The sequence below is a fragment of the Muscardinus avellanarius genome (assembly GCF_963383645.1).
Source record: "Muscardinus avellanarius genome assembly, chromosome: 15".
Lineage (NCBI taxonomy): Eukaryota > Metazoa > Chordata > Mammalia > Rodentia > Gliridae > Muscardinus > Muscardinus avellanarius.
The window spans coordinates 26,650,407-26,899,117 of record NC_137801.1 but is presented as its reverse complement, the minus strand read 5'-3'; the positions used below and the strand labels follow the sequence as shown (position 1 = coordinate 26,899,117).

The 248,711-nt window shown below is 42.3% G+C and overlaps 1 protein-coding gene across 1 annotated transcript; it reads right to left on the bottom strand.

Moving 5' to 3' along the window:
- Positions 1–75,481: 75,481 nt before the first annotated feature.
- On the bottom strand, positions 75,482–245,362 carry TTC27 (tetratricopeptide repeat domain 27; the record flags this gene model as incomplete). Its single annotated transcript, XM_080712024.1, has 20 exons — positions 75,482–75,604; positions 80,077–80,177; positions 84,252–84,363; positions 85,966–86,163; positions 101,635–101,800; positions 106,270–106,322; positions 114,614–114,712; positions 135,860–136,087; positions 154,768–154,890; positions 156,027–156,122; positions 184,116–184,229; positions 205,443–205,509; positions 212,477–212,589; positions 217,425–217,558; positions 219,895–220,059; positions 234,816–234,918; positions 239,245–239,385; positions 242,336–242,465; positions 243,356–243,533; positions 245,275–245,362. The coding sequence occupies 20 exons, from the start codon at positions 245,360–245,362 to the stop codon at positions 75,482–75,484; spliced, it is 2,532 nt and encodes an 843-aa protein (XP_080568150.1).
- Between the last annotated feature and the right edge of the window lie 3,349 nt (positions 245,363–248,711).

Sequence of the window (248,711 nt, the reverse complement as noted above, 5' to 3'; positions counted from 1 at the left end):
AGCTAAGAACCCTAGACACTGTTGGTGGAGTGTAAATTAATATAACCACTATGGAGACCAGTATGAAGGTTTCTCAGAAGCCTAGGAGTGGAGCCACCATATGACCCAGCTATACCTCTCCTCGGTATCTTTCCAAAAGAATTAAAGTCAGAGTACTATTGTGATATCTGCATATCCATGTTTACAGCCGCACAATTCCCAAGAGTCGAGTTATAGAAGTAACTCAAGTGTTGATAACAGATGAATGGGTAAAGAAAAAATGATATATAAAACCCACACAATGAAATTTTACTTGGCCATAAAGACAAACAAAATTATGTCATTTGCAGGAAAATGGATAGAACTAGATAATATTATACTAGGTGAGATCAGCCGGTCTCAGGAAGTGGAATGTTGTTTCTTTTTCTTTCACATGTGGAAGCTAGAGAGAAAATAGGAACCAAACGGAACTTCAGATAAATTCGTGTTAGAGGCTACACCTCAAGCTGTGTGTGTGTGTGTGTGTGTGTGAGAGAGAGAGAGGGGGGGGGGAAGCGAGCGAGCGCGGGAGAGCGGGGCTGGGGATGGAACCCAGGGACCTTCTACCTCTGGACTACGCTTCCAGACCTATTTTATATTTTATTTGGAAACAGAATCTCACTAAATTGGCTGAAAGCCTAAGTAGCTGAGGCTGGCTTTGTTCGAACCGGTGCAATCCTCCTATCTCAGCCTGTGATCTCAGGATTACAATTGTGTACCACCACACCTGGCTCACCTCAATCTATTTTTATTTGCTTATTTATTTATTTATTTATTCTCATTTTTTTTGGTGGTACTGGGGTTCCTGGAAGCCCTTCTACCTCCGGGCTACACTCCCAGACCTATTTTATATTTCTATTTGGAAACAGGGTCTCTTAGGCCAGCGTGCGCGGCTGGCTTCGAACCTGCGCGATCCTCCTGTCTCTGCCTCCCAAGTGCGGGGATTACAAGCGTGTGCCACCACGGCCAGCTATTTATTCTCATTTTGAACAGAGTGTAAATTACTGAAATTTATACTCTGTGATCCTCCTGTCTCAGCCTCCCACGTGTTGGCTGATGGGCATTACACCCGGCCTGATGTGTATGTTTTGATGGTCACTCAACTACTGTGAGTGATCAATGGATCCATGAGGGCCAGAGAGAGAGAGTAGAGAGAGTACTCAGTACTCTTAGTACTCAGTACATTCTGATCTCTGGACAAGAGATGGCAGTAGTGTCAATCAAGGGCCTGCAGTTGACCTGGCGAGAGTCCATTTGAACTACTTCTGAGGTTAACAGAGACAGACTTACTGATGAATTGAAGACGAAGGCTTAAAACTTCAACGGCATCCCAAAATGGACTTGGGCGAAAGGCACTGAATGGCGCTCGAGACTGCAAAACAAAGCCTGGAACCGGGCTGACAGGGTGACTTGGAAAGGGCGGGGCTGCGTCTGACTCGGTGGTGACACCAACTCCTGGGACACCTGTCAAGCACCTGCTTCATGCTCAGGGTCAAACTCCAGAAAACAGGCTTTGGGTTTGGCATGATTCTTAAACTGTAAGCTCTTATAAACTTTGTCTTAAGAGCCAATAAATCATTTCTATAGAAATTTAGTATGCGCCCAGTGGAAACAACAGGAAAAGTAGGAAATTGAAATATGCATATATTGATGTAGATTAGATATACTTCTAGCTTCTACATTGTAGAGGTTTTCTCATAGCTTAAAATGTAGAATCCCGATACCTGGGAGGCTGAGACAGGAGAATTTCAGGTTCGAGGCTAGCCCCAGAAACTTAGCTAGACCCTGTTTCACAATACAAAGGGCTGGAGATAGAGCTCACAGGTAGAATGGCCCTGGGTTCTGTCCTCAGTACACACACACACACACACACACACACACACACACACACACACACACACATATATATAGGGAGAGAAAGACAGCAAGCCTACTTCCAAAACACATACCACATGTTAATACCCAAAAGGCACAAACACTTCCATTTCCGTTAGAGACACAATAACACTGTCATCTCGCGACATCCGCAGGAAAAACTATGCCTTGAAAAGAAAGGGTTTTGAAATTGAATAACCTTCAGACTTTTTCATGTCAGAATGAATTCCAAAAAGGAGCCCTCCCCCACCCTCTTCTAGCCCCAGTCCTCTCACACCTTCTACCTGAGCAAAAGTTCCTGCTTTAAAGTATCATAAATATCAGATACGAATAGTAGAACCCATGAGAACTTAACTGCGGCCAGCAGTCTGCTAGATTTTACTGATCTTCAAAAGAGCCCCAGACCTAAACCGCAGACAACTCTCAGGACTAAATCTGCCAAGGGGTCCTTGAACACTGCTTCAGCCTGGCGACAGTTAACAGGAGTTTCAACTGCAAATCACGGCAACTTAAACGCAGCCACGCCGGGCAAGCCATCTACTGCGAAGCCACCCCAAATATCAGTGTCAGAACTAAATTGAGGTTGGGAACCTCAGCTTGGGTCCCTTTCTCAACATTAAATTCGTTTAACATTTAATTTTCTTTGTGGGGAAGTTAAATTAAATAAAAAAAGAAAGCAGAGGAAGAAAACCCCAGTGGCAGGTGTGATTTTGCATATTTCTTATTCAGGACTTAGGCTGTGGTTTCAACTCCAATGGGTGTTTTGTCTAGCTGTCTGGGCTGTGGAGTGAGTGACCCCACAATTTGTCACACCATGAGAACTGCCCATCTGAGGGACAGATCACACATGCCATATGGTACAATGTGTTGTCAGTTACAATCCTTGGCCACAGGTAATTTCTTGGACTGAACATTGTGAACCCGTCAGAATTCGTTCCCCACTGAGTCGGCCTGAAGACGTGCTTGTTAAATAACACAGAACACAAGTAGCCAAAGTGCTTTCATACAGTAGCAAACTCTGGATGGTTCTTCAGAGAAAACAACCTTTGAAAAAGAAAGGTTTGGTTACCAAATGTCGGTGTTGGCAGAGATAACCAGAATGGTTAGGACAGGTCTTACAAGTATCGACTTGTGATGTTTTTCCCACTCAGTGTTTGTCTATCCAACTGTGCTGTGGACATCTTTATGGAAAAGGGCACAGTTTAAAAGCTAACAGAGTCAGCCAGCCGAATGAACTTTGCAACCTTGCAAACAATACATTGTCATTACAAATGCTTTGGGAAGATGGATCCAGATCCAACCCTATAAGAAACAGGCACCAAAGAGCTCTCTCTTTCCTCTTCTCTCTCTCTCTCTCTCTCTCTCTCTCTCTCTCTCTCTCTCTCTCTCTCTCTCTCTCTCTTCCCCCCCCCTCCCTCCCTCCCTCCCCTCCCCCCCCCTCTCTCTGCAATACTGGGGATGGAACCCAGGGACATTATTCCTCCGAGCTACACCCCCAGCCCTATTTTTTTATTCTTTATTTTGAAACAGGGTCTCACTGAGTTGCAGAGGGTCAGTGTAAGAGAGAACCCCGGGTAAAACTTGGGGATAACCAACATGGAGAAGCCATAGAGAAGAGACCCAGGAGGAGGGGAGGTGAACCGCGGAAGTGTCAGCAACTTGATGAGACCCTGTTTCAAGATAAAAATAAATTAATTAATTAACTAAATTAGGGCTGGGGGTGTAGCTGAGAGGTAGAATGCCCTTGGGTTTAATCCCCATGAGCTATAAAGCCTTTCTGGTTCCTCTTGTCTGGAATCACCACTCACAGTGCTAGAAACAGTATGTTCTCATTTTCAGTTAAAAAAAAAAACATGAAAATAACCTTAGGGCAGTTCTGGTATAAAGGGGAGAGACTTTTTCTTTGCAGCAAATTAATTAAGAAATTAGAGCAACAGACAGACTCCAAGGGGCGGGGAATCGCCCCATCCCTGGCTGCCCTGGTGCTGTCTTCAGTCAGGGCCACCTGGATGCCAGCTTTCGTCTTCCACAGGAGTGAGGGAGAATATGTTTGCTTTAGAGTTCATTCAATTGAACAAATATGTATTGAATATTCACTACAGCCTTCGCGCAGATTGAGGGAGCTTTGTGGCACAGGCAGATTTTCTAAGGCAGCGCCAGCCCTTTGATCTTCTGGGGCTCTGACATCTGTTCTTGTCGTCTGTGCATTTGTACGTTCCTAGCAGGGCTCCTAGCAGGATCCAAGGACGGCCCGTGAGGCCCCAGCAAGATGTGTGACGTGGCCAGGGTTATCAGTGCAGATTTATGCTTATTGATATAATAGCATCTCACTAATGAACGCCAAGAGGTACCAGCCCATTGGGATTATAAAATAGTCCATGTGCAGTGAACAGAGAAAATTGTAGCAATGAATCCTACATTCCCTCGGCCTTCTGGCTCTTGTATGCAGTATTATGCCCCAAATTAGAGTGGCTCTGGGCCCCTATGTGGGATGGTAGCCACCACCTCCTCAAAGGTTCTTTTCAACTAATAAAGGGGTGCCCGGTGCAAGGTCCGAGCCCTTCTCTGACACACCTGGCTTTCCTCTGAGGGTGCTGCTCTGTGCCCTGGGAATGCCAGAGCTCTTCCATTGGTTAGAGAAGCTGGCATGGCCCTCATGAGAAATCGTGCATCCTGGACCCAGAAGCCACCTGCTCGATGCCAGGCCTCCAGGATCTTTAATGCACGCACTTTCTGCAGCTTTTGTCCACAGCGCTTTCCAGCTTACCGACCTGCCCAGGTCACTCTCATTACCCCCCGGCCCCCATAGACCATCCATTTAGGGACCCTCTGCTAACCAAGGGACTGGCTGCTGGTGCAATCGCAAGCGACACAGCATGTGGTGGAGAAGTCGAATGGCTTGAGGGAAGTCGTGGAGGCCCCCTACCCCCTTACATCCCTCCTTGGGAAGTCATCTTCTCCACAGAGCACTCCCTCCCTGCCCCCTGAAGGGCTGGTGGCTCACTCTTACAAGACTCATGGGGTTTAAGGATTTGTGGTGAGCTGTGCATGGTGGCATACACCTGTAATCCCCAGTATTTGGGAGACTAAAACAGGAGGATCTCGGGTTCAAGGACAGCCTCAGCAATGCAGCAAGACTGTCAGCAATCTAGCAAGACCCTGTCTCACAATGAAAAAATAAAAAGATCTGGGTATATAGCTCAGAGGTAGAATGCCCCTGGGTTTAACCTCCAGTACCCAAAACAATAACAACTTGTGCTGGCTGTGCGGACAGGAAGGGCTCTGGGGGTGGAGAGATACTGTACCACAGCCCGCTGACTCGGAGTGGATCTCGCCCAGCAGGTATCGTAGGCTGCTGCGAGTTCTAAATGTTCTAAGGATGTGATAGAAAAGAGTGAGTTTTCTGCCTTGTGATGAGTAAGCTTTACATGTCAAGAAAGGAATTACTATCTTCTAAATCAGGAAACTTTCTGTAACCTTTAAAATACACACACACAAAAACCCAGAAAAATGAAAACATGTGACCACCCAAAATTTGCATATGAATGTGTATAGATATTTCTTCACTGGAGTAAAAAAAAAAAAAAAAGTGGAAATAACTCAGTGTCCATGAATTGACGAACTGGTGAACAGAATATATCTTTGCAATATAATTTTTTTGGTTATAAAAAGGAATAAAGTACCAACATATGCTTCCGACATGGACAGCCTTTGAAAAGAATATGCTGAGCAAAAGAAGCCACGCACCCACGCGCCAGACACAAAGGGCCCCATATTGTACGATCCCATTCATGTAAAATGCCCAGTATAGGCAACTCCTGGAGACAGAAACTAGACCATTGGCTGTGAGGGCTTGGGGGGTGACTGCCAATGTGTGATCCGTTTTCTTCTGTCTATGACAGACTTACCACATTGTGTTTATTTATCAGCTGATGGGCATTGGGGACTTTCCACTCTGGGGCTATTAAAATGCCACTAAAAACATTCATGTGTCTGGTTTTGTATGAACATATGTCTTTACTTTTTGAGTATATACCTAGCAGTGAAATTGCTAGGTCACGTGATAACTTCATGTTTATGTGTGTGTGTGTGTGTGTTCCTAGGGATTGAGCCCTGGGGCATTCTACTTCCAAGATACACCCTCAGCTCTTTTCATTTTCTTGTTTAGAAACAGGGTCTCGCTAAGTTGTCAAGGCTGGTCTTGAACCTGCAATCCTCCTGTCTCAGCCTCTCAAGTTCCTGGGATGATAGGTATACACCTCACATGGCTGTTTTTTGTTTGTTTTGGTGGTACTGGGGGTGGAACCCAGGGGCTTTTCTACCTCTGGGCCATACTCCAGACCTATTTTATACTTTATTTGGAAACGGGGTCTCTTTGAACCTGTGCCATCCTCCTGTCTCAGCCTCCCAAACTCTGGGATTATAAGCATGTGCCACCACGCCCGGCTCACCTGGCTGTTTTTAATGGATTTATTAGTTTGTTTAAGATGGGATCTCACTGTTTTTCAGCTTGGGCTGGAACTCCTGGTCCTCCTGCATCAGCCTCCCAAGCAGCTGGGACTGCAGGTGGTGACGTGCTTTTCATTTGTGGCTCCTTTGACAGTTTATGAAGCAGAAAAACTTCTCTTGTGCTTACTGGCTATTTACATCTTAAGAAGTACCTATTCACAAACTTTCCTCATGTTTTTTGGGGGGAGTACTGGGGATTGAACCCAGGGATATTCTACCTCCAAGCTACATTCCCAGCCTCATTCATTCAATCATTCATTCATTTTGCCTTTTATTTCAACATCCCTCAGCTAAGTTGCAGAGGCTGGCTTTGAACCTACAATCCTCTTATCTCAGCCTCCCAAGTACTAAAATTACAGGTGTGTGCCTCCACACCAAGCTAACTTTTGCCCATTTTTCAATTGAGTTATCTGTTTATTATTGAATTGCAACATCCGTTGCATATTTTAGACACTAGACCCTTATCAGATAGAGGATTCACAAACATTCCTTCTGTTCTGTAGAGAGAAACACACTCTGTTGTATTTTTGATGAACAAAATTCTTAGTTTTGATGAAATCCAATTTGCCCCTTTTTGTTTAGTTTTTGTGCTTTTGGTCTCGTGTCTAAGAAACCACCACCAAATCCAAAGTTCCAAAGATTTACACCTATATTTTCTTCTGAGAGTTTTATCCTTTATGCTTTTCTTCTCTTTTTTTGTACTGGGGACTGAACCCAATGGCTTTCTACCTCTGAGCTACACCGCCTGGCCCTATTTTCATTCTTTTGTGTGTGTGTGTGTGCTACTGGGGATGAAACCCAGGGGCATTCTACCTCGGAGCTACACCCCGGCCCTATTTTTTATTTGGAAACAGGGTCTCACTGAGTTGCAGAGGGCCTCACTAAGTAGCTGAGGCTGTCCGCGAACCACGACCCTCCTGTCTCAGCCTCCCAAATGCTGGGATTACAAACGTGCGCCACCACGCCCAGCCTCTTTATGCTTTTATACTTAAGTTTTGGGTCTTTTTAAATTTTTTAGTATGGTGTGGGGTAGGATACCAGATTCAGTTGTCTGCATGTGAATAAGAAGTTGCACCAGAACCATTTGTTTTTAAAAAAAATTCTTCTGTCAGGCATGGTGGTGCACACTTGTAATCCCCACGCTTGGGAGGCGGAGACAGGAGGATCAGGCAGGTTCGAAGCCACCCGTGCTGGCTTAAAGAGACCCTGTTTCCAAATTTAAAAAGTATAAAAATAGGTCTGGGAGCGTAGCCTGGAGGTAGAAGGGCTTCCAGGAACCCCAGTACCACCAAAAAATAAAAATAAAAAAATTCTTATCCCATTGAATGGTCCTAGCATAATTATCTACAGATGTACAGGTTTATTTCTGAACTCTCAGTTCTGTTTTACTGGTCTACATGTCTATCCTATGCCAATTCTCTACCATCTTGAGTACTGAAGCTTTATAGTAGGTTTTGAATTTGTGAAGTTTGAGTCTCTAACTTTATTTTCCAAACTCTTTTCGCTACTCTTAAAATGTTTAAAACACCTTCCCCCATCTTGAGAAACTATGTGCTCTCTCCCTGAGATACTCCATAAAGAAATGAAGAAAATAAGCCAGGCGTGGTGGCGCACGCTTGTAATCCCAGCATTGGGGGGGGGGGCTGAGACAGGAGGACTGCAGTTGGCGGACAGCCTCAGCTACTTACTGAGGCCCTCTGCAACTCAATGAGACCCTGTGCCAAAATAAAGAATAAAAAATAGGGCTGGGGGTGTAGCTTAGAGGTAGAATGCCCCTGGGTTCCATCCCCAGTACCGCAAAAAAAAAAAAAAAAAAAAGTGAAGATAAACAATAGTGTCATAACTTTTTTGTTTGCTGGGTTGGTTGGTTGGATTTTTCAAAAGAGGTGTGCTGTTTTGCTGCTGGGGATGGAACCCAGGCCTTGTGCATTCTAGACAAGTCTTATCCCATTGAACGGTCCCAGCATAATTGCCTACAGAGCTGCATCCCCAGCCTATCATAAGACCCTTACTTTAGACTCTGGCTTCTCTGACTTGGCTGCATTACTTGGTCTTAAAGTATAAAAGTTTTGCATGTACTCCCTTGCTCGCTCACTCCCCATTTGACTCTACTATCCCCGAGGACTTGTACAATACTTCTCTATCTGTAAAACTCAGAATCCATGTCCATATAACTCCCCTAAAAGGCACCTATGCTCCCTCTCTGCCCATGCCCTGCTTCCTGAGCAAAGCCTGCCATGACTCTAACAAGGCCGCCTTCCCCAAGAGGCTTGTATTTCTCAGAAAGAACAAGTTCAGCCCTTTGGCCAATCATTTCCATTTGGAGTTTATGTCTATAAGAAGTTTAACCCTTTCTAGAGACAAAAACAAATAGCACACGGCTGTTGCCAAGTAAAAGCCAGAAGAAAAGCAGGTGCAGAAAGATACTAAGAGTTGGAGGTGATTTTTGCTTCTGAAAATAAACTGGTTGTTTCTTTTAAAATTTGAAATCAAGCCGGGTGTGGTGGGGCACGCTTGTAATCCCCGCGCCGCGCTTGGGAGGCTGAGACAGGAGGATCGCGCAGGTTCGAAGCCAGCCTCAGCTACTGAGTGAGGCTCTCAGCAACTTAGTGAGACCCTGCTTCCAAGTAAAGTATAAAATAGGTCTGGGAATATAGCCCGGAGGTAGAAAAGCCCCTGGGTTCCACCCCCAGTACCACCAAAAAATTTTGAAATCAAACAGAAATCAAGTAAACTATCTGTCCTTCACAGATAAAACATATGGTCACAGACCCTGAGAACAATCATGTTTTATTTATGTGCTTTGCAGAATCTGAAAAAAATAGAAATGTGTGCACCTCTCTGTAAACTGATCCTGCAGTCAAGGCTTGCTCCCTTCTTTGTTTCCGATGTGCATTTTACTAAGTTGGATCTAACAAATCTCCAAAACGCTACAGGGCCACACGGGCAGCACGGACGATCTGGTCCCATGGGAGCCCAGGGCTGCTCCCAGAAAGTTAAGAGATTAACACATATATCGGGGGCCATAGATTCGGCTCCAAAGGCTTTTCTTTGGCTCTTAGAAATACGTCTGGAGGTCTCATAACAGCAGCCATATAAGATCAAAACCCGAGCCCAGGCAAAGCTGCCTTCCCTGCTCCCCAAATTTCCCACTACAGAGCTTCCCTCCATGAAAGGAAAAGAAACAGGTCCTAGAGGACTCCAGGCCCTGATTTCAGACAGCTGTAGATCTTCTATTTCTTTATCCTCCCAAACAGAAACACCCCTGGAGAGATTCTGAGATTAAAAAGGACCCCAGTGGAGAGCCTCAGTTTGGAGAGACTGAACGTGTTCAATCTGAGAGAGAAAATTTGATGCGCTCCCACATCAAATTTTATTTGATGGAAAATTTTAATTCCGTGGAATTAAAAGTAGCACTGCTCTAATTTATAAACATGTTCTTCAAATACCAAGCCAAGTTCAAATAGACAGTGACTAATACGAGATGGGGAATTTAATATTACCTAATCCCGGAAAGTGAGACAAAACAGGCAGCCATGTTACAGCTACGACCCCAGTTGTAAGGTTAGGATTCATTTAGAGAATAGAAAGGGTGTATTTTTAGACCCTGTTTCATGGGATATCCAATAATATGGCAGACATTGGGACCGGATTTTGTGACAAGTAGTGCTCACTGTGAGGAACAGCAGGTGTAGGATGCTAAACATGCTGTGGGCGTGTCTCGTGATTAAAATATTCTGGGACAGCAAAGAGAGGTCAGTAGAGGTACTGGCCATGTACTAGGTAGCTGTGGAAGTCCTGGGGTTGGCTCGCTGTGGCCACTGAAACTTTTCTGCCTACATTGTTTTCTTAAGGATTCCCCTTCCTTCCTCGCAGCTTTGATCATACCCCGTCGTCTCCTTGGGACGTGGGGGCGGACTTGCCTCAGAGAGGCGCCCCTCCAGTCTGTGCTCCTCTCCCCTGCTCCGCGCCAGCCCGAGCATCACCCATGAAAGCCTTCCTCAGGAGCCGGCCTTTTTTCATTCTTTTGAAAATCACACTCCTAGAGGGAAGGTCAGGGAGCATGACCCCTTCACAAACAGTCCGCGTGGGAATGACCTTCAACGGTGGCTGTCGATCACTACAGGGCCCCAAATAGCAGATTATTCTACATCTCCACAGGGGACCATTGGCCAGAAATGGACTAAACACCACCACAAGTTTGTAAGTTAAACCAAGAGCATCCCAACAACCACCGCAGATTTGTGCTACTGGTACCCATAGAAGGTTCTGGAACCTCTCTCCCAACTCTTGACACATGGTGATGGAGCCTGTGAGGTTTAGACACAGGTCTGTTAAAACAGAGGATATTCAGGTTAGCAAGTTGTGGTATTTCGATGTCCAAATTTTTTAAAAAACACAAAAATACACAGCTACATGGTCAGATTACCATAGTCTCTAGCCAAACATGGTTGCTGCCCACTTGAAATGCAGCCAATGTCGCCGGTGCAGTGGTGCACACCTATAATCCCAATACTTCGGAGGCTGAGACAACCCTGAGGATTGAAGGTTTGAAGACAGCCTCAGTAACTTACCAAGATGCTCAGCAACCCAGTGAGATCATGTTTCAAAATAAAAAATAAAATATGGCTTGGGGTGTAACATGGAGGTAGAATGCCCTAGGGTTCAATCCCCAGTACCAAAAAAAAAAAAAAAGTTCTTTATACTAGAAACCAAGGCACAAGTGTATCCTAAATAAACCCAATGACTCTCAAAAAGAACTGGGCACCCTACCCTCCCTACCATCCTGAGCCAGCATCCACCTCTTGGCCTGAAGGCTGCCAAGGCAGGCCCTGCGGTCTCCTCAGAGCTGGGTAGGCCCATCACTCCTACTCCCATCTCCACACCCCTGGGTACTGGACATAGGGGTCTGTGGTTCCACTGGTGAAAAGATTTTAGGAGGAGCCAAGTAAAGTTGGAAGGAAGTTAGAGTCAGGATTCTCTGATCTGGGATCTGTGAATTCATAGTAGAGAAGAAAATAGGGTATTTCTTTGAGATGTGTTAGAACTAATTTAAATTATTTACGTATGACACTGGGAATTGAACCCAGGGATATTCTAACTCTGAGTTACATCCCCAATATTTTTATTTTGAAACAGGGTCTTGCTAGGTTGGTCAAAATCTCACTGTTTGCTAAGGCTATCCTCAAACCCGTGATCCTTCTGTCTCAGCCTCCCAAGTACTGGCATTACAAGCATGGGCCACCACACATGCCTTAATTTAAATTTAGAATAGTTTCTTGCTGGGTGAGGTGGTACATGCCTGTAATCCCAGTATTTGGGAGGCTGAGACAGGAAGATCACAGGTTCATGACTAGCCTTATCACTTAGTGAGGCTCTCAGCAACTTAGTAAGTTCCTGTTTCCAAATTAAAAAATGAAATAAGGCTGTGAATGTGGCTCAGAGGTAGAATGCCCTGGGTTCAATCCCCAGCACCTCAAAAAAAAAAAAAAATAGAGTTTCTCAACCAAGCTGGATGATTCTTTGGGCTGGGGGCACTGTCCTGTACATTACAGGATAATTAGCTTCACTGGGTCAAAGTCAAGGTCCTGGGAGGGCTGCACTCCCTCTGGAGGCTTTGCAGGAGAATCCTCCTTTTTCTTGTCTTTTCCAGCTTCTAGAACTATATTTCTTATGTTCCTGTATTCATGACCATCTTCAAAGCCAGCTTTGGCTTCCACATCCTATTCCTTCCTCTTCTATGTTACAATGGTTCGGATTTAGAATGTCCCCGTAGCCCTCACAGAAACGAGGTAGCAAGTTGGAATTGGGGGGCCTTGGTCACTAAGAAGGGACCCTAGGGGTGTGGTCTTGGGGATTGTACGAGGTCTCTCTTTCCCCCTCTCTCTCTCTCTCTCTCTCTCTCTGCTTTTGGCCTCCATGATGTGAGAGCAGACACTTGTACTCCCCCCTTCTCTACTTTCTGCAGCCATGTCCTGAGCTCTGCAGACCTGGGCTGACATGAACTGAACCCTGAAATCTCCAAGAACTGTGAGCAAAAATCTTCCTTCTAAGTTGTGTGGTCAATTGATTTGGATTATAACAGTAAGAATGTTGACCAAAAAATATGTCAAATCTCCTTCTGCCTTCTGCTTACAAGGTTGCTTGTAATTGCATTTAGGACCCACCTGGATAATCCAGCTTAATATCCCTACTGAAAAATCCGTGGTCACATCTGCACAGTCTCTTGTGACACAGTAGGTAAAATTCATAGGTTTCAAAGTCAGAACCTCGAAGTCTTGGAGGCCATTACTTAGCCTCCCACGCTAATGCAAGGTAACTTACAGATCTGCCCCTACTGTGGATCTGAAATGCTGCTGGGGAAAGGTACTGCACCCTGGGCTCCTGCTGGCATATTACGGATCCAGGAAAACCTGCTGTCTTATACCATTTTGTGATTCTGTAACAGAATACCTGAGATAGGGCAATTTAAAATGAACAAAAACTTACTGGCCCACGGGTCTAGATTGTGAGAAGTCTAATATCAAAAGATGGATATCTGGGAGGGCCTTTTTGATTTTTTGTTTTGTTTTTTGCAGCACTGGGGATGGAACCCAGGGGCATTCTACCTCCAAACTATACCCCAGCCCTATTTTTTATTCTTTATTCTGAAAGAGGGTCTCACTGAGTTGCAAAGGGCCTCACTAAGTAGCTGAGGCTGTCCATGAACTGCCATCCTCCTGTCTTAGCCTCCCGAATGCTGGGATTACAAGTGTGCGCCACCACGCCTGGCTGGTGAGGGCCTTTTTGCTGCATCATCTTATGGTGGGAGATAGGAAGTAAAAGGACAAAAGAGGGAAAGAGAGAGAGAAAGGGGCCAGCCGAACTCGTCTTATTGTGATGAATCTACTCCCTTGATAACCGCACGAACCCATTCACTTCTCCTTCATGGGCTGATACCTCTCACCAGGCCTCACTCCCAGCCCTGTCCTGCTGGAGATGACATTTCCAACACGTGTCTGCTGGGGGACACTTTCAACCCATAGCACCGACTATCACACAATTGAGAAAGACAAGGTTAAAAATCTAAGCAGAATCAGAGCAGAACATCTTTCATGTTAAATATAGTGGGGTATCACCAAAAACAAATGAACAAATGAAACTTTCATTTTGAGCGGCTCAGGATTCCAGGTTTGCAGCCCCTGGAAGGGGAACCTGGCAGAGTCCCACAAGCAAAAGCCAGGCTCCAGGCTCACTCCTCACATCTACAAGGCCAGCGGGAGAACACAACTGGGGCCAAATGAGCATGTGTCTAGAGTGTTTAAAAGCCTAATCAAGCCAGGCGTGGTGGTGCAGGCTTTTAATCCCAGTACCTGGGAGGCTGAGATAGGAGGATTGCAGTTCACGGACAGCCTCAGCTACTTAAGTGAGGCTCTTTGCAACTCAGTGAGACCCTATTTCAAAATAAAGAAATAAAATATAGGGCTGGGGGTGTAGCTTGAAGGTTTCTACCTGCCCCTGGGTTCCATCCCCAGTCCAGAAGGAAAAAAAACCTAAGTCAAGCTAGCTAACATAGTGTTAGATAAAATATGTTCTCTCCCCCTACTTTGACCAACAGACCTTCACAATGACCTGAAAGCCATGTCTGGTTTTAGAATTGTGGCACTTCCCCATGCTTCAGCAGGGAACTCTGGAATAACATGTGGGCAGCTGTCCGGCCTCCAGCCCTGGCCATTCCCTCCTTCTCTTCCCATATCTCTACTCAGCACATTTTCTTTCTTTTACTTTCTTTCTTTCCTTTTTTTGACTGGGATTTGAACTCAGAGGCATTCTACTTCTTTCCCCTTTTTCTTTTTGGTGTGTGTGTGTGTGTGTGTGTGTGTGTGTGTGTGTGCGCGTGCTCGAGTACACGCGTACACCTGTGTGGTGCTGGAGGTTGAAGTCAGAGGCATTCTACCTTCCAGCTACACACCAAGCCCCATTTTATTTTTTCTTTGGAAATAGAGTCTCACTAAGTTGCCAAGAGCCTCACTAAGTTGCCGAGACTGGCTTCAAACTTGCAATCCTGCTGTCTCAGCCTCCCAAACACTAGGATTACAGGCCTGTACCACAACTGACTGACATTCTATCTCTAAGCTACACCCCCGACCCTACTTTATTTTTTATTTTGAAACAAGGTCTCATTAATTTGCAGAGGGCCTCACTATGTTGCTGAGGCTGGCCATGAACCTATGATCCTCCTGTCTCAGCCTCCCAAGTACTAGGATTACAGGCATGTGCCACCACACCCAGCACTCCACTCAGCACTTTAAGTTGGTACAAACACACCAACTCCCACATCTGCATCCCATCGTCACCCGCAGGAGGAGCTCAGCCTCAGCCTCTCTCAGGCCTAGGGGCTAAGTCACCAGCAGCATTGACTATCCTTAGAGAGGCCAACCAGAGAAGGAGAACTGGGCAGGCCCTGGGAGCTATTTAAGATTTGGGCAGGGAATTTAGGATTCTAGGAAGGCAGATTATGACCCAATATTGTGCTTCTCCAGTCAGCAATAATTTTTTTGTCATTTTAAGAAATTGTCTACTTCGCTATGGACCCATACTTATGTAAAAATAATTAAAATGGTTCTGCTGTGTCAAGTTGCCTTAGAAAGCACTGAATGTTTACTCTCATTCTCTATACTTAGCTCATCACAGATCTGTAGTAAACGGGCCACATTCCATTCATCCAGAAGATGAAGCATGGGAGAATTAGTGTTCCAGGCCACCTCTCAACTCACCACACCCAAATGGCTTCCAGCAGCACATACTCATTATCTCCTGCGTCGAGAGGCATGGCTTAGTTGAGTCTTAGCAGACTGCAATCAGAGTGTCAGCCAGGGGGTAGTCTCATCTGAAGCTCAGGGTCCCCCTCCAAGCTCACATGACTGTTGGCAGAATTCTAGTCCTTGTGGTCATGGAACCAATGGCAACTTGCTTCCTCAAGGGCAGCAGGAGTATCTCTCTTTTCAGGAAAAGTTCCATCTTCCTTTGAGGGATTTTACCTAAAATCTATCCAGGACAATCTTTTGTTTTTATCAACTTATAGTCAACTGATTACATGTGCAGAAACCCCTTCCCCTTTGCCGTCTAAGCTGACTGAGTCATGGGGGTGACACCCAGCATGTTGATAGGTCCCACCCACACTCAACAAGCAACAGCTAGGCATCTTGTGGGCTTAAGGTGGGCACATTCCTTGGGCTCTGTAGACTACTTGAGGAGGGAGAAATGCTACCGTATATCCATGTAAATTTTAGGGTGGCCAGGCATGGTGGCATATGCCTGTAATCCTCGTACTTGGAAAGCTGAGATAGGAGGATCATGGTCTCAGCAACTCAGGGGGACCCTGTTTCAAAACAAAACAATAAAAAGGCTTGGGGGTGTAGCTCAGAAGTAGAATGCCCCTGCATTCAATCCCCAGCACCACAAAACAAAACAAAACAAAACAAAACAAAACACAAAACACCTTAGGGTTAAGGGCAGGGCCCTTCATGACCCAATCTGGAAGAGGTACTGCAGCTACAGTTTAGGATTAGAACCACACTGACATCTCCTTCAGGTAGCCAAGACTCTAGTGCTGAAAGTGTCTCCCTCCAGAGACTCCATGGCTGCCTTCCTTCCCATCTTCCTTGACTTTCCCTAAGTACAGTAGTCACTTATGTACAGACAAGATTTTTACAGATATATCTAAATTTTCATAATTTTGGAGTCACCAACAGTCGGCTGCTTGAAGAGTAACGGATTACCAATAAGTACTAGAAAGCTCTGGTTTTTCTCTCTACCAGAGGCTGAGGGTTCATCTGGGTGACTTTGTTTGCATCACTGAAATTCCTAGAGATTGCCCCAGGATCAGCCCAAGGTCATCATTCTGATTCAAAGCAGGGTAACACTGCTGTACAAATTATGAAATTCTAATGCAAAATAACAGATTCCTAAAACAATATACAAGAAAGCTGCACTGTCAAGTGAGTTTGGTCTTTAATGTAGCCCCCTAGGGAGACCATGGTCTTACCCTAATGAGACTGCCATTCCACGAATACGTTTTAGAATTTCTCTTTGGGAAGAAGAATTCCAATTGGACCATTTTACATCTAGTTGCCATGTCTCCTTGGTCTCCTCTTGGCCATGACAGCTTCTGAGACTTTTGTTGTTTTGGATACCTTGGTGTTCTTGAGAAATATATGTTGGGAATTTTATAGAATGTTCTTCCTTTGAATTCGTCATATGTGTTTTTCGTGGTAAGAGGGGGTTATAGGATTTTGGAAGGAACTCCAAAGAGAGAAAGTACCATTCTCCTGATATCACATGAAAGGTACATATTATCAATGATCTATTTCTTTTGATGTTGACCCTGATATGTCAGCCTTCTGCACTGTAACATTACTCTTCTCATCCCTGACTCTGGACAGAAGTTATTCTACGCAGCCCACACTGAAAGGATGAGGAGTCTTGTTCCCCCTCCTTGAGAGAAGACTACCTCTTCATAAATTATCTGTATTTCTTCTGCAAGGGAAATTTGCCTCTTCTCCCTATTTATTTATTTATTTATTCATTCATTTATTTGGTCAATCATTTATTTGTGCTAATGTGGATTTGTTTGTTATTTTATATTAATAATTTAGTACTACATTGATTATTTATTGCTCAAATTGTTCTACCTTTTACCATTGGGAGCCTTCTCAGGTGGTTCCTGCATTACTTTGACATATCCATATATATATATGTATGTATATATATACATATATTATAAAGATGTAAAATATATAAAATATATGCTATAATTTTTTTCAGTATTTTCTTACTTTCTGACATTTGCATATTATCTTCCCAGCCCTATAATCAGCCTTTTCTCCAAAGAACTCTGGTTCCTTTACTTGGAGAATGGTTTCTGTTTGTTCATTTTTGTTGTTATTATTATTGTTTTTGTTGTACTGGAAATTGAACTCAGGGGCATTCTATCTTTAAGCTACACCCCAAGTCTTTTTTATTTTTTATTTAATTTAATTCAATTTATTTATTTATTTATATTTTGTGGTACTGGGAATGAAACCCAGGGGCATTCAACCTCTGAGCTACACTCCCAGCCCTATTTTTTATTCTTTATTTTGAAACAGGGTCTCACTGAGTTGCAGAGGGCCTCAATAAGTAGCTGTGGCTGTCCGTGAACTGTGATCCTCCTGTCTCAGCCTCCCAAATGCTGAGATTACAAGCGTGCACCACCATGCCCTGCTTTATTTTTTATTTTGAAACAGGGTCTTGCTAGAATGATGAGAGTCTTGCTAAGTTACCGAGCCCAGTCTTAAACCTGTGATCCTCCTGTCTCAGCCTCCCATGTACTGGGATTATTGGCAAGTGCCACCACACCCAGTTTGAGAATGGCATTAGAAGCCAAAATCTGGGTGATGGGTGTGCTCATTGCTACTGCCTCATCGTTGCCTCTAGACTTCTCAGCTGACAGAGCAAGGACATCTCTGTGGTGTACTGACTGGTGTATTTACGTATATCTGCAAATATTTCTGTAGGGACAATAAGCTAAGCATGAGTTTATACTGAGTCTCCAGTCTGATCCAGGACCACATGATCATGTAACCTTCCTCCTGTAAGAGCACTTACTTGTTTGAAAATGTTATCTCTCATCCTGGTCATTTTCTCCTCTTTCCCCTAAATCATGCAACTTAGAAATATTTTACCTCAGTCTTTCTAATAACTCCATTCCTGAGTCACTATTATACATTTGCTCAATAAATGAAAAATCTTTGCCTAAATGCTTAAAACATGGAAAAGCTACGCTGGAAATCACCAGAAACTCCTGAGATGACTTCTGGCTCTACCATTCGCCTATAGAGTGAGTCCCAGCAGGTGCATCAAGTTGCTTTGTGTCTCTGTTTCCCCACTCTAGTGGGTCATAATAGCTGGGCATGGTGGCACACACCTGTAACCCCACTATTTGGGAGACTAAGGCAGGAGGCTTGCAAGCGTGAGACTAGCTTCAGCAACTTAACAACACCTTCCACAACTTAGTGAGACCCTGTTTCAAAATAAAAAAATAGAATAGGGCTGGGTGTAGCTAAGAGGCAGAATGCCCCTGGGTTCAATCTCCACTACCACAAAAATAAATAAATTAATAAATTAATTAATTTAAAAATGGTTCTGGGGGGTATAGCTCAGAGGTAGAATGCCCCTGAGTTCAATCCTCAGTTCCATAACAAATTGGGAACATAATATTTAACCTATTCTCTCACTAGGTTATTGTAGGGATCAAATATAGGCATAAAAACAGAGAGCCAATAGAATGGGAGAAGATTTTTGCCACCTACTCCTCTGATAGAGGACTGATATCTAGAATATACAGAGAACTCAAGAAACTCAGCACTAAGAAAACAAATAACCCAATCAAAAAATGGGCAAGTGAATTAAATAGACACTTCATGAAAGAAGAAATTTAAATGGTCAATAAATGCATGGAAAAATGCTCAATATCATTGGCAGTCAGAGAGATGCAAATCAAAACTACTCTGAGATTTCACCTAACCCCAACTAGAATGGCAATCATTCAAAACACAAGCAACAACAAATACTGGTGAGGATGTGGAGAAGTGGGAACTCTATGACATTGTTGGTGGGATTGCAAATTAGTGCAACCACTTTGGAAAACAGTATGGAGTAGCCTCAGAAGAATGAGCATGAACTTACCACTTGATCCAGCAATACCACTTCTGGGTATCTACCCAAAAGAAAGGAAACCAAACTATGAAAGAAATGCATGCATTAGTATGTTCATAGCTGCACAATTCACCATTGTCAAACTATGGAACCAGCCAAGATGTCCATCAACAGACGAATGGATTACAAAACTGTGGGATATGTACCCAATGGAATTTTACTCAGCCATAAAGAAAAACACAATTACATCACTTACAGGGAAATGGATGGAACTGGAGGACATTATGTTAAGTGAGATTAGTCAGTCACAAAAAAGAAGAAATTGGATGTTCTCCCTAATATGTGAAAGCTAGGGAGAAATGGGTAACAGGAGGAACTCTAGATGAAAAAGGAAATCCTACAGAGGAGCAAATAAGGCAACCTAACTGAGGGGATGGGAGGGGGGAAGAAGAAACTCTCTAAAGCACACAGTGCACTTAAACAAACATATCAAAGTCAATCACTAAGCCAAGCATGGGAAGGAGAGAGGGGGAGGGAATTGGGTGGAGATTGGGTAAGGGCTCACTGGGTGATGTGTGCATGTATGTTTCCACAGGTCTTTTATCCCATTAAGGTATATGACTACAATGCACCAATAAAAAATTAAAATAAAAAGAAGGAAAGATCAATATAAAACTATAGTGGCCTTTGACCAAGCTCCTAACCCTGTGCCTGACATTATGAGGATGGAACAAACATTGCCTCATTTAATCCTCAAAATGCTACAACTTTTATTATCCCCATTTTACAAATGAGAAAACTGAGGTTTACATAAGAACCTAGTAAATGGTAGTAAAGATAATAAATATAGCACTTCCTGAGGACATACTGTTCTAAGTATTTTACATATATTAATTCACGTACTTCTCACCAACTTGGAGAGCTCTTGGAGAGTTGGTGCTCACTCGCTCCCTCTCTCTCTCTCTCTCTCTCTCTCTCTCTCTCTCTCTCTCTCTCTCTCTCTCTCCTATCTCTTAGCTATTAAACTGTCTCCACCATTATTCTTTTGACAGACACTGAGAACCTACTATGTGGTGTTCATTTGTGTAGACGCTGCAGGTCTGGTACTAAGTGACTAAGACAAAATTCCTGCCCTCATGATGCTCATATTAACAGATACAAGACAATGCAATCATGTCAGCACAGAAACATGTGTCTCTACTGAGGGTGGCCTCTTTCATTTAAGGTCACTTAATAGGTTTTTACTTAAACCTATTCTAGGTTAGGCTAGAAGAGCCCAAAGGTGCACAATATTGTTTTCACTTGATTTGCTAGTTTGTTTTTTTTAAATCTGGGAAGTCAGACAGTGACTGAAGGTGGGGGTACGCTCCTCAAGAACCGGGTAGATCCAGTCCCAACTGGGGAGGGTCAGTCCTTTCTTGTTTTTCAAACACCTCTCAGTCTTTTCAACCCAGACTCCATGGCAGGTGGTCCCAGCACCTCGTCATTGAGAAGACTTGTCCCAGCAAGGCTGGGGCTCAACAGACCATCATCATAAGATGTGGCTGTGAATGGATGTGAGACTCAGAGCTGCCACCAGACGAAGCCAACAAAGAAAAGAGGACAAACCCAGAAAGCCACAGAGAAATGAAGCCAGCACCCTGCGAGGTGCTTGGGTGGAGCCCGACTCTTCCTTAAGGATTTGTCGTGTGAGATAATAAATCACCTGGGGCTTAAGCTATCCTGAGTTGGGGCTGCGGTTACTTGCAGCTCAAAGCATCCTCCTTGATACAGCACCCCAAAGGCCTCTTTGTTATTAAAAACATCTCTGCCTGGGAATCTTTGCTATAAACCACCCCACTTCCCAGAGGTACCAGCCAAGAAATTCCTCCACAAACCAATGAAATGCTTAGTCTTTGTGGTCAGATGCCCTCTGTCTGCCCTTTTTTCCCCCTTAGACAACTCCTCAAAGACACTTGGTACATTGAAATCACTCTAGCATTACCAAAAGCATTTAGTAAAGCTATATATGCTGACTGGAGACACTTGAAGAAGAACAATGCTTTGAACTGAAGCCTGTTTCCTAGTGTTGCTGAATAGCACATCAATAGGACCCACTTAGCCGTACACCCCACTGCGTTATTCAGCTCTGGCTGCACCGGCCAGTGCCAAAGTGCTCCTGCAAGGCCTCTCGGGCACGGCTTTCCTTTCTACTCCTCTTCTTGCTTACATTCAAAGGAACTAAAAACAAACAAGGCATGTTAATTGCTAAGGGATAGTCATTATTTTGTTCAAAGCCTCAGAGCTCTAAAAGAATCAGAACAATTTCTTTTCTGAATTCCCGCACTGTAGTTCCTGAGCTAGACAACATGGAGACAATCTTCGGCGCTTGTCGAACGTGTTCTGTCCCTGTTAGCGTCAGTGCCGCTGGAGCAAGGTTATGAGACCGTTCCGGGAGGCTGGAGGCAACAATTAAATCTTTTTCAAAAGATGTGCAGCTACAACTGTTTGGGATTAGGAAGCCCTGACAATTAAAAAGAAAAGTACAGGGAACAAAACTCACACCACGTAGTAGACAAGTGAATTAACGAATGCTAACACTGCACCACGTTCACGTCACATATAATTACAGCACTAGCTCTATTTGACTCATAAGATAAACTGTGAGTTAAACCAATGGTCCCATCTTCATTTTTCTCAGAAGGGTCATTTACAACTAAATCTTTCAGTTTTGAGCCTTTTACAACTGTGGAAAAGTTGGGACCAAGAATAGACTACAGATACACATCATGGGACTTCTACAAGATTTCGCTGCTCACCGGAGTTGGTTATGGCTGGTAAGAGTGTGCGTGGAATGTTCATTTGGAATATTTAGGAGAGATCGTTGTTCCCTAAGCACCAAAGTGATCTTTGGTGGTCACTTTGATTTGATTTTCAAACCTTAGAACTGAACAGCATAAGTCTCAGGAAGGTAAAAAATTCCAAAGTTAATCAGGCCTGTGCTTTCTTGATTTCCTCCAATGCATACATACTCCAAGATTTTGTTTCGTTTGATAAGGATCTTCTTTTTATGTAATTCATTCCCATCCATCCTCCTGTTTAATTAACCCACACGGTCACATTGAATCACTATGGGGCCTGAACAGTTTTCTTCCAAATGTGAACACCATAAAATCCCTCACAGCTCCCACGTCAGCCATCTAGCCCTGCTGAAACTTTTCTTTAGACATTTATAGATTTTTGTAGCTTTTCCATGGTTTACAATCATCCCAGAATAAAAGCAAAGTTTAAAAAAGGGTAAATAAAGCACAATATGTGGACAGATACAATCTAACAAAAGCCATGCTCAGGAGGAGTCTGCAGTCCCCGGCAGGAGGAAAACAGACAGACAATAGCCTGATCTTGGCAAAATTGTCTATTTTTTCCCTGTTAATACACAAGTATTGTCTCTTGGAGAAGCTTATAATTTTAGAAATCAAGTTATAGAAACAGAGGAATAGTTACCCAACATTGTGAATACACTTAGTGAAACCTAGTTGCACACTTATAAGAGCTTCAAGTGGTAAAATGTATGTTATGTCCATATTCCCATGATAAAAATCTTTATTTTTTAAATTTAATTGGTGCATTGTAGTCATACATGCATTTTGTGGGGGGGGGGGCAGGTTTGGGGATGGAACACAGGGGCATTCAGTCTCCGAGGCCAGAGGTAGAATGCCCCTGAGTTCAATCCCCCATACCACACACACACACACAGAGTCATGTGGAGTTCTATTTCTCCAACGCTCTGTGGACCGAGGCCCACTGATGCTTTTTGCTTCTCAACCAAGAAAGAGAGGGAAATCTGATGATTAAAACTATAAATGATTCCAAGTTTAAAATATGGTTTTACTCTGCCTCTGGACAGGACCCTCTCTCTGTCTTCTCCTATCTGGACATCTCAGTCACAGACATCTGGTCACACACGTCCCCATGGCATGTTGGAGAGTCAGAAATGCAGTTTTAATCTGTGTGAGGTCATACTTGTTGTCGCTGAATTGCCTTCTCCTCTGGCACTCTGTGTAGATAGGCTTACTGTGGAAAAGCCCTAACAAAATGGTCTGTACGTTTTGTTAAACATTTTGCATCTGTTTCCCAAAACCCACTAGTAAAGGTCTCAAGAAAGTTAATAAGGAGACCCAGTTCATTTTAATACAGGAACCTGGCACCTAGGAATGTGTATCTTATGTACCCCAGAAATGTCCGACTACAACCAAACAGAAAAACAAGCCATTAGAATTCCTCCTTGACATGGCTTTAGTTTACAACCAGCCAGTATATGATGAAAGTTTATGCTCCTTTTCCACATAAGTTATTTTTCCAACTAAAAATTGTTCCCAGCTGTTCTGACCCAGATGTGTTGGCAGCCCATGCTGGGAGGACCATTTTACAGGTGATGAAGCCCTCAGACAATAAAGTTTACACAACTTGTGTACAGCTGGACCCCAAAGCAACTTTGGACTTCGGACACCCCCTTCCCCAACCAAAAAAAAAAAAAAAAAGCAGTGGTTTCCTGACACTTCACTTGGGCACAGTTAAAAGGAGACTTTGGTGCTGCAGACCCTGGATTCGTAAAGCACGAGTAAGAGAAATGACTCAGTTTCCCCCTCCGATGAGAACTCAGCCTCCTTTAACTGAAAATAGCTCCAGACCAGTCAGAACATGATCTGACCCATCCCTGGGCTTCCCGGAGAGATACGCTGTGAAATTTGAACAAGACCACCGTGCTGCCATTCATCTTTCAGAAGCCTTGCATTCTTCAGTTCTAGATGGTACCAAAGTCCTGGCATCCTTTAAATACAGAGTCTTTTGTTGTTGGTGGTAGTGGTGGTGGGTTTTGTTTTGTTTGTTTTTGTGAGTCTGAGGATGGAACCCAGGGGCGTTTGACCTCCAAGCTACACGCCCACCCCTATTTTTTTTATTCTTTATTTTGAAACAGGGTCTCACTGAGTTGAACTGCTACCCTCCTGTCTCAGCCTCCCAAATGCTGGGATTACAAGCGCGCTTGTAAAAATGGCTCAGAGTCATTTTTATTACATAAAATTGTTTTAAAAAATTGGAACACTCTTATGTTTCATCAGGAAGTCATAGGATAACCAAAGCCAGGGGTGGTAATTGGGGTGACTGCACAACCAGCTTTCCCCAGGACAATGCCAGGCTGTTAACATATAGCAGACCCTTCATTTAAAGAACAAAGCATTGTTAATAACAGCGGACTTTAACAAGCCAGGATGAAACCGGGGGGGGGGGGGGGGGGGGAAGGGGGGGGGGGGGGGGGTGGTGTCTACTTGGCATTCTCAGCCTCTCCCTGTCTTAAATAGTGATGAGACACATGTGCAGGGAATTGAGTTCTTACTTGAATTTCTGGTGAAGTCTGAAGGATGACCAGCAGTATGACTGAATGAAAATAGAGTTAGGGAGTTTAGGAGGGAGGTAAAAACACCAATGGGTTATCAAAGGCCGCTGCTTTATTTGAACAGACCTAGCACCCTCCAGGGAGTCAGCCGGCAGTGGGGGAAGTAACAAAGTAACCGAAGGGCTGGCTGAGTGGCAGATCAGAGGCACCGATGCTTTGTAGGTATGCTGATTCTCTTGCAACATCCATAGTCTCGCGATGTTCAGAGTCTCGAGGCACCTGGATTCTCACAATAGCTCCGCTTCCAGGATTCTGCCTCCTGTCCCCACTGCGAGATCACGTGGGGGAGGGGAGGGAACCGACTTATCACAGTACATTTCTGTTTTCTCCAATTGTTCCCTGATAAGTACAATGATGTAGTGTGTGTGTGTGTGTGTGTGTGTGTGTGTGTGTGTGTGTGTGTTTATACTGGATCTTGAACCCACGGGTATTCTACCTTCAAGCTACAGCCCCAGCCCTTTCTGTTTTTTTGTCTTGAAACAGGGTCTCACGTGGTTTCTGAGAATCTCCCTCCACTTCTGACGCTGTCCTCAAACCAGAAATCCTCCTATCTCAGCCTCCCCCAAGTACTGGGGTTCCAGGTATGCGCCACCATGCCCAGCTATGAACACTTCTTTAAAAGACAGCATGATAAAATGTAGTGTGCCTAACCATGAGTTTCTAGGGCTCGGCGATGGTGGGGGATGCAGTCCCCCTACTGCCTGCTGCCTCTCGCCAGCCCCTGGAGGTCCATGAAGCTGCCTGGTCACACGCCAGCAGGGTCAATGGGGAATCTGAGGAATTAGAGGTCAAGTGAAATGTGTCAGGAAGTGAAGGGTGAAGGCTCGTCGAAGGGTATGCAGGTGGAAGTTAGGATATTCTTGCTTACAGTGAGGCTCTCATTTACTTTATACAGGTAGTCTATCAACAACTATTATTTACTACATTATTTGGTAATACATTTTTCTTTTGCAATAAATGCTTTTGACAACCATCAGCTTGAAAAGGTCAAAAAACATATTCAGTGAAAAATTAAAATATCCATGTTATAAATGAGTGTGTAAATTGCATAAAATTTCTGTTGACATTGAGCTCTCACTATGGGAGATCATTAAATTTTCACTAGCTGGCCGGGCATGGTGGTGCAAGCTTGTAATCTAACATTTGGGAGGCTGAGACAGGAGGATCATGGTTCGCAGCTAGCCTCAGCTACTACTTAGGCCCTTTGCAACTCAGTGAGACCCTGTTTCAAAATAAAGAATAAAAAAGAAATAGGGCTGGGGATGTAGTTCAGAGGTAGAATGCCCCTGAGTTCCATCCCTAGTACCTAAGAGAGAAAGAAAGAAAGAAAGAAAGAAAGAAAGAAGAGAGAGAGAAAGAAAGAAAGAAAGAAAGAAAGAAAGAGAGAGAGAGAAAGAGGAAAGGAAAAGAAACAAAAAGAAAAGATATCACTGGCTGGCCAGGCCTGGTGGTGCACACTTGTAATCTCAGCCGCTAAGGAGGCTGAGGTAGGAGAATCACAAGCTCCCAGGCCAGCCTGGGCAATTTAGCAAGATCCTGCCCTTCCCCAAATTAAAGTAAATAAAAAGGGCTGGGAATGTAACCCAGTGATAGAAAACCCCTGGGTTTGATCCGCAATGTTGGGGAAAACAAGGGGGCAATGTAGGGGAGGGGAGGGCATGAAACACAAGATTTAATTTTGAAATTCTATTATTGTATCCTTGACTTTCTCAACCTGTGGGAGGAATATTTTGATAGAACTCCTATTTTTATTTGGATAAATTTACATTCTGTCCCAGAATAGAATGTAATTGAGAAGGCTTACAATTTTGAATTGTCTAAATTTGGTGACCCATTCAAAATAACTATAAATAGAGACAACATATTGGCAAGTCATATCACAGACATTTTGGTCGAAGAAAGGCATTCTGAATTGAGGCCAAAATTACCTGAATATCTAGGCTGAATTATTTGCACATTTCAACATAGAAAAAATAAGAACTGTGAGTAGTTTTTATTTTTTCAGAATTGTTCTCAACTTACAACCATAAAGAGTATTGTTTCAATTAAATATATCATGGTCTTGGGAGAAGAGTCGTTGAAATATCAATAATTTAAAATTTGTTAACCCCTAAAAACAGACAATTTTATGGAAAAATGTAAAAATGGAAAATATATTCTTCAGAAAAAGTACTACAATAGATAAGCTAAGAATCTAAAGTACAGCCGGGCATGGTGGCACATGCTTGTAATCCCAGTTCTTGGGACACTGAGACAGGAGGATCGAGGGTTCTCAGCCAGCCTCAGCTACTTAGTGAGGCCTTCCGCAATTTAATGAGGCCCTGTTTCAAAAAATGAAAAGGATAAAAAATAGGGCTGGGGTGTAGCTTGGAGGTCGAACACCCCTGGGTTCCATCCCCAGTACTGCAACAACAACAAAAGAAGAAATTAACGTACAAATTATTATTATTATTATTATTATTATTATTATTATTATTATTTTGCGGTACTGGGGATGGAACCCAGCACATTCTACCTCCAAGCTATACCCCCAGCCCTGTTTTTTATTCTTTATTTTTAAACAGTGTCTCACTGAATTGCAAAGAGCCTCACTAAGTAACTGCGGCTGTCCGAGAACTGCGATCCTCCCGTCTCAGCCTCCCAAATGCTGGGATTACAAGTGTGCACCACCACACCCGGCTCTGCCTAAATTTTTTTAATGTTCAGATAATAAACATAAAGAAAAAACTTTCAAATTTGCCTTAATCTACACAGATACATGTTATTTCATTTCTTCAAAAGAACTTTGCTGGGCGTGATGACACACACCTGGAATCCCAATACTTGAGAGGATGAGACAGGATGATCACAGGATGAATGCCAGGCTTAGAAATTTAAGATGGCAACTTAGTGAGACCCTGTTTAAAAATTAAAGATCTGGGGGTGTAGCCCAGAAGTAGAATACCCCAAAGTTTTTCTTTGTTTGTTTGTTTGTTTGTTTGTTTGTGGTACTGGGGTTCCTGGAAGCCCTTCTACCTCCGGGCTACACTCCCAGACCTATTTTTACATTTTTATTTGGAAACAGGGTCTCCTAAGCCAGCACGTGTGGCTGGCTTCGAACCTGCGCGATCCTCCTGTCTCCGCCTCCCAAGCACGGGGATTACAAGCATGCGCCACCACGCCCGGCTCCAAAGTTTTATTTTGAAAAATAAAAAGAATTTTGTCTGAATAGAACCTGGTTAACGGATGAAGACACCATGTCTTTGGGGATCTGGCCACACCTCTGAGAGTCTCTGGCTGTGAAGCCAGGCTGTAGCAGACGCCCAGACCAGTGCATTTAACCCATCCATTATATGAGTTCAGCAAAGATTCTGATTTTAAAAGCAAACTCGCCCAGCAGCTTTTCTCTGAGTGAACCCAGATCTCTGATGTAACTATCAAAACCCTGCTGTTGCCGGGCGTGGTGGCTCATGCTTGTAATCCCCCCGCGCTTGGGAGGCGGAGGCGCAGGTTCGAAGCCAGCCGCGCTGGCGTAAGAGACCCTGTTTCAAAAAAATATAAAATAGGTCTGGGAGTGTAGCCCGGAGGTAGAAGGGCAGTACCACCAAATAAATAAATAAATAAATAAATAGGAAAAGTCCATTCAATGTCCAGCTGTGACTGCGTCCCCAGCTACATCTGTGGCGGGCCCCGTGAGGTCCAAAGGTAACTGGATCTGGGGGAGCTCTGTGTGCACAGACTCAAAGGGACTCACACTCAGGTGCCCTTGGGGTGAGGGGCCTCCTCCTCCTCCCACAGGGGACCCTTCTGGAAGAGAAAGAGGGAGAGAGACGAGGGGAGGAGAGGATAGAGGCAGAGAACTGTGACCCACAGGGTTGAGTTGAAACCTCAGCTCTGGGAGTGTGAGGGTTTGTACCTTTGTCATAGGTGTGACCCTGTGTTAGTGAAGACACCTGCCCTCGAATAACCTGGCATGGGTGTTGCAGAAACACAAAGAGTTCATCAAGCTTCTGGGCAGAAAAATCCCCTCACTTTATGAGAATTCTTCATGTTGGTATTGAACTATTATGTGCTATGGGCTGTATCTTTTTTTAAAAAATAAAGAAAAACAAAGAGTTGCTTTGATAACTGGACCGAGAAGTTAGCTCCAAAGAGACTAAAAAACCAGCAAAACTCATGAAAATGCATCTCATACCCAAAATGCTGATGTTTCACTTAATAGATGTGCTTTACCTTAATATATTTCCCTTATTAAAAAAAAGGGGGGGGGACAGGATATCAATGATGTTTATAAACCAAACTATACTAGATCAGGTTTGCAAATAAATGACTGGTTATTGTTTTGTTTTGTTTTCTTGTTGTTTTTGCTGTGCTGGGGATTGAACCCAGAACCTCGTACATGCTAGGAAAATACTCTACCACTGAGCTACATCCCCAGCCCTTTTAAATATTTTATTATGAGACAGAATCTCACTAAGTTGCTCAGGCTGGCCTTGAACCTGTGGTCCTCCTGCCTCAGTCTCCTGAGGTCAGAGGCACATGCCCCTGCACCAGAAAACCGTCAAGACTTAGCACGCAGGTGTTTATGGGAGATCCAGCAGATACTCAGAACCATAGTTTGGTTCTTAGGTTGGTGCTTTCCAAATCCCATCATTTATCAGAGAACGGCCGGGCCGAGAGAGGAGGCACGAACAAAACTTTCTAATTGGAAAACTGGCATCTCTTCTCCGGTTTCGCCCAGGGGCCTTGGCTCAGGGACTCCCAGCTATTACTAAACAAAGCACTGTACATCACTGATACCAGCTCTTCCTTGGCAGCCTGAAGAGGAATTTCTTGAAAAGCTATTAAACGTCTTACTCTCCAGCTCACCTCCAGGCAATCCTTCCATAGGGCTGGATTGTACAAGATGGGGTTCTTTATGGAGCTGGCAAAGACAACTGGAGGACATTCTCTCAGCAACTATAAAGGAAAGTAGGCTCTGGTGCTTATTCCCTCTCCCCAAACGAGCTCTTCTTGGACACATAAACATAAACATTCAATGCCCTGAAAGAGGAAGAAGCTGTTTCTAGATAATCAAGCCATCCACATCTGCCTGGATTTAAAGTGGCTAACATGTGGGAGGATGAAAAACTCGCCATTAATTGTCTCCCCGCTTTCCTCAAGGCCATCGAAGTAGCAGTGAGCATGATAGCTGCTGTGATGAGCCGCCCGGATGCCCCCTCAGGACCGAGGCCCCCAGGGGCTGGACGTTAGCTGCTGACCCCCATGGCAGAGTCTGTCTTCAGGCCTCTCCCTGGGCTGCCGGGAGCCAGCCTGTACAAGGTCAACCTGCCCTGCGGTCCACAAGGTGCAGGGGTCTGAAGGCATAAACTCTGAGAGCCGGCCCAGTTCCCTGTGAATAACCGAGGCCCCGCATTGCAACTGCATCCGAGTCCCACTCCTCCCTCTGTCTGGAACTGGACCTTCCCAGCTCTCAATTGTGGACCCCTGAGCACTCCCCAGATAAACTACCATGAGTGCACACCTCCATCCCAGCGTTTCCATAGTAGGCAAGCTGACCTAAGACATTGACCATGGACAGAGCACACACGATGTGCCAGACACTTCATACACTTCTAACCCCTGCAGCATCTCTACGTAGTCCTTATCAATAAATGCATTTTTTGTATGTGTTTGTAATACTGGGGATGGAACCCAGGGTCATCCTACCCCTACACTTCACCCCCAACCATATATATATATGCCGAGGCTGATCTTGAACCTATGAGCTTCCTACCTCAGGCTCTCAAGTACTGGGGTTACAGACAGGTACCACCACACCGGGCTCCATTAATTGCATTTTATAGACGACAAAACCATAGCCCAGAGAATTTGTGATCCCTGGCTAAGCTCACACAGCAAGTGAGCCGCCTAGTCAACATTCACACAAAGGCCCCCCCATCCCTGTTAAGTTGGGTCCTGCACTCATGTGACTTTGTGTCACATGACCTCTGCAGGGCAAGGGAGGGGCTGAAACCCCCGCGAGAATTGGGCGTTCCCACGAGTAAAACCCCCATCTCGCGAGATGCATACCTTGAAAAGGAGAGCCCGCGTCCTCAAGCTTCGGACAGGCGCGTGGGCCCCATGGTGCCTCGCCCTGATCCCCGGGAGAGCCGTGCCATTAAAACTTTACATGCCATGTGTACCGGACCTCTCTCGTGTTTTTCACACTCCGCCGTATGCACATTATTTTTATTTTACTCGCATTTAATTTTTTATTTTACTTATCATTTGGTGCCGAACCGGGAGAACTCTTGGGTCCCTCCCCATTTTTTTCTTTTTTTTTTTTTCTTTTTTCTCTTTTTATTTTTACTCTCTTTTTGAGCCCCGGACTCTCCAACCCGCCAGCAGCTCGACTGTGAGGTCCCACACCAGCGCTCCGCTTGCAGGTGTTGCTCCCACCACTGCCGCCGCTGCCGCCTCGTGCCTGCCCGGACCGTAAGCCTTCTTCCCCAGCCCCGCGCTCTCCGGGAGAGCCGGCGGCCTTCTTCCCGCCCCGGGCTCTGCTGAGAGTCCGCGGCCATCTTTCCAGCCCCGGGCTCTGCTGAGCGTCCGCGGCCATCTTTCCAGCCCCGAGCTCCGCTGAGAGCCGGTGGCCATCTTTCCAGCTCTGAGCTCTGCTGAGAGCTCGCGGCCATCTTTTCGGCCCCGCACTCTGCTGAGAGTCTGCGGCCATCATTCCAGCCCTGCGCTCTGCTGAGAGCCAGTGGCCATCTTTTCCTGCCCACGTGCTCTCTTCTGGAGTGCCGATGGCAATCTTCCACTGCCACTGCGGCCGTAGCCACCACTGCCGGGGCATGCAGGCTCCGCCGGCTGCCAGGCTGCCAGTTCCACCCGCCCGGAGCCAGGCTCCTTGGATGATGCTGGCACCTGCTCTGCTCCTGCCTGCCGCTTGGACCTCCTAAAACCGCCGTTCCCGCCTGCCCACGCCGCCCGCCGCTGGAATGGGACCGCGCCGCCCGCGGACTGCGCCACACCACGCGCCTATGTCTTCTCCGCGCCTGGCGTTGCTTAGACCCGCCTGCCGGGGCCGCCTGCCTCCTCCATCTAGGTGGCCGCCACTCTGCTAAACAGCCCCCAGCCCACCAAGTCCAGCCCGCGCTCCAGCTGGTTCCTTAACTCGGACTCGCGCCCTGGCGCCCTTCACCCTGTGCCTGCCCACCCCTGCTGCCTGGGCCTGGCCATTCCGGTAAGCAGCCACATGGAATTACTGGGGGGGGGGTCGCCAGCTTTGGCCCGCCATCTTGGACACGTGGAATCACTGGGGGGCCGCCATCTTGGCCCCACCATCTTTAACCCCTCCCACCTCATGGCCTCACTGGAGGCCTCGCCATCCTTAACCCCTCCCACCTCATGGCCTCACTGGAGGCCTCGCCATCCTTAACCCCTCCCACCTCATGGCCTCACTGGAGGCCTTGCCATCCTTAACCCCTCCCACCTCATGGCCTCACTGGAGGCCTCACAATCTTTAATCCCTCCCACTTTCCACTCCTAACCAATCCTAGGAGTCGGCGGCCATCTTTCCGGCCCGAGCCAGGCAGCTTGGCACTTGCTCTGCCTGCCAACCGCCTGCGCGGGCCAGGACCTCTGCCTGCCGCTTGTACCTCCTAAAGCACCGTTCCAGCTTGGTTCTCCGGTCACCGCCGGGACCTCTGGCCGGTTTGCCCCACCCGCCCCGAGCCAGGCTCACTGGCGGTGCTCCTCGGGGCCCAGTCTCAGCGTCTGGCGCGTGCCTGGAAGCCATTTTGTCTCCACGCCGCCTGCCCGGCAAGCCATGCCGCCTGCGCACCCCCACTGATCCCACCTGCGCCAGCCGCCAGTGCCGTCCACACCAGCCACCGGCATCCACGCGCCCCAGCTCCACCACGCTCCCAGCAGCTTCTCAGCGCTTCTGTCGCAGCCAGCGCTGGCTGGCAACACTTCACTCCGGTAAACTGCCTCCTTCCCTTGGTTAGCGGGTTCCGGACTTGGGTCTTCCGGTCCACTGGGACCCAAAAATCCAAGCGCTTGGTGACCCATTGTCCCCCGGTCCACTGGGACCACCCTGTGGATGACCAGGTCATCCTCCGTTTTTGAGAAGGAATGAAGACGTTCTTCCCTCTTAACCTCTGTTTCCGAACGATTGAGCAGGGAAATCGGGGACGCCCATTTCCTGTTCTTCGTTTCCGCCCGCGAACCAATTATGGGGAGTCAAACCTTTATACTAGCAGATGCCCTGAGAGCCTGTCTGCCTTGATACGAGTTGGGAAATAGGTTGCGGTGGCCCAGGAATAGTTAGGAACTTTTATAAGCGGTCTGGTATCCCTCCAAATGCTCTCCCCCATCAGCTTCCATTTATTTTCCTGCCAGCTGCCATTTTGTGATGGCGCATAGTCACTGCCTGGTGATGTCACAGTCACCATCTTGGCCTGCGCCAGACTGCAATTTTGCTGGGTGGCCCGCTCGGGCGCGCCCTAGGTGCTGCGGGAAACGACAGGCCGGGGCTGGGGCGACACTCTCTGTCTGCCCGTGCGGAGTCCGCGTTGCCATTCTTGCTGGACACCCGTCTCGGGACGTGCTCTTTGTGAGTATAGGTCCGTCGCAGCTGACAGAACCTTAACATAGCATCTAAGTTTTAATTCCAGAGAGAAACAGGCGGAAATGGAGCATATACTCCGACTTTGCCAAAAAGCAGATCCCTGGTAGCTGCCCTTCGGCTGGCGGTGGCGGCTCAGCCCCCTGGAGCGCCACCTAGGTCTGGAGGACTGCAACAACAACTACCTCCAGGAGCCTGCCTCAAGTGGGGCAAAGCCACGCCTACCAATCAGACTGCTCGGCGTGTGGCCAGGAGGGCCACTGGAACAGTGCCCTTGGAAAAGGGTGAGCCCCAGGTGCCTCAACACAGGGGGAGCACCTTTCCAGACCAGGCCCCGCCGCTGGCCCTACTCAGCCTGGCTGAAGACTGATGGCTCCTGGATCCCTCAACCTCCATCCTCTTTGCCAGCTCAGGGTAGCTCTCCAAGTACTGAGTAAGCCAGTCTCCTTTTTGGTCGCCTGCTCAATCTCATGATTTGTTTTTTTCTTTAATAGCCCTTGCCTGTTCAAGCCTCCTCAAGCGCACATCACTAAGCTGTCCAGGGTAACCTCCAATTCGCACTGCAGCTATGCACCCACCTGCACCCCCTTCTGGGGGACTGAACTCCCGACTCCTCCCAGCCTGGGGCCCCTGACGACGCCCCTTGACAGCAGGAAGAAGCTAGAGGGTCCAATCGTCATCCATTATCCCTACCATCAAAAGGCCGGAATGTTAAGTTGGGTCCTGCACTCATGTGACTTTGTGTCACATGACCTCTGCAGGGCAAGGGAGGGGCTGAAACCCCCGCGAGAATTGGGCGTTCCCACGAGTAAAACCCCCATCTCGCGAGATGCATACCTTGAAAAGGAGAGCCCGCGTCCTCAAGCTTCGGACAGGAGCGCGGGCCCCACGGTGCCTTGCCCTGATCCCCGGGAGAGCCGTGCCATTAAAACTTTACATGACACGTGTACCGGACCTCTCTCGTGTTTTTCACACTCCGCCGTATGCACATTATTTTTATTTTACTCGCATTTAATTTTTTATTTTACTTATCAATCCCCTCCACGTTAAACCCCTCTTCTTCGGTTTCACCCCTGGACCTTGGTTCAGAGACCTCCAGCTATTCCTAAACAAGCACAAGAACTTTCTGTATGCATGGCACTGTTCTCCACTGGCTGGAATCATAGGTATTTTTTACAAAGTACAACTTTCATTAAAATGAAAACCATATTTTAAAGATAGAATTAGGGGTTAGAGATAGGGGTTAGAGTTAGCATGAGGAGCTTCTTTGTAACAATAAAATAAGGTCTGCAGTTTAGTTAATAATATTGTATTAATGTCGGTTTCCTGGTTTCAATCATGTGCTACAATTCTATCAGACATGATTGTTGGGTGAAGTCGGAGGACAGGTATAGAGGGATTTATTCACTGTATTAGTTTTGCACCTTCCTTTGAGTCTAAAATTATATTTCAAAATAATATGTGTAAATAAAAAAGAGAATGAGACATAAGAGGCCTGATGTCTTAAGGAAAGCAGTTTTCAAAAGAGAATTGAAAAGGTATTTTACAATAATTGCTAAAGAATAATATTAGTGTAAGAACTTAATGTAAGTGTTTTTCTGTGATTTTCTGGAGGCTGAGGGAGCCCCTTTCCCCTGCAAACTAAAGATGTGAGATTACAGTGGACTGTAAGTTGTAATACTTGTAACTTCAAATAAAATCAAGACGCTGGACAATAGCACTGACCCCTTTGACCTCCCCAAAGTAGAAGCAAATGCTCCTGTTACTCTCCTCCCTCACAACTGCCTCCAAGGGCATGAACACGGTGCCCTGAGCCATGGCCTACCCACCATTTTCTTCTGCCCACCTTCAGGACTCCACATCCTCCTCCTGGACTGGCTTCAGCCTCCAAAGATCAGATTCCAAATCCCTCCCGGACCCCTAAGAAAAGGACCAAGCAGCTAGCAGGTGTCATCTCCCAAGGCTGTGGTCCAGAGGCAGCTGTCCTGGAAGTGAGCCCCGCTCCCTCTCCCCAGGGGAATTCATCTGTCCATCAGTGATGGCCGGTGAGTCTGGGATGAAGTGTATGGTGTGGCTGGGAGGAGGGAGCCGGAGAGCGTGCAGGCACTGGGGTTCACCTGGGAAGGGGAGCTGTGTGTGAAGAGCAGTGATGTCTTGGCTAGAACCCCAAAGCAGAGACAACAAAAGGGGTGGGTGAGATTGTATCAGACTACAAAGCTTCACCACTGCAAATTAAACAGCGGTGAAGAGGCAGCCCACAGCCTGGGAGAGAATAATCACAACTCACTCATCTGATAAGGGGCTGATATCCTCCATCAGACACGCAAACAACCCAAAAGCAAGAAAACAAATAATCTGGTTTTTGTTGATTTTTTTTGTGGGGGGGGGGGAGTCTGGGGATGGAACCCTGGGGCATTCGACCTCTAAGCTACACCCCCTGCCCTATTTTTTATCCTTTATTTTGAAACAGGGTCTCACTGAGTTGCAAAGAGCCTCACTAAGTATCTGAGGCTGCCTGTGAACCTGTGATTCTCCTGTCTCAGCCTCCCAAGTACTGGAATTACAGGCGTGCGCCACCAAGCCCAACTCCTGCTGGCCATTTTGTATGTCTTCTTTTGAGGAATGTCTGAGTCCTTTGCCTCTTTTAAAAACCAGGTTAATGCTGGGCGTGGTGGCGCACAGTTGTAATTCCCGTGCTTGGGAGGCGGAGACAGAAGGATCACACAGGTTCAAGGCCAGCCTCTCTGGCTTAAGAGACCCTGTTTCCAAATAAAAAAATATATATATATAATAGGTCTGGGAGTATAGCCCGGAGGTAGAAGGGTTCCATCCCCAGTAGTGCCATGAGATGGAGGCCAAGACCTTTGTGGGGTTTTTGTTGTTGTTGTTGTTTGTTTGTTTGTTTGTACTGGGGATTGAACCTACAGGCATTCTACCTCTGAGAAATACCTCAGCCCTATTTTATTTTATTTTATTTATATATATTTTTTTGCAGGTCTGGGGATGGAACCCAGGGGCATTCAACCTCCAAACTACAGCCCTTGCCCTATTTTTTATTCTTTATTTTGAAACCGGATCTGAGTTGCAGAGGGCCTCACTAGGTAATGAGGCTGTCCACGAACCCCGATCCTTGGATCTCAGCCTCCCGAATGCTGGGATTACAAGCGTGCGCCACCACACCCAGCTCCTATTTTATTTTGAAGCAGGACCTCACTAAGTTGCTGAAGAACCTTGCTAAATTGCTGAAGCTGGCCTGGTGCCTGTGATCCTCTTGTCTCAGCCTCCCAAGTACTGAGATTACAAGGGTGCACCACCACATCTGGCTGAGGTCAAGCCTTTCCATCACATGGACCTTTGGGGGAACAATGCAGATCCAAGCTATAGCGTTCAGTACACAGAAGTGCTTCGTGCACACACCCCATTCCATCACATGTCACATTTCAAAGTGCATGCACACGCATCCAAGGGTTGACAGTCTACAGTTGGTCCTGCCTCATTAAAGGCATTCTTAAATGAAACGAGATCTTCTTCATTCTCTCTCCCTTCCTCCTCCCTCCCTCCTTCCTTTCTACAATAAGCACATCATGATGAGGAGTCCAATAATTAGTAGCACAGGTTGAACATCCCTAATCTAAAACTCTGAAATTCAAAAAAATCTCAGAAATCTTAAATACTTCTGGTTCCAAGCATTTTGGATAGAAGATATTAAACCTTGTAATTTGCTGTCACAAATTTGCTAAAGGGGCTATAACTTCATTCAGCAATAGATGGTGTTGTACTATCTATACAAATGTCAACACAATGAACAAGGCAAATAATCTCTCAGGAGGCCCCACTCCAGAGTCAGCAGGCCACACTTGAGAGCCACTGAGCCCAGAGATGTGCACTGGAGGGACCGGGATGGTACCCACGGGACATCAGTCCATCCCTCTGGGGTGAGATAAGGAAGAGGGGTATAAAGGGGGAGCTGGTAGGCTAGACAGAGGTGACAATTAGCACTAAGCCTCAGAGGTGTGACGGGCACCGTTGCACAGACAGCCTCAAGAAACTCAGCAATCTGCTCCAGGCAGCCAGAGGCCATCTGAGCCCAGCCTCAATCTCTGTAGTTCACAATCCAGGAATAAAAATACACTTAGCATTTGCCTGGCATGTGTTTGTTTGTTGTTCTGTTGTGTTTGGATTGAACCTAGAGCCGTTCTACCTCTGAGCTATACCTTCAGATCTTTTTTATTTTGAAACAGGGTCTTGCTAAATTGCTAACATTCTCACTAAGTTGCTGGGGCTGGGGCTGGGGCTGGGGCTAGCGTCAAACCTATGATCCTCCTGTCTCAGCCTCCCAAGTGCTTGGATTACAGGAGTGTGTGATGTGGCTGGCATAGTTCTCAGCACTCAATCTTTGAAATAACCCTATAGAGTAGATGCTATTATTACTATAATTATCTCCTTTTACAGAAGAGAAAATTAAGATGGAAACAAGTTAAAATAACTCATACTTGATCCCACATCCAGTAAGTGACAAACGAGGACTGAACACAGATGGCCAGGCTCCAGAGAGTGCTGGGATATACCGCTTCTCACGAGGGAGAGTGAAACCCATTGGCTTTCCCATTGGGAGGCCACCATTGGCCGGTCTAGGTCACATGCCCATCCCTAAGACCAATCCCATTAGGGACACATGCCCACCCACGCTGAGGATGCCTTCAATCATGTATTCACACAGTGGATACTCTACAGCAATGAGGATGAAGCATCCTTAAGGACACCCAACACCAGGGGTGAGTCCCCCTAACATAATACAGCCCTATAACATAGTACATCTTGTATGATTTCACTTAAAGTTCATAAACAAAACAATTCCTGACTGCTATAAACCAGGATCGTGCTCATCCTCCTGGAGGGATAAGCTACTAGGGGCGCGGATGGGGCTGGAAGGCTGGGTGGTAATGCTCGGGGTCATAGTGGGTCAATTCAGTTTGTTAATGATTCGCGAAGCCATCCCCTTGTGCACTTTTCTACAAGCATATTTTCACTTTTATTAACTTCTTAATTTTTATTAAGTCTGTAGCAAAAAAAAAAAATGTTAAGTAGGAAAAAAAATTCACCAAGGAGCTTTCTTTAGCCAGGGTGGCAAAGGGACTCCTCAGAGTGAATAAAGGATTTGTTCCTACCTCCCAAGGAATAACTGGAAGAAAAAACTAAAAGCCAGAGATGGAGGGGCTCCGCGTTCCACATGGTTTTAATGAATATTTGTTCAAGTTTCACTCATTAGCACTATAAAGCAAAGGAAGGGTCTGCAGCACAGAAGCCCCTGAACCCGTGCCAGCTTTCTCCAATTAGGCCAGCATGGTGGCTGCCCGGCTCCACCCACCCCTGCACCTTGGGGATTGCGGGCGGGTGCCGGGCAGGAGCAGAAGTGCGGGCCGCCTTGTGTGCCTGCCACGGTCCTGGGAGCTTTGCTGCGTTTGTTCTTGTTCTTTTGTTTTGGTTTTGGTGCTGGAGATTGAACCCAGGGGCTTCTAGCTCCAAGTATACCCCCATCCATTTTTTTAAATTTAGTGTGCGAGCCGGGCATTTGGGAGGCTGAGCCTGGAGGATCGCGGTTCGCGGACAGCCTCAGCTACTTAGTGAGGCCCTCCGCAACTCAGTGAGACCCTGTTTCAAAATAAAGAATAAAAAATAGGGCTGGGGGTGTGGCTTGGAAGTTGAATGCCCCTGGGTTCCATCCCCAGACTAACAAATAAATAAATTTAGCGTGTGTGTGTGTGTGTGTGTGTGTGTGTGTGTGTGTGTGTGTGTTACTGGGGATGGAAACTACCAAGGGCCCTTCTACCTCCAGGCTACACCCGCAGACCTATTTTCCTTCTTATTTGTAATCAGGGTCTCGCTAAGTTGCTGAGTCTGGCTACGAACCTGCAATCCTCCTGCCAAGAACCTGCAAACACATCCTGTCAAGAATTTGGGATGCGCCTCTATGCCCGGCTTATTTTTTTTAATTTTGAAACAAGGTCTTTCTAAGTTGTAGAAGGCCTCACTAAGTTGCCGAGGCTGGCCTCAAACCTGTGATCCGCCTGTCTCAGCCTCCCACGTACTGGGATCATAGGCGTGCGCCACCGTGCCCGGCTCTTTGCCGTGCTTTCTAGGCTATAGGAGCTTTCTCAACCTTCCTAGCCCACGGTCACTTCTTTACTCGATGTAAATAGTTCACACTTTTCTCTAATGTTATTTGAAATTTCAAAACTAATTAAATATTATGCCAAAAAGCCAAGCCAAGTTACAGGACAAAGTGCGGCTTTGTTTCGGAGCTGACTGCGGGGGGGCCCCCACGGAGGACCCCGAGTGTGTGCTCGCCCCGCCCTCCCTCCCTTGGCCCCCAGGAGGAGCCTCGGTTTGTAAATTACAAGCCTTTTCATTTCCTCCAGGTTTTTGACGAGAGGTTTGGGATGCGGCCACCAGGTGGACGCTCTGCTTGGCATTTATGAGCTCGTGGTCTGGCTTCCCAGGGGACGGGGGACTCAGGAGCAGACAGACTTATTTTGTTTCTAATAAAACCCACAACTCCTTACTTATTAAATAAGTGTCATTGCACGGTGATAGCTCATATTTATTGGCGCCTCCCGCGTGCCACACGCAGTGTGAGGTACGCGCTCTCTTACCGCAGCCCGGGGGCGAGGGGGCTCATCACCTCTTCCTCCTGGCCGGAGAGCCCAGGTTCAGCGGACTGCGTGACCTGCACAAGGAGAAGGCAAGGATTTGGAGCGTAGATCGCGGTGGGCCTGGCCCCTGTCAGCAGGGTGTGCAACTATCAAGCAGAGCCAGGATTTGAACCCTGGCTGTTCATGTCCAGAACCTCTGCACATTTCTCCAGCCTCCGGATTGCTAGAATAGCTAATGATAGCTTAGGCCCAGCTCCTGATCAATGGGTAAAAATAACCCCAAGGAATTCCCAACCAGAAGGGGCTCATTGTAAGAAAAAAGAGGCCAGACAGGTGCCCCTGGCCCCAGTTCTAAAGCCAGGACCCTCGCTGTCTGGGTGAACAGCGATGGAGACCCATGATGGGGCCTCTGTGCAGTGTGGCTGGGCTTGGACATTAACCAGCCCTGTGAGTGAGAAAAAATGGCAATAAATAGCCGAGGGGAGGCCTGGGCTTAGAAAGGGAATCACCCACTGCCCCTCTCCACCCTACCCCAACCACCAAGGGCCTCTCCGCCTCAGCACCCAGAGCCACAAGCTTTGCGAACCCCACATTACAGCGAGGCCGACCCTCCGGCTCCCAGACCTGCAGGAGCTGGAAACCTGGACGATGCTTCCCGGATTCCACGGCCTGGGCTGTGCACAGAGCCTCCCAGCCCACTGCCCAGGGCGGTGCCTGGCTGCAGCTCTGACTTCAGACGTGAGGCTAGGAAGGCTGGGGCCAAATCATTGCAAACAAGCAGGCTGCCGTGGCTGTCCCACGGAAGGACAGCTTCACATGTGTAGGAGGATGTGGAGGGCAGGTCAGATGCTACTAATTTGGTCATTAGTATGACCCTGTTTGCTATCTAGGAAGGACAGTTACCCTTTGTTTATGAATAGACAACTCGGAATGTAGAGCTGAGCATTTGCACGCCCTGGTCCAGCCCCGTGAGGTGGAGGAGCTCGGGGCCTGATCCACATACCCGCCAGGGCTCGTGGCTGGGGCGTGGGGAGGCCGGCATGCAGCTGGTCTCCCTAAGAAGGAACACCTGTGTAATAACTGGGCGTAAACAGGCAGCGCTCCTTGGAGCCATGAAGAACAGCTCCAAAGACAGGGAGGCCATGGCATGCGGCCACCCCAGACGAGGCACGGCCAGCTTTCCTGCTGCCATTTTGGCCATCGCCCTGGGCCCAGGACACCTTGAGGTAATTCCCAACCTCCCCACCCTGGCTGAAAACTGGCTCTGGACACCAGATAGGTTTGAGGATCTGCCATTTCTGACAACCATCCTTCCTTCTTTGATTTCTTCAGGGTCCCCAAAGCTGCTTTCTAAGACCCTGCACACAGCAGGGAGGCCTCTGGAACCACGAGGGGAAGCATCTTCTCCTCATCCCCAGCATCCTCCCACTGCCTCTCGCCCACACCTCGGGGAACAGGTCATGGCAAGGGGCTGCTTATAACAGCTACACTCAGAGAGGCTGTTGACATACCTTCCTGGGGCCACAACGTCCGGAGGTCAAATTGGAGCCAAAAAAAAAAAAAAAAAAACACCAGTTTAGCCATGTGCTAGCTTCCTGCTGCATTTAGATATAAAGAAATAAAAACACTTAGAAGGAACTGGGTCACTCACTGACTCTCAGATTCTTCAGCTGTTGTAAATCACTGCCTAGAACCAGTCGACGCGGATACTGCTAACTCCTTGCTACTCAAACTGTGGTTCCCGGACCAGCAGCATGGGCCTCACCTGAGAGCTTATCAGAAATGAAGAATCCCAAGCCGGGCGTGGTGGCGCACGCTTGTAATCCCCGCGCTTGGGAGGCGGAGACAGGAGGATCGCGCAGGTTCAAAGCCAGCTGTGCTGGCTTAAGAGACCCTGTTTTCAAATTTAAAAAAATAATAAAATAAGGCCAGGCGTGGTGGCGCACGCTTGTAATCCCCGCGCTTGGGAGGCGGAGACAGGAGGATCGCGCTGATTCGAAGCCAGCCTCGCTGGCTTAAGAGACTCTGTTTCCACATAAAAATGTTTAAAAATAAGTCTGGGAGTGTAGCCCATGGGAGTGTAGCCCGGAGGTAGAAGGGCTTCCAGGAACCCCAGTACCACCAAAAAATAAATAAATAAAATAAAATAGGTCTGGGAGTGTAGCCTGGAGGTAGAAGGGTTTCCAGGAACCCCAGTACCACCAAAAAGAAAAAAGAAGAAGAAAAAGAAATGAAGAATCCCAGCTGGGTGTGGGCCACGCTTGTAATCCCAGTATTCGGGAGGCTGACAGGAGGATTGTGGTTTGCAGACAGCCTCAGCTACTTAGTGAGGCCCCTTGCAACTTAGTGAGACCCTGTTTCAAAATGAAAAATAAAAAATAGGGCTGGGGATGTAGCTCGGAGGTAGAATGCCCTTGGGTTCCATCCCCAGTACTGCAAAAAAAGACACGCAGAATCCTTTTTTTTTTTTTTCTTCAAAATCTCAAGTGGTTTGCTGCACGTTGAAATTTGAGAAGCACCCAGAGTCCCTTTTCCCTGGCCAGGGTGTTTTGTAAACCAATGACATACACTTTGTCAGATGCCAGCAGCCTCCCTGCTCCGCCTCCTGGCTGCCACCACCTGGAGGCCACAGGTTTCCCTTGACAGTCCCCTGCCCCCTGCACATACCACAGAGGGTGCTGCCTCCCCTCCTAGTTCTCTACCTTTCTCCTGCCCTTCCCACATCTCCCATCTGCCCCACAAGTGCTCCTGACAGCCACCGCAGTCCTCCCCCTAATAACCTTCAGCGGTACCCTCCCTACTGCCTGCTCCACCGCGCCCAGGCTCCTGGTCCCCGTGGGTTGGTGAACCCGTCATCCCCTCTCATCTCGCTGCCCGCCCAGGGCCTGAACTCCGTTACCCATCATTGTGGATTTTCACTCCCACGTCTACCCGCCTTCAACACCAACCATGTGCCTCTGCCCTCCAGAGCCTCTGTGTCCTCTAGCACTGGCTAAAGTGCCTCCTCTGGGTGGCGTTTGCAGCAGAAGGTAATCTCCTTCTCTGAACTTCCCAGTGCATTCTTTTTTCCAACTTCTATTAGAGTTATTGGCAGACTGGAGGTGTAGCTCACTGGTAGGTCTCTTGCCTAGCATGCACAAGGCCCTGCTTCCATCCCTAGCATGCACACACACACACAGTTATTGGCATGTATGCTTTCTGTCTATAGTGAACACACTTATAGAAAAATCACACCTATTCATGACTGCTCCTGATAGAGGCAAATTCCAAACTTGGAACCCATAATTCAACCTCCCCTCATTTTCATAACATACATTATATATACATATACAAATATATATATACACACACATATACACACGTATATATGTCTGTATATATGTATATGTATGTATGTGTATATATATGTATATATATTATATATATACACATATATATATATATATAATTTTTGTGGTACTGGGGATGGAGATAGGAGGCTGAGACAGGAGGATCATGGTTTGTGAACAGCCTCAGCTATTTAGTGAGGCCCTTTGCAACTTAGTGAGACCCTGTTTCAAAATAAAGAATAAAAAAATAGGGCTGGGAAGTGTAGCTTGCAGGTAGAATGCCCCTGGGTTCCATCCCTAGTACTGCAAAAAAAAAAAAAAAAAAAGAAAAGAAAAGAAAGCCTGAGACCATACTTAATATATACTTATTAAATTGCCTTTATGGGATATATCAGAATTTCTTTAAGTGAAGTTATTTTGGAAAACCCAGGCTACCTGATCCCTAAATAGACATTCAATAAATAGTTGCTGAGTAATGGGTATATGAGAACAAATTATTTTTCCACAGTACAGCGGAGTGTTAGTTCTTAGGTCTCCATTCCACGTAAGTCAACATTGAATTTCAAAATGAGACAAGCATGTAGGTCAAGACTAACGGCCTCACAGAGGCAGGAATTACAAGAAGCTCCTGAGGAAACCAGGCACGTGATCGTGACGCCTGGAGGTGGCTCCCCAAGCAGCTGGTGGAATCCTGCCTGTGGCTGTGGAGTGGCACCATCCCCCCCACACCTCCACAGCGCCCCCAAGACTCACTTCCCAGGCTGCCAACATCCCAGCAAGGACAATGGCCGCACGGTGAGGAGCTCCCACCAGCGTCAGCTGGCGAGCGTGAAGATGGTGGAGATGTGAGGAGCGCAATTGCAGAGTTCCCTCCTTTCCACTAAATCCGCCCAATTTGATTTGCAACTTAAAATTTACTGTTTTTCCGCCAGGCATGGTGGTGTGCACCTGTCATCCCAGTGTTAACGGGAGGGTCGCAGATCAGAGGCCAGCCACAGCAACTTCACGAACCTCCATTTCAAAATAAAAATAAAGCTGAGCATAGTGAGATTACCACATGTAATCTCGGCATTTGAAACAGGAGGATCACAGGTTCGAGGACAGCCTTAGTAATGTAGCCAGATGGTTAGCAACCTAGCAAGACTCTGTTTCAAAACAAAACATAAAAAGAGCTGGAGGGTATAGCTTGGAAGTAAAATGCCCCTGGATCCAGGCCAGTACACACACACACACACACACACACACACACACACACACACACACACTTTAAACTTTTAAACAGAGCTAAGGAGCTGGGCATGGTGGTACACGCTTGTAATCCCAGCATTTGAGGAGCTGAGACAGGAGGATCATGGTTCACGGATAGCCTCGGCTACTTAGTGAGGCCCTCTGCAACTCAGTAAGACCCTGTTTCAAAATAAAGAATAAAAAAAAATAAGGCTGGGGATGTAGCTTGGAGGTAGAATGCCCCTGGTTTCCATCCCCAGTACCTTTCGGGGAGGACTGAAGGTGTGGCTCAGAGGTAGAATGGCCCTGGGTTCAACCCTCAGTACAAAATAAAGATTTTTATTTTATTACGCACACACAAACACATATTAATTCTATTTTACCATGATGCCATAGAGGAAGCTTTTGTTGGGGAGCTGTGTGTCAGTTACCTGTGCAAGTCGGGTAAGGGGGGAGGGGTCAAACCAGCATGGTGACACATGCCTGTGATCCCAGTACTTGGGAGGCCGAGACAAGAGGATGGCAGGTTCAAAGCCAGCCCCAGCAACTTCGTGAGACCCTGTTTTAAAATAAAAACTAATATAGGGCTGGGAGGTTGAATGCTCCCAGGTTCAATCCCCAAGACCACAAAAGGGGAGGGGGTCAAATCTATTTTCTCAGAACTGGGCAGAGTCCTGCTCTTGGCCTTGGAAGATGGCTGTGATGGATCACTGGCTGCAGGATCATCTTCACTAGGCCTGTGGAGAAACCAGTCATGTCTGTAAAAGTTAGCAGACAAAAGTGTCTGAGTTCCAAAATCACTAAAGTCTTAATAAAGTCATGAAGTGGAAAGTATCTAGTTTATCTTTTTCTTTAAAAAAAAAGTATCTTATGATGCTCACTTCTCTTTCTAAACAATGCTGTAAAGCTTTAGTCTTATCTTAGCAGCAAATCTCCTGGGAAGACCAATAAACAAAACGCCTTCAATATTTTGTCACTGGGAATGCAGCTAGAAAAACAAAGCTCTTGCAGTTTAGTGCTCAGTCACCGACTAGACTCTGGTTTTGATTATAAACACGAGCAGTTTCAAAGATCTGTTTCTAGATGCCAAAGGCAGCCCGAGCTGGGGCTGGGTGGCCTCGCAGGGCTCCCTGGAAGAAGCCCTATGGAGGAGGCTCCCTGCACGCACCTCCTACCTGAAACCAACTCTGAGCAAAGGGCCGTGCTGGCTAATTAGTGTGGAACTGTTTCTATTAAAACCCTAATGGAATTCAAATCAGCTAAATTAACAGCTACAGAAATGGCCCCAGCGAAATTACACTCCACTGTTTCCAATTAAGTTGGAAACCCTGGGTGAGGTAACCACCGACGTCACAAATTAGGAGCCTTTGCCAGAGATGAACTCCCTTGGTCTTTCTTAAACCGCCCAGCAGCCTTAGCTAACCGAGCTAAGTTAGCCAACTGAGCGTGTGCCGAAAATGGGCGTTAAGCAAGGCACCTGGTTAAGCAAGGCACTTGAAAGCCTTCATTGATTCAGTGAAACATTTCTCGCCAAAGGCAGCGTGAGACTTGGGCACAGGTGAGACTTGATGTCTGGGGCTGAAATGGGAGAGCCCCACTGGGGGGAGGGGTCACGTTTGTGTTTATGTTTATGGTTTCCCAACACACTGAAGAAGTCCTTTGCCTTCTGAAATCAAAGAGAAAGACAATCGGATTGGCCAACTGCTTCGAACCCTTTGCTCCCCTGCTGCCTCTGGTAGCTTCGGGTGACTGAGGTCAAAATAACTATGATGTGAATATTTATCGAGCAGTTGCCAAAGACTCTATGTCCTCCAGTCTCTAAGAGACGCATGATCTTCAGGGAAAAGGCTATAATCTTTGTTTCAGTAAGTGTAGCTTGAGTGTCCATTAGGAAGCTGTCATCAGGCCGCTCTGCAGGGTTTATCTGTGATTTGGGGGCTCCAGGAAGACTGGGTTACCCCCAAGTTCATTCCCTTCCTGCCAGTACCTATCCACAAATGGACTGTCATGGCATCATGGCTTTGGACGGGGACTAGATTCTTTTTTAAAGACCCCCTTGCCACGCGTGATGGCACACGCTTGTAATCCCAGTACTTGAGAGGCTGAGACAGGAGGATCGTGGGTTTGCGGCCAGCCTCAGCTACTTAGGCTCTCTGCCACTTAGTGAGACTCTGTTTCAAAATAAAGAATAAGAAAATAGGACTGGGAGTATGGCTCAAAAGTAGAGTGCCTCTGGGTTCAATCACCAGTACCACACACACACACACACACACACACACACACACACACACACACAAAGAGGCCCGCAAAGAGTACACTCGGTTATTATTATCTATGAAGGACTTAGCAAGTCTGGCTCACTGAAAATTTAAAAAGGGGGTAAGTTTCTGAATCTGATCTTGTCATTCAGCCTGTCCCACCCATCCTTGAGCCCCAGGGCTTTGAAATATCTCCTTTCTTTATCACAAAATTAAATATCACAGTTCTCAGGACCTAGGTTTCATTAAGCTATACATGGCCCATTCAGGTTTAATGTACTACTTCTCCAATAGGCTTCTGTATTGACCAACATGCAAAGCCTGAACATGGAAAACCTCCAGCCAAGGGTCTTTCAGGAAGTAGCTAGCCACATGCCAGAAATTATGTGCTTACTGTATACAAGCAGATCTTGCATAGGATGAACTTCGAAAGCTGATCTCCAAAGACAATCCCCAATAAACACTTGATACTGTTGTGCAATTTCACCGGGCTGGCCTGTGATTTGGAAGAATCTGTAAAAAAAAACTGGTATCAATTCAGGCCAAGGCACGGTGGCGCACGCTTGTAATCCCCGCGCTTGGGAGGCTGAGACAGGAGGATCGCGCAGGTTCGAAGCCAGCCTCAGCTACTTAGTGAGGCTCTCAGCAACTTAGTGAGACCCTGTTTCCAAATAAAATATAAAATGGTCTGGGAGTGTAGCCCGGAGGTAGAAAGCCTCTGGGTTCCACCCCCAGCACCACACACACACAAAAAGAACTGGTATCAATTCTTCTTCAAATATCCCGTAGATTCTCCAGTGAAGCCATCTAGGCTTGATAACATGATGAAGATTGTTTCTAATTTGATGTCTTGTTAGAGGGTTTATTCAGATTTCCTTTCTACCTGACTCAGTTTCAGTAATTTGGGTCTTTATTTTCATCTAGTCTGAGCTATATAATGTATTGATGCATAGTTGTTCATAGATTTCCCTGTAACCCTTTTTAGTTATGTCAAGTTGGTTGTAGTATCTCCTGTTCCATTTCTGATGTTACTTAGGTCTCTCTTTCCTGGTCAATGTGGGTAAATATTTGCCCATTTCATCGATCTTTATACAAAGGACCAACTTTGGGTTTTGTTGATTTCTCTCTATTGCTTCTTTAGTCCATACTGCACTGGATTCCGTTCGAATCCTTAACATTTTCTTTTCTCTTCTTGATTTAGGATTAGTTTGATCTTTTTTTTTACAGTGTCTTAACATAAAACATGAATGATTTGAGATATTTCTCTTGTAAATATAGGCGCTTATAGCTATATATTTCCTTCCAGGAACTGCTTTAGCTGCATCCCATACATTTTCTTATGTTGTATCTTCATACTTACTCATCTCAAAGAATTTTTCTAATTTCCTTCCAATTCATTGGTTATTTAGGAATGTGTTTAATTTTCATATATTTGTGGATTTCCAAATTTCTTTGTTGCTGGTTTCTAAATTTATTTTATTGTGATTGGAGAACACACTTTATATAATTTCAGTTCTTTTAAATTTATGAGTCTTGTTTTATGGCCTAGCATATGATTTATCCTAAAGAATGTTCCATGGGTACTTGGAGAAGAATGTACTCTGCTGCTGCTTAGTGGATTGTTCTACATATGTATGTTAAGTATAATAGGTTTGTAGCATTGTTCAAGTCTATTTCCAGGATGGTTTTCTGTCTTATACTTCTGGAATTGTTTGATTAATCAATAGAATATCTGCCTTTGGATTTGGCCTTGGATATATCTTCTTGGATCTTAAGCTTGCTGATGTTATTGTTGTTTCATTTTGGTTTGTGGTACTGGGGATTGAACCCAAGGGTGCTCTACCTCAGAGCCACACCCCAGTCTTTTCATGTTTTCATTTTGAAACAAGTTCTTGCTAAGTTACCTTGAACCTCTGATTCTCCTGTATCAACCTCCTAAGTACTGGATTACAGGCATGTCCCACTGTGCCCAGCTTGCCTGCTGACTTTTGGACTGGAACTTACACAACTGGCTCCCCTAGTTCTTGGGCTTAAAGACTTAGGTTGGTACTACAGCAGTCTTCCCTAGGTTTCCAGCTAACTAACTGCAGATCTGGAATTTCTCAGCTTTTATAACAATGTAAGTCAATTTCTTTTTTTTTTTTTCCTTCTTTTCTTTTCTTTTTTTTTTTTTTTTTTCCTGTACTGGGGATGGAACCCAGGGGCATTCTACCTCCGAGCTACACCTCCAGCCCTATTTTTTTATTCTTTGCTTTGAAACAGGGTCTCACTGAGTTGTATAGGGCCTCACTAAGTAGCTGAGGCTGTCCGCGAACTGCAATCCTCCTGTCTCAGCCTCCCAAAAACTGGGATCACACCAGCCTGCGCCACCATGCCTGGTTTAGTCAATTTCTTATGATAAATATCTGATTGGTCCTGTTTGTCTGAAGAACCTCACAGAAGGCATTAGAGCTGACATTCTGCAGTGGGGCTTTGTGCACATGACCGTAATCCCAGGACTTGGGAAGCTAAGACAGGAGGATTGGTTGCAAGTTTCAGGATGATGTCAGCAGCTTTACAAGGGCCTTAGCAGCTTAGTGAGACCCCGTTTCAGAATAAAAAATGAAATAGGGTTGGGGATGTAGTTCAGATGTAGAAAGCCCCTGAGTTTAATTCCCAGTAAAACACACATACAATACACACACACACACACACACACACACACACACACACACACACACTACAGAGAAGTGACATTCTGTACCAAGTGTGGTGTATATATGTGTCTCTATCACTCAACCTCATTATGATATGTGATTACAATGCACCAATAAACATTCTGTTTTAAAAAGTGACATTCTTGGATTTGTCAGCTAAATATCATGTCATGGCACAGCACAGGAAACTGCATGTCATTACATGGCAGCAGCTATCATACTTTTAAGAGTCCTGAGATAGCTGGGTGTAGTGATGTATGCCTGTAGTTCCAGTACTTGGGAGGCTGAGACAGGAGGATTGCAGGTTCACGGTCAGCTTCAGTAACTTAGTGAGACCCTGTTCCAGAATAAAGAAAAAATAGAGTTTTGGGTATATCGTGGTAGTAAAATGCCCTTGGGTTCAATCTCCAGTACTGAAAAAAATAAAAATAAAAAAGGTGCTACCACACAAGAAGTCTAGTTAGACTTGCTAGACCATGAGGAGAGAAAGAGTCCCTGATGCCACATGAAGAGGGAAAAAGACCCAGATGCTGTCCTCGTTGAGTGTCTAGATAATTCTGGCTATTCCTAATACCCCCGGGTAAATATACATAAAAGTCTACTCTTGGCCTCCATCAATTCACGAACCTTCCCCACCAACCAGGTGTGTGCATAAATATGTTTTTCTGTAACTTGCGTCTAAGAGTCTTGCTCCTAATAAAATAATGACTCACGTCATTGTGAAATTATTCTAGTTATAAGACTTCATGTCATTCAATTGTGGTTTAACTCTGAGATTGGATTGTGTGGGTCACGAATATGTTTGTTGGCTTTGATCTTAGTGGAATTAGCCCCACCAGGTAAGTGTCTATCTCAAACACTGAGACCACGATTTGCAGGTAGGAAGTTTCCTGGGAGTGTTCTCTGAAACACCCATCAGAGAGCAAGGAAAAAGGATGGGGCAGAGAGAGAAGTCAAACTCTGGTGCCACAGCAGATTTTGCAGGGACTCTGAGTGGACATGCCCTCAGAAAGAGGGAAGATGACTGGGCCTTTGAGCCCCAGAATCAGCCCGGGGCTCTCTGAGGGAAAGTGCAAGCTTGGGCGAGGTAGGTCCTTCAGCCATGGAAAAGCCCAGGAGAAGACTCAGCTGTGGGCCATCGGCAGTCAACACTAGCAGCTGGGGAATGAGTCATAGTGGAGAAGGGGGGGGTCTGGTGGCACATCCCAGTTTCCATTATATTCTTTACTCCTTTTACATCCTGGTTCAAATCCGAGTCTTCCTGGCTCCAAAGTTTTTATCATGTGAATACGGTGGAGATGAGGAGGGTAGAAATGATCATTCCCATGCCGCGGAGGTGACTGTTCCCACCACTGTCAACTTGTGATCCATTCCAAAAAGGCTGCCCCCACCCCCGTCACTGTGTCCACCTGGACTTGCAAATATGCTTCCATCACACTCCTGGCTACGGTTCTCAGCCTGAGATCTCTTCCACCAAGTAAAAATATATAGTTACTACTGACAGATACTGCCACCACTCACCTTGCTCAGAGAGCCTATTAAGAAAGGGCCCAGTACCACAAAAAAGAAAGAAAGAAAGAAAGAAAGAAAGAAAGAAAGAAAGAAAGAAAGAGAAAGGGCTCAGGGGAGAGGGCACCAAGCACAATCTAAATGTATACCATTTTCAATATGTTCCACATACAAATAAAATAAAATACAAAAAAAGAAAGGGCTCGTGTTGGGCCCTTTCTGAAACATATAGGCAGAATGAGAGCAAAGACCCTTCATAGGAATCCTTCCAGCAATGCCAAGCACAAATAAACAGAAAACATTATTGCCCTTTGCCAACTTGCTCAGACAGAATTTAAAGAGGAAAGATTACTAGCTAAGGTGGAAAAAAATTGGCAAGAAATATATATGGCCCGAGGCATCTTTGTTCGAGAGTAGAACTGAGACCTTTCAATTAGCTTCCTTAGGCTACTCAGTGGCCTCATTCCCACCCTGCCCCAGCCCAACCCCACCTCGACCCACACAACTTTTCTGTTTCTCTCTCTTTGGTCTCCCAGCTCCAAGACCCACCTCACACACCTAGTGTGGTGGCATGCTGTGTCTGCCTGCACCTTCTTCCTGGTATCTGCCTCTCCCTCTGCCCCTAGCACATGGTTCCAGAGAGGGCCCTGGCTGTCTCCCTCAGAGGAGTGCACTTGACCCAGCCCATCTCTGGAATGTTTTGGCTTAAAACTAAGGAAAAAGAGGCAGCTCCTCTTTAATAGTAGAGAGTGTAGCCCTGTGTGGTGGTACATGCTTGTAATCCCAGCATTTCGGAGGCTGAGACAAAAGGATCGCGGTTCGAGGCCAGCCTCAGCTACTTAGTGAGGCCCTTTGCAACTCAGAGAGACCCTGTTTCAAAATAAAGAATAAAGCCGGGCGTGGTGGCACACGCTTGTAATCCCCGCGCTTGGGAGGCAGAGACAGGAGGATCAGGACTGCGCAGGTTCGAAGCCAGCCGTGCGCGCTGGCTTAGGAGACCCTGTTTCCAAATAAAAATGTAAAAATAGGTCTGGGAGTGTAGCCCGGAGGTAGAAGGGCTTCCAGGAACCCCAGTACCACCAAAAAACAAAAAAGGAAAGAAAAAAAATAGGGCTGGGGGTGTCACTCAGAGGTAGAATGCCCCCGGGTTCCATCCCTAGTACCGCAAAAAGAAGAGAAAAAAAAAAAGTAGAGAGTGAGATGTAAAGTCAGGCTTCTCAGTGACTTTGTTTTCTGTTGTGAGAAAAATAAAAACAAAACTCTGGAAGCCAACACACAGAAAAACAGAGCGGTAGATTGAGTGGCTGGTGGCATGCCACTCCCTGGTTCCTTCCAGGTGTCCTCAACCAACACATCTGTGCCCCTGGAAGGTTGGCTGAATCTGGAACATCTGGCTTGTCGCCCGAGCTAGCCACAGCTGGACTTCTGAGAGTTCTAATACATATGAGAGTAGGTGGGCCTCTTAGAGGCTATATGATACGGCCTCCATGCAAGTTGATCCGTAAACAAGGATCATTCTTAAAACTCTCCGAGGAAATAAACCCCACTATTTTATTCACAGCCTTTATTCAGTAGCTAATTGAGCAGCAGCAGAAGTATTTTCTTGCTTTTCCTTCAACCAGCATGTCCTTCAAGCATCCTCTCTAAGATCGAACCCAAATTTTCCACCTGAGGTCACCAGGTAGGCTCAGGCAGTACCACTGAGACCCCAGCCTTGTTAGCCTGGCCACAGAGTTGAATCTGTCCCTCAAGTTCTCTTCCCAGAACTGAAGACTCAGGGGCTTCCCTTAGACGATGTTCTTACTGACTGCCCATAGAGCTCACGGTAGATTCTCCAGGAAGACAGGCAATAAGGCCACCAAATTAGCTAACAAGAGAAATCAGAGCGGCCATCTTTATATAAGCAGTCTTCTTCTACCTGGACACAGAGATGTCCTTGTCCTGTGCCTTCCTTCCCAAGCTTAGGAGCCACGGTGCATGAACACATTCTGCATAGGCCTAATTTCCCTTCTTTCTCTTCGTACCATTTTCCTTCTTTTTGAAATCTCTTTAGTATGATACTTTAAACTTTCTCAAAATGTAGAGCCTTTGGGACTCCAAAGGGACATGTGGGTGAGGCCTTCAGCCATGGCCTGAGGAATTGGGAGTTATTTCTCAACTCTTGGATGCCAAGCCATTAATACAGCCGAGTATCAAGTTTGGGTTTAAAATAACATGGTGACCTTTTCTTCTACTCTTCTAGGACTTTCTGAGTCAAAACACATGCCCAAGGCTCCTTGGTAGTCTCGGGAGATGAGTGATACTCACTTCATATAAAATGAGAGGGAATAGTCGGCAAAGACATGCCAGTGACTCCACAGCCACTACGGTCCTCATGGTCCTGGTGCTCAGGAGGGATCCGTACAGGCCACAGAGCCACACCATTGTTCTGGAGGCCGGTTTAAGGCCCAGACTTCCTCTGAGGCCTCTTTGAGGACTGCTGAGACAGTAGGAGGACTTCTGAGTCTCTGCGAGGTCCCTCGTTCTTCAGGAACTCATCAGCGTTGGATCCACCTGTTTGGCATTGACCTAGGGACATTAGCTCATGCCTACTATTTATTTAGGCATTCCTGGTGCATCTCTGAGTAACCTTTCTGGACCAAGGCCAGGCCCCTCCTTGCTTCAGGGAAGGAAGGTTTTGGAGGATTAAAAGAACTCAGGTTTCATAGCCTCCCCATATCCCGCATCCCATCTGATTTCCTCTTCCCCCAGGGACCAGGAGCTCACAGGTGTCAATAAGCAATAAGCTAAAGATGGCTCAGCAGGGAAGGCTGGGAGCGGCCTTGGGCTCAGGCAGCAACTGACAATTAGGGGCCTTCGCCTCGGAAACTACAGTCACAGAGATGGGAGCTGGTTTCTTTATTTGGTCCAATAGGATACCAGGAGGTTAAGGTGCCCAGGGCATGTCACTGACAACCTCTAACAAACCAGAGATAATAAACCCCTTCAGAGACACAGAGAAAAGAACAACAGGGACCTGACATTCTCAACCTCTGCAAAAGCCTAGTCCAGAAGAGCTGGAGAGAAATGCAATCAGTCATAGGGGCTTGGTCAGGGACTTTTAAAATAAGTAATACAGCCGGGCGTGGTGGCGCGCACTTGTAATCCCAGCGCTTGGGCAGCTGAGATAGGAGGATCCCTTAGGTTCGAAGCCAGCCTCAGCTACTTAGTGAAGCTCTCAGCAACTTAGTGAGACCCTGGTCTGGGAGTGTAGCCCAGAGGTAGAAAAGCCCCTGGGTCCCACCCCCAGTACCACACACACACAAAAAAGTAATGCATTCAATTTCCCACTTTAGTCCTTCCTCGTCCTGGATAGATGCAGATAACACAGTTGCTAGCACAGTAACCCCAAAGACATGGTGGGCTGAGGCCTAGGAGTTGAGAATTCCTCCTCCTTCCTCCTTCTATGGCTGCTGCCAAGGTCTGGGAGCCCTCATCATTCATTATGTGAATTTTCTATATTTGGAAGCACTTTGGGGGAAACTTTTCCACACTTAAAAAGTGATCAACCCCCAGTTTCTAATCCATACATTTTTTCCTGCCCTTTCTTTACACATGGATGGTTTTGTTATTGAGAATGTTTGTTTTGGATGCAGTTGAACTAGGAAGACAGAAAGTTCTCTGCACTTTGAGCTGTGGTCCCTGGTGTGAGCTCTGTCTTTCAGGTCACTTTGGTGCTTTGGGGGAGGGCTGCTTTTTCAGAGATGGAACAAGTGTCCCCTCTGTCTCCAATTAGCTCAGGCTCTGGGAGGCTTCTGCTCCCCCAACTCCACACACACACACACACACACACACACACACACACACACACACAGATACTAAGCATGCCCTATGAGCAAGCCAGACAGCAGGGAAAGAGGGACTTTTCTTAATCACAATTTTTTTTTTAATTTTGCTTCTCATGAGAAATGCAGTACGTATTCATTTAAACAAAATACAGGTAAGAAGCTGGATGAGGTTGTGTATGCCTGTGATCCTAGTACTTGGGAGACAGAGAGATGGATTACAGGTTAGAAACTATTCTCAGCAAGTTAGTGAGACTTTCAATAACCTAGTGAGACCCTGTTCCAAAATAAAAAATAAAAGTAAAATAAGGCTGGGGATATGGCTTGGAGCTAGAATCCCCCCCCCCAAAAAAGCAGGAAAAGGAAGAAGAGGAGAAGGAGGAAGAAGAGGAGAGAAAAAAACAGGTAAGAAAATGTAAGGGTACCTAGAATTTCAACACCTAACAGACTATGAACATATTAAGTACATCTTCCCTGACCACCATCTGTGCATGTATAATAATGGAAGTCCTAACTTACTGAAGGGCTGGATCAGGCCAGGTGCTGAGCTGACAGTTTGTATCTATCATTCCACAAAATCCATAGAAATGGAGGTCGAGGGCCTGGCATCTGGAGAGGGCCTTTTAATGCACCATCCCAAGACAGAAGGCAAAAGGGCAACAGAAGGAAGGGGGCCAAGCCCATCCTTTTATCAGGAACTCACTCTTACAATAACTAGCCTACTCCAGTGATAGCGGCTTTAGTCCATCATGAGGACAGAGTCCTTACCAGCAACCACCTCCTAAAAGGCCCCATATCCCAACAGTGTCATCCTGGGGACAATGTGTCCAACAAATAAACTTAGGGGACACATTGATTTTCTAGCAGCGTTTGTTCCCACACATGGAATGCTCCCAGCTGCCCAAACCCAGACATAAAGGAAAATTCCATCTCAGAAAGCTCTTCCGTGTTGAGTTTTCCATGATGTGATCAGCCTTTCATCCAGGTGTTTATCCCAGCAGGTACCAGGTAGGTCTTCACAAAACCGGGGACACAGAGAGAAGCACCCTGGGACCTGGAAGTTTCTTTCTCCTTTCTTTCTCTAGCCTCACTCTTTTCCACAGTAGACTCTATCTGTGTGTGCTAGCTTCTCTTTTCACCATCTTAGAACCAGCGGCCTCACTACTGGGGATTTTCCATGGTGACATAAATCCCTAAGCCTCATACTAGCAAAGCATACTCATCGCTACCTCAATTAGAACAAGTGAAATATTTGGAAATTCCCATGGCCTTGGCCAAGATCTTAATGGGGTTGGTTTTAAAAGGTTCGGATTCCCTTCTTTCCATGCCAGCCAAGGTTACATTTCCCTGGCGCACACATCACACCCCCCTCAAAAAAGAAACCCTCTGGATCCAGGGCCTCTGTGAGCTTGCCTATTTCGGCTCTGATTAGCCTGAGAATACTCAATGTACAAAAATAAGCGGAGCAGGAAGGTCATTTTTTTAAGCTAAGCCTGCCAGCATTGGGGGGAACTTCCTGTTATCAGGCATCTGAGAATATGGGCAGGTCTGATCTCTCTGGCCCTTGTGACCAGGACACTGGCTCGGTACCAGACATATGACCGCCAGGACAGTGTCTGCTGTAGTAGGAAGAGTTCAGAGAGGCGTCACGCTTGGGCTCAACCTCAGGTCTGCCCCCTTCCGGCAGTGTAACCTCTCGGAGCCAGTGTTCCTTTAAAATAGGGTCACTGAACTCTGTCCTGTCTATCCTCATGGGGAATTTCAGAGGAACGTAACACATTCTAAAGTCATTGGAAAACTGTCAAGTGTCATTCCAGGCATAAAATCTGAACTGATTAATGAAGATTAAACGAAAAATCTGGTACCAGAATGCCAGTGGTACTCTAGTGTTTAAAAACTGGCTTTCTAAGCAGGGGGAGGGGGAACTTCCTGCTTTTTAGCGCTTATCAATTTCCATGGTATAAATATTCCCACCCTGGCTGATTTCAAAGTTACCATTGTGCTACCACTGGCTGTCAGGTTGAGGAGGAACGCACAGGGCTCCCACACACCACTGTGTCTGCATCTCAGTCCTTCCCATGTGAGGGCTGAGCTCAATGCCTAAGCACAGGGCGCCGACCTCGCCTTCTGCGCATTGTGTTTTCACTGGCCAGAGGTTCTCTGATGGGGAAATGGCAGCTCTGCTGAGCTGCTGAATCAGAATTTCCGGAGGGTGCAGGTTTTCAAAGCTCCCTGGGGTGTGGTGCTGATACACAGCCCTGATTAGGAGCCTGGTGCCCGGCTGCAGACTCCATGTGAGCGGGCCCTCGGCCTGTGCAGGGTGGCAACCCCAGTCCCGGAACAGGGCCCAACACAATGCTTTTCTGAATAAAGCCGTAGAAGAAGCTCCTTTTCCTTGTATGGGACTGAAATGATCTGGAAAGGAGTCAAACCCGCAGAGATGACTGAGGACAGAGGCCTTGCTGGCTGCCACGGACACTGGCTTTCTCTCCCATTGTCCACGTCAGCCTGGCTGGCCCGGGCTGCGGCCTTAAACGCTGCCCCGGGTCCCCATCGCCTCCATCCACGCTGGTTTTGCCACTGCAGAGTCTAGTCCCATGGCACCTCTGTCCTGAGGGCCTGCCCTACCCACTCCCCTGGGGACCCTCAGCACCCAGGACCCTTTCCTTCTCCCTTGCCCATCTTACTGCCTCTGCGGGGTGCCTCGAGGAGCTGCCCAGGACAAGGAGCGAAGGGGAAGAGGGCACTGGAGTGTCTTCCTGTTTTCTTCCGCCCCTGCCATTTTCTTCTGGTAATTCTGCCCCTAGCGCAGCAAACAGCCCTTCACAACAGGCCTGGCCTCCCTCCAAAACAAAAGCACATAGAAAAAGGCAAGCAAGTTACTGGGAAAGGACACAGGAAGGGAGGAGAGGAAGGCGTTTCAGGTGAATTAATTATACCAGGAAAGACCTGAAGTAATGGGGGCTTCCTTGGCCCAAGCATAATAGCAAAGGAAAATTGATTTTTAAGCCAAAAGTGTTCACATCTCCATCCGTCACTGAATATGCGCCCCGCCCATTTTTATGTTCTCTCCCAGCTGTGTGTGCCAACGTAAACACTAACTCTTTCTCAAGGTAACCTGGAGAAAACGAGAGGACAGACTCTTCCAAGAATGGAACAGAAATTGCCAGATCATCTATCTGTGTTAGGTACAAATATAATAAGCAAGTCTCCTCAACGGCTGGATATCACCACTGCACACGGGAGAAGGGTATAATCTATGTGCAGCCAGAGCTATCAGAGAAATCTGGCTGTAAAAGCTACAGTAAATGGGCCCCGTGGCTGAATGCCTGCACTGGAAATTAAATGTACTTACACACTCAGAATGAGTGTGGCTTCTCCAATTTCAAGAAAAAGAGGGAGGGGACTGGCATTCACGAGGCCCCTAAAATAGCCTGTTGAGACAGTGCACTCAGCACAGGCGCTCTAATGTGTGCACAGCCCCGGGAATGATGCCTTCTAATGTATTTATTTATTTATTTATTATTTTGATGTACTAGGGGTGGAACCCAGGGGCATTCTACCTCTGAGCTACATCCCCAGCCCTATTTTTTTTTATTATTATTCTTTATTGTGAAACAGGGTCTCACTGAGTTGCAAAGGGCCTCACTAAGTAGTGAGGCTGTCCACGAACCATGATCCTCCTGTCTCAGCCTCCCAAATACTGGGATTACAAGCATGTACCACTGTCCCCAGCTGAATGATGTCTTTTTACTCCATTGTACAGATAAGGCAAACCTGATCACGGGCAAAGACGCCAAGGTACAAACAATAAATGAGGGGCAGGTACAAAACGGTGACCGGGCCCTGACTGTAGCACCAGAGTTCAATCAACCATTGACATAGAGACATATTGCTCTACAATAGGTCTCCCAAAGAACCCTAGTGAGAGTCTTCACTCCTTTCCTTTCTTGTAACGCCTCCCGCGTGGAGGCAAAGCACGAGAAGAGGGAGCAGGAGGAGCAGTGTTCACAGCAGGGGTCAGATGACCAGTGACCACAGAGTCCTTAAGTTCACAGCTCCTAGGTCTACAGGCTCAAGACACCCAGAAGAAGCTTTAGCCTGTAATCCTGGTACCTGGGAGGCTGAAACAGGAGGATCGCAGGCTCACGACCAGTCTCAGCAACTTAGTAAGGCCCTCAGCAGCTTAGTGAGACCCTGTTTCAAAATTAAAAAAAAAAAAAAAGAATAGGGCTGAGGTCTAAGAGGTAAAACCTCCCCACCCCAGGTTCAATCCCTAGTAAAACACACACACACACACACACACACACACACACACACACAACACTATCAAGAGCAATCTACAGATTCAATATAATCCCTGTTAAAATACTGATGCCATTCTTTACAGAGCTTGAAACAGTCCTAAAATTCATATAGAACAAAAGACTCAGAATAGCTGAAGCAATCGTGAGCTATAAGAACCATGCTGGAGGCATCACAATGCCTGCTTTTAAATTATATTACAGAACTACAGTCACAAAAACTGCATGGTACTGGCTCAAAAATAGAAACATAGACCAATGATGTAGAACAGATATAGAGACAAAATCCTCATTCTTAAAGTCAGTTGATTTATGACAAAAGTGCCAAATGCATACATTAGAGAAAGATAGCCTCTTTAACAAATGGTGTTGGGAAATTTGGATATCCATATGTAAAAGAAAAAAATAGCTGGGCGTGGTGGCGCACGCTTGTAATCCCAGCATTCAGGAGGCTGAGACAAGAGGATCACGGTTCATGGACAGCCTCAGCTACTTAATGAGGACCTTTGCAACTCAGTGAGACCCTGTTTAAAAATAAAGAATAAAAAAATAGGCCTAGGGGTGTAGCTCAGAGGTAGAATGTCCCTGGGTTCCATCCCTAGTAACACACACACACACACACACACACACACACACACACACACACACAGACCTCCATCTCTCACCCAGCACAAAAGTCAACTCAAGATAGATCACAGCCTATAAATTAAACCAGAAACTTTGCAATTACTAGAAGAGGGAATAGGTCCCACTCCCCAGCATATCAGCACTGGTAGAGACTTGCTCAACAAGATCCCTAAAGCTCAGGCAATAAAATTGAGAATCAATAACTGGATGCCATCAAATCAAGAAAAAGGGTCATAGAAGGAACTCTAGACAAAATAGGAGAAACCATAGAAAAGCAAATAAGGACGCCTAACTGAGGGTGATGGGAGGGGGAAGAGGAAATCCCCTGATGTACATGATGTACATTCACAAACATATCAATGTCAACCACTAAGCCAAACATGAGAAGGAGGAAGGAGGAGGAAATGGGGTGGGAATTGGGGGAGGGCTAAATGAGTGAGGTGTGCATGTATGTCTCCACCATCCTGTACTTCATTAAGATGTATGATTACAATGCACCAATAAAATTTTTTTTAAAAGCTTCTGTGAAGCAAATGTTACCATTAAGGTTCTGAAGAGAGAGCCTACAGATTGGGGGGGAATCTCTGCCAGCTATTTCTCCGATGGAGGACTAAAACACTTAACATCGAAACTAAAATAACTCAATTAAAAATGGGCTACTGGAATGAGTAGACACTTCTCAAAAGAAGAAATATAAATGGTCAAGAAATAAATGAAAAATGCTCAAAATCATGAGCAATCAGGGAAATGCTGATCAAAACTATATTATTCCATCTCAGTGTAGATGAATTTTTGATGATAGAATCATCAAGAATACAAACAATGATAAATGTTGGCAAGGATATGGGAAAATAGGAACTCGTATAGACTGTTGGTGGGAGTATAAATTAGGACAGAAACTGTGGAGACCAATATGGCGGTTCCTCACAAGACTGGAAATGGGATCACCGTAGTACCCAGGCAAACTGCTCCTCGGTATCTTTCCAAAGAATTTGAAGTTAGACTACTATAGTGATACTGCATACCCATGTTTATAGCAACACAATTCACAATGTCCAAATTATGGAACCGATCTAGTTTCTCAATGCAAGACAGGTGGCTTAGTTCCTAACAGTAGGATTTGTGTACTTTGGGAAATTCAGTATTCATTCAAAGCATCATGAGCTGCAATCATTCTGGAATCATTTGTGGCTAACCAAGGGAAATGAATATGATATATACAGCATGACAAGCTCACAGCCTTACTGAGAAAACCCAAAGCCACACAATGCTGCATCCACATGGGCAGGAACTTCCAATCCTTCCACCCCAAGCACAGCACTATGGAAAGCCAGAGCTGGATGCTGGGCTGTTTCTTTACCGCAGGGCTTCTAGAGACTTCAGCCACCTTCCTGAAGGCCAGAGCACACCAAGTTTCCTGCACTTCTTTGGCCAGAGCATCCCTTTTTAGTAGGACACCTGCTGACTGCATTGGGGCGATGCTTCAGCACACCAGGGTCTGCCCTGGGTTTAACTCCATGAGCATGGTGTGGTCACCTCCTCCCTGTGCCTAGGATGACGGTCTAGGTGTAGAAAGGACACAGGAAAGGAAGGACAGCCTCAGCCTCAGGACCTTTGGTCTCACTCAGGACAACAGTGGCAGAAGCAAACCAGGTCAGAATAGGAGTCAGCCTACACAAGGCCCAAAGCAGTAGGAGCTGACCAGGGGGAGAGGGGTCATCTGGCTGAGGGGTGGATGTGGCTCTGAGAGAAACCACCTTGAAGGGGTGGGCTCTCCATTGCAGACACAAGGTGGTAAAAGGCAGGGAGTACACTATCTATCTAAAGCTACAAAACAACAATCAAAGAAATTCTGAAGAGTACTGGTATTTATTTGGAAACAGCAGCACATTGCAAAACAAAATAACAGAACTCTGCAATGGGAATACTCTCAGACTGTGCAAAAGCAAACTATGGCCTCTTTATAGAGGTTGAGGCAATGGGAAGATTTTAAAGACAAAATCAAAGAGGATGACATCAGATAATTTGAAACAATAATCCTTGGCCACAGTGATTAGTAACAAGAGTGGTGCAGTCCGAGGTTGAACATCCTTCTCTGTAAGGTTTCAGTGGTCTCTGTGCACGCTGTGTTTCCAGCAGGGTCTTCCAGGATAGTTACTGTCAGGTGATCCTGCACAAGAACCCTCCCTTCATAAGCTCCCAGCTTTATTTACCTTTCTTTTTTGTTAGGGGTGTGTGTGTGTGTGTGTGTGTGTGTGTGTGATACTGGGGATGGAACCCAGGGGCATTCTACCTCCGAGTTACACCCCCAGCCCTGTCTTTTTATTCTTTATTTTTAAAAAGGGTCTCACTGAGTTGCAGAGGGCCTCACTAAGTAGCTGAGGCTGTCCACAAACTGCAGTCCTCCTGTCTCAGCCTCCCAAATGCTGGGATTACAAGCGTGCGCCACGATGCCTGACTTCTATTTTTGTTAAATTTGACATGTGACTTCATCTTGATTCTGACAATTTTGACATTTTTTCCCCCCTGGCAGCAGGAGAGTAAGTGGACACAGAAGGGGACAGGCCACAGAACGTGGAAGGCAGTGGCACCAGGCCTCTGGCTGAAGCGCTGTGTACCCGACAAAGGGGTGTGATAGAGAGAAAGCTTAGGAAGGTGGTTTGGGGTCACCCTACTACTTCATGAAGAGCTCTGGAAGATCTTTAAGTAGAAGACTGATATAATTAGAGCCATATTTTAGACCACAGAGGCTTCTTAGGGCCATCAGTTCACAAATAACTCTCAGGGGACAGGACCGATTTTGATACAACATGGTAGACAATGAAAGCGCATTGAGTTTAATCTGTATGTCAGTCCTCCGTCCTTGCAATTACAAAATACAGCCAGACCTATCCCAAGAAGATGGTTTTTTTTGTAACTGTTAGTGACTATCAATGATAAATATTATGGAGAGAAAGATGACAGATGAAATCTACTGTATTAGTAGATTAGCTTTTTTCAATTACTGTTAGCTTTATAACACATTGTGGAAATGAACTTAGCAACTTAACACATTTATTATCTCAGCATTGAGGGACAGGAGTCCAGATAGAGGTGAGCTTGTCCTTACTTTAGGGTCTCTCACAAAGCTGCAATCAAGGGGTCAGCCAGGATAGGGTCTCACTGGAAGGCTCAACTGTGGAAGGCTTTATTTCTAAAGTCATGTGCTTGCTGGCAGGATTCAAGTTCCTTCAGCATTGATGGACCATGGGTCTTCCTCAGTTCCTTTCTTCCTTCAGGACTTTGGAGGCTGTTGACCCCTCAGTTCCTGACTACATGAGTTTCTGCAACACGGTGGATTGCTTTATCAAAGGCAGATAGGGAGAGTCTGCTGCTAAGACAGGAGTCACTATCCAGCATTACCCCATCATGAAAATAAGATCCTCTCAGTGTTGCCAACATTTTATTACAGAAACAAGGTGCTCAAGGCTGTGAATACAGGAGGCAGGGCTTGTTGTGTGCTGTCCTAGAGGCTACCCGCCACATCTATACTGCACAGAGTTCCTAGAATGGAGAAAACTGATGAGAAATTCATATTTAAAAGTGATCGTGCAAGCCGGGCGTGGTGGCACACGCTTGTAATCCCCGCGCTTGGGAGGCAGAGACGGGAAGATCGCGCAGGTTCGAAGCCAGCCGCGTGCACTGGCTTAGGAGACCCTGTTTCCAAATAAAAATGTAAAAATAGGTCTGGGAGTGTAGCCCAGAGGTAGAAGGGCTTCCAGGAACCCCAGTGCCACCAAAAAAAAAAAAAAAAAAAAAAAAAGATCGTGCAACAAATGAACCCGTGCAGGGCAGTAGTTTATTTGGTGGAAATTAAGAATAAATAACCCTGTATCGATCCCTGTTCCTTTTGCCAGATGTGACTATTTTAAGAGCAATCAGAGGAAGGCAGTCTTCCTTGCCCTGCCAGCCACATATCTGTCCTCAGGACTAAGCTCAGCCAGTCTGCTTTCATTCAAGTCCTCAGACATATGCAGGCTCTGATAAAGGAAAGACACTCTTTTGTTCTGTGTGGATGAAATAAGATCCCCTTCATTCTGTCTGGTTCGTACCCCTTCCTGGGACTGCCTCTCTCACATAAAGAATGTACCAGCTACATTCCTGGAGATGAGAAACCAAATGCTGTCAGGGCTGATTTGTGGTTCTTAGAGGAAGAAAGTAAAGACAGGCAGGGGAGGGTCCAGCTGGATGCACGTAACAGTCAGAGAAGGCCAGCATGACTGCCAGGTCAGGAGACGGCTCATAAAATACAGTGTCTTTGATCTGGAGGTCACCAGTTTATTTAAGGTTGCCCTGAGACATTCCCTTGAAATATACATTTTTGGAATTCTTCCATAAAAGCTTCAAACCTTAGGGTTATCTTTCTCTTTTTTGTTGTGTACAGGGTTTTGATTTATCATTCCTTATGAAGTCACGGGTGAGATTTCACCTTTATTTGTTCAAAAACCATCCAGGCACACATAAGTGCTCTCCCTCTAACTGGTGGTGTGCAGATCCTGCCAACATATGACTATCAGCACTTTGATTACAACTTAGAAATCACCACCCCACCATAGCTATGAAGTGGAGGGTCTCAAGGCCTCGCTGTTCAAGTTGGCCTTTAGACATTAACAAGACTTTTACCCTCAGACTACAGAGCCCAGAGGAAATGCCACAGGATATTAAACATGTCAACACCATGCTTTTTGAGAAATGTGAGAAGGTGGCTTTGGTCACCAAGATGACCATACTCAATCAATGACTAAAGCCTGGCCCAGGCTCCTGTAGGTGAGTATCCCACTATTTATCCAGATGGCAATGTAGAAAAGCACAGATCTTAACTATTAAAGAAAGAATTTAGAGTATAATGACAAATTATCCACATTTTTGCCTTAGGTAAAATCATTTAAATGTTGTTATATGTTGTTAAAGGAGGTGTTTGATAGTGGAGATAGCTGGATAGTTAAACTTACCTGGGATAACATTTGCGCTTGTACTGGCAGTTTTCATTTAAAAAATCAATACACTTGTCTGGCGTGGTGGAGCACACTTATAATCCCAATACTTCGGAGGCTAAGACAGAAGGATCGCAGGTTCATGTCCAACCTTAGTGACTTAGTGAGGCCTTCTGCAACTTAGTGAGACCCTATTTCAAAATAAAAGAATAAACTGGGCGGGGTGGCACACGCTTGTAATCCTTGCATTTGGGAAGCTGAAACAGGAGGGTCATGGTTCACAGATGGCCTCAGCTACTACTTAGTGAGGCCCTTTGCAAGTCAGTGAGACCGTTTCAAAATAAAGAATAAAAAATAGGGCGGGAGGTGTAGCTTGGAGGTAGAATGTCCCTGGATTCCATCCCCAATACTATAAAAAATAAAATCAGAAATAAAAATAAAAGAATAAGCTGGGCATGGTGGTGCACACTAGTAATCCCAGCATTTGGGAGGCTGAGACAGAAGAATCTGGGTTTGCAGACAGCCTCAGCTACTTAGTGAGGCCCTTTGCAACTTAGTGCGACTCTGTCTCAAAATAAAGAATAAAAAATAGGGCTGGGGGTGCAGCTTGGGATAGAATGCCCCTGGGTTCCATCCCTAGTACCACAAAATAATAATAATTAATAATAATAATAATAATAATAAGTAAAAGAATAAAATAGGGCGAGGGAATAGATCGGAGGTAGAATGCCCTGGGCTCAATCACCAGTACTGCGTGTGCACACACACACACATACACGCACACAAACATACACACACACAAATACATCAATCTACTTTCTCAAAAGTCAACTTTATAATTTGCAAGATAAATTATTTGAGACTTGGACTAGACCTTCTTTAAAAAAAAAAGCAAAACTCCAAGAGATAGAAAAGTGCAGAAGTCTGGAGAAGGGAGAACAAACACTCAGGGTTCACATTAAGAGTGACTGTAGTGTACCTGATATTTTAAAGCTTTTTATTGTAAAATATAATACCCAATTGGGAAAATGCACAAAAGTGTTCAGCTCAAGAACCATGGCATGTTAACCACGACCTAAGTTAACTAAATGATTCTGCCACTCCCCAGACGCCCCACAAGCTCCTCCCAACCATCACCCACGGGTAACCACAAACATCCCCACGGTCCTGCCTTGGAGTAGTCACCTCCTGATTTTCTTAGAGTTTTAACACCGAGCACATGTCACTAGACAAGAGAATTTAGTTCCCTCTACTCTTTGAACCTCTCTGTTACACACATGGAAACACACAGCATGCTTTTCATACCTGGCTTCCTTTGACAATGTATCTGAGATCCACACATGTGTTGCTATGGTGTAATGGTAGGAAATTCATTTTCATTGATGCAGACTATCCACTGCACGGTTGGCCCGTGGATATATCCATTCTACTCTTGGGAGGCATTTGGATGGTTTCCACTTGGAGGCTATATGAAAAGTGCTGCTATAAATATTCTTGTATGAGAATTTGGGTGTAGTTGCATATGCATTTCTGCTTGTATATGTGTGAATGTTTAGGAGTAAAACTGTTGGAGTATAGAGTGTGCCTATGTTCGAAGTTAGCAGATCTCTCCCAACTGTTCTCCAGTGTTTATATTAAGTCACACTCCCATGAGCAATGTTTAAGAGCTGCGTGGCACATGCCTATAATCCCAGTACTTGAGAGGCTGAGACAAGGAGGATTAAAGGTTCACAGCCAACCTCGGCAACCAGCGAGACCCTCTGTAACTGAGATCTTGATTCAAAACAAACAAACAAACAAACAAACACAAAAATCCAACAGGGTTGGAGTGTAGCTCAGAGGTAGAAAGAGTTGCTGTTACTCCACACCCTCACTAACACTTGGTATTGGTTACTTTTTTTTTTTTTTTTGGTACTGGGGATAGAACCCAGGGGCATTCTACCTCTGAGCTACACTCCCAGCCCTATTCTTTTTATTCTTTATTTTGAAACAGGGTATCACTGAGCTGCAAAGGGCCTCACTAAATAGTAGCGGAGGCTGGCCTTGAACCGCGATTCTCCTGTCTCAGCCTCCCAAATGCTGGGATTACAAGTGTGCACCACCACACCCGGCCTTCAGTTTATTTAAAAAAGTATTTTAAATATATGTCCTTGTTAGGTTAAATGTATTGAAAATATATTCTTTCCTCTCCTTAGCTCACCCTTTCAATCTCCTTATTATGTGTTTGTTTGTTTGTTTGTTTGTTTGTGGCACTGGGGATTGAACCTAGGGGCCTTCCACCTCCCAGCTATACTCCCAGCCCTGCCCACACACGTCTTTTGAAATAGGGTCTCACTGAGTTCCTGAGACTGGCCTCGAACCTGCAATTCTCTTGCCTTAACCTCCCAAGAATGGAATGGCTTCTGGTCTATGCACTCCTAGGTCTGAGACAGAGTCACAGAGACCTATTTGTGGGTGGTATGGGCTGCCCTTACACCTGCAGCTGGATTGGCTTGGGTACATACATGCCTTCAGATTAGGAAGGAGCTGAGGTAAGGCCAACTTTTCCTGAACCCTCATTTCTGGTCTCCAATTCTGAGATGTTAGAAAACTCTAAATTAAAATTTGGGACAGGCGTGGTGGCGCACGCTTGTAATCCCCGCGCTTGGGAGGCGGAGACAGGAGGATCGCGCAGGTTTGAAACCAGCTACACGCGCGCTGGCTTAAGAGACTCTGTTTTCAAATAAAAAAGTATAAAAAATAGGTCTGGGAGTGTAGCCTGGAGGTAGAAGGGTTTTCAGGAACCCCAGTACCACCATAAAAAAAAAAAATGGGATTCTAAGTCATTATAAAGGAATATTTGTCATGAGCAAAGCATAAAACAATTTTTAAGTATCTGAGCTTGTGTTTTAGTCAGCATTCTCACTGCTGTGACCCCAAATACCCGACAACCACAACTTAGAGAAAGGAAGATTTATCTGCTCACAGTTCTGGAGACTTCAGAGGTTTCATCCAGATCATGTCTATGGTGCTCAGAGCACAGCAGCAGGAAGCAGAGAGAGAAAGCTCCTGTCAGCTCCTGCTGGCAGAGCAGAGAGGAGGAGGGACTATATATACACGTGGTGCCCAAGGCCACACCCCCAGAGACACCTCCTCCTGCCTTCAACATGGCTGCCCTGTGAGGTCTCAGGGACATTATAATCCAAACCATAACAGCTTGATTTATAACTTTGAAATATTTAGATACATGGTACATGGGCCTATTTGCATTCTGGTCCTCATTTCCACTAATGTTAAAGAAAGGTCTGAGCTGGGTGTTGTAACAAATGCCTACAATCCCATCTACTCAAGAGGCTGAGGCAGAAGGATCACAAGTTTAAGGCCAGCCTGCTTAACGTAGTGAGAGCCTATCTCAAAATAAAAAAGGATGGGGGTAGAGCTCAGTGATAGTGTTTGCCTGTGTTAGGATATAAATTTAATCCTTAGTACTGCACACAAAAAAAGAGAAAGAATGGAACAAAGAAAGGTCTTCTATGTGCTTTATTGAAAAGCTTAATTAAGTCTTTTTTACATTTATTGGTAAAATAAATAATAATTGGTGGTCTCACATCAAAACATTTTTTTTAAAATAAAGAAAATTTGGCCGGGCGTGGTGGCGCACGCTTGTAATCCCCGCGCTTGGGAGGCGGAGACAGGAGGATCGCGCAGGTTCGAAGCCAGCCGCGCTGGCGTAAGAGACCCTGTTTCAAAAATATAAAATAGGTCTGGGAGTGTAGCCCGGAGGTAGAAGGGCTTCCAGGAACCCCAGTACCACCAAAAAAAAAAAAAGAAGAAGAAGAAAAAAAAAAAGAAAAGAAAAGAAAGAAAATTTGAGCTGGGCGTGGTGGCGCACGCTTGGGAGGCTGAGACAGGAGGATCCCGCAGGTTCGAAGCCAGCCGTGCTGGCTTAAAAGACCCTGTTTCCAAAAATTAAAAAAATAGGTCTGGGAGTGTAGGTCGGATATAGAAGGGCTTCCAGGAACCCCAGTACCACACACACAAAAAAAAAAAGAAAAGAAAAAAAAAAAAAAAGAAAATTTTCCCAGCATGGTGGTGTATGCTTGTAATCCCCACGCTTGGGAGGCGGAGACAGGATTGTGCAGGTTCGAAGCCAGCCTCGCTGGTTTAAGAGACTGTTTCCAAATAAAAAATATAAAAATAGGTCTGGGAGTGTAGCCTGGAGGTAGAAGAATTCCATCCCCAGTGCCACACAAAAAAAGAAAAGAAAAGAAAGAAAAGAAAGAGAGAAAGAGTTTGATACGGTGATTCTCGATTTATGATGGGGTTACATTCCAACAAACCCCTTGTTCTGTAGTTTGGGATTATCAGTTCCCAAACTACAGAACATCAGAACATAGCCACAAGACTCGAGTTCACCCTTAATATGGGTTGTTCACCCCCATGGTCACATGGCTGCCTGGGAACTCCAGAGTATCATACCATATACGACTTTCCTGGGAAAAGATCAAAATTCAAGATTTCAGTTACTATTTCTGAATGATTATTGCTTTTACACCATTATAAATTTAAAAAATCTTAGGTTGGGGACCATCTATATATTTATATAAGAAAGAGTCTGGAAGGATACATACAAAATGTTAAAGAGTCTTTTACAGGGGCAGGATTTTTTTTATTTTGATTTCTTCTTGTTTATTCGTATTTTCTAATTTTAAGATGAATATGGACGAAACACTTGTATCATTTATTAAGAAGTGAAATTAAATGTTATTAATCAGGGCCACCTACTTGAAAAAAAAAAACAAAAACCCTTATGTCCTACTGATTATGGTCACCCTGACCCTAATCAACTTAGTATGTAAAGCACACTGTAGTTTTCTTGCTATTACCTTTGTGCATGTATAAAAAAGAACTGTCGAGGCATAAGCAAGTCTTTTGGCCAGACCACTGTAAAAACACCAAGACAGCTTTTATCACCCCTGGCACCAGACATCCTAGAGGCCAAACTGATTTCTGCAAGGAGTGATGAGGGGCGTGCAGAAGACTGAAGGATTCTCTGCAGCATTGTTTCTCAAACCACAGGGTTATGACCCCCATGGGGATTACAGAAACTGGAGCCAAGTTGCTGGATGCCTTCATCCAGGGGCCCCAGCAGCCGCTCCTGGGAACTGAGAGCCCATCCACAATGCCCCTTTCTCTTGATCGCAACAAGAAGTAATTGTGCACAGTTGCTCACAAAATCCTTCACATATATCATCTGATAAATTCTGTCCAGTCTGCAAGGGTGGGATCTGCATTTTTGTAGCCGAAGAAATGGAGGCTCAGAGAAGTTTGGGGGTTCAGGTGTGGTCACAGCTAGAAAGTGGTGAAGCTGGGACTTCAAATCAGGTCTTTTAATCTGAGTTCATCCTAGCCAGTGAATTCCCCACTAGACTTTCTTTTCTTTTTTTCTTGCCTATTATTTCCTATCACCTTTTCTCTCCTTTTCTGAAACCCCGATGATAGGAACTTGTTTCTTTTTCTCCTTCACTTCATCAAACCCCATCATGGTCTTTCCATATCCTTTCCCTTATCCCTACTTGCAGCCCAGAAATGGGAAAGAGGTCACTGGAGAATGACGATGCTGAGAACCACAGCCCTCCGGTGTCTCAGTGAAGCAGCACTGTCATGAGCTCCCACGTGGGCAACAGAAAAGATTGTGTCAGTGCTTACCATCAAGCCGTCTTCCTTGTATCTATTAAACTTGTTTACTACGAAAGCACTTTACATGCATTTTCTACATCTTGCAACACCTCGGTATGATATGGCTCACTAACAGGCCAGAGAAGGAAACTGAGGATCTGAGAGGTTAAGAGACTTTTTATTTTTTATTTGGTGGTACTGGGGGTGGAACCCAGAGGCTTTCTACCTCCGGGCTATACTCCCAGACCCATTTTATATTTTATTTGGAAACAGGGTCTCACTTAAGTTGCTGAGAGCCTCACTAAATAGCTGAGGCTGGCTTTGAACCTGCGCGATCCTCCTGTCTCAGCCTCCCAAGTGCGGGGATTACAAGCGTGCACCACCAGCCTGGCCCGTTAAGAGATTTTTTAGAGTCCTACAGTGATAGTCTTCAAGAAACCCATCTCAGCTGGGCGTGGTGGCGCACGCTTGTAATCCCCGCCCTTGGGAGGCGGAGATAGGAGGATTGCACAGGTTGGAAGCCAGCCACGTTGGCTTAAGAGACCCTGTTTCCAAATAAAAAAATATATAAAAATAGGTCTGGGAGTGTAGCCCAGAGGTAGAAGGGTTTCCAGAAACCCCAGTACCATAAAAAAAAAAAAGTAAAAAGAAAAAAAAAAAACACAAACTCTGTGTATGAGTAGGATTGTGTAACAAATCTGTATATTAACAGACACTGATGTTCATTTGAGACCTTGGTCTAGAAGAAGTTAGCTAGCCCCTTGACGACATTAATGTGATTTACCCCTCCCTGGCATTAATATCACAAAAGATTAAAAAATGGCTGATATTTACCATTCAGAAGACCACTTTAATAATATCAGTTTTCCGCCTTGTAGCCCTTGGCAGGACTCCCTTTTCATAGATCATAATGTTGGTGTGAGGCCAAGAGATGGTGAGGTTGACTCACAGGTCACTGAGGTTTATAAGAAGTCAGAATAATAAAGAGGAAGGCAGATCTGACATCACTGGCAAGGGAAAAGGTTTTGCTGTTGTGCTAAGAGAACTAATGACAACTAGCTCTGAATAATATGGGAGGACGGAAGAGCTTGTTGAATAAGGCCAAACCCAAGAAAGAACAAGACTTCATATAATGTCAAATTACTACACTAAGAGTTTGCAGATATCCCAAAACGAACCATTATCTGTTGTTATATATTTAAAAAAAAAAAGAATCTTCTCAAGAAAACACTTTCTATTAACTAGGGTGAAAGAGCAAGTGCTTTATCGTAAAGCAATGAAAACACACACACACACACACACACACACACACACAATTGATTTTTAAATTGGCTTTGTGGCAAGCTACATATCCTGGGTAAAAAGTACCTCTTTGTTTACTGAGCCAGTGCGATCTAAGAAAAAAAAAAATAAGATAAGTTCAGCTTTTAATAAAAGTTCACTTGGTGAAAACCAAATGCAGCTACAATTATTATAAGGCCTTGGACTGTGAAGGACGCTAAGAGTTAAAAGCAAACCAGCATTACCTTCAGCCCATAAGGGATTACTCTTTTATTAGTAGAGTTTTGAGATTAGTGGAAATGTCTGTCTAATGAATGCAGCTACTATATTTGAGCACATGCCTGAGTAAGCTACTTGTTGATTGAAACCTATCTATTTATAAGCACTTCTGTATGTTGTGAAAAATCCGTCTGTGTTTCCACAGCATGGCACCCACCGCTTGAATAAAGGCTCTTTGCCAGTTCACTCTAGGGCTGGTTGAAGGAACAGGCAGGGAGGAAGTGTGTTGTAGCCACTAAACAGATTTTATTCTTCTCTCTTGGGCAGTAAAGTAGAGTCGCCTTATCTAAACAGCAATTTAGATTCATGTGGATGTTAGAAAAACAGGATGAAAAAACAAAAAAAGAATAAATACTTTTCATCAGACTCACCCAGGGTTTTAACCTAGTAGATGTAACTTGCATAAATGGTGGTAAATCCAACCAGCCTGATGTAAAAGGATATAAAAGGGATGTTTACGCCATACCTTTGAGTAGATTCTGGAAAGCCCGTGGGGTCACTACTCATATCTGCAGTCATTCTCTGTATGAGCAGCACACCAGTAAATGCCCAGCAGAAATAACTATAGCATGCAAAGATATTGTTTTCAGTTTCTGGGGTCTGCGCAACTCTACTGAGGCGTTGCTGAGGTAAGGGCAAGCCTCCAGCCCCAAGCAGGAGGCCTTAGAGCCCATTTTGGGGCTCTGTAGTTCTGAGTCCCTCCCTTCTCCCCACCCTCAACACATACCTAAGCTCTGCTTCCTAGACTTGGCACCAGTCCACTAAGCCTCCCGTGGTGTGGTTCTGGGTGTTGAGAAGGATCTCTTATTCTGCTGGGGTTGATCTTCAACCCTTTGTACTTGGAGACCTTCATACCATGTCTCTTTGAAAAAAAGGCCAACAAGGAATTTATTTATTAAGAATAATTTTTTAAAAGAATAAATAATCTTAGCAAGCCACAAGCTATTATCAGCTGAGACCTCATAGAATCATTGGAGAACTTTCTGAATGAGGACAGGCAAAACTTTCCAGAGGTCCCATTGTCAGGAAGACTGAAGTCAGCTGGCGATCGGGAGCTTAGGCCCAGCAAGTGGGGAAGTGCAAGCCTAAACAGTCAGAATCCTTGCTACTAGTTTGATATAACAAGTTTCCTAGTTATGTCAAAAATCAGTCCAGCAGGGCTCTTTAGGGGGTGAAAGACGATGCTATGTACAATGCCTGGCACATCCCGAGGACGAAGTAACTCATAGCTATTATCATTTATACTCTAAGAACTCCATAAAGTTAGACAATCACATCTTTTCTACTTTTCTAATCGACACAGCAAAAGTACGCTTCTGAAGATGAGAGTAATAATATTAGAAAAACAAAAACTTATCAAAGATAAGGCATTTGGAAATACAAATATTTAGCCATCGTAGATTTGCACAAAGCAGCAAGACCCTAAGGTAAATGACACGCAGCTGTTTAAACAGCTGGGTGAAAGTGCTCTGGGAGATAAGAACTTGTGGGAAGGTCCTATTATCACCTCACCACACCCACTTGGCAGAAGCAGCCAAGGAGCTAAGTGTGAAGTGTTCACAGCCCATAGAGATGAGGTTTTGATTAGAAAACCCCTAGCTTTTCCTCTTTTACCTCCTTATGGGTTTTCTTCAATCTTAAACATTCATATATGTGAGATTATTAAACATCACAGGTCTTTGTCATTTAAAAGCAGATACCGATAACTCTCTTTTGTGAGACAATCTCATGATTAAGACGGTATAGGGCAGCCTCCTGTGTACTCTGAGGCAGCACAGGAGTGACAAACAGGACCAAAAGGAGACAACTCTGGACAACTTGGTCTGTGACATCTCCAGTTTCTATCAGAACCCAAAGGAAAGCAAACTGAGAATAAAAAATTTCCCACATTTTGGAGTTCTATTTCAGTCTTCCACTTAATTCCTGAAATTCTTGTCCTTTTTAGCTTTCTATCCATTTTCTGTTGGGGTTCATAGCCTGGTACTTGTCTGATAAAGAGTTCATCTTCCTTCTTCCCCCACCCCCCGCCCATGTGTGGTATTGGGAATTGAACCCAGGGGCTTTCTATCTCTGAGCCACCCCTCCCCCCAGCCCCATTTTATTTTGAAACAGGGTCTAAGTGGCTGAAGGCCTTGCTAAATTGCAGAGGATGGCCTCTACCCTGGGAAGCTCCTGTCTCAGCCTCCCAAGACCTGTGATTGCAGGTGTGTACCACCATGCCTTGCTCCATCCATCCCTTCAACTAGCCACCTACTTATCCAGCGCCCATTTGCTCACGATCCCCTCAATGGCTTCCATAAAGGATTTAAATGCATACCTCATTTTACTGGGCTTTCTTGCAAGTATTTTCTCTTATGTAAGAGAAACTGTTCTGAGGTATACAAAAACTGTGTGTGTGTGTGTGTGTGTGTGTGTGTGTGTGTGTGTTTTACTAGGGATTAAAGTCAGGATAATTCTATCTCAGAGCTACATCCTCCCATACCCTCTTTTATTTATTTATTTATTTATTTATTTATTTATTTATTTATTTTTGTTTTGAAACGAGGACTCATTAGGTGACTGGAAATCTTACTAAGTCTTACTTGAACCTGTGACCTTCCCGTCTCAGCCTCCCAAGTACTAAGATTACAGGTGTGTGCCACCATGCCTGGCTTATAAACATTTTTTTTAAAGACTAGTATTTTAAGAGAAAATGAGAAGCAGGTGGTTCAGAGATCATTTAACACTGGTGAGTACTCATAAGTAAAATTCATCCATGAAAGAATTTTTAAAAGATTTTTTAAATGTTGAGAGTACATCGTATTTATGGATTCTGAAATATTAAATTTCCAAAGGCAGTTAAAACTCACCAAAAAACCAGGAGTAGAAATTATTCCATCTTATAATAAGAACATGAAAAAAAAAAGAAGGGTAAAAAGGGTCAAGTGATTTATGCATGGGACCCAAAATTCAGCAGGCCATGCCAGGGACCTAAGAATTCCTCACTATGACTTCTGTACTAAGGTTATTAAGCTCAGCTGCTGCCTTCAGTATCTGTTTCCATAAGCATTACTAAGAATGCATTTTACTTTGGCATTTTTTGTAATATGGCACCATTTATAGCGATCTTCACCCATAATAACCTTATTAAGCAGCATCGTTGAGGGCGGCGGTGTTCGGGAGGAGGAGGAGGCAGCGGCCTGGTTGCTCGTGGTTAATGCCGAGTTGCAACTTGGGTTCTGTCACTTTTTTCTTTCATTTTCTTGATATAGAAGTTAAACCAAATTCTTACTGTATCTCTCTAGCACAAACACACAATCTCAAGAAGTGTAAAAGGTTCCATCACCAAATCACTCTTTTATCACTTTGGACAATAAAGCAGCCAATCTAATAATTCCACATTTTAGTACATAATTTTTTTCTCTGTTTAGACTAAAGTTTTCCAGAGACTGATTCAATTCATGTTAGGCTGGGGAAAAAAAATAAACCTTATGTTAAAAAGAAAACTAACTTATTTGTTTCTTGTGCTGAAATATCTCATTATAATATGAATACTGAAAATAGCTATAACTAATTAAAGAAATAAGGATCTTTTAATTTAATGTACTTTAGAAAGTGCAAACATTTGGGAATATCACAGAAACAAGAATGTGAGCCATAACATTTTAGCCATAACATTTTTTATTTTAAAAATCAATATTTGTGTTTCAGATGCACAGGTATATGAAAGGTTCCAGAGGATGAAAGCACATTTTCCAGGAAATGCTCCCAGGACAGTCAGTACTGATTTCGAAACTGGTTGCTCAGGTCCTGGAGCTTTGTTACTAACGCATCCATAGCTGCTATTTCATCTGTTAACTCCCTGGAAATTTCTCCTTTTGCCACATCTGTAAAAAGTTGCTACAACACAAAGAAACAAGTATTACCATGAAAACAATGTCAGTTTCTTTCAAATACAACAGATACAGAGTTCAACACCCTTTGCATACTAATACATTATAGTGACAATGGTGGTATTCCTTACAATCCTGAAAAAGTACAAGCTATAATAATTAAACCATGAATCAAAACAGAAGCTCTGCTCTTCAAAGCCATCCCCTTAAATATTGCTTATTCATTTCAGTGTTCTACAATTTTAATTTTTGTACTGGGGATTGAACCCAGGGGCAGTCTACCTTTGAGCTACATCCCTAACCCTTTTTTATTTCTTTCTTTATTTTTTAAACAGAGTCTCTCTCACTAAGTTGCAGAGCACCTCACTAAGTTGCTGAGGCTGGGCACATACCTGAGATCCTTCTGTTTCGGTCTCCCAAGTACTAGAATTACAAACATGCACTGCCACGCCCATCTATACAATGGCTTTTTAATTCATCCAAACAAAAACTATGTATTGTGTATGCAAAAAAGTATATTTTACATCCAAAGTCATATAAATCATAACCCTTAATGATACTTATCTGAAATTAACTTTCATGTTGGCCTCAGAGACCACAAAGATTATAAAAGTTTGGTTAAAAAAAAACCAACAAAGCTGGGCGTCGGGGTGCACACTTGTAATCCCAGCATTCAGGAGGCTGAGATAGGAGGATCAAGGTTCATGGACAGCCTCAACTACTTAGTGAGGCCCTTTGCAACTCAGTGAGACCCTGTTTCAAAATAAAGAATAAAAACATACAGCAGGGGGTATAACTAGGAGGTAGAATGCCCTGGGGTGCGTACCAATACCCAAAAAAAAAAAAACCACAAATAAAGAAATAGAAGAAATAAAAATAAAAATGTGCACTCCTCCTGAAAAGGGAATTACTTTGGGTTTATTTATTGCAACATACTTCTAAAATGCTACCATAGCTAAAAACCTTTTGGAATGCCTCTGTAGGAGTTTCCTGCTGAGCCAATATATGCACCCAAAAAGCTGCTTCAGGATTTTATACGGTGTGTGTGTGTGTGTGTGTGTGTGTGTGTGTGTGTGTGTGTGCACGTGCATGCACATACACACACACGTGTCTCTGTGTGTGTTTTAATCAGAAATTTATTTAGCTTGCCATATATATTTTTTAATCAGACTTAACTAGATAGTTTGTGCAGCTTTTCATAAGATGACATAGGAACTGCTACGGTGTGATCAATTGAGAAACCACCCTTTAGGAAAATAACTTGGACTCACAAGGTATATTTTTTAAGCAAGAATTACAGTACTTGAAGATCACAATGAGTCTGCATGGCTTCTCTCTGAGGTAAGGAGGAAGCGGAGAGAACTGAGACTTAGAAAGAAAGAAACAATTTGCTGAGCCTAAGAGGTGAGATCTGCTCTGCCTCTGGGTTTCCGTCTCCAGGCTCCCTGGCCTCCAACCAAGAGCCCTCGTGCCACTGTTGGCAGAAGCCTGCACAGTGACAGGGTGCCAAAGGCAGAGGTCATCGATCCTGGAGAGCACGGGCTGACCTACACGCTAGATGAGTCTATGTAAGTTTCTTAGAACTCTCAGGTGGTGTCTGTATTAGTAAAACATTTCTTTAACATGCAGAAAAAAAAAAAAAAGGCCACAGATTCATGCATATCAAGCCTACTGCAAACTATTTAACACAGTTAGCTTGACTCACTTTCACTTTTAAAGTATTCTTCAAAGCGGGGTTGGTTTTGTTTGTTTGTTTGTTTGTTTGTTTTGGTGGTACTGGGGATGGAACCCTTCTACCTCTGGGCTACACTCCCAGACCTATTTTATATTTTTATTTGGAAACAGGGTCTCTTAAGCCAGCAAAGCTGGCTTCAAACCTGTGCAATCCTCCTGTCTCTGCCTCCCAAATGCGGGGATTACAAGCGTGCGCCACCACGCCCAGCTCAAAGCGGGGGTTTTGAAATGCAATTCAATCACGCTGGTTCAAAGTCAGCCTCGCTGGCTTAAGAGACCCTGTTTCCAAATAAAAATATAAAAAATAGGTCTGGGAGTGTAGCCCTGAGGTAGAAGGGTTTCCAGGAACCCCAGTACCACAAAAAAAAAAAAAGAAAAAAAAAGAAATGCAATTCAGTTTAGCATTATGATCAGTTAAGCATATGATCTACTATAAAACTATGGACTCTCAAATACCATATGGGAAAAGATGCTTTGAAGAAGGCATTAGGGGGCAGTGTTTTCTCTTTGGGGGATGATCTAGTTGGGATATGAGAACAAATTCTAAATGCAGATGACGTTCTGAGACCGCACTTCGAATATTCAGGAATCTATATGAAAGCTATACAGTATCTATATAGACAATTTTTTTAAGTCAAGCGGGTACAAATTTGTGTAAAAGTAGTAACTGATGAGAAAAGGCTTTGCAGAGAGAGAGGAGAACTGAAGGAGTGCATCCTGCAGAGATAAACAATTAAGGATGGGCTGTCACTATCTATCCGAAAGCAGGAAACAGCTCCAAATCTGGGAAGCAAGTCACAGAGTAAGCTTGCTGCTTGGACTTGCTTTGAGGAGCCCTTTCTCTTCCCTTCCTTCCTTCCTTCTCTTCTTTCTCTTCCTTCTACCGGGGATTGAACCCAGGGGATTCTACCTCCGAGCTACACCTCCAGTGGCATGTTACTTTTATTTTGACATAGGCACTCACTGCTTGATGACCGTTTCACTACTTACTGAGGCTTCCTCAAACCTGTGACCCTCCTACTTCAGCCTCCCAAGTACTGGGGTTGCAAGTGTGAGCCACCACACCCGGCTAGCTTTGTGCGGATTTCTGAGATACACAATTCTGAAGTTGTGCTCCCAAGCTGGGAGGAAATACAGTTCAGTTGAATAGGACAGGAAAAGTCAGTTAATTATTTACAGAAGCAAAAATAATGCCTTAATCTGAAAGATCAAACATCTAACAAAGAGGCCAACTCTGGAAACTGTTTACAGAATAAGAAAGCCTCCAGAAGTGACTTCCATGTGTCACAGTCTTTCTCTCGTATGGAAATCAGAATTGCTTTGCAACCCAAGATTTAATGGTGAAAGAATATAAAGATTAGAAAAGACAGTACTAAAACCGTGCTACAAGTTATCTATTGTTAAATTTTGCTTCCAGACATATAATCTAAAACTAACTGCATATTAGAACCAGAAAATCTTACAGACTTCCAGGGCTCCACCCAGACCTCAATCCATTACTGTCACAAGAAGAGCCTAAAAATCCAGTCCTCTCCAGAGTTCCCTGAATGCTCCTGAGGTGTGCCCACCCCAGCGCGGGTCCACAGGGTGGCACTTGTGAGCTACTGGTATATTTTAGGTATCAAACCAGCCATCTAACTTAACATTTCTTTTTATCAGATCCATTTATCAGCCAGGCGTGATGGCGCACGCTTGTAATCCCCGCGCTTGGGAGGCTGAGACAGTAGGATCGCACAGATTCGAAGCCAGCCTCAGCTACTTAGTGAGGCTCTCAGCAACTTAGTGAGACCCTGTTTCCAAACAAAATACAAAAAATAGGTCTGGGAGTATTGGGTTCCACCCCCAGTACTACCCCCCCCACAAAAAAATAAATAAATAAATCCATTTGGCGCTTAATTGTTTTATATCCATCAATTTTTACTTAAAAAAATGAGCTGGGCGTGCTTGGGAGGCAGAGACAGGAGGATTGCCCGGGTTCAAAGCCAGCCGCGTGCGCTGGCTTAGGAAACCCTGTTTCCAAATAAAAAAATGTAAAAATAGGTCTGGGAGTGTAGCCCAGAGGTAGAAGGGCTTACAGGAACCCCAGTACCACCAAAAAAAAAAAAAAAAAGACTTATTTATTTGTTTATTTTGATGCTGGGGATGGAACCCAGGGGCATTCTACCTCTGAGCTACACCCTCAGCCCTATTTTTTATTCTTTATTTTGAAACAGGTTCTGAGTTGCAAAGGGCCTCATTAAGTAACTGAGGTTGTCCTCGAACTGCGATCCTCCTGTCTCAGCCTCCCAAATGCTGGGATTATAAGCAAGCACCACCACACCCAAATAAAAATGCCTTAGTTAAAGGAAACATTTTATCACTACTGTAAATGAAAAACAAGCAATAGTATTCAAGAAAATGTAGGACTGATGTGCCAGTAATGCTACTTCTAATTTGCACTGAAATAAACATATAATAAAATGAAGAGTTTGTCCTAGTGCCACTGGTGGCAAGTATGTGACACTTTGGGAAAAGTGACAATAAATAGGAGAACATTGCTTAAATTAGAGAAAGGCTAGATTATAAACACTAGATTCAAAGACACCTAAGTTACAGGCACAGTGCTCTGGCCATGGAATCAATAACATTCTCATCAACACAAACACCTAAACTTAGCCTGATGTAGAAGACCCAGGAGCGGTAAGCTGAGACTGACGACCCATTACTCTGTGGCAGCTCAATTAACCACGCGTTGCTCCCACTCACCTTCGCTTTAGATAACAAGCCCCGTAAGCTGAGTCGAACTGAAGAGAGCACTTGGACGGCTTCTTGGGGATTGGACTTGTTTTCACTGCACTTTATAGCCACTGCAAGAGAATTATGGGGAAAGTATCTATTAAGAACTGGTAAAATAGCTTACAAGTACAAAAACAAGTTACTTCATTTGAATTTTGCAGTGACAAACTTTAAAAATATTTCTACCTGAAAGGAAATTTTGAAAAAGAGTAATAATTACGTGCACTTCCCGAACTCTTCCCTTTATCCATTCTATTTTCTCCCCCCAGCACTGGGTCTTGAACCAAGGGCCTCGCACATGCTAGGCAAATGCTGTCCTCCCAGCCCTTTTGTAAAGGGGGTTTACTGCTCAGAAGAACTTTCTGTGAAGTTACAAATCGCCAGGAAGAGACCCCCAACTCATGAACACACACACATGTGCACACGGGTGTACAGACTAATGAAATTTAGGCAAGGAGACAAAAATCTTAATGAAGACAAGGTACTCACCGAGGACAAAAACAAACGTAACATATCTGAGTGTGGTTTTCCACAGAGCCAAGTCCCCAGGGGCAACTCAGAATTGCTAATAATTTAGCCCCAGAAAGTGACATGACGGATATGTAGAGCTCAGCGCTCGCTGTGTGTTCACAATCAGAGTTTACAGCACCCTTGTGGAAGGACTGACACCAACAATCTATGTGTCTTCATTTAAGGGACCTGACCACAACCAGGTCCTTGGGTTCCTGAGCCAAGCTTGACAAAGGCAAGAAGGGCAGGAAAATGAAGTGCCACAGCCTGGACAACTCTGTCCCCAGCACCCCGGAGAAGCCGTCTTCCTAAAACGTGAATTTAGGAAGGGAGCGCATTGCTCGCTGGTAGAAGTCCTGGCCATTAACACTGTCTAAGAACCAATAAAGAGCTCGGTACAAACATTATGCCTGGTATTTCTCTACTGATCTGTTCTTACTTTTGTTCTCTGAAATTATGTCACTAAATTCAAACAGACCAATAACAATACCCTATTTTATTTTTTTGCAATACCAGGGGCATTCTACTTCCAAGCTATACCCCCAGCCCTATTTTTTATATTTTATTTTGAAACAGGGTCTCACTAATTACAAGTAACTTAATTGCATTAAAATACTTGGATTGCAAGCATTTACCACCATACCTGGCTACCAGACCCTATTTTATTTTAAAACTACACCAAAGCCAGGCTTGGTGCTGTGCATTTATAATAATCCCAGTATTTGGGAGGCTGAGACAGGAAGATCACAGGTCTGTGTCCAGCTTCAAAAACTTAGTGAGACCTTAAGCAACACAATGAGACCCTGTTTCAAAATAAAAAAAAAAAATAAAATAAAATAGGGCCAGGGGTATAACCTATTGGTTAATCTCATTTTCAGAGGGCACAGCTGGCCCAGAGGTACTGAGGATTCTGATGTCTGTTTCTTTTAATAGAAGAAAGTTGTAATTACCATAGTGAAGCTCTTTGGGCTGTTTAATACCCAGTAGTTTATATCAGAAATAGCTGTCATTCTTTTTTAATCCTATATTTTCATTATGGGAAAGGAATAGAAAAAAGACAAACACATACTCTTATTAATTCCCTCCTCAGTCCCATTTCCAAAAGGCATTAGAGATAGAGATATAGATATAGAAAAATAACCCACTATTTTAAATCAGAAAACCCAAGAGCTGTGCCTCAGCCCTGCAAAGACTGTAGTTAAAAGGCATAATTTCTTTTTTTTTTTTTTTTTTGGTGGTGGTACTGGGGGTGGAACCCAGGGGCTTTCTCCCTCTGGGCTGTACTCCCAGACCTATTTCATATTTTATTTGGAAACAGGGTCTCACTAAGATGCTGAGAGCCTCACTAAGTAGCTGAGGCTGGCTTCAAACCTGTGTGATCCTCCTGTCTCAACCTCCCAAGCACAGGGATTACAAGTGTGCACCACCACGCCCGGCAAAAGGAATAAATTTATCCCTAGCACAAAAGAAGAAGAAAGGAAGGAAGGAAGGGAAAGGAGAAAGGAAGGAGAAGTTAAAAAAAGAAAAGCAAGTAAGTAGACATCACCATTAAACTATTACTTTATAAGTTCCATGATGGCAAAGAACAAAGGAGCCTTTGCCCAGCCTTTCCCTGGTGGGCAATGAACCACTGAATATCCTTCAGAGAATGCAAATGGGCACACAGTGATAGCAGAGTCACAGAGATTCTCAAGGAAAGCTTGCTGAAGCACATGGCAACTCTTACCAATAGCAACCCAACAGGGAGCAAAGACCTTGAAAATGTTGTATTTCCTTTACAAACTGGGTAAGGTAAAGGAATATTGTTGGGAGGAAGAAAAAATTAATAATAGAAACCCAACTCATTCTTTGAGCACTGGTATGCAAATGCAATAGAAAGAAGATTAAGATTTATCCTTATAAATCTAAAGTATCATTAGAAACTAAAGCTAAGCATCCATTCAAATATGCTTAAAATGTAGAAGCACCAACACATAGTCCACTAAAGACCAAGGAAAATTTAAAAGAATAGATACTTGTTTTTCTCCAAGTGTTTCCCTGATGGAAAAATGGTGCCAGTAATACTTTAAAGCCAACTTTAAACTAAAAATGAAGATATTTTTCCTGGAGTAGTTCTTTAACTTGCATATTTAGGTTGACAGATTTAATAGCAGCACTTGGTGATTACAGAAAATATCTTGGCTTTGACCTTTACAGAGCCAGCAGCTCAGAGAAATGTTTAGACTTGGCAATTTGAAGTAGATAAGATAAATTCCTCAAAGTAAATCCAACCCTGCTAATTATGTACATAATACACCTAGTGTGGGTTTCCCCAAACATAATACTATACCCACAAGGGCCAAAGGGAAAAGACTAAACCCGCTCTGAGCCCACCCACATAAGGCCAGCAGAGTCCCATGCATGAATTCTAGCCACTCCTGAAACATCCTTCCACAGATCTGCTAGCAGTGACCTCAAACTTTCCCATGGAATTGCAGCTGTAGAGAGTCCAGCACTTTACCTTATCTGTCCGTGGCTAGGTGGCCCAGGAAATTGGTATTTATATCTTTTTGGTCAAAGATATCAAAGGCCGTAAGTAGAATTGTTAACTACCAAGCCCATTTCTAAACTATGTGAATGTTCTGTGACTTCTTTATCCTTATCATATAGCCTAGATCCTCCACTTCACAAGAGCACAGGAGGGTGAGATTTAACATTCAAGCCATGAGTAAAATATTGCTAAGCGTTTAAATGCTTTAATTATTCTTCCTAACAACCATAGGTAGGCATAGTCTCTGTTTTACCTACAACTAAAATACAGTTCAGTAATAGCAGAGTGGTCTCCCAGATTTTGAAGCTCCACCTTTTCATTGTTCCTTGGTGGCTCCCTATTGGTTGTCACTATACTGACAGGAAGAAGTTAGGCAGAAAAGTAGGAGGAGGCTTTAGGATAGGTTCACATCCTTGTGGTGAAGTTCTTAACACTGGGGTTTATTTCACTGAATGCATTCCCAGGGTATCACACACCCATATTCAAATATAAATCTGAATATGCATTACTAAATTTAACGAGTGTTTTTCATTAATGAAAATAATTAAAAGTGACCCTTATCTGGGCTTTATTTACCAAGTGGGCAAGCAATTTTATATGTAAGGTTAATCCCCCTTCAAATTATACTCTCTACAGTCCCCAAAGATAAGGTTTAAATTATATTTTGTATTTCTTTTTTTTTGTATATTATTAGGTACATAAGGGATCTACATATTTTTATGAATATTTTTATTCATAAAGGAAAACTATGATTCAAGTAAAAGTTAATAGATTTCCTTAATACTACATGACCAATGGAGACTGTATGGAGTGAAGGTTATTTATAATTGTAAAGATATTTCACATCTCTAAAAATGTTTACAATTTCCATCACTAATTCAAGCAGTATTTAGTGTTTAAATCTCTATCCTGTTTCTTCTTATTACTCCAAAGTACCTACTACACAGTTATTGGTCTACGTTCTATTTCTAAATTAAAAACAACAATTTCAATATAATAAAGTAACCTAAGCTTATTTGTAATGGATCTTTACTTTTGACTAACACTGTTGTTTTTTTTTATATCAGAAAAAAATACGTTACAATATGCCATGGATATCAAATACCATGTGCAAGTCCTAAGGCTTTCTGAACGACTTCCTTGAATGATGTAATATCCTTCTCCCAACAACTGGACTGTGTGTCACACTTGTATGCCTTCGAGAGATACTGGAATGCCTGGGGAAAGAGAAAGAACAACATTCAGACCAATAATCAGAATTCACATTTCAAACTCCGTTTCTTGGAAGTCATATGGAACTAATTCCAGCTTAAAGAACCAGCATCTGTGTTATACAGCAGTCTCCATCTCTATCTTTCTCATCAAAGAAGGGGGAAGAATTTTCCCCCAGTATCTAATGTTAATCATAAGAAATCAATGGATATAACTAGATTCCTGCATTTCTGGTTCCCTGCAACCCAAAATTATAAAAGCCAGGCTTGAAAAATCTGTAGAAAATATGCATATTTCCTCAGCATTTGTAATCATTAGTTTAAGAGACTCATTTGGAGAATGAGGCATGAACTTGGTGAAAACTGTGGAATTTCTTTCTTTTTTTTTTTTTTTTTTTGTGGTACTGGGGTTCCTGGAAGCCCTTCTACCTCCGGGCTACACTCCCAGACCTTTTTTTTTACATTTTTATTTGGAAACAGGGTCTCCTAAGCCAGCGCGCACGGCTGACTTCGAACCTGCGCGATCCTCCTGTCTCTGCCTCCCTAGCGCGGGGATTACAAGCGTGCGCCACCATGCCCGGCTCCTATTTTATGTTTTTGAAACAGGGTCTCTTACGCCAGCCCGGCTGGCTTCGAACCTGCGCGATCCTCCCGTCTCTGCCTCCCAAGTGCAGGGATTACAAGCATGCACCACCACGCCCGGCAAACCTGTGGAATTTCTGGTAGATGTGTAATCTCATGTAAATTCAATGCACACTTATACTCTTCCTTGCAAACTCAAAGGAGAAGTCATAGGTGAAAAAACGCAGAGTACCCTTAGTTCCGTATTTGCAAGAGAGTTCATAATTCAAGAAGGAACAGAAGGACAGAAAGTAGGAGTGTGTGCATGCACTTGATATGTGCTCACTGACAAGCACTGGCAGGAGCCAGCTGTGTGGACCGAGGGTGGGAAGGACAGCTGTGAATCCCACAGATGAGCTGTACCGTGGCTAATTCCAAGCCCACGCAAGGAGTATACTTGATTTGTTGTGGATGTTTTAAAAAGAAACACAAAACACTTATTCCGACCTTGGAAACTCTGGGAGCTCCTTCAGGTCCAAAGATAAGAGGCTAGAGGCACAATGGAGTGTGACTGGTGTTCTACTGCCCCTGTGAGAAAGGCAAGGCAAGCTCTGCGGAACGGTGTATGTTTAGGCTTTAAAGGTTCTTTTCCAATCCCCTATCTCATCCCTTTTCCTCGTTCTGTTCCTAAGCCCGTCTACCTCGGTCTTTAGCAATAAGCCTGCTAAAGGGGGTGCGGAGGAAAGAACAAGAGCCAGCTGTTAGCTGCAGATCCAGTAGAGGTAGTGGGTTAGAGACCCTTTTGCAGGAAACAGAAAGTTACTGCACCAGAAAATTTTACAAAATGTAAAAGATGAATGTTATAAGTCAACCTTCCCACAATTCAAAGTGCTTATGCTAAAGGCTCTAAATCAAAACTGAATTTGAGCATATTAATGTTATTGTTAAGATCACTAAACTCTTCCTCCATCCATCAAAAAAGCAGATGTACTGCAGAACACATGTTGAACAGAGGCGCCGGCCAGGAGGAACAGGGGGAGGGCTTACCTTCTCGTTCTCCTCGGGCTTTTCGCTCTGTCCGTTCCCATACACTTGGGCGTACAGCCGCCAGACTTCCCCGTCGTTGGTGACTTTTGAAGTTATTCTGCCAAGTAACTCCTGCAGCTTTCCTTTGAGGCCAGTGGCAACATCTCCACTTCGATCAGTCATCCCATCAACTACTGCCCTGACCAGAATTTTAAGGACCTTAAAAAAATATACAGAAGAAACTGGTGAACTAGAAACTGCCAAACAGGAACAAAACAAAAGTGTTGGGAGAGGTGAGGCATGCCTATAATCTCAGCATTTGGGAGGCTGAGACAGTAGGGTCACAGGTTTGAGGCCAGTCCTGGAGAGTTAGCAAGATCTCAGCAACTTAGTGAGACCTTGTTTCAAAATAAAGAATAAAAAGGGGCTGAGAGTAAGAGTGTAGCTCAGAAGTAGGATGCCCCTGTGTTCAATCCCCAGCACCAAATAACAACAGAACAAAAACAGAAGCAAGGCTATCATCATCCACCACCGAGGACAACAATCATAAATAATCTCATGAGGCCTGTTAGGGTATCACCATCACACTTTTCAAGAATAAAATCAACCAGGTGTAAACTGGCATTTGAGAGGCTGAGACATGAGGACTGCGGTTCACGGATAGCTCAGCTACCTAGTAAGGTCCTTTGCCAATGCAGTGAGATCCTGTTTCAAAATAAAGAATAAAAAATATGGCTGGGGACGAATGCCCCTGAGTTCCACTCCAGTACCACACATGCAAAATAAAATAAGTCAAGCCAGTGTCTAGAATCACATGCTGACAACCTCCCTGGATGTCTCTTCTCAGGCTCTTTGGAGGGCCTTCTTCCACTGAGCCAGAGCTCACCTCTTCTCACCTGGAGCACACTCTGCAGATCTGGTGCGCACCCTCAGTTCCACATATATCACCAATTCCACTCTGATCCTGGCTGTGCAGTCGCAGCCAGGTTCTGCTTCTTCTTCTTCTTTTTCTTTTGGGGTGGTGGTGGTGGTACTGGGGTTCCTGGAAGCCCTTCTACCTCCGGGCTACACTCCCAGACCTATTTTTATAGTTTTATTTGAAAACAGGGTCTCTTAAACCAGCGCACATGGCTGGCTTCGAACATGCGATCCTCCTGTCTCTGCCTCCCAAGCGTGGGGATTACAAGCGTGCACCACCACGCCGGCTACAGCCAGGTTCTTCTCCAGAGCCCCAAGGCAGTTGCCTCAGCACCTCCCGGGCAGTCCAACCCACACCTCACATTCCCAGAGCCAATTAACCGCCTGGCCTCCTCTCTACCGTTTCTTCCACATCTAATTTGACTCATTTCTTCAGAGCCCAAATCCCACCTCTAACCTTAGTTTAGGCCTCATTAACTTCCACCCAGACTGCTGGGACGACATTCTTAGACAAAGACCCTAGTTCTTCATCACTGGGAGATAAATTCCCAACGCATGTGCAGTAGACACATAGGTACTCAGAATGAGGTAGGATAGAAAAAAATTAAATATTAGGTAGAAAGGAGATGACTTGGGAAAGAAAGAAAAAACCTAGACATTTTTAAATTTAAAAACTTCATAATCTTTAACTTCACCTTATAGACTTAATAGGCTATACTTTTTAATCATAATGACCCATCTTAGCTGGGCATGGTGCCTAACAATTGTAATCCCTGATACCTGCTGAAATTCTTTTCCAGCATGGAAGCCTCAGACACCAAGGTCCTGAGGTGAGTTCTCATTCCCAAACCCAGCAAGTCCTCAGGCCTCGCCATGGAATGATCATGTTTTCTGTGACAAGAACACATCTCTTCTCCTTCCCACTACCCAGGTCAGCTCACCACTTGCCAGCTTCTTGGCTAGTCTGTTCTCAGTCTTGACACATTCTATTCCGATGCTTTGCGGCTTATGGCTACGTTAAGTTGAATCCCACAGCAGGTTAGTGGTTATGACAAGACACACCTATCTACATTAGGCTGTGGATCTTAGGCCAGTTCTCTGGAGGCAGAGAAAGTGCATCCTTAAACTTTCACTCGTCGATAGGGATGGCGATGCCACCTGGATCCACCCAAGAGCCAACTTGAGCAAAGTGCTATAAGGCCTTGCTTCTCAGTGCGGACTGAACTGCCACACTGGTGTCACCTGGCGGCCTGTCAGACATGTAGCCTCCTCGACAGCCCCATCCTGGTGGAGATGCTACATTGCTAAGATCGCAGGTGATGCTGATGTAGACGGCCTGCAGACCACACTTTGAGGAGCAAAGTCCTAGCAGACAAGCACTCAACTCAATTCTCACACTGAACTTCAGGGAGAGGCCCACACTTCATCATCATATCTCCAGTGCCTAACAAGATGGCCCAGTAAACGCTTGCTTGTTTAGCGCTGAGTTTACACTTGTACCTGAAAGAAATACAGAATGGGACGCACCTATTTCAGAAAGCAACCAGAGCCATGCTTTGCTGCTTCCTCAGAGAGCACCAGGACACACATGTGGGATCAGAGAGCACCGGGACATACGTGTGGGATCAGACAGCACCAGGACACACATGTGCATGAGATCAGAGAGCACGAGGACACATGTGTGTGGCTGAGAGAGCACCAGGACAGACATGTACATGAGATGCGGCCAAGGAACTGAGCCTCTTCCCCAGCAAACATACAGCTTCTAGGAATGTAAGCTCTGACTCAGGGTCCTATATCCTCAGTAATAACAGTGGACAGGAGAATATTTAATTGTGCTTTTTTCTTTTCTTTTCTTTTTTGCAGGTCTGGAGATGGAACTCAGGGGCATTTGACCTCTGAGCTACACCCCCTACCCTATTTTTTTTTTTTTTTTTTTTTTTTTTGTGGTACTGGGGATGGAACCCTTCTACCTCCGGGCTGCACTCCCAGACTTAATCAATTTGTATTTTTTATTTGGAAACAGGGTCTCTTAAGCCTGCGAGGCTGGCTTTGAACCTGTGCAATCCTCCTGTCTCCGCCTCCCAAGCGTGAGGATTACAAGTGTGCGCCACCACGCCCGGCCCCTACCCTATTTTTTATTGTTTATTTTGAAACAGGGTCTCACTGAGTTGCAGAGGGCCTCACTAAGTAGCTGAGGCTGTCTATGAACTGCACTCCTCAGGTCTCAGCTTCCCGAATGCTGGGATTACAAGCATGTGCCACCACTTCCAGCTTCACTTTTTTTTTTTCTTATTTGAACGATAACTATCAGTGCCTGTAAATTCACGTCACAGTTCTATATGTGTAGGGTTCTTGTTTTGGTTTTGGTACTAAGAATTAACCCAGGGGCATTCTACCTTCAGGCTATACCCTCACACCCTCAGCCCCACCCCTTTTTGAAACATGGTCTTGCTAAGTTACTGACCATGGGGCTGGTCCTCCTGTCTCAGTCTCATAAGTACTAGATCATAGGCATGTGCCACCACACCTGGTTTACAGGTATAATTTTAAGTTTAAAATTAATGAAATTCATACTGCAAGCCCATTTATGGTTTTAAATCTGAAAGTACCAATGCAGAAGAACAGTATGAAAGTGCACTGCTAGTTTCAAGTGGTCATTCTGTAAGCATCTTAAAGATCAACATGTTCTGAACGGGATGATTGAAATAGCCACTACTGTGTACAAATGAAGCACACTAAACGACTTTGCTGTTTCTAATTCACTTCGGTGATACAGAACTTTTGTTTCATTCTCTACCCTAAGTCTATTTCTCACCTCTGCCACACACCATCCTTGGAGAGCGCAGAAGTGGAGAATGGCTTTGGGAACCTAACACCGACTCCTGACGAGAGTCAGAAGCATCTCACAGGGAAGGGTGGCCAGGCATGAGTACAGGAGACATTCAGCTACTCAGCAAGCCGAGGCAGAAGAGGATCGCAAGTTTGAGACCAGCAGGGGCAACTAACTAGTGAAAGCCTATCTCAAAAAGGGTAGAAATGTAGCTCAGTGGTAAAGCACTAGTATCATACACACCCAAAAAGAAAAAGAAAAGAAAAGAAAGGGAGGTGAGGCGACTCTCAACTCTAACATAAATGTTAGAAAATCTCCACAGGGCAAAAAGTTTAACTGTCCTCTTCCCTAAACACTCTTCTTAACGTCCTTAGCCAAGTCTCATCAAAATGTTGGCCGAATGCACAAAGTGTTAGCACTTTGAATCCTGGAGGTCCTCATAGCAGGAAGGAATAGGATTGCCACAGGTCCTGTTACAAAAACTTCCAGGAGGGCTCCGGGCCAGTAATGAAACAATTTCCCACCTCCCCTGCTTGGCTCTCAGCTCTGCTTGGAACTCTCTAAGCTGCTCTGTTTCCTGGTCTGATAACCCTAACCCTTCACTTCCCAACCACAGTTATCATACAGAGATAGGTAGTTTTGCATTTTCCTTTTTGCTTCTTCAGCAAAAAAAAAAAAAAAAAAAAAAAAAATCCACCTTGGAGTGGAAGGGCCTTTAGGTCAAACAAGCCAGACTTCAGACTTCAAGTCTTGGCTTTGGCTTTACTATTTGTTAGCTATAATATGGCAAAAGCCTTATTAGTTTACCTTGTGAATTCTCAGATCTCTCAGAAGTAAAATGGAGATAATGCCTATGTTCCAAGATATATATAATATATATCTGTTCCCTCCCCTCTTTTCTTTCTTTCCAATAATACTTAGCCATCATTTATATATTATATATTATATAGTTTAATACAGCTAGCCAGCTGGGCATAGTGGTGTATACTGATAATTTCAATACATGGGAAGCTAAACAGGAGAATCATAGGTTCAAGGCCAGCCTAAGCAACTTAGTGAAACCCTGTTTCAAAATAAAAAATAAAATATGACTGGAGGTGTAGCTCAGAGGTAGAATGACCCTGGGTTCAGTTCCCAGTATCAACCTCCAACCCCCCCCAGTAAAAACCCAAAACCAAATATGGTTGGCAACCTGCCTCATTGCACTTGTGTGTGTGTGTGGGAACTGAGGGTTGAACCCAGGGCCTTTCTATCTCTGAGCTAAACTCCCAGCCCTTTTTATTTTAAAACAGGGTCTCACTAAGTTGCAAAGGGCCTTGCTAAGTTGTTGAGACTGGCAGTGAACCTGGGACCCTCTTGTCTTACCCTCCCAAGTACTGAGATCACAAGCGTGTACCACCATGCCCAGCTCCCATTGCATATTAATAACACTGTCTCTGGGAGGCTGAAATGGGAACCACAGGTTCCAGCAACTTAGCAAGGTCCTCAGCAACTTAATGAGGCCCTGTTTTAAAATAAAAAATAAAATAGGACTAAGGTGTAAATCAGAAGTAGACTATCCCTAGGTTTAATTCCTAATGCGTGCGCGCGCGCGCACACACACACACACACACACACACACACACACACACACACACAGGAGGAGGAGGAGGAGGATAATCCAGTCTCCTATCACCAAAGAAAATACCAAAAAGAAATTACACTGTTTCTTGTCCCCAAACAAAGTACCAAATAGAAATCCACAAAAAGACTAGGTGTGGTACTACATGCCTATAATCCGAGTACTTGGGAGGCTAAGACTGGAGGATCACAGGTTTGAGGACAGCCTGAGCAACCTAGAAAGACCTTATTTCAAAATAAAAAATAGAAAAGGATTAGGGAGGTAGAATACTTCTGGGCTCAAACCCCAGTACTACAAATGAAAAAAAAAAAAACATCATTATCAATTAGGGAGGTGCAAATCAAAACTACACTGAGATTCCATCTAACCCCAATCGGAATGGCAATCATCAAGAAGTCAAAAAAGAATACATTTTGGCCAGGATGTGGGGAAATGGGAACTCTTCTACACTGTTGGTGGGATTGCAGATTAGTTCAGTCCCTAGGAGATCAATGTGAAGATTCTTCAGAAAACTGGGAATGAGTCCACCATATGATCTGGCTATACTACTCCTGGGTATATTTCCAAAGGAATTGAAATTAGAATATTTTAGTGATACATGCATATCTATGGGTTGTTTTTTTTTTGGTGTGTGTGTGTGTGTGTGTGTGTGTGTGTGTGTGTGTGTGTGTGTGTTTGGAGATGAAACCCAGAGGCATTTGACCTCCAAGCTACATCCCCTGCCCTATTTTTTATTCTTTATTTTGAAACAGGGTCTCAGCCAGGCGTGGTGGTGCACGCTTGTAATCCCTGCGCTTGGGAGGCAGAGACAGGAGGATGACGCAGGTTCAAAGCCAGCTGCTCTGGCTTAAGAGACTCTGTTTCCAAACAAAAATATAAAATAGGTCTGGGAGTGTAGCCCGGAGGTAGAAGGGCTTCCAGGAACCCCAGTACCACCAAAATAAATAAATAAATAAATGAAACAGGGTCTCACTAAATTGCAGAGGGCTTCACTAAGTAGCTGAGGCTGTCCATGATCCTCCGGGTCTCAGCCTCCTGAATGCTGGGATTACAAGTGTGCGCCACCATGCCCGGCTCATATCCATGCTCATAGAAGCACAAATTCACGAGCCAAATATGGAACAAACCTAAGTGTCCATCAACAGATTGATGGATTACAAAATTATGGGATATACACACAATGGAATTCTACTCAGCAATAATTAAAGAACAAAATTATGTCATTTGCAGGAAAATGGAAGGACCTGGAGAACATTAATGTTAAGTGAGATTAGCCAGCCACAGAATGTTAAGGGGCTTATCTAGAGAGTAACTGGGATACAAGAGGGACTCCAGATAATGGAGGATAAGTCTCAGTGGAGAATGAGGATCACTGAAGGAATTACTACCGTCGGTTTTGTGTACATATGTGAAAATACCAATGTCAATTTCAGTACTCTGTATGGGGAAAGGGGAAGGGATAGGGAATGGGAGGGGCAACTAAGTACTGTGTGCATGTATGTCACTGTCAACATGATTTAATTATGATGTGACCATAATGCACCAATAAAAGCATATTAAAAAAGAAATCCATAAAAAGTAACACCACTGATACATAAGAATACATATTGTGTACTTCTATTTACATGATATCCAAGAAAAATCCACACTAGACTGGTGGTATTAATTAGAAAGTAGCTGCCTAATAGGGGGAAGGGGTCATGGGTCAATGGACAAAAAAGGACTAGAGAAGTTTTGGTGGTAATGAAAATGAAGATGGTAGTTAAATAAGAACACAGCAAAGGAAACAGTCAAGAGCATGAAGAGAGAGAGCCTACAGAATGGGATAAAATCTTTGCCTGCTTCTCCCGACCGAACATTAATATTCACAATAATATTTAAAAACTCAACACCAAAAAACTCCTCAAAGAATTGACCGATAAATTACCAAATGAACTAAACAGACATTTCTCAAGAAAAGAAATACAAACCGGACATGGTGGCGCATGCTTGTAATCCCAGCATTCGGGAGGCTGAGACAGGAGGATTGCAGTTCATGGACAGCCTCAGCTACTTAGTGAAGTCCTCTGTAGCTTAGTGAGACCCTGTTTCAAAATAAAGAATAAAAAAATAGGGCAGGGGGTGTATCTCGGAGGTTGAATGCCCTTGGATTCCATCCCCAGACCTAGAAAGAAAGAAAGAAAGAAAGAAAGAAAGAAAGAAAGAAAGAAAGAAAGAAAGAAAGGAGAGAGGGAGGGAGGGAGGGAAGGAAGAAAAAGTAAGAAAGAAATAGAAATGGCCCCCAAAAAATTCTTCTTTTTTTTCTTTCAGTACTGGGGATGGAACCCAGGGGCATTCTACCTCCAAGCTACACCCCTGGTCCTATTTTTTATTCTTTTTATTTTTTGAAACAGGGTCTCACTGAGTTACGAAGGGCCTCACTAAGTAGCTAAGGCTGTCCGCAAACCACAATCCTCTGGTCTCCACCTCCTGAATGCTGGGATCACAATCGTGTGCCACCACACTCGGCCAAAATATATTTTTTAAAAATTGAATCTCTTTAGCAATCAGGAACATGTAAGTCAAAACTACACTGAAAATTCATCTCACTTCAGTTAGAAAAGCAATCATCAAGAATACAAATAATGACAAATGCTGTCAAGGATCTGGGGGTAAAAAAACACTTATACATTGTTTGGTGAGACTGTAAACTAGAACACCACTACGGCAATCAGCATGGAGGTTCCTCAAAAGACTAGAAATGGAACCACCATAGGACCTAGCTATGATCCTTGAATTCAGCCAAAGGGATTTAAGTCAGCATACTATAGTGATACATGTACATCTGTGTTTATAAGAGTGCAATTCACAAATCCAAGTTATGGAACCAACCTAGGTGTTCATCAGCAAATGGATAAAGATGATGTGATATATGTTTTACTCAGCCATAAAAAACAAAATTGTGTTATTTGCAGAAAAACAGATAGAACTGGAGAACGTCATGTCAAGTGAAATAAGCCAGTCTCAGAAAGTCGCAGATCATATCTTTTTTTCTCATATGTGGAAGCTAGAGAGAAAAAAAAGAAAACAAAATGATCTCATAAAAAACAGAAGGGAGGCTAGTAAAGTTGAGGGACAGAATAAGGGGGAGGAAAGAGGTAGAAAAAGAGGCAGTACTGGGAAATGAAATTAACCAAATTATGTGCAGGTACAGATACATCACAACAAATACTGCATATATATACTTAAAACTCACCAATAAAAATTTTAAAAAGAATATGCAATAGTCAAACCACATAAAGCTAATATTTTAAGTCTGTGTTTCATTATGTATAAGTCACACCTCAGTTTTTCAAAAAAATTTGTTAGAAATACTCCACATACACATTAATTTGATTGAAAATGTGCTCTTTAAAATTTTATATGCTTTTATTGGTGTATTACAGTTTCACAGAATGTAAATCACGTTGACAATGACATACATGCACACAGCACTTGGTGGGCCCTCTGCCTCCCCATCTCCTCCTTCCCAATACAGAGTACTGAGACTGACACTGGTGTTTTCACATATGTACATGTAGTTGATGGTACTAATTCCACTAATGAGCCTTACTTTTCCCCCTTCCCTTCCTTTAGACCACCTCCCTGGCTCCCCTGAAGGAGAAATGTGCTTTCTAACACAAATCTTCCCACAGACTTGAGGCATGACATAAAAAAAAATTAGAAATGCTTATATGATGTCTATCTTTAGTTCCTACTAGAAATATTACTGATCAAGTTATATAAGCTCTATGGGTTTCTCACTAATCATCTATAATCTGAGGAATATTCAGTATCCACCTCAAATACTGTATGACCTCTAAAAGATAATCCATGAGAAGTAGCAGGAACATGGTAAACTCCCAATCTGTTAATTTCCATATGTAAAAAGCAAACAAGGTGTCAATAATATAATTCTTATTTTTCCAAAATGATTACCAATTTATCAAGAAGAAAAGGAAAAAAAACTAACAAATCAGTATCAGAATTTACCCTGAGGTTAAGAAGCACAGATATACACAGGATTTGTTTACAAGGACATTCACAGCACTATTTTTAACAGGAGAGATCTGAAAGCTGAACAAGGAAGGACTAATTGTGCATGAACATTGGAAATCAGTTTTATGACAATTAAAAATATGCATAATCTTGCCGGCGTGGTGGTGCATGCTTGTAATCCCTTCACTTGGGAGGCTGAGACAGGAGGATCACACGGGTTTGAAGCCAGCCTCAGCTACTTAGTGAGGCTCTCGGCATCTTAGTGAGACTCTGCTTCCAAATAAAATATAAAATAGGTCTGGGAGTATAGCCTGGAGGTAGAAGGCCTCTAGGTTCCACCCCGGTACCACAAAAAAAAAAAAGCATAATCTAGACAAGAATATAAAACAGTACCACTATAGAAAAACATTCATGAGTTTTACCAGTCTATACTTTAGTCAAAATTAGAAGATAAAGCATTGTATTTACTCATTTCCTTATTACAAACACCAGAGAAAAGAAAAACAGATTAATTTATAGCTAATTTAATCCGTGTCTGCATTCAAATGAGTATGAATTTACATATTACTATAGATTCACAATAAAAAGCATTAATAAAGAAGAAGAAAGAGGAGCCCCGTTGTGGTGCATGCTTGTAATCCCAGCACTGGGGAGGCTGAGACAGGAGGATCGTGACTTGCGGACAGCCTCAGCTGCTACTTAGTGAGGCCCTTTGCAACTCAGTGAGACCCTATTTCAAAATAAAGAATAAAAAATAGGATTGGGGGCATCGCTCAGAGGTAGAATGCCCTGGTTCCACCCCTAGTACCACAAAAAAAAAAGAAAGAAAGAAAGAAAGAAAGAAAGAAAGAAAGAAAGAAAGAAAGAAAGAAAGAAAGGAAGAAAGAGAACAGATGAAAAAAATTAAAATAGAATGGGGTCGGGTCATGTCAAACATGAATATCAGAGATTTTTTTGAAAGACAACTGCTGCCAAACATGTAGAATCAAATTAGGTACATTTTTTCCCAAGACAAAAATATTCCAGGGAATCTACCAATTGTCATGAGCATGTTGACAGAGTATGCAATGGAGCTGGACATGTAGCCATCACTAGCTATGACTGTCACCCATCTATCACTATCTGACTTTCTAGCAATGACAACCTAACCACTATGGAGTGATTCCACTGTAGAGTGTTCTGCCCACACCTGCTGGAGACTGACAGTGCCGTCAAAATTCAATGGCATGGAGGCACAGGCCTGTAATCCTAGTACTTGGGAGGCTGAGACAGGAGGATCCCAGGTTGAAAGCCAGCCTCAGCAATTTGTAAGGCCTTCTGCAACTTAGAGCTTAGGGCTAGAGGTGTAGCTTGGAGAAGAAATGCCCTTGGGTTCAACCCCCAGCACCAAAAAACCAACACACACACACACACACACACACACACACACACACACACACACACACTCCATGGCACTGATAACTGGAATACTGACAGGGATGACACTGGATATACAGAAAAATGACTTTGCTACGGTGGCTGCTTCTCTGAACATACCTGAAGTTTCTCTTAAAAATGCTAAGAATGACATTTGACCTGAGCAAGTCACTGGTGGTGTTCTCAGTAACATTTCCCTCATAAATCCAAATGTGAATGTTACAATAACAGCTATGACATCTGACACATTTATGGCATGCCATGCTTCTCAAAGTGCTTAGTTTATGTGCAGTACTTCCCAGAGGAGGAACCGTTCTTGGTCTCCTGTGCATGAAGTGGAGCTGCAGGAGGGAAGTCTCAAGACCCCAAAGCCCGCCTTTGATTGTTTAAAAAATACTTAAGCTTTATAGAAACTAATTTGAAACTCATCAAAATATTCATGCTCACATCAAATAAATAAAAAATCATGATCAGATGAAATTATACTATTGTACAAAATTATTACAGATTATACTATTGTACAAAAGGAAGTTTGCTTTATATTCTAAAACAAAGAAACAAAAAAATAATTAGAGGAAAAAAATTGAAATATTAACTGGCCATGAATTTAAACTAAATCCTAATAATTATATCTCCAGAACACCTAAGTGTTCACTTAAGTTAACACACAAGATAAATGCTGTGTTATAAAAGGTATAGGATTAGAAAAATGTTCAATGGAAATCAGAACATATTTAGCTATGGTTGAAAATCCCCTGACTAGAAGTGTGAAGCTATGAACATGACACTAAAATGCATTTCAAAATCCATTTAAAATAAAAGATAAACAAAAACATCTCAATTCATGCTTGGAGAAGTGTTTTTTGTTGTGTTGTTGTTGTTAACTTTTCTGAAAAATACTCAAATATATCTCCATATATTTTGGGTTTTTTTTCTTAGAGAAGGCTCCTAAAAGATTTCTAAGCAAATATTATTATACAATGAATTTTATTTGGTATACAACATACCAAATCAATAAATGAAAGTTTTATCTTTAAGATCAACTAAAAACAGTCAGGCTAGTTTTTGTCAGAATTATCTTTACTGGTATCTACCACTGTGACTACTAACGAAATTATTCTAAATAATCTTCTTGCTGGGTATCGTGGCACAAACCTATAATCCCAGTACTTTGGAGACTGTGACAGAAGGATCACAGGTTCCAAGCCAGCTCGTGGTAATTTGAGAGAAACTCTATTACAAAATAAAACATGGTTAGGGGTGTGGCTCAGAGGTATTATGCTCCTAGGCAGAAATCCTCAGAACCCTCCCCCAAAAAGTTGCTTCTCCTCATACTCTTAAACATTTACAAATACTCAAATAGTAGTATCATTTTAGCATTAGCAAGAATTTTTTGTTCTAGGAGAGAATGAAATTCCTAGCTGGGGTTGGGGTAAGAAAAGGAAATTTAAGTAAAATTCTCTAATACCTTTTCAATTGTAAGAGATGGGAATGATCCAGGCTGAACCCATTTTATTCTAAATCACTGTCTTCAGTAAAGCCTTTGTTTTCTTGCCTTTGTTTGAGACACGTATGCCTCTCAGGTATGAGTTGGCAAGAAGATCTGGCATGCTTGATACACCTAAGGCAACTGAAATCGGAATTGTCTTATAACTTTATACATCTTTATGATATAGAAGAAACATCTTTTCAAAGTAATCCTTGAGTAGTTAACCAGATTGCTATCATTAATTTTCTTAAAGTAAACTAATGGGGATGACCCATACATACATTCCAAAGTCAGATATAGCTTATTACAGTGCAAATCTGTCCCACACAGCTGTGGTAAGAATTAAATGAGCTGATACAAGCAAAGAACTTGGAATAGTATTTGACACAGAGCAAGCCCTCAGTGAATGTTGTGTGTGTGTGTGTGTGTGTGTGTGTGTGTGTGTGTGTGTGTGGTACTGAGGACTGAACTCAGGCATTCTATCTCCGAGCTGCACGCTCAGCCCTTTTTATTTTATTATTTAGAAACAAGGTCTCACTAAGTTACTGACAGCCTCACTAAGTAGCTAAGGCTGGCTGTGAGCCTGCAATCCTGTCTCAGCCTCCCAAGTACTGAATTACAAGCGCGTGCCACCACGCCTGCTAAATGTTTGTAATTATTACTCTACCGTGTCCCACTTTGACCTGCTCTGTGTGTCTTGGAAAGCAGGGAGTATAACGGACAGAGAGCTCAGAAAAGGCCCCCTTCCTTTGATGCTTACATACCAGAACCCACACAAGTCCACCTCTTGTATGGGGAGAGGGGCCCAAACCTAGTCATTTGGGTTCTTTATATAAAAGTGGCTCCTAGTGGTGCCATGCATGCAAGGGTAACTGGGATTGTCTTGGGATCCCAAAGCCAATCTGGTAAGCCAATTGTTCCTAATCCTTTAAAGATAGGAAAGATTACTGTGGGTCACAGTACAGATTTAGAGGGGAAATCCCACTAACATCAGAAAGAAAAGCAGATGAGTTTAAAATTGGAGGCACATGACAGAAGATTAATGGCATCATAACGAACAACCAAACCAATTAAGAAGGATGTGATGAAGACAGGCAGTCAGCACCAATTCCAACTGCCAAGTCCCTGTCAGCTCTTAGCAGGAGGGGAGTGGCCGCACTCTTCCTTCTGGTCCGCTGTGAGCCTCTTTAGCCTTGTCCTAGATGACTTCACTAAGGTCCTTTTTGCTCTCACGGTTTGATTCCAAAGAATACTGGGACTGTGCTGGCAGTGATATCTACATGAGGAGTGTCGTACTGCATTTCATGTACATTTTTTAAATGTGAAAGAAAGCAACAGAATAAATTTCAAGTATAATGTGAAATATGTCAATGTAATTATTTACATTCTCCTTGATATTTTTGGAACAGGTGTCCAAAAGTTTTCCTAGTAAAGAAAGATCTTAAAAATCAGAGTATGAGAGCTAAGTAGTGTCCTCAGTAGAGTAATCTGTTCTAACTTCATCAGTGCCCTGGGCCAAGGGGCAAAGGGTGGGGGAGAAAGACCTGTCTTCGTGAACTTCAGCCACATGAATAAGACAAGTGCTAGACTGCTAGGGGCTGTGCAAATACATTTGTTAGAGCTCATATCCTGTCTAGGAAGCACAATTCTGCTGTTTCTCCATTCGCATAGTAAGCCAAGTTTACACTGTAAAATGAAAGTCCCTTTTTCTTCTTCAAAAAATGTTCAGTGTACCATATTTACCAAGTATAAAAAAAAAGAAAAAGAAATTGAAAAGGTCACCATAACTCCTGTAGGTAGGTATACAGTGTGACTTGAAGCTACAGATCTTTCAAGTAAACTGCAAAAAACCTGAGCCTAAGGACAAGGTGGTCAATTATACAGCTGTTCTTGCAAAACGACGTATATAAGTCAAGGACTTGGGCTCTAAAACAGAAAGCAGATAAAGCTATACCTTAGAACAAACAGGGTACAGATAATAGTGTCCTAAGACTAGGAAGGTATTATCATGTATAAGTTATTTGTTTCTTGGTTTTTTTTGTAATAATAATAATAATAATAATAATAATAATAATAATAATTTTTCCTCCTGTCTCACCCCCCTTTTTTTGTGGTGCTAGGAATTGAAACCAGAGGGTTCTACCTCTGAGCTATACCCTCAGATTGGCTTGCTTGTTTATTTATTTATTTACTTATTTATTGTGGTACTGGGGATTGAACCCGGGGGCATTTTACCTCCAAACCATATCCCCAGCCCTATTTTACTTTTTGTTTTAAAACAAAGTCTTACTAGGTTGCTGACCTGTGATCTTACTGTCTCAGCCTCCAAAGTACTGGGATTACAAGCATGTGCACCACATCCAGCTCTTTCCTTCTTTTTTAGTGGTACTCGGAATCAAACCAGGGCCTCACACATGCTAGGCAAGCACTCTACCACTGAGCTATATCCCAGCCCTGAAATTTATCATTTAAAATAGCATATGTTGATTGTATGTTAAGGTATAAAATGTTAAGCTTTTTAGATCTCTAACTCATAAATCATAAGCTCATATATCATAAGCTCTTTTTAAATACTTTGACCCTATGTAGTGGTGCACTCTTATAATCACAGTACTTGGGAGGTTGAGATAATAGGATCGCAGGTTCAAAGCCAGCCTCAGCAATTTAATGAGGCCCTCTCCAATTTAGTGAGACACTGCTTCCAAAGAAAATAGGTTGGATGTAAAATGCTTCTGTGTTCAATCCCCAGTACAAAAACAAAACAAAACAAAAACTTTCATTGATGCATTATAGACCCCCATCATAATCTCATAAACTATTAAGTACCTTTTCTTTGTATATTGTCTATAACCATAATTAATCCAGAAAGGTCTTTCTTATTTAATTCTTACTAGAAACACAGTGATTGTAAAGCTTCCATATTTCCTGAAAGGAAAACTTCATTTTGCCAAAAAGAAAAACAACTATCTCATTGAGCACTGTAAAGAAAATGTTATTCATCGCAGCTATATTATTCACACCCTCTGAAATATAGTAGATGCTTGTTAAATGAACGAATGAGTATAGATTTTACTCCAGCTAACACAAATAACGTAATACATTGATTTACCCAAAACAACAATGCAAAGGGCATGCTATTTAGTCTCTGCAAGCTGAGAGCATAAATGTAAACCATATGTCAGATTTTTATTTTCATTTTAGTTTAAGTTGAAATAATATTAAGTTTATGATTTCATGGACACATTCAACACTGAATTACCAGAACTGGTATTTGACTAAAGGGAAAAAATATTTTTCCTATGTTCAACAAAACACATACAATATTTGAGAGAACAATTTAGATAAACTAAACAAGGATTAATATAAGACAGAAATAACAAAATATGAATATCTTACCTGAACATCTTTGTATTTGTCCCTTAGGTCGAGGAGCCGGTGATAAGCTTTAATGGCTTCTGAAAATTCCCCAACATCAGTGCTGGTGAGGATGTAGTTTTCCCAGATTTGCCAGTGTTCATAGTTACACTTGAGAGCTTCTTGTAAAGTTCTAAAAGCTTTGACTCTATTGAAAATCAAATTTTAGAAAGAGCAATAATGAAATCTTTATTAGAATAAACCACATAGAGCTAAGTGTATAAAATGCTAATGTGACCTGTCAATCTTTCGTCATTCACAGAAATAATAACAGAGGCCAACAAAAGCCATGTCAAATTTCCCTAAAATATCCAATGACAAGCCCCTTTGGTAATTCCATACCTACAGTGTACTCTACTCTAATACTCTTTCCTACTATATTTATTGGTAACAAGGACATTATTTTATAACTGGATGTCAATCTCAGAATCGGCCTAGGAGAAGGCCCACTCCAGTTCTAGACCTGGACTCACAGTGGCCAAGCAAGTACAATTTCAAACCTGTGAGAAAGAAAATAAGAAGGATGGCAAGAGGAGACGGATCAGCGGTCAGAGGATTGAAACAAACAAACACCTCCTCATATGCTAAATGAACCTACAAACCAAAGTGCCACGACCCGTGAGGAGGACAATCAGCAAAATTAATCTCTAGACGCAAGCTCACTAAAGTGAACATTAACTTTAAGAACTATCAACGATTTAAACATATGTGTTTAGAATACTAAAAGAGATGAAATAAAGATATTCCTAAAGCCTATAAGGGAATGACAACTGGAGAATAGGAGATACTTCTTTAGTGACAAGACAAGAAAAGACAATAGAATACTTCTTTTTAAGGTATTGAGTGAAAACAAAAGGTCTGTCATTGAAAAGTCTGAGGTGGTTTGGGCCTCCTAAATTTTATTACCAGCTAAACTGGCCACTCACAAGTAAATGCAAAATCATTTTTAGATATACAAAGACCTAACCAGTTACCAACTCTAAGTAAAAGAACTACTGAAGAATCCTCTTTCAAAACTACAACACAACTTAAAGAAAACTGAGAAAACTTCTTTAGAATCAGGCGTAAGTTGCTTCTATAGGGTCTTTCTTTCCCTTCCCGGTCCCTCTCTATTCTAACCCCACCAACTTCCTTTAACTGCCTTAATAGCAATGACCTTCAATAATGGTGGCTGGGGACTCCCTGAGTGCTCTCATTTACAAAGGGTAGACAGGGTTACTCTACTGGAAAAGAACTCAACAAACAGCAATCCACACCATTAAGATTATTTTTTTTCTCCTTTATGTCCTTGTCATCCTCTAATCTCAAGCATCTGGCCTTGACTTTTTTTTTTTTTTTTTTTTTTTTTGCAGTACTGGAGATGGAACCCACCAGGGTTCTACTTCCGAGTGACACACCCAGCCCTGTTCTTTTCTATTTTGAAACAGGGTCTCACTGAGCTGCAAAGGGCCTCACTAAGTAACTGAGGCTGTCTGTGAACCACAATCCTCCTGTTTCAGCCTCCCAAATGCTGGGATTACAAGCTTACACCACCATGCCTGGCTTGACATATTTTTAATGATATTTTTTTCTTTCTTGGCAAGCATAGGTTCTTTATAAGGAGCTTCATTACAAGATTCACTTATTAAACCAACTACAGCATTGATAATACACTAAAAAACTTATACACAAAACAGGAAAACAGCTGGGTGTGGTGGTGCACACTTGTAATACCAGCTTTCGGGAGGCTGAGACAGGAGGAATGTGGTTCATGAACAGCGCCTCAGCTACTTAGTGAGGCCCTCTGCAACTTAGTGAGACCCTGTTTCAAAATGAAAAGAATACAAAATAGGGCAGGGGGTGTAGCTTGGAGGTCTAAGGCCCCTGGGTTTCATCCCCAGACGGACACACAAAGACACACAGACACACACACACACACACACACACACACACCACAAAAAAAACAGGAAAACAGTGGGAAGGAGCACATTAGTGAAGAATCCTGTAATGCCATTTTAGGACATAAATATGATTGTTTTGAGAGGAATGGTAATAATATACTTCTTTTTTTAAATTTATTTTTATTGGTGCATTGTAATCATATATCACATTGGAATACAAGACTTGAGAGGATATACAAGCACACATCATCCAATTAGCCCTCATCCACTCCCCATCCCATTCCCTCCCCCTCCCTTGATCCCATGCTTGCTTGGTGATTAACTTTGATACATTTGTTTATGTACCTCCTGCGTTTTAAGGAGGCTCCATCCTCCCCTATTCCATACCCTCTGATTGGTCACCTTAATTGCTTCGCTATAGGGCCCTTTCTATAACTCCACCTCTTCCTATTGCCCATTTCCTCCTAGCTATTGCTGATTAGGGGAAGCATCTGGTTTTTATTTTATGTGATATTTCTCTGTGCATGCCGCGTTGCAAGTATCGATCCCACTCTTGACAGGCCCAGTAGTGGCCTGGCTACCCAGTGGACTGATCCAGACCTCATTGGCTCAAGCAGCGGCCTTGCCTCATGGGAGGCCCCGATTCTGGCCTCGCTGGCCCCCACACTGGCCTAATCCCTCAGCTGGCTCCGATCCCGGCCTCGGTGGCCCCAGCACCAGCCTATCCTCAAGGCAGGCTCTGTCCCAGCCTCGCTGACCCTGGCACCAGCCTAACCCCTCAACAGACTCCTCTCCTGGCCTCGGAGGACCCAGCATCGGCCTTGCCTCATGGCAGGTTCCGATCCCAGCCTCACTGGCACCGGCACCAGCCTAACCCCTCAGCAGGCTCCGATCCTGGCCTCGGAGGCCCCAGCACCGGCCTTGCCTCATGGCAGGCTCCAATCTCGGCCTCGGAGGCCCCAGTAGCGGCCTTGCCTCACGGCAGGCTCCAATGCCAGCCGTTGACTCCGGCACCAGCCTAACCCCTTGGCAGGCTCTGATCCTGGTCTCGAAGGCCTAATAATATACTTCTGAAATAACTATTTCACAAGTGAAAACCTAGCTATGTCTGGCACAGTAGCCAAGAAAGGAAAGAATAAAAAGGCTAGAATAATAGAATAATTCACCTCTGATTTTGTACACCTATTTTTACATGAAAAGCCTGTTTTATGAAAGTTCCTAATATCACTAGCCTGGAAGACAAGGAAGAATATCAAGAGCCTCACTATATATGAAATTATCTGGGTCACTAGAAAAGCTCGCTGAGACCACTCTGTGACTATGACAGGGATCTCCCCCACCCGTGGCTTTAAATCAAAGAGGTCTCCAGTGAGTTTAACACAATCAGTTGCAATCAAGAACATAATATTATCTTCTGAAGAGAATGGTAGAACAAACAGTACTTTATTTATGTAGATTATCACTCAAGCGCAGAGGAAGCATTTTATGATCTCAATGTAATATGGATTTAATGATATCTTCAGAAATATCTTGTGACTCCACAAAGAAAACTGAATTGAAAAACAAGGCCAAGTAAAAATGGAAATATGTCCATCCTTTAACTTACTAAAACTTGGGCAATATCAATTCTGTCTCTTCTCTTTCTTTCACTTTTCACAGCCAGTCAGTAAGTCCATTTGGCTGTCGCCTTATAAACTGTGTGGCACCTGCCATTTCTTTTTCCACTCTAGTTAGCTCATGTTTGGATTATTACAATAGCTGTCTTCTAGTTTCCTCTCTAGTCTGTCTCATATACTGCTACCATATAAACCTTCCTAAAAAGTCCCTTCATGAAATTACCCCCCACCAAACTCTCTCGCTTCCTATACCAGTAGGATGGTCAATCAGATTATCAGAATATGCAGCCATGTGACCCGAACCTACCTTTCCAACCTTCTCTCTCACTATAAGTACCATATTACTGTATACCTAGCAAAAAAAAAAAAAAAGCTCTACAAATATCATCTACTATTACTTTACCCCTTTGTATTCTTGTTTAATATTTACCACACATACTTTATATTGCAATCATTTTTTAAAATAATATGCCATAATGTTTTATCTTTAAACCCACATTTCCTGAAAACACTGGCTCATATCTATTTATATTTTTCAGTAATGTCTTGTATAAAGCAAGCAAGCAATAACAAGATTCTCAATGGAGTTGACCAATTGAAGGCATGTCTTTTTTTTTTCTTCTATTTTTTGGCATGCCTGTTTTTTATCATGTAATAAAATTTAGGATGCATCACAAAAAGATCTTAATATTTCTATTGTCTTGTTAAATGTTTTCATATAATAAACTATACATTTAGAATTGAAAGGGCTCCATTAAGTCATTGTAACTCATAAGCAGGATGGGAAAGGGAGAAAGACAAAGAATAAGGTGCAGTGTTTCAATATTCAGTTGGAGAAAGTATCATCCACTTACTTTTTTTTTTTTTTTTTGGTGGTACTAGAGATTGAACCCAGGAACATTTTACCTCTGAGCTACACCCCCAGCCCTGTTTTTTATTCTTTATTTTGAACCAAGTTCTCACTAAGTTGTGGAGGGCCTAAGTTGCTGGGGCTGACCAAGAACCCGTGATCCTCTGGTCTCTGCCACCCAAATGCTGGTATTGCAAGTATGTGTCACCACACCTGACTTCATCCATTTACTTATGAAACAAGTTCTTCATATTTTGTCTGACATACTTACTTTTGTTTTAATCGGATATAGGAAGTTGATAAATTATTCCAAGCCTCAGCATTCTGAAATGGCAAAGAACCCAGTTACAGATTAGTTTCATTAAGTAAAGTAACTTCTAAAACCAAAACCTAACACATTTACCTAGTCTGGTACGCGTTTTTAAAAAAGCACAATTTTCAATAAAGTATAACTGAAGGTAAAGGGTATAAAATTAAATTAGACTTAACTTTTTATAATTTATAAAAAGGTCAAAAATTAGTCAGCCAATGATAAAAAACTCTAATAGCACTAACTTAATTTAGAATTTAGTTAAGATTTTATTTTCAAACAGATTTACAAGCTAGAAAAGTTACAACATAATTTATACAATACATAGATTTATTACAAACCCGAAACAAGGCAGAATATTGTGTTCACATCTTAAAAGGCTTTGCCATTTTACCATCATCCTTCTTCATCGCTTAGGAGAGTAAGCGTGAGGATGTGTGATGGAGGGTCTGGGGAGAGTTGGGGGAGAGAGGGAGAATTACACTGACATCATGTGTGTATATGAAATTATCAATGCCAATCTTAATATCATGTTCAGGGGAAAGGAAGGGAGCTGGGAGGAGGGAGGAGAAGGAGAGGAAGCTCAGCAAGTGCTGTGTGCTGTATGCCCCTATCACTCACTCTACACTGCATTAGGGTATGAGATCATAATGCACCAATAAAAGCTTTTTTAAAGAGTAAAAATGTGTTTTCCAGTGCTACTATAAACTACTCATTAAATATATTTCTCTACCTATTTGTCTACCCAATGACAAATAAAGTTCATGACAAATGTTGATTTAAAAAAGAATTATATGAATTGCATTTGCTCTTTTTTGTGCTGCTTTTTATAAAATATAGAGCAGTAGTTCTCAACTTCCATACATATGATTCGAAAATTAAGTGGCACTGAACCTCCCCTTCCAGACATGGCAAAGTTAGTACCAGACTATCTCTCTCTCTGTCCCTCTCTCTCTCTGCCTGCCTGCCTGTCTGTCTGTCTGTCTGTCTCTCTCTCTCTCTGAAAAGCTACAAGTTTGATAAAATATGGAAAACAACTGTTTCAAGAAGTTGGATAGCTGGGGATAGTGGAACATGTAATCTCAGTACTTGGGAGGCTGAGACAGGAGGATCACAGGTTTGAGGACAGCCTCAGCAAGTAGAGAGACTCTCATCAACGTAGTGAGACCTGTTTCATAATAAAAATAGAATAGGTCTGGGGGTATAGCTTAGAGGTGGAATGCCACTGGATTCAATCCCCAGTGACACACACACAAAGAAATTGGACAACAGACAGCACAGGAGTGTAATTCTGGAGTGAAGGGGGAAAAAAACACTAAGGTGTCTCAAACAATCAACTTTGCTTTCTGTTTAGAAGCACTTTCAGGGCTGCAGCAGAGAGGCAGAAACCAAACAAAGCAGAGCATGTCTCTTGCTGGGATGAAAAAAAGGGGGGAAATCGGAGTTCAGAGTCAAAAGGTAGCTGAAATTTGCAGGACAAAATAAGCACAGAAGAGAGATCTATGCTTCGAGGATCAACTGAGAATTTCCAATAAGACTCCCCTGGAGTCCTGGGCTGAACACTGAGCTACTAGAACTACTAGAGAAGTGCTGGCTAAATGGAAATTATGCAGGTCACATGTGCAGGAGCTATTCATGTTCCAACCGACCACAGCAGAAGGTTGATACTGACTACCTGTAACACAAAATCACTAGACTCAATCCCAGAAAGGTCATATATTAAGAGAAGGATTATGATAACCCTGGAAAATGGCAATTCCAGACCCATCCTAACAAAGCTTAAATCAAGCTGATCTGCAAACTAATACCAAAACTAAAATTCAATCCTCTGTTAAGGGAAGACAATAAAAACCAGCAACTCAACAACACGGTACCCAGAATGTGTAGGATATAGCAAAAAAAGAAATCAGTAAATATAAGGAAGCAGAAAAATTTCATCTATAACTAAAGAGAAAAATTCAGTTATTAGAAACAGAGACATGAAAGAGATGTTAAAATAAGCACACAAGAACTTCACAGTAATTATTATAAACACATTTAAAGATGTAAAAAAACATGAACACGCCGGGCGTGGTGGTGCACGCTTGTCCCGGAGCTTGGAAGGCAGAGACAGGAGGATCACGCAGGTTTGAATCCAGCCTTGCTGGCTTAAGAGACCCTGTTTCCAAATAAAAATATAAAATAGGTGTGGGAGTGTAGCCCGGAGGTAGAAGGGTTTCCAGGAACCCCAGTACCACACCCCCACACACAAAAAAACCATGAACACAATGAGAGAATGGTTGGAGAAACTTAGTAGAGATACTACAACTGCTAAAAGAACCAAATGAAAATCTTTGTCTAAAAATTCTATTGTCTGAAGCAAATTCATGGGATAGGTATAACAGCATATTGGATGTTGCTGTAGAAAGTAAGTCTGTGAACTTGAAGGCACAGCAATAGAAAGCATACAAACCAAAGCACAGGAAAAATTTAAGACCAAACAAATAAAGCTTCAAAGACTTATTAGACAATGTAAGTAGTATAAAATACTAAAATCCGAGTACCAGAAGGAAGAAAGAGAAGCTGGGCATGTAGCTCAGCTGACCACAAAAAAGAAAACTATGGACCAATACCCTGTATGTACAGAAAAATCCTCAACAAAATGCTAGCAAACTAAATCTAGCAAGATAGTAGAAAGATTATATACAATGGCCAAGAGGAATTTATCCTGGGAATGCAAGAGTCAATGCAATAAAATATATTACTAGAATAAGGAAGAGAAACCACATAATCATCTCAACAGACACAGCAAAAGCATCTAAAGAAATCTAAAACCTTTTCATGATAAAAATACTCAACAAGTAGGAATAGAAATTTTCTTCCTAGTAATGACTCCAAAAGAAATGTACAGAAAATTCCATGGCTTTAATGGTGAAAAACTGAAACCTCTCCAAAAAAAAAAAAAAAAGCAGAAACAAAACAAGGATGCCTACTTTCATCATTTATATGCAATATACTCTAAGGGCTAGCCAGGACAATTGGGCAAGAAAAATAAAAAGCACCTGAACTGGAAAGGAAAAAACAACCCTATTTTTATTTTCAGATAACATGATCTTTTATATGAAAAATCTTAAGGAATACACACACACACACACAGGGCAGGGGTTCAGAATAAACAAGTTCCACAAGGTTTCAGTCTATCAACATATAAAAATCAAATGTTTTTCTACAGCAATGAATAACCCAAACTAAAACTGCAAATATAATTTCACTTATACTATCAGCAAAAAGAATACTTAAGAATAACTTAACCAAAAAAGTATAAACCCTACACTTTGAAAACCATAAAACATTGGGAAAAAATTAAAAATATCTAAATAAATAGACATTCTGCACCCATGGATCATAAGATGTAATACAATCAAGATGACAAGCTCTCCATACTAGTTCTGTAGAATCGATGTGATCCCTGTCAACATTCTAGTTGGGTTTTTTTTTCTGCTTTTTTTTCCCTGCAGAAATTGACAGTTTAAATCCCACGTGAAAAGTCAGAGAACTCTGAGTAGCCTAAACCAACTTGAAAAAGAACAAAGTTAAGAGTATTCATGACTTCCGGGAATGTGGCGACCGAGAAAAGCGGGGCTTAAGAGCCCCGCTAACAACCAATCTCCATTACCACAAAATCAGCGCCTTTCATAGCCAGAAAACACCATCACCAGAGAAACAAAAAGATCACCAGGCTCCAGAGAGAAAGCAGACTGAGAACAGAGCTCAGAGCCACAGAGGAGATACACCGGCCTCACGCCCAAGGATGCGGCAGCAGCGCCATACTGCCGGCGGCAGCGGTGAGTTCACCGGATGGCTACAGCAAGCCGAGGTGAGCCACTGCAGTACAGCCAGGAGGGATTTCTTGGCGAAGGAACATCTAAAGCTCCCAGTGGCTGAGCTCAGCACACGCTGCAGGGATTCAGAGTGGAAATCAAAACCAAGAAGAAATACGCCAGCCTCACGGCCGAGGGCGTGGCAGCGGCGCCATATTGCCACCGGCGGCAGCAGCAGCGAATTCACCGAATCCAGTATGGCTACATCTGCGTACTCAAGAACAGTGAGTCAAATTGCGGGCCACAGAGGAGAAATCCCAGTACTGTACTCCCTGGGACTAGACCCAGTGGGGGAGTGGCGGTGGCAGAGATATCACACCATAGGAGAACGTGCAACCTGGCACCCCCCACAGTCTAAAGCAGCCTCTATCGACTCTCTGGGTCGGACACTCTGTGATACAACCCAGTAAAGGAGTAGTGGGGTCTGAGATACTACTGACTCGAGATCCAGAACACCTTAAGTGAAGTCATAGTGACCCAAGGGAAGAACCCAGAGAAGGCACAAACTTCCAAAATCATGGGAAAGAGGAATAACAATGGAGCGATGAATGCCCACAACCCCACAACATCAGAACCCGATAAAACAGAAAATCAGAGATTTCTAGAAGATCAAATCAGGAAAATAACTGTAGAAATAATAGAGGTGCTTCAAAAAGAACTCAGAGAGAGCCAAAAAGAGATAAAGGATGCAATTAATGAAGTAAAGGCCTCAATTCAAAGCACAAACAACCGATCAGACCACATGGAGAACAGAATCTCGCTCTTAGAAGATGATCATTCCAAAAATGAACGCATAGTTTCTAATCTAGGAAAAAATATCCGACAGCAGGAATCTGATATTGAAGAAATATGGGCCCATTTTAAGAGAGCTAACCTAAGAATAATTGGAATAGAGGAGGGAAAAGAAAGTGAAACCAAAGGGATCAACAATCTTTTCAAGGAAGTAATAGCAGAAAATTTTCCAAACATAGAGCAAGAGGTTGATACACAGGTCCAGGAAACTTATAGAACTCCCTTTAGACAGGATCGGAGAAGAGGATCCCCACGCCACATAATTGTCAAAATGACCAATGTGGAAGCCAAGCAGAGAATCTTAAAGGCAACAAAAACAAAGGGCCAAGTGACATTCAGAGGCAAACCAATTAGAATCATTCCAGACTTCCCAAACCAAGTCACGAGAGCCAGAAGGGCTTGGAGTAACATATTCCAAACTCTGAAAGAAAACAACTTCCAGCCAAAAATTTCCTACCCAGCAAAACTTTCTATCAAATTAGATGGAGAAATAAGAAGCTTCCATGACAAACAGAAACTGAAGGAATTTATGTCTTCAAAACCAGCACTAGAGAAAATACTCAAAGAGATTAACTACAAAGAAGAAATAGGTAACACACACCAGAACCAGAGAAATAAGATTTTCCATCCAACAGACAACTAAGATTGGTTATCTGTGGAGATTCATTACTTATGTTAGTCTTTTACCTATCTCTAAATTGTATTTTTTGCCTTTATTGTAAATTTTAGGATTTCTAGTTGGAATATTAATATACCTTCAGATATAGCATTTGGAAATATTTTATCCCATTCTATTAGTAACTTTTAACTCTGTTTTCATTGTCTTTGGATATACAATATTTTTTTTTTTTTTTTAGGGAGTTCTGTTGCCTGTGCCATTGAAATCATATCCAAAAAATCACTGCCAATTTCAATGTTGTGAGGTTTTATGACCTAGATTTTCTCCTAAAAGTTTATAGTCTTAAGATTTATATTTAGGTCTTTTATCTATTTTGAGTTAATATTTGTATATGGGATTAGGTAAGGGTCCAATTTTATTTTTTTCCGTGTAATTATTATTTTTCAACAATATTTAGTTAAAAGATTATTATTTCCACCACCAAATGTTCGTGGAAACCTTGTCAGAAATAACTTGACAATATAGGGAAGAGTTTAGCTCTAGGCTTGTATTTAATTCCAATGGTTTATATATCTGCCTTTAGAACAGTACTACACTGTTTCAATTATTGTAGCTTTATATGGTTTGAAATCAGAAAATATATATCTTCTAGCTTTGTTCTTTTTCAAGATCGTTGTGGGTACCTAGAATCCATATTCCATATTAGGATAGATTTTTTTTCTGAAAAATAAATATATAAATATATGATAGTTTCACCTAAAAAATAGAAAAAAATATTCTCTGGTAAGAAAGAAATTAAAAAGAAATATTGAAATGTTATCTTTAAGTCACCAAAAGCTTGGTATCAGACAAATGAAACTGTTATGTGAGATTATCATTTTTAAGTTTGGATAAATTGCTATAATACTAGATGTCAACCACTAAGCCAAGCATGGGAGGGAGGGATGGGGAGAAAATGGGGTAGGGATCGGGTGGGGGCTAACTGGCGATGTGTGCATGTATGTCTACAAAAGTTTGTATCCCACTATGATGTATGAATACAGTGCACCAATAAAAATTTTTTAAAAGAGTATTCACACTTAAACATTTCAAAACTTACTATAATGCTTCAGTAAACAAGAAAATGGTTTTGTCCCACACAAAGACCTATAGTTAATGAAACATAATTGATGACCCATAATTAAGTCCTTATATTAACAAGCCAGTTGATTTTTTTTTACCACAGTGACAAGAACATTCAATAGGAAAAGTATACTCTTCTAAACAAATGATTCTGGAGCAAATGGATATCCACATGCAAAAGTATGAAATTGGAACCTTTCCTTCTACCATTCACACACAAAAAAATCAACTTAATGGTCCATAGGCTAAAACTAAAAAACTCTTAGAAGAAAAGAAAGAAAGAAATTTTCATGATCTTGAATTTGGCAATAGATTCTTAGACATAACAACAAGTATTTAAAACAAAAAAAAACAGATTAGTTAAACATCATAATTTAATAAATGGTGGTGCATGCCTGTAATCCTAGTACTTAGGAGCCTAAGACAGGAGGATCAAAGGTCCAAAGCCAGTCTCAGCAACTTAGCAAGACATGATTTCCAAATAAGAAATAAAATGGGGTTGGGAGTACAGCTCAGAGATAGAATGACCCTAGGTTCAATCCCCACCACCAAAAAATTAGTGAGTAAATAAATAAACAAACTTTGGGGCTTCAAAGGACACTATCAAGAGAATAAAAATACAACTTAAAAGAATTGGAGAAAATATGTCCAATAAGGAACCTATAGCTAAGCTATATATATAAGCTATAAAGTACCTAAGCTATAGAAAAAAACTCTTACAACTCTACAATAAAAAGACAAATGATCCAATTTTTTAAATGGGCAAAATATGTGAGCAGATATTTCCCCAAAGATAATACACAAATCAGTAAGCCATGGAAAGGTGCTCAATGTAATTGGCCATTGATGAAATACAAATTGAAACCATAATATACCACCTACAAAGATAACTATAATTAAATAAAAGCCAGATAACAAGTGTTGGCAAGAACGTTGAGAAACTGGAACCTCGTTCACTACTGATGGGAACATGAAATGGTACTTGGAGAAACAGTCTGGCAAGTCTTCAAAATTCTGAACATAGAACCACCATATAACCCAACAATTCTACCTTAGGAATATACTCAAAAGAAGTGGAAACACGTCCATCAAAAAGTTGTAAATAAACATGAGTACTAGTTTTTGTAAAGGCCAAAAAGTAGAAATAATCGAAATGTCTATCAGCTGATCAATGGATAAGTGTGATAGGCCCAAAGAATGAAATATTATTTGTTAGTAAAAAGAATGAAGTACCGAAACATGCTAGAACATGGATGAACCTTAAAAACATTAGTCCAAGTGAAAGAAGCCAGTCATAGAAGCCTATATATTACATGATTCCATTTATGTGAAATGTCTGGAGTATGAAAATGTATAGAGAAAGAATATACATTAGTGGTTGTCTCGGGCTGAAGAGGAAAAGAAGGTATTTAAAGAGAAATAGGGAGTGACTGCTGATGAATACTAGGGTTTCATTTTAGAGCAATAAGAATGTTCTAAAGTCGTACTAAAATTCACAGCTCAGAACATACTGAAAAATCACCTGATTATACAGTTTAAATGGATAAAAATGAGAATTATCACCTCAATAAAGCAACTTAGGCAGAAAAAAACTGTTAAAATACCTGCTGATCATGTAAATTAGCAAAGGCAGCATAAATTAGCAATGACAAACACACACGACGCTGCTGTATTATTCGGCAATCTATTTTCAAACTAAATTTTGTTTGATAAAAATTATTTTCACAGTGAATTCCATTTTTATGAGAAAAACCTTGTCTAGACTTCTAAGTCCCTACGTTGGTGTATGTCCTTCCATCAAATGCATACGCCCTTCCACCATGAACAGAACTGCTATTGCAAACTATGAAGTTCAGATAACTTGGAGGAATACTAAAATGTAAAACAAGGAGAGACCGCCAAGTGAACTTACATCAGGTTCGAGGGTCACACAACGCTGAAACGCCTTTGCGGAGCCTCCGTAGTCTTCCAAGGCCAAGTAGGCACAGCCTAGAGAAAACCACACTCCGAGCTGCAAAGACCCAAAGTTAAAGTCACACAGACAGACATTTACAGATGATCTGAAAATTATTTATGATACTATCAATAAGCACATTGCCATAAAGAATTCAGAGTTATGCAATAAGCATTTGCCTTACATTTATGTCAAATGAAGGATAGCTGGGCGTGGTGGCGCACGCTTGTAATCCCAGGGCTTGGGAGGCTAGGACAAGAGGATTGTGCAGGTTCAAAGCCAGCCTTAGTGAGACTCTCAGAAACGAAGTGAGACCCTGTTTCTAAATAAAATATAAAATAGGTCTGGGGGTGCAGCCCAGAGGTAGAAAGCCCCTGGGTTCCATCCCCAGTACCACAAATAAATAAACAAAGGAAACTTAGCAATGCAAATGAAATCTTTTACATAGTTTCTTTATATATTTCTTTTTGGTTTTTTTCTTTTTTTTTATTGGTGCATTGTAGTCATACATCTTAGTGGGGTACAAGATGGTAGAGGCATACATGCACACATCACTCATTTAGACTTCCCCCATCCTACCCCATTCCCTCCCTCTTCCTCCTTCTCATGTTTGGCTTAGTGACTGATATATTTGTGAATGTACATCATGTACATTAGGAAATTTCCTTCTTCCTCCCTCCCTTCCCCCTCAGTTGGGTCACCTCATTTGCCTAACTATGGTTTCTCCTTCATAGGAGTTCCTCCTATGACCCATTTTCTCCCTGGCTTCTGTATATTAGGGGAAAGCATCCCATTTTTTATTTTGTATGAGTCATGAATCTCACTTAGCATAATGTTCCCCATTTCCATCCATTTCCCCACAAATGACATAATTCTGTTCTTCTTTATAGCTGAATAAAATTCCATTGTGTACATCTCACAGTTTTGTAATCCATTAATCTGTTGATGGATATCTTGGCTAGTTCCATAGTTTGGCAATTGTGAACTGTGTGGCTATTAACATAGATACGCATGCATTAGTTTGGTACTTTAGTTTCCATTCTTTTGGGTAGATACCCAGAAGTGGTACTGCTGGATCATATAGTAGGTTCATTCCCATTCTTCTGAAGATGCTCCATACTGTTTTCCAAAGTGGTTGTTACTAATTTGTAATCCCACCAACAATGTACTACTAATGTTCCCACTTCTCCACATCTTTGCCAGCATTTGTTGTTGTGTTTTTAGTAACTGCCATTCTAGTTGGAGTTAGTTGAAATCTCAGGGTAGTTTTGATTTGTATCTCTCAGATTGCTAATGATGTTGAACATTTTCTCGTACATTTATTAGCCACTTAAATTTCTTCTACATAGTTTTCAAAGCAAATATAACACTGAAAGCTGAGCAGTATCACTGGACATCTTACACTGAGAAAGACCATACTTGGTGTTAACCAAATTCCTTAAATGCAACAAAGAGCTTTGTTTACAAGCCTTAATATTAGAGTCTAATATTATAAACCTGGGCTTAATCAAACATTTTTACTGGGTAGCCTCTACATAAAAAAAGGATACAACTTTTTTTTTTTGGTGGTACTGGGGTTCCTGGAAGCCCTTCTACCTCTGGGCTACGCTCCCAGACCTATTTTATATTTTTGAAACAGGGTCTCTTACGCCAGCGCGGCTGGCTTCGAACCTGCGCGATCCTCCTGTCTCCGCCTCCCAAGCACGGGGATTACAAGCGTGCGCCACCACGCCCGGCTTACAACTTTTTTTAATAGTAGATTTGCAACTGATGAATGCATCACAAACTTGAAAGGACAATTTCTGCTTTCATCTTCGATTGGATCATAACTAACTTGTGCAGCCTAGTCAAGCGCCAAACCAGCATAGTGTCTATCTGCGTAAGCATGCCTGAAAATAGCTTGGAAAACAGAGGGTCAGAATCTGGATTATAACAGTCATGTGAAAAAAATGTGGTCTGACTTAAGTCAATAAGATTTGTAAACACTGAGATTTAGGAAATAGGTAAGATAGGAAGTAGCTATTCAAATTACAAAAGAATTCTTCACATCACAGAATTTTCTTAAAATCTAAAAGCCCTTGTCAAAAGTGAGATAAACTGCTATAAAAATTCAGTGATATTAGTCAGAATGCAGCCATTCTGAGCTAAGTTTGCTTCCCTTTCAGACAGAGTGCAGTGAGCAACAGATGAAGTCCACCTTCCTAACTGGTGCTTAGCGGTGTGTGTGTGTGTGTGTGTGTGTGTGTGTGTGTGTGTGTGTGTGTGTGTGTTTGCTCGTTACCAGTCCCAGCCTTCCCCACAGGCAGGAGAGATGCCTCCACTTCCTCCTCTGGCCATTCCCACAAAACTTGTTCCATATGGCCACTGGAGGCCAGAAAGTTCCTTAAGCAGATAAAGATTTTTAGCCAATAATTAGAGATAAGGCTTAGAAAGCAAACATCCTTGAGCAATTTAACACTTTGCTGTGAATTTACAAGAGGCTATAAATAACTTAAATAACTGCTATCAAGAGCCTTTATGGAGAACAGATTTTGTTGTAGGGACAGATATTGTCTGAAGTGAGGTGGATGTGTGTCTGGTGGGAGGTGGGAGAAGAAGAGGGACTAAGATGAAACTAAAATTAGGAGTTCACTTCTCTGAATTATAGTACAGCTAGAAACTTGAAATGAGCTCACTACTTTGCTTTTATCTGGTTATTTATAGAATCAAATAAAGAGCTTCAACACACCAAAGCTTGCTCACAATGCAGTCCAACAGGACCTAAGTCTGATGCTAACTTAAAAATATAGTAGGTAAAACAAGCCCTCTAACTTCAAATTGAAAGTTTCAAAAACTGTTATATTTCATTAATTCTAAAATACACGTTTTAAATTATTTAACATCTTTGAAACAGAGATACACTGAGTCAGAGTTTTATTGGCAGCAGTTTTTTCTATACAAAGTGGTACTTACAGGTTCTTCTTGCAACTGATGGCACCTTAGCTTTGGTGAATTATGACAATAAGTTTACTTAGAATGAAGAATATTCTATTCTAGGACTAAATAAGAACATTGAAAACTGCCATCAAAGTTCTCAAAATACATGTCTTCCTCATCTTCTCCATCAACAAAGGACAAATACTTCTTTCCATGTGTTATAAAAACTAGTCAAGTCTCCATGAGCTATAAATAAAAAGCAAGATCTAAATACTGAACTTTATTTTAACCCACCTGAAAAGATAAAGATTGCAAATGTCTAAAATAAGTAATTACCATATAGATCTAAAATTTACCCATGAGATTCATCATTTACCCTTTACTGGGTTCCTGGAAGCCCTTCTACCTCCAGGATACACTCCCAGACCTATTTTATATTTTTATTTGGAAACAGGGTCTCTTAAGCTAGCATGGCTGGCTTCAAACCTGCGACCCTTTACTTTTAAAAATCAGTTAATGTGAGCCGGGCGTGGTGGCACACACTTGTAATCCCAGTACCTGGGAGGCTGAGACAGGAGGATTGCACAGGTTCGAAGCCAGCCTCAGCTATTTAGTGAGGCTCTCAGCAACTTAGTGAGAGCCTGTTTCCAAATAAAGTATAAAAGAGGTCTGGGAGTGTAGCCTGGAGGTAGAAAAGCCCCTGGGTTCCACCCCTAGAGGTTGAACTCAGGGGCAGTCTACCTTAAAGCTACACCCCCATGCCTTTTTCTTTTCTCTCTCTTTTTTTTTTTTTCTACTTTTTTGTGTGTGGAACTGAGAATTGAACCTGGGGGTGTTCTACCTTAAGCTACATTCCCAGCCCTTTTATTGTTTTTGTTTTTGAACAGGGTCTTGTAAGGTTGCTGAAGAGTCTTGCTAAATTGCTAAGGCTGGTCTTCAACCTGTGATCCTCCTGTCTTAGCTTCCTATTACTGAAATTATAGGTATGCGCCAATATAGCCGGTTTATTATTTTTATTTTAAAACAGGGTCTCACTAAGTTGTTGAGGCCGGTCTCAAAATTTGCAATCCTCCTGTCTCAGCCTCCCTACTTCTGGGATTACAGCTGTATGCTACCACATTGTAACTGGTATTTTAAAACTGAAACAAATTTCATAAAAATCAGGTGTACTGTTTAATCAAGTGTCATGATGGTTCTCTTTCTAGTCTTGGTTATTTTTGTGGTTATCTTAATAATCTGTGTTGAGGGAAAATCCTAAAATCAATGACCTACTAGACCTCATCTGTTGATGGCACAATCAAGCTGGAAGCTGACCTCTACATACCTGAAAGCATACACCTACACATACAAACCTCTGAAAGCATGCAAAACCTGCTCCTCTTTTTAAAACTCTATGAACTTCTTATTGTTTATGGCTGGCCCACTATATCATTCTTGTTTCTCAATTGATGTCATCAGAGTTTGGGGTAAAGAGTATATTTGATGTCTCTTTTACATATATATTTTTTAATGATTACTTAATCTATTGTTAGGAATAATGTCTGGCATTTTGGGTCAAGGTCACACTCTTAAGAATAAAATATCTTTTTATTTCTAAATTAAAAAATATAGCAGAACCTCTAAAAACCCTCCTCACAGAGTCTTCAAAATCATTCAGCTGAAGTACCAAGACCTCTGTCATCTAACCCAGGGGTATCAGCTAGAGATAGAAAACTAGCCTCATTAAATTTTCTAGTAATTGTAACTTTTTTTTTTTTTTTTTTTTTGGTGGTACTGTGGATCGAAACTAGGAGCAGTCTACCTCCGAGCTACATCCTCAGCCCTATTTTTTATTCTTTATTTTGAAACACGATCTCACTGAGTTGCAAAGGGCCACACACTAAGTAGCTGAGGCTGTCCTCAAACTGTGATCCTCCTGTCTCAGCCTCCCAAATGCTGGGATTACAACTATGCGCCACCAAGCCCAGCTTAATTACAACATTTATTTATTTATTTAGCACTGGGGTTGGAGCCCAAGGAACACCTCCAGCCCTATTTTTTATTCTTTACTTTGAAACAGCACCTCACTGAGTTGCAAAGAACCTCACTAACCACGCTCCTCCTGCCTTAGCTTCCCAAATGCTGGAATTACAAGTGTGCACCACCACACCCAGCTCTAATTACAATTTTTTTTTTCCCCAGGTCTGGGAACAGAACCCAGGGGCATTCGACCTCCGAGCTACACCACCTACCTATTTTTTATTCGTTATTTTGAAACGGGTCTCACTGAGTTGCAGAGGGCCTCGCTAAGTAGCTGAGGCTGTCCATGAACCGCGATCCTCTGGTCTCAGCCACCACGCCCAGCTCTAATTACAATTTTTAAAACAGTAAAAAGAGCTGGGCGTGGAGGTCGAATGCCCCTGGGTTCTATCCCGAGCACCACACACACAAACAGTAAAAAGAAATTATTAACATCCAATTGCAGATGATTACATCAACATGTAATTATTAATAATGTTATCATTTACTCATCAATTGTTATTATTAATTCCATAATTATGGAGATTTTCATATTCTTTTTTTTCCCCACTATATCTGGTGTGTATCCCACAGAGCATGTCTTGGTTTTGAACCAGACACATTTCAGATGGGCAGCGGGATTCTACACAGTTCTGAAACAAGCATGTGGCCCCAGAATTACCTTGCATCCTTCCCTGCTTTATCCAATAAAAAGCTGACTCCCCTGCAGAGCCCTTCCCTTGAGCTCCCAGCTTTCACAGAACATAGTCAGGCCTGGACTCTCCAAACAGTAGCAACCAAAGTAAACAGCACCCAGTGAGTGTCCATCAGCCACCAGGAGCTTTCCCTGTACGCAACGCCTCAAGTGGTCCTCACAAAGACTCTGCAAGGGAGTCCATACTACCCTCATTAGAGAGATGTCCCGGGGGTAGAGGAGAGATCCAGAGCCCACATCTCGTCCACTTGGCCACAAGGCCTCCCACGATACCACACGAGGCATGAGTCATGGCATTGCCTCCTTGTCACTGATGAGGGGTGCATTTAACACATGCTGGGAACACAAAAGAGACCAACTTTTCCCTCTCTTGATTTGGCTACACAGGCCGACAGAGGAGCAACAGAAGAGGGGCCGTGTTTAGTTGGGGGAAAGAGCTAAAAGGAAGCCTCTTATCAAAGGGATTGGGCAAGAATGGAGGAAGAAGAGCATCTGGCAGAGGCTCTGCTCAAGATCTCTGTGGAGTTTGCTTCCAGAAAGCAGGCAGGCATGCTCGCTATAGGAGCTGATGGCTCATTTATCTCTGCAGGAGCCAATACCAAAGCACTAGAGCAGGCCAGCTGTTCATTCTGAATGTAATAATGTCTATACTTAAAGAATGGTTTATATTTGTGTGGGCACTGAGGATTGAACCCAGGCGCATTCTACCTCCAAGCTATACCCCCAGCCCTATTTTATTTGGAAACAAGGTCTTACTAGATTGATGAGACAGACTCTCACTACTTGCTGAGACTGTCCTTGAACCTGTGATCCCCCTGTCTCTGTCTCCCAAGTACTGGGATTACAAGTGTGTGCCACCACCTGGCTTTAATTTTTTTAATAATTAAAATTAATAATAGAGAACATGGTTTCTTTGAATTTCTCTCACTAAGCTGCCCAAAGAGGAAGGGATGATGTAATAATGATAGGTGATGGAAATTAAAGGGTTCTGAGAAACTACATGACCTTGGCCATGTCTCAGTTCTCCAGTGTTAGACTGGGGTGGGAGGGTCTAGACTAAAATTCTTTTGTTTTGTTTTGTTTTGGTGGTGGTACTGAGGTTCCTGGAAGCCCTTCTACGTTTAAAGCTCCTCAGATTCCCCATATTGAAAGTTTCGAGGTTCAAAGGCACACTACTGTCATCTAGTGGCAAAAAAAAAGTACATTGCCAATACAAAAATCCATTAGTATGGGGAAGCAGCACGTCTGAAGAGCTAGAAAGGAACCAATTAGAAGTCTTGGGAGTCAATTTGAAAGAAGCCAAGAGAAAATTGAGGCCTACGAAGAAATTATTTTCCAAAAGCCATGCAAGGGTTCCTTGTTCCTTGTTTATATATATATGGAAACAGATGTGGCACACCCTTGTCATCCCAGTACAGGAAGATCACAGGTTGAAAGCCAGCCTCAGCTACTTAGGAAGACCCTGTTTCAAAATATAAAAATAAAATGGATTGGGGTGTAGTTGGGAGGCAGAATGCCCCTGAGTTCAATCTCTAGTACCCAGAAAATAAAATAAATAAAACAAAAACCCCAATGCTTTAAAGAGAAATTAAATAGCTTGTTGCCGGGCATTATGGCGCACTTTTGTAATCCCAGCATTCCGGAGATAAAGATCAGAGGATCATGGTTCGTGGACAGCCTTAGCTACTTAGCAAGGCCCTTCACAACTCAGTGAGATACTGTTTCAAAAATAAGGAGATTAAAAAATAGGGCTGAGAAGCCGGGTGTGGTGGTGCACGCTGAGACAGGAGGATTGTGCAGGTTCGAAGCCAACCTAAGCTGGCTTAAGAGACCCTATTTCCAAATAAAGCATAAAAATAGGTCTGGGAGTGTAGCCCAGAGGTAGAAGGCCCCCGGGTTCCATCCCCAGTACCACCAAAAAAATAAAAATAAAAATAAAATAAAATTTTAAAATCGGGCTGGGGATGTAGCTCAGAGGTACAATGCTCCTAGGTTCCATCCCCAGTACAGCAAAAAAAAAAAGCTTGTTACTCTGAAGACTAACAAAGACTAAGCACCATTAGATAATAAGCACAGATGAACTGACACACACCTTTAGTAATCTCAGGACTAGGAGAGCTGAGACAGGAGAATCACAGGTTTAAGACTGGCCTCAGCAACTTGGTGAAGCCCCCAGTAACTTAGCCAGACCCTCTTCCAAGTAAAAATAAAATAAGGCTGAGGATGTATCTCAGAGGTAAAACACTCCTAAGTTCAATCTCCAGCATCACAAAAACATAACAAAAGTTAATGTTTACATGAATATTTAATGCCTATCTGCAATATATACTATTGGCTGATACCTATATTATGATCTTATTAAATTATAAGCCTACTACTCAAATTTTCTTTCTCGTCAGGGTTTAAATAAATAATCAGTAACTTCACGCTTTTTGCTACTGATTCACTTAGAGGGTCACCTGCTTTGCCTTTTAATGTCACATATACTGAAGGTTAACATATTATAACCTAATCCTAAAGCCATAACCCACATGGGGATGAGCTGCTGAATGTGGAATCATTAAACAGGAAATGATATAAGCCAAATCCAAGAATATATCAATGTTTTGGTAGCAGCTTTTCCTAGAGTAATGCTTGATGCTCTGATATTTTTTTAAATGGGCACTGGCAACTCCTTCATGACCAACTTTTTCATTCACTAAAGCCTAAATTAACTTCCCTAAAAAAGCACAGGTCTTAACCTACAAATTTCTCTCTCTCGCCAAAAAAATAATTTCCTCTATTTTAGTGTTTTTCTTTAAAGGATCAACTACATTTTTATATGCTTTTTCTTCAACTAAACTATTAGTTGTTTCATGCCCTCTCCAACTCTTGTCTAGATTTGGTACCACCAGTTCTTATATTTGTCCACTCTTCCAGAGAATTCAGTGTGTTTGTCATCTGCATTTGAGGTTTTTGTTAGAGATCTCCCTATTGGGCTTTACGGTGATTCTCTACCATAACTACAATAGGGCAACAGGCAGGAAAGAAAAGTATCACCATGTAACATCTATTTCTGAGAACTTACTATGGGCCAGAAACATGCTAAGCCCTCTACATACACTGGCTCTACTTTACAACAGTAAGTTAACTTGGGAGAGCAATCTCCACTTTACACCAGCTAAGAAAGATGAAGAGTCACCTACGGCATGCTCCTTGGGGTTCCTAGATTCGGAATCAGGTCCACGGCAGCAAAGCCTTTGCCCTCCCTACACGCTCCAGTTGCAGCTACAGCCCAGATGTTATCACAGCACACACATTTCTTGGCAGTTATGCAAGCTAGACCTTAGGAGTTTCGTTTTTTATTACTTACCAATATGAGAAAGGAGGAACCAAAAGGGAAAGAATCTCTTTTTTCTGTACATATTATTCACATGTGTTCATCCTGTCTTCTCCATTGGAATGTGTGCTCCAACCTCCTTGAGCCTTCCCACCACAAGCAACACAAGTGCATGACAAGAACTAACTCCATTTCCAATAGGAATATTTTCTCCTCTCAGAAACTACAATGAAAGAAAACATTTACCCCTACAAAACAAACAAGAAAGAGCAAGGTACAAGGCTCCAAGATGAGTAAAATCACAGAGGACTATACCACAGAAGTCTGGTGTTCTATGTATGATCAACAGGCTGGGAGGGGTGGCCTCATTTCCTCTGTAAGTCCCTGGTTGCAAAGAGACTAGCTCACTATCATTGCTAGATGGTCCCAAAACATCCCTCTTATAACTTCGCTTCGCTCCTGATGAAAGCCCCAATGGCTGTTCATTAAAGGAAGAAAACAAAGTCAAACCTGACAGTGTAGTATCCTGGGCTCTCTGTGAGTTGGCTTCAACCAAATGCGTCCATCACTGCTTGCTAACATAGTGTGTTCCAGAGGTAAAGAGTGAAGAGGTGAAGAGCATAGCTCTGAACTGGAACGCGCAGGCTGAGATCCCAGCTCCAGCCCCTCACCCACTGAACAATCTGGGACAAATCACCCCCACCTCCTCATCTACAAAATGAGGGTGCAAGTAGCAAGCACCTCAGTGATTGAGCTGAGGTTTAAAAATATATGCAAAAAGCTTACAGAACAGTACCTGGAACTGAGTAAATACTCAAAACTAGTTGCTGTTATTATAACTGGATAAAATGTGAAGAGTCAAAACTTAAGAGTTATTAAGAAACCTTGCTCTCTGCATGGAGGGCATTTATATCTGCTAGTCTTCTTTCCCGGAACACATCATCTCAAATTTTCCCCTCTTACCCAAATCCCAACCACTCCTCCCAGTCCAGATTGATACCCACTTTCTCCACCAGGCCTTTCTGACAATCACATCCCTTTTCACTGCCAGGCATGCAAAGCATGTTGCCTGTTTCCTCTACCCTAGGTTCACACAGTATTCACACCTCCTCTCTCCAGCTAACTCAGAGAAACCACAGGCCAGCAAGAGTCCCTGTCAACACATTCTTCTATGTGCACCTCAACATGGTTTACAAAAAGTTCACACATACATACTAGCTTAGAATAAAGATGCTTAATAAACAGAAATTCCTTCTAGCCTCACTTGAAACACTATTCCTCCGTTTGGGGTCATCCATTCATCTTTTCTCCTTACTGCACTCTCTCCTGAAATGATATTCCCAAGGCATCTTCCCCTCTTTATAGCAAGCCCTCCACTGGATTCATCCTCTCCTTTATCCACTGGAGTCCTTCCTTTGTCTTCAACCAAATAAAGGTGTCTGATAGTTTGGCGTGTGTGTGTGTGTGTGTGTGTGTGTGTGTGTGTGTGCGTGGTATTGGGAGTGGAATCCAGGGGCTTTTCTACCTCCAGGCTACACTCCCAGACCTATTTTATACTTTACTAGGAAACAGGGGCTCACTAAGTTGCTGAGAGCCTAAGTAGCTGAGGCTGGCTTTGAACCTGTGCGATCTTCCTGTCTCTGCCTCCCAAGCACTGGGATTACAAGCGTGCGCCACCAACGCCCGACAAGGTGTCTGATATTTGCAAAGGCTTTCTTTCCCTTCGGCCACACTGGGCTCAACACTCTACCCTGGCCGCTCGTCACCCTGGTGTGCTCCTGAATGGAGTCCATAGACGCCATCTCTGTTCCTCACTTCCCACTTACTCTCTCGTCTCCATACCTGTTTTTGAAGGTCACTGGTGAGCTACACCAATGACCTCTTCATGGCCCCCTTCGAACTTTGTCACTAACATGCGACATCACTCCCCGATGCTTGTTCTTCCTTTAGTGTCCGTGAACCTTTCCTTGGCCCTGTGCACTGGCCAAGACTCCAGTGTATTCTGTTTGATTCGTATTTTACTGGTGCCATCTTTCTGTTTCTTCCATGTGCTGGAGATGCTCAGAGATTAGGACACTGCATGGTGCTCTCTTCCGACGCAGTTCTCTTGTGAAGAACTCGTTCTATTTCACAGCTTTGACTCAGCCCACAGAGAGCCCCCTCTGCTGCTTGGTCTGCCCCTGCCATGGAGCAGCACTCGGCTTTTATCTCCAAGGCACTATCTGCCACCTCTCCTTGCAGAGAGCCACCAAACCCTCATGTGCAGCCACCAAACCCACAGCACCTTCCCTGCAGGAGTATTCTCCCTTCCTCAATTCTGTATGGCTATCGATAGAGACATTTTGGTGCCGGGGATGAAGCCCAGAGACAGAGCATGTGCTTAGTATGTGTGAGGCCCTGGGTTTGAACTCTAGCACCACACACACATACTTTAAAAAAAAAAAAAAAACATTTTTCAACCCAGCGTGGTGGCGCACACTTGTAATCCCACCATTCGGGAGGCTGAGACCAGAGGTTCGTGATTTGCGGACAGCCTCAGCTACTTAGTGAGGCCCTCCGCAACTCAGTGAAACCCTGTTTCAAAATAAAGAATAAAAAAAATTGGGCAGGAGGTGTAGCTTGGAGGTCGAATGCCTCTGGGTTCCATCCCCAGACCCGCAAAAATAAACAAACAAACAAACAAAAAAACAACCATTTTCAGTTTTAACTATACAACTGAGAAAATTGGCATTCTCTGTTTCCAAGACCTCCCTTAATCCTGCCAGTCCAATGAGTACACCCAGAAAATGTTCCTTTGTCACAAAGCCTCGACCTGTTCTTTTTCACGGTCTGCTAAAGTCACAGATCTTCACCCTTGACATTCATTCCTTATTAAACTTTCCATAATACACCTTAGTCATAGCACTCTTTAATTCAAAGCCACAATAAACTCCCACATCCAAAGAGTTAGATAACCCTGAAGCTGGACATTTAAGGCTCTTTACAAACTAGCTCTATCCATATCACTTCCTAGCATAAACTCTCTGCCTTTGCTGATAGGTTGACACAGACCAACTGACTCCCACATCCGTGTCTGGCACACAGCAGGCCCTGGATAGTGCTTGTTTACGCAACCACATGACATACTGTCCAAACTGCAGCACTGAAAGTATATAGGGCAATTTCTTTTATTTTTTGATGGCACTGAAGATTTCAACCCAAGGGCGTTCTACCTCAGAACCACCCCTAAGCCCTACTTTTTTTTAAACAGGGCTTCACTAAATTGCTGAATGCCTTACTAAGTTACTGACACTGGCCTTGAACCTGAGATTTTCCTGTCACAAGCTCCCAAGTACTGGGATTACAGGTATGCGCCACCATACCTGGCTCAAGCACAATTTAAATTATATTTTTTGTTGTTGTTTGTTTTTGTGGTACTAGAAGTGAACACAGAGCCATTCTACCTCTGGGCTACACCCCTAGTCCTATTATATTTTTAAATTTTGAAACAGGGTCTCTCTAAGTTGCAAGTGGCTATGAACTCGAGATCCCCCTGTCTCAGCCTCCCAAGTATTGAGATTACAAGTGTGCACCACCACGCCCAGCTTAAAAACTTATTATCAATCAACTGTTGACCAACAAATTGGCTCTGTCATATCAGAAGACGTATGAGTCTATTAGAAACCATTTTTAAAATATAACTACTTACTAGAAAATAAAACTTCATTAAAATTACTTATTTTGTGTCATTTATTTCTTCATTACCATCACTAAAGCAAATAATTTTATCTTTAATATTTTTTGTTTGTTTTTGCAGTACTACTGATGGAACATAGGGGCAGTCTACCTCTGAACTACACCCAAAGCCCTATTTTTTATTTTTTATTTTGAAACAGGGTCTCACTGAGTTGCAAAGGGCCTCACTAAGTAGCTGAGGCTGTCTGTGAATCGTGGTCCTTTTGTCTTAGCCTCCCAAATGCTGGGATTACAAGCCTGTGCCACCACGCCCGGCTTTATCTTCAATGTTTAACTTTGTTTTTTCTTTGCAGTATCTGAGATTGAACCCAGAAGCATTCTACCTCCTAAGTACACCCCCAGCTCTATATATAACTCTTTATTTTGAAACAGGGTCTCAGTAAGTTGCAGAGGGCCTACTAAGTAGCTGAGGCTGGCCTTGAACCTAGGATCCTCTTGTTTCAGCCTCCCAAGTATTGGGATTACAAGGGTGTGTCACCACGCCCATCTAATGTTAAATATTTAGGTCAATTTATAATAATTTCAGATATCCCCCCTATAATAGTCTGAATTTCTGAGATTTATTTAGAATCCATTAACTGAGCTTAAAAAAAAACAACCCATTATGAGAAATAAATCAATAAATTTTCTATTTGGAACATTTGATATCACTGATATAAAACTGGCAAATTCAGCTGTTTACAAAGAGTACTTCTGCTAAGAGATCTAGTACATTAGCAACTATGACCTCATCTTTCACACACTCAAGAAAAATTTGGTATTGACTAATCTTATAAACTAATTTTGCTCATTTTCATTTGTTCTAGATTAAAAAGCCAAGCATTAAAGAATGGCAGGAAGCAGAGCACCATGAAGCATGCCTTTAATACCAGCACTTGGGAGGCTGAGAAGGATGGAAGGTTTGAGGCCAGCCTCAGCCACTGAGCAAGACCCTCGGGAACTTAACAAGACCTTTCAAAGTACGAACTAAAAGAACTAGGGGTGTGGCTTGCAGGTAGAATGCCTGAGTTCAATCTCCAGTACCCCACCACCACTACAAAAAAAATATGACATGACAATTCACGTCTTTGGACAAGGCCTTCTACCATTAAAAAAGAAGAAGAAAGAAAAGAAAACTAAGTGTTTATGTAAATGGTAATATTTCTTTAGAAATGGTAGTTTTTAAGGTGGGTGTGGTGGCGCACGCTTGTAATCCCCGCGCTTGGAAAGCAGAGACAGGAGGATCGCGCAGGTTCAAAGCCAGCCTCGCTGGCTTAAGAGACCCTGTTTCCAAATTTAAAAAAGTATAAAATAGGTTAGGAGTGTAGCCTGGAGGTAGAAGGGTTTCCAGGAACCCCAGTACCACCAAAAAAGAAAGAAAGAAATTGTGGGTTTTGTATTTTGGGTGGTTTTTTTTGTTTTGTTTTTGTTTTTTGCTTTTCATGTGGCCAGTGATATTTCTATGGTCCTTGAGGTAGAAATGAAATCTCAACTACACTGTGTGCAATAGGGGTTTTTAGGGGTTTTTTTGTTTGTTTTGTACTAAGGATTGAGCCCATGGCCTCCTAAATGCTAACCAAGCACTATGCCACCAAAGCTATAACCTCAGTCCTTTTTATACTATTTTAAGAAATGATCCATGTCACCCATTTGGCCTGGAACTTATAACCCTCTTGAGCAGTAAGGGATGACAGGCAAGTGCCACCACCATGCCTGGCTGAGTTTTTAGTTATTCTCTAAAACTGTCCTTCATTTGTTTGTTGGATGTTTACAGATGATTGCTGCAAAAAGGCTTGACTATAAACTATGAAATGTTACCGAGCAGCCAGTGGTGGTGTATGCCTATAATCCCAGTACTTGGGTGGCTGAGAAAGGAGGATCACAGGTTCGCAGCCAGCCTCAGCCACTGAGCAAGACCCTCCGCAACGTAGAGACGTCCTGTTTCAAGATAAAAAATAAAATGAAATAAAATAGGACTGGGGGTATAGCTCTGAGGTAGAATGCTCCTGGGTTCAATCTCCAGTAACACACACACACACACACACACACACACACACACACACACACACACACACATTACCTAGTAACTAGTAACACAGCATAAACACAGGAGCAGATACAGACCATACATGAATGGCAAAACTCTTTCAGTAGAAGAACCCCATGTGCTTCATTCATGGCAGGACCACTCTTCCTTCTCCTCCTGGGCTAGTTAGACTTTTGTTGCTATGACCAAAATACCTGACAGAAATAAGACTTATTTTGGTTTCAGACCATGTGGGGCTGAATCCAAGGCAGAAATACCTGGTTGAAGGGCACTGGCGGGGGGGGGGGGGGGGGGGCTGAGCTCACAGAAGCAGGAAGGCGGGGGAGGGAGGCAGGGACAAGATACAGCTCAGAAGGGCAAGCCCCTGGTGGCCTACTTCCTCAACTATGCCCCAATTGCCTACAGTTTCCAGCTCCTTCCAGTTGTCAACTCAAATCATTAATCCAAGTCGGGGTGGGGGCACTCGCCTGTAATCCTAGTACTTGGAAGGCTGAGACAGGAGGATCACAGGTTCAAAGTCAGCCTTAGAAACTTAGTGAGAGCCGGGCGTGGTGGCGCACGCTTATAATCCCAGCTCTTGGGAGGCAGAGACAGGAGGATTGCTCTGGTTCGGAGCCAGCCTCGCTGGCTTAAGAGACCCTGTTTCCAAATAAAAAATATATAAAAATAGGTCTGGGAGTGTAGCCCGGAGGTAGAAGGGCTTCCAGAAACCCCAGTACCAACAAAAAAAAAAGAAAGAAACTTAGGCCTTCAGCAACTTAGCAAGACCCTGTTTCAAAATAAAAGAATTAAATAAGACTGGAGGTGTAGCTCAGAAATAGAATGCCCCTGGGTTTCACCCCTAGTACCAAAAAAAAAAAATTATTAATCCATCATAAGGACTGATCCACTGATGGGGTTATGACCCAGTCACTTCCAGAAGCCTCTGCTGGACACTGCTGCACAGGGGCAAGTCCTCAGCACAGGAGCTTCTCAGGGGCGTTGCAGACCCAAACCATAGCACTTCCTCATGTATCTATCTACAAGGCCCCACACTCACACTAATCCTAACTGGCTGTCACACAACTCCACGCATCTCACAGGCCTCTGCATGATGCAAATGGTCCTGTACGACATTCTAAGGGGCTCACAGAGACGCTGGCTCAAGTATTTCTCCCAACACTGCTGAAGACCTGAAGAAGCCAGCTGTCCTTAACTACTGGAAGCAAGCAGAGCTTCCTACATGCTGTCCTTGGAAGGTTGACTTGCATCTGAAAAAGGTTGGGGTGAGGTGAGGAAGACAGGCTAGGACTTGTTGTCCTTCAAATCTAAGTGGAAGCTCTCTGCCGTACATGGACTGAGCACAGTACTAGATGCAACTAAGGCAGAAGATGGAAGAACAAAGGAGCTGCCTTTGAAACCCATTCTGTCTTCTTTCTATGTAACTATGAAGAAGAGCAATTCATTCAAAAATAAAAAATCCAGGTCAACACTAACCTGGATCAGCTACCAGGATAACAGACATAGACTGGGGACAGCCACAGACCCTTGTGAGCGCTCAGATCCCAGCCTGTCCTCAAACTTCCCCACTCCCACAGGAAGCCAGCTCCCCTGCTGCACATGTACGCACTCTACTCACTCATTCAACCCAGGTCCTGCCTCCCCTCCAGCACAAAGCTTCCCCTGGCCCCATCAAGCCACAGCATCTGCTCATCTCCCCAACACTCCTACAGATGCCTACGCATGTCTTTATTATCTATTTGTTTATTTGTTTACTTATTTATTTATAGGTACTAGGGATTGAACCTAGGAGCATTCTACTTCAGAGCTATATCCCCAGCCTTGCTTTATTTTTATTTTGAAACAGGTTCTCACTAGGTTGACGAGTCTGCTAAGGCTGTTCTTGAACCTGTGATCCTCCGGTCTCAGACTCCCAAGTACTTGTATTACAGGTGTGCATCACCACACCCGGCTCCCATGCATGTCTTTAAATGTATGCACACTGCCAGCAATACCATATGACCCTACACAGGGGAGTGGCCAGTTGATCAAGGAACAGAGTTAGGAAAAATAAATTTTATTATTACTATTGGGGTTTTTTTTTTTGTTTTTTTGTTTTGTTTTTGTTTTTGTTTTGGTACTGGGGGATTAACTCAGGGGCATTTAATCTCTGAGGTACACCCCAGGCCAGTTTTTTTTTCTTCTTTTTTCTTTTTTGTTTAGTTTGAAACAAGGTCTGGCTAGATTGTTGAGAATCTCACTACTTGCTGAGGTTGTCTTCAGACCTGCAAAACTCCCGTCACTGTCTCCCAAGTGCTGGGATTATAGACACGTACCACCACACATGGCTAGGAAAATGAATTTTAAAAGAAGAGGAAGGACTAACAAAAGAAAAGGAAAAATTGTGTGTTGGATTGGAATAAAAAATTGACAGAAAGTAACATTTTCTTTTTCCAATACTCATCCACCCACTAGTTTGATATCTAAGCAATTGTTTTAGTTTTTTTGCATAAACATGAGGGGCACTAGGAATAATAACTACCCAAGAATAGCATTTATGTTTTAATTCTGGTCCTATGTCTATAAAATCCTTCCTCAGATATTTGGCTGGCTCTCCCTCCCACATTCTTTGGCTTCTAATACCTCTACAGCCCCAGATGTCTAAAGTTGAATTTTCATAGTTTCAGAGGTCGCTTGGGAAAATGAGACTGATGGGTGTAGGTCAATGACAGCAAATTTAAAGTACAAATGGAAACGGTACATGCCTTCTGGTTCTCAAACAAAGGCACCATAAGCAACACATTTAGTTTTGCAGCCCACTCTTGACATAAAATTGTTTTTATATCAAAGCCATTTGAATCTCTCTCTCAGATTGCCTAAACTTTGTTGTTAAACATAATTGTTTAGATATCTGGAAAAAAGATGGAATTTCTTAAACTCCGTTTTTCTATTTTCCCATGAGAGTGAGACTTAAAGAAGACAACATGGCAAAGAGAAATGCTCCTTTTTCAGAGACAAGTTACACGCAGATCACAGGTTAAGTCTACGTGTTAAGTCTATCTTGCAGAAGTCTGTTCAACTGTAGCATCAAATGACCGTGTACTTCAGCATGGCCTCCAGCCTGCCTGGATCCCATCCATAAGACAGACTGCAAAACATACTCACATAGCATCCATTTGCACTGTGACTCTGCTTGGAGCAGCTGTCATTTCTTGGTCTATCTAATCAGCGCTGAATTACATACTGAAGTAATCAGGCCCTTGAGTCCTCCCTTGAACTTCCTTCACGTCATCCTTCCTTCCGCGTCTCCCTCCCACACTGTTGCTATCATGGCTAAAACTAGACTATGACCACAGTCTCCCAACTCTTGACAACATTCCATTAATTCCTGAATTACCTCCCTACATGCGCCATTCCTGCATTCAAAATGGCTACCCTTCAGTGGCTCCCTACTACAAAGAAAAAGTCAGAGAGTTGAGCCTCACATTTAAGACATTTCACAAACTGGATCCAATTTAGCATCCCCACTCTAACTGCCCTATTTCCTCTCACTGTGAAACTGACCTATTCACTAATCCCTCTGTTGCCTTAACATGCATGGCTTTCGACCATGGGACTACTGATGAGGAAAGAGGGGGTTCTATGCATTATGGGACGTTTAGTAGCATTCCTGGTCCTGACTCATTAGTAACCAGTAGCATACACACCCACCTCCACATTGTAAAAACCAATAATGTCCCCAGAGTTGTCAAAATCCCTCTGGGGAAACAAAATTATCCCCAGTTGAGAACACTGAGTTAGAGCAAGCTGTCAACAAACACCATCTCCCAAGTATAATTTAAGCATGCTTGCTATCAAATGAGTTCCTGCTGATATCTGTACTTAAACCCACCCTACTCTCTTCTCTAGGCTTTTTTTTTTTTTCTTCAGTACTGGGGATTGAACCCAGAGGCATTGTATCTCTGAGCTACACCCCTAGTCCCATTTTGCATTCTTTATTTTGAACCAGAGTCTCACTAAGTTGTAGAGCTCCTCACTTAGTAGCTGAGGCTGCCTTTGAACCTGTGCAGTCCTCCTGTCTCAGCCTCCCAAGCGCTGGGATTACAAGTGTGCACCACCATGCCCGGCTTCCTCTTCTCCTGGCTTTTTACTGGCCACCTGTTTTTTTTGTTTGTTTGTTTGTTTGTTTGTTTGGTGGTACTGGGGGTGGAACCCAGGGGCTTTTTCTACCTCCAGGCTATACTCCCAGACCTATTTTATATTTTATTTGGAAACAGGGTCTCACTAAGTTGCTGAGAGCCTCACTAAGTAGCTGAGGCTGGCTTTGAACCTGTGTGATCCTCCTGTCTTAGCCTCCCAAGCGCGGGGATTATAAGTGTGCGCCACCACGCCCGGCCTAGCCACCTGGTTTAGAAGGTTCTAATTATATTCACTACTTAGAGGGAGAAAAGCAAGCAATGAGCTCAAGCTGTCACACCAAATGCACTCTGGGATGTAGCTGAGAGGTACAGGTACAGCTCTTGCCTCACATGTATGAGGCCCTGGGTTTGAGCCCCAGCACAGCAAAAAAAATAGAAGGCACTTCTGCCAGACGTGGTAGTGCTCACTTATAATCCCAGTGCTTGGGAGACTGAGAAAAGAGGATCACAGGTTCCAAGCCAGCCTCAGCAACTCAGCGAGGCTCTCAGCAACTTAGTGAGACCCTATTTCCAAATAAAATACAAAATAGGTCTGAGGGTATGGCCTGGAGGTAGAAGGCTCCTGGGTTCCATCCCCAGTACAATAAGAACAATAGCAACAACAAAGCACTTCTGAATGTTTTGATGCAAAGACATTTCCTGAGTCTACCCTGATTTAAATAAAAAAAAAAAGAAAGAAAAAGAAAATGAGCTCTTCTCCTTTTTCTCCTTCTTTTTCTCCTTTTTTTTTTTTTTTTGGCAGGTCTGGGGATGGAACCCAAAGGCATTCAACCTCCAAGCTAAACCCCTACCCTATTCTTTATTCTTTATTTTGAAAGAGGGTTTCACTGAGTTGCAGAGGGCCTCCCTAAGTAGCTGAGGCTGTCTGCGAACCGCGATCCTCCAGTCTCAGCCTCCCATATGCTGGGATTACAAGCGTGTGCCACCACGCCTGGCTAGGAAAGAGCACTTCGCACCCTGCGTTCATGGCAGCACTGTTCAGAATAGTCACACATCTACCAGGTGAGTGGATAAACAATGCTCAGCACATTCACATGGAACAGTAGGCAGTCTTAAAAAGGAAGGAGGTGCTACCATGCTGCAACACGGATGAGCCTGGAGGACACCATGGTGTGAAAAAGCCAGTCATCAAAAACAAACACTTCCAGATTTTGCTTTTATGAGGTATATAGAGAGTAAATTCCTAAAAATGAGACAATAAGTGGTGGTTGCCAGGGCTGGAAGGAGGGGGAACGAGGAATTGTTGTTTAGCGGGCACAGAGTTTCTGTTTTAAGCTGAAAAGGCTCTGGAGATTCATTGCCCGACAATATGAATGTACTTGTCACCACTGAACTGTAAATCTAGAAGGGCTTAAGATGGGAAACTGGCTGGTCATGGTGGCACATACCTGAAAACCCAGCACGTGGGAGGCTGAGGCAGGGGGATCACAGGCTCAAAGGCAGCTTCAGCAACTTAGGGAGACCCTGTTTCCAGAGAAAAAGTAAACTAGGAGAGGAGATAGAGCATGGAGATAGAATGCCTCTGGTTTCAATTCCTAGCACCACCAAAAAAGGTCAGTTATATGCCATCTGGATTGTTGTTTTGTTTTACCACAATTTAAAAAAAAAAGTGCTCTGAAGCCAGATTATCTGGATTTACTGGCAGAATGCTGGAAGAGGGACCTGGCTCATAGGAAGTACTCAGTAATCATGAGTAGTAGCTAATTATAAAGTAATATTTCAACTAGAATTATATTAAGTCAGTGTGCATGTTTGTCAGGAGTTATGCCTGACTCTTATGTGTGACTCTGCTGAAATGCAGTTATAAATAAAATTTGGCAAAAAATGCCTATTTCTGATAATGAAATAATTTTATCAACTGAATATCATAAAATATAAAATGAAGTGAATCTTCTTCTCCTTAAACTCAGGTCTTCTCCTGTGACTTTATCATGTCACGTAAAGATTCAGATCCTTTGTGTACTAGTTTTTCAAACCTTAAAAAAATTTTTTTTAGTATTTAGATTTATTTGTGTGCATGTAGATATACATATTTTTCCTTAAATTATCAACAATCTATCATATATGTTAGCCTCTTGATAAAAAGGTTTTCCTTCACTACTGACCTCAGTAATGACGTACAGAGTCTACACTATCTCCAGTTTTGATTCTCATTTCTTTCCTAGCACAGCTGCTCAAAATAGTATAATTTTAGCCGGGCATGGTGGCACACGCTTGTCATCAGTCATTAGGTGAGAAAGTGGGACTCATTTTGTGAGAACCCAACCCAAAGGAACACGCAAGCACCGATAGCAGGCGTGTTTCACGACTGTCTCACCTGCATGGGGTTGATCTTCACTGAGCGTTCAAAGCACTCCACACATTCCTGAAACTCCTTGTTTCGAAGGTGAAGGAGGGCTTTGGAGCGCTGGGCCCGCGCACTGCGGTGCCGGGACAACTCCCAGGCCTTGTCATAGCAGGAGTGGTCACGAAGGACATCTCCAAGCAAGCAGTATAAACTCGGTGTTTCTTTCTTCTCCAACTCTTGCCTAAGGATTTCTTCTGCCTAGAAACAACAACAGAAATAACAAAAGTACTTGATTGTGGCTACTATTTTTTTCTTAGCATATATACATATTTTATATCCCATATGACCCAAAATTTCATTTGTGACCCTTAAAATGACTTATTTCAAGCATCTATAATAAAGGCTACATAAGAGAGGCCCAATATAAAATAAACAAGATACACAAGTCAAAGAAAGGAACAAGGAGCTGGGTGGGGTGGCTCTGGCCTGCAGTCCTAGTACTTGGGAGGCAGAGACAGGAGGATCACAGGTTTGAGGTCAGTCTCAATAACTTAGTGAGACCCTCAGCAACTTAACCAGACCCTGTTTCATATAAAAATGGGCTGGGGTGTACCTCAGAGGAAGAAAGTCTGGGTGACTTAGACTGAAGCACCTACAGTGCAACCTGGTATACTGAGGGACAGGACGCTGTGGGAAATACAGCAATCAAGGTGGGTTCTCTGCTTCCAAGTTCACTGGACAACTCAACAGAGATGACACTTTGATGTTTTATTTATTTATTTATTTTGGTGGGTCTGGGGATGAAACCCAAGGGCATTTGACCCCCGAGCTACAGCCCCTGCCCTATTTTTTATTCTTTATTTTTGAAACCGGGTCTCACTGAGTTGCAGAGGCCTCACTAAGTAGCTGAGGCTGTCCTTGAACCGCGATCCTCCAGGTCCCAGCCTCCCGAATGCTGGGATGACAAGCGCGCGCCACCACGCCTGGCTCCCTTTGATGTTTTAAATCCGCAAGGTCAGAAACCAGAGAATTTCTATGATAACCTCAAAGATTTTATTTTATCTCATAGCTAATAAGATTCTAGAGCCAAAATCAAACATAGGCAGAGGCTGTTCCTGCAGAACTGCTGAAGTAAAATGTAGGATGGATGAATTCATCCTCTAGTTCTATGTGAACGGACATTTGATTGGGTAAATACATGCTTTCATGTTCCATTTCATTTACTCTTTTAGCTTTTAGCTATATATTATTTTATTTTATTATTTATTTATATATTTGTGGGGGAGGGTCCTGAATATTAAACTCAGGAGCATTCTACCTTTGAGGTACACCCGCACCCCTTTTTACTTGTTGTTTTAAACGGGGTCTTACTAGGTTGATGAGAGTCTCGTGTTGCTAAGCCTGTCCTCCCACCTACAATCCTCCTGTCTCGGCCTCCCAAGAACTAGCGTTACAGGCATGAGCCACCGTGCCTGGCTTATTATTCTTCAGTGACTGCTCTGGGTGAACCTGTGACCATGGTGAAAGGGACACTGTGTGACTTTCAAAGCTGGGTGTGGAATACTCAGCTGGAGCCCTGAGCTGCCATGTGAGTAGAAATACTGTCCTGAGGTCACCATACTGTGAAAAAACCCAAGCTAATACATGAGGAGAAAGCACAAGGAGAGAGAATCTGACATCAAGTGAGGAGACAGTGTTGTCCAGCCAGGCCCCACGTGTCCCAGACCCTGCTCTCCCTGCACAGCTAGCATCTGATCGCTACTGTTCAAAAGATCCCAGGCCACAGCCCTGCCAAGCTTTTCCCGAATTCCTCCTCACAGAGGCCATGAGAGAGAAATAGAAAACTGCTGTTGTTTTAAGCCATGAGGTTTTTGGTAGGCTTGTTACATAGCAACAGGAATGGCAACCATTGTTTAAAGCAAGAGTGTAAGTCAGTCTAGTACCAGTTAGTTCTTTGTAGCCAGGAGCAAAAGAGGGCACTAATTGTGAAAGAGCAACACCTAAGAATTTACATATGGGCCGGGCGTGGTGGCGCACGCTGTAATCCCTGCACTTGGTAGGCTGAGACAGGAGGATCGCATAGGTTCAAAGCCAGCCTCAGATACTTAGTGAGGCTCTCAGGAACTTAGTGAGACCCTGTTTCAAAATAAAGAATAAAAAAATAGGGCACGGGGTATAGCTCTGAGGTCGAAAGTCCCTGGGTTCCATCCCCAGACCTGTTAAAAAAAAAAAAAAAAAAAGGGTTGCAAGACTGAATTTATAGAAGAGAAACCTTGAACCCTTGGTGAAAGAGGTTCTAAGGTTGATAAGCCAGAAAGAAACAAGATCATCACTTAAATCAGACTGGATCTTTTTTCTCTTTTTCAGTACTGGGAATCAAATCCAGGGGCATTCTACCTCTGAGCTATACCCCAGCCCTATTTTTTATTCTTTGTTTTAAAACAGGGCCTCACTAAGTAGCTGAGGCTTGCTGCAAACCTACAATCCTCCTGTTTCCTCCCAAGTGCTGAGATTACAAGTATGTGCCACTGCCTGGTTAATCAGACTGGATTTAGATGGGAGAAATCTTTGAGTCACAGAGCTAACTCAAGCAGCTGGGGATGGTTCAAAATTATCTGCTCAAATGCTTGACTAAACCTTGGACTCAAATATGGCAAAAACTAAACAATGTTGAGATGCCAGAAATTCCCTGGTGTAAAATATAAGAAGGAATCCAACAATTTAGAAGGCAAAGGCTGTTTCGTTTGAGCTGGGAGTGGTGGCACAGGCTTTTAATCCCAGCATTTGGGAGGTGGAGACCGGAGGATCGCAGTTCACAGACAGCCTCAGCTACTTGGTGAGGCCCTTCACAACTCAGTGAAAACCTGTTTCAAAAATACAAAAAGACTAAAAACTAGGGCTAGGGGTATAGCTCAGAGGTACAAGGGCCCTGGGTTCCATCCCTGGTACCAAAAAAAAAAAAAAAAAAAAAAAGTATCGTCTGCAACCTGTTCACTACCCCATACTTGGTCCTAAAGGGCCCAGGAGATACTCTGTTCACCTTGGCTTTGAGAAATATATATTGGGGAGAAATAGTATATTCCAGACGTGCTACAATAGATCTCTTCTGTAAGTTGGGGGAAACTAGGACGTCCTTCTGTTGAAATGAGACTTCTGGTTTCAGTGGGGACAATTACAACCCAGGATGATAGGGGTTTGCTGATAGCACTGAACCCCTAGAGCAAGATAAGCAACTTACTTGAAATAGGCATAGCCTGAATAGTAATTAGAATGGTTAGACTAGCATGGATCTCAAGTGGTGAATTGTCAATCATGAAACAACAGGACCAAATTAAATGGGCAGCCAACTAAATTCAAATCTGACCTGTACATGTAACATTAAAAATAAAAAAAAATCAGGTTTGAGGCCAGATACCTGGGTCTGTTTGCTAAGGCACGGACTCTCATTCACTTCTATCACTGAGTCACTTCAGAGAATCAAAGCCTCTAAGGAGGAGCCAATGCCACTCAGGAAGGACCCTGCAATCACATAACAAGTATATAGATAACTCTTCTTCTCTGGTCTTCTCAAAAGAGTATATATAACCATTTACCACGTATTTATATCCTGAGGAAAAAGAAATACCTCATCTTATCCAGTTAGTTCCTATTTAATGCTAATCCTTAGGGACCCAGAATATGACTATGATGGTAAGCGGGCTTATGGAGTCAGTCTACCCACAGTAGGCCTGGTAGGAAGTGTCTGAACCCACCCAGTGGTTACTTCTTTACAGTCCCAGATATGACTTCTTTACTGGAGCCACTGACATTTGGGAAGCAGGTGCTGATACAGGGAATCTGCTTTCCTTTGCCTAATAGTCAGACAATAGCAGATGTAGTGAATTTTCACTAGTAGAGAAAAAAATGCTCTTGTCCCATCTTGCCTCAGAATTACATGAACTTAATACTATAATTTAGTTTGCAAGATTTTGATTATCTTACCACCCCATTAGAACGACATCAGCCAGAGACACCATGCTAATAAAATCCAAGAAGCTGAGATAAAAACTGTGCCACTGTCAAACAAAAGCCAACTGGAAATGACTGTACACTTGAAGTTGTTATTAGGGAAACATTCAATTTATAAAAATTCATTTGATATGTTACCTAGTTTTATCTATTAAATAAAACTAGGTTTGTAAAATAAATGTTAACTCCATATGCTCTAAGGTCTCTTCAATAAGTATACCCCTTCTGAGAAACACTGTAAAGTTTGCCCGGATCAAAACTCAACTATGCAACATAATCTACAAAATACTCTTACCTGCTAGTAGCTTGCCACTTTCCAAAGAGAAAACTTTCGAGTAAAGTGCTAAACCCTGCATAGTCATCTACACTGGTTTATGCTATGTCAATCTGCTTGACCTGGAAACTGTTCTCTAAAATCCTTTTTCCCTCTGATTTCATGTTAGAGCTGGCAGTTCCCCAGAGGAGAACTTGGAGATTGGAAGGGCAGAAGTAACGCCTTTACATGGCTGGCGAGGCTGCCAAGGTCAAGCATGAGGTCACACTGCTGCAAAGGCACCTGCAGACCCCAGCTTGTCTTTCCCATGCTGGCCTTGCTGATCAGTGGCAACTCCAGGCCCCCTCTGACTGTCGCTGTGGGCCCACAGGCTGCTGGCTGCAGACATGCTACAGCTCCACGGGCCTCTGCACAAGCTTCCCCTGCACGGTCCGATTTCAGTGGCCGCAAGTGCTTAGTTTATCAGACTCCCCTGTAGATTCTGACGTACTCACCTGGGCCGGTGCTTAAAGTGGCCTGGTAAGCCATTGCTTCCCTGACCCTCTGGCTCTCTCTCCCATACCTGCCTCCTCCCAGCTCTTTTCATATTTCTGTGTGATCTAATGCCTTTAGTAAACCCCGTATTCCCAAAAATATTCAGTGTGGCTCTACTTCCATAAATAAAATAAGCCTGAATTATGCAATCTTTTTCCAGTTTTACCTTTTACACTCCTATCCTTCATTTGATAGTGGTTACAGGTTTAATCCCATCCACTGTTAAATGCATCATCTCAATCTCTACAGTAATTCTGAGAATTAGATATTAATATACGTGTGTGTGTGTGCGCGCGCGCGTGCGTGTACGTATGTGTGTATTACTGGGGGTGGAATCCAGGGTACACCCCAGCCTTATTTTATTTTTTATTTGGAAACAAGGTCTCACTAAGCTGGTAAGAGCTTCACTAAATTGCTGAAGCTGTCCTTGAACCTGTGATCCTCCTGTCTCAACCTCCCAAGTACTGGGATTACAAGCACGTGCCACCACATTCAGCTTAATATGCCCATTTTTGAGATAAGGAAATAACTGCTTAGGTTTCTTGGTCAAGTGGTCATCCCCAAACCAAAAGGTACTAAGAAGAAAAGCAAGAATTTGCTTTCAGACATAACATCCTTCCACAGGTAGATATAAGCAGAAATGGTATAAGAGACCCCCCCACCATAAAACAACCAGAAAATTGGCACACACAAAAAAAAGTATCTGAATCAACTTATTCAGAACTCTGAAATTTTACCAAAGACATCCAATAGTAGCAGGAGCACTTATTAAAGAGAAACAGTTAAAGCTTAATAAAAATAGCCAGCCTTGCTGCATTCGGACACTGTTCCTATACTCTCTTCTACAGCTCTGAAAACACAGCCTTTTGTCATGGTGAAAAGTAGGGCCTGGAGCACCAAAGGGAGCAGGAAGGGCTGGAGCTCCTTACAGCCTCCTTCTCCCCACAGTCATGGATGCCCCATCTGGTGTTTCCCTGGAAAGCCACTTGCAATGCTATCTCTATTTACCTAATTCTGAGCTTTCTCAGTGAAAATCATTGGAAGAAAGGATTTAGAGTCAATTGATTAATTTTACAACTGCCTGAAATGGTAAATAACACAACGACAGGGGAACTGAAATGGTACACTTGGAAGTGTCCATTCAAGTCCCATAAAGGGACTAAATACTCCAGAGGCAGAAATTGGCAGGAAGGACTAACAAACAAAAACATGATTGAACTAAATGCTATTTACAAGAGACACACTTTAGATTCAAAAGCACAAATAGGTTGAAAGTAAAAAAGTGGAGGAGCAAGGAGAGGACACATCATATAAACAGTAACCAGAAGAAGGCCAGAGTGGCTACACTACACTGTATCAGGGAAAAATGCCTCAAAACAAAAACTGTTCATAAAACAGAAAAGGTATATTTTTGATAAATGTTCATTCCATCACAGAAATTGAACAATTATATATGTACCTAACAACACAGCTCTAAATTATATGAACCAAAACCTGATTAAAATGGAGAAGAGACAATTCAACAATAACATCTGGAGCCTTCTCACCTATCAGTAATGAATAGAAGACGAAACTGAAGATCTGAATAACGCCATAAACCAACGAGACCTAACAAACCTGTAAAGAATGCTCCTCCCAACGAAGGCAGAGTACACATTCTTAAGTACACATAAACATTCTCCAGGAATATTGGGACCATTCATTAGGCCACAATACGTCTCAATAAATTTAAAAAGATTAAAGTCATGCAATCTAAATTCTTCAACTACAATGGGATTAAATTAGAAATCAATGACAAAAAGAAATTTGAAGAATCACAAAAATGTGAAAATTAAATAGCATACTCCTAAATAATGGATGATTCAATGAAGAAATTACAACAAAACGAAAAACACACTGAGATGAATGAAAACAGAAACATAATATGCCAAAACTTATGGAACATAGCAAAAGGTATACTTAGTGAAAAATATATAGCTATAAATGCTATGAAAGTTGAAAAAGAAGAAATCAATCATCTAATCTTCCACCATAAGTAACTGAATAAAAAAGAACAAACAAAAATCAAAGTAAGTTAAAAAAAAAAAGAAATTATAAAGACAAGAATGTAAATTAAAGAAACAGAGGACAGAAAAATAATAAAGAAAATGAAAAAACCAAAAGAGGGTTCTGGAGATTCAAATTACTAAAACCAGAAATGAGAGAGGAGATATTGTTACAACCTTAGAGAGGGATATTATACTTCACAGGTACCCCACACTAAAAATAGGATCGAAATAATAAGATGCCTGGTGTGGTGGCGCATGCTTATAATCCCAGCATTAGGGAGGGAGGTGGAGACTGGAGGATTATGGTTCGCTGACAGTCTCAGCTACCAAGCTTCTTTGCAATTCAGTGAGACCTTGTTTCAAAAATAAAAAGGACTAAAAAATAGGGCTGGGTGTGTAGCTCAGAGGTAGAATGCCCCTTGGTTCCATCCCCAGTACTGCAAAATAAATAAATAAATAAATAAATAAATAAATAAATAAATAAATAAATAAATAAATAAATAGGTAAAAATTAGGGCTGGGGGTATGGTTCAGAGGTAGAATGCCCCTGGGTTCCATCTCCAGTACTGCAAAAATAAGTAAGTAAGTAAATAAATAAATAAAAATAAAGGATAAAAAACAGGGCTGGGAGTGTAGCTTGGAGGTAGAATATCCCCCTGGGTTCCATCAGTAACCCCCCCCCACACACACACACAAAGAATAAAGGAAAGAAAGAAACAAAGAAAGACCATTCTACAAATGTTTATTCGATTCTAACTCCACTGTTCTATAGCTTAAAGATTCACCACAGTCCAAGACCTAGTGATTTCTGCCTTTGCAAAGAAGACAAAATAAATACACAAATGAGCCAGGCATGGTGGCACAGGCTTGTAATCCCAGCATTTGGGAGGCTGAGACAGGAGGATGGAGGTTCAAGGACAGCCTCAGCTACTTAGTGAGGCCCTTTGCAACTCGCTGACATCTGGCTTCAAAATAAAGAATAAAAAATAGGGCTGGGGTGTCGCTCAGAGATAGAATGCCCCTGGGTTCCATCCCCAATGACACACACACAAAAATATCCACAAATGAAAGATTATACAATATTCAGAAAAATCTTCACATGTGGAAAGGCCAAGGTGTCAAGGATCTCACCTTGTGAGTTGCTCCCTCCAGGCCCACCTACCAGGAGTCTTGTAAGCATGAGGAGCACAGTGGGCAGGTGTAACCTGTCACCAGCTCAGGGTGTTTGTGCACTTGGAAGAAGGGTCTAGAGGGTCAGAGTGGAGCAGCGTCCTCGAGGGTGGGGCACAGTAGAGCAGTGGCCCTGCTTGCTCTAAACTAACCTCTTCCCTCAAATTTCTCTCCCACATTGTTGTGTTAAATAAGCTTTCTCCTTGAGGTCTTACACCTCTGCTGCCTACCAAGAAAATTACCTTTCCCAAGGGCAGTGCTTACAGACAAGAGATTTCCTTTTTTCTACTAGGCACATTGCAGTCCTCATCTTCATTCTCTGCAAAATGTTCTCGTTTTTCTTTTTCCTCCTCCATGTACCCACTAAATTTACATAACTTATGACCAAATAAAAAACTACAAAAGATGTGTCCAGTGAATTTAAATAAAGCCCAGAGCACTGTACACAGCCCACGTAACATCACTTTTGCAAAATCCAAGTGTGAGTGGCAAGAAAACTTCATAGTACAAAAGCTTCGGTATTTATAGCTATGGGTTGCTAATTCCCTGCAGGAAAATAAAGATGTACACTTTTATTGGACACAAGAAATTTTCCATTTAAATTCCATCAAATAGGTTCAAAATACATTCCAACACACTCAAAGGATATTTAAGTGGGGCGGCAGGTTGCAATGAACCTGTAGTGTTTGCAAGAATCTTGTCATATGCAAACCCAAAGGCCAACCCCCACCCTCATGTATGTAAAAATCTAGGGTGCTTCAATGATCTACTTGAGCTAAGTAGTCTCTTAATGTAATTTTGTGGCAGTAAATACACATGTAAGCTGCCAGTTTGCAACTTCAGACTTAGAGCCCTAAATTCCCACACTGTTGCAGACATCAGTTGCTCTTCCTCCTGTCAGCATTCCTTCCCTGATCTCCCATAGTAGGACTCCTCTTCCCTGAGGGCTCCCATTCCACACGCCGTACTTTTAGGACCTATGGAGCAAGGAGCATGTGACTTAAGCCCCTCAGTTTCAACAAACCATTTCTGTCAAAGATAGGAAAGTGCCTATTTTTTTCCAGTGGGATTACTAGGTTTAGGCTTCCTGTGGCCATCAGGTCTGCTTCACAGAGAGAGTGCCAAAGTCATGATGGATCCAGGGTTCATGCCAGGAGTACCAGAATTGGCAGTTGCATGAACCAATGAGTTACCCTTTTTGCCTATGTGAATGTGTGCTGATTCTTTTATAACCCAAAGAGTTCTAACACATCCCTAGAAAACTGTGTTGCATGATCCATTCTACAGACATCCAAGTATAAGAGGAAAATTTGTGAGAATGGATGTAGGTCCTTTAGTCAGGGGGGGAAAAGAACAGTTCAAACGTCAGTTCTACTTACTAAATACACAACCATCACCAAGTCAAAGCTAATATTTTGAGTCTGATCTTTATTTATACGGACTCCAAACTCTACCTCAGGTTGGAAGTGTAGGCAGTGCCTTGTCAGGCGTACAGCAGGCCCTAAGGTATGTCTGTGCTCTTCCTCAATTCCCTCTGCTGGAAAAGACTGGGAAGTGAGATGCCTGGCGTTCCACTATCAGGAAGAAGGAAGAGACCTGACACAGTTTCTAGGAACACTGAAATTTTCTAAAAATAATCACATCAGTTAGCCGTGTGTAGTTTCTTCAAAGGCAGAAGAATTGCTGTTGTCAACTGTTAAGTAGGTGATTATGTAACCCACCAACAGGAACCCATATGGAGAGGTCAGAGAGAAAACTTAACTTCCAATAGTAGATAACTAAAGCTAATTTTTTCTATGTAAGGCTGATTGTGACCAAACATCAATTTTGCTTTAGAGTATGGAGAATCTCAAGAAGAATTCTAAGAAATTTAGCAAAGGAGCCTGTAAAGTATAAACTGAGTGGACTGTTGCTTTAGAGAAGGTCAGCAGAGGAAAACATTTAAGGTAAAGTCCAGCATGTGGACTCCGGACATTCTCCTAGCTTAGCGTCTGTCATGTCAATCAAAGGTTCTGCACATGTGTATCTAGACTCCTGGCTACAGTCATCTTATACTGCCCCAGAACACAAAAATGCTACACAAATGTTGGGTGAATTCAACTGACACTAGTATTAAAATCTCAAAGCACTAATGGTGTTTTCTAAGGTCCTTTGGAGTCTAAAAAAAACTCGAGATTCTTCCCATTTGAGATCAAGAACAAAATTCTTTTACAGCCTAGTGAAATCAATACTGAATATCCCATCCCTATAAAACTAAATTAGCACAGATCTAAAACAATTCATCCTAGTGAATAGTCATATAGCAGGATCTGGATGTCACAGGACCTTCTAACCAAGTGATTATACCTAGGAGGCAACTTTTCTTAGGACCAAAAGCACTGAGGAGCAAGTCAGAGGGCCTAAATGGAGATTCTGGTATTTAAGGGGTCCCCCACTCTGGTGATGTGCCTTTTGAACAAATGCTCCAGCGTTGAGAGACAACTGAGAGCTTCAAATATAAATAAATAACTGTATTAATATATCGAAAACAGCTATCTTGGGACTCACATTTATGACTGTTTTTCTGCAAGTCATCTTATGGAAAATTTGAGATTTGAAGAATGAGCCCCTACTCTAAATACTACTAAGATTCCAGAAAGGGGACTAGGCCTTGGGTTTGGGGTAAAGAACATAGATGAAAGTTCAATCCAGTCTTTAGTAAAAAGGGAGATAAATGCTTCAGCAAAATTATTCATACCTGAGTCACAAGAAATTATCAAAACAAACTCCCCTTCCTGGCTGTGATTTGTACCTCGATTTTCCGAATCAACATAAAAATTAAAATTCTAATGTGTGATAAAAATGGCCCTTATCTGGCCTGTGTCTGATCGCTGATTAGGGCAGGGAGCTGCCAGGCTAACAGCTATATGAAACTCTTCTGACAAGAAACAAAATGAAGGGAAAAATAAGCTCTCCATGCAGAGATAGTACCAAGAATAAAGAGTGTCTTTGAGGACTAGATAATGACACAATTTGACTTACGAAGTAAAGGTTTGCTCCAAGTGGGTGGGGAAAAGGCAGGCTGAGAATTTAAGATCATACTATTAGTCAGATTTGGCTTCCTGGCAATAGCTTTTGGAGTAAAAAAGAATTAATTGAGTGGGAGGTTCACACATGGAAGTCACACACCTCTGGACACAGTCCAGTCCAGTCTTCTCCCCTGAAGCAGCAAGCAAATGCAGACTCTACTTTTCACCATGGAGAAGCTAGTTCTCAAGGACAGAAGGACAGCCCCTGGGAAGGCGCCCACAGTCCTCCACCCAGGCAGAAGGGATGGTGGGCAGAGCTAAGACAACAGCAGAGCTCCTCCTCCCCTTACGAGGGACGCACCTCCTAGCAGGAGGGCAGTTTCCTCCTGGTCTAGATTCTGATTCTGTGAGAGGTGAAAAGTCCAAAGCGCTTCACCCCGCTCCCCCTAGCACTCCCCTGACTTTGTCTTTGCTGGTGTCTCATCCTGTCCGCTCTCACGGAGCCAACTGCTCGCTAATTGCCCCTTATGTTTCTGTGTGTGACAACACCATGCTCTCTGGCTCTATTTTTCAAAGGGAACTTGCCAACACAAATACTCCAGGTCCAAGATAAAAGAGTAATTTAAAACAGGCCTACTTATCCAATTAGCTGGTCATCTCCTATTGCATTACCAAGATGTAAAGCATGTTCAATTATTTTGCCTATTTCTCTCACTCAAGTTAATGCAACAAGTTTGTACCTGCAAACCTAATATCCACATTTCAAGGGATTAATAGTAACCATGATGGCAGGCAGGTGTGGGGAAAGGACTGCAGGTTTTAGAGGAAAGGAAATCTGAAATTGGATTCCAAAATCTGCCACTTGCTAATTTTAATCAGTAAAGTGATGAAAACGGTGCATAGTATATAGTTGTTGTGAGTAGTATCCATATTAGGATAACTGCAGAATAGTTACATAAAGAATGTAGAATGTAAGAGGCAGACGAGAGCTGCACTGCATAACAACATGTTCACAATGTCGTAGGCATTTACTGAGTAAGAGTGAAAATCCTTCAAGTTTCCTATTTCTATTCCTGTTAGAAGGTTCAAATGGAAGGAGGAAATCTCATCCTCTGGAGTGAAAAGAGTCTGGCAGCAGTTGGAGAGTCACCTTCTGCCACCTGTGAAGTCATCTATAAGGCGTGTCTTACTTGGAGAATTCCTTCAGTGCAGTAATCATCAAGTGGACACGTACTAGTCATGCATCCAGCAAATATTTTCAAGTATCTGTTATGTACCAGGCCTATGTAGTTCTTGTGAGATGGCTGTAAATAATACAGACACAGATCTGGGGCTGTTTTTCTGTTTGTTTGAGGGGTGTTTTTTTGTTTTGTTTTGGGTACAGGGCATTCTATCTGAGCTACACTCCTAGCTGTATTATTATTATTATTTTTTTTTTTTTTTTTTTTTTGGTGGTACTGGGGATGGAACCCTTCTACCTCCGGGCTACACTCCCAGATATATTTTATATTTTATTTGGAAACAGGGTCTCTTAAGCCAGCGAGGTTGGCTTCAAACCTGCGCAATCCTCCTGTCTCCACTTCCCAAGTGTGGGGATTACTAGCATGCACCACACGCCTGGCTATTTTTTTCATTTTGAAACAGGGTCTCACTAAGTTGTTGAGCCTGTGATCCTCCTGTCTCAGCCTCCCAAGTAGAGGGATTGATTACAAGAGTACACCCCCACACCCTACTCAGGTCTGGTTTTTATAGTGTGTGTGTGTGTGTGTGTGTGTGTGTGTGTGTGTGTGTGTGTGTGTTACTGGGGATGGAACTCAGGGCATTCTACCTCCAAGCTACACCACCGAGGCCTATTTTATTTGATTCTTTATTTTGAAACAGGGTCTCACAAGGTTGCAGAGGGCTCACTAAGAATCTGTGGCTGGCTGCAAACCTGTGATCCTCTTGTCTCAGCCTCCCAAGTACTGGGATTACAAGTGTGCGCCACCACACTTTTAAAGAGCTTACATTTAATAGGTCAGATAAACCAAGCATGGTGCTGAATCTATAGGAGTTCACAGGCGGAAAGCAACCCCGAAGCTTAGACAATTCTGGAGACACAGGGAAGTCACATGGTCGGAATTATCTTTAGCAGATCACTGGGGCTAGGAGTGGAAAAATAACTTGTGGGAAATCTTTTAAATCATACCAAGAATTCTACCTTGGGAGATAAATCCCAAAACAAAAAATGCAAACCAACTGCTAAAAGAAATCTCAAATAAAGCATTTTCTTGCAACTTAAAGGAAGATTCAAGAATTTATAGTTACAGTGATCTGCAAATGCCGCGTAACAGAAGCTATGGATATGTAATCTCAGGTAGGCCTGGCTTGTCAGAAACAGAGCGGGCTCAACCCTATTCTGACCTTCCCCTCACCCTTCTCCCAGGCAGTTTATGCTAACTTAGTCTTTACTGCTCATTCAGAGAGTAAATTTGCTCAACAAAATAAGAATTTGCCATCAGCTACAGAAAACTCATATAAATGGGCCAGAGAAGTAAAAAATTAAATGCTAACAGATGAGAACCAGCTCTGACCCCAAGGTCAAGCAAAACTGATCTTGGATGTTTTGCCAATAGTCATTAAATACCAAGAATGGCTGCAGGTAGTTTCTAAAATAGAAATGGCTGCTGGGGTAGGAGCCCCTACCCCAGCAGAATATAAACATGAGTACCAGTACAAAATAACTTGAACCAGACAGTTCTCTGAATTTGCCTTTTAAAAATAAATTATGCCATTAAGCACTGAATGCAGGGATTAAAATTTCACAATTTCTAGTTAATTCGAAGTGTGGTGAAAACTACTGGCTTATGACCAAATACTAAAAGAATCTCAGCTGTTATAGAAATAAAACATTTGCTTCCAACATGAAGCAAGACTTTTTAAGTTCTATGGCCAAAAACAGAGCTGCAAATACAGCATAAGAAAAACAGGTAAGGAAGCCGAGCATGGTGGCACACGCTTGTGATCCCAGTATTTGGGAGACTGAGACAGGAGGATCGAAGGTTGGAGAACAGCCTCAGCAAGTAGTGAGAACCTCATCAACCTAGTGAGACCCTATTTCAAAGTAAAAATTAAAAACGGGGCTGGTGTGTGTGTGTGTGTGTGTGTGTGTGTGTGTGTGTGTGTGTGTGTGTGTGAGAAACTAGGCACTCTACCTCTGAACTACACCCCCAGCACTCTTTATTTTTTTATTGGTTGCTCAGGGTCTCCCTAAGTTTCCGAGGCTAGTCTCAAACCTATAATCCTCCTGTGTCAAGCTCCTAAGTATTGAGATTACAAATGTGCATTACTGAGACACATGAATTGCTAAAATCAATTTTTAAAAATCAAGTTTTTTGGGGGGTTGACTATAACTCACAAAACCTTAAGACAACAGATATATCTCTTAAAATTAAAATATACACATTTCTAAAAACATTTAGAACACAGTTACACATTATAAGACAATTCTTAAACGCTCACATGTAAAGCTTAGAAAATGCAGCATCACAACTCTAGGGGACACAGTCAGATCTCTTCTCAGAATGGGATGTATGTGTTATGTTCTTTCTCCCACAAGTAGGAATCTCAGTTTTCCATACTTTCTAAATTAATTAAATTAACTTAATTCAAAACATGCTACAGGTAATTGCAATTCACCAACTTAATTACTTAAAAATTTGCTGTTTCAGCTGGGCGTGGTGGCCCACGCTTGTAATCCTCGGACTTGGGAGGCAGAGACAGGAGGATCGCACAGGTTCGAAGACAGCCATGCTTGCTTAAGAGACCCTGTTTCAAAATATAAAATAGGTCTGGGAGTGTAGCCCAGAGGTAGAAAGGCTTCCAGGAACCCCAGTAACACCCAAAAAAAGAAATAATAATAATAATAATAATAATAATAATAATAAATAAAAAATTAGGGCTGGGGATGTCACTCAGAGGTAGAATACCCCTGGGTTCCATCCCTAGTACCTCAAAAAAAAAATTGCCATTTCAAGCTGGGTGTGGTGGTGAACACCTATAATTCCAATACTTGAGAGACTGAGACAGGAGAATTGAAGGTTTGAGGATAGCCTCAGCAAGTAATGAGACTCATCAGTCTAGCTAGATCCTGTTTCAAAATAAATAATATAATAGAGCTGGTGGTGTAGCTCGAAGGTAGAATGCCTCTGGGTTCAATCCCTAGGACCACACACACACAAAAAAAAATGCCATTTCAAAAACTAATACTTTTTAACTAAGCCAGGTGTGGTGGCGCATGCTTGTAATCCCAGCATTCAGGAGGCTGAGACTGGAGAATTGCAGTTTGTGGACAGCCTCAGCTACTTAGTGAGGCCCTTTGCCACTCAGTGAGACCCTGTTTCAAAATAAAGAATAAAAAATAGGGTGGGGGTGTAGCACAGAGGTAGAATGCCCCTGAGTTCCATCCCCAGACTCACGCAAAAAAAAAAAAAATCATCTATCATCTTTTTATATGCAGTCATCATGTATGCATTGACCAATGCAAAAGACTAACAGCAAAAAATGATATGATGGGAACTATGTCAGGTTGGAAGTCAAGATACCCATTCAGCCACTCATTCCTTCACTGAACAAATATCTCAGTACTGCTTTGTTGGGGTCTGCTCAACCGCCTGACAAAACTTCCGATGAATCAGCTACATGTAGCGCCGAGCGCGTTGGGGTCTGTACAACCGCCTGACAGAACTTCCGATGAATCGGCAACATGTAGCGCTGAGCGGATATGGAGGACGTAACTACTCCCCTTGCCCCCACTAGCCCAATTTGGTTATGTTGAGCCTTATTGGCTCAAATAATGCTTCCGTGCTCGTGAACTCCTCATGCATTGTATAATGATTGGCTACAAGTTATGTGCTTTGCGCATGCAAAAGTGACCTTTAGCATGATAGGTTAGAATAGTTTCCTGTTGGAAATCCCCCTTGCGGTTTTTTGCTTTAAATTGGGTTGCCTGAAGAAAAATAAACAAAATCCTGCTTGACTCGACTCCCGGCTCGTCGTGTGCTTCTGTTCGGGCCGTCGGCACTCTCCTTCCTGCTAGGCCCCACCACTGATGGACTAGACCCGTCACTACACTAGTGCCAAACAATGGACATGCAAAACAGTTAAGTCCTTGAAGAAACATAATACTATATTTTCATCAAATTTGAGGTCCCATCAATCATGAACACTCTTAACAAAGAAAGAAAAGGATGCTTTTAATTAAACCCTTCTACCTCCAGGCTACAATCCCGGACCTTTTTTATATTTTTATTTGGAAACAGGGTCTCTTAAGCCAGCACGGCTGGCTTCGAACCTGCGCGATCCTCCTGTCTCCGTCTCCCAAGTGCAGGGATTACAAGTGTGTGCCACCATGCCCGGCGCAACTTTTTTAACATGTCTTAGTACAAAACAAAGCCTCAGCTTCTCTTGGTATCTTCCCTTTTTTTTTTTTTTTTATGGTACTGGGGTTCCTGGAAGCCCTTCTACCTCCAGGTTACAGTCCCAGACACCTATTTTTTACATTTTTATTTGGAAACAGCGAGGCTGGCTTCGAACCTGCGCGATCCTACTGTCTCCGCCTCCCAAGCATGGGAGGAATTACAAGCGTGTCCCACCACGCCTGGCTGGTATCTTCCTTTCTTGGCTACCACAAAGCACTTGGTTGTTGGCTTTCAAGAAAAATCAATGAAATTATAATTTTTCCCAATGGCAAGTGTTTATGTCGCTAATAACAAATTTTACCTTTCTGCTTTGGTTCTGTCCTTCCCTCTATATTCAGTAACTGTTTGTTTCAATGCCTTATCATACTGAAATGCCTTTGGAGACAACATATGTAGTGCTGCCACTGTGTCCATAACTCAACTGACATGAAGACACTGAATACAACTATACCCATGCCTGCACATGCACAGGCATCAATAATGTAATGAGATGGCCTTTTGACTGACAGCAGCTAGAAGACACTATTGATCCTATTTTAGACATACTAAAATTATGAAAAACACGTACCTTAAGTCACATCAGTATTAGCAGCAAATACTCATGTGGCACTAGGAGGTAAGCACCATGTTACAAAGACCTAGAAGGTTTTATAAAGATTGCATGCCTAGACAATGGGAGTGATATACATCCGTAATACCAGGACTTGGGAGGTTGAGACAGGAGAATCGCTGCCTCAGCAACCTAGCAAGGTCTTTGGCAACTTAGCTAACCCCTGTTTCAAAATTAAAAATAAAATAGGGCTGGAGGACCAGGCATGGTGGCACATGCTTGTAATCTCAGCATTCGGGAGGCAGAGACTGGAGGATCATGGTTTGCGGACAGCCTCAGCTACTTAATGAGGCCCTTTGCAACTCAGTGAGACCCTGTTTCAAAAATAAAAAAAAAAAGACTAAAAAATAGGGCTGGAGGTGTAGCTCAGAAGTAGAATGCCCCTAGGTTCCATCCCCAGTACCACAAAAAAAGCAAAAAGAAAAAAAAGAAAAAAAATTACAAACAAAGGGGGGGAAAAATTAAGTGCTTCTAGAAGAAAAAATTAGGGCAAGATGTATGACAAAGCAAATTGCCCAACATCACAAAAATAGCAATGTGGCCAGGTTCACATCTGAATTCAGACAGTCCATGTCCACAGGCTACAATTTTAACCAGGATATTATACTCCGTTTCAAGTAAATAATTAGTAACTTTGTGGTGTGAAGTATACCACTAGGAAAGGGACTCCTTGCTCCTGGAAAAGTAGGAGCTGCTGTGGATGTTGATGGAGTTCTTTCCCAGGATCAAAATATTATAATTCTACACTCTACAGGAGAACTTCAGCCCTGTGCTTATTTCTTCTTCAGCCAACACAATGTGAAGACCTTCACGAAAACTAAATAATTGGTGTAAGAAATGTAACTTTCGTTATTACCCTAAAATTGACATGTTTGGGGAGGTATTTAAGAAAAACATGCATTCAAACCACTTTCATCCTTAGGGTGAGGACAGAAAGTTGTCCACAGGTAAAAATCATCCAATTTGTGGGCTTTACTCTGCTGTGCACTCCATCACTTAAATTCTTAATTCAGAATTAATGCGGGGCACTCATAATGCAGAACCCCATTCTTCTTAAAATTCTGTTCATGCATGAGGGGAAAAACAACAGATTAATAACAGATGCAAATATTGCAACACTTTCCCTCTTAACCCAATTTAAGGGTGGAAAGAAATGTGCATTGCACACCTGACAACTCTTCTGCCCCAGGGGCCGTCATACCCTTTGGATCTTCGTACACAAGTGGAGCCAGCGGCTCTCTCTCCTGGGTGACCTCCCCCAGCCCACAGCATGGTCATCAGGAAACCAACCCAGTGATGGTTATAGTAATTCCTAGTGTTTCACTTTGAAGTTGTCCTACAGAAGTTGATGGGAAAGGAGACAAAGATGCAGTGTCTTTGAAGCTTTCAGTATTTCTGCTTATATGTCAAATATCATACTAATATCAGTCCACTCTTTTCTCTTTTGTGTATGTGATAATGAGGATTGAACTCGGGGGCATTCAACCTCTGAGCTACACCCCCAGCCCTTTTTATTGTGTCTTCGACACAGGGCCTTGCTAGGTTGCTGAGAGTCTCACTACTTGCTGAGGCTGTCCTCAAACCCACAATCTTCCTGTCGCAGTCTCCCAAATACTGGGATCACAGGCGCGCACCACCCACCCAGCCACTTTTCTCTTTTGCAGACAAAAGAAATCAGAGAAAACATTAAGATGCTTTCTGTAAAAAAGTGAAACAAGGAATATAAGTGAATTTAAAAAAAAGAAAAGAAAAGAAAAATGGAACAAGGAAGAAGATGCTCAGGGGGCGACGGCTCTGACCTGCACACAGGAGTTTACTGTTACGTACCTTCCCATGCTGCCCAGCCCTCTCATAGCAAATGACCACGTCTTCCCACATTTCCAGCTTCTCAAATATCTGAAGAGCTGAACTGGTACATCCCAACTCAAAGAGCAAACTTGCAAGCTGGCGCTAGAAAAACCAAGTTAGAATAATTAATACTTCTTCATAATTACTCTGGATGTAAAGAGAGAGTCCTATTTCACTTGCAGTATACCCCATCTGCCATTTTAAGGGCTGCTTGTTATAAGACATGAATAATTTTTATAATATAACTTCTAATTAGGAATTTGTGGCCAACCATGCAATACTTATCTTTACTTCAACAAGCTTCATTAGAGGGAATGAAAAATTAAAATATGATACAGAAAAATGTTCAAAATACTCATATCAAATGTTTTCTGAAAACTCAGAACTTGAAAAGCAAAATCAATGTTCCTTCTTATATAAAGATTCTATACATGACCATCTCAGTTTGTAAAGGCAAGATCCAATAAATCTATTTTTGACACTCTTGAGCAGGCAATACAGATTACATGAAAACTAGACATCAGTCTTGGTGAACTTGATATATGAGGGCCGCTCTGGCTCCTTCTCACTCAGCTCTAAGTAGATTTATTTTAGCCACATTCTAATAATCTCAGCCACCAAATTTCCCAGTTCCTGGCAAATAAAATGAGCAAATTAAGGTAAGGTCAATAAGGTTAAACACATTCAACAATAAATAGATTAGCATTTATGAATTATTCAACTTGCAGGAATAAAAAAACTTAGAAAGATGAAGAAGTAGCAGAGGTTCCTGAATGAGGTGAGACTTTCACATCAGTGAGAACTGTGCTGGAGTCTCTTTCAAATGCACTTCTACTACTATGGAAAGTCAACATGTGCTTAAGAGTTAAGAAGCTAATGGATAAAAAAGGTAGAATTTTTTTGGCAAAGGGAACTGGGGTTTAAACTCAGAAGCATTCTACCTCTGAGCTATATATATATATACATATACATATATATATATATATATATATATATATATATATATATGGATAAAGATCAGAGGTAGAATGCTTCTGAGTTTCAAATTATAAATATATATATGTTTGAAACAAGGTCTCACTGAATTGCAGAGCCTCACTAAGTTGCTGAAGCTGACTTCAAATCTGCGATCCTCCCAAGTACTGGGATTACAAGCAAGTGCCACCACACCCAGCTTTAAAAAATTTTAAATGAAATACATAAAGGTATTTTCTATACCCAAGGACAAACAGAAGTACCTGAATAGCCCAGTAAGGTGGTACTTGACAGCAATAAAAAATCTTCAGACGTTCCATTACAGACGTAGTTTTATCTTCAAACTGATCAGCAAGAGCCTAAAAAAACACATATAATCATCAGACTCTATATGTGTATTAACTTTTTTAAATAAACAAGATTCCTATTGTAAAAGCTATCCTTTCCTACAATAGTTATTTTCAAAGAACTAGCTTTATTGATAAGCCTTTTAAATACTTTTTCTAAGAAAAACTCTTTAACATAACTACTTTACAACATAACACCATCCTGACAATGCCAAGCTCTGATATCGAGCAGAGATAATTATATGAAGAGCTTCATTTAGGATTATTTTCTAGGAATGAAGTGAAAAAGACAAATAGGTCTACTTAATCAGAGAGAGTGAGTTCTCTCACTCCTCAGCAACAAAGCTGTAAAACTGGGCATTCATTCTTGCAAGACAATCTGATGGGGCAGTGAGCGGCTGCAAGTTGTGTGCACTGGAGAATCCCTATGATGTAAGGTATACTTTCATATTAGTGAAAACTCTAAATACACGCTAACTTCCTTGGTGCTGAATGACTGAACTCCAGGGGCTACCTTGAGAAGCAGACCACCACCGCCAAGGCGGCCGAATTAGAAAAGGAATCAGGGCCAAGTGCAAAGTCAAAAGCTGGTGCTGTCTGGTGGCCAAGCGATCAGTCATCAAAAGAGCTCACATCCTCGATATCGAAGTAGATACAGACACTCTGGAAATTCCAGACACACACATGGACAGCAGCCCCATTACCATGATCATCTCTCCTTCCTCTTTATTTTTCATTCAGTTTAGGTTAAGAATACGTAATTTTCTGGTATTATATTTGGACCTTCTCTCAACTGTGAATTATAATACCCTTCTGTCCATAATGTGATGCACAAATTATCTTTTTTTCTGCCAGTTTTCACAGACTTGTCTTATGAGGATTTAATGTTAATAATATGTTGGTGTCAACGTTCTGATTTTAATGCAGATAGCATGCCATGTAGGAGAATATCCATGCTATATTTGAGGGTTATAAAGTACCCTGTGCCAACCTACTTTTCAATACTTCAGGTTACAGAAGACAATTATACTATTCCTAAACCTTCTTTGAAATTGTTTCCAATTTTTACAAAATTAAATTTACAAATTAACATAAGACACAGCAAGTGCAAACTTCCTCAGAAGAAAAGAACAAGAATATAACATATCTTGGTAATAGCCTAAGAGATGGAGAGCAGTTAATAAGCAGGAAAATAGCTCTTGAACTGAAGGTCCTCTAGGTTCTACTAGGTGGGAGATGGATTTGTTAGTCCAAGAGCATCTGCAGGAAGAGCTGACGTGGAAAAAGACTCATTACACGCCACTTCTTTGACAATCCAAGATCCCATTCAAGCAAGTCAGTCAGAAGAAACTGAGAAAGAGTCAGACTCTAAACTATCTTGGTCCAAGCTTTCAACCTTAACTTCATGAAAATTAAGGGCAAAAACGTTACCTGATTCTGTTCAATGCTATTTAGTTATGGGAGAAGAGGTAGAAAAGATTATCTTCTGGCTGAATATATGTAGTTATAATACATAAATAAAGAGAACACAGAATTAATTCATGAAAGGGAAGGACAAGTTCTTTTACCACCATATTTTGAAAGAAAAAAATAACTAATGTTCATTTAATAGCAACCACCAAAAGAACCAAAAGTAGTATAATGAAATTTACTTTTACTATTCCCTAATTGCATGTATAAAATTATTTTCAAATAAAATCCATGGTGTTTGCTATAGTAACTAATTAGGTTAAAAAATGCTCAGTAAGGAGAAAAGTGGCGTTATGAGTCCTACTAAAACTCAATCTCTATTGCCACAATATCAGTGCTTTACATAGCCAGAAAACACTATCAGCAGAGAAATAAAAATGTAAACACAAGGGACAGAGAAAAAAAAAAGACTAGGAGAACAACCAGAGACCAGAAAAGAAATCAAACATGCAATGTGGCAGTGGAGCCGCGCCTGCACCATCCTCCCTCACAGCACCAGGATCCAGAGAAGAAAGGTAAACATGGAGGTGAAGTGAGCAGCTGCTGATCATTCGGATCATTCGGGTGTAATTCAGCAGTTCTCTCAGCGCAAAGAACGTCTAAAACCAAAACTGATCTATAGATTCAATGCAATTCCCATTAAAATACCAGCGACATTCTTCAGAGACCTAGAAAAATCAATCATGAACTTTATATGGAGAAAGAAAAGACCCAGAATATCCAAAGCAATTCTCAGCAATAAGAAACACGCAGGAGGCATCACAATCCCAGACTTCAAACTCTACTATAGAGCAATAGTAGTAAAAACAGCATGGTACTGGCACAATAACAGATACACTGACCAGTGGATAAGAATAGAAGATACAGAAACAAACCCACACATCTTTAGTCAATTAATCTTTGACAAAGGGGCCAAACTCATACGCTGGAGAAAAGACAGCCTTTTCAACAAATGGTGCTGGGAGAACTGGCTAACCATTTGTAAAGAGATGAATCTAAACCCCTATATCTCACCATGCACAGAAATCAACTCAAGATGGATCAAAGACTTAGAAATTAGACCTGAGACTGTGAAGTTAGTAGAGGAGAGCATAGGTTCAACACTACAACATATTGACAGAGGCAGTAACTTTCTCAACAAAACCTCCAAAGCTCAGGAAATTAAAGCAAGAATTAACAAGTGGGATAGCATCAAACTAAAAAGTTTCTTCTCATCAAAGGAAACTATCAACAACTTAAAGAGGAAGCCTACAGAATGGGAAAAGATCTTTATCAGCCACCATTCTGATAGGGGGCTAATATCTAGAATATACAAAGAGCTCAAAAGACTCAACACTAGCAAAACAAACAACCCAATCAAGAAATGGGCAAATGAACTAAATAGACACTTCACAAAAGAAGAGATACAAAGGGCCAATAGATACATGAAAAGATGTTCTACATCATTGGCCATCAGAAAGATGCAAATAAAAACTACACTGAGATTCCATCTAACCCCAGTCAGAGTGGCAAGCATAAAGAAATCAAATAACAACAAATGCTGGCAAGGATGTGGGGAAAGAGGAACTCTTTTACACTAGTGGAAACTAGTTCAGCCACTATGAAGATCTGTATGGAGATTCCTAAGAAAGTTAGGAATAGATCCACCATACGATCCAGCTCTACCACTCCTGGGTATTTTTCCAAAAGGGTTGAATCCAGAGAACTATAGCAACATATGCATACCTATGTTCATAGCAGCACAATTCGTAATAGCCAAAATATGGAACCATCCCAGGTCTCCTTCAACAGATGAATGGATTGCAAAACTCTGGGAAATACACACAATGAAATTCTACTCAGCCATAAAGAAGAACAAAATAATATCATTTGCAAGAAGATGGAAAATCCTGGAGAACATTATGTTAAGTGAGATCAGCTAAGCACAGAAGGAGAAGGTACCTATGTTCCCTCTAATATGCCCAAACTAGGGAACGTAGAGGATACCAGTGGTACTCCAGGTAATGGAGGGGAAATACCAGCAAATCTTGAATGGAAAGATAGGGGAGGAGGAAGACTGAACTTGATTAATGAGGGTCTACATTGAATATGTGTAAAATTATGAATATGGCATGGTTACCCTAGACAATCATTGGTGGGAGGGAGGAAGGGAAAACAGGGGCAGGGGGGGGCACCAAGTATAGTTTAAATGTATACCATTTGTGTTCAATAAAAAAAAAAGAACGTCTAAAACTCCCAGTGTCCAAGCTCATTACACCTTCCAGGGGCTCAGAACAGAGCTCAAAACCAGAAAATAAATACGCCAGCCTCACGGCCGAGGGCGTGACAAAGACACCATATTGCCAGCAGCGACCCACGACAGTTCCAGATCTGCACACCCAATAATCATGAGTAAAACTGCGGCCCCTAAAGGAGAAATCCCAGTACTGCACTCCCAGAGACTTGCGCAGCTTTTGATAATCTCCTTGGGTTTGAGATTTTGCAGTCCAACCCAGTGAAGGAGTAGCAGTGGCAGAGATACCACACCCTAGTCGCAGCTCCCCATGAAAAAACACCCGCACCGGCACCCCCACGGTCTCGCGCAGCCTCAATTAACTTCCTGGGTCTGAGACTTTGCAATACAACCTAGTAAAGGAGTAGTGGCGGCTGAGATTGCTAAAGATTCGAGATACAGAGCACCCTAAGTGAAGTCGTAGTGACCCAGGGAAGGCACAAAATTCTGAAATCATGGGAAAGAGGAACAACAATAGAGCAATTAATGTCCACAACCCCATATTATCAGAACCTGATAACACAGAAATTCAGAGATCCCTAGAAGATCAAATCAGGAAAATAACTGTAGAAATAATATGGGACTTTAAAAAAGAATTTAGAGAGAGTCTAAAAGAAATAAAGGAAGCAATCATTGAGGTAAAGGCCTCAATTCAAAGTATAAACAATCAATTAGACCACATGGAGAATAGAATCTCGCTCCTAGAAGATGAATACTCCAAAAACGAATGCGTAATTTATAACTTAGGAAAAAAATCAGACAGCAGGAACCTGACATTGAAGAAATATGGGCCTATTTTAAGAGAGCTAACCTAAGAATAATCGAAATAGAGGAGGGAAAAGAAGGTGAAACCAAAGGGATCAATAATCTCTTCAAAGAAGTAATAGCAGAAAATTTTCCAAACATAGGGCAAGAGGTCAATACACAGGTCCAGGAAACTTATAGAACTCCCTTTAGACAGGATCGGAGAAGAGGTTCCCCATGCCACATAATTATCAAAATGACCAATGTGGAAGCCAAGGAGAGAATCTTAAAGGCAACATAAACAAAGGGCCAAGTGACATTCAGAGGCAAACCAATTAGAATCACTCCAGACTTCCCAAACCAAGTCATGAGAGCCAGAAGGGCTTGGAGTAACATATTCCAAACTCTGAAAGTAAACAACTTCCAGCCAAAAATTTCCTACCCAGCAAAACTACCTATCAAATTAAATGGGGAAATAAGAAGCTTCCACGACAAACAGAAACTCAAGGAATTTATGTCTTCAAAACCAGCACTAGAGAAAATACTCAAAGAGATAAACTACAAAAAGAAGAAATAGGTAATACACACCAGAACCAGAGAAACAAGATTTTCCATCCAGCAGACAACTAAGCAAAGAAGAATAAACAGTATTTCAAACAGAAATAAAATCTTAACTTGTTAGGAATTAAAAGTTATCTCTCAGCGGGGCGTGGTGACGCACACTTGTAATCCCCACGCTTGGGAGGCTGAGACAGGAGGATCACACAGGTTCGAAGCCAGCCTCAGCTACTTAGTGAGGCTCTCAGCAACTTAGTGAGACCCTGTTTCCAAATAAAATATAAAATAGGTCTGGGAGTATAGCCCAGAGGTAGAAAAGCCCCTAGTTTTCACCCCCAGTATGCAAAAAAAAAGAAAGAAAATACAAGGAAATTGTTATGCACCTCTTTATATTTTTCAGAACTGGTTAATTGCTAGGAACCTGTTCTGAAACAAGTTCTTCATATCTAAATAAACTGGAGCCATTTAAGGACATAATAAGTGGGAAAAGCAGTGCTGGCAAGTGAAGGGACCTGGATTTTGTTCTAGATCTATCCCCAACAAGTGACTCATTCTGCCACAATGACACATGCCTAAGAAATTATTGTATTATTATTATTATTATTATTATTATTATTATTATTAGTGTGTGTGTGTGTGTGTGTGTGTGTGTGTGTGTGTGTGTGTATTTTTTACTGGGGATTGAACTCAGTGTCATTCTCCCTTCAAGCTACACCCCCAGCCCAATTTTATTTCTTATTTGGAAACGGGGTCTAGCTAGGTTAATTTGAGTCTCGCTGCTTGCGGAAGCTGTCCCTGGACCTACAATCCTTCTGTCTCAGTCTCCCAAGTACCGGGATTACAAGTATGCACCACCACACCCTGCCTTGAAATTAATTTTTAAATGATCCTTGCACCTTCAACAGTGCAATACATATGGTTACAACAGATATATATAAACCAAAGGTGGAGTGCCAAGGAACAGAAAAGTCAGCCATAGCTGTTGGATAACTAGCGTCGACTTCATGCTGCATGGACAGCTGCCAATTATTTTCAGGTTTTAAGCGTTCTTTTTAATGTCAGTCTCTCCCAAAGTGTTCTTTACCTAAGAACACTTACACTTTAAGTGTATCCTGTGAGAAAAAGTATTTGTACGTATCCTAACCCCATGCAAATATCAACTCCCAAATCTCAAGGAGCACAGTAGGAGTACCACAGGCCAGGAAGTGTCTCTATGGAATGGACCAAAAAGAATAAAAACCCCAACAGCAATGGCATGCCCCTCCTAGTTGATGCTGTGTTCAGTAGAGACAGAATTTCCCAGAAAAATGAGAGAAGAACAAGACTGCATTTTAAAATTAGCACATGGAGAATGATTTAGTATACAAGGACAATTCCGAACAAGGTCTGAGATGATTTAGAATTTACTTATGTGCTCATATCTAAGAGTATGGCACATATATCTTCAAAAGAGTAGTTCTGGTCCCAAAGGACCTGCCCTCTCGCTGAAAGCAATTCATTCTCACTAGCATGATATCAAAGTATTTATTGCCTTTCTGAAGAGCCAAGTAGAAATTATCTGATAATCTAAAAGGTATGACTAACCACACGCCAGAACACCTTCTGCTTGCTTTGCTGTGCAATCTTCGTACATGTGTATGTGTAGGAGATGGGATTTATTATACAAATATGCACTTAATCAAGTATATCTAACAGCCGGGCTGAACATTTTTCTTTGAGGAGCCATTCATTGAGCTGTGACTCACAGATAGAGCAGTCAAGCTAACTGCCACCTCAAACTCCAAAGCCTAAGAAAATTTCCAACCTGAACAAGAAGAATGAGAATTAAAATCTGACATGCCTGCTAAATATAAATGACATCATTGAGCCTATTAGTTCAGTTTAACATCATAAGTAGGAAGTAGCAGTACTCGGAGATAAAAATTACTTCAATATCATAAGGTTATGGAATAAGTGAGACTGACCCCAAAAACAAGAACTAGGAGATTCTTTTTTTTTTTTTTTTTTTTTTTGGTGGTGGTGCTGGGGGTGGAACCCAGGGGCTTTCTACCTCCAGGCTATACTCCCAGACCTATTTTATATTTTATTTGGAAATAGGGTCTCACTAAGTTGCTAAGAACCTCACTAAGTAGCTGAGGCTGGCTTTTTTTGTTTTGTTTTGTTTTTTGGTGGTACTGGGGTTCCTGGAAACCCTTCTACCTCAGGGCTACACTCCTAGACCTATTTTATATTTTTATATTTGGAAACAGGGTCTCTTAAGCCAGTAAGTCTGGCTCCGAACCAGCACGATCCTCCTGTCTCCGCCTCCCAAGCATGGGGATTACAAGCGTGTGCCACCACGCCCAGTGAACTAGGAGCCTCTTAAGATCATAGCTCAAGCCAGGCGAGGTGGTACACACTTGTAATCTCAGCATTTGGGAGGCTGAGAAAGGAGGATCGCAGTTCATGGACAGCCTCAGCTACTTAGCAAGGCCCTTTGCAACTCAGTGAGACCCTGTTTCAAAATAAAGAATATAAAATAGGGCTGGGGGTGTATCTTGGAGGTAGAATGCCTTTGGGTTCCATCCCCAGTATCTCACACACACACACACACACACACGCACACACACACAAGAACCCTTATAGTTATGTGGACAATGATTGATTAGATCTGCAAAAATGAAAAACAGCTTCTCACTGGAAAAGCACTGAGAACCCTAGTATCTCCACTTCAAGCAAGCCCTGTAATCTGGGAGTCAGGATGCGGCCTGGTCCACAGCGTGTTCAGTTATTGCTTCTATCTCGGTAGGAAGTGGTGTGTTGACGGGAGCTGGGAGAACTGGATCCCCTGAGCATGATTCCAGAGTGGAGAGAGAAACAGAAAGAGGCAGGCCTCAAGGAGGCTCAGATAGCTCAGAGCATCCCTTCCTCCACCACACCTTGATCTGACAGTTCTTACACGTTTTTTAAGTTTCAGGACTTCTTTAAATTCTTATAAATTACTGAGGGTATCTAATGAGCTTTATTTCTACATGTCATAATCTATCAATGTTGATCATATTAGATATTAGAAAAATTAAATATTAACTCATATAAAATAACCTATCAATTACATTAACATAAACAATTTTTTTAAATGAAAATGATCGATATTTCCCAAAACAAAACAATCGTGAAAAGAATGTCACTGTCTTATAACTTTTCAGATCTTTTTACTGCCTGGCTTAATGGATGGCAGCTGTAGTTACAGGCGTGCTTCTGCAGCCAAGCTCTTGCAATACAGTATTTTGGTTGAAGTTTGCAAAGAAAATATGGCTTTACCCAGATATGTGGTTGGAAAAGGAAAGAGTATGTTAGTAGCTTTTATAGTTAATTATGGATATAATTGTTTAGTACTGCACCAAAATTCAACATGTGGTGGTTTCTTAAAGGTTACTTGCAATGTGGATGCATGAAGCACAGAAGTTATGAGGCTTAACCTTGGCCACAGCAAGTACATGCTCTCACTTCCTTTTGGAGTGTAAAGCATGCAGATAATAAAATATAGTGCTATTCTTTTTGGGGCGGGGGGGAGGGGGAATGGGGATTAAACCCAGGGTATTTATGCCTCTGATCTATATCCCAGCCCTATTTTATTTTTTGAAACAGGGTGTCACTAAGTTGTGGAGGGCCTTATTAAGTTGTTGAGGTTGGCCACTAACCTACGATCCTCCTGTCTCAGCCTCCCAAGTACTGGGATTACAGGCATGTAACACCATGCCCAGCAATCTAGTGATATTCTGACAACAAGCTTTCTGATACTGAAGCAGGCAGAGCAAAACAGGTATGAGAACAAGGATGAGAAAAAGAAAGATCTGATGATCTGTTTGAGCCCGTGAATCCAGCTATCTAGGATACTGGAATCCCCCTGGGCTTTCTAAATTATAATAGTAAGCCGGGCGTGGTGGCGCACGCTTGTAATCCCCGCGCTTGGAAGGCAGAGACAGGAGGATCGCGCAGGTTCGAAGCCAGCTGCGCGCGCTGGCTTAGGAGACCATGTTTCCAAATATAAAATGTAAAAATAGGTCTGGGAGTGTAGCCCGGAGGTAGAAGGGCTTCCAGGAACCCCAGTACCACCAAAAAAATAAATAAATAAATAAATAAAAAATAAATTATAATAGTAAGCAAATGTCTTGGGAGGGGGGGTAAAGTCTCATTAGGTTGCTGAGAGCTTCGCTAAGTTGCAGAGGCTGGCTTCAAACCTGTGATCCTTCTGTCTCAGCTTTCCAAGTACTGAGATCATAGATGTGCACCACCACGCCTGGCCAGTTTGAATTGGGTTTCTGCCCTTTACAATTAAAAGATTCTGACTCCTAAGCCGGGCATGGTGGCACACACTTGTAATCCCAGCATTTGGGAGGCTGAGACCAGAGGATCGCAGTTCGCGGACAGCCTCAGCTACTTAGTGAGGCCCTCTGCAACTCAGTGAGACCCAGTATCAAACTAAGGAATAAAAAATAGGGCAAGGGCTGTAGCTCGGAGGTCGAATGCCCCTGGGTTCCATCCCCAGACCCACCAAAAATTTTTAAAAAAAGATTCTGACCCCTAAACTGCACAAATGTCACAGGTCTTGTAAAGCCCTGAATTTCAATATGCCCCTTACAAGTACCTTATATTTAGGAGAAGGATATTTAAAGTAGGCATGAAAATAAAATGCAATTTCTCAAATACCCACTCATTAAGAGAGGCAAATATAGCCAAGGCCAGCTTGAATTACTAGACCATGTGCTCCACACCACCTCCCAGTCCTCCTTCAGTGGCTCCAGGAGGGCAAGATTCTATTCTCCACTCAGCAATAGTTACACATCAAGGTCAGTACCAAGTGTTCCAAGTCTAATACATGCAGATGTACCTGTGTGAGGGTATGTGAAAATATAATAGAGGTCGTGAATATTCTGAGACAGTAACACACGAGGGAGACATCTTTGATGCAGAACAAATTATTAGTTCGTACTGCAGAAGAGAAGCTTTGCTTTATGTTGAGAAACACAGGCAGGGTAAACACAAATGCAGTTAACTAAAGAGTTAACTCACAAGCTTCCATCTCTTATTCTTTCTTATGAGCTCAAAGAGCCGTGATTTAGGCATTAGCTCAACATTTTCCAAAAATGAACTCAGTAAGGAAAACTCACATGGCTTTATCTCTTTTCCTTTCACTTAAAAAAAATACATATAGCCAATTAAACTGAATTACTGCCTGCTGGGAACTGCAGGACCCTCAGTGTGATCACAGGGGCTTCTCTGTTCCTGTTAGTTTTGGCACTGGGGCTTGTGACTATATGGAAAATTTGAACTAAAATAATCTCAAAAGGCTGGTACCTACAGTTCTCAGATTACTGAAGTGCCAGATAAAAAGTCCTTGTTTGAACTACCTCTTGGTATTGCTAATAAGTAGGAAATTCAAACTTCACTTTTTTCAAATCCAACATTTAGTGAACACCCAATGGGTATCTACTTTGGAAATACAGAACCGCCTCAAGCAGCTCATACTCTAACTTTTAAGAAGGAAAGCGTTCTGAGTCAAGTGCAATATGGTTAGTAAATGCCAAAAGATAGCTATGAAAACACAGAATTAAAAAATGGGCCAGGCAAAGTCGTGCACGTCTGTAATCCCAGTACTTGGGAGGTTGAGACAGGAGGACTGAGGGGTCAAGAGCAGCCTCGGCAATTTAGCAAGACTCTCAGCACCTAGGGAGACCCTGTTTCAAAATCATAAATGAAGCCGGGCGTGGTGGCGCACGCTTGTAATCCCCGCGCTTGGGAGGCAGAGACAGGAGGATCGCGCAGGTTCAAAGCCAGCACCTCTGGCTTAAGAGACCCTGTTTCCAAATAAAAATATAAAAATAGGTCTTGGAGAGTACCTGGAGGTAGAAGGGTTTCGAGGAACCCCAGTACCACAATAAATAAATAAATAAATAAATAAATAAATAAATAAATAAATAAATAAAGCTGGTGGTGTAGCTTGGAGGTAGAATGGAATGCCTGGGCTTGATTCCCCCATCTCCCCCCCACACACACACACACACATACACACACACACACACACACAAAAAATAAATAAATAAATAAATAAATAAATAAATAAACTGCACACATACGGGCAGCTGATTTTTCAACAACAGTGCCAACCTGAATAGGGAGAGACCAGTCAGTAGTAAGAAGAGAAAGTAAACTGGGCGTGGAGGCACACACCTGTAATCTCAGTACTTGGGAGGCTGAGACAGGACAATTGCAGGTTCAAGGACAGCCTCAGCAAGAAGTGAGACTCATCAACCTAGTGAGACCCTGTTCCAAAATAAAAAATAAAAAGGGCTAAGGGTATAACTCAGAGGTAAAATGCCTCTGGGTCCAATACCTAGCAACACACACACACACACACACACACACACACACACGAGAGAGAGAGAGAGAGAGAGAGAGAGAGAGAGAGAGAGAGAGGAGGGGGGGAGGGGGAGAGGGAGGAAGAGGAGAGGAGAGAAAAGGAGGGGAGGGGAGAGGAGGGGAGGGGGGAGGAGGGGAGGGGAGGTGAAGAAAGAAGAGGGAAATGGAATTGCAACAGTCTCTACCTGAGAAATTATAACAAACCTAACGTAACATAATTGACACAATAGCTAATGGAGAAAAATGAACTTCAGAAAGCCTTTTCTCATAAAACACAGAATGGAGCCAAGACAGATAAGCAGCCTAGGTCTGCTGAGGGAGACTTAACCCTAGGACCAATATTTGGCCGAGGAACGGGAGATAGCAGGTAGGCATAAACTACCCTTGACCCTGTGAGAACCCCTGGCGTTGGCACTCCATGGAGAGAAATGCTCTGCGGCTGGACATCTTCATAGCGACCTCGGGGTGCCTGAGACGACGCTGTGGAAGTGAATGTCACGTGCTATCACTGCTTCACTTGCCCTCTTTCTTGCAGCTTCATCTCCACCTTATCTTTTTTTGTTTTTTAGTACTAGAAATATAACCCAGGGGCATTTTATCTCTAAAGTATACCTAAGCCCTTTTAATTCTTTTATTTTGAAACAGGGGTTTGCTATGTTGCTGAGGCTGGCCTTTAACCTGCAATCCTCCTGTCTCAGTCTCCCAAGTACTAGAGTTAGAGGTGGCACCACCACGCCCGGCTGTCTCCACCTTTGAGAAAAGCACAGGTACACACTGATTCTCCAGCTGAGATGCTCCTCGTAAGCTAGTCTCCGCCTCGCACTAGTGCTCTCCTGCCTACGGGTCTTTATGGCCTCGTGCAGACGGCAATTCTGATGGGCCACATCTGAGGTCTGGCCTTGGTCCAGGCATAAAAGGAGATCCCATGCTAATACATTTGATGTGGAGCTAATGTGACTTTCTCACATAATCAACCTCAGTACACACGCCCTGGGCTGTGGCGTTTCCTCTGTCCCTGTTATCCTTTCAACACCTCAACCTTCCCCATGATGCGCTAGTATTACTCTTAATCACTCCGTGCCTTCGTATCCTTTGCAGTCTCCCTGAGTCTCATGATGGGAGAATTACCTCTCACACACGAGTCCACTGCACTGGAATAGCTCATCGTTGGGCTGTCACTCTGGTGAGGGTGACCTAGCGTTCCAGACTGTGACTCCATAACTCCGTAGCATTGGCGAAGGCTTCAGACACCCTCCGAGAGGAGATCCTCCTCATCGGGGTCTCTATCCCTTGTCCCAGTGCCCGGCTCCTCTGAAGCCTATTCTCCCTCCTAGGCTCCCATACGCTGCCTGCTGTCTCAGACCCCACATGTCAGAAGGATCAGAATAAAGAAATGAAGCATCAGGAGATGAGGGGCTTATTTAAAAAGAGAAGCAGCTCTGCTATAATCACCAGTGGCCCAGTTGCCTCAGAGTCCCAGCTCAGCTCCCTAGCAAATGATATAGAGAGAAGATCCCTGTGGACCTTAAAGACGCATGGTAGCTAAGGCACACCATGGCCAGGGGTGCCGAGTCTGCAGTCTGCCTTCCTGTTTCAAGGGGGGTAAATTCTCAGAAGTTGAGACTCACAAACTGCAGAGGGAACTCACATTAACTGTCAATAGAGTCGACACTAGTGATCATTAGGCATTTATGAAAATTGAGATCCATGAAAAAAAAGAACCAAGATGAACATATAAAACAACAAGATGAACATATAAAACAACAGAACAAGATGAACATATAAAACAACTCATTCCTGAGGAGAGAGAATCCATAGGAAAAAAAGAATGTTTAAAAGTCTAAATAACATGTGCAGAGACATACATGAGATACTACATTTATAATACAAAAGAAAACTACTATATAAAAGAACCATGAGAAAAATATAGACTTCCTAGAAACTAAAAATAATTGCCAGAAACCTGGATGTGATGGCACATGCCTGTAATCCCAGCCAAGGCTGAGAAGCAGCTGAGGCAGAAGGACTTCAGACTAGCCTGAGCAACACAGCAAGTCTCCCACTTCAAAAAACAAACAAACAAGCAAGCAAACAGCTTCAAAACAGAAAATTAAGCCGGGCGTGGTGGCGCACGCTTGTAATCCCCGCGCTTGGGAGGCAGAGACAGGAGGATCGCGCAGGTTCGAAGCTAGCCCCGCGCGCTGGCTTAGGAGACCCTGTTTCCAAATAAAAATGCAAAAATAGGTCTGGGAGTGTAGCCCGGAGGTAGAAGGGCTTCCAGGAACCCCAGTACCACCAAAAAAATAATAATAATAATAAAAAAAACAGAAAATTATAAAATGGATTGAATACTAGGAATTGGGTTAATGATCAACACTAGTGATACAGAAGAAAGGGCAGAGCTGGGTCCATGGTGGCGCACACTTGTTCACAGCCAGGCTCAACAACTTGTGAGGCCTCTACACTTAGTGAGACCTTGTTTAAAATAAAGAATAAAATCGGGCTGGGGGATAGCTCAAAGGTAGAATGCCTCTGGGTAAAACCCCTAGTATCACAAAAACATTAGTTAATTAATTAAATAAAATAGGATTGGAAATGTAGCTCAGAGGTAACATGCCCCTCAATTCAACCCCTAACACCTCAAAAAAAAAAAAAAACTAACAAATCAATGTTCTAAAAACGGAAAAAAGGCGGGAGAAATCTCCCATGACATCAAGCAAAAAGACAAAGGAATATAAAGTTTGAAGAAAAACGAGTCATAGAAGATAGATCCTAGAGGTTTCACACAGGTCTATTATAATTCCAATTGCAAAAGTGAGTTGGAGAACGCTTTATTTTGTTTTGTTTGTGGTACCAGGGATTGAACCGGAGGCATTCTACCTCTGAGCTCCACCCCTAGCCCTATTTTATTTGGAAACAGGGTCTCACTGAGTTGCAGAGGGCCTCACTCAGTAGCTGAGGCTGGCTGCGAACCTGAGATCCTTCTGCCTCGGCCTCCCAAATGCTGGGATTACAAGCGTGCGCCACTGTGCTGGGTTTTAGAGGAAAAAAAATTTAAAAACAAAATGAAGGCAGATGTAGAATTAAGGAAATGACCGAAGAAAACACCTCTGAACTATGGGAACACTACTGCTGCATTGAAAGAACCAAACAAGCACTTGAGCAAGAGCGATCACAGCGACTGTGACGGCGAACACTCCTTAGCACTTGCCCCCGGAAGGCACTGCTGTGAATATTACAAGTGTTTGTGTAGCAAATATTACACAATTGCTACAAATATCACAGGTTCTTCATGAAAACTCTATTTCCCCACCATGTACATGAGGACACTGGGAACAGAGAGGTTACATCGCTTGTTTAAAGCAGAGGCAGCAATTACATGATAAAGTTGGGATTTGAAACCACAAAGACTGACTCCAGAGCCTATGCTCAAATGTTGATACATCAGAATTACAAAGAGGAAGAAAACACACTAAAAAGTTTCACAAAAGGAAAGGAGTAGGACTTACAAAGGAACAAGAATAAGACTCTCAGAGGCAAACGGGGATGCTGCAAGATAATTAAGTAGTCACCTCATTCAACATCCTGAAGAAAGAAGCTTTTGAAATTCAAATTCTGTACCCAAATAATCTATTAAATTATGACAGAAAATCTTTTTTTTTTTTTTTTTTTTTTTTTGGTGGTACTGGAGATGGAACCCAGGGGCTTTCTATCCCCGGGCTACACTCCCAGACCTATTTTATACTTTATTTGGAAACAGAGTCTCACTAGGTTGCTGAGAGCCTCACTAAGTAGCTGAGGCTGGCTTCGAACCTGTGCAATCTTCCTGCCTCAGCCTACCAAGCGCAGGGATTACAAGCGTGTGCCACCACGCCCAGCTAAAATATCCTTTTTTTAAAGACCCAATTTTATTTTATTTTCTGGTACTGGGGATTGAACCCAGAGTCAATCTACCTCCAAGCTACACCCCCAGTCCTTTTTTTTTTTTTTTTTTTTGGTGGTACTGGGGTTCCTGGAAGCCCTTCTATCTCCAGGCTACACTCCCAGACCTATTTTTACATTTTTTTTATTTGGAAACAGGGTCTCTCCTAAGCCAGCACACGCGGCTGGCTTCGAGCCTGCGAGATCCTCCTGTCTCTGCCTCCCAAGCACGGGGATTACAAGCGTGCGCCACCACGCCCGGCCCCAGTCCTGTTTTTTATTCTTTATTCGGAAACAGGGTCTCACTGAGTTGTAAAGGGCCTCACTAAGTAGCTAAGGATCGCCTTGAACTGAGATCCTCCTGTCTCAGCCTCCTAAGTGCTGGGATTACAAGCATGGGCCACCATGCCCAGCTTAAAGACCCAGTTTTTACTACTTTTGTCCTTCATATCAAAACGTGACACCAAGCTGGGTGTGGTGGCACACACTTGTAATCCCAGCATTTGGGAAGATGAGACTGGAGGATTGAGGTTTGTGGACAGCCTCAGCTATTTAGTGAGGCCCTCTGCAACTCAATGAGACCCTGTTTCAAAAATAAAGAATAAAAAATAGGGCTGGGAGTGCCTCTCACAGGTAGAATGCCACTGGGTTCCATCGCCAGTAACACACACACACACACACACACACACTGGGACACCAAGCCAGGTATGGTGGTAAATGCCTATAATCCCAGTACTTGGAAGGTTGAGGCAGGAGGATCACATGTTTAAAACCAGCCTTAGCAATCACAGAAAGTGAAGGGCCATATGCTTTCTCTAATATGTGCAAGCTAGGGAGTAACTGGAATACAAAAAGGATTCCAGATAAAGAAGGAGAAACCTCACTGGAGCCAGGGAAGAGAAGGGGAAGTACTGAGGTTCATTAATGGAAATTTCATTAATGGAAATACTACCATTGTCTATGTGTACATATGTGAATAGACCAACATCAGTCTCAGTACTCTGTATTGGGAAGTAGGGAGATGGGGAGGCGGGGGGGGAGGGGGGATACCAAGTGCTGTGTACAGTTATGCCACTGTCAACATGATTAACATTATTATATGAGACTACAATGTACCAATAAAACATAAAAAAAAACAAGACCAGCCTCAGCAACTTAGTGAGACCCTGTTTCAAAATAAAAAACAAAAAGAGCTAGGTATGTGGTTTAAAAGTAGAACACTTCTGTTCAATCCCCAGTACCCCCTCAGACACACAAAAGCCCCAGAAGTACAAGTATTTAAAGTTATAATGGAAACCACTAAAATGACAGAAAAAAATAACAACTGCTAAAAATGAACTGGAAATTGGGAAATAATGTATATCTTTCATAAAATCCTTCTGAGTGGGCTAAATTTTTTATTATATGCAGTATCAAACTTCTTAACATGCAGTTTGAAAATAAAAATGTATCAATTAAAAGACACCTTAAGCCGGGTGTGGTGGCACGCGCTTGTAATCCCTGCGCTTGGGAGGCGGAGACAGGAGGATCGCGCAGGTTCAAAGCCAGCCTCCCTGGCTTAAGAGACCCTGTTGCCAAATAAAAAGTATAAAAATAGGTCTGGGAGTGTAGCCTGGAGAAAGAAGGGTTTCCAGAAACCCTAGTACCACCAAAAAAATTTAAAAGACACCTCACCTTAAAATAGGGTGCTGGCAGTCAGAATTGAGAAAAGGTATAAAGCAATATAAATTGATCCTGTTTATGTTAAGCATAGTTTACTTATGCATAAAAAGAGGCCCAGAAAGAACAAATTGTTGAGACTGAAAGACAAACAAGGGAAAAAGACAGCTGATGTGTTTTACTTTCCAATTCTGTTATTACTTAAATTTTTAAATTAAATGTTTCTATAATTAAAACAATTAAGAACAGTTATATGGTTTTAAAAATAAAGCACACTTTGCCTCTACTAGCCATGGACTAATCATGTTACACATAATGCTTTCAGTGTGGTAATTTCATCAAGATTTTAAAAAATCAGAAAGAATCTCCTCAAATTATTCAGACACAAGTACCGGACTCAGTGTACAAACCCTGACAGTACATTACCAAGACCCACCTCAATCGAGGGTTTGTAATGGCATGCCCTTCACCATTACTAGAAATTAAACAACCACTTAAAAAAAAGACTACCAACTTTGTGTGTGTGTGTGTGTGTGTGTGTGTGTGTGTGTGTGTGTGTGTGTAGTACTAGGGATTGAACCCAGGGGCATTCTACCTCTGAACTACACTCCCAATCCTATTTTATTTTTTATTTTGAAACAGGATCCCACTAAATTGCCGAGACTGATCTCAATCCTGTGATTCTCCTGTCTCAGTTTTCCAAATACTGGGATTACAGGCATGTGCCACCATGCTTGGTGACTACCAATTTAAGAGAAATGTTTCGACCCACACAGGAGCCACACTCTTCACAATGGTGACAATCATGGTGTCCTGGGTCTCCCTCCAAAATTAATCATGACAATCCCTATTCTTTTGAAGCATGTTATGTACTACAGCATCAAGAACAGATATTCTTTAAAAAAATAAAAAAAAACTCATTCAAGACAGTCAAATTGCAGTATGAACAGTTCCCAGCAACAGAAAACTGCTATAATCTCAAACTCCCAATTCAATGCAATATCCTTCCAGAAATCCAAGGGTGAAGAAAAACACTCCCAATGGGCAATCATCACAACTACTTGGACAGGGACAAACCTTCACAATTTAAGTTAACAGATTTAAGAGGCAAAAGTAACTAAAACGTATTAGAAATTTGCTGAGCATGGTGGCACACATTTATAATCCCAATCCTTGAAAGCCTGAAGAGGATCGCAGGTTCAAGATCAGCCTCAGCAACTAGTGAGAGTCTTTTTCAAAATAAAAATAAAATAGGGCTGGGGTTGTGGCTCAGAGGTAGAATGACCCTGGGTTCAATCCCCAGTGCCACCAAAAAAAAAAAAAAAAAAAGTATTAGCAAGATTACTTAATAATGAACATAAATGAACATAAAATAATCTAACATTAACCCCCCGAACTGCCTCTACCTAACACTAGGTTAAAGCAGTTATTATGAAGTGTTAGAAGACAATGACAAATTTGGTTTACACTTCTGTTGTACATTTTTTTTATCTGAACATAAATGAATTAATGTAAGCCGGGCGTGGTGGCGCACGCTTGTAATCCCCGCGTTTGGGAGGCTGAGACAGGAGGATCGCACAGGTTCAAAGCCAGCCTCAGCTACTTAGTGAGGCTCTCAACAACTTAATGAGACCCTGTTTCTAATAAAATATAAAAATAGGTCTGGGAATGTAGCCCAGAGGTAGAAAGTCCCTGGTTTCCATCCCCAGTACCAAAAAGTAAAAAATAAAAAATAAATGTTGTTTCAATTAATTTGCTTCATATTTGAATTATACATATTATACATATTATTTAATACTTTTATCATAGTAAAGGAAATAAGAAAAAGATATGATACCATTAGAAAATGTTGATTATATAGATTTGGATCAGATGAGGATGGGAAAAGCTGGCAATAGAGAAAACTGCTCTATACTTCACTGGTTTAAAAAAAAAAAAGGAGGAATAACTGATTACTGAAGAATGTATTCTCACCAGGCATGGTGACACACACCTATAATCCCAGCTACTTGGGAGGCTGAGGCAGGAGGATAGCAAGATGGGGGTCAGCCTGGGCAATCAGAGAGACCCTGTCTCAAAACAAAACTTAAAACAGGGCTGGGGATGTGGCCCAGTGGTGGAGTGCTTGTCTAGCATGTGCAAAGCCCTGGGTTCAAATCATGCAGCTTCTGAATCATAAGCAGAACAATAAATAGGGCTTCCATAAATACTATTTTCTACTTTCTTTACCATCCTAATCTTCAACGTGCAATAGCTAAAGAACTCCAAACTAGAATAATTTCACAAGACAGATTTTTCATGGATGGTCCTCAACTTGGAGTTCCTTATTCCTCTGTGGGTTTGTTGTTATTTTGTTTTTGGTTTTTTTGCCACAGGGAGAGGAGGAGTGGGGATTAAACCAGGGACTAGTGTATGCTAGGCAAGCACTCTCCCTCTGAACTACACCCCAGAGTCTCACTAAATTGGCCATGCTGGCCTTGAGCTTGAAGTCCTCCCACTTCAGCTTCCTATGTAGCTAGGATTACAAGTGTGCACCACTGCATATTTTATTTATAAATTTGGCATATCTTACTTAGAAATCCCTTCTAAAGCTGCTATATTTTTAGGATCTGAATTTAGAGCCTTCAGTGTAACTAACTGCCTACCTGTAATTGTTCATTATAATTCAGACTGTCACTAAATAGCCAGACAACTCTGAGCAAGTCATCCAACTTCACCACACCTGCATTTCTTCAACATGAAGAGGACAAGATGAAGCTTTTCCCTAAGGCCCGTGATAGTGTTATTCCTCCTGTGATTTAACAGTTTATAATTTTGTCAGCTGGCACAGCTTTGAAGGGAACAGATTTTCATAGAAACTTAAACCGATTTTACAAACAATTGTCTTAATGTATATAATTTAAATCATTTTCCTTATGCTTCAGGGATGTAGTAACTTCAATACACAAGCAGTATCCCACTCTGAATCAGGGGAACTGACAAGAGTTCAGACCATGAGCCAAGTGGCTCAACACGACGGAGAGGGAGACACACTGCGCGCTCGTCCTGTCACTGATCTTATATCCAAAACTTCTGGGTTGAGAAGTGAAGGCTTTATTGTGAGTATCACCCTGCAGAGGCAAAAATAACTCCCTAATTCTGTAGGAGAGGTAGAGAGCTGTGCAGCTCATGATGGCGCAGCCTGTAGCTGGCAAGATGGGGAGGCCCCAGTGGAGTGAGGAAGAGAGGGGCAAAGTGCAGAACATGGGGAATTCAACTCTTAAACCCTCCTACCGCACCAAAACACATTCCTGGGATTTGATATAAAAAACATAATTTTCACAATTCATAGGATTCCAAATTGAGAAACTATATGATACACTTATAAGCACATAAAAGGTTTACTTTTGCTAGGAGTAGTGGCACATGTTCTTATACAATAGAAACTTTTCTCCTACGTTTGTTTGCCTTTCATTTTCTAAGACAAACTTTTAATTTCAGACTAACTTTTGATTTACAAAAATTTTGAAAATATACTATAACAAGTTCTTTATAGGGCAGGTGTGGTGGTACATGCCTGTAATCCCAGCATTAGAGAGGCAGAGACAGGAGGATCATGGTTTGCAGACAGCCTCAGCTACTTAGTGGGGCCCTTCACGACTCAGTGAGACCATTTCAAAATAAAGAATAAAAAATAGGGCTGGGGGTGTAGCTTGGAGGTACAATGCCCCTGGGTTCCATCCCCAGTACCACAAAAAAAAAAAAAAAAGTTCCTTATATCCTCTTCTCCATCTTTCTCCTAAGAGTAATACGGTACCTGCTGGGTGCAGTAGTGCATGCCTGTAATCCTTTGAGACCAGCTGCAGCAACTTTGGAAGGCCTTTTACAACTCTCTCTCCTCTCCTTTCTTCTCCTCTCCTCCCTCCTCCCTCCTCCCTCTTCTCTCCTCCCTCCTTCCTCTCCTCCCCCTTCCCTTCTCTCTCTCTCTCTCTCTCTCTCTCTCTCTCTCTCTCTCTCTCTCTCTCTCTCTCTCTCCCCCCCCTCCCTCTCCTCCCTCTGGCTTTTCCTTATCCCTCCTCTTAGCACTACCTTACTTTCTAGCATCATTCATAGCACTCTGGTTCTAATTATCAAAGAATGATATTTAGAAGCCAAGACCTGGCAGAAAATGTGCTTGTTGCTACTGAGGTACAAATGCTTCTAAGCTGGTTCGATGGACCAAGCTAGACAATACATAAAGCCTAAGGAATCTCTGTATTTCCAACAGCCTGAGTAGAGCACTCTAACCCTGGAATAGAGAACATTAATTAGGATATAAGATAAATTGCCATACAAACAGATTTTAAAATACTTAAGCAAACAGATTTTTATTTCTCTCTCATTTATAAATCTAATAGTAAATGAGTCAGAAATGGTAAAGGGATTCTATCACCTACAAAACATCTCTGGCCTAGGTGGCAGCCTCAGTTCTCTAGATTTCCAAGCCAACAGGAAGAGCAAAAGTGCCAGAGAAGCACACGCATTCTTTTTTTTTTTTTTTTTTTTTTTTTTTGGTGGTACTGGGGTTCCTGGAAGCCCTTCTACCTCCGGGCTACACTCCCAGACCTATTTTTACATTTTTATTTGGAAACAGGGTCTCCTAAGCCAGCGCGCGCGGCTGGCTTCGAACCTGCATGATCCTCCTGTCTCTGCCTCCCAAGCGTGGGGATTACAAGCATGCGCCACCACGCCCGGCTACACGCATTCATTTTTAAGGGTATGACCCAGAAGTGGTACATAGCATTTCTACCCATATCCGTTATTCAGAAATTAGTTACATGACTCCTCCTACCTGCAAAGGAAGATAGGAGGCCATGTGCCTGGACAAGACTCAGGAGATTCTATTACTAAAAGAAAGAAGGGAAATGCCTGCAATTCCAGCATATGAGAGGCAGAAACAGAAGAATCACCAGTTCAAGGCCAGCCTCAGAAACTTACTGAGACCCTCCACAACTTGGCAAGACCCTATTTCAAAATGAGGGGGAAAACCCCTGATGACAGCTCAGAAGCAGAATGCCCCTGGGTTCAATCCCCAGTACAAAGAACAGAAAGAAGAGAAAGAAAGAAAAGATAATGGGCACCAAGATTAGCACTCTCTTGTGGTGAGCCGCCATTGAAAGATGGCGCCGGCTTCCTGCCTCTGAGCTTGATTAGGCACATGGCTGTGCAGGAAGCAACTCCATATTTGGAGGCTAGGGTTGCGTAACACATGACGTGGTGGTGACCTGACGAGCGTGAGCCAGTGAGTGAGTGAGATGTGGCAAGAAGTGATTGGGTGAGTTAATGTTTATAATGCCCTGCGCGAGGCAGATCTTCGCCATTCCGCCATTACGAGTATCCTGAATAAACGGCTTGCAAGAAGAGCTTCGTGTCGTGTCTTAATCGCTGGTCGAGGGACGCGACAACTGGTGGCCCGTACGGGGAAAAATCAGCTCCCGTGCGTGAAGCTCAGAACTTGCTGTCGTCAGGGAAGGTGCACCGGTAAGTCCCCTGGTAAGTTGGGGGGTCCGCGAAAAATGCGGGTAACCGCCCTCACCTGTGGATAAGGGGAGAGCAAATCCAGTAGAGCTGCGATCAAAGCAGACGGGAAAGTGACAGTAGAGCTGCGATCAAAGCAGACGGGAAAGTGACAGTAGAGCTGCGATCAAAGCAGACGCAGGAAAGTGACAGTAGAGCTGCGATCAAAGCAGACGCGGGAAAGTGGAAGTAGAGCCGCGGTCAAGCAGACGCGGGAAAGTGAAAAGTGGAGTTGCGGTTAAAGCAGACGCGGGAAAGTGAAAGTGGAGTTGCGGTCAAGCAGACGCGAAAAAGTGAAAGTGGAATTGCGGTTAAAGCAGTCGCGGGAACGCGAAGGTAGAGCCGCGATCAAAGCGGACCATTTTTGAATTTCATTTTGAGCTTAGTTTTGGGATGGGGGCTTCGCAGTCTCATCCAATTTTTTTGGCTCTCCAGGAGCTACTTTATTCTAGAAGTTTAGAATTTAGAGAGTCTACTTTAGAGAAATTTTTAAATGATTGTGACAGAGCTGCTCCATGGTTTGCTGTCTCAGGTAACCTGACAGTTCCTAATTGGGAAAAGCTTGGTCGAGATCTTGAATATGCCAAGCAACAGGGAAGCCTTAATCCCTGTGTTCTACCTATTTGGAAATTGGTCAAAGGTTGTTTAGAAGATCAAAAATATGATGATGCTATTAAGGAAGGGCAAACCGCCCTCGAGTTACTCAAAGAACAGAAATCTGAAAAGCATAAGTCAGAACGGGCAGTTAGTGAAGCAAAGGAACCTGTCTGTTCCTCACTCTATCCGAATTTGTCTGAATTTAAAGGGCCAGACTCCTCTTCTGATTCTTCTGATGAAGAAAAGGGTGTCAATTCATTCAGCCTCGAAAAAATCTCGTTTGCCTAAATTAGATCCGGACTTTCCTATGCCCTCAGGTTTACAAGATCCTCCTCCTGGGCCACCGCCATCCTTACCATCCTCCACTCAGGGATCTCATAATTCCTTTTGCCCTCAAGTTTGGTCACGTGTTAGAACTGAGCTCCCATTGGCCTTTCCTATTTTTCAAGATACACAGGGTGCTTGTTTTTATGAACCCCTTGATTTTAAGGTCATTAAGGCATTGGCAGAATCAGTTCGCATGTATGGGGTCACAGCTTCCTTTACATTAGCCCAAGTGGAAGCTCTGGCTAGAAACTGCATGACGCCAGGGGACTGGAATGGATTAACACGAGCGTGCCTCACCCCTGGACAATTTTTGGAATGGAAGGCCTTTAACATAGAATATGCCTCTGATCAGGCTGCTGCTAATGCTCTTGCTGGAAATCCTCAATGGGATCGAGATATGATTTTAGGACAAGGGCTACATGCCCAAAACCAAACCCAACTTCCTTTGGAAGTTTATAATCAAATAAATTTTTGTGCTATTAGAGCATGGAAATCCCTTAGGAGCTCAGGGGAATCTGCTGGTAATCTAACCAAAATTAAGAACAAGTTGAGGTATTATGGCAGCTTGCTCATCTTGGATGTGAATGGAGATATCCTGGTCTCTGTGTTACCAGCGTTCAATACAAAAACTTTACAAAAGCCGCTAACCTGTCTCGGGAGTTGTCAATTTATCTTTTAGGCAACTGGACGGGAGAATTTGAAACCCAACTAGAGAGATTACGCACTGCCGTGGTCACCGTCAACTCGACTCGTGTGGACATCAGTTTGGCTGAAGGACTGTCATCTTGGATAACTCGTGCCATGAATCATCTAAAGGAATGGGCTGGATTGGGGGCCTTGATGGGATTATTGGTTGTGGCTGTGTTGTTTTGTGTCTGGTGCATTGCTCGTCTTCGCCAAAGTTTCAATCATAATACAGCCATGTTTATACAGGCCTGTGTGGCTATCGAGGCAGGACAGTCACCCCAAGCCTGGCTCGCGGCAGCTAAGGCATAATGGCTCAGGTTGCAAGGCAAAGCACTGCAGCTGAGGGCACAAGTTTGGTCCTCAGGAAGAGTACGCTTGACTGCACACGGGTTAGGCACCCAAGTACCCGTCCCTAGAAAAAGGTGCCAGTGATTAATAGGGGTCAAACCTCTGCTCTTACCTGTTGCCTATAAAAACAAAAAGGGGGAATTGTGGTGAGCCGCCATTGAAAGATGGCGCTGGCTTCCTGCCTCTGAGCTTGATTAGGCACATGGCTGTGCAGGAAGCAACTCCATATTTGGAGGCTAGGGTTGCGTAACACATGACGTGGTGGTGACCTGACGAGCGTGAGCCAGTGAGTGAGTGAGATGTGGCAAGAAGTGATTGGGTGAGTTAATGTTTATAATGCCCTGCGCGAGGCAGATCTTCGCCATTCCGCCATTACGAGTATCCTGAATAAACGGCTTGCAAGAAGAGCTTCGTGTCGTGTCTTAATCGCTGGTCGAGGGACGCGACACTCTCTGACCTAGGAAATTCACTTCTGCTTTTACTGCAGCATTCTATCTGTAGATTTACTTTTCTGTATGTGGTAGTAGGTATTGAACCAAAGGGCATTCTCCTCTAAGCTACACCCTCAATCCTCCTGTCTCAGCCTCCCAAGCACTGGGATTAAAAGCATGTCCCCCACGCCCAGCTTGTAGATTTACTTTTAATATAGCAACAAATAATATGTTCTATACTTAAGTTCATTTTGTCCAAATGAACTGAAATTTTGTCATGATAAAAAATTAAGAATAAGGTAAATAAATAACAAGTTTACGGTTACATTCCATAAAGTAGAAATAGATTAAGTCTGCACTCAAATAAACATATGCAAGAATAAATAAAAGGAGAACACTCTTTCTTGTAAAAGAATACCAAATCAGAAATTACTAAATAATTACAGAACTAGAACGTTACCATTTGGCAATCATCATGATGATGACTTCTATAGGCATGAAACATCAATACAGCTAAAACTAGTGGTGAAAGCTGTATGACAAATAGAATAGTCTCAAAGCAACTCTCAACATATTTTTAATTACAATGGGCAGATTATCTTAATGTCAGGAGAAGCTGCACAAACATCAGCTAACTCAAGTGATCCAATAACATCCGCGTTGAGAGGCTGAAGGAGCATCATGTGCCTCCTAAGGGAAGAAGAGTAGCCGCTCCTGTGACGTTACTGACAGAGCTGTAAAAGCTGCATCAGATCTGGAGGAAACATCAAGTTCAAACTGAAGGAGAGTTTCCAAAACAACTAGCCAGTAACCTTCAAAAACACCAAACCCTGCCGGGCGTGGTGGCACACACCTATAAAACCAGTACTTGGAAAGCTGAGACAAAGAAGGATCGCAAATTCAAGGCCACCCTCAGCAACTTAGCCAGGCTGGTTTAAAAAAGGGATAAGGGTGTGGGCTCAGTGGTAAAGCACCCTCTGGGTTCAACCCAAGTACCACTAAAAAAAAATAATAGCAGGTCAAAAATGAAGAAATGTTCTGTATTGAAGGAAACTGAAAGGACATGATAGCTAAATTATATTCTTGGATCCTTCAAAGGATATTACTATTGATAAAACTTGAGCAGAGTCTTTGTACTGCTATAACTTTTACACTGATTTGAAATTGTTTTAAAATAAAAATAAAGCCGGGTGTGGAGGCGCACTGTAATCCCAGCGTTTGGGAGGCTGAGACAGGAAGATTGTGGTTCGCAGACAGCCTCAGCTACTTAGTGAGACCCTGTTTCGAAGTAAAGAATAAAAAATGGGGCAGAGGGTATAGCTCAGAGGTCAAATGCCTCTGGGTTCCATTCCCAGACCCGCAAAATAAATAAATAAATAAATAAATAAATAAATAAATAAATAAATAAATAAATAAATGTGAAACAGTATCATTTTCATTTGATACTGTGGTCTGAATTTGTGTCCCAAAAAGTTTATGCTGAAACTCACTGGCCAGTGGGAAAGTATTAAGAAGGAGGTGATTAAATCTTGAAGGTGGAGCCTCATGAATGGGGTTAGGGTCCTTATACTAGGGCTTGGGAGGGAACTGGATCACTCTTGAGAAGCTTAGGAAAACTGTGTGGGTCTAGGCAAACCATGCAAAGATGTGGTTCACAATTCTTCCCAAGCTGGGCATTATGGGAGCGTGCTTGCTTATTCCCACAGTGGCCACTGCATACATCCACAGGTTCACTAGCAGGGGACAAGAAAAAAAGGGTTGCCTATTTTGCCTATCAGTGGAGTTTGCTGGAAAGAGATAGGTGAATCTCTGGAATTAATTGTTACTAGGTGTCAAAGGGTTTGGAGAAAACTGACTACAGAAGGATTTTCGGATGGATGCAAAGTAATTCAGTTATGGTCATCTACCCCTGCAAAAAGGCTATGTAGAATATTATGTACCATGCACTGTGTTATATAATGCATACATAATGTGTTTATAATCAAAATAATATGAAAAAGAAAATTACAAAGAAAGCACTTGAGAGAACAGGTTTGCTCTCTTGCCTCCTTCCGTCACGTGAGGACGACGACACAGCACCTCCTATAAAGGCAGACAGTGTGCCTGCCAGCGCCTAAACACCGAACATCAAGAACTGTCGGCCTCCGGACCTGGCAGAGAACAAATGTCCTCCATAAATTACCTATCTTAAAGAACATTAAGCAGATAACCAAATAAATAAATTATCTAGTCTTATTTACTCTGTAATCATAGCACAAATGTACTAAGACATCTACTTTATGAAATTCTACATCTTATAAGACTTTGGATTTTTCATTATAATAAATTTGCATCATGGGTAGTTTATCCTGCATGTGAAAGAGACTTAATGCTACTTAATTATTAGACAGGAATAAACATTAGTCTTTTTTTTTTTTTTTTTTTTTTTGCAGTACTGGGGATGGAACCTAGAGACATTCTACCTCCAAGCTACACTGCCCGTCCTATTTTTTATTCTTTTTATTTTTTGAAACAGGGTCTCACTGAGTTGTGAAGGGCCTTGCTAAGGAGCCGAGGTTGTCCGCGAACCAGGATTCCCTTGTCTCTGCCTCCCGAGTGCTCGGATTACAAGCGTGTGCCACCACGCCCGGCTAAACATTGGTCTTAAATGGAGAATGATGTCTGAATGTGTTAATTTTGCACATGGCTAGTTCATCAGTGAATACTGTGAGAGGATGAATTTTATTTCCTTACACAGCCTATATTTTGGGGACTGCATATATTTTATAAGTTAACTCTTATATTGTCTATCATAAACCTCCAAGTGTTATTATTTATTGCCCTCTTACAGATGATGAACATGAGGCTTACAGAGGTTGAGACTGAGGTTACAGAGCTACAAAGTGACAGAGCTGAGCTTTGGAGCCAGCAGTCACTTGAGAATCTAAACTTGTAAGGAATAGCAGTGTTGCAGTAAAACACAGCCCATCTCATTCTTACACTCACCACATACAATTCTGCTTGCTTACGGCAACAGGGAGCTGGACGGAAACCCAAAGCCGCCACACTGGCGCCTACCTGTGTCTGCCTCATGGCCCGCTCCACTCGCCGGGTGCTTCCCCTCTCAAGCTTTGTCCGGAGGATCAAGGCTGATGTCTGAATGGCCCAGAACTTTGGTTGTGAAAGCAGATACTGATGGAAGAGGATGGGGGAGAAAATAGGAAGAAAGGATAAGATGGAGAGCACACTCTGAATAGGGCAAAATTAATTCTTACAAAAGTATCAGGATACAGCTAAATGTAGATTTGACAACACAAGCAAAGGCAGAAGACTCACCTTTCTTCAATTTACATCACAAGAAATCATGCTAAAACATATGGGAATGCTTTCTGGCCTTGGTGAGAGTCAGGAATCTCTAATTTTAGCTAAAATACTTCCCTAGAAGGGGCATCTTAAGAAAGACTGGCCTACAAGAGCCAGGCATGGTGGCACATGCCTATAATCCCAGTACTTGGGAGGTTCAGACAAGAAGATTACAGGTTCAAGGCTAGCCTCAGCAACTTAGACCCTGTTTCAAATTAAAAAACAAAAAGGACTGGGTGGGAGTATAGCTCTGAGGTAAAACACCCTAGTTTTAATCCCCAGTACAAAAAAAGAAAAAAAAGAAAGAAAGACTAGCCTACAAGAAACTTCGGATATGGACATACTGAAACCTAACCCCAAAGAAAAGCTGTGATAATCATCAATTCAGAAGACATGGTTGGAACCATTAAATATGACAAGCAGTGGGAAATCATGTTGAAAGTTTTTGGTGAAACAAAATGTACTCTGATAAACAGGGACAATTTACACTCTCTTTAATGGTGACTTGGAATCCAGTACTGCCCCTGGGTGGTCATGTCCAATAATGACTTCCATTAAATCTTACTGCAAAGAAAGAAAAAGACTTGCCTGTCTCAAAATTGACACCATACTTCAACATCACTTTATTGCCTATTTCTAAACAAGTGTTGGCTTGTTTCTAAAAGTCAAGTGTAGAAAACACCCACCAGTCCAATTAATCATTCCAACCCTATCTGCTCCTCAGAAGCACCTAGAAAGCTCTTATTTATGTATTTTTTTTTTCTTAAAGTAAATGGGATCTCTGAAAGAAGATTAAAAATATTCCCCAGGTAATTCTTCTTTTTTTTTTTTTTTTTTTTTTTTTTTTTTTTTGGTGGTACTGGGGTCCTGGAAACCCTTCTACCTCCGGGCTACACTCCCAGACCTCTTTTATATTTTTATTTGGAAACAGGATCTCTTAAACCAGCAAAGCTGGCTTCGAACCTGCGCAATCCTCCTGTCTCTGCCTGCCAAGCGCGGGGATTACAAGCGTGCGCCACCACGCCCGGCCTATTTCATATTTCTCTGAATGAAACTGCTCTTGTTCTGATATGATTACCTCTCATAAAAGAATAATAACAAGAAAAAAATAGAAAGTAGTATAAGAACATTCAGGAAAGAATCTTGAGACAGTGCAAGAACAGTCGGCAGAGAATCTGCAAATAAAAGAGGAAAATCAAAAGAACGAGGCCTTATATAAGTTTGTTGATGAGTTTACTAAGTTCAAGGCAGCATGCACTAGACACCAGGAACAGAGTACGCACAAGGAGATAAGGCCCGCACAGAACGTCCACTCTAATGCAATGAAGTCTAATACAACTTTGAAATTTTTAATATTTTATCCTCTTGGAATATAGTTGTTAAGATTAAATACCCAACTTTATTTTGTTAGTGTCTCTTAACTTAATCCTACAAAAATAATGCATTTGCCAATATAAATAGGAGTATATGGCACTTCAGAAATATGAATGATGAGACAGAAGACATTAAAACTAATTGTCTAAAATGTGCAATATGGATTTGGGAGGCTGAAATAAGAGGATTGTGGTTTGCGGACATCCTCAGCTACTTAGTGAGACCCTTTGCAACGCAGTGAGACCCTGTTTCAAAAAAAAGAATAAAAAATAAGGCTGAGGGTGTCACTCAGAGGTAGAATGCCCCTGGGTTCCATCCCCAGTACCACAATGGCCAGGCATGATGGTGCATGCTTATAATCCCAGTACTTGGGAAACTGAGGCAGTAGGACCGCAGGTTCAAAGCCAGCCTTGACAAGCTAAGCATGGTGGCGCAGGCTTGTAATCCCAACATTCAGGTGGCAGAGATTGGAGGATCGCGCCTTGCAAATAGCCTCAGGTATTTAGCAAGTGAGACCCTATTTTAAAAATAAAAAGACTGCCAGGTGTGGTGGCACATGCTTGTAATCCCAGAATTCGGGAGGCTGAGACAGGAGGATCACGGTTCACAGACAGCCTCAGCTACTAAATGAGGCTCTCTGTAACTTAGTGAGACCCTGTTTCAAAATAAAGAATAAAAAATAGGGCAGGGGGTGTAGTTCAGAGGTCAAATGCCTCTGGGTTCCATCCCCAGACCCACAAAAATAAATAAATAAAATTTAAAAATAAATAAAAAATAAAAAGACTAATGCTGGGCGTGGTGGTGCATGCTTGTAATCCCCGCACTTGGGAGGCGGAGACAGGAGGATCGCACAGGTTCGCAGCCAGCCTTGCTGGCTTAAGAGACCCTGTTCCCAAATAAAATATAAAATAGGTCTGGGGGCGACAGAGAAAAGTGGGGCTTAAGAGCCCCACTAACAACCAATCTCCATTACCACAAAATCAGAGCCTTTCATAGCCAGAAAACACCATCACCAGAGAAACAAAAAAATCACCAGGCTCCAGAGAGAAAGCTGACTGAGAACATAGCTCAGAGCCACAGAGGAGATACACCGGCCTCATGCCCGAGGACGCGGCAGCAGCGCCATACTGCCGGCGGCAGCGGCGAATTCACCGGACGGTTACAGCAAGCCAGGTGAGCCGCTGCAGAACAGCCAGGCGGGATTTTTCAGCGCAGGGAACATCTAAAGCTCCCAGTGGCTGAGCTCAGCACGTGCTGCAGGGACTCAGAGTGGATGGAACTCAAAACCAAGAAGAAATAAGCCAGCCTCACGGCCGAGGGCGTAACAGCGGCGCCATATTGCCACTGGCGGCAGCAGCAGCAGCAGCAGCAGCAGCGAATTCAGCGAGTCCAGTACAGCTACATCTGCGAACTCAAGAACAGTGAGTCAAATTGCGGGCCACAGAGGAGAAATCCCAGTACTGTACTCCCTGGGACTTGACCCAGTGGGGGAGTGGGAGTGGCAGAGATATCACACCATAGGAGAATGTGCAACCTGGCACCCCCCCATAGTTTAAAGCAGCCTCTATCGACTCCCTGGGTCAGAGACTCTGTGATACAACCCAGTAAAGGAGTAGTGGGGTCAGAGATACTACAGACTCGAGATCCAGAGCACCTTAAGCGAAGTCATAGTGACCCAAGGGAAGAACCCAGAGAAGGCACAAACTTCCGAAATCATGGGAAAGAGGAATAACACGGGAGCAATGAATGCCCACAACCCCACAACATCAGAACCCGATAAAACAGAAAACCAGAGATTTCTAGAAGATCAAATCAGGAAAATAACTGTAGAAATAATAGAGGTGCTTCAAAAAGAACTCAGAGAGAGCCAAAAAGAGATAAAGGATGCAATTAATGAAGTAAAGGCCTCAATTCAAAGCACAAACAACCGATTAGACCACATGGAGAACAGAATCTCACTCTTAGAAGATGATCATTCCAAAAATGAATGCATAGTTTCTAATCTAGAAAGTGATACCAAAAGGATTAACAATCTCTTCAAGGAAGTAATAGAAAATTTTCCAAACAGAGCAAGAGGTTGATACACAGGTCCAGGAAACTTATAGAACTCCCTTTAGACAGGATCAGAGAAGAGGATCCCCACGCCACATAATTGTCAAAATGACCAATGTGGAAGCCAAGCAGAGAATCTTAAAGGCAACAAAAACAAAGGGCCAAGTGACATTCAGAGGCAAACCAATTAGAATCACTCCAGACTTCCCAAACCAAGTCATGAGAGCCAGAAGGGCTTGGAGTAACATATTCCAAACTCTGAAAGAAAACAACTTCCAGCCAAAAATTTTCTATCCAGCAAAACTTTCTATCAAATTTGATGGGGAAATAAGAAGCTTCCATGACAAACAGAAACTGAAGGAATTTATGTCTTCAAAACCAGCACTAGAGAAAATACTCAAAGAGATTAACTACAAAGAAGAAATAGGTAACACACACCAGAACCAGAGAAATAAGATTTTCCATCCAACAGACAACTAAGATTGGTTATCTGTGGAGATTCATTATTTATGTTAGTCTTTTACCTATCTCTAAATTGTATTTTTTGCCTTTATTGTTGTTAATTTTTAGGATTTCTAGTTGGAATATTAATATACCTTCAGATATAGCATTTGGAAATATTTTATCCCATTCTATCAGTAACTTTTAACTCTGTTTACATTGTCTTTGGATAGACAATATTTTTTTATTTTTTAGGGAGTTTGTATACTCTTCTGTTGCCTGTACCATTGAAATCATATCCAAGAAATCACTGCCAATTTCAATGTTGTGAGGTTTTATGACCCAGATTTTCTTCTAAAAGTTTATAGTCTTAAGATTTATATTTAGGTTTTTTATCTATTTTGAGTTAATACTTGTATATGGGATTAGGTAAGGGTCCAATTTTATTCTTTTCCATGTAATTATTATTTTTCAACAATATTTAGTTAAAAGATTATTATTTCCACCACCAAATGTTTGTGGAAACCTTGTCAAAAATAACTTGATAATAAAGGGAAGAATTTAGCTCTAGGCTTGTATTTAACTCCAATGGTGTATATATCTGCCTTTAGAACAGTACTACACTGTTTCAATTATTGTAGCTCTATATGGTTTGAAATCAGAAAACATATATCTTCTAGCTTTGTTCTTTTTCAAGATCGTTTTGGGTATCTAGAATCCATATTCCATATTAGGATAGATTTTTTTCTGAAAAATAAATATATAAATATATGATAGTTTCACCTAAAAAATAGAAAAAAAATATTCTCTGGTAAGAAAGAAAGCAAAAAGAAATATTGAAATGTTATCTTTAAGTCATCAAAAGCTTGGTATCAGACAAATGAAACTGTTATGTGAGATTATCATTTTTAATTTTGGATAAATTGCTATAATACTAGATGTCAACCACTAAGCCAAGCATGGGAAGGAGGGATGGGGAGAGAATGGGTGGGGATCGGGTGGGGGCTGACTGGGTGATGTGTGCATGTATGTCTACAAAAGTTTGTATCCCACTATGATGTATGAATACAGTGCACCAATAAAAAATTAATTAAAATAAATAAATAAATAAATAAAATAAAATAAAATAAAATAGGTCTGGGAGTGTAGCCCGGAGAAGGGTTCCATCCCCACTATCACCAAAATAATAATAATAAGAAGAAATAATAATAATAATTTTTAAAATAATAAAAAGACGCCGGGCGTGGTGGCGCATGCTTGTAATCCCTGCGCTTGGGAGGCAGAGACAGGAGGATCGCGCAGGTTCGAAGCCAGCCGCGCGCGCTGGCTTAGGAGACCCTGTTTCCAAAAATGAAAATGTAAAAAATAGGTCTGGGAGTGTAGCCCGGAGGTAGAAGGGCTTCCAGGAACCCCAGTACCACCATAATAATAATAATAATAATAATAATAATAATAATAATAATAATAATAATACTAAAAATAGAGCTGGGGGTATAGCTCAGAGGTAAAATGCCCCTGGGTTCCATCCCTGGTACTGAAAAAAAAAAAAAAAAAAAAAGCCAGCCTTGGCAATTTAGCAAGGCTCTCAGCAACCTAGTGAGACTCTATTTCCAAATAAGAAATAAAATCAGACTGGGGATGTAGCTTGGAGGTAGAATGCTTCTGAGTTCAATACCCAGTACCAAAATATTAATTAATTAATTAATTTAAATTTAATGTGCAAGCCAGACATGGTGGCACTCGTTTGTAATCCCAGCATTTGGGAGGCCGAGATAGGAGGATCGTGGTTCACGGACAGTCCCAGCTACTTAGTGAGACTGGTTCAAAATAAAGAATAAAAACAGGGATGAGGGTGTAGCTCAGAGGTAGAATGCCCCTGGGTTCCATCCCCAGTACTGCAAAAAATAAAAATAAAAAAATAAAGAAGTTGTGCTAAAGGCCTACACACCAAAGGGACGAGATGTTTCCTCCGAAAAGCAACAAAGTCCAACTGTTTTCTGTACTGGCATGAGAACAAGAGGTTTGCATAGACTTTTATGTGAAGGTTAAGCAAAACATTCTGGCTAAGCACTGAAAGGAAAAAGTCGGCCAGACATTTGAAGAGCTGCAGAGAAAGGCTGACTGGATAATGGGATCGCTAAAGGCTGTGAATGCCTTTTATCTGCTTGGCTAGGAGATAAAAAGACTGGAGAAAGTTTCTAAAAAGAGGTAACTGCAGATAGGCTATACTGTATAAATGCTTAAATCAATCATAATATAGAACATTAGGTTCTATATTATAAGAAAGAAACTAAATTATACTATAAGAAAGAAAACTAAACAGGCCAGGTGTGGTGGATCCAGGTTCGCAGGCAGCCTCCGCTACTTAGTGAGGTCCTTTGCAAATACACGAGACCCTGTTTCAAAATAAGGAATAAAAAATAGGGCTGGTGGCGTAGCTCGGAGGGAGAATGCCCCTGAGTTCCATCCTCAGTACCGAAAAAATAAAGAAAACTAAACAGGAGTTTTACATCTGTTCTACTAACTTCTGAAAAACTTTCAGACTAATAGTTCAGCAACCAAATTCAAAGGAGAGACACTAATCTCAGCTCCTGGGCCACCCGCTGGCCCTGCCAATGCGAGTGCCAGCCGCACACCACCTTCACACAGAGAGCCGACTCAGTGTTCACTGTGTCCCCAAAGGAGTCCGCTGCTCTCACTTCCACTCGGTCTAGAAGGTGAGACGTGGCCCACACCCACAGCTGGCTGGCCCGCTTCAGGTCGCAGATTGATGTCCCCTTGTCAGACAGCCTTCTCCACCACGCTACCACCCAACTCCATCTCTACCCGGTTTACCTAGTTTGCACAAATTTAACCTTAGCGTACTCATTTGTACAACGTTATGTTTGAACGACTTACCATATATCACAGACATCGATAGAAATTTTACTTAATTGCTATTTAATACTCCATTGCATAAATACACAATTTGTTGAACTATTCTACTGCTACTGAACACTTAGGAAATTCCAATCGGGAGCTGTTACAAATAGGACATGAATATTCCAGATGTGCTCTAAGGTGCAGCTATGAACATTCTAGGAAATGTCCACTAGTCAATGTGGACAAGTATTTCTATTGGGTATTTCCCTTGGAATGAAATCACTGGCTTATAGAGTATGAGTATATTCAGCTTTCACAGACACTACCTATTTTCTAAATGATTATTCTACTCTGTGCCTTTTTTTTTTTTTTTTTTTTTGTACTGGGTATTGAACCCAGGGGCCTTCTACCTCGGAGCTACAACCTCGGTACTATTTTATTTTACTTTGAAACAGGGCCTCACTAAGTTATGGAAGGCCTCGCTAAATTGCTGAGGCTGGTTCTCTTAGCAGAAATACTGTTCTTGTTGCTTCACAAATTGCAACTAGTGATATTGTCTATTTTTGCACTTAAAACTATTCTGAGGGGTATGTAGCAATATGATGGCTTAATTTCTCTCAGGACTAATAAATGTGACTGCCTTTTTTTTTTTTTTTTTTTTTGGTGGTACTGGGGTTCCTGGAAGCCCTTCTTCCTCCGGGCTACACTCCCAGACCTATTTTATATTTTTGAAACAGGGTCTCTTACGCCAGCGCGGCTGGCTTCGAACCTGCGCGATCCTCCTGTCTCCGCCTCCCAAGCGCGGGGATTACAAGCGTGCGCCACCACGCCCGGCTGTGACTGCCTTTTGGCACGTTAATAACCACTCGTACCGCTACAGTAAGCCCCTATTGAAGTCCTTTACTTGTTTTTGTTTTGCTTTAATAGGGCAATCCGAATTTTCCTTGTTAATTTATAGTTAATCCTTTCCTAGATATAAGTCCTGTCTTTTTGTTGGAGGAGGGCGCTATGGTTTGACTGTCCCCCAAGGCCTCAAATGTTGACATTCAGTTCCCATGTCAGGGTAGTAAGAGGGTGGAAACTTCATCTGACTGTGCTGCTTAGGGGTGGGGCCTTTGGGAAATTATTAGCACTGGATGAGGCCATTAGGTAAAGGCCCCAAATCAAATCGTGGTGGCTTAATAAGATGATGGAGAGCAGACACACATACACGCAAGCACGCTCTGTCTGCTGCGTGTGGTCTTCTGTGCCACCTTGTGACTCTGTGAGCAAAAGGCTATCACCAGATGCAGCCTCTGGTTCTTAGACTGAAACTGTAAACCAAAATAAATGCCTTTGCTTCATAAACTTACCATGCCATGGGTATTCATTACAGTAACAAAAAGGGACTGGTACAGAAGACACTATGCCATATTCGTATTTAACAAACACTTATATAACCTATTGTGTGCTAGCCAGGCACTGGTCTACGTGCTTTAGTTAATAGTAATAAGTATTCCATAAAAATAATGGTATACATTTATTTAATAAATATCAATACTATTTTTATAAAAATACTAAGCATTAGTAGTTCAATTATCACTTTTTATGTTTAGATCTTCATTATCCTGTTTCACTAAGTTCTCAAAGATGGTCTAAATTTTCCTTCTAAAAGCTATGGAGTATTGTTTTTTATTTTTACACATTATATCTGTCTGGAACCATTTTAACATAGTGTGATATATGTGATAAGCTACCTGTTTTCCATATGCATATATAAATGATCTAGTAGCATTTGCTGAGAAGCTTTTCTTTACTACAGAGCTCTTACTGGGGGAGGTGCAAAGAGTTCCTAGGAGGAGACCTCAACGCAGGACAAGTGGGTTTTGTTGTGGGAGGGATGGGGGAAGACTGGGGTTTGAACCCAGGGGCACTCTACCTCTAACCTATACCTCTAGTCTTTAAAAAAATAATAATTTAAAACAAATCCCCACTAATTTGCTGAGATGGGCCTCAAACCTGTGATCCTCCTGTCTCAGCCTCCCAAGTACATACTATAGGCGTGTGCCACCACACCTGGATGAGACTCTTCTTTGAAAGGAAACTTGAGAGGTAGGCATGGGAAGGGATGTGAGATGGCATCAGTCTGGTAACCGCAAGACACTCCGTGGTCATCCGGCCATTCTTGGAATGCTCGGGTGGACATGGCCTCCATTATATGCTCAGTAAATAAAGTTGGAAAGTACCCTAGATATTAGTTTTAAATACTGTATCTTTGTTTAATCTTTTATTACAAAGGATAATTAAGAATGCACAAGGCAATTTTCATAGTGTGTAAACTTATGAGAACCCTAAGATTTATAGATTTCCCAGAAAGTTTGGCGAGAGAGAGAGCTAGCTTAAGGGGGAAAGGTGCACACATTACCATAAGGCTTTCAGATTAAAGTTGCAGTTTCCTTGTTTCTTTCGTCTTCTTTCTTACCTGCCTTTTACGTTTATTCTATCCTACCTCAGTGTAAAGCCATCGTGTGTGTGTGTGTGTGTGTGTGTGTGTGTGTGTGTGTGTGTGTGTGTATTACTGGGAATGAAACTTAGGGGCATATGACCTCCGAGCTACAATCTCAGGTTTCTTTTTTTATTTAAATCTTTATTTTGAAACAGGGTCTCATTATGTCACAGAGGGCCTCATTAAATAGCTTAAAAAAAAATAGGGCCTGTATGCTGGCCGCGAACTTGGAATCCTCCTGTCTCAGCTTCCCAAGTATCGGGATTACAAGTGTGCAACACCACGCCTGGCTGGAAAGCCGTCTTCTGCCATAAATCTGGTGAGCTACGCACACCTGCATCTGTTTCTGGTCTGTTCCACTAGTTGGTTTGTATTTCTTTGTGGTAAAACATTTTAATTCGGTGTTTCTAAAAGTTTTAAACTGTATAAAAATAACCTAGAAAGCATGCTGAAACACAGAGCCCTTGGCCTCAACCCCAGAAATTCTGATTTAATAGGGTTTGGGGAGGAGCCAAAGGAACTCCCAGGTGATGCAAACACTGCTGCCCAGGCCCATAATGTGATAAGCACTGTCTCAATTAGTATAGTTTTATAACGAGTCTTGCTAACTGGAAATATAAGTCCTCCGGCTCTGCTTTTCTTCAAGACTGCCTGAACTATTCTTAGCCCTTTGCATTTCTATATGAATTTTATTTATTTATTTTATTTTTTGTGGTACTGAGGATGGAACCCAGGGGCTTTCTATCCCCAGGCTACACTCCCAGACCTATTTTATATTTTATTTGAAAACAGGGTCTCACTAAGTTGCTGAGAGCCTCACTAAGTGGCTGAGGCTGCCTTCGAACCTGTGTGATCCTCCTGTCTCAGCCTCCCAAGTACTGGGATTACAAGCGTGCGCCACCATGCCTGGCTTCTATATGAATTTTAAAGTCAGTGGTTTACACACACATACACTAGAAAAAAATAACAACAAAATCAAAGTGCTAGGATTTTCTCGGAGTGCAATAATAATGTAGTCTAATTTGGAGAAATCTAAAATTTTAAAATATTGAGTCTTTCATGAACAAAGCATACCTCTCCATTTATTTGGGTCTTCAATGATGTGTGTGTGTGTGTGTGTGTGTGTGTGTGTGTGTATGTGTGTGTGTGTGTGTTACCAGAATTGAACCTAGGCACATTCTACCTTCAAGCTATACCCCCAGCCCTATTTTATTTTTATGTGGAAACAGGATCTCAGCAGGTTAATGAGAGTCTCACTACTTGCTGAGGCTGTCCTCAAACCTGTGAGCCTCCTGTCTCAGCCTCCCAAGTACTGGGATTACAAGCCTGCGCCACCAACCTGGCTCAGTAATTTTCTTAATAATGCTTTGTAGATTTGTTCCTAGGAATTTCATGGTTTTTGACACTATTACAAATGCTATTTTTTCCTTTTAGTTTTTTACATATAAACAAAACATAAAAGTTACCATCTTTTTTTATATTTTTGGTGGTACTGGGGAGAAACCCAAGGGGATTCTACCTCCGAGCTACATTCTCCTACCTCCAAGCTACATCCTCAGCCCTATTTTTTTTTTTAATTCTTTATTTTGAAACAAGGTCTCACTGAGTTGCAAAGAGCCTCACTAAGTAGCTGAGGCTGGCCACAAACCATGATCCTCCTGTCTCAGCCTCCCAAATGCTGGGATTACATGCCCGGAAAAAGTTACCATCTTAACATTACTAAACTATGGGTTTAAAATTTTTTAAGTACATTCCTAGCTGGGCGTGGGGCGCACACTTTAATCCCAGCATTCGGGAGGCTCAGACCGGAGGATCACCATTCGCGGACAGCCTCAGCTACTTAGTGAGGCCCTCTGAAACTCATGAGACCCTGTTTCAAAATAAAGAATAAAAAATAGGGCTGGGGGTGTAGTTCGGAGGTCGAGTGCCCCTGGGTTCCATCCCCAGTACCGAAAAAAAAAAAAAGTTTAAGTACATTGCTTTGCTGTACAATTCTTCTAGAATCCTTTTCTTTTGCAACTCAAACTGTACCCATTAAACAACAGTTCTCCATCTTTCTCCTTCCTCAGGCCCTAGAAACCAATATTCTACTTACCTCTCTAGGAAATCTGACTACTCTCATGTAAGTGGAATTGCTAAGTAGTTAAACTCATACAAGCAAGTGGTGGGGGAATATATACATCTAATATATATCACATTATACATATATAATTTAAATGTATAATAAAATATATAATTATATAAATATTCAGGTAATAATTTTATTTTATTCAGATAACAATTTCCCACTGTCTGCAAAACTCCCCTCACTTTTCAGAAAAGTAGCATGAACATTTTACAACACCATCCAAGAGAATCTGGAGTGTTGTTTCTATTAAAAACAAGTTTCCTTTTTATTCTCATCACTGCGTTTCACGTAACCTTCCAAAGGTGACAAGGGTCCCTTTATATGACACGCAGTCCACTCCGTTAAACATGAAGGCGCTTTCAGATAACTGCTTTTCCACATTTAAAACTCCAAGCCCGCTCAGAGCTCTCTGTGAGTACTTAACTGTCTTAACTAAACCCAAACTGGATAATGCTCACCCAGGTCAGGTTGACCTTATAGAGAAAGGAACAAAGAAATACTATGACAGGTAGAATTATTCCTCTTTTTAAGAGGGGCACTTAAGAGAGCACTTGTTTTTAAATCAGTACCAAGTGACAATACATTAAAATTCCAAGATTAAGCTATAAATTATTCTCAGTAGAAGTAGAACATGGGTCCAAATCCCCATCCTTGCTCTACAGACCATTTCAAATCTGGGCCAAACCTGTCTTCCCTAAGTGTCGCTGCTACTATGCGAGCACCTCTCCCACCGTGGCTGAGGGACCCAGAGGAGCTTGCCTCGCCATCCCCTTGCCTGGGCTCCTGCGAATGGCTCCATCCAAACCCCATCCCGCTTTCCCGGCCTGACTCATATCCTCTCCTGGGAACAAAGCCTTCTTTGACTGCTTGGCCCTAAATATTTTCTTCCTTTCTTAGCAACTAGGGGATTTATGATCAATTAGTTCAAACTACATAGTCCTGGTAATTACACTATAAATTTATCTGATCTGGGCTCAACTAAAAATTCCATGAAGGCAAGTTCATGTCTTATACAATTTCTTCCACATCACCCAGTGGCATACTGGCCTGGCAAATCCTGAGATGCTGGATCTTCTGTTATCACAATGCTTTTGTGATCTTTTCTCTGCTATGTGTACTTTCACACAGAAAGCAAGGTCAACAGTCAATCTGTTGATCACTTGGCTGCCTCAAAAGCAAAGGCCTATCCAGGCATGGTGGCCCACACTTGTAATCCCAGTACTTGGGAGGCTGAGACAGGAGGCTTTCAGGTTCGTGACCAGTCTTCGCCACTTAGTGAGGCCTTCCACAACTTAGTGAGACCCTGTTTCAAAATAAGGAGTCAAAAATCAGGCTAAGGTGAAACTTGGAGAAAGAATACCCCTGGGTTCAATCCCTAGCACAATAAATAAATAAATAAATAAATAAATAAATAAATAAATAAATAAATAAATAAATAGAAAGGGCTAGGGGTATAACTCAGTGGTAGAACACCCTTGCATTAAATCCCCAGCATAACAACAACAACAAAAGTTTATAATGAAGTCCAATTTATCACTTAATTTCTTTACTGGCTCATGTATGTCTTTTCTACCACACCAATGTGGTAGAGTAAATTTTACTCAGAAAAAGAAAATTCTCTAACATGATTTAAGTTGATGATTGATTTTACACATAAATTTCCTTTGTAATTTCTTCACTGATCTATGGACAACATATATGCATTAACTGCGTGGTTTACAAATATTTGTGGGTTTTGTAGGTAATCTACTTGTGTCATTTAATTCCATGTGGACAGATATACACTTCTTATGATGTCAAACTTCATTTATACATTCATTGAGATTTGTTTTACTGTCACAGTATGCTGAACACACCATGTAAGTTTGAAAACACCATGTATTCTGGGTGTATTGTTCTACAAACATCCAGTAGATCAGTGTGGTTGATAGTGTTGTCCAAATTACTTATAAATTTGCTCACTGTTCTTGCTAATTAGACCATCAGTTACCCAGAGAGGAATGTTGATATCTTTAAAAATAATTGACATTACCTATTTTTCAGCTTAATTCTGTTAATATTTGTTTCATTTACGTGTAGCTATTATTATGACTATTCTGCCCTCCTGGTAAATTTACTCTTTAAATTATGAAATAGTTCACTTTGTCTCTAGAAATATTCTTGAGATGAAATCCATTTTATCTGATATTAAATTAAAAATTCAAGCTGGGCATGGTGGCGCACACTTGTTATCCCAGTATTCAGGAGGCTGAGACTGGAGGATCAAGGTTTGTGACCAGCCTCAGCTATTTAGTGAGGTACTTTGCAACTCAGTGAGACCCTGTTTCCATATAAAGAAAAAAAAAAAAAAAAAGGAATATGGGTGCAGTTTTGAGGTAGAATGGCCCTGGATTCAATTCTCAGTACTACAAAAAAAAAAAAAAAAAAATGACATTCAGTCTTTTTATGCTTACTATTTTTATGAAATACTTTTCATCCAATTATCTTCAACCTGAGTCTTTATGTTTACAATACGTCTCCGTTAGGGCACAGAGTTGCATCTTACTTTTTTCTCTCAAATTATGACAATCTTTGACTTCTTTGGGGGGCATATATCCTTTAATATTTAATATCATTCATGCCAGGCGTGGTGGCGCACACTTGTAATTCCAACTCTTGAGAGGCTGAGACAGGAGGATCACACAGGTTCAAAGCCAGCCTCAGCTACTTAGTGAGGCTCTCAGCAACTTAGTGAGACCCTGTTTCCAAATAAAGTATAAAATAGGTCTGGGAGTATAGCCCGGAGGTAGAAAAGCCCCTGGGTTCCACCCTCAGTACCCCCCCACAAACATATATATATATATTTCATGAAGTTGGGCTTATTTTTTCTCCTTCACTATACTAATAAAGTGAATTGCACTGTTTCATATTTAGTTGGTTTTGGATTCCAAAGATAAACATTAGTTAGTCATAACACTGTCCTTATTATATATTGCTATTTCATATCTTTTGTCCAGTCCAGTTACTCTAACATGACTGGAAAGGAACTCATGAATAAGCATTAGCTTTATGAATTGTTTAACTGAGGAGAAAAGAAAGACCAGTCCCCAGATCAGATTAGAATTGGGAGAAAAATAATAGAAGAGAGAAGACAGAGTGGAGAAATTATGCAGCACACATTTTCTGGTGAGAAGGCAAACGTCTTTGTGATGACTGTAACCCTCACGTAAGCTGTCACTATTCTATTTGCTGTCAAGACACTCATGTTTCACCGCCCCACCAGCTTGACTTAGCCGTGCATAAGCGTGGTTTTCTTTGTTTTTTCTTGATGAGGTTTTGCTGTGTTTATTCCTCTATACACAGTATACACAGAAGTACTTCTGAAGTGTGTAACTCTAGTAATACAAACTATCAGAAATACTATTGCCAACTCACAAAGTTAAATTGACTATCTTAACAAATTAAAATTTAAAAATGAGTATTCCAAGACGGGCATGATGACACACACTTGTAATCCCCACACTTGGGAGGCTGAGACAGGAGGATCGCACAGGTTCAAAGCCAGCCTCCGCTACTTAGTGGGGCTCTCAGCAATCTAGTGAGACCCTGTTTCCGAATAAAATATAAAATATAGGTCTGGGAGTAGAGCCCAGAGGTAGAAAGCCTCAGGGTTCCACCCCCAGTACCACCAAAAAAAAAAAAAGAGTATTCCTGATGGGCACAATGGCACACATTTTTAATGCCAGTACTTGGGAGGCTATGACAGGAGAACCACAGGTTTGAGGCCAGCCTCAGCAATTTAGGAAGAACCTGTTTCAAAACATTTTTTTAAAAAGCCGGGCATGGTGGCGCACGCTTGTAATCCCTGCGCTTGAGAGGCTGAGACAGGAGAATCGCACAGGTTCAAAGCCAGCCTCAGCTACTTAGTGAGGCTCTCAGCAACTTAGTGAGACCCTGTTTCCAAATAAAATAGAAAATAGGTCTGGGAGTATAGCCCGGAGGAGGTAGAAAAGCCCCTGGGTTCCACCCCAAGTACCACCAAAAAAAAAAAAAAAAAAAATTAAATTAAAATTAAATAAAAATAAAAGAGCTAGAAGTACAGCTCAGAGGTAGAATGCTCTTAAGTTCAATCCCTAGTACCAAAAAAAGAGAAAGAAAGAAAGAGGGAGAGAGATGAGTATTCACAAGAAGAAAAACAGGTAATCATTTAAGGTAATCATTTAAATCTGTAAAAAGAGTTAGCTAACTAGTTTATGTCCACAGATAAGTATGTGTGTGTGTGTGTGTGTGTGTGTGTGTGTATATATATATATATATATATATATATATATATATATATATATATATATATATATATATTTTCCCCCCCAGGTCTGGGGATGGAACCCAGGGGCATTCTACTTCCAAGCTACACCCCCTGCCCTATTTTTTATTCTTTATTTTGAAACAGGGTCTCACTGAGTTGCAGCGGGCCTCACTAAGTAGCTGAGGCTGTCCGCGAACCGCGATCCTCCTGTCTCAGCCTTCCGAACGCTGGATTAAAAGCGTGTACCACCATGCCCAGCTACATAAGTATATGTTAAGTAGCTTTAAAATCAATATCAGAGCTGGGTATAGCAGCTCGGTTAACAAAAAGAAACCAATGAGAGAAGTGGAGAGGAGAGGCAAGGCAGAGGATAAAATACATACAATAATAAAAAAAACTTCCAAAAAACTCTTTCCTTCTTTCATTTATAGAGACACTGAGGCTCCAGCAGTCAGTAAGGGGCAAGCTGCCAGTGTCAATTCACACTTAAATAGAATTTTTGCCAATGAAAACTGTATTAATTAACTAAATTGTTCCCATTTTCAACAATGAAAGGAAATTAAAAACATTACTGAATATCACTGACTTGGCTCATTTGAAAGGAAATAACGTAGCTATCACAGTTAATTTTAAGTCATCAAGCTAATACAACATGAATAGTTCTCTAAAACAATATGGGTGATTCTTAACATGACTCAGTCAATTTTCCTGAAACATTAGATATCATTTCTCATGAACAGTACCACATAATGACAAGTTTAAAAAAAAAGGTTTTCCTCTTCAGACAAGCTTCTGACTTTGCCAAATTAAAACTTTTCCCAATGTATCTCATATATATTTCAATGTGCTGAACCAATATGAAAACACTGGCAAAACATCTTTAAAAGAAAAAAGAGAGATGTCGTGCCGGGCGCAATGCTTGTAATCCAAGCATTTGGGAGGCTGAGACCGGAGGATCGTGGTTCGCGGAAAGCCTCAACTATTTAGTGAGGCTTAGTGAGATCTTGTTTCAAAATAAAGAATAAAAAATAGAACAGGGAGTGTAGCTCAGAGGTTGAATGTCCCTGGGTTCCATCCCAGACCCATAAATAAATAAATAAATAAATAAATAAATAAATAAATAAATAAATAAATAAATAAATGTCAACCGGGTATGGTGGCACACACTTGTTGTAATCCCAGTTCTTTGGGAGGCTGAGACAAGAGGATCACAGGTTTAAAGCCAGCCTCAGCAATCTAGTGAGGCTCTCAACAAACTAGTGAGACTCTATTTCCAAATAAGATATAAATAAAAAAATCAGGCTAGGATTGTAGCTTGAAGGTAGAATACCTCTGGGCATTCACCATCATTTTAGTAAACTTTTGCATAGTTCACTGAAACTGAGCAAAATCCAGGACCAATAAGTCATTCATCTACTTATTCAATAAATAATTTACCAATCCCTCCAAGGGCTTAAAATCTTTTGGCGAGAAAATTAAGACTAATATTGTACTTACTCTTCTATCAACACAGGAAGACGCCTCCTGGTCCCAGTGGTTCACAACCCCAACCCCAGATCACCATGCCAGAGCCGGGACACAAATGCATGGCAAGAAAGAGCATGCTGTCCCCATCCTCTCTCTTGTCTTCTCTTCCATATACATGGCCAATTCCAAACTGGTCTCACACATTCAGACTACTGGAAAATAGGAGTGTTCTCCTACAAACCTAGGGCCAGCTAGCCTGCACATCGCTGAAGGCCGAGTGCACCAGCCTTCACCTGATACAGTGTACTTGTATTTATACTGTGCCATTTGATCCTTAAAACCAGTTTTCAGTGTGTGGCGAGGGACACATCACCCCTTCCCACATTTGCGAGAAGAGGAAGATGAACTAAGTGGCCATCCTCGTCACCATGCAGGGCTAGGGCAAATGATGGGACTAATGGAGCCGTGCAGCTGCAGATTAGAGACTGGTCCTTTCCAAGGGTTGTAGTGCATTGTGTGCATTCTCTTACTCTGCATACACTGACTGAATGATAGCCAGAGGAAAGCATGGAGGCACTGAACCAGGCAGTGTGAAACACCCAGAAAAGAAGAGCTCCATCGCTAAAGCTGAAGTTTAGAGTCTGGTAAAGGAAAGACATATGCATAATTTGTTATAAAATATGCAAAAATAGGACTCTTGCCAAAAGAGATGAACATACCAAAGTTCAGGACTACGGAACTGGGCCAGGTATGGTAGTGTACGCCTGTAATCCCAGTACTTGGGAGGAGGATTTCGGGTTCAAAGACAGACTCAGCATTTTGGTGAGACTCTCAAAAACCCGTCCAGATCTTGTTTTGTTTTTTTCGTTTTGGGGGGTTTTTTTTGGTGGTACCAGGGATGGAACTCAGGGGCTTCTACCTCCGGGCTAAACGCCCAGACCCATTTTTAAAATATTTTATTTGGAAACAGGGTCTCGCTAAGTTGCTAAGAGCCTCACTGAGTAGCTGAGGCTGGCTTTGAACCTGTGCGATCCTCCTGTCGCAGCCTCCCAAGCGTGGGGATTACAAGCTTGCGCCACCACGCTCGGCCCCAGACCTTGTTTAAAAGCAAAACATAAGAGGGGCTGAGAGTACAGCTCAGAGATAGAATATTCATGGGTTCAATTCCCAGTACCACCAAAAAAGAGAGAGAGAGAGAGAGAGAGAGAACATAAGTGGTTGGGCACTATAATGCCCTCGAGAGGCTTAGGCAGGAGGGTCAAAAAATCAAAACCAGCCTCGCAACTTAGCAAGCCCCTATCTCAAAAAATAAAAAATAAATTGATAATAAAAACAAAAATCTCAGTGGTAGAGCACTCCTTAGTTCAATCTTCAGTACTACAAAAAAAATGTACAGAAGTGGGGTAGGTAGCACATAAAAGTGGTCCTTCTGGTCCCAAATACTCTTAGAGTTATATATGATACAGCTGTCTCTCAGTTCTCCCTGGGGTTGATTCCAGGGCCCCCTGAAAATACCAGAATCTAAGGATGCTCAAGTCCCTTATATAAAATGGTAGAGTACTACACATAAGCTACACATCCTCCGTGCACTGTAAATCTTCTCTAGTTATAGCACCTAATACAATGTAAATGTTATGCAAATAATTATTATACAGTATTGTTAAGGAAATGATAAGAGTGTTTATGGAGCTGGAAACTGAACTCTGGGCATTCTACCCCTAAGCTGCACCCCAGGCCTATGTGGCTATTTATTTTGAAACAGGGCCTTACTCAATTGCTGACAGCCTCACTAACTTGCTGGGGCTGGCTTCGAACTTCCTATCTCAGTCTCCCAAGTACAGGCAACTCCCACAATGTCCAGCTAAAATTAAAAAAAAAAAAACTGTACATATTTATTACAGAGGAAATTTTTTCCCAAATATTTTCAATCCATGGTTGGCTGAATGTGTGGATGCCCTGAGGATGCAAAGAAAGGGTCAACTATATAAATTCTCTTTCTTTGTTGAAACCAGAAGCCACTTCTAATTTTTCATCTTATTCACTTCTATATTATGTACAAAAAAGGGGTAAGAGGAAGGACTAATATATGAAAGGAAGAGTTGACGAGGGCAGATTTAGATTTATCTGATGTAGTGTCTACTCCACTCAATATAGAAAAATAGCAGAACCCAACACATGCATGGGGCTCTACAAAGCCCTCTTTGTTCTCGCCCTGCATCTTAAGAATTAAAGATTTACTCAAGATCACCAAACTTAGCTCTCAGAAACATTAAGCTCACACTGTGAGTCTGTGGAACCCAAAAGCTCTCCCCAAACAGAAGTCTATGCTCAGGCCAGCTCTGACTGGGAGGAGACGCAAGCAGATGCAGTAGGCAGCACAAAGCCCTGCGGGAAGTGTGGGACTGGAGTTGACCTTTGCTGCAAGCAAGGTGTGAAGAGGTGCCCGCCATCAGAATCCCCAGAGCTAAGTGCTGCAAAAGCCCCTCGCAATGAGAGGAACGAGAATGGGGAAAGAAAGGGAAAAGTTTAAAGAAAGAAAAACAACCTCATCCACAAAAAGTGCTGGAAAAGTAACTGGATGTGGAATGTCTGGGTGTCTTTTCAAGGTAACTGGATAACCTAGAAACTGTGAAGAACTGCTTATGAGACCAGTGACAAGAAGATGCTCACTGATGGCAGCCCATGGAGACCAGCAGAAACATTTCCTGTTACAGACCCTGTGCTCATTTATCTCGTCATCAGAAGCCCAAGCCTCCAGGTCATTTGTCACCTAGACACTTACCCTCCTTCAGCTCTACGCTTCCCTACAATGACTCAAGCTCAGGGCCAGCCCAGACCTTCTGTACGCTTCCTGCACCCCACTTCAGAGATGTGTCCAATACCCAGGCCACCTGCCTAAAACAACCACATGCATCCCACTCTTAGTTCCTTACCTTGATTTATATTCCTCCTCAGCACTTCGATTAAATATGTTTCTCTCTTTACCTATTATACATTTTCCCCATTTAAAATGTAAGTTCTGGAAGAGATTGTTTATTGCTGTTAATCCCAATGTCCGTTACAATGCCTGTATATATTGAGTATTTAATAGATATTAACAAAATTAATAAATCGAAGGTACATACTCCTTACCACATTTTTTTTCCAGTACTGGGGATGGAATCCAGGGGCATTCTACCTTCAAGCTATACCCTCAGCCCTATTTTTTATCTTTTTGTTTTGAAACAGGGTCTCCAGTCCACATCCCCTGTGCACTGCGCACTGTGAATGCTGAGGAGCACCCCGTCTGCGTGTGCTCCTGCCCTTGCTCCCAGCTCCTTCTCCCACACCCATGCAGGTATCACCTTCAGTTTAGGTATGAGAGGAATAGATTACAGTGGCACCAGCTCTGGTATGTACAGCATTAACTCATTCCACAAGTATTTATTGAGCACCTATTATGTACAAGATAACAGAATAGGACCAAAACAAAAAGAACAAGAACTATTTGGTCACTATGGTTTTTTTCTGTTATTTTGTTTGTTTGTTTTTGCGGGTCTGGGGATGGAACCCAGGGGCATTTGACCTCTGAGCTACACCCCCTGCCCTATTTTTTATTCTTTATTTTGAAACTGGGTCTCACTGAGTTGCAGAGGGCCTCACTAAGTAGCTGAACCTGTCATCGAACCGTGATCCTCCAGTCTCAGCCTCCCGAATGCTGGGATTACAAGCGTGTGCCACCACACCTGGCTTGGTCACTGCCTTTAAATAAAGCAAGTAAAAAAGAAAAATGGCTACACTTAGGCTAGCAGCCGGAAACCTGTGTCTTGGAAACCAAATTGAGGAGGGACTTTTTTCTTAAACTCCTTAGGTGGCAGTGTTTCAACATGAGCAAGCTGAAGCAAGAACATACCAGAGGAAAATTACAAGGAAAAAGAATGAAATGCAAAGGAAAGAGCCATTACTCACTGATGTAAATGCCAGCAGCTCCTCTTCAGTTAGCTTATGAACTGGGTTGTTCTTTTGAAAATTTGTGCTTTGAATTTAAAAAGAAAGTACATTAATTCTAAAATGCATGTTGTAGCCAGTGAAATACAATTTTATAAAGCAAAATAAACTGCTATATTTTATATATTTGAATGCACATACTGTAATATTATGCCATTAGACATACGTGTAGAAATGAGCTGACCAAAGGTAAGTATGAAAAATAATATAATGCTGACAAAATGTGGTTGGCATACCAATCTGTACCACTCAGGAAAGAAGATGAGAAAGAATTAATATGGCACCACCTTCTACTTACTAAACATATTCCATAAAAGATTACCTTAAATACTAGATGAATAAAAATTAAAAAGTCAAAGAGGCAGAACAATGGGAATCCTGAGATTCTGTTGATACAAGTATAATTAGTAAAATCATTTTTTTATTTTTGGTGGTACTGGGGGTGGAGCCCAGGGGCTTTCTACTTCAAGGCTATATTCCCAAACCTATTTTATATTTTATTTGGAAACAGGGTCTCACTGAGTTGCTGAGAGCCTCACTAACTAAGTAGCTGAGGCTAGCTTCAAACCTGTGTGATCCTCCTGTCTCAGCCTCCCAAGCACGGGGATTACAAGTGTGCACCACCACTCCTGGCCTTAGTAAAATCATTTTAAGAAAATTTGGCATAATTACTATCTTATAAAGTGAACATTCACTTATCCTCAACTCAGTAACCCCATCATAGATATAGTGTTCAGATGGGTGGGTGAGGAATGCCATATATAAAAATGCGCAGCAATATTGTGTGCAACAGTAAAAATCTGGAACCATCCAAATGACCAAAAGGAAGATCACCCTTTGTGATACATCATCCACAGGAATGCTGTACTGCAAATTAAATTGTAGCTCACATCACAACATGAATAATACAGAATAATAAGAGGAAAAAAGTAAACTACTAAGAACTAAATGTCACAAAATATCACTTTTATAAACCTCAAAAATAAGCAAAATGAAGTAGTGACTTGCAGGCATACAATATATGAGATTAAATATAGTTTGTTCAAGGCAAGAAAATTATAAACACAAAATCTAAGATACCGAAACGGTTCCTTTTGAAAAGGAGCAGAAGGGTGAGATGCAGAAGGAGCACCCAGGTTGTACATCTGGTGTTTGTAATCTGATTCTTAGTGTTTTATTTGGAAACAGTTTTGCTAAATTGCTGAGTCTAACTTTAAATCTGCGATACTCTCAGCCTCCCAAGTACTGGGATTAAAGGCATGTGCCACCACATCCAGCACACCAATTCATTTTAGATGAGATTCTTAGGTTGGAATGACTTTTATTCTCTGTTCACTCATTTAGAAACATAAAAACACTCAGGTATAGGCCGGGATCAGAGCCTGCTGAGGAGTGAGGCCGGTGCTGGGGCCAGCAAGGCCAGGATCAAAGCCTGCCGTGAGGCAAGGCCGGTGCCGGGGCCTCCGAAGCCAGGATCGGAGCCTGCCAAGGGGTGAGGCCAGTGCAGGGGCCAGCGAGGCGGGGAACAGAAACTGCCAGATGACGAGGCCGGTGTTGGGGCCTTTGCAAGTGGGATCAGAACTTGCAATGTGGCATATACAGAGAAGTATCAAAGAAAAATAAAAAATCAGATGCTCTCTCTAATATGCAAAAACTAGGAAGAAATGGGTAATAGGAGGGAATCTAGTGGAAGAAAGGGCCCTATGGAGGAGCAATTAAGGTGACCAATCAGAGGGGATGGGAAGGGGTAAGATGGAATCTCATTAAAACATAAGTACGTAAACAAATATATCAATGTTAAACACTAAATCAAGCATGGGATTTAGGGAGTGGAAGGGAATGGGATGGGTATTGGACAAAGGCTAATTGGATGATGCATATTTAGACATCCACACAAGTCTTGTATTCCAGTGTGATGTTTGATTACAATGCACCAATAAAAATTTATAAAAATAAAATAAAATAAATAGAATTTATTTAAAAAAAAAACACTCAGGTATAATGAGGAATTAATACACATGTGGCAAGTCCCAGGATTTGGTGTTCAGGTAAAAATCAAACTGAAAACCAGGTGTGGTGGTGCACACTTGTAATCCCAGCATTTGGGAGGCTGAGACAGGAAGATCATGGTTCGCAGACAGCCTCAGCTACTTACTGAGGCCCTTTGTGACTCAGTGAGACCCAGTTTCAAAAGTAAAGAATAAAAAAAAAAAAAAAACGGTTAGGGGTGTAGCTCGGAGGTCAAATGCCCCTGGGTTCCATCCCCAGTACTGCAAAAAATAAAATGAAATGAAATAAAATAAAATAAAACTGAAGCAGGAGGCCAGTGACAGGCAAAAAACTGAGCATGACATGCTTCTGCTGCTGAGCCCATCCATGACCTGTGACTTCTCTGAGTCTCCTTTCCAAACCAACCCAAGCCACATCTTAGTCACCTCTTCACAGGGTTTGGTGGTCACAGGGATCAGACAGGTCAGGCAGACATCCTAACAAAAACATTGTTTAAAACCCCATAGTAACTCTATTCATAGGAATCACCAGTTTACTGATGCCCTAACCCAAAAGAGTATAAACTGTATCAGATGTTCTAAGATTCCAAAAAGGCCCAAGTAGTTTGTACAAAACAATGAAATTTAAACTGCCCATAAAATCCATTCAGCACTTTTATCTGTCCAGTATACTGAGACTCCATCAAGATTCCATTTAGAGCTAGAGGTGGTGGCGGACACCTATAATCCCAGTGTTTGAGAAACTGAGACAGGAGGATCACAGGTTCGCAGCCAGCCTAAGCTACTTAGTGAGGCCCTCTGCAACTTAGTGAGACCCTGTTTTAAAAAACATTTTTGGGGGGTGGTACTAGGGGTGGAGCCCAGGGGCTTTTCCTCCGGGCTATATTCCCAGACCTATTTTATATTTTGTTTGGAAACAGGGTCTCACTAAGTTGCTGAGAGCCTCACTAAGTATCTGAGGCTGGCTTCGAACCTGCGCGATCCTCCTGTCAAAGCCTCCCAAGCACGGGGATTACAAGCGTGCACCACGCCCAGTGAGTGAGACCCTGTTTTAAAATAAATAAAAATAAAGATGTGATTATAGCTCAGAGACAGAACACCTGGATTCAATAACTCAAAACACAAATACACACACACACACACACACACACACACACACACGTTTCTATTTGAAGGGGAAAAAACAATGATTGAAGACAAGCATTTTCCCAGTTTTTACAAGACTCTCAACTATTAAGTTTAACTCAATATACCTAAAGTTTAATTAACAGAATACATTTATTTTGTTTGATTTAATTTCCTGAGGAGTTGACAATTTTTTTTCATAAAGGCAAGATCTATTAACAGGGCATGGTGGCGTACACTTGTAATCCCAACACTTGGGAGGCTGAGACAGGAGAATCGCACAGGTTCAAAGACAGCCTCAGCTACTTAGTGAGGCTCTCAGCAACTTAGTGAGACCCTGTTTCCAAATAAAATATAAAATAGGTCTGGGAGTGTAGCCTGGAAGTAGAAAGTCCCTGGGTTCCATCTCTAGTACCACCAAAAAAGGGAAAGAATTACTTATTTCCTTTTGATTTTTTTGGTACTAAGGATTAAACCCAGAGGCATTCAACCTCCAAAGTACACCCCCAGCCCGATTTTTATTTCTTATTTGGAAACAGGGTCTCATTAGGTTGCTGAGAGCCTTGCTAAGTTGCTGAGGCTAGCTTTGAACCTGCTATCCTCCTGTCTCCACCTCCCAAGTACTAGAATTATAAGCATATGCCACCACACACAGGCCAAGATTTATTTAATAAATGGTATATTGGAACAACTGGTCTACATGCAAAAATAATTCTTCTGAAAGAATTAGCAGTAAATTCCTGCTTCAAACCAATTTCAAATTATATTACAGTTGGATAAAAGACTATATATGAAAATAAATCCTTTGACAAGAGTGTATCTTTACAATCTAATAATAAAAGAGGACAAAAGGTATTTTAGAAATAAAACCAACATCGGAGTTAGGCATGATAGGGCCTGCTTGTACTCCTTAGCAAAACAGCAAGACTCAGCAACCTAGTAAGACAGTGTTTCAAAAACAAATAAATAGGGAGACAGGCATGCTTGTAATCCCAGCATTCAGGAGACTGAAACCAGAAAATCATGGTTCTCAGACAGCCTAAACTACTTAGTAAGGCTCTCTTCAAATTGGTGAGACTTTGTTTCAAAATAAAGAATAGAGCCGGGCGTGTTGGTGCACACTTGTAATCCCAGCGCTTGGGAGACTGAGACAGGAGGATCACACAGGTTCTAACAAGCCTCAGCTACTTAGTGAGGCTCTCAGCAACTTAGTGAGACCCTGTTTCCAAATCAAATAGAAAATAGGTCTGGGAGTATAGCCCAGAGGTAGAAGGCCTCTGGGTTCCATCCCCAGTACCAACAAACAAACAAACAAACAAACAAACAAACAAACAGACAATGCCCCTGGGTTCCATTCCCAGTACTGTTAAAAAAAAAAAGAAAAAGAAAAAAAGAGGGGGAAAAAACAAAATAAAGAATAAAAAATAAGGCAGGGGGGTATAGCTTGGAAGTCAAATGCCCCTGGGTTCTATCCCTAGTACCGCAAAAACAAACAAAAAAAATTTAAAAATAGGGTTGGGATGTAGCCTGGAGGCAGAATAGTGTTGGGTTCAATTCCCACAAACATACATAAACACAGACCAAAAAAAAAACCAACAGTGGAAACTCATAAAAAAGGTATTAAATATTGATATTCTACATTTTGACTGAATTTTCTTACAAGTATATATTAATCATAATACTAAAGCTGGGTGTGGTGGCACATGCTTGTAATCTCAGTACTTGGAAGGCTGAGACAGGAGGATCGCAGGTTCGCAGCCAGCCTCAGCTACCCAGTGAGACCCTTTACAAACTAGAGAGACCCTGTTTCAAAACAAAGAATACAAAATAGAGCTGAGGTGTAGCTTGGAGGTAGAATGCCACTGGGTTAAATTCTCAATACCACACACACACAAAAATCATATGTTAAATTTAACTCTCCAAATTCAAGTGTTTATGTAACGAAAGATAAATTGTAACATAAAAATGATAGAGAAAATACTTCCATAAATCCTAAAACTGCAGGGATAGTGGGGGGGGGGATACTGGGGAGGGACATTCTACCTCTGAGCTACACCAGCCCTATTTCAATTTGAAACAGGGTCTTACTGCAGAAGACCCCACAAAGTTGCTGAAGCTGGCCACGAATGTGTGATCTTCCTGTCTTAGCCTCTCAAGCACTGGAATTACAGGAGCGCACAACCACATCCTGCCGTTTGCTTTTTGTTTGGTTGGTTTTTGTGATACTATGGATTAAACCCAGAACTATACCTCCAGCCCTTATTATTTTTTTAATTTTTTATTTATTTTGGTGCTGGGGTTGAAACCAACAGCATTCTACCTGTAGGAGTTGACAATTATGTTTACCAAGATAACATGTTTTAAAATAGCATAAAGGCCGGGCCTGGTGGCCCACACCTATAATCCCAGTACTTGGGAGGCTCAGACAGGAGGATCACAGGTTTGAACAAGGACAGCCTGAGCATGTAGTAAGACTCATCAACCTGGCAAGACACCGTTTCAAAAGAAAAATAAAATTGGGCTGGGATGTAGCTTGGAGGTAGAACGTTCCTGAGTTCAATCCTCAGGACCTGTCTCAAAATAAAAAGGGCAAATGGTGTAATTCAGTAGTAAAGTGCCCAGGGTTCAATTCCCAGCACTGGGGGGAGGGAGGCAAAGATTGGAATCAGAGTTGCCACTTTGTAATTCTGAGAAAGTAGCTTAGCCATGTGAACCCTGTTTTCCCATCTGAAAAATGAAGAAAAATATGAGCCTCTAGTGTTAGAATATTTATGAGATAAGATAAAAGTAGCCAATAAAATGCCTACTACACAGTACTGCTTATAAATTATTGTTATTCGTGTTGCTATAGTAACCATCATTATAAATTGAACAAATAATTTGTAATAGTAAATATAAATTCTGTCACTGGAATCAGATGTGACAGGAAACGTGCCTTGGACTTAAATCCCCATATGAGAGATCCCTTTTAATTAAGTCAAAGGAGACTGGAGAGATGAATTTTACTTTTGCATAAATGAAAACCTACTTATAGTATGAAGGAAGAAAACGCTATTGAGGTGAGCATTAAAAGATGACTACTAGGCAATGAGAAGAACAAAGTCTGTAGCCGGGCGCGGTGGCGCACGCCTGTAATCCCAGTATGTAGGAGGGTGTGACGGGAAGATCTCAGGTTAGCGGCCAGCCTCAGCTACTTAGTGAGGCCCTCCGTAACTGAGAGACACCCTGTTTCAAAATAAAGAATAAAAAAATAGGACTGGGGGTATAGCTCAGAAATAGAATGCCCCTGGTCTATCCCCAGTACCACAAAAAAAAAAAAAAAAAAAAAAAACCTTTGGGAGATTTCAAATCTCTAGCCCTTTAACTGGCTGCCTAAGAATTCTCCCTCTATCTTTATAAGTACTACAAAATTCCCTACTCATTCAGAATTTCTGGAACTTTATTTGTGTGTGTGTGCGTGCGTGCGTGTGTGTGTGTGTGTGTGTGTGTGTGTCTGTCTGTCTGTCTGTCTGTCTGTCTGGTGGTACTGAGAATTGAACCCAGAGGCATTCTACTTCTGAACTATTTTACTTTATTTTTCATTTTTGAAACACGGTCTCAGTTGCTGAGGCTGGCTGAAAACCCGTGATTCTCTTGCCTAAGCCTCCCAAGTACTGCAGGGTTCCAGGCATGTACTTCCACACCCAGCTTCCTGAGACATACTTTTTTGTGGCAGATAATTTTTATATGCTTTTATTAGTGAATAATAATCTCCCATCATAATATAAATCATGTTGACAGTGCTAAAACCTTCTTAAATAAAGATTTCCTCAAACACAAGAGAGCCAGCATTGGAGGAAGCCAAGCCAGTCACCAACCTACCAGACTCCGAGGATAACAGCCAGCTCCTCAGCACACAGGTCAGGCATCTGAAACTGCTCACTGTCAGCCAACTTCACCTCATTCAGAACAGTGTCATCATCAAGCTCAAGATTCTAGTGGAAGACATCAGAAAATACTTAGACCAAATATTAAGTGTGCTTCACGCAACAGAATATGTCATAGATGGCTAGGAGGTATACCTTTTTAAAAAAATTATATAATGTCTACATATGGCCAATAGGCTGTTTCTTGTGAAATACACATTTGGGGGCAATTTACTTTGTAGAAATGGAAGACATTCCATCCACACCTCATGAATGCACTGAAAATGACAACAGGGAGCAGTCAGGCACAGTGGCATTGTACCGCAGTTCTAGCTACTAGGGAAGCTGAAGCAGGAGAAGCACATGAGCCCAGGAGTTTAAGACCAGCCTGGGTACATAATGAGACCTGTCCTATAAAGACTAGCAAAAAACCCAACAGGGAATCGCAGCTATCACTGACTGAGCCTAGCAGGCAAAAGCCTCTCTGCTGCTAATTTCAAATACCTTTCCTTATTCATCCTCACAATAATCATAGGCAATAGGTATTTCTATTCTACACTTGTAATCCCAGCATTTGGGAGGCTGAGACAGGAGGATCGATGTTCAAGGAGAGCCTCAGCTACTTAGTGAGGCCCTTTGCAACTCAGTGAGACCCTGTTTCAAAAATAAAGAATAAAAAAATAGGGCTGGGAGTGTCGCTCAGAGGTAGAATGCCCCTGGGTTCCATCCCTAGTTCTTCAAAAAAAGAAAAAAACACACACAATGAATAAGGAGCGAGAAAGAGAAAGAATGAATGAATATTACTAAGGATTAAACCCAAGGGCTGGCCTCAAACCTCCAGTCCTCCTGACTCAGCCTCCCAAGTACTGAGATAACAAGAATGGGCCACCATGCCCAGCTATGAGAAATTTTAAAAGATGATCCAAAGTCATATTCAAATGTAGAATCAGGATTCAAAAACCTAATCTTTCTCTTCACTTCTAAATTCCAATCTAAGCCGGATGTAGTGGTGCATCCCTGTAATCCCAGTTCTTAGGAGTCTGAGACAGGAGGACCAGAGGTTCGCGGCCAGCCTCAGTGAGTGAGGCCCTCTGCAACTTGGTGAGACCCTGTTTCAAAATGAAGAAAAAAAAATAGGGCTGCGGGTGAAGCTCGGAGGTAGAATACCCTGATTTCAATCCCTAGTACCGCAAAACAAAATAAAATAAATCCCAATCTAAAACATCAATTCCATGTCTTAACCGTATAGTGTGGCCAGTTTATGATATAGATTATAAATACTTGCTTCTTAACAATAGAAACACCAAATTGACAAGTTGATTTTACATAGAATCAACAAATTGACTTTACATAAAAGCTGGGCGCGATGGCACCCACTTGTAATCCTAGTACTCAGGAGGCTGAGACAGGGGGATCACAGGCTCAAGGAAAGTCTCAACGAGGAGTTAAGCGCTCATCAACCTAGCAAGGCCCTGTCTCCAAATAAAATGGCGCTGGAGGTGTACCCCTAGAATGCCGCTGGTTTCAATCCCCAATGCCATGAAACATTAAATTTGATATAAAAGGAAAGGTACCTACAATAGCAAAACAATTTGAAAAGGAGTACCATTTAAGAGTTTGTTAGGACCACAGGTGTGTGCCACCACACGCTGCCATGAGGCTGTCTTTGATTTGCACGGGGGGTGCTCATAATTGTTGGCTTACTGAATTCCAATATCCATGTAATTCTCCGCTAATAATAGATTACAAATCTAGGAAGTCTCAAAGAGAAAATATTACGTTCCTCGTTGGCAATAAATTATTATACACCCCCAATTCTTTTTTTTTCTTTTTTTTTTTTTTTTGTGGTACTAGGGGTGGAATCCAGAGCCTCTTTACTTCAGGATTCAAAAACCTCATCTTTCTATATACTAATCTTTCTATACTCCCAAACCTATTCTATATTTTATTTGGAAACAGGGTCTCACTAAGTTGCTGAGAGCCTCACTCAGTAGCTGAGGCTGGCTTCGAACCTGTGCAATCCTCCTGTCTCAGCCTCCCAAGTGCAGGGATTATAAAAGTGCACCACCATGCCCAGCTGTACATCCCCAATTCTAAAACATACACTGTCACACTGTCACATTTCTATTTAGGATATTTTACAATCACTATAATTGATGTAATAGTGCTTCTTTTTCCCCCTGAAGAATAATTATTAAATATGTACTTTTATAATTTAAAAGTATCATAGGGAAATATGACATACATCTAATTTAACAAACAATTCTATCTTTCACTCATGAGAATAAAGTTATGTTTCTATCTAATCCACACCTGTATCACACAACTTATACTTTCCAACTTTAAGCTGTACTTAAAAAAGGTCATAAGATTATATAAATGTATTTTATTTTGAACATGAAAATATTAAATTCTATATTAAATTGTGCATCATATTTTATACAATCCTTTAACTGTCACCATATCTTTCATCACAGGATACAATTTTCTATAGAAGAACATTTAAAAGACAAGCTATACTGTATCACTGAATAAAATGCTTAAATTTCAAAATTAACTCTCTCCTCCAAGAAGCTGCGCTATGGCGTAAAAGCTGGACGTATGGCTGTTAACTGAAGCATCAGGGTGGCATCTTAGGAAAGGCCCTGTACCTATGAGGAAGAAACCAAGGATGGGAGCTGGTTTCGCGCAGTTCTCGGGCTAGCACTGTCACAGCGGTGCGCTGGCTCAGTCACAGCACTGCATCTTTCAGGTGGGGCACTGTGTGTCCTGTGTGGTCTGACCCCTGCCTGGGTTTCCACAATTCTCCCTCGTTCATTTTCTTAGAATCAAGAGCTGTAGCCGGGCGTGGTGGCGCACGCTTGTAATCCCCGCACTTGGGAGGCGGAGACAAGAGGATCACACAGGTCCATGCTGACTTAAAGAGACCCTGTTTCCAAATATAAAAAAGTATAAAATAGGTCTGGGAGTGTAGCCCAGAGGTAGAAGGGCTTCCAGGAACCCCAGTACCACAAAAAAAAAAAAAAAAAAAAAAAAAAGAATCAAGAGCTGTTCCTCAGTGAAGTTACCACAAAAGCCTGCTGTGTCCTGGAGCTCGCAGGAGAGACGTAATGCTCCCACGTGGCCAGTCATCTCATCCTTGGCTGGGGGCCGCGGCCACTCGTCTCACTCACCCCTAGCCTCCCCTTGCTTGATCATGCTCAGCACGGAACAGAATGTTAGTGTTCCCTGAACTCAAGGTAAGTTTGCTTGCAAGCTCTGGGAGGAAGAGTAGAATAGCATAAACTTTGAGGGTAAATTTAATCAAGGGACAATTGAAAATGTAGGTACAGCCGGGCGTGGTGGCGCACACTTGTAATCCCCGCGCTTGGGAGGCTGAGACAGGAGGATCGCACGGGTTCGAAGCCAGCCTCAGCTACTTAGTGAGGCTCTCAGCAACTCAGTGAGCCCCTGTTTCCAAATAAAATATAAAAAGGTCTGGGAGTATAGCCCGGAGATAGAAAGCCTCTGGGTTCTACCTGCAAGTACCAAAAAAAAAATGTAGGTACAGGGTCTCTGGAATTAAAACTTATAAATGTTAATGATCTTCAAGGAAGCAGCTAGAGGCCTATAAATAGGTCTGACCTAGAGTCCTAAATTCAAACTATAAGAAAAGAATTCACTGGAGCTGTCAAAAAAGGTTCATTAAAGCAGCAATCAACCCAATCTTGACAGAGTAACAAAAGGAAGAACAAAACCTGATGAAAAGAAATTCTCACGATTGGTATACATGCCCATTGTGTGTGTGTGTGGTGCTAGGGATTGAACCCAGGGGCAGTCTAACTCAGAGCTATGCTCCTTGCATTTCTCATTTTTTGTTTTGAAACAGGGTCTCACTAGGTTACTGAGACTGGCCATGAACCTGAGATCCCCCTGTCTCAGCCTCCCAAGTACTGGGATTACAGGTATGCACCATAATGCCAACTGGTTTATATATTTAGAAAAAGTCAAAGAAACTTCGAGTCTCTGAATGTTAAAAAATATACATACAAGGCTGGGTGTGGTGGCGTACTTAACAAGGCCCTTCACAATTCAGTGAGACCCTGTTTCAAAATAAAGAATAAAAAATAGGGCAGGGGGGCCGGGCGTGGTGGCGCACACTTGTAATCCCTGCGCTTGGGAGGCAGAGACAGGAGGATTGCGCAGGTTCGAAGCCAGCCGCGCGTGCTGGCTTAGGAGACCCTGTTTCCAAAATAAAAATGTAAAAAATAGGTCTGGGAGTGTAGCCCGGAGGTAGAAGGGCTTCCAGGAACCCCAGTACCACCAAAAAAAAAAAAAAAAAATAGGGCAGGGGGTGTAGCTCAAAGGTACAATGCCCCAATTAAAAAAGAAAAATATATACACAGAAGACAAAAGAGACAAATACGGTAGCAACTAGATAATTTATTCTCTCTTCAGTGTGCTCTATGCATGTCTTCAAGGGGATAACACATAACTGACTGCACTACTAATTCACAATTATTGAATTCTAAATAATACCATTTACCCCCTACTTATGGGTAAAAAAATAACAAAGGTTTCAAAACAGGGTTAATGCAGCTAGTTTGAAAAGGCTCCAGAAGGAACAAAATAAGCTATTCCCAGCCAACAGTGTCAGCACATGCCCGTAATCCCAGTACTTGGGAGGCTCAGACAGTAGGATTGCAGGTTTGAAACCAGCTTCAGCAACCTAGAGACCCTGTTTCAGAAATTAAAAAAGGGCTGGGGTTGTAGCTTGGAGATAAGAGTGCCCCTGAGTTCAATCTCCAGTACCACAAAAACAAAACAAAATTGTGCCCTTCCCATTCAGTGTTTGTATGGTACATACCTATTGGAACTGCTAAACTTGGGCATTAGTTGAATGAAACAGCTTATAATCCAATTACCTTGGGTAAGTGCTCCTGAGGAGTGGGTACTGGACTGAATTCACAGTTCCAAAGGACATCACCTTCCTTTCTGACATCCAGAATCAGTTGTGCCACGTAATTTTCCTGAAATCGTGTTCTCTTTCCCAAAGCACCTGAAAAGATAAATTGAAAATATATTTAAAGATTTGCCAATCACATATACAGTACAATCATGAAGATTATGTTCTCAGAGTACTTTAGAGTTTATAAGGTGTTTTCTCTGTTTCATGTAAGAGAAACCTGAGACCCAGTGATGTTGGAATGACTTACAAAATTATAAAGCCAATGAACTATGGAGCCATGACTCAGACCCAAGATTCCTGCCACTGGATTCCCCACACTAATTTTTACATCAAACTAAAGTAACTTATTAAGCATTGTAGACAGAAGATCTATTACTCTCTCTATATAAAGATGAAAAGACAGAGATTCTGAGGTTTATTTACTTGTTCAAGCTCACAGGGCTTCTCCCTATCAGAGCCAGAGCTCAAAGCCCGGGTCTTCAGGTTCTAAATCCCACAGGCTAGTATTCTATCTGGCTTCATATAACATCAAATTTTTTTATGTTCTCAAACAATGTGCTGCAGATTAGCTATTTTCAGACCACTTTAAGAGAAACACAAGTTCCAATAACCATTCTCTGGAAAATGTCAGATTACAGAGACCAGTCTAAGAAGTCTGGAATTTATCCTGTGATGAATCTGGCTCTAAGTAATGTATCAACATTTTAAACATGTTATGCCAAAGATAGCCACTGAAATCATTTAACACAGCTTTCTGTTTAATAGTAAGGCTATATGTGAGTGGAAAAATAATAAACTGATTCTCATTTTATATTTTGAGCACCACATTTATATTTTTAATTCTTTACCCCTAACTTGGAAAAAATAACAAAAACTAGCTAATAAATATAACAACAGTTAAAGCTGAATATATAGAGTACAGGGCCATTAATCTTTGAATAGTCCCCCAAAATTCTCCTTAGGACCAATATATTTAAAAACAGTATCTGTAACCTAACCTCACAAGTTATATTACATATGACTATATTTTCAAACACAGACAAGATTCCAACTTATACATGGCATTGTGCCAAAAGCTATATGCTGGATATTAAATAACTTTCCTCATACAAACAATGTAATAAAAGGTGTCTTAGGTCCTAGACCAGCCGCAAAGTCACATTTTGCTCATAAAATCTAAGGCATCTTATTGATAAGTACTAGCTCAACAAGAAGCCCAGAATTTGGGAACTCAGAATGGGCCTCAGAACCAAGAGCTCGCCTAGGGAGGCTATGCAGGTCAATCATTTCTTTTTTTTTTTTTTTTCCTTTTTTTTTTCCTTTTTTTGGTACTGGGGATTGAACCCAGGAGCATTCTACCTCTGAGCTACACTCCCAGACCAATTTTTTATTACTTATTTTGAAACAGGTCTCACTAAGTTGCAGAGTCTCACAAATTGCTAAGGATTGCCTCAAACCTGCGACCCTCCTGTTTCAACTTTCTAAAAACTGGGATTACATGCGCCACTACACCTGGCTCAGGTAAAGCACTTCAACATTCATGGGCAGGTAGTCACATCATGAGATGCTCAGGCCAGGTTCAACAGGTATAAATGGGGTAATCAATTGATGATGTCTGCCTCCCATTTATTTATTTAACACTGAATGCCAATTATATTGTCATACATTAAGGGTAGAAAAGTACATATAAAGAAAACAATGTTTTTACCCAGCATTCAGAAGAGACAAATGTTTTGGGAGAAATTCTGTAATTCAATGTATTTATAAAACACATATTAATTGAATGCCTGTTATATGCCGACACATGTGCTAAAAGAATACAAAACAAGCCAGGTGTGGTGGTGCACACTTGCAATCCCAGGACTTGGGAGGCAGAGACAGGAGGATCACAGGTTCGTAGCCAGCCTAAGCAACTTATGAGGCCCTCCACAACTTAGTGGGACCCTGTTTCAAAATAAAGAAAAAAATAGGCCTGGGATGTAGTTCAAAGGTAGAATGCCTCTGGGTCCAATAGCCAGTACTGCCAAAAATAAAATAAAAGAATACAAAATGGAATACAAAACAAGCAGGGTGGAACCAATAGGTGCGCAATTATAAGAAAGAACTGGGCAGACAGTCTTAAAAGAACGGAAAGTCAGAAGAGGCCTTTGGAGGCTCACACCCAGAACCAATTGACCAAAAGTTTGCCACCTGGCTGCTATCTATTACTAACATGTGTCTAACAAGATTAGAATACATGGGAATCTCTAGGAATAAAGAAAACATTTTGTCCTAAAAAAAAAAACTTTTAAAGAACATCTTTAAAATCTATTTTTGTAAAGCAAAGAATAGGCTACAGAAAATTAAATACTAGCAGACAGTAAAACTGCCAGTGTTTACATTGATTTTATTACAAAATCAATTATTCATAAAATGTAAAGTCCTACCTGTCAAATCAATGTGCAATCTGCTGACCTCTTTAGCAATATTGAACTGCTCTTTTGCTTTTTTATATTCATAGTAATATAAAAATATATGAGCGCATTCCAGATGGAATTGAATAGCCAAATAGCGACCTGAATCACCAATGAACAGATCCTCTAGTTTCATCACTGCAAGACAAAAGATGATACATTAAAAACTAGGAGTAAAATGTAGAGTCTATAATATTGAAGTATCTATTAGATAGTCTCTGTAGAGTCTTTACTATTGGAGTGTACATTTTGTAGCCTTGAAGAATTTCCAATGCACAAAGTAAGGACGACAAAGATAACACTAGTTAACAGCTGGCCTGCTCTGAGCATTGATATGCTCCAAACATGAGCTGAGAATGTTAGACAAGTCACCTCCTTTGTTCCACACAAAGGAGGATTCACACACCTGCTCTTTTTTTTTTTTTTTTTTTAATGTTTTGGTACTGGAGCTTAAAGCTATACCCTCTGTGGAGAGCCATTAAGGTTTTCCCCTTATCTGTACTAAAAGAATACTTCTGACTGTCCTTCACTCAGCTGACTGTCCTTTGCCCAGAGTCAACAAGGTTTGGGGTCATGGAAGGTTCAAAGTAATTAAGGTCTGAGAGAAGATTAGGTTCGTGTTGTTTGTGATGGCACGAGAGTATTGATTGACCTGCCCATGATGTAGGGTACTTTGGATATGTCATTATTGTATTCCGGTGTAAGAAACTGTATAAATACCACAAGAGAAATAAACCCAGGGTTGGCCCAATAGAGATTGGCGACCCTCCCATGCTTTAAGAGAAATAAACCCGGGATCAGCCAGTAGAGATATTGACCCAGGAGTGGACTGGTGATCCTTCCAAGCTTGAATTAAATTCTTTGAATTAAATTCTTTGAATTAAATTCTTTAATCCTCACTCCTCTATTCAGAACCTGTACTTTTGCCAGCTGGCTCCGGCAACCCTCATCCCCATTTTATTTTTATTCTGAATCAGGATCTCACTAAATTGCAGAGAGCCTCACTAAATTGCTAAGGCTGGCCTCAAATCTGCGATCCTCCTGTCTCAGCCTTCCAAGCACTGCAACTACCAGTGTCCTCCATGCCCATCTCCCTGCTCTTGAGTGTTTGTCTTAATCATACTATAAAAAAATATGGCAATGAGAGCTGAGCGTGGTGGCGCACACTTGTAATCTCCGCGCTTGAGAAGCAGAGACAGGAGGATCCCACAGGTTCGAAGCCAGCCTCAGCTACTGAGTGAGGCTCTCAGCAACTTAGTGAGACTCTGTTTCCAAATAAAATATATAGACCAGAGGTAGAAAGCCTCTGGGTTCCACCCCTAGTACCACACACACACACACAAAAAAAAAAAAAAAAAGAAAAAGAAAAAAAACTATGGCATGGTGTCACTCACCTATAATCCCAGTACTTGGGAGACTGAGACAGGAGGAACACAGGCTCAAAGTCAGCTTCAGCAACTTACTGAGACCATTTCCAAATAAAAAATTAAAATTAAAATTAAAATTAAAAAACAGAACCAGGTGTAGTGGTCCATACTTGTAATCCCAGTACTTGGGAGGCTGAGACAGGAGGATCCAGGTTCATGGCCAGCCTCAGCACTTATGAGCCCTCTACAACTTAATGAGACCCTGATTCAAAATAAAGAATAGAAAATAGGGCTGGTGAAGGTAGAATGCCCCTGGGCTCAATCCCCAATACTGCAAAAATTAAAAAATTGCCAGTCATGGTGGCACACACTTGTAATCCCCACATTTGGGAGGCTGAGACAGGAGGACTGCACAGGTTCGAAGCCAGCCTCAGCTACTTAGTGAGGCTCTCAGCAACTTAGTGAGACCCTATTTCCAAATAAAGTATAAAACAGATCTGGAAGTATAGCCCAGAGGTAGAAGGCCCCTGGGTTCTACTCCCAGTACCACAAAAAAAAAAAATTAAAAATTAAAACAAAATAGGGCTGGGGGCGGGCATGATGGCGCATGCTTGTAATCCCCGCGCTTGGGAGGCTGAGACAGGAGGATCGCATGGGTTCGAAGCCAGCCTCAGCTACTTAGTGAGGCTCTCAGAAACTTAGTGAGACCCTGTTTCCAAATAAAATATAAAAAGGTCTGGGAGTATAGTCCAGAGGTAGAAAGCCTCTGGGTTCTACCCCCAGTACCACCAAAAAAAAAAAAAAAAGGGCTGGGGGTGTTGTAGCTCAGAGGTAGATTGACCCTAGGTTTAATCACCAGTACCACAAAAACAAGTAAGTAAACAAACAAATATATGGCAACAGAAAATGTTGATAAAAAATACCAAATGAATATTTTGTGTGTGTGTGTGTGTGTGTGTGTGTGTGTGTGTGTGTGTGGTACTGGGAGTGGAACCCAGAGGCTTTCTACCTCCGGGCTATACTCCCAGACCTATTTTCTATTTTATTTGGAAACAGGGTCTCACTAAGTTGCTGAGAGCCTCACTAAGTAGCTGAGGCTGGCTTCGAACCTGTGTGATCCTCCTATCTCAGCCTCCCCAGCGCAGGGATTACAAGTGTGTGCCACCACGCTCGGCCAAATGAATCTTTAGTTAAACAATACAGAAAATCTGATGAAGGGGAAATTACGTTAGTATCTTTAGACAACGTAGAATTTCTCCCTTAAAAGAAAAGAGGAAACAGATATACATCCATATATATCTAAAATAACATGAATTTCAAATAAAAAGATGGGTGTAATGGCGCATGCTTATAATCCCAGTATTTGGGAAGCTGAGACAGGAGGATGGCAGGTTAACAGCCAACCCCAGCAACTTAGCAAGGCCTTCCTCTCTATTTCAAAAATGAAAAATAAAATGTGGCTGAGTGCAGAGGTGTAGCTTGGAGGTAGAATGCCTGTGTTCGATCCCCAGTACCATAAAAAAAAAAATAGAGATTAATGTATATTGGCTTGGCAACTGAATTATTAGTTTGTTTATTTATTTATTTATTTATTTATTTATTTATTTATTGGTGGTACTGGGGTTCCTGGAAGCCCTTCTATCTCCAGGCTACACTCCCAGACCTATTTTTATATTTTTATTGGAAACAGGGTCTCTTAAGCCAGCGTGCGTGGCTGGCTTCGAACCAGCGCGATCCTCCTGTCTCCGCCTCCCAAGCGCGGGGATTACAAGCGTGTGCCACCACGCCCAGCTGAATTATTAGTTTATTTAAATTAGCGTATTTCTCTAAATATTGTGGATGAAGTGATGGGAAGATAATAACCTACTGACATAGGTATCTGAAATAAAATGGCTGTCAAAATTAAATATATGTAATAAAGAAACTAGTAATATGACAAATGCCACTTTATAAGGGTGTTAAACAAGAGGGCTTATTCAATTGGACTCCCCAAATAAAACTCCCTACAACAATATTACGACAAGCTACCCTTTACATTGTTTTCAGTAATGGGTTAGTCAACATTTCACAAAGCAGTTTACAAAAAAAGAAAAAAAAAGGCGCAGCCAGGAGCTGTGCACACCTACGATCCCAGTACTCAGGACGGCTTTTGAGAAAGGAGGTCTCAGGTTCAAAACCAGAAACCCAGCAATACTCTGTTTCAAAATAAAAATAAAATAGAACTAGGGATATAGTTCAGAGGTAGAATGCCCCTGGGTTCAATCCTCAGAATGACACACCAAAAAGAATAAATAAATAAAAAGAAAGAAAAGAAAAGAAAAAGGAAAAAGGAATCCTCCAAGATTGAAAATAAATAGAATGCTGGGCATGATGGCACATGCTGTACAACTCTGTACAAGCATGGGCCACCGCACTGGATATACACATATGTCTGTACAGACATACTTTGTTTGTTTATGTAATAATGCAGATTGAGCCAGGGGCATTCTATCTCTGAGCTATAGCTCTGGCTCCTTTTAATTTTTTGTTTTTGTTTGTTTGTTTCTGTGATAACAGGGATTGGACCCAGGGGCACTCTACCACTGAGCTACACTCACAGCTCTATTTTTTATTCTTTATTTATTTTATTTGTTTATTTTATTTATTTTTTTTTGTGTGTGTGTGGTACTGAGGGTGGAACCCAGGGACTTTTCTACCTCTGGGCTATACTCCCAGACCTACTGTTTATACTTTATTTGGAAACAAGGTCTCACTAAGTTGCTGAGAGCCTCACTAAGTAGCTGAGGCTGTCTTCGAACCTGTGTGATCCTCCTGTCTCAGCCTCCCAAGCGCTGGGATTACAAACATGCACCACCACTCCTGGTTATCCTTTATTTTGAAACAGGGAGTCACTAAGTTGTGGAGGACCTCACTAAGTAGCTGAAGCTGGCCGCAAATCTGTGATCTTCCTGTCTCAGCCTCCCAAGTACTGTGATTACAAGCGTACACCACCACGCCTGGTTTACTTTTTGTTTTGAAATAGGGTCTCTCTTAAGCCGGATGTGGTGGTGCACGCTTATAATCCCAGTGCTTGGGAGGCTGAGACAGGAGGATCACACGGGTTCGAAGTCAGCCTCAGCTGACTTTGAGTTCAATCCTCAGTAAAATACACACACACACACACACACACACACACACACACACACACACACAGCAAGCCAGGCTAAGTGACCCACACATGCTAATTCCAGTTACTTGGGACACTGAGGCAAGAAGACTGCAAATTCAGTCAGGCCCTGTAATCTTAGTACTTCCTATTGGGAGGCTGCAACAGGAAGATCATAGGTTCAGAGTAAGCCTCAGCTACTTCATGAAACCCTATTTTGAAATAAATATTTCAAGTTCAAGGTCAGCCTAGATAATACAGCAAGATCCCAATATAAAAAAAAAAATTAAACTACACCCACCACTATGACATCTTCAGTTGTACCTGATAGAGTCCTTGTGAGGAAAGAACTGGGTACAGCTTAGAACAGTCATGCAGGTCACAGGAATGTTCGCTGCACCGTCACGACTGTTACTCCATGGCTGACCAGCTTGAGCATGGTAATGGAAAGAGTGAGCAGGACTTGGAGCCTGAACGACAGGTCAGAGTCCTGGCTCTTGGGCAACTTCTCTGAGTCTCAATTTTTTGTCAAATGTGTTAGCTAGACAAGATGAATTCTAAAGGGCCTTTCCATGAGCCAGGCGTGGTGGCGCACACTTGTTATCCCAGCATTCGGGAGGCTGAGACCTGGAGGATCGCGGTTCGCGGACAGCCTCAGCTAATTAGTGAGGCCCTCTGCAACTCAGTGAGACCCGGTTTCAAAATAAAAAGAATAAAAAAAGTCAAATAAAATAAAAAAATAAAATAAAGGGCCTTTCCAAGCCAAAGATTTCAGACCAGGATAAGAGTTGTAGGAATGGAAAAAGGGAGAAAGATGGACCCCTTAGGGAAGAACTAGCAAGATTTAAGAACTGGCCAGATATGCAGAATAACTGAAAACAATGAGTCAACTAGGAACACAAAGTTTTAGGCTTTGGGTGACTCAGGGTCTATATTTGAGGACCATGTTGACCCAAAGGACATATTAATTATTCTAATAAATCTGAGATTCTCAATGTAAATTAATATTCATGAACTTCTGCATCGAAATGCCAGCCAGTACATTTAAAATGCATGCTAAAGCTGGGCGTGGTGGCACACGCTTGTAATACCAGCATTTGGGAGGCAGAGACCAGAGGATCGCGGTTCGTGGACAGCCTCAGCTACTTAGTGACTTGTGGACAGCCTCAGCTACCCTTCCCAGCTCAGTGAGACCCTGTTTCAAAAATAAAGAGATTAAAAAAATAGGGCTCGGGTGTAGCTCAGAGGTACAATGCCCCTGGGTTCCATTCCCAGTACCGCAAAAATAAAACAAAATAAAATGCATGCTAAAGAGCCAGGCATGGTAGCGCATGCTTGTAATCCCAACATTTGAGAAGATAAGACAGGTGGATCACATTCATGGCCTGCCTCAGCTACTATTAAGTGAGGCCCTTTGCAATTCAGTGAGACCCTGTTTCAAAATACAGAATAAAAAAATAGGGCTGGGGGAGTAGGTTGGAGGTAGAATGCCCCTGGGTTCCATCCCCAGTACCATCAAAAATAAATAAATAAAATAAAATGCATGCTAAAACCAAAATCTCTTCTCATCAGATTATTTAAATGTCATGTTAAAATAAAATACCTATGAATAATTATAATTAGTCATATTTAGTGCAGTTAATAATATTTATTCCTAAGTATCTAATTTAGGGGGGAAAGTCAATGTAAACATCATTCACCAAGAGACTAATCCCTTTGAACAATTCTTTCAACATGGAAAGATTCTAACCCCAGAGTCATAGAGCTGCCTGCAGATGTCAAAGCAGAACTCACTGACAAAATATTTTAAGCTGCTTTCTCTTAGACAGTGACCTCATGAGTTCATCTGCAAATAGCTGAACCGCAACATTCTACCTCATGCGCTGTATGGAACACGTTTCAGTACCAGATCCCACAATAAATTGTTGTGGACCCTTAAGTAGTCTCTAGTGAATTGTAGTTTCATTTAGTATGACATTCAAAAGAAAGCCCTAGACTGGTCCTAGGAACATATTTTTCAAGATTCCAACTGACTCTTTCAATGATGCGATCCACCCAGCAGTTAATGCTAATATCCTGATAGGTGCTATTTCACTATATTACACTGACATAACATTCCTGGATGAAAACATAGAGATCACAGTTCTTCATAAAATCTGTTGCTTGTGTTTCATATACTGAAAAATTCCTGCCAACTCTTTGATGATCCTTCTAGGGAAGCATTTCAAATACAATATTCTTCTCTGGACACTGAACAGTATTTCAGTTTTAACCAACTGGTCAACATTTGGGTCAACTCCCAGAACAAAACAGTTTAAAAATAAGATTGTTCATGAAATATCATAGTTTAATACTATCTACAGACCTATTCAGACATAGGCAAGATGTCTAATTATGTCTAGGCACCAATTTATGACTAGATAAAATTTAAAAATTGATTAGCTAGAACAGTAATATAAATTATTCTTTATTGCAAAGCAAAGCAATGATATGCTGGAATCTCCTGCAGAAAAAAACTGAGCCCACTTGGGGGATGAGTCACTTACTATCATATTTTCCAGATATGTTAGTTAATAATTTATTTTAGAACTTTTTACTTTTAGAATAAAATTCTCTCTAAACTATAAAGATGATGTTTTTCTTTTCTTTTCATAGTAAGTAAGGGTCATTGTTATAAAGATTAGTCACTGAGATGTGGTTAAAATGTGGCCATAAATGCAGATTTATATAAGATAATATGAAAAGGGAAGAAATGTAACATTAGAGTAATCACACCAAATTTGATTTCCTTAAAAAACTCCCAGTTAGACCTTGCTTGTTTGGTCAATAACCAATTTTCCATTAAAAAATTACAGGTAGTTATGCAATATTCTATACAATATAACTGCCTTTTTATAAAATTAACTACAGAAATGAATCATATGTCATCTTGTCATCTTTTTCCAAATGCTGCCACCGCCTCCTCCTCCTTCTCCTCCTCCTCCTCCTTCTTGAGGTACTCGGGGGCACAGGGGTATTCTACCTCCAAGCTACACCCACAGCCCTACATTTTGTTCTTTATTTTGAAACAGGGTCTCAATGAGTTGCAAAGGGCCTCACTAAGTAGATGAGGCTGTCCTTGAACCACGAGCAATCCTCCGGTCTCAGACTCCCAAATGCGGGGATTATAAGCGTGCGCCACCGCGCCTGACTATATTACTTCACTTTAAAAATATGAAATAGGCTGGGTGTGGTGGCGCACGCTTGTAATCCCCGCGCTTGGGAGGCAGAGACAGGAGGATTGCGTAGGTTCGAAGCCAGCCAAGCTAGCTAAAGAGACCCTGTTTCCAAATTTAAAAAAAGTATAAAATAGGTCAGGGAGTATAGCCTGGAGGTAGAAGGGCTTCCAGGAACCTCAATACCACTAAAAAAAAAAATAGTAGTAATAAAAAATAAAAATATGAAATAGTATAAATGGAGAAAAACAAACTATACACACATAAACATGTATAATATATATGTATAAATGTACATATATGTGTGTATATATATTTTTTTTATAAAAATAGATAGAAGAGTCAGGTGTGCATGCCTATAATCCGAGTACTAGGAATGCTGAGAGAGGAGGTTGGTGGCCAGCCTCAGCAACTTAGCCAGACCCTCCACAACTTAGTAAGATTCTGTTTAAAATTAAAGAATAAACAATAGGGCTGGGATGTAGTAGCTCAGAAGCAGTAGCCACTGGGCTCTATCCCCAATACCACAAAAAGAAAGAAAAAGAAAGAGGAAGGAAGGAAGGAAGGAGGGAGGGAGGGAGGGAGGAAGGGAAGGAAGGAAGGAAGGACGGACGGATGGACAACAACATATCTGCTAAATGGAACATCTGATTTTAATTTTCATTCGGAAGGGAATGGCACCTAAGCAGCACTGTTAGAAAAAGATTCAAAGTCCCATATATATTTCACTCTTTGGAAAACCTTTGGTGAAAAGTTAAACAGAAACTGCTATCAAGATAGAGGACAAATATTCCTAGGTACAAGCATGGTTCCTTAGAGGGAGTTCTACAATTTCTCTCCTAAAAGTTACACATACTAAAAACTGAATATAGGTTATCTGTTATTATACAATAAGTATGTACTAAATATTTACTTTTTTCTACACATTATGCTAAGAAGAAACAAATTTTTAAAAAGCTCAACCTAAACAACCTACAGCAGTCTACAGCCTTAATGGAAATATACATAGTTCAGTAGGCTAAATTTGCTAATTAAAATGTTTTACAATCCAAAAGCATTAAGTCAAAATGTCTTGCAAGGAAAAGATAAGTATTTTTTCATTTCTGTTACCTAAAAAATATCATTATATAGGCTGAGACAGGAGGATTGTGCAGGTTCAAAGCCAGCCTCAGCTACTTAGTGAGGCTCTCAGCAACTTAGAACCTGTTTCCAAACAAAACATAAAATAGATCTGGGAGTATAACCCAGAGGTAGAAGGCCCCTGGGTTCCATCCCCAGTACCACACAACACACACACACACACACACACACACACACACACACACACACACACACACAGACTGAAATATCAATATATAAAAAGTAATAAACTAGCAGGGCATGGTGGTATACACTCCACTCCTATAATAGTGTGTGTGTGTGTGTGTGTGTGTGTGTGTGTGTGTGTGTGTGTGTGTTTATAAAAATAGAAAGAGAAGTCAGGCGTGGTAGTACATGCCTGTAATCTGAGCACTTAGGAGGCTGAGACGGGGATAGCAGGTTCAAGGACAGCCTCAGCAACATAGCAAGACTCTCAAGACTCTGTTTTGAAACAAAAAATAAAAAGGGCTAGGGGTGTAGCTCAGCAGTAGAATGCTCCTGAGTTCAATATCCAATACCACATACACATATACACTAATAATAATAATAATAATAATAATAATAATAATCTCCTTAAATTTAATGAATCTAGCATACACAAGGCCCCCAGTTCAAATCTCAGCTCCATAATAAACAAATAAATAAACCAGGCATGGTGGCACATGCCTACAATCCTAATATTTAGGAGATTGAGACAGGAGGATCACAGGTTCAAGGCCAGCCTAAGCAACTTAATGAAACCCTGTTTCAAAATAAAGAATAAATAGGACTGGAGCAACTTAATGAAACCCTGTTTCAAAATAAAGAATAAATAGAGCTGGAGCCAGGCATAGTAGTGTATACCTGTAATCCCAGTACTTGGAAAGCTGAGACAGGAGGACCATAAGTTCAAGGCCAGCATCAGCAACTTAGTGAGGCCCTCAACAACTGAGTGAGACCATGTGTCCAAATAAAAAAAACAAAATAGGGCTAGGAATGTAGCTCAGAGGTAAAATGCCCCTTGGTCCAATTCCAGCACCACAAAAAAATATTAAAAATAAATAAAATAGGGCTGGGGCAGTAGCTTGGAGGTAGACTACTACTGGGTTCAATACCACATACAAATAAACAAATAAGGAATCTACTATCTTGTTTTTGCAGTACTGAGGATTCAACCGAGGCATGATAGGCAAGCCCTCTACCACTGAGTTTTATCCCCAGCCCCCAAGTCTGCCATTTTAAGTCAGGTATAAATTCCAGGACATGACAAATGTTTTTTTTTAATATAATAATTGAGTGGTCTAACATTCCCCAGCTTTTTCTACAGCTTTACATCACCTAAAATCTTGATGGCATATAAAATATAGGTATCAACATCAATGAATGAATTACTTACTAATGGAATGTTTTCCTTACTTTCTTTTATTTAACTATGTATAAATGTCCACTTTCTCCAGACTAGTGTGTGTATACGTGCGTGTGTGCATATGTGAATATGTGTGCATGTGTGCATGTGTGTGTGTATATGCGTGCGTGTGTGTGCATGTGTGTATCTGTTCTAGAATAAGTCAGTGTCAAGCCATCACCTCACTTAGCAATATTAGTACCAGGCTACATCCTCCCTACTGCATCCTAATATACCTGTTGCCATGAAGAAAAGGATCCTAGAAAGGTTCAGGAGCTTCTCCCAGTTGCAAATGCACCTTCATGAAGAAGCTACCTCCTTCATTTACAAACCAGTGCTTCTCCTCACAGTGATGCTAACCACTACACCCCCACCCAATACACACAGGCGCGCGCACACACACACTCATACTATATACTCTTGGGATGTGAAAAGAGAATGGGGTCTGGACTTAGACAGATATAAAGTCAAATCCCATTTCTGTAACCTAGAAACTCATTACAAAATCCAAGTTCCTTAGTGTTCAAGTATTCCCTCACTACAGGAGAATTTGTTTTGTTTAGGCAAGTTTTGCCAAGAAAAATGATTCCAAGCCAGGTGTGGTGGCGCACACTTGTAACCCCAGCATTTGGGAGGCTAAGACAGGAGGACCACGATTCACAGACAGCCTCAGCTACTTAGTGAGGTACTTTGCAACTCAGTGAGACTCTGTTTCAAAATAAAGAATTTTTAAAAAAGTAATAGGGCCGGGGATGTAGCTCAAAAGTAGAATGCCTCTGAGTTCCATCCCCAGTAACCACCCCCCAAAAAAAGAAAGATGACTCCAAGTCCAGGGACAGCCAGGTGTGGTGGCGCACACTTGTAATTCCAGTACTTGGGAGGCTAAGACAGGAGGATTGCAGGTTCGTGGCCAGCCTCAGCTATTTAGTGAGGCCCTCTGCAATTTGGTGAACTCTGTTTCAAAATAAAGAATAGAAAATAGGACTTGGGGTGTAATTCAGAGGTAGAATGAATGCCCCTGGGTTTAATTCCAAGTACTGCAAAAAATAATTTTATTAATTAATTAATTTAATTTAATAAAAAATAAAAGCCCAGCTAGGAGTGTTGGCACAGGCTTGTAATCCCAGTACTTGGAAGGCGGAGACAGGAGGATCATGCAAGTTCGAAGCCAGCCTCCGCTACTTAGTGAGGCTCTCAGCAACTTAGTGAGACCCTGTTTCCAAATAAAATATAAAATAAGTCGAGGGTGTAGCCTGTAGGTAGAAGGCCCCTGGATTTTTTTTTTTTTTAAAAGGGACAATAAAAACCAAGTAAAAAGTACTTCCTTAGGAAATATCAGAGGACCTGCAACAGAGACAGCAGGACGCACTGACATGCATGTTTTGTTTGTAATTACTTGGCAAATTTTCATTTGTTTTTAAGCATTTTGTTATTGTTGTTCATTTTTCAATGGTACAGAGGAATGAACCCAGAAGCATTTTATCTCTGAACTATATCCCAGCATTAATTTTTATATATTTTTAAACCCTTTCCTAAGAAGAAGAAGAAGAAAAAGAAGAGGAGGAGGAGGAGGGAAATAAATAAAGAAGAGGTGAAGGAGCAGGAGGAGGAGGATGAAGAAAGAAGAAGCAGGTAAGGTGGTAGAACTTAGTGATGAGCTTTTTTTTGGTGCTGGAGATTGAACCCAGGGGTCTTCTATCTCCAAGCTACACCTCCAGCCTTATTTTTCATTCTTTATTTTGAAACAGGGTCTCACTAAATTGCAAAGAACTTCACTAAGTAGTAACTGAAGCTGGCCCCAAAACTGTGATCCTCCTGTCTCAGCCTACCAAGTACCTGGATTATAAATGTATGCGACCACGCCCAGCTCTGATTAGCTATTTTTTAATCTGAAATTCTAAGATCTATGTGCTCTTGAAACTGTTTTTTTTTAAATCAGTTCCTTTTTTCTTTGAAATATCTTATGGGTTTGGCTATTTATATAATTCACTGATATTCTCCACTAAGACTTCTGCTAAGTTTTATCTTTTTTCCGTCATTCTGAGTCAGTTACTGTTGTTTATAAACTAATATACCTTAAATGATGATGCACATTCGCTGTAAGAATGTAATTGCTTCCATTTTAATGAACTGAACTGATAAATCCCATAGTGTCCTTGCACATTATATCTCTCAGACTTTACACTGAATCAATAAAGGATATACATAATCTAAGTGGATGCAATATGCCCTTTTTAGGAAGATGCATTAAGAATGTTAACAATCAGCTGGGCGTGGTGGCACACGCTTGTAATCCCAGCATTTGGGAGGCTGAGACAGGAGGATCGTGGTTGACACTGTTTCAAAATAGAGAATAAAAAATAGGGCTGGGGGTGTCTCTTGGAGGTAGAATGCCGCTGGGTTCCATCCACAGACACACACACACACACACACACACACACACACACACACACACACCAAAAAAGAACAATCAGGTAAATGCAAACAAAGCGACACTGAAATTCCATCTAACCCCAGTTGAGATGACAATCACCAAGAATGCCATGGTAGCATGAATCCATCAGACCAGTAATTGGGAGGCTGAGACCGGAGGGCTGCAGGTCAAGGAGAGCCGCAGTAATGTAGTAGGACCCTCAGCAGCTTACTGAGATCCTACTCGAAACCTAAAAACTCTAAAGGCCCCAGCACTCTTTTTCATTTTAAAACAGGGTCTCACTAAGTTGCTGAGGGTCTTCCTAAGTTTCTGAGGCTGGCCTCAAACCTGCAATCCTGCTGTCTCGGTCTCCCAAATCCTGAGATTTTACATATGTGCCACCACAAGTGGCTCTAGGCATTTTTCCATTTAACATTATAGGTTACCAAAAAAATAATAAGACAAAATGTACAACTGCCTCCCTACTCCTTGTCCACTGTCACCCTCAGTAGAATATATTTTCTATCTAATGTTAAAATGAAGACTTTCTTCTTGTTCACAATAGGATACTGGATAAAGAATTTCCTAATATATATATATATATATATATATTTTTTGTTTGTTTGTTTTGTTTTGTTTTGTTTTGTTTTTTGTTTTTTGTTTTTTGTTTTTTTTTTGGCGGTACTGAGGATGGAACACAGGGGCATTCTACCTCTGAATTACACCCCCAGCCCTATTTTTTATTCTTTATTTTGAAACAGGGTCTCACTGAGTTTCAGAGGCCCTCACTAAGTAGCTGAGGCTGTCCAAGAAACAAGATCCTCCTGTTTCAGCCTCACAAATGCTGGGATGACAAGCGTGTGCCACCATGCCCAGCTCTTCTATGTGTAATTCAATTCAATTTATTCTAGTTTAAATTAATTAGGCCTTTTTGTTTTGTTTTGTTTTGTTTGTATGGTGCTGGGGATGGAACCTAGGGGCATTCTATGTCTGACCTATTTTTATTTTGAAACAGTATCTCACTAAGTTTAGAGAACCTTGCTAAGTTGCTTAGGCTAGTACCAAACCTATAATTTTCCTGTTTCAGCCTCCCAAGTACTAGGATTACAAAAAAAAAAAAAATGCCAGACATGATGGTGCATGCATACACTCTCAGTACTTGGGAGGCTAAGACAGGAGGATCATAGGTTTGAAGACAGCCTATGAAATTTAGTGAGGCTTTCATCAACTTAACGAGACCCTGTTTCAAAAATAAAAAATAAAATAGGGCTGGGGGTGTAGCTTAGAGGTAGAATGTTCTTGAGTTCAATTCCCAATACCAAAAGAAAAAAGAAAAAAGGAAGTCTATATTTGTTTCCAATGAAGCCTCTTAAACTAATATACAGCCGGGCGTGGTGGCGCACGCTTGTAATCCCCGCGCTTGGGAGGCAGAGACAGGAGGATCGCGCAGGTTCAAAGCCAGCCCCGCGCGCTGGCTTAGGAGACCCTGTTTCCAAATACAAATGTAAAAATGGGTCTGGGAGTGTAGCCCGGAGGTAGAAGGGCTTCCAGGAACCCCAGTACCACCAAAAAAAAAAACAAAAAACAAAAAACTAATATACAGAGAAAATATGAAAATACCCTTAAGCAATTTGTGGTAAAATCATGGTGACCTACACAGAGAAAATTACCTTTGTAAGTGGGTGATACAAATGATTGTCTTTTTTAAAACTCAGAGACCACTGGGTGTGTTAACACACACCTGAATACTGAGACAGGAAGATCACAGGTTCAAGGACAGCCTCAGCTACTTAAGTGAGGCCTTCTGCAACTCAGTGAGACCTCGTTTCAAAATAAAAAATAAAAAATAGGGCTGGAGATGTGGCTTGGAAGTAGAATGCCCCTGGGTTCCATCCTCGGTACTCCCCGCAAAAATAAAAAAAGGATGGGAATGTAGCACAGAGGTAGAAAGCCCCTAAATTCAATCCCAAGTACTTGTGCGCACGTGTGTGTGTGTGTGCGTGCGCACACACACACACACATACACACACACATACACACACACCCCTCAAAGAGGAATTCCATACTCTAAAACCTAATAATTTGTGACCATTCACATCCAGAAAACAAAGAAAACACTTCAAGCACTTCAAGCTACACCTCATTATTGTTGAAGAATAAGCTAACGAGGAGTGCCTCAGCTCAGCCAAGAATTCTGAATGTCCACACCAAACAATGACCCGCTACAAACCTTGATCGATACAGTTCTGAACGAGAGCAAAAAGCTGGGGTGAGCGCTCCTCAAGCAACTGTTGGTGAAGAGTCGCACATCTCAAAGTCCACCAGGGCAAAGTCTAGGGGGAAAAAAGGTAAGCTGAAATAAAAGGTCACTTTGGGGAGGAGAAAAAACTACACAATTGAGATTTTTAGAATAACTTTTTACATTCATAAAATGGATTCCTCAGTAAGTTTACCCCCACCCCACCCCTGCTCCTTTTTCAGTAATACCAAAACCCACATCTGTGACTTGGACTAGAATCACACCCAACTCCACTTGGGCTTCATGAAACTCTTTCAAATTCACCATCTCTTACAATTTGGATATCAAGTGTCACAAGGACTCAAGTGTGGAAGGCTTGCTCCCAAGGTAGCAATGGTCAGAGGTGAGGCCTGTGGGAAGTGACTGGACCATGAGGGCTCCAACCCATCAGTGGACTAACTCACTGATAGACTGATAGTTAAGATGGCACTGGGAGGTGGAAGATGGCTCCGCTTGGAGGAAGGAGGTCACTGGGGCCATGCCTTGGAAAGGTCTCTCTTGTATCCAGTGCCTTTCTTTCTCTCTCTCCAAATGATGTGTACATGTACTAATATATTAATGTATCACTTTGAAGCTCACCATAAGATTACACTCTGCCAATAAAAATATAAAAATAATGCCAGGTGTGGTGGCGCATGCTTGTAATCCCTGCACTTGGGAGGCTGAAACAGGAGGATCACACAGGTTTGAAGACAGCCTCAGCACTTAGTGAGGCTCTAAGAAACTTAGTGAGACCCTGTTTCCAAATAAAGTATAAAATAGGTCTGGGAGTATAGCCCGGAGGTAGAAAAGCCCCTGGGTTCCACCCCTAGTATCACAAAAAATTAATTAATTAATTATAATTAAAATATCTGTTGCATCTGGGCATGGTGGCACACACTTGTAATCCCAGCATTTGGGAGGCTGAGACTGGAGGATAGCAGTTCACGGACAGCCTCAGCTACTTAGTGAGGCCCTCCGCAACTTAATGAGACCCTGTTTCAAAAAAGAATAAAAAATAAGGTAGGGGGTGTAGCTTGGAGGTCGAATGCTCCTGAGCTCTATCCCTAGACCTGCAAAAAATAACAATAATAATAATAATAAGCCGGGCGTGGTGGTGTATGCTTGTAATCCCAGCATTTGGGAGGCTGAAACAAGAGGATCACAGTTCACAAACAGCCTCAGCTACTTAGTGAGGCCCTTTGCAACTTAGTGAAACCCTGTTTCAAAATAAAGAATAAATGATAGGGCAGGGGGTGTAACTCAGAGGTCAAATGCCCCTGGGTTCCATCCCCAGACCCACAAAAAAAATAAAATAAATAAAATAAAATAAAATAAAACGGGCTAGGGATATAGCTCAGTGGCAGAATGTTTGCTTAGCATGCATAAGACCATGAGCTTAATCCCCTGTACCACTGAAAAAATAAAATAAATGTCTGTTGTATGAGCCAGTGTGGTGGTGGACACCTTTTTTAATTTAAAACAAAATTTTAATTTTTTTTTTTTTTTTTTTTTTTTTTTTGCGGGTTTGGAGATGGAACCCAGGGGCATTCGACCTCCGAGATACACCCCCTGCCCTATTTTGTATTCTTTATTTTGAAATCAGGTCTCACTGAGTTGCAGAGGGCCTAAGTAGTTGAGGCTGTCCATGAACCGCGATCCTCTGATCTCAGCCTCCCAAATGCTGGGATTACAAGCAAGCGCCACCACGCCCGGCTTCTAATTTTTTTAATTTTAAAACATTATAAACTTTAAAACAACTAAAATATAATTAAATTTTAATTTTAAAACAATTCTTTAATTTTAAATCTCACTAAGTTGCTAAGGGTTCATTAAATTGCTGAAGCTGGCCTTGAACCTGCACTCCTCCTGTCCTTGCCTCTCAGGTACTACTAGGATTACAAACAAACCCCACCACAGCTGGTTCCAAAAGCATTTTTTAACTTGAACTTAATTTTTCATTTGACTAAGGGAATCCCCTTCTAAATTCGACGTGCCACAACTACCATGACAGTGATATGGTCACAAATAAATGCTGATTCTATGCCAACATTCTTTCTAGTTACTAATGCTGTTTGTTTCATCCATTTAAGGAAAGGCACAATCATCTAGTAGAAAGGACATTTCAAATCAGTTTTCTTTTTTTTTTTTTAAATATGGAATGCAGCTGGGCATGGTGGCGCATGCTTGTAATCCCAGTGCTTGGGAGGCTAAGACAGGAGGATCACATGGGTTTGAAGCCAGCCTCAACTACTTAGTGAGGCTCTCAGCAACTTAGACCCTGTTTCCAAATAAAGCATAAAATAGGTCTGGGAGTATAGCCCGGAGGCAGAAAAAGCCCCTGGGTTCCACCCGCAATACCACTAAAAATAAAATAAAAAATCCTTTACACTGGACATGGTAGTGCTAGCCTATAATCCCAGTACTTGAAGGTTTGAGGACAGTCTCAGTAATTTAGCAAGACTCTCAACAACCTAGTGACACCCTGTCCCAAAACAAAAAATAGAAAGGGTTGAGGTATACATCAGAAGTAGAGCACCCCTAGTTTCAATCCCTAGTACCACACACACAAAAAGAAAAATCCTCTGGCTCTCAAGAGTTGCCAATAGAGACATCACTTCTCTTCTTATTTCTTCTTTAAGACAAAGTCAATGGAGCCAGGCATGGTGGCACACACTTGTAATATCAGTATTTGGGAGGCTGAGATAGGAGGATTGCAGATTCGTAGACAGCCTCAGCTACTTAGGCCCTCTGCAACTTAGTGACATCTTGTTTCAAAATAAAGAATAAAAAATAGGGCTGGGGGTGTAGCTCAGAGTAAATGCCCTTGGGTTCCATCCCCAGTATTGTACCGCAAAAGAAACAAAGTCAGTATCTAAACTTAAATGCTTAGAAAAGTAACCCCTTCCTGGGAGTGGTGACCACACATGTAATCCTAGTACTTGAGAGGCTGAGATAGAAGAATCACAGATTCAAGGAAAGCCTCAGCAAGTAGTAAGACTCTCGTCAGCCTAGTGAGACCCTGCTTCAAATAAAAATAAAAATAAATCTAGGAATGTAGCTCAGAGGTAGAATGCTTATGGGTTCAATCGGCACCACACACACGCAAGAAAAAGGTAAGCCCCTACACAGCACAGACCATATCTATATGTTGCTTCTAAAGGCAGTATGTGTTTCTGGATTTTGTTGTTGCAGTTGTCTGAGACAGGGTCTTGCCATGTTTTTCAGGCTGGCCTTGAACTCCCGGGCTCAAGTGATCTTCCTGCCTCTGCCTCCCAAGGAGCTAGGACTATAGTCACATTCCCCCGTGACCAGTTAAAATACGGTGTTTGTTAAAAATTTTCAGCCAACATTTACAAACTGAAAGACTTCACATAAAGTTTACAAATTGAAAGATTTCCACATAAAACAGGAGTGGTAGTGCATGCCTATAATTCCAGTACTTGGAAGGCTGGGACAGGAGGGTCTCAGATCCAAGACCAACTTCAGCAAGTACAAAGACTCTCATTAACCTAGTGAGTCCCTGTTTCAAAATAGAAATAAAAATAAGCCGGGCGTGGTGGCGCACGCTTGTAATCCCCGCGCTTGGGAGGCGGAGACAGGAGGGTCGCGCAGGTTCGAAGCCAGCCACGCTGGCTTAAGAGACCCTGTTTCCAAATAAAAAGTATAAAAATAGTTCTGGGAGTGTAGCCTGGAGGTGGAAGGGTTTCCAGGAACCCCAGTACCACGAAAAAAAAAAAAAAATAGAAATAAAAATAGGGCTGGAGAGTAGCTCAGAGGTAGAAAATCCCTGGGTACAATCCTCAGTACTGCAAAGAAAAAATAAAATGTGAAAAATAAAATAAAATCGACACTCAAGAAAGACTTAGCGAGGCCCTCCTCAACTTAGAGAGACCCTGTTTCCAAGTAAGAAATAAAACCAGGCAGGGGTTTAACTCAGAGGTAAAATGCCTCTGAGTTCAATCCCTGGTGTTAAAAAAAAAAAAAATCCAACCCAAATAAGGTAGGATGCGAGCCAGGAGCAAATCACTGTGAGCCTTTATTACTGGCTATTGCTCATTATTCTTACATGGAATTTCTGAAAAACTACAAATGATGTTTTTAAGTCTATACTTAAGATTCTAAGAATGAACATTTATATATATACACACATACACAAAATACTGTTAAAGAGGATCAGTATGAGACATTCTATACCGATGAATACCACAAAGGGAGAAAAGTTCTTGCTTATTTCCATCAGATCTTAAAGTGAAATATCTTGAAAAAGACTTAGAAAATAAAATATACCGAGGCATCAGCAGCATCTTGCCTAGCTTGATACTAAGAAGCACAAAAGTCAAATCTGCTATGAACCTTACAGATCCTTTTCTTGCTTTACCTGAACAGCTGTCAGCTTATGTCTGACGTTCACTAGGATAATGCGTGCTAGTAACAGCAGTATGGGCTTCGAGGTCAGGCTGTAGATAGATTCACCATCTAGAATGAGTAGGCTAAGAACAGCTGCATCCAGTCCTCTGACCTGAAAAAAAAGTTTGTAAGCTAAGATGATACAACTTAACAAAATAGTCATCTTGTTTTATACATTTCCAGCTAATTCTGTCTTAAATAACAACATCAGCCAGGCATGGTGGCACATGCTTGTAATTCCAGAATTTGGGAGGCTGAGACAGGAGGATCACAGTGCAAAGACAGCCTCAGCTACTACTTAGTGAGGCCCTTTGCAACTCAGTAAGACCTTGTTTCAAAATATAGAATAAAGAGCCAGGCATAGTGGCGCATACTTGTAATCCCAGCATTCGGGAAGCTGAGATGGGAGGATCACGGTTCGCAGCCAGCCTCAGCTATTTAGTGAGGCCCTCTGCAAGTTAGTGACACCCTGTTTCAAAATAAAGAATAAAATAGGGCAGGGGGTATAGCTCGGAGGTCGAATGCCCCTGGGTCCCATCTCCAGACCCACCAAAAAAAAAAAAAAAATATATATATATATATATATATAATAAAAAATAGGGCTGGGGGTTATAGCTTGGAGGTAGAATGCCCCTGGGTTCCATAAAAAAAAGTAAAATAAATAAATAAATAACATTCTGTTATGCAGCAATTGAGAGCAGACAGAATTATACTATTACAAATGCCCATAGATAGCTACAAATTTGGCCTGCACTGACAGATACAATCCATGTGCTTGAACTTTGGAAAAATAGGAAACTCAACCAAACAGCAAAAACTTTTTAAAATTAGCTGGTAGGTGACATCCATGAACAGATCCAGCTACTGGGGAGGCTGAGAGGATCACTGGAACCCAGGAGTTCAAGGCCAGCTAAACAACATAGCAAATCTTTAGCTCGAAAACTTATTTAAATTTAAGGCCCTCTACAACTTAGTGAGACCCTATTTCAAAATTAAAAATTAAAAAATAAGATAAGCTTGTAATCCCAGTACTTGGGAGGCTAAGACAAGAGAATCACAGGTTCACAGCCAGCCTCAGAAACTTAGTAAGGCCCTCTACAACTTAGTGAGACCTGTTTCAAAAATATAATATATAGGCCGGGTGTGGTGGCACATGCTTGTAATCCCAGCGCTTAGGAGGCTGAGACAGAAGGATTGTACAGGTTCAAAGCCAGCCTCAGCTACTTAGTGAGGCTCTCACCAATTTAGTGAGACCTTGTCTCCAAATAAAGTATAAAATAGGTCCGGGAGTGTAGCCCAGAAGTAGAAAAGCCCCTGGGTTCCACCCCCAGTACTGCCAATAATAATAATAATAATAATAATAATAATAATAATAATAATAATATAGCCAGGCATGGTAACACATGCTTGTAATCCCAGCATTTAGGAGGCTGAGACAGGAAGATTGCACATAGGTTCAAAGCCAGCCTCTGCTACTTAGTAAGGCCCTTTGCAATCCAATGAAACCATGTTTCAAAATAAAGAATAAAAAATAGGGGATGTCACTTGGAAGTAGAATAAGTAGAATGGCCCTAGTTTCCATCCCCAGTAGCACAAATATATTAAATATTATATATATAGTATTAATATATATTAATAAAAATATATTGATGAAAATATATTATACATATATATGTGTATATATGTGTGTGTGTGTGTGTGTGTGTGTGTGTGTGTGTGTGTGTGTGTGTATATTATGATTGGGGGCATAGCTCAGAGATAGAATGGCCTTAGCTTCAATCCCCAGTACTAAAAAATTTTTAAAAATTAAAAAAATTTAAGCCAGGTGTGGTGGCGCATGCTTGTAATCCCAGCACTTGGGAGGCTGAGACAGGAGGATAACACAGGTTCAAAGGTAGCCTCAGCTACTTAGGCTCTCAGCAACTTAGTGAGACCCTGTTTCCAAATAAAGTATAAACTAGGTCTGAGAGTATAGCCCAGAAGTAGAAAAGCCCCTGGGTTCTACCCACAGTACCACTAAATAAATAAATAAATAAATAAATAAATAAATAAATATTTTAAAAATTTAGTTGGGCATGGTGGCACACGCTTGTAGTCCCAGCACTTGAGAGGAGGATCGCACAGTTTCGAAGCCTCAGCTACTTAGTGAGGCACTCAGCAACTTAGTGAGACCCTGTTTCCAAATAAATGATAAAAAATAGGGCTGAAGGTGTAGCCCAGAGGTAGAATCCCTCTGGGTTCCATCCCCAATATCCTAAAAATATTTTTAAAATATTGGGAAAAAAAAGAAAAAAATTTGCCAGGCATGGTGGTACATGCTTATAATCCCAGTATTTGGGAGGTAGAAACAGGAAGATTGCAGATTGAAGGACAGCCTCAGCAAGTTATGAGGCTCTAATCAACTACTAAGACCCAATTTCAAAATAAATATTTTTTAAAAATAAGAGAGGGGGTGTAGCTCAGAGGTAGAATTTCCCTGGCCAAAATCCCTAATACAATAGGAAAAAAAAATTTATTTTTAATTTAAAAAGCAGCTAAGCCATGAGGAGTGGCACACACTTATATTCCTAGCATTTGGGAGGCTGAGACAGGAGGATCACGGTTCACGGACAGCCTTGGCTACTTAGTGAGGCCCCTTGCAACTCAATAAGACCCTGTTTCAAAATAAAGAATAAAAAAATAGGACTAGGGTTGTAGCTTGGAGGTAGAATGCCCCTGGGTTCCATCCCCAGTACAGGGAAAAAAAAAAAAAAAAACAGAGAGGGTCTAAAGAGGAGCTTGAGGCTGACAGTAGAAATTCCAGAAATATTTGAAAATCTGATCAGCGAACAAGCATTCTGAGTAATTATTTTCCAGCCACAAGGTCACGTTTCTTTCCTATCCACTGTTTACTCCAGTTTATAAGAACCTCTTGTAATGAACAAATAACACAATAACTACATGTGACATTTTCTGTTTACTGTTTTATTGCTGCATTGTATTCATACATCTTAGTGGGAGGCAAGATGGTGGAGACATACATGCACACATCACCCTACATGTGACATTTTCAAGACGCATACCTCACTGAACTGCTGCAGCAGAAGAGATGGCAAAAGGTCCTGAGGCTGCAAGTCCATTAGAGGCCCCGTCCAGTTACTCTGAACAAAGAGCTGCAAGCTGCTCACACCCAGGAGGAACACCAGCTGCTCTCTGCAGATAAGAAGATTCAAGAAACCATATGAACCACCGTTACCATAAATCTCAACACAATATTTCCCTCCAGGTTTGTTTGCTTGGGGCTTTTTTTTTTTTTTTTGTACTAAGGACTGAAACCTATCAGACCTACGATTCAGCAGCTCAGTGGAGCAGTCACCACCCAACTATGTGCCAGACTCATAATTTTACTACATCACTTTTTTGTTTGGATGGTTTCTGGACTCAATACCTTACAAAGATTACTTAGAAGCCAGGCCTAGCGGCACATGCCTGTAATTCCAGTACTTAGGAAACTGAGACAGGAAGATCACAGGTTCAAGGACAGCCTCAGGAACTTGGCAAAGCTCTCAACAACCTAGCAAAACTTTGTTTCAAAGTTCAAAAACTTTGTTTCAAAAGGGCTAGGGTGTAGCTCAGAGATAGAATGCCCTAGGGTTCATTCCCCAGTACCAAAAAATAGAAATTTTTTAAACTAAAAATAAAATAGAAGCCGGGCATGGCAGTGCACGCTTATAATCCCAATACTTGGGAGACTGAGTCAGGAAGATCACAGGTTCACAGCCAACCTCAGCTACTTAGTTAGACCTTGTTTTAAAATAAAGAATAAAAAATAGGGCTGGGGGTGTAACTCGGAGGTAAAATGCCCCCAGGTTCAATCCCTAGTATCAAAAAATTAAAATAAAATAAAATAGAGCTGGGAGTACAGCTCGGAGGTAGATGCCTCTGGGTTTAATTCCAAATACCAGATAAGAAGAGAAGAAAGAAAAGAGGGAGAAAAGAAGAAACAAAATTTACACCAAACTGCTGAAAACAGTGCCTATATCAAGGCTCTATTGCATGTATTCTAAGTCATTTCTCTAAGAAAATTTCAAACAAAAGTCTACCTTTCTGTTTTTTCCAAATCTGCAGAGCAATCCAGGAATGTTACAATCTGCTTCTCCAAATAGCTGTCAATCTTTTCTTCAGCCATGGTAGTTGAATTTAAAATATTTTGAGTCAATGAATGTAAGAAAATGGCTTCATAGCTCCCTTCTAAAAGGAATTGTAAGAAAGATCCGCTCTCTGTAATATAAAAAAAAGTAGTTCAGTAATTCGACAGAAAAAAAAAATTTCATACAATAAAGGATAACTCATTAGGCAAATGACCTTTTTTTTTTGGTGGTACTGGGGGTGGAACCCTGAGACTTTCTACCTTCAGGCTATACCCCCAACCTATTTTATATTTTATTTGGAAACAGGATCTCACTAAGTTGCTGAGAGCCTCACTAAGTAGCTGAGGCTGGCTTCAAACCTGTGCGATCCTCTTGTCTCAGCCTCCCAAGCGCGGGAATTACAAGCGTGCGCCACCACGCCCAGCGGTAAATGATATTTTAATATGCAAAAAGGTATATACTTAGAATGCTTGCTGTACACTAATCACGAAGCAATGAGCAAACCTCCTTCATTCTACAAACATCAACTCTCCTAAAACTAGAGGCTCATCCACACTGACTCTGAACAGAGAAGTGCAGGTCACACTAAGAAATAATATTCCTCACTAAGAGGTGACAACAGAAAAGTTTCCTTAGACTTTAGTCCCTAGGACGTTTCACTCTCTGGCTGCTCCTACACCCACTATCGTCCCCCATGAAATCACTCCATACTGGTTTCCTCAATGTTCCCTAACACTCCCCAGACACATTCCTGCCGCAACACTTTTGCGCTTGTGATATTTCCTTTTGAACTCTTTTCCACTTGTCAGTACTAAATCAAAAATCAGCTCAAAGCCGGGCTGGTGGCACAAGCTTGTAATTCCAGCATTTGGGAGGATGAGACAGGAGGATTCGGGTTCACAGACAGCCTTGGCTACTTAGTGAGGCCCCTTGCAACTCAATAAGACCCTGTTTCAAAATAAAGAATAAAGAATAAGGCTGGGAGTGTAGCTTGAAGGCTGACTGCCCCTGGGTTCCATCCGCAGTACGGGGTGGTGGTGTCAGCCCAAGTCTGACTATCCCAAAAACTTTCCAAACCACCAAATTTCAGACCATCAGAATTCAAACTCCCCTCCTGACACCTCCTATATGTACACACACACACACACACACACACACACACACACACACACACACACTATGTAGCATGCTTCTAGATCCAGCCTAAATCCCACAACCAGAAGTGCCTACATGCCACTAATAAATATGCCTGCCCTTTCTCTTTTGTTGGTACTGGGGATGTAACCCAGGGGCATTCTACCTCCCTGCTACACTCCCAGCCCTATTTTTTTTTTTTAATTTTGAAACAGGGTTTCACTGAGTTGCGGAGAGCCTCGCTAAGTAGCTGAGGCTGTCTGAGAACCGCAATCCTCTTGTCTCAGCCTCCCGAATCCCGGGATTACAAGCGTGCGCCCGGCTGCCTGCTAACTCTTTATCTACCCGATAAATGTGCATAGCTCACAGAATTACATCTTTGTTGTCCCGTTTCAGCTTTTCTGCTTACCTGGGTGCAACTCTGAATAAATTACTTAACTAATCTATACGTGTAGTATCTGTCTACCTTACATGTCTATTAAAGGAATTAAATGACTTAATAAATGTAAGAGAACAAAGAAGTAATTGGCAATGCCACTGTTATTATTACCGCACCTGGAAGATGAGAACTTTTGGGTAAAGACGCTCGGAGCCTGAGGACCTCGTCCACCGCGCCAAGGGCTCAGCAACCCCAGGCCTTGATTTGGAGGTGGGGAGTGGGGATGGGACCCCAGCGTGGCACCCCCCGCCCTCGATGACCCGGCTGGCCTAAGTCCCTGCAGGCGCGCCCCTCTCACCTGAGCCAGAGATCCCTTCCTGCTTCCACTGCTGCCGCTCAGCCTCAGTGGGGAAGCCCCTCAGAACCGCCAGCTCCGGGGTCCACATCGCCCCGGACACAGCTGCAGCCAAAACGGGGGGGTCACACGGGAGAGAGTGAACAGAAAAATGAAAAGGGTCCAAAGTCGCAAAAGTCAGGCGGCGACAAGTACTGTAAAGACAGCCACAGAGCTAGAACTCCATGTGCGGATATTGACATCAGGAGGCGGCCATGACAGCAGCGCAGGGAACCCCGGGAAAAACACACACCCGCTTCCGCCTCAGCGACCAACCAGAGCCTGAGTGCTGAGCATGCGCAGTTGGTGCCCCCGCCCTGAGGCGGGTGGGCGGGGCTGGAGGCTTGGTCGTCGGTCACGCCCCCTAGAGGGCGTTCCCACGGGTGGCGAAAGTGAAAGAGGCGGAAAGAGAACTGTGCAACCTGCGCACTGAGGCCAAAGTGCAGTGGTGGTAGCCAGGCCGAGTGGGCTCCGCTTGTAATCCAGTACTTGTGAGGCTGAGACGGAAGGAGTGGGGGTTCGCAGCCAGACTCTGCTATTTAGCGTGGCCCTCTGCAATTTAGGGAGACCCTGTTTCAAAATAAAGAATAAAAGCCGGGCGTGATGGCTCAAGCTTGTAATCCCAGCATTCGGAAGGCTGAGACTGGAGGATCATGGTTCACAGACAGCCTCAGCTACTTAGTGACGCCCTTCGCAACTCAGTGAGACCCTGTTTCAAAAAATAAAAGGAATGCCGGGCGTGGTGGCGCACGCTTGTAATCCCCGCGCTTGGGAGGCAGAGACAGGAGGATCGCGCAGGTTCAAAGCCAGCCGCGCTCGCTGGCTTAGGAGACCCTGTTTCCAAATAAAAATGTAAAAATAGGTCTGGGGGTGTAGCCCAGAGGTAGAAGGGCTTCCAGGAACCCCAGTACCACCAAAAAATAAATAAATAAATAAATAAATAAATAAATAAATAAAAGGAATAAAAATTAGCACCGGGTGTAGGTCAGAGGTACAATGCCTTTGGGTTCCATCCGCAGTACTGCAAAAAATAATAATAAAAATAAAATAAAATAAAATAAAGAATAAAAAATAGTAATGGGCCGGGCGTGGTGGCACACACTTGTAATCCCAGCATTCGGGAGGCTGTGATAGGAGGATTTTGGTTCGTGGACAGCCTCAGCTACTTAGTGAGGCCCTTTGCTTTCTACCTCTGGGCTATACTCCCAGACCTATTTTATATTTTATTTGGAAACAGGGTCTCACTAAGTTGCTGAGAGCATCGCTAAGTAGCTGAGGCTGGCTTCAAACCTATGCTATCCTCCTGTCTCAGCCTCCCAAGGGCTAGGATTACAAACGTGCGCCACCATGCCTGGCTGACCCTGATTCAAAATGAAGAGTAAAATATAGGGCTGGAATCTAACTTGAAGGTAAAATGTTCCTGGGTTCAAACCCCAGTAACAAACATAAAAATTTTTTTAAGGATGGGGCCAGACTTGGTGGTGCAAGCTTGTAATCATAATCCCAGCATTCTGGAGGCAGAGATCTGAGGATCTTGGTTCGCAGACAACCTCAGCTACTTAGCAAGGCCCTCTGCAACTTAGTGAGACACAGTTTCAAACAATAAAAAGACTAAAAAGTAGGGCTGGGGGTGTAGCTCAGAGGTACAATGTCCCTAGGTTCCATCCCTAGTACCGAAAAAAAAAAAAAATAGGGTTGTAGAGGTAACTCGGAGGTAGAATGCACCTGGGTTTTTGTTTGCTTGCTTGTTTGTATGTTTGGTACTGGGGATTAAACCTAGGGGATTCTACCTCCCAGCTACACCCCCAGCCTTTTTTTTTTTAAACAGAGTCTCACTAGGTTGCTGAGTCTTGTTAAAATGCTAAGGCTGGAGGGAACATGATGGCCCATGCTTGCAATCCCAGCAGTTGGAAGGCTGAGACTGGAGGATTGCGGTTCCCCTACAGCCTTAGCTACTTAGTGAGGACATTTGCAATTCAGTGAGACCCTGATTCAAAATAAAGAATAAAAAATAGGGCTGGGTGTAACTCAGAGACAGAATGATCCTGGGTTCCATCCCCACTAACTCAAAGAAAAAAAAAATTCTGAGACTGGTCTCAAAGCTGTGGTCCTCCAGTCTCAGCCTCCAACATACTGAATTACAGGTGTGCGCCACCACACCCCACTGAAGCTTTTTTGTGTGAGAACCCTCTTGACCACCTGATGAAAAGCATACACCTTTGAGGCAAAGGCACACAGGCCCTTTTCCTACCATGTGGACACCATTTCAGGGGCTGGAGACCTTTTGAAGTGGAATGGGTAAACCCATCCATGAGGCTAGAACACCCTCAGCATACAATAGGTCTTTATTCATTGAGTGAATGAAAATATAAGAAAAGTATCTGGAACCAGGCGTGGTGGCGCACACTTGTGATCCCAGCATTCGGGAGGATGAGACCGGAGGATCGTGGTTCGCGGACAGCCTCAGCTACTTAGTGAGACCCTGTTTCAAAATAAATAATAAAAATATAGGGCCAGGGGTGTAGCTTGGAGGTTGAATGCCCCTGGTTCCATCCTTAGACCCCCCCCCCAAAAAAAATAAAGAATTTTTTTAAATTGCCGCTACATAAATCATGAGTGGGAAGTCTGTTCCGCTGGTGCCAGGAAGCTTTGGGAGGCCACCTCTGATTGCTACAAACAGTCAGCCCTAGGTGGAACTGCAGATGCTGCAAGACCTATTCACCCCTGCCTGCCTGCAGCAAGTAAGGAATGAGCTTTCAAGACAATACCAAGGCCAGATTGCGAGGACCAGCCAGTGCCCGGCTCTGCCCAGTAGCTTGATGCCAGCATTGGGCTTGTCCTGCCGGATCCAGGGGAGAGCTGCAGGGCCACGGTGTCCACCAAGGCTTCTTGGAGGAATTAGGTGCGACAGCACTCAGAAAAGGCCTGGCCCAGGACCCTGCTTCCAGGAGGATGCTACCTCATTCTCTGTCTGTCTGTCTCTCTGTCTCTCTGTCTTTCTCTCTCATACTGAAGATTGAAGCCAGAGGCATTATACCTCTGAGCTGTATGCACCCAGCCTTATTTTATTTATTTTTATCTAGAAACAGTATCTGGCTAAATTGCTGAGGCAGGCCTCAAACGGCTATTTATTATGTGTGGGGGGGGGCCGTTGGGAGGTGCTGGGGATTGAACCCAGGGATACACTCTCAGCCCTATTTTATTTTTTATTTGGAAATGGTTTTGCTAAGTTATTGAGAGCCTTTCTAAGTTGCTAAGGATGGCCTCAAGCCTGAGATCCAACTATATCAGCCTCCCAAGTACTGAGATTGCAGGCATTCACCACCATGCCCGGCTATATTATCATTTTGATCATCTGTATTTCTTTTTGTAGTACTGAAGATGGAACCAAGGGGCATTCT